Source organism: Coregonus clupeaformis, unplaced genomic scaffold (genome assembly GCF_020615455.1).
Source record: "Coregonus clupeaformis isolate EN_2021a unplaced genomic scaffold, ASM2061545v1 scaf0115, whole genome shotgun sequence".
Classification (NCBI taxonomy): domain Eukaryota; kingdom Metazoa; phylum Chordata; class Actinopteri; order Salmoniformes; family Salmonidae; genus Coregonus; species Coregonus clupeaformis.
In genome coordinates this window covers 100,871-351,903 of record NW_025533570.1, presented here as the reverse complement: position 1 = coordinate 351,903, position 251,033 = coordinate 100,871, and the positions used below count along the sequence as shown (strand labels likewise).

At 44.9% G+C, this 251,033-nt stretch overlaps 6 protein-coding genes across 17 annotated transcripts; 4 read left to right on the top strand and 2 right to left on the bottom strand.

Annotated features, from left to right (window-relative positions):
* Nucleotides 1-16,172: 16,172 nt before the first annotated feature.
* On the top strand, nucleotides 16,173-17,659 carry LOC121543313 (G-protein coupled receptor 20-like). The gene has a single exon (XM_041853105.1). The coding sequence runs from the start codon at nucleotides 16,496-16,498 to the stop codon at nucleotides 17,588-17,590; it is 1,095 nt and encodes a 364-aa protein (XP_041709039.1). The 5' UTR covers nucleotides 16,173-16,495; the 3' UTR covers nucleotides 17,591-17,659.
* A 2,511-nt stretch (nucleotides 17,660-20,170) lies between these two features.
* Nucleotides 20,171-38,727, top strand: LOC121543312 (solute carrier family 45 member 4-like). Its single transcript, XM_041853104.2, has 8 exons — nucleotides 20,171-20,551; nucleotides 26,175-26,800; nucleotides 30,306-30,494; nucleotides 30,841-31,020; nucleotides 31,606-32,771; nucleotides 34,737-34,836; nucleotides 35,147-35,358; nucleotides 36,380-38,727. The coding sequence occupies exons 2-8, from the start codon at nucleotides 26,575-26,577 to the stop codon at nucleotides 36,764-36,766; spliced, it is 2,460 nt and encodes an 819-aa protein (XP_041709038.1). The 5' UTR covers nucleotides 20,171-20,551; nucleotides 26,175-26,574; the 3' UTR covers nucleotides 36,767-38,727.
* Nucleotides 38,728-41,463: 2,736 nt separating this feature from the next.
* LOC121543904 (DENN domain-containing protein 3-like) lies at nucleotides 41,464-65,867 on the top strand. The gene is made up of 25 exons (XM_045213496.1): nucleotides 41,464-41,618; nucleotides 41,752-42,040; nucleotides 42,268-42,383; nucleotides 42,547-42,674; nucleotides 42,760-42,865; nucleotides 43,117-43,236; nucleotides 43,530-43,748; nucleotides 44,023-44,138; nucleotides 44,612-44,767; nucleotides 45,057-45,153; nucleotides 45,229-45,332; nucleotides 47,555-47,739; nucleotides 48,607-48,630; nucleotides 49,070-49,229; nucleotides 49,487-49,851; nucleotides 51,023-51,282; nucleotides 51,605-51,775; nucleotides 53,550-53,679; nucleotides 54,033-54,140; nucleotides 56,505-56,644; nucleotides 63,100-63,129; nucleotides 64,087-64,111; nucleotides 64,535-64,653; nucleotides 64,850-64,987; nucleotides 65,410-65,867. Exons 1-25 carry the CDS (start codon nucleotides 41,535-41,537, stop codon nucleotides 65,614-65,616), a joined length of 3,597 nt encoding a protein of 1,198 aa, XP_045069431.1. The 5' UTR covers nucleotides 41,464-41,534; the 3' UTR covers nucleotides 65,617-65,867.
* A 1,625-nt stretch (nucleotides 65,868-67,492) lies between these two features.
* Nucleotides 67,493-229,631, top strand: LOC121543307 (focal adhesion kinase 1). 12 transcript variants are annotated; one of them, XM_041853101.2, is made up of 35 exons: nucleotides 67,493-67,658; nucleotides 83,174-83,203; nucleotides 114,714-114,922; nucleotides 116,768-116,934; nucleotides 120,066-120,153; nucleotides 122,174-122,253; nucleotides 122,414-122,476; nucleotides 140,044-140,098; nucleotides 153,498-153,638; nucleotides 153,950-154,027; nucleotides 154,221-154,328; nucleotides 154,714-154,831; nucleotides 155,925-155,967; nucleotides 156,642-156,703; nucleotides 169,717-169,773; nucleotides 173,113-173,133; nucleotides 174,285-174,382; nucleotides 174,594-174,678; nucleotides 176,634-176,734; nucleotides 180,894-181,009; nucleotides 181,114-181,214; nucleotides 181,622-181,711; nucleotides 181,834-182,038; nucleotides 192,455-192,566; nucleotides 195,491-195,532; nucleotides 196,584-196,688; nucleotides 197,362-197,499; nucleotides 197,681-197,812; nucleotides 201,257-201,319; nucleotides 209,907-209,946; nucleotides 211,806-211,909; nucleotides 226,471-226,479; nucleotides 228,087-228,242; nucleotides 228,419-228,499; nucleotides 228,751-229,631. In XM_041853101.2, exons 3-35 carry the CDS (start codon nucleotides 114,749-114,751, stop codon nucleotides 228,967-228,969), a joined length of 3,252 nt encoding a protein of 1,083 aa, XP_041709035.2. In that variant the 5' UTR covers nucleotides 67,493-67,658; nucleotides 83,174-83,203; nucleotides 114,714-114,748; the 3' UTR covers nucleotides 228,970-229,631. The 12 variants fall into 12 exon arrangements, with proteins under 12 accessions (XP_041709035.2, XP_041709025.2, XP_041709027.2 ...); XM_041853091.2 differs by lacking the exon at nucleotides 67,493-67,658 and adding an exon at nucleotides 68,772-68,823; XM_041853093.2 differs by lacking the exons at nucleotides 67,493-67,658; nucleotides 83,174-83,203 and adding an exon at nucleotides 85,224-85,993 and having other exon boundaries at nucleotides 196,584-196,670.
* Nucleotides 144,818-146,959, bottom strand: LOC121543311 (cytochrome P450 2A10-like). Its single transcript, XM_041853103.2, has one exon. The coding sequence runs from the start codon at nucleotides 145,191-145,193 to the stop codon at nucleotides 144,843-144,845; it is 351 nt and encodes a 116-aa protein (XP_041709037.2). The 5' UTR covers nucleotides 145,194-146,959; the 3' UTR covers nucleotides 144,818-144,842.
* A 37-nt stretch (nucleotides 229,632-229,668) lies between the features above and the next one.
* On the bottom strand, nucleotides 229,669-230,984 carry LOC121543310 (prostate stem cell antigen-like). The gene is made up of 3 exons (XM_041853102.2): nucleotides 230,922-230,984; nucleotides 230,700-230,816; nucleotides 229,669-230,182 (listed from the first exon to the last, which is right to left on the bottom strand). Exons 1-3 carry the CDS (start codon nucleotides 230,968-230,970, stop codon nucleotides 229,938-229,940), a joined length of 411 nt encoding a protein of 136 aa, XP_041709036.1. The 5' UTR covers nucleotides 230,971-230,984; the 3' UTR covers nucleotides 229,669-229,937.
* Between the last annotated feature and the right edge of the window lie 20,049 nt (nucleotides 230,985-251,033).

The following is a 251,033-nucleotide window of genomic DNA, read 5'->3' as shown; positions in this document are numbered from 1 at the left end:
GACAAAAGTGCCAGTTTCTCCGAAAATTTGCACTCAAGCCTCAATATTTTGTCATCTTGTTTTACTGGGGTACGTATAGAGGGATATGTATAGATACGAAAACGGCAGCTGTTGATTCTTGACTTTTATTCCGTTAAATGTAAATTTTGCCATTATTATGTTGCCGACAGAACTACATCGACAAGTAAATATATTTCTCTATTTATTTGAATTATGTCCTATTTGACTTATTGTTGTTACCACCATGTAATCATGTATTTCTCAGTTCCCTCTGCTTTATCTGCCACTGAGACTCATGGTCTTTGCGCCACAGTCAAAACACTGGAAAGAGGGCCACCTCTTGGCAGCTACTAGGAAGCTCATATGAAATAACAAAACTTGCACACAAAAAAGCTTCCATCTTGGTGTGCTAGTCTATTACTTCTTAATGTGGCAACATTTATCAAGTATAATTATATTCCACAGCATGTGTTGATGTATTTTAATCTCTCCTCTATCGTTTCTGGGCAAGAATCATCCAATCAGAGAGAATGTATGATGAATGGCTTCTGTAGCAGGAAGACTCCTGAAATGGCTACAGGTAATTCTACTTCCTGTCCCCGACCTACAATGTGACGCTGCTCAGATCCAGAGTCTGCAAGATGTTCTGCAGCTGATAGTGGTTTAGATTAGAACAGGAGTGCCGATTTGTTCTATTGCAGACTGCATAAAGTTGCATGCAGTTACACGTACAGTATAATGTGTATGATTTGAATAATTGTCAAGCTGCCTTTAAAAGAGTACAGTGTATTTGCTCTCACAAAAAGTGAATCTGCATTCCGTCTTAAACGTGAAGACCTAAACTGTTTATCTCCTTTCCAAATGAATTGAGAAGGATACCTTGCAGTGACTGCACTTGGCTCGTTTCCCAGTGGCCACCATGTAACTATGTTTATTCATTTAGTGACTGAGGGCCCTAGAGACATGCACCTGTGAATGCAGAGGAGAGGAGACAGGCGGATAGCCTAGCGGTTAAGAGCATTGGGCCAGTAGCTGAAAGGTTGCTGGTTCGACTCCCCGAGCCGACTAGGTGACAAATCTGCCGATGTGCCCTTGAGCAAGGCACTTAACTCTGGATAAGAGCGTCTGCTAAATGTAGGGGTCGTGGGAAGGAGTGACAACAATGGCTGGCTCCCTATATAGTGCACTTTTGACCAGGGAATAGGGTGCCATTTCTGGGACGCAGACAACGTCTCTAATTATTCACATTAGTGATTACCCTGCAGCTGTCTGACTCCAAGCCTCAGCGACTGGCTGCTAAATCATATTTGGCACCGTCGTTATCAGTTGTTTAGGGAAGTGGAGCGAGACAGGAGATTGTAATCCCTGATTGCCATGGCCTGAAGTTTGGAGTCAGTTTGTGTGTCTTTTCTCTCAAGAAGAAGGGTGTAAAGATGGAGAGAGCGAAAGAAAGAAAGAAAGAAAGAAAGAAAGAAAGAAAGAAAGAAAGAGTGTGCGTACATGCACGTCTACAGTACCTGTGTGTGTGTGTGTGTGTGTGTGTGTGGGTGTGCCGCCGAATTAACATGGTATACAGTAGGCCTATATTAAGACCTTGTTCTGTAACTCAGTGCTATTCAGAGATGATGGCTGTGTGTTTAACCTTGTTCTGTAACTCAGTGCTATTCAGAGATGATGGCTGTGTGTTTAACCTTGTTCTGTAACTCAGTGCTATTCAGAGATGATGGCGGTGTGTTTAACCTTGTTCTCTAACTCAGTGCTATTCAGAGATGATGGCTGTGTTTAACCTTGTTCTGTAACGTAGTGCTATTCAAAGATGATGGCTGTGTGTTTAACCTTGTTCTGTAACTCAGTGCTATTCAGAGATGTTGGCTGTGTGTTTAACCTTGTTCTGTAACTCAGTGCTATTCAGAGATGATGGCTGTGTGTTCAACCTTGTTCTGTAACTCAGTGCTATTCAAAGATGATGGCTGTGTGTTTAACCTTGTTCTGTAACTCAGTGCTATTCAGAGATGTTGGCTGTGTGTTTAACCTTGTTCTGTAACTCAGTGCTATTCAGAGATGTTGGCTGTGTGTTTAACCTTGTTCTGTAACTCAGTGCTATTCAGAGATGATGGCTGTGTGTTCAACCTTGAATATCTGTCAACTGTAGCCTACAACCCCAACATCCCCCTTACTTAATCCCTGACAAATGAAACAGACACCCTTTAGACAAGCTGTTAGAAAGGTCCTGATAACATCCTGAAACTCCTCAGACTTTCATCCTCCTGTCCCATCCATCTTTCCTGTCCTGTATATCATGTGGTTCCCATTGGTTCAGCTGGAGGGCTTTGTCCCAAATGGCACCCTATTCCCTATGGGTAATGGTCAAACGTAGTGCACTATATAGGGAGTAGGGTGTCAAAGTACTTCGGTATATAGGGTTTGGGTGCCTTTTGGGACGCAGCTCTAATGTGTGTGAGTGATCCAGGGGAAGTGTATTTACTTACATTACTGTCATCATTGTCAGTGTTTTTATTCACACGCTCCGTCCGCACGGTGCTCACAGCTACCTGGAGGAGAACCTCCACACGTATTTCATTGCAGCCTGTAGCTTTTACAGCGTCGCTCTGAATTAGGGTTGCAAAATTCCGGGAACTTTCAATAAATTTCCTGATTTTCCAGAAATCCTGGTTGGAGGATTCCGGATGTCCTGCTTATTCCCTCCTGATTTCTGGAAAACCAGGGAATTTATTGAAAGTTCCTGGAATTTTGCAACCCTAGCTCTGATAGAAAGCAGAAACCTCAGACTGGGTCTTTACTGAACTGACGAAGGAAGAAGAAGAAGATGGAGTATTTTTCCGTTGTCATTTTTTTGTGCAATGGGTTCAATGGGATGTGACCCAGTTGTCCTTAATCTTTTCACATGGTTTTCTATAAAAGGACGTTTCCATTGAGTGAAAGTCCCTCCTGGTTTTCAAGTGGGTTAATGACTGAGATGATTAATGACATGTGGAAATCGTCTCCACCCCCTTACAGAGATAGTTCATCTAAATGCCAAAATTACATATTTGTTTTCTGACCTCGAAACCAGTCTCGCAACTGTTCAGATAACCATGACACTTGTTGCCTAATGTTAAGGTATTGCTTCTACGGCCCTTGGGGGTCATTTTGATCCAGCCCCAGAAAATATAACTGCGTCCATACTCGCCCTACAGCCCAACAGTGTGTCTCACTGGTGTGGTATGAGATGTTTAATGTACCAGTTTATTTTACCGTTCTCCAATCACTTACTTTGTTTATTGAAAGATCACAGGAGACTAAATGAATATTAAGTCATCCTGCAGCGAAGGGTCTGTCTAAACAACACTTAGAATGTCCTCAAACGTTAAATCCATGATGTCCAGTCAGAACCACTTGGACTGGAATTAAACAAACATTCAACCTGCATCTCTTGGACGTTGCAGGCAAGAGAGTTCTAATTCCTAATTCTATCTCAGAAGTAGAGGTGCCAGCTTTAGATACAGTCCAGTATGTATACTTTTTTTTTTTTTGTCATTTAGCAGATGCTCTTATCCAGAGCGACTTACAGTTAGTGAGTGCATACATTTTCATACTGGCCCCCCGTGGGAAACGAACCCACAACCCTGGCGTTGCAAGCGCCATGATCTACCAACTGAGCTGCAGGGGACTACCTTAACTCAGGTCTTTAAATACAGTCCAGTATGTATACCTTAACTCAGGTCTTTAGATACACCCCAGGATAAAAAGTGATGGCGCCGTAGAAGATGGCTGGTGTTTTACAGCCCTCTAACCAATTGTACTATTATGTGTGTTTTTCGCGTTATTTGTAATTTATTCTGTACATAATGTTTCTGCCATCGTCTCTTATTTACATTTTAGTCATTTAGCAGACGTTCTTATCCAGAGCGACTTACAGTTAGAGAGTGCATACATTTTGTAAAAAGAAAATTATACTGCCCCCCCGTGGGACACGAACCCACAACCCTGGCATTGCAAGCACCATGCTCTACCAACTGAGCTACACGGGGCCTAAAGAGCTAACCAAAAAGAGCTTCTGGATATCAGGACAGTGATTACTCACCTCGTATTGGACAAAGATTTTTCTTCAATGAGTCGGACGCGAAGGATATCCTACAGGCCCAAATCCCAGTCATTCGCAGGAGAAAAAGACGGAGATATCGTGGACGTAGGTCGGGGTGCCTCGTAAGGATCCGACGGCGAGCGAGTAAACTGCCTCTTCCATCCTATTAGCCAATGTTCAATCATTGGAAAATAAATTAGATGACCTACGATTACGCTTATCCTACCAACGGGACATTCAAAACTGTAATATCTTATGTTTCACAGAGTTGTGGCTGAACAACGACATGGACAACATACAGCTAGCGGGCTATACGCTACATCAGCAGGATAGAACGGCTGACTCCGGTAAGACAAAGGGTGGCGGTCTGTGTATATTTGTAAACAACAGCTGGTGCACAAAATCAAATACTAAGGAAGTCTCAAGGTTTTGCTCGCCTGAGGTAGAGTATCTTATGATAAGCTGTAGACCACACTATTTACCAAGAGAGTTTTCATCTATATTTTTCATAGCTGTCTATTTACCACCACAAACCAATGCTGGCATTAAGATTGCACTCAATGAGCTGTATAAGGCCATCAGTCAACAGGAAAACGCTCATCCAGAGGCAGCGCTCCTAGTGGCCGGGGACTTTAATGCAGGAAAACTTAAATCCGTTCTACCTAATTTCTAACAGCATGTTAAATGTGCAACCAGAGGAAAAAAAACTCTAGACCACCTTTACTCCACACACAGAGACGCATACAAAGCTCTCCCTCGCCCTCCATTTGGCAAATCTGACCATAACTCTATCCTCCTGATTCCTGCTTATAAGCAAAAACTAAAGCAGGAGGCACCAGTGACTCGGTTAATAAAAAAGTGGTCAGATGACGCAGATGCTAAGCTACAGGACTGTTTTGCTAGCACAGACTGGAACATGTTCCGGGATTCTTCAGATAGCATTGAGGAATACACCACATCAGTCACTGGCTTCATCAATAAGTGCATCGATGACGTCGTCCCCACAGTGACTGTACGTACATACCCCAACCAGAAGCTATGGATTACAGGCAACATCCGCACTGAGCTAAAGGGTAGAGCTGCCGCTTTCAAGGAGCAAGACTCTAACCCGGACGCTTATAAGAAATCCCGCTATGCCCTCAGACGGTCCTCTGTAGCTCAGCTGGTAGAGCACGGCGCTTGTAACGCCAAGGTAGTGGGTTCGAACCCCGGGACCACCCATACACACAAAAAAAAAATATATGTATGCACGCATGACTGTAAGTCGCTTTGGATAAAAGCGTCTGCTAAATGGCATATTATTATTATTATCAAACAGGCAAAGAGTCAATACAGGACTAAGATTGAATCGTACTACACCGGCTCTGATGCTCGTCGGATGTGGCAGGGCTTGAAAACTATTACAGACTACAAAGGGAAGCACTGCCGCGAGCTGCCCAGTGAGACAAGCCTACCAGACGAGCTAAACTACTTCTATGCTCGCTTCGAGGCAAGCAACACTGAAGCATGCATGAGAGCACCAGCTGTTCTGGATGACTATGTGATCACGCTCTCCGTAGCCGATGTGAGTAAGACTTTTAAGCAGGTCAACATTCATAAGGCCGCAGGGCCAGACGGAATACCAGGACGTGTACTCCGAGCATGTGCTGACCAACTGGCAAGTGTCTTCAACGACATTTTCAACATGTCCCTGACTGAGTCTGTAATACCAACATGTTTCAAGCAGACCACCATAGTCCCCGTGCCCAAGGGCACTAAGATAACCTGCCTAAATGACTACCGACCCGTAGCACTGACGTCTGTAGCCATGAAGTGCTTTGAAAGGCTGGTCATGGCTCACATCAACACCATTATCCCAGAAACCCTAGACCCACTCCAATTTGCATACCGCTGCAACAGATCCACAGATGATGCAATCTCTATTGCACTCCACACTGCCCTTTCCCACCTGGACAAGAGGAACACCTACGTGAGAATGCTATTCATTGACTACAGGTCAGCGTTCAACACCATAGTGCCCTCAAAGCTCATCACTAAGCTCAGGATCCTGGGACTAAACACCTCCCTCTGCAACTGGATCCAGGACTTCCTGACGGGCTGCCCCCAGGTGGTAAGGGTAGGTAACAACACATCTGCCATGCTGATCCTTAACACAGGGGCCCCTCAGGGGTGCGTGCTCAGTCCCCTCATGTACTCCCTGTTTACCCATGACTGCATGGCCAGGCATGACTCCAACACCATCATTAAGTTTTCAGACGACACAACAGTGGTAGGCCTGATCACCGACAACGATGAGACAGCCTATAGGGAGGAGGTCAGAGACCTGGCCGTGTGGTGCCAGGATAACAACCTCTCCCTCAACGTGACCAAGACAAAGGAGATGATTGTGGACTACAGGAAAAAAAAGAGGACTGAGCACGCCCCCATTCTCATCGACAGGGCTGTAGTGGAACAGGTTGAGAGCTTCAAGTTCCTTGGTGTCCACATCACCAATGAACTATCATGGTCCAAACACACCAAGACAGTCGTGAAGAGGGCACGACAAAGCCTATTCCCCCTCAGGAGACTGAAAAGATTTGGCATGGGTCCTCAGATCCTCAAAAAAACTCTACAGCTGCACCATCGAGAGCATCCTGACTGGTTGTATCACCGCCTGGTATGGCAACTGCTCGGCCTCCGACCACAAGGCACAACAGAGGGTAGTGCGTACGGCCCAGTACATCACTGGTGTCAAGCTTCCTGCCATCCAGGACCTCTATACCAGGCGGTGTCAGAGGAAGGCCCTTAACATTGTCAAAGACTCCAGCCACCCTAGTCATAGACTGTTCTCTCTGCTACCGCACGGCAAGCGGTACCGGAGCGCCAAGTCTAGCTCCAAAAGGCTTCTCAACAGCTTCTACCCCCAAGCCATAAGACTCCTGAACAGCTAATCATGGCTACCCAGACTATTTGCACCCCCACCCCATCTTTTTACGCTGCTGCTACTCTGTTAATTATTTATTTATAGTCACTTTAACTCTACCCACATGTACATATTACCTCAACTAGCCGGTGCCCCCGCATATTGACTCTGCACCGGAACCCCCTGTATATATAGCCTCCCTACTGTTATTTGATTTTACTTTTGCTCTTTTTTTCTCAACACTTTTTTGTTGTTGTTGTTATTTTACTTTTTCATTAAGAAATAAATGCATTGTTGGTTAAGGGCTGTAAGTAAGCATTTCACGGTAATGTCTACACCTGTTGTATTCGGGGCATGTGGCAAATACAATTTGATTTGATTTGATTTGAGTATGTATACCTTAACTCAGGTCTTTAGATACACCCCAGTATGTATACCTTAACTCAGGTCCAGCAGAGTAGGGGATCTCGTTTTTGGTAGTGGGGGCGATTTGCTTTGGAGCATTCCTGCTCGTTGTCAGGAGGGACCGTTCAATGAAACACAGCTCCCTGGGCTTTGTCATGGTGACACAATGTTTAGGAGGCTGGGGACGAGGAGAACTGACTGGGACTGCATTAGGCTGGTGGCCTCTGATGCCCACAGACAGTTCATAGTAAAACACCCGGGGAAGATAGGTAACACTTGTGTTGCTATTATACTCGTGCAATAACACTGTAATTACACTAGTAACAATGTTGTATTAGCATGTTGTTACGTAATACTTTAGTAAATTCTTTATATTGGCAGTTTCAATAATGCAACTGATTTGATACCTCAAGATGAGTAAACACAGCTCACAGAAATAGATTTTTCAGCTCATTCTGCATACTTTCTGTGTGATAACAGAGTACTGACAGTGCAAGAGGAATGAGGTCCCTAACAGGAAATGTGGAAAAAGTTTAGACTCATTCTGGAAGATTAATGTGTCTTGAAGAGGTTCACTCATGGGCCATTACTTAGCTAGTACCAGAGACGGACTGGCCTAGGACAGTTCTGGCAAATACCAGATGGGTTGTCCATCTTTAGCCCAGTGGGCCTGTCTGAATTGGGCTTTTTCCACCAAATGATCATTATTCTGGCTTATAATTGAGGCCTCGAGGGAAAAATGGGCCGGTGTGCCCCAGTCTGTCCCTGAGTGATACTGTACTGAAATTATGTTTTCCAGTCTAGAAGTTTCAAGAGGAAACATCAAACTAACTTCTCACTTCAAATGCTCTTCATTATGATTCACTTTAGTTTTCCTTGCTAAATTAATGTTTGTATTGATGCAAATAATGGAATGTGTGTATTAAAGAGATCCCAAATCTAGAGTTGAAATGCAGTCATATGTGCCTCATGGCTGTTATAGGAGGATGGCACTTGATTTTTCTCATTTGTATGAAACCTCTGAAATCAGCTGTTATGGAAAAGACTTAACAATTTCCAGTTACTGTTGCCCTTTTCAGTCTCACAGGAATCAATTCCGGGATATTCCACAAGACTGTATGCGCTTCCCAAATGGCACCTTATTCCCTTTATAGTGCACTATAGTGCCCCCTGGTCAAAAGTGGGGGTGTAGGGTAGGGTGCCATTTAGGAAACAGTATGTGGTACAGAGAGTCCTCGTTTAGTGATGTCACAGTTCATGTAAACTCAGGAAGACTTCCTCTCTAAGTATCCTCAGCTAAGAGACCGGGGAGCGGATTAGTTAGTGTGATTCTGAGCGGAAGAGCAGACAGGGAGGCTAAGGCACAGAGAGACAGAACTGTGGTGTTTCCTTCTAAATGTTTAGATATGGGAAGAGTAAGAGCGCAGAGCCGTATGTTGGGGAGCAGAGGACCAGAGGTAAACAGTGAAATGAGGCGTTGACACAGTAGAGGTATAAACTAGGAAGCTGTAGGGGCAGTGAGGTTCTGGACTGAGGAGGCCCTGGTCTCTACACTAGCCTCAAGGGGTCCAAGACGTCACCTCAGACTGGCCAACAGATTTATTGATCTCCTCACTTGGTGTTGAGGTAAGTAGGGAATTATTTTTTATTTTTTTATTTTTTTAAACATGTTCTTTCTGACTGAGACGTGTCAGTGCAATATTGTTGGCAGATGATGATGGATGTTTTTTGCAAAACTTACTAAGATTCACTTTAATGCAACATTATTATTCACTTTATGTAACAAACTCTGCCTGTTACTGACACTCTTGAAAATGGTTAGAGGCTATAGCCTTATATGATGTTTATGTAGATTAGGCTACATCGTGGGATCTCACCCATGTGATGCTACATCCTGCCTGAAACAAGACATGTTCAGAACTCACACAGGGATATTTATTTGTACAAGGTTTTTCTGATCTGTTGGGATCCCTGACTGAACTTAGTTTTGCTGTCTCTATATCAGGACATGACATCCTATGAACTTTTAAAGCCCCCCTGCAGTCTTTTTTATTGTATTTTTAAATCATTACTGTATGTCTAATAAGTCCTTGAGTGTGTTAATTTAATTAAAATAACTCCAAAATATAATTTTTATCATTTAGTTCCCTGAGCATCTTTTGGCCGTTGAAATGCTCAGTCTGATCGTGTGGGTGTAGGAAACAGATTTGAATATATTTACATACACAGCCCTGATTGGCTGATGGTCTAGGGCACACCCCCTTAACCAGATCATTGGTCTATTATAAAGGAGATCAGATTGTGACACCATGATCTGGGCCAAAAACTCCATCCCACCTGAACAGGCTGAAATTCCAGGCATTCTTTTCAAACAGCTCTTACACGAAAAGGGCATTATCACAATTTCATAGTGTTATTTGGCCCTCATAAGCTAGGTTTCCATCCAATTGGTGACAGCTTTTCATGTGAATATAAAAAAAACTGCATAAAACTATATGCACATTTTCCCACAAGAGATGTGTTTCCATTAAATGGACTTGTTGCGGATAGAAGGCTGTGCGTGATGACGTAGCGCACATAAAAATTACTTTTGCGGTTAAAAATGAATGTATTGTTTAGTGTTGTGTTGTGTAGTGGCTTTGCTGGCATGCATCCCACTTTATTATTTTTTGCCCCACCAAGATTTACATGCTAAAATCACCACCCTTTAAAGTTTATCACAACTTATTTCATCTGTAGCCTTATAAACTGCATGCTTTCCCGAGTCGTAGTGGGACCACATAACATATCATCGCGTGACTCCAAGTTTACTTCGATATGATGGTTATTACAGTGGGGAAAAAAAGTATTTAGTCAGCCACCAATTGTGCAAGTTCTCCCACTTAAAAAGATGAGAGAGGCCTGTAATTTTCATCATAGGTACACGTCAACTATGACAGACAAATTGAGAAAAAAAAATCCAGAAAATCCCATTGTAGGATTTTTAATGAATTTATTTGCAAATTATAGTGGAAAATAAGTATTTGGTCACCTACAAACAAGCAAGATTTCTGGCTCTCACAGACCTGTAACTTCTTCTTTAAGAGGCTCCTCTGTCCTCCACTCGCTACCTGTATTAATGGCACCTGTTTGAACTTGTTATCAGTATAAAAGACACCTGTCCACAACCTCAAACAGTCACACTCCAAACTTCACAATGGCCAAGACCAAAGAGCTGTCAAAGGACACCAAAAACAAAATTGTAGACCTGCACCAGGCTGGGAAGACTGAATCTGCAATAGGTAAGCAGCTTGGTTTGAAGAAATCAACAGTGGGAGCAATTATTAGGAAATGGAAGACATACAAGACCACTGATAATCTCCCTCGATCTGGGGCTCCACGCAAGATCTCACCCCGTGGGGTCAAAATGATCACAAGAACGGTGAGCAAAAATCCCAGAACCACACGGGGGGGACCTAGTGAATGACCTGCAGAGAGCTGGGACCAAAGTAACAAAGCCAACCATCAGTAACACACTACGCCGCCAGGGACTCAAATCCTGCAGTGCGAGACGTGTCCCCCCTGCTTAAGCCAGTACATGTCCAGGCCCGTCTGAAGTGCATTTGGATGATCCAGAAGAGGATTGGGAGAATGTCATATGGTCAGATGAAACCAAAATATAACTTTTTGGTAAAAACTCAACTCGTCATGTTTGGAGGACAAAGAATGCTGAGTTGCATCCAAAGAACACCATACCTACTGTGAAGCATGGGGTTGGAAACATCATGCTTTGGGGCTGTTTTTCTGCAAAGGGACCAGGACGACTGATCCGTGTAAAGGAAAGAATGAATGGGGCCATGTATTGTGAGATTTTGAGTGAAACCCTCCTTCCATCAGCAAGGGCATTGAAGATGAAACGTGGCTGGGTCTTTCAGCATGACAATGATCCCAAACACACCGCCCGGGCAACGAAGGAGTGGCTTCGTAAGAAGCATTTCAAGGTCCTGGAGTGGCCTAGCCAGTCTCCAGATCTCAACCCCATAGAAAATCTTTGGAGGGAGTTGAAAGTCTGTGTTGCCCAGCGACAGCCCCAAAACATCACTGCTCTAGAGGAGATCTGCATGGAGGAATGGGCCAAAATACCAGCAACCGTGTGTGAAAACCTTGTGAAGACTTACAGAAAACGTTTGACCTGTGTCATTGCCAACAAAGGGTATATAACAAAGTATTGAGAAACTTTTGTTATTGACCAAATACTTATTTTCCACCATCATATGCCAATAAATTCATTAAAAATCCTACAATGTGATTTTCTGGATTTTTTTTTCTCATTTTGTCTGTCATAGTTGACGTGTACCTATGATGAAAATTACAGGCCTCTCTCATCTTTTTAAGTGGGAGAACTTGCACAATTGGTGGCTGACTAAATACTTTTTTTCCCCACTGTATATCAATATTTGCCCATAAAAGCGTTTCCACTATCATTTCTCACATAATAAATTTTACAGACACAAAAAGATCCCACCTTGTCTAGCGTATTTTGTTTCCATCAGGTTTGTCGTGAATTTTTTTATGCGACATGTACTTTACTCGTATAAAATGGTTAGACGGAAAACTGTTTAGTGTGTGGAATTATATATATTTTTTAAACAGGAAAATCCGTTTTTTAACTGCACTGTCCCTTTAAGTTAAAAGTCAGTCCTGTGGTATCTGACAATCATCTTATAAAGTCACTTATCATAATGTAATCATTACTTATATCCTTCCCACTAGGCACACACTGGTTGAATCAATGTTGTTTCCACGTCATTTAAATAAAATTGTTGTTTGTTGTTGTTTGTAGACATATCTACAGTATCTACATGCCTACATGTCTGTTTGTGTCACTTTGAGGTGCAATATCAGACCTCAATATACAATATATACAGTTGAAGTTGGAAGTTTACATACACTTAGGTTGGAGTCATTAAAACTCGTTTTTCAACCACTCCCCAAATGTCTTGTTAACAAACTATAGTTTTGGCAAGTCGGTTAGGACATCTACTTTGTGCATGACACAAGTAATTTTTCCAACAATTGTTTACAGACAGATTATTTCATTTATAATTCACTGTATCACAATTCCAGTGGGTCAAAAGTTTACATACACTAAATTGACTGTGCCTTTAAACAGCTTGGAAAATTCCAGAAAATGATGTCATGGCTTTAGAAACTTCTGATAGGCTAATTGACATCATTTGAGTCAATTGGAGGTGTACCTGTGGATGTATTTCAAGGCCTGCCTTCAAACTCAGTGCCTCTTTGCTTGACATCATGGGAAAATCAAAACAAATCAGCCAAGACCTCAGAAAAGAAATTGTAGACCTCCACAAGTCTGGTTCATCCTTGGGAGCAATTTCCAAACGCCTGAAGGTACCACGTTCATCTGTACAAACAATAGTATGCAAGTATAAACACCGTGGGACCACGCAGCCGTCATACCGCTCAGGAAGGAGACGCGTTCTGTCTCCTGGTGAGAAAAGTGCAAATCAATCCCAGAACAACATCAAAGGACCTTGCTGGCGGAAACGGGTACAAAAGTATCTATATCCACAGTAAAACGAGTCCTATATCGACATAACCTGAAAGGCCGCTCAGCAAGGAAGAAGCCACTGCTCCAAAACCGCCATAAAAAAGCCAGACTACGGTTTTCAACTGCACATGGGGACAAATATCATACTTTTTGGAGAAATGTCCTCTGGTCTGATGAAACAAAAATAGAACTGTTTGGCCATAATGACCATCGTTATGTTTGGAGGAGAAAGGGGGTCGCTTGCAAGCCGAAGAACACCATCCCAACCGTGAAGCACGGGGGTGGCAGCATCATGCTGTGGGGGTGCTTTGCTGCAGGAGGGACTGGTACACTTCACAAAATAGATGGCATCATGAGGAAGGAAAATTATGTGGATATATTGAAGCAACATCTCAAGACATCAGTCAGGAAGTTAAAGCTTGGTCGCAAATGGGTCTTCCAAATGGATAATGACCCCAAGCATACTTCCAAAGTTGTGGCAAAATGACTTAAGGACAACAAAGTCAAGATATTGGAGTGGCCATCACAAAGCCCTGACCTCAATCCTATAGAAAATGTGTGGGCAGAACAGAAAAATCGTGTGCGAGCAAGGAGGCCTACAAACCTGACTCAGTTACACCAGCTCTGTAAGGAGGAATGGGCCAAATTTCACCCAACTTATTGTGGGAAGCTTGTGGAAGGCTACCCGAAACGTTTGACCCAAGTGAAACAATTTAAAGGCAATGCTACCAAATACTAATTGAGTGTATGTAAACTTCTGACCCACTGGGAATGTGATGAAAGAAATAAAAGCACAAATAAATCATTCTCTCTACTATTATTCTGACATTTCACATTCTTAAAATAAAGTGGTGATCCTAACTGACCTAAAACAGGGAATTTTTACTAGGATTAAATGTCAGGAATTGTGAAAAACTGAGTTTACATGTATTTGGCTAAGGTGTATGTAAACTTCCGACTTCAACTGTATGTGGTGTTCTATTTTACTATTGTTTGCTTTTAAAATAGCAACAATACATCTTTATTACGTTTGTGGTTTATCATTTTGGGAGTTGTTGCTGAGGCTGGAAGCACAGTGTAAGAGAATTGTCAGCAGAAGTGTGTGAATGAATGTGTTGTAATTGGCAGAGCAAGAAACCATTTATCTCTGTAATCTCCGCAGAGAGACGTTTAATATCACATTTCCTGCAAATTACACCCTCTGTAACACATGCTCCTACTAATGATGATTAACTTGGCCTTGTGAACTGAATAATATGCAGGGATATTGAAATGAAACTAGTAATTCCTTCCCATGTATTTTTACATGTCTCTTTACAATGTGCTGTAGGCAGCCCGTGGCCATATTGCTCTCGTTGCTTTTGATAAATTACATTATTCATTTAATTATGCCCTCAACTGAGCATGTTATACTCATTAGTTTTGATGTTCTCAATTTTTCTTCTATGAAAATGTAGCAGTCAAACTCTCTACGATGCATCATATAGAAATTGAGTGTACAAAACATTAAGAACACCTTGTCTTTCCATGACATAGATTGACTAGGTGAATCCAGCTGAAGCTATGATCCTTTATTCATGTCACCTTTAAATCCACTTCAATCAGTGTAGATGAAGGGGAGGAGACAGGTTAAATAAGTAGTTTAAAGCCTTGAGACAATTGAGACATGGATTGTGTGTGTGCCATTCAGAGGGTGAATGGGCAAGACAAAATATTTAAGTGCCTTTAAACGGGGTATGATAGTAGGTGCTGGGCGCACCGGTTTGCATCAAAAACTGCAACACTGCTGTGTTTTTCATGCTCAACAGTTTCCCGTGTGTATAAAAAATTGTCCACCACCCAAAAGACATCCAGCCAACTTGACACAACTGTGGGAAGTATTGGAGTCAACATGAGCCAGCATCACTGTGGAACGCTTTCGACACCTTGTAGAGTCCATGCCCCGAAGAATTGAGGCTGTTCTGAGGGGAAAAGGCAGAGAGCTGTTTCTGTTCCTTTCCACTCAGTTGACTTCCCCACGATCTCCCTGCTCTGCTGGTCCCTCTCCTCCTCTCTGCCCTAATATGGTTAATCGCATGCTGTGGGAAGGGGATTGAGGATATGAGACCATCTATCTGTGTGTTTGTGTGTTGTGTCCGACCATTCCAAACACACTTCGATCTACTTGGTGTTATTCAAAGTGAGACTAAGCAGCTCTTCACAACATGTATTTAAGACAGGGGATTGTCTACAACGTATTGTCTTGTATACAGTGACACTAATTTATATTTCCATTGATTTGGTTTAGTTTTGACCTTGTAGTCAGATGTAGAAATAGGTGGGTTTGTTTAAAAGTTAAAAAGTAATGTGTATTGTATGATATCCCTTTATAGGAAGTTAACAGATAACTGTGTTGGTTGCTTTCATAAGGTCCCAATCTCAAAATAAAGGAGGGCTGAAATGCATAATAAGATACTATGATGACACTGCAAATACCAAAAGCCCCACAATAATTATGTCTGACGTCTTGAAATCATAGCATCTGTTTTACTCTCTATTGCTCTCTGTGCTGATTATCTTTGAAGAAGTTAACTTTGCCGGAGAACTGAATAATATGAATAATTTGTCATTCACATACAGGCTAAAGCTGAATTTCCTATGTCAGTCCTGTTCCTATTGCTAGTGTATATTATGTAGCCTACGTTTTCTTATTTTTCAGTCTAAAAGCCCATCTTCACTGATAAATATAAAAATAAATTACACCCGTCTCTGATTCCCATGTCTGAGAAAACGAATGGATTTCTAGTTGGTAAATAAACTCTTGACATGAATGGAATAGCTCAGATGCCCTTGTAATTGGCTCGTTAATGGGGTTGATGCCAACAGAAACAAACACCGTGACCGTACCACAATGGGAGTGGATGGTGGAGAAGTAGTGACATTGGTGGCTAGAGTCCAGGACCCAGGTCAAAGGTGAATAAGTGTGGTAACAGAGGATGCCTGTTCTCATGAGACTCCAGATCCTCAGGAAAGATCTCCCTCCCTGATATTTACACACAAACATACATGGTTACTTTATCTGGGTTGTGTCTCAAATGGCACTACTGCACTATATAGGGAATAGGGTGCAATTTGGGACGTAGACCTGGACTGCATACACACTGACGTCCACATGATCCAATGGGATTGGCTGTATAATGTCCGACAGACTTTTCCCATCCAGTATCAAGTTACAATATTTATTTGGATCACGTCATAAAGAAATACAACAACAATGCTTGGAAGCTAATTGTGTCAGCAGGGGGTTGATATTTGTTCATTAATGTTTTGTAGATGTCTTCAGTCTTTAGAGAATATCACACCATTGAAACACTATTACAACATTATTATGATGTTGTATTATATTTAGATTTCCAATCATGTTTTGCAGAATATTCAGTATGGTTCAGAATTCCTCAACTAAAAATCCCATGGTAAATAGGTGTAGGCTAGTTGTGTTGATCTGCAAAATGAACCCACTAAAATCCATTTTGTTTTTGTTTGTTTTTCAGACCGCGGGGCCAACCACAGAACCATGGAGCCTACCTATACTGTGATGTCACTGGATAACTCTACATCAACTGTGATGCCCATGGCGATCTCCACCGGCAACACCACTGTGAGCATAGAGCCGTACATGCACCGCCTGGCCCATTTAGACGAGGGTCTCTACAACGACTTCTACGGCCTGTGGATCTGCCTGGTGGTGGTCAACACACTCATCTTCATGATGGGAATGGTCCTCAACACCCTGGCCCTGTACGTGTTCTGCTTCCGCACCAAGCCCAAGACCACCTCAGTCATCTACACCATCAATCTGGCTGTCACAGACCTACTGGTGAACCTCTCCCTGCCCACACGTATCATCCTCTACTACAGTGGGGGAAAGTGCCTCAACTGCTCCTACGTGCATATATTCAGCTACTTTGTCAACATGTACTGCAGCATCCTCTTCCTCACCAGTATATGCGTGGACAGATACCTGGCCATAGTACAGGCTGAGGCCTCTAGGAAGTGGAGGAACCCTAACGTGGCAAAGGGGGTGTGCACTTTCATCTGGCTCTTCGCTATCGTGGTCACCTACTCCTTCCTCACCACGGCGTTCCGACACGCGGGCTGCTGCGTCTCCAAGCTCTTCGCCCTGACCATCTTCGAGTTCTTCCTCCCCTTGGTCGTCATCGTGGTGTTCACCGTGCGCATCATGTGTGCCCTGTCCAACTCCAGTCTGATGCAGCAGAGCAGAGAGCGGCGCGTGCGAGCCGTGCAGCTCCTCACTACTGTCCTGGTCATCTTCACCATCTGCTTCACCCCGTTCCACGTCAGGCAGGTAATGGTGTACTTCTACCCCGACATGCCCCACCATGTCATTGTCTACCACGTCACCGTCACCCTCAGCAGCCTGAACAGCTGCATGGACCCCATCGTCTACTGCTTCGTCACCAACAACTTCCAGTCCACCATGAGGAGTTTCTTCCGCAAGGCGGAGGCGGAGCTGGAGCAGACCAGCGGGAACATCATCAGCATGCAGAATAGCTCCAAGGGCTCGGGGACTGTCACGGCTATCGCTCACAGTGTGATGATGAACGTCCTGTCCTCCTCCTCTCCCCAGCAAGGGAACCACATAGTGTGAGACTGAGAAAGGGATGGGAAGACTGAGAGAGGAATGGGATGTTCAGTGTTCAGAGAGAGATGGATTTACAGTGGGGGAAAAAAGTATTTAGTCAGCCACCAATTGTGCAAGTTCTCCCACTTAAAAAGATGAGAGAGGCCTGTAATTTTCATCATAGGTACATGTCAACTATGACAGACAAAATGAGAAAAAAAAATCCAGAAAATCACATTGTAGGATTTTTTATGAATTTATTAGCAAATTATGGTGGAAAATAAGTATTTGGTCAATAACAAAAGTTTCTCAATACTTTGTTATATACCCTTTGTTGGCAATGACACAGGTCAAACGTTTTCTGTAAGTCTTCACAAGGTTTTCACACACTGTTGCTGGTATTTTGGTCCATTCCTCCATGCAGATCTCCTCTAGAGCAGTGATGTTTTGGGGCTGTCGCTGGGCAACACTGACTTTCAACTCCCTCCAAAGATTTTCTATGGGGTTGAGATCTGGAGACTGGCTAGGCCACTCCAGGACCTTGAAATGCTTCTTACGAAGCCACTCCTTTGTTGCCCGGGCGGTGTGTTTGGGATCATTGTCATGCTGAAAGACCCAGCCACGTTTCATCTTCAATGCCCTTGCTGATGGAAGGAGGTTTTCACTCAAAATCTCACGATACATGGCCCCATTCATTCTTTCCTTTACACGGATCAGTCGTCCTGGTCCCTTTGCAGAAAAACAGCCCCAAAGCATGATGTTTCCACCCCCCATGCTTCACAGTAGGTATGGTGTTCTTTGGATGCAACTCAGCATTCTTTGTCCTCCAAACACGACGAGTTGAGTTTTTACCAAAAAGTTATATTTTGGTTTCATCTGACCATATGACATTCTCCCAATCCTCTTCTGGATCATCCAAATGCACTCTAGCAAACTTCAGACGGGCCTGGACATGTACTGGCTTAAGCAGGGGGACACGTCTTGCACTGCAGGATTTTAGTCCCTGGCGGCGTAGTGTGTTACTGATGGTAGGCTTTGTTACTTTGGTCCCAGCTCTCTGCAGGTCATTCACTAGGTCCCCCTGTGTGGTTCTGGGATTTTTGCTCACCGTTCTTGTGATCATTTTGACCCCACGGGGTGAGATCTTGCGTGGAGCCCCAGATCGAGGGAGATTATCAGTGGTCTTGTATGTCTTCCATTTCCTAATAATTGCTCCCACAGTTGATTTCTTCAAACCAAGCTGCTTACCTATTGCAGATTCAGTCTTCCCAGCCTGGTGCAGGTCTACAATTTTGTTTCTGGTGTCCTTTGACAGCTCTTTGGTCTTGGCCATAGTGGAGTTTGGAGTGTGACTGTTTGAGGTTGTGGACAGGTGTCTTTTATACTGATAACAAGTTCAAACAGGTGCCATTAATACAGGTAACGAGTGGAGGACAGAGGAGCCTCTTAAAGAAGAAGTTACAGGTCTGTGAGTGCCAGAAATCTTGCTTGTTTGTAGGTGACCAAATACTTATTTTCCACCATAATTTGCAAATAAATTCATTAAAAATCCTACAATGTGATTTTCTGGAGAAAAAAAATCTCAATTTGTCTGTCATAGTTGACGTGTACCTATGATGAAAATTACAGGCCTCTCTCATCTTTTTAAGTGGGAGAACCTGCACAATTGGTGGCTGACTAAATACTTTTTCCCCCCACTGTATATTGCCTAACTGTGAGACTCTGGAGTGCAATGGACATACTACAGTAGGCTATTCTCCCATTTGAGAAAATGCTTTCCTGCATACTGTATATTGTAGCCTATTGCTGGCTTGGAGATTTAAGTACTTGAAGACATTTTCAGATGTGAAACTTTATTCTTCCTGTGTTGGCCTACACCAGTCACGATGGAGGGCATTGACACTGCATACGACCTATAATCTGTTTATTGCAACTGTTATACCAGTTGCTCCTGTATTATTTATTTCTACTGTACAATTATCATTTGAGGAGTATTTGTTTACTTTTATCCTAGATATTATGGACCACTGACAAAATAGACGAGTAATATTCTACTGCATTGCATTGGAAACAAATATAAATATATAATAAACAGCTTCTGTAGATTCATGTGACATTGTTGTCACAAGACATATATCTCTTCAGCCTTCTCCGAAACTGGTTTTATGCAAAGCTTATATTACTGGCAAATATTACCAAACCAATTGTCCAAAAACATATAGAATAAAACATACAAAACATTATTGATTTTATAGCTAAAACTTTGTTTCATTTAGTTTTCATTACTGTTACAGGGCCAGTAGGGGGCGCTCTTCCCTCTGGTCTAAGGCAATCCCAATGCCCCAGGGCAGTGAAGGGGACATTGCCCTGTGTAGGGTGCCTTGTTTTGTCTGGGACTCTCTGTGGTCATAAAAAATCCCATGGCACTTATTGTAAGAGTAGGGGTGTTAACCCCGGTGTCATGGCTAAATTCCCAACCTGGTCCCATTCCATCATGGCCACCTAATCATCCCCCTCATTCCTAATTGGCATATATCACTCACCTCTCCACCTGATGTGTGGTGAGCATTCTGGCACAAAAATGGTCGCCGTGTGGATGAGGTGAGTTTCCCCTTTACTATGTAGAGCGTTTTGAGTTCCCGTAGAAAAGCGCTATATTAATCCACTCAATTATTATTATGTTTGTTACAATTATCATAGGACTGGTTGTCCATTGGACAAAAAAATGCTACTGAATGTTGTGTACATTTGTTGAATAGCATCCAAGCTTGCCTCCCATTCGATAGAATTAGAGCAGTTGGTCATCGATTTTAGTGATGTCAGTAGGTACTGCTTTTTTACGGTGGCAATTAATGAGATTGGGCAATGCATTTGGCATTGGACTGGGCAGCAGCGTGTCGAAAAAAACTAGCAAGCTGAGGCTACTCAGGCACACGGGCGACTAAGAAAGGAACTTGAATACTTATTTACATTGGAAAATGGGATCAGGTATGTTCGATGTGTATTTTTATGACAGCAGTCGGTAGCCCATCACAAGTCAGCAGGTTATCTACGGTTTAGATTCACCATAGCTAGCTAAAATACTGTAGCTAGCTTCTAAGCTAACGTTAACTAGCTAGTTAGCTACCGTCTAAGCATGTGAATACACCTGTTAGTTGTCAGGTGTATCATTAGCGTTCCAGACAGCTTATACAATATACACACCAACGTTAATAGCGGAGATGGTCTATAATATAGCGGGCTTTGACGTTAGATATGGGGCTAATGATACCCATGATATATCGGTAGCGCATGCCAGAACATAGTTAGCTAGCTAACGTTACAGACTGAGGAATTGCAAAAGAGCTCCTAAAGAGCTAGCCTGCTAACTTGGCTAGCTACTGTAACGTTAGCTGTTCGCAAATTTAGCAAGTTGTTGTTGATGATGATAAATACTTATTTCTTACTTCTGAGATAAAGAACCAGCCAGTCAGCATCCTGACCAGTCCTGTCTTAAACGTGTCCGAACCATTGAGGTATAAAATAATGGTCCCAACCAATAATGTGCAACTGCAGCCCGCAATAAGGGGGCGTTCCTGCATGTGGGCATTACTGCATCTATAGGAACGCCCCCCTCGAGCATCCCATTGGTTCCTGCATGAACGCCCCCTCCTCAAACAGGACATCTTCATGCTTGGGTGACACTTTCGAATGTGGGTCAAAATGTAAATAAAAGTATTATGAGTTTTTTGCCTACCGGTGTCGCCACCACCTATCGCTAGCTACTCCGGTAGGCGGGGGCGGGGGGCGCGACACCTTATGCTAGCAAGTGTGCTAGTTAGCTAGCTAGCACAGAGTGTCCTTTGCTCCCGCCTGCAAAGGAACTTCAGGAAAACAGTGCCCGGTGTGTACTAGCTATATTTAGCTACCGTTGTTGCCCCTGCCTCTTCTTCTTCTCTGGGGTTTATCAGTGGTTGGCATCCAACGTTATGTTGCATTATCGCCACCTACTGTATTGGAGTGCCCCTGCCCCCCACCTATGTGGCGCAGCGGTCTAAGGCACTGCATCTCAGTGCTTTAGGCGTCACTACAGACCCCCTGGTTCGATTCCAGGCTGTATCACAACCGGCCGTGATTGGGAGTCCCATAGGGAAGCGCACAATTGGCCCAGCGTCGTCCGGGTTTGGCCGGTGTAGGCCGTCATTGTAAATAAGAATTTGTTCTTAACTGACTTGCCTACTTAAATAAAGGTTAAATAAAATAAAATGTACCGGAGTCAGTATGTGAGCGGAGAGAGGAGCGGAGCATGCCCAATTTGCGGAGCGAGATTCCCAAAGGCTGGAGACATTTTTTTGATATCCTTCCCCAGATCTGTACCTCGACACAATCCTGTCTCGGAGCTCTATGGACAATTCCTTAAACCTCATGGCTTGGTTTTTGCTCTGACATGCACTGTCAACTGTGTGACCTTATATAGACAGGTGTGTGCCTTTCCAAATCATGTCCAATCAATTGAATTTACCACAGGTGGACTCCAATCAAGTTGTAGAAACATCTCAAGGATGATTAATGGAATTTTTTTATTTTTTTTATTTCACCTTTATTTAACCAGGTAAGCCAGTTGAGAACAGGTTCTCATTTACAACTGCGACCTGGCCAAGATAAAGCAAAGTAGTGCAATAAAAACAACACAGAGTTACATATGGGGTAAAAAAAAAACAAAGTCAGAAATACAACAGAAAATATATATACAGTGTGTGCAAATGTAGCAAGTTATGGAGGTAATAGGATGCACCTGAGCTCAATTTCGAGTCTCATAGCAAAGGGTCTGAATACTTATGTAAATAAGGTATTTCTGTTTTTAATACATTTGCAAACATTTCTTTAAACCTGTTTTCGCTTTGTCATTATGGGGTATTGTGTGTAGATTGATGAGGAAATTTTTTAATTTAATCAATTTTAGAATAAGGCTGTAACGTAACAAAGTGGAAAAAGGGAAGGGGTCTGAATACTTTCCGAATGCACTGTATATGCTGTTTAATATTACATGTACCCTATTTGAAATGATGAGCGCTTCTTTTCTATTTTTTTTCATGTTTATTATAATACTTTTCATTCAAATCATATGGTTTGGTTTCAATACTTCAAAACCAAACGGTAGGTCCAGGTAGTCACAAAAATGGATGGCTGTTGGTTAAATTGGGATTTTAATGAATGGAGCGAATTTGGAGCTGCAGTTTTTTTTCTGTGAGAGAGGAGCGGATTTTAGCAGAGCGGTTGGAATGGACGTGGAGTGGTACGCAAGCACCACCCCATGAGCGATGAGCAGGATTTCCGACCGCTCAACTATTCTTCTCATGAGAATATTGTAGCTAGCTAGCTAGACTGGGTGGAGCATTGGGGGGTGGGTACTTCAAGGTAACTTTCCATATGAGGATCTTCAGAAAACATAGTTTAAGAAGTTTGGGGCTACTTCTTGTGTGGTACTTTTCTCCAGAACAGGGATTACTGTAAGACCTTATTGGAAATCCCAGCCGTCTTTTTTAAATTTATAAAAAATGTAGTTCAATCTCTCTTAGAGCAGTAGGCCACCTGTTTGGGTTGTTGCTAGCTACCTCATCTACCCTCAAAGCAAGGTCAGTGACTAGAAGCACATAATGGACATCTATCTTTCTAGGCCTACACTATTCTCTCATCTCACAGCTTCTGGAACTCCTACAGGACCGCTAGTTCACCCAAGTTCACGCACTAACTGAGTTTTTGTGTTTCATGATTGCGTGGATGGAGTTTCCTTCATCCAATCTGAGGAACTTTCTCCTACAGCTGAATGGGTTGACACAGTACAGTAGCCTAATTGCAGGTGTAATTTTATAGTAATAGGGCTGATTACAGCAGCAGCTCTGCTTATCTATTTGGCAACATCCCAGCTGAACGTGCATCATTAAACTTGACCCAACTAGCTACTAATGCCATTATTGTATTTGTACTGCTGACCACTCAAAATATAAAATAGGTGTAAACTGTCAATTTGCCATAATACTAGCCTAAATCGGCCTTTCCAGAGTCCGTAACACTAAGATGTGTATTGGTTATAAAGGCGTTATTGACTATGGGTTATGTCTGGGTTAACATACTAATCAAATCAAATGTTATTTGCCACATGCGCCGAATACAACAGGTGTAGACCTTACAGTGAAATGCTTACCTACAAGCCCTTAACCAACAATGAAGTTTTAAGAAAAATAAGTGTTAAGTAAAAAATTATTAAAGAGCAGCAGTAAAATAAAATAACAGGGAGGCTATATACAGGGGGTACCGGTACAGAGTCAATGTGCGGGGGCACCGGTTAGTCGAGGTAATTGAGGTAATATGTACATGTGGGTAGAGTTAAAGTGACTATGCATAGATAATAAACAGAGTAGCAGCAGTGTAAAAGAGGGGGTGGGGTGGGGTGGGGTGGGGGGGACAATGCAAATAGTCTGGGTAGCCATGATTAGCTGTTCAGGAGTTTTATGGCTTGGGGGTAGAAGCTGTTAAGAAGCCTTTTGGACCTAGACTTGGTGCTCCGGTACCGCTTGCCGTGCGGTAGCAGAGAGAACAGTCTATGGTTAGGGTGGCTGGAGTCTTTGACAATATTTAGGGCCTTCCTCTGACACCGCCTGGTATCAAGGTCCTGGATGGCAGGAAGCTTGGCCCCAGTGATGTACTGGGCCGTACGCACTACCCTCTGTAGTGCCTTGCAGTTGGAGGCTGAGCAGTTGCCATACCAGGCGGTGATGCAACCAGTCAGGATGCTCTCAATGGTGCAGCTGTATAACTTTTTTAGGATCTGAGGACCCATGCCAAATCTTTTCAGTCTCCTGAGGTTGTATAGGCTTTGTTGTGCCCTCTTCACGACTGTCTTGGTGTATTTGGACCATTATAGTTTGTTGGTGATGTGGACACCAAAGAACTTGAAGCTCTCAACCTGTTCCACTACAGCCCCGTCAATGAGAATGGGGGCGTGCTCAGTCCTCTTTTTTTCCTGTAGTCCACAATCATCTCCTTTGTCTTGGTCACGTTGAGGGAGAGGTTGTTATCCTGGCACCACACGGCCAGGTCTCTGACCTCCTCCATATAGGCTGTCTCATCATTGTCAGTGATCAGGCCTACCACTGTTGTGTCGTCGGCAAACTTAATGATGGTGTTGGAGTCGTGCCTGGCCATGCAGTCATGGGTGAACAGGGAGTACAGGAGGGGACTGAGCACGCACCCCTGAGGAGCCCTTGTGTTGAGGATCAGCGTAGCAGACGTGCTGTTACCTAGCCTTACCACCTGGGGGTGGCCCGCCAGGAAGTCCAGGATCCAGTTGCAGAGGGAGGTGTTTAGTCCCAGGGTCCTTAGCTTAGTGATGAGCTTTGAGGGCACTATGGTGTTGAACGCTGAGCTGTAGTCAATGAATAGCATTCTCACGTAAGTGTTCCTCTTGTCCAGGTGGAAAAGGGCAGTGTGGAGTGCAATAGAGATTGCATCATCTGTGGATCTGTTGAGGCGGTATGCAAATTGGAGTGGGTCTAGGGTTTCTGGGATAATGGTGTTGTGAGTCATGACCAGCCTTTCAAAGCACTTCATGGCTACAGATGTAAGTGCTACGGGGGTCGGTAGTCATTTAGGCAGGTTATCTTAGTGTTCTTGGGCACAGGGACTATGGTGGTCTGCTTGAAACGTGTTGGTATTACAGACTCAGTCAGGGACATGTTGAAAATGTCAGTGAAGACACTTGCCAGTTGGTCAGCGCATGCTTGGAGTACACGTCCTGGTAATCCGTCTGGCCCTGCGGACTTGTGAATGTTGACTGGCTTAAAAGCCTTACTCACATCTGCTACGGAGAGCGTGATCACATAGTCATCCGGAACAGCTGATGCTCTCATGCATGCTTCAGTGTTGCTTGCCTCGAAGCGAGCATTGAAGTGATTTTAGCTCGTCTGGTAGGCTCATGTCACTGGGCAGCTCGCGGCTGTGCTTCCCTTTGTAGTCTGTAATAGTTTGCAAGCCCTGCCACATCCGACGAGCGTCGGAGCCGGTGTAGTATGATTCAATCTTAGTCCTGTATTGACTCTTTGCCTGTTTGATGGTTCGTCGGAGGGCATAGTGGGATTTCTTATACGCGTCCGGGTTGGAGTCCCGCTCCTTGAAAGCGGCAGCTCTACCCTTTAGCTCAGTGCGAATGTTGCCTATAATCCATGGCTTCTGGTTGAGGTATGTACGTACGGTCACTGTGGGGACGACGTCATCGATACACTTATTGATGAAGCCAGTGACTGATGTGGTGTACTCAATGCCATCGGAAGAATTCCGGAACATATTCCAGTCTGAATCTAGCAAAACAGTCCAGTAGGTTAGCAACTGCATTATCTGACCACTTCCTTATTAACTGAGTCACTGGTGCGTCCTGCTTTAGTTTTTGCTTATAAGCAGGAATCAGGAGGATAGAATTATGGTCACGAGGGAGAGCTTTGTACGCGTCTCTGTGTGTGGAGTAAAGGTGGTCTAGAGTTTTTTTCTCTCTGGTTTTCCTCTGGTTGCACATTTAACATGCTCTTGCTGTCTGTCTGACACTGTCTGTATCTGTCTGTCTGTGTCCCCTCTACAGATTAATGAGTCACTCCCATGGGGCTCTACAGAGGAACGTTGTCCACCACCGCCGGCCCCCATCTCCCCCACCCACTCAACCTCCTCAGCCTCCCCTCTACAGACATCATGAAATGGGCTGTATCTGAATGGCACTTAATATGGATTTGTATTCAGTACAGCAGCCAGGAGTGAAGAGAACGAATCTCTTACAAAGCCGCGTTTTGCCACGCAGCCTTATGAATTGCTGTCAAAAGTACCTCGAAAGAACTAAAGAAAAACAGGATTTTTCCTGTTGCTGTTTAGAAAGACGTCCTCTGATTGAACATAAAGGGGAAACTACAGTTGCCTCAGATCGGACAGCACCATAAACTACATTAAGGCCTTAGGGGAACAGTGATACCTTCTATCTCCATGCGACCATGGTCCCCCAGAAGGCTGACTTGGACATTTTGCCAGGTCAGGATGTGGTGGAGATGCCAGTGAAGAAGCGGGACGAGGAGAGTCCTGATGGGTCTCTGGTTGAGGGTGCAGGGGGGGGGCGTATCCCCCTGCGCAAGTGGGTCATGCATGGAGCTGTCATGTTCGGACGAGAGTTCTGCTACGCCATGGAGACAGCCCTGGTCACACCAGTCTTACTGCAAATAGGTGGGTACCAATGGAGGGTGTTTGTTGATCAATTTTTTGTGGTCGAGTTACAACTAAGGCATTTCATATATGTATTTCACACTTTTGGATAATTGTTTGCCAATTGGTTACCAAATATTGGTCCCGACCCAGTCTCTGTTAGGTTTACTCCATCATAAGGGCTGGGAGTTATGTGGGGCTATGTTAACTATCTGCACACTATGCACAGGCAGTATAACCGACAGGGGCCATTACTAGGTTTGCCACCAATGCAGAAAATAACAATGGCTTCTACAAAGTTTGGTAGGTAGGGCAAGAATGTGTGTCTGCACATTTGGCAGCCTGTTTTCCCGCCGGGAAGAATTTTGTAGTAATGGGATTTGCCAAACTCCGTCCCTATGATGTAATGTCTATGTACAGTTTAGGATACATGGATAATAGGTCTCTAGGCTATCTTTATCTACACAGCATGGAACAGCTCCACATTTCTTTCAATGTATGATGAACATTGTAGGAAGACATTTTCACACAGCAAAGGGTTAGCTACAAATGAACTAGTATTGGATAACATAGGCTTATCTAAATCAGATCATTCAGGATTATCATAATAGAAGTAAACATGTGAGTGCACATAATAATGTTTTGAAATACTGGTAAAAGTTTGTTTTTGTAACCCTTTACACTCGTACCCGTATACTGGTTGAAAATGGCAGATTTGGGCACTAATAAGCGCCTAAATTGGAACGCAGTGGCTGTACAGTAACATGCTATACATGACGTCAGAGCTCAGTGGCTGTACAGTAACATGCTATACATGACGTCAGAGCTCAGTGGCTGTACAGTAACATGCCAAACATGACGTCAGAGCTCAGTGGCTGTACAGTAACATGCTATACATGACGTCAGAGCTCAGTGGCTGTACAGTAACATGCTATACATGACGTCAGAGCTCAGTGGCTGTACAGTAACATGCTATACATGACGTCAGAGCTCAGTGGCTGTACAGTAACATGCTATACATGACGTCAGAGCTCAGTGGCTGTACAGTAACATGCTATACATGACGTCAGAGCTCAGTGGCTGTACAGTAACATGCTATACATGACGTCAGAGCTCAGTGGCTGTACAGTAACATGCTATACATGACGTCAGAGCTCAGTGGCTGTACAGTAACATGCTATACATGACGTCAGAGCTCAGTGGCTGTACAGTAACATGCTATACATGACGTCAGAGCTCTGGCTCTGCGCTTCACAGCTCTGTATGGGTTTTGACCCATGAGCTGTTCTGGACTTGAGCACCTATACCTACTGCTAATTGGTCAACTTTTGCAAATTCTTTGTTGTCTGAGTGAGGGAAATGCTGTAAATTAAGATGACTCTGTATTTTGAAAGATGAGACGTTGAGGATTATACTAAATACCACTTTGATGTCATACAAGCAAGCCAAACAGTGTTAGATGGGACAACCACATACTACAGGCATAGAAATAAATGTTTTCCTCAATAACGTAGCTGTCAGTAGAGTCAGAGCTAGAAGGGGGGGAGGATTATTTAAGATACTGTTTGAAGAGGTAGGGTTTCAGATGTTTTCGGAAGATGGGCAGGGACTCTGCTGTCCTAGCTTCAGGGGGAAGCTGGTTCCACCATTGGGGTGCCAGGACAGAGAAGAGCTTTGACTGGGCTGAGCGGGAGCTGCCCTCCTGTAGGGCTGGGAGGGCCAAGAGACCTGATGTGGCAGAACGGAGTGCTCGGGTTGGGGTGTAGGGTTTGAGCATAGCCTGAAGGTAGGGAGGGGCAGTTCTTCTTGCTGCTCCATAGGTAAGTACCATGGTCTTGTAGTGGATGCGAGCTTCAACTGGAAGCCAGTGGAGTGTGCGGAGGAGCGGGGTGACATGAGAGAACTTGGGAAGGTTGAAAACCAGGCGGGCTGCAGCGTTTTGGATAAGTTGCAGGGGTTTGATGGCACAAGCGGGTAGCCCAGCCAACAGCGAGTTGCGGTAGTCCAGACGGAAGAGGACAAGTGCCTGGATTAGGACCTGCGCTGCTTCCTGTGTGAGGTAGGGTCGTACTCTACGGATGTTGTAGAGCATGAACCTGCAGGAGCATGTTACTGAATGTATCCAGAGTATTTTCAGATTTCGTTATCAACAAATATGGCGAAAAGTGGCGTAAATGTAAAATCAACAGTGTGTAACGGTTGGATTCAGTCTTGTTGTGTACTCTCCTTTGGTCTAGTAATTGTCCCATTATCTCTAAACTCTTCCCTTTCAATTGCTACCAAGATTATGCATATGCTTTTCATATTTTGTTCTGTAGGAAACATTTCAATTTAGCCCTATCCATATAGGCAAATTCCCATGAGTGTAAAAGGTTAAGTCTTGGTGACATTTCCCACTATTCCCTTGAGTATAACCTAGTCCCAGTCATTCATTACGGGCCCCTGACGTGTAGCCTACGTTGAACTACTTTTCCTTGGTATTTATGAGAAGGACAATCTCACAGACATGTTGGTGAGAACATCTGACTTGATGCCAGCTTCTCATATGTTGTTGATGTTCTGAGAGAGTTATAAAAGTCTGTCCAGAAGCCAGTGACATTTCAATAGCCATTTTACTGCTCAGACTGAGAAACAAACTAGGTCACATTCAGTGCATTCCACTCCATAAACGCAACAAGCTACGCATTTAGCCTTTCCTGATCAAATTAAAACGTGCACTCTACCTAGCATTTGAAAGAGGATAGAAAGCTGCCATTTATTGTGTTTCCAGTTGCACGATCTCTGTTCTGTTGTTGCCATAGCTCTGCAAGGCCTATTTCACTGTAGCGTTCCTACAGGGGGAAGTCTTGCAGCGATAAAGATTGTCAGTTTGTTTCCATACTTCCAGCAAGTTCTCTTGCGTGAGGACTCTATCTAGGTTAATGAACAACCGGCTTGTAGAAACAGGTCCTCTTGTTTTTCCTTTTTAGTGACAATTCTCTAACACACATTCTCACACATTCTAGTGGGAGATGTACAATGATTGTTGTTTAATGTGTAGGCCTACTGAAGTAGAGCATCGGTAGCATAGCCTTCACTATACTGCTCAGTAAAACAGCCTAGTTCTGAGCCACGGTCTACAGTACGTCAGAGTGGAGAGTGATGGTGAACAACACATTACGTTGAGATGATTCCAGCTACCCACAAACCTCCTTTCACTTCACCTCACCTGACACGCCCCGATTTGAAATGCATTTCCTCACCAAACCTGCTAGTGACTATGGAATGGCTAGACTGTGATTCAGCATTCGTCATTGTTGATTAAAAGCTCTGATTGCTGTGGTTCTGTGTTTCTAGCCTGTAGTGTTACTATGAAGAACGCCCTTTAGGCTGCAGGCAAAATATTTTGTAATAGCTGAACTTCTGACAGACAAAAACAATTCATTGATGAATGCTAATACGATTTAATCCGTGATCAGTCTCTCTGTGGCCAAAGCCTTAAGCATATTGACTGAAGTTTTTTGTTGTTGTTTTTTTATCCTCCAAGGTCTTCCAGAGCAGTACTACAGCCTGACATGGTTCCTGAGCCCCATCCTGGGCCTGATCCTCACCCCTCTCATTGGTTCAGCCAGCGACCGCTGCACCCTGAAATGGGGCCGCAGGAGACCCTTCATCCTGGCACTCTGTGTGGGGGTGTTACTGGGAGTCTCTCTCTTCCTCAATGGGTCCCTCATAGGTGAGCGTAGTATCCATTGGTACTTAGTTTTGAGGGAGATACTGTCTGAGTCCCAAATGGCACCCTATTCCTTATCAAGTGCACTACTTTTGACCAGAGCCATAGAGCCCTGTGGTCAAAAGTAGTGCACTATAAAGGGAATAGGGTGCAATGTGGGACGTAGGCACTATTTAATCATCATATATTATAAATGTGAACCTCCCTTAGATGCTCATAAGAAAAAAATTTGTATATCGGCTACAAATGATATTTTCTTCTGTATTGTAAAGATGATGATTCGTTGTAATGAAAGCACTATGCTATATAAATAAATGCATTATTATTGGTATTGTTCTGTATGCTCTAGGATTAGCCCTCGGGGACGTTCCCAACAGTCAGCCCGTTGGGATAGTGCTGACGGTGTTGGGTGTGGTGCTACTGGACTTCAGTGCAGACGCCTCAGAGGGGCCTATCAGAGCCTACCTGTTGGATGTAGCCGACACAGAGGAGCAGGACATGGCCCTCAACATACATGCCTTCTCTGCAGGTACACTATGCTGCCGTAGTTGTATTGGCTGCTTCCCAATAGTCTGTCCGTGATTCTTTGTGTTCGGAGGGAAGTGAGAAGAGGATTTAAGGACCCTACAAGCACATTTTCTCTCCTCATATGCTGTTCTCTTTCTCCGCTTTCGTCTGATGTTTTGAGGAGGAGGCAGGGAGAGGGCGGGAGGAGAGACCACTAAGACACTTTATAGAATCACTATGTAACTGGGGGTGGTGAATGCCAAATCCACAGTTACGCTATAACGGTTCTTCTTGCACAATGTTACATTAAGAGAGCTATCAAAGTCATGTCTCGTGTGACTTTTGAGTTCTTTGCATTTTAATGTCATGTTGTTGAAGCTGGTGTGTATGATCGGTGGCGACATGTTTGGAATGTGAGGACACATGGTGCTCCCTCTAAACAAATACAATCTTTACCTTTATTGGTCACGATTGCTCCCGTGATGATTCCCTGAGGGGAAATAAACAAAAACACATAATGAAACTCATTTATCATCGGCATTTCGAGCACCGAGAAACTCATAATGTCGCTAGCTATAACATTGTTTTGACATTGTGTTTTTGGCAGGGCTGGGAGGAGCGGTCGGCTACATGCTGGGTGGCCTGGACTGGACCAGCACCATCCTGGGCACGGCCTTCAAGTCCCAGGAGCAGATCCTGTTTGTGTTTGCTGCCGTCATCTTCACCATATCTGTGATTCTACACATGTTCAGTATCAAGGAGGAGAGTTTTGAGGCTCGTGATGACACTCCGGGAGAGGGAGACTCCGACAGCCTGTCCTCTTCAGGAAAACTGAAGGGGGGCTTGGCAGGGCCTCGTAGTATACCCCAGCTGGACATTATAGGAGAGGAGGACGCCCAGTCAACGAGAGAGGTCTTCATCAACGTGGACAGGGTGAGGAGTAAGAGTGACTCGGTGCTGGCCATGCCTGACGCCACCATTGAGCTGGACTCCGACCTGGACCAGGACGGTCATTTCCTGGCCGACATCGAGCCCTCCATCTTCCAGGACTACCCCCAGGACCACCCCCAGGACTTCTACCCAGGCACCCCTCAGACACACTACAGCGGTTCGGGCATCCAGGACCAGGAAGGTCCCCAGCCCCAGGTCCAGGCAGACAGCCAGCTGCCCCTCTTCCTTCAGGACCCCTCCCCCTACTACAGCAGGGAGTACATGTTGCTTGACAACCAGGCCAACCAGGGAGCCAAGGGCCTCAACGGGGCCACGGCAGTCCCCTCCAACCACACGGCCCGCGGTGCCAACAGCCAGGGCCGTATGCCAGGCATGAGGCCGTCCAACACCAGCACCACCGCCGGCTCACGCCGCTTCCCCCACACTTTCTACCGCCAGCCCTCATTTACATTCTCTTACTATGGCCGCGTGGGTTCAGCACGCTACCGCCACCGCAGAAACACCATGGGCAATCCGGCCGGCACCAACCTCCGCATCAAGGCCTCGCAGAGCATGAACGACATCTTCGAGCACATGCAGAGGCGGCAGGAGAGGAGGGAGCTCCAGCAGAGCAGCAGCACGCTGTCCAGCGGTGACTCTGAGAGCGACGACAGGGCCGAGGGGGGTACCACGGTCAAGCTGCTGTGGCTGTCCATGCTGAAGATGCCCCCCCAGCTGCAGAGGCTCTGCGTCTGTCATCTCCTCACCTGGTTCTCTATCATCGCTGAGGCAGTCTTCTACACAGACTTCATGGGACAGGTCATCTATGCTGGAAAACCCACAGTAAGAACCGGTCCAGTCCTCCATTGTAGTTCATTGTTTATTGTAGTTCATTATACAGTGGGGAAAAAAAGTATTTAGTCAGCCACCAATTGTGCAAGTTCTCCCACTTAAAAAGATGAGAGAGGCCTGTAATTTTCATCATAGGTACACGTCAACTATGACAGACAAAATGAGAAAAAAACATCCAGAAAATTACATTGTAGGATTTTTTATGAATTTATTTGCAAATTATGGTGGAAAATAAGTATTTGGTCAATAACAAAAGTTTCTCAATACTTTGTTATATACCCTTTGTTGGCAATGACACAGGTCAAACGTTTTCTGTAAGTCTTCACAAGGTTTTCACACACTGTTGCTGGTATTTTGGCCCATTCCTCCATGCAGATCTCCTCTAGAGCAGTGATGTTTTGGGGCTGTCGCTGGGCAACACGGACTTTCAACTCCCTCCAAAGATTTTCTATGGGGTTGAGATCTGGAGACTGGCTAGGCCACTCCAGGACCTTGAAATGCTTCTTACGAAGCCACTCCTTCGTTGCCCGGGCGGTGTGTTTGGGATCATTGTCATGCTGAAAGACCCAGCCACGTTTTCATCTTCAATGCCCTTGCTGATGGAAGGAGGTTTTCACTCAAAATCTCACGATACATGGCCCCATTCATTCTTTCCTTTACACGGATCAGTCGTCCTGGTCCCTTTGCAGAAAAACAGCCCCAAAGCATGATGTTTCCACCCCCATGCTTCACAGTAGGTATGGTGTTCTTTGGATGCAACTCAGCATTCTTTGTCCTCCAAACACGACGAGTTGAGTTTTTACCAAAAAGTTCTATTTTGGTTTCATCTGACCATATGACATTCTCCCAATCCTCTTCTGGATCATCCAAATGCACTCTAGCAAACTTCAGACGGGCCTGGACATGTTCTGGCTTAAGCAGGGGGGACACGTCTGGCACTGCAGGATTTGAGTCCCTGGCGGCGTAGTGTGTTACTGATGGTAGGCTTTGTTACTTTGGTCCCAGCTCTCTGCAGGTCATTCACTAGGTCCCCCCGTGTGGTTCTGGGATTTTTGCTCACCGTTCTTGTGATCATTTTGACCCCCACGGGGTGAGATCTTGCGTGGAGCCCCAGATCGAGGGAGATTATCAGTGGTCTTGTATGTCTTCCATTTCCTAATAATTGCTCCCACAGTTGATTTCTTCAAACCAAGCTGCTTACCTATTGCAGATTCAGTCTTCCCAGCCTGGTGCAGGTCTACAATTTTGTTTCTGGTGTCCTTTGACAGCTCTTTGGTCTTGGCCATAGTGGAGTTTGGAGTGTGACTGTTTGAGGTTGTGGACAGGTGTTTTTTATACTGATAACAAGTTCAAACAGGTGCCATTAATGCAAGTAACGAGTGGAGGACAGAGGAGCCTCTTAAAGAAGAAGTTACAGGTCTGTGAGAGCCAGAAATCTTGCTTGTTTGTAGGTGACCAAATACTTATTTTCCACCATAATTTGCAAATAAATTCATAAAAAATCCTACAATGTGATTTTCTGGATTTCTTTTCCTCAATTTGTCTGTCATAGTTGACGTGTACGTATGATGAAAATTACAGGCCTCTCTCATCTTTTTAAGTGGGAGAACTTGCACAATTGGTGGCTGACTAAATACTTTTTTTCCCCACTGTAGTTTATAGTTCATTTCAGTAAGAGAATGAGCAAACTCTTCCTTTATTTGTCCATCTTTCTTCTACCCAATAATCTACTGTTCCTGTTTTCCTTCCTTTTCTATTACTACTTCTCTTCTTTTGTATTCTCTGTCTCCCCTCTGCAGGACAGGGAACCCTACTGACAAAGGCTCAAGTTCTTTTAAATGCCAATGTATTGTTTTTAACGGTACAACATTACAATTCTGAGAATATGCAGAATTTTGCGCCGCAAATGTCTTTGTCAGTTTGTGGACTTCTGTATGTCCTATTTCCTCCATCTAGGCTCCTGCTAACTCCACTGAACTGCAGAACTACCATAAAGGGGTTCAGATGGGCTGCTGGGGACTGGTTGTCTATGCTGCTACCGCTGCAGTCTGCTCAGGTAGGTCCTACTCTTTAGAGAAATACACAGGAAATACACAGTATGGACAGCCACATGTACAGTATGGACAGCCACATGTACAGTATGGACAGCCACATGTACAGTATGGACAGCCACATGTACAGTATGGACAGCCACATGTACAGTATGGACAGCCACATGTACAGTATGGACAGCATAGTATGTATACCAAAGAGTGAGGACTTGACTCACAAGCAGTAAAGTGAGTAGGAAGTACAAAGTACATGCTACTTAATGCAACTCATTTGTGCCAACTTAATAATGTTGCGTATGTTGTATTTGTTGACAGCTGTGCTCCAGAAGTACCTGGACAACTACGACCTGAGCATTAAGGTAATCTACATCCTGGGTACTCTGGGCTTCTCCCTGGGAACCGCAGTCATGGCGATCTTCCCTAACGTCTACGTTGCCATGGTGATGATCAGTACCATGGGCATCATCTCCATGAGTATCTCCTACTGCCCCTACGCTCTGCTGGGCCAGTACCACGAGAACAAGCAGGTGAGGATCACTATGGTTCACTATAGATCACTATACACTGAGTGTACAAAACATTAGGAACGCCTTCCTAATATTGAGTTGCACCCCCCCTTTTGCCCTCAGAACAGCCTCAATTTGTCAGAGCATGGACTCCGCAAGGTATCAAGTATTCCTCAGGGATGCTGGCTCCAATGTTTCCCACAGTTGTCAAATTGTCTGGATGTCCTTTGGGTGGTGGACCATTCTTGATACATTCCTTCAATGGCTAATGGCTGAAGGCAATGCCAAACGTCCGATGGCTGTAGTGTAGCAGAGTCGTTACGTGATTTCTGTCTCACGTCCTTTTTATTAAATGTTAACATAGAACTACATGTCCACATGTCTTGTAGGGTTAAATGAGACTATACACTGAGTATACCAAACATTAGGAACACCTCAGAACAGCCTCATTTTGTCGGGGCATGGAAACTGTTGAGCTTGAAAAACCCAGCAGCGTTGCAGTTCTTGACACAAACCGGTGCGCCTGGCACCTACTACCATACCCTGTTCAAAGGCACTTAAATATTTTATCTTGCCCATTCACCCTCTGAATGTCACACATACACAATCCATCTCAATTGTCTCAAGGCTTAAAAATCCTCCTTTAACCTGTCTCCTCCCCTTCATCTACACTGATTGAAGTGGATTTAACAGGTGACATCAATAAGCTCATAGCTTTCACCTGGTCAGTCTGTCATAGAAAGAGCAGCTGTTCATAATGTTTTGTACACTCAGTGTAGATGACTATGGTTCACTATAGATCTTAACAGACCTAGTTAGTACATTCTGCTAGGCCAGTACCATGAGAACAAGGATGTCGGTACACTTTCAAACTGGTCAAATTCTTAATAAAAACTACTTTATATGGATATGATGTTGCACATTATAGGCCAATCTGATGATAATTGAGTTTCCTACTAGGTAATAGTCTATCATGTACTGTATCTGACGTGAGAGATTAGTAAAAAAGGTAACAGCTTTTTGCCTCCTATCTTTCCCCCAGTACATCCACCACAGTCCGGGGAACTCGCGACGAGGCTTCGGCATCGACTGTGCCATACTGTCGTGCCAGGTGTACATTGCCCAGATCCTGGTTGCGTCTGCGCTGAGCGCGGTTGTGGACGCGGTGGACAGCGTGCGGGTCATCCCAATGATGGCCTCTGGAGGCTCCTTCCTTGGCTTCCTCACCTCCACCTTCCTGGTCATCTACCCAGCCTCCTCTACTCCCACCACCACGCAGGACCAGGAGGGTTATGGAGAGGAAGGGGCTCAGGCCCTGGTGGCCCCAGAACCAGGCCCCAGCGGTAGCAGTATGCAAGAGCCAGTAGTCCTGCTCAAAACGACGCCCAAGGGCAGCAGCAGCACAGCAAACCACGAGTCCACTATTTAACGAAGAAGAAGAGGGGCACGGACAAAATACTGGTGGCATCTCAATAGTCATAAAGTGGCTTCCTCTCTGTCTCGTTTCTTTCGTCTGCACAGATATCTAGTGGAGAAAGACTGTGAACAAACCTTAACACTCACTAGTCGCACAAGTGGCAGTGGGATGGACTGTTCCATTGAACACATTGTTGTGCAATTCTTGACATATGGCTGTTGTACAGAGGCCTTGTGTTTTTCTCCTCCTCATGGGGTTCTAGAGTTTGTGGTTTCACTGGTTGCATCCCAAATAGCACTACTTTTGACCTGGGTCCATAAGGCTCTGGTCAAATGTAGTGCACTAAACAGGGAATAGGGTGCCATTTGGGTCTCATTCACTGTTTGAAAGACCTGCAGGAGGCAATATCAGACTATCCACCTCATACACATAGGATCTAATGCTGGACTCTCTTTTTAGTCATACACATAGGATCTAATGCTGGACTCTCTTTTTTACTCATACACATAGGATCTAATGCTGGACTCTCTTTTTTACTCATACACATAGGATCTAATGCTGGACTCTCTTTTTTACTCATACACATAGGATCTAATGCTGGACTCTCTTTTTTACTCATACACATAGGATCTAATGCTGGACTCTCTTTTTTTAGTCATACACATAGAATCTAATGCTGGACTCTCTTTTTTTAGTCATACACATAGAATCTAATGCTGGACTCTCTTTTTTTTATTCATACACATAGGATCTAATGCTGGACTCTTTTTTTAGTCATACACATAGGATCTAATGCTGGACTCTTTTTTTTAGTCATACACAGGATCTAATGCTGGACTCTTTTTTTAGTCATACACAGGATCTAATGTTGGACTCTTTTTTTAGTCATACACATAGGATCTAATGCTGGACTCTCTTTTTTAGTCATACACATAGGATCTAATGCTGGACTCTTTTTTTAGTCATACACAGGATCTAATGTTGGACTCTTTTTTTAGTCATACACAGGATCTAATGCTGGACTCTCTTTTTGTCTTAAATGTGACTTGGACTATTTCTGTAGATGGTTGTTTAGACTGCACATGTGAATATTTTCACTGCATTTCTACGTTGAAAACATGTTTTGTTGATTTTATTTTGTGATTGTACAAAATGGTTGGAATGACCGAAACGTAGTTTCCCCACAGACAGAATGCTATAGGAGTCTCTCTCTTACTGTGACCTCACTAAAGATGCTGCAGCCACAGAGGATCCAGTTCAGAACAATATAGGTCTCTATCTTACTGTGACCTCACTAAAGATGCTGCAGCCACAGAGGATCCAGTTCAGAACAATATAGGTCTCTCTCTTACTGTGACCTCACTAAAGATGCTGCAGCCCACAGAGGATCCAGTTCAGGGTCATTCAGTTACATTCCCTATTATAAACACCCTCCACTAACTGTATTTCTACTGTCTATTGACATGTATATCATGAAAACACTCAGGGGTAGTATACAGCACAGAAATGCTGCATCAGACAATATGATGTCCAGGTTTCACCAAAGGTCCAAAGAACCATTCAGGACATAACTTTTTGTAGCTCATATTTGCCATTGACTGGGTTGAGTGGCCTATAGCCTACTGTTTATATTACAGAGTTGGATAAACATTTTCAGCCTTAAGATAATAAAATGCTGAAGTGATGATGCTTACATGCTAACGCATTAATGTTTTAAAAGGGATAATTTTGTAATAATCCATTATAGTATGCTGCATGGAAGGATACTAGATTTCATACTACAACTAGTACTTAAAAATGGTCTATGACCATAAGATGCCTTTGGGCCCATCCAGCATTGAAGAAACCCTATACTGTGCTGCAGTAAGTGTCCCTCTGTTGTTCTGAACCATCTGCTCCACAGGGTAACATACAATAAAAGCTGTTATGTTTAACAACTGCAAAAGCTGCACAATAAACTTTAAGAACTTTAAGACGTGACAGTGTGTGTCATTATTTATCTGGCAGAACATTAACGCAAATCTGTTGAGAAATCTATATAGAGATTAACGGTATGTGTCCCAAATGTCACCCTATTCCCTATGTAGTGCACTACTTTTGACTAGAGTCCTACAGGGCATGTACATCTAACGAGCTGTGTGAGCCTAGAAGGTATTCCTAGGCCCAGAGTATTGGGTTGAGGAGTTGTTCCATCTACGTGGGGTGGTAGGTAGCCAGGGTCGTATTCACTAGGAATCAAATGGAAGTAAAAGGGTGGAAACGGGGGACAGACCTACCTGAAATTATCCAATAAGAAAAGTGTCCCGTTGCAAAGCGTTTTGCTACGGGGTTCACTAATGAAGATGATCCATCATCACAGCCAGCAGGAACATCTGGCTCTAGAAAGTGGAAAAGAAACATTGTGTCTTTTTGGTACATTTTACTTGTCAACAGCTGTAAATTGAGAGGTTTGGTTGTAATGGGGAAAATATAAATGTCTAACTGGTTGTGAATAGTTTGGGAATCAAATTGGTCACACTCAAGTATCAATCTTTATAATATAAATTATCTCAACATTTTGGTTTCAAAGTCGAGCAATGATTTTGTCAAAGTGGAAATGTTATATTCCCTTCTGCTGTTGAACTGTACAGATGTGTTTTACCCTGTTAACAACTAACCTGCTAACCCTAACCCTGATAACTCACCTGCTAACCCTGTTAACTAACCTTCTAACCCTGTTAACAACTAACCTGCTAACCCTGTTAACTAACCTTCTAACCCTGTTAACAACTAACCTGCTGACCCTAACACTGTTAATTAACAAGGTATTTATGTACAAATGGAGGATAGGTAATGAATGCACCTTTAAATATCAAAATGCTGTCCCTCCCCAAACGTGTGCAAATTGATTTAAAATAACCAGCAGTGGTTGCCTTTGAAAAAGCAGAATCTTTATACTATTATTGCAACTTTGGTAACACTCAACTTACATTGAATGTTGTTGCATTGTTGAATTGTTACAATGTTACAAATTGCTCACTAGATGGCATTATAACAACAAAGTCGATTGAGAAACCGAATGAGTCTTCTGACATAATTTAATACAGACGTTTTGTTAAGTAGGCAACGCAGTGTCTTAACTTCTACGACAGCAAATTAGAATGCATAAGGTTTTGAATTCCTTACAAAAGTAGGAGCGACTGCCTTTTTCCAAACTGTTTCCTCAGTGCACATGATTTTGTATCCTTTCTGAAAGCAGGAAGCAGCACACTGTCAATCGTAGTAAGACAGATAACAGCATTTCCTTGGAAGAGCCATTCAACTGCAGTGTTTACAGAGGTGTTTTGACTGTCGCTTTCTGTGGCTACAAATTCAATCAGACGAATGTCAGTGACTTTGGCCCTTGATCTTTGATTACTGATGGACCAACAGGTTGGTGAAGATCATTGCTTTGCATTTGAAATAAATCAGTTAAAGACTAACTTTATGTTTAGACTTTTTTTTTTTATGTAGCTACGTTCTGATAGAAGTTAAGCCTATTCATTTTCACGAAAACACTCATATGCTTTGGCGGTGATGTATGCACAGTAGCTACCTGTGTGTGATTGACAAGCAACATGGAATTTGATCACATGCTTCTTGGCCAATAAAGTTGTCTTGGGGCGGCAGGTAGCTTAGTGGTTAAGAGCGTTGTGCCAGTAACCGAAAGGTCGATGGTTCTAATCCCCGAGCCGACTAGGTGAAAAATCTGTCGATGTGCCCTTGAGCAAGGCACTTACCCCTAATTGTTCCTGTAAATCCTATTTTTTAACTATGCAAGTCAGTTAAGAACAAATTATTATTTACAATCACGGCCGGATTGTGATACAGCCTGGAATCGAACCAGGGTCTGTAGTGAGGCCTCTAGCACTGAGATGCAGTGCCTTAGAACGCTGCACCACTCGGGAGCCATGACGTGATTCATGTGTATCATATGAACACTTGTTGTTCTCCTATGCAAAGGAATGCAGGAACTGGTGACTGGTCGCCTTTCAGACAGCCCATTAGAAAATCACAGGTCTATTGTAGATGCCAAAGAGATTTTTATTTTTAAAAAATTGAAATCTCAAAAGGCACTTATTTTCAATACAGTAGCACTAGGCCATCCACCCACCCATCACTCTGTAGAGTTTTCTCAGTGACCTATTAAAGGGTATCTCTGTCTTCAGCACACATTAATCCAATTTGCTCAGAACTGCCCCTCAAGCAGGGAAATGCAATTAAAGTTGGTGTATCTTTTATCTCCTTAGGTGGCTGCCTTTACAGAGGAGAAGAGCTTGTACTTTACATGACTACAGCTGTATGTCCACCAACTCTGCTTTGTTGTTTGGCGAGGTGATTCCATGGTTGCTTTTGACACATTTTTTAATGGTTTCTCAGAGCATTTGGTGTATTGGCCTAGTAGTGATCAGGTGAACTGTGTTTCAAGCCTGCGGGCCTCTCGGCTTGATGTTGTTGTTGTTGGGAATATCTATTAAAAGGTGATATAATAAGCAGGATGTCATGTGTTCTTTATCTTGTTATCCAGGTGCTGTGATCAAGGGTAAAACAACTTGCCCAAATGAACAAGCCAAGGAGTGTGACTCCTGTTTCTGAAGAACAATCTCTTTCTCTGTCTCTCTCTCTCACCCTTTTTCTCTTTCTTTCTCTCTCTCTCTCTCTCACCCTCTCTCTCGCTTGCTCCTCCAAAGCACAGATCCCATGCTTGGATGTGATTCCACCATTGTGAGCCTGAGGTACAGAGGAGGAAAGTCAGGTTCTGATGGCAGACCATCTTCCCTCAGGGTTACTGGAAGCATGTGTTGTCGTCGGAGCCTCTGGGGATCAACTCAAGGATGTCTACCAGGTAATGCCAATCAGCAAATGCAATTTTTTATACAAAGCTTATTAGGCTAGGTTGTTGTTGAATAAATATTGAATCAAAAAGCCCTATGTGCCCTGTCTGTAAAATGGAGGTTAACGTGGAATGTTCTGTTTAGTCTTTACAGCAGGGCAACAGGACAACAGACGTCCCTTTTTTAGACTCAGAGGTCTTGCAAGTCCACGTGCCTCCGTTTGTGACCAAAGAGAATGCCGATGAGTCTGGTGGCCCCAGAACCTTCAGTCAAGTCCAATGCAGACGGTCCTTTATCAAGAAGAAGGAGAGGCCAGTGGTGGCTCCTAGTGGCCCTGGAGGGGCAGGGAGCAGTGAGGGGGCCACTATAACGGAGGATGTCAGCGTCCCCAAGGACATCGACCTCATGGCCCTGCCCCAACTCTGCTTTCCAGGTAGAGTATATCGTGAAGCTGATAGCCAGTTAAATTTGTCATTGTTGGGATTATAAAGATTACTTGACTTGTTTTGACTTGACTTGAGGTAAACGCCATACCAAAATGAAGGCTGACAGACATCCCTATTTACAATGTCATTGCATTAAAACATTAGCTCGAAGACATTGCCCAATGCACTGTCTAACAATAGAGAGATACAAATAATCATTCTTTTCTGAAATCAGGGGGGCTTCAAGTAACAAATGAACCAAAAGAAGAGCGCTTTCACTTTCTAGTCTTCACGGATGTGTTCGGTAACCAAACCCATGGAGTGGTTGTTCAGTGTTATAGACCATTTCAGGTGTGAGGCTTCCCTTTTTATTCTCCTTCATAAACATATGATCATTTTCATTATAAAGCTGTGCAAAACAAAACACTGTGTTAAACGCTTTCGCTATTATGACGCTTCTTCCTGCGAAAGACTCAATGCTCAGACAGTTGATTTGTCACTTCTGTCCTCATAGGAAGGGTCAATGTTCTATCAGAATGGACACTGGTCATCCACCAAGACCACTAAGCTCTGCATTGCTTATGCCTTCTGTGTCATATCCAAGCATCCTTACTACAATGCTCTCAAGGACTGTCTGTCTTGGTAAGGGTCAATACATCTTCAGTACAGCCGTATCTGTGTATTGTCATTTCTTAAATCTTTAATTCTCTTCTGTACACTTCCGTAGTTTGTTGGTACAGCTTAGAACATGCAGGTTGTCTGAAGAGAGGGTGAAGGAATTTGCAGCCAAACTGGCTCTGGTGCCCATTCCACCCCCTGGACATCTACATGTGGTGAGCTGCTTTATATCTATCCAAACTGCTAGGCTAACTGAAGTACCAGTGGTTGGTTGTATTTTAACACCAGTCACTCTACATGGACAATGCATTGTTAGGGTTTGATTCCTCCTCGGTCCCTCACGTCTCCCCCTCTCTCCATCCAACGGTCTGAATAAAAATGACCCAAAAATACAAAACACTCTACTACTACTACTACCTGAATGTGTAGTGATGTTGATGATGTATTCACCCCTGACTGTGCCCAGGTGTTCAACCTGAGACCCCTGATGATCGTACTACCTTCCAGAGAGGATAAGGATCACCCCGTTGTAGACCTGGACCTCCATTTGCCCTTCCTGTGCTTTAGGTCCAAACAGATTTTACAGGTGAGGACAGGTAACAGCATTTTCTACAACGAGCCATTCAACTGAAGTGTTCGGAGTGGTGTTTTAACTTCATCCCAGTCTGGCAACACAAATGTCTGTTTCAATGGACAATACAGTTCTCCTCTCCTCTCCTCTCCTCTCCTCTCCTCTCCTCTCCTCTCCTCTCCTCTCCTCTCCTCTCCTCTCCTCTCCTCTCCTCTCCTCTCCTCTCCGCTCCGCTCCTCTCCTCTCCTCTCCTCTCCTCTCCTCTCCTCTGGTTGTATTGACCCCTGGCCCTGTGTTGGTTTGTCCAGATCATCACTGGTATCTTGATGGAGCAGAGGGTAGTGTTCTTCTCAGCTGACTGGGCCCGCCTCACCCTGGTGGCAGAGTGTTTCATGGTCTACATCCACCCCCTCCACTGGCAACACCCCTACGTGCCCATCCTCTCAGGCCAGATGCTGGACTTCGTCATGGCCCCCACCGCCTTCCTCATGGGCTGCCACCTCAACCACTTTGAGGAGGTCGCTGCGGTAGGAAGCTTTGTATTAGTAGTAGTAGTTTCTTTATTACAACCTTGGTACATCCTTTATATAACCATGGTTATGTCTTTGTTATGTTATTTGATGTTGGACAACAATATGATTTTCATGACAAGTGTCCATCTGTCCATATACAGTGTTTAGACCTACTGCTTGGTTTTAGTGTCTTGTTCCGTTTCCAAACAGTTGAAATGTCATAGCAGTTGGAGAAAGAAAGCTTTGACTTTTGAATGTTTTTGGAACTCTCTTCTATTCTCTATGACAGGAAACAGACGACCTGATCTTGATTAATATCGATGATGGAACAGTGTCGTCCTCCTGCTCAGAGACTGTCGACCTACCAGATGTCCCCTTCGCTTCAGCAGAGTGTTTTACCAAGCGGTAGGACACATTCCAAATGGCACCCTGTTCCCTATATAGTGCACTACTAGGGAATAGTGTACTACTTTTGACCAGAGTCTTATGGGCCCTGGTAAAAAGTAGTGCACTATATAGGAAATAGGGTGCGATTTGAGAATCAAATAACATTTTATTTGTGACATGCTTCGTAAAGAACAAGTGTCGACTAACAGTGAAATGCTTACTTGCGGGCCCTTCCCAACAATGCAGAGAGAAAAACATTATAACAGGAGGAATACATAGACAATGCAGACTATGTGCTCTGTTCTGTGCTGAAGCTCACTACAACTGAAATGAGACATCCATTGTCTCAATAACACAGAATGAGGATATTGAGAGGTAGAATATCACATCAGTTATCACTCACATTCTGGCACGAACAGTCATGTTTATATAACATTGTTTTTTGTGTCAGTGAGTGAACAACAGTTTTTTGTCCTCCTGCTGCTCTACAGGAGGAAAGGCCTCCAGCTACAATATGATCTAGAGGTGTGTCACCAAGGGGCCGGCGCAGACATTAACGAGATGCGCATGCTGAGAAGAAAATGGCAGCAGAACCTGAACTGGGAAATACAGAAGGTTACCTTGGAGTTAATTGTCAACATGTTCAGGTCAGTCGTACTGTTCATACTCTTTTTCTGAGGTGCTTAAAGTATGACATCATCATACACAGCGGGTGGACTTCCTGCTTACAGACATCAACAAGTAAATTCAAATCTGCCAAGACTGCTCTCCCTTGAGGAATGCCCACACTGGGAAGAGCTAATAGTGGCATATGTGAGATTTTGTTGGTGTTGTTTTCTATAAGGAGGAAGTCACCCCGGTGAGGTGTACGAAGATGTTATATTTCCTAATGTAGCCTGTGTATTAATGGTCCGTTGCATTTCCGCCTTTCATCAGGGATGTCAGTGGTCACCTGAACTATGAACACAGAGTGTTTAATAGTGAAGAGTTCCTGAAGACCAGAGAGCTAGCTGACCAACCCTTTTATAAAAAGGTACATGTTGATCACTATCGCTATAAAGAGTACGGTTGATTCCTACGGTCAATTTATACCTGTGTGTCCGTGTAGGTCTTGGAGACACATATCTTTCATTCATTCCTGAAGGACCGCCTCAATAGGAAGATGGATGCTTTCACACGCATGGAAGTCAACACTCGCTCAGAGACACAGAAGTAAGCTCTCACTTACAATATCCCATTCCTGCATATCCCTTCCCCTACCCTCCAAATCACTTTTCTCCCTGATGGGTACAGTGATGGTTAGAATGAATCCTGAGTTATGGCACCACTGGTAACCTGCCTGGACATGTTATGGAATTCAGTCCAATTATTCAGTCACATAATTATTTTATAGAACACACCGCTGCAAACATGCTTTGTTAACATCAAAGGAAGAGTTTCTCTACAAGTCTGATCCAGTTATCCAGTCTGTTGGATGTTGTATCATTGTTCAATATTTGAATGTACAGCGGAGGGTTTTTTCTCAAACCTCTCTTCGAGAACCCCCATCCATTTACAGTGTTTGAGAGCTTCGATGATTAGTTGACCAGTTAGGCTGAATGATTAGTTGACCAGTTAGGCTGGATGATTAGTTGACCAGTTAGGCTTGATGATTAGTTGACCAGTTAGGCTGGATGATTAGTTGACCAGTTAGGCTGGATGATTAGTTGACCAGTTAGGCTGGATGATTAGTTGACCAGTTAGGCTGGATGATTAGTTGACCAGTTAGGCTGGATGATTAGTTGACCAGTTAGGCTTGATGATTAGTTGAGCAGTTAGGCTTGATGATTAGTTGACCAGTTAGGCTTGATGATTAGTTGACCAGTTAGGCTGGATGATTAGTTGACCAGTTAGGCTGGATGATTAGTTGACCAGTTAGGCTGGATGATTAGTTGACCAGTTAGGCTTGATGATTAGTTGACCAGTTAGGCTGGATGATTAGTTGACCAGTTAGGCTGGATGATTAGTTGACCAGTTAGGCTGGATGATTAGTTGACCAGTTAGGCTGGATGATTAGTTGACCAGTTAGGCTGGATGATTAGTTGACCAGTTAGGCTTGATGATTAGTTGACCAGTTAGGCTTGATGATTAGTTGACCAGTTAGGCTTGATGATTAGTTGACCAGTTAGGCTTGATGATTAGTTGACCAGTTAGGCTGGATGATTAGTTGACCAGTTAGGCTGGATGATTAGTTGACCAGTTAGGCTGGATGATTAGTTGACCAGTTAGGCTGGATGATTAGTTGACCAGTTAGGCTGGATGATTAGTTGACCAGTTAGGCTGGATGATTAGTTGACCAGTTAGGCTGGATGATTAGTTGACCAGTTAGGCTTGATGATTAGTTGACCAGTTAGGCTTGATGATTAGTTGACCAGTTAGGCTTGATGATTAGTTGACCAGTTAGGCTGGATGATTAGTTGACCAGTTAGACTGGATGATTAGTTGACCAGTTAGGCTGGATGATTAGTTGACCAGTTAGGCTGGATGATTAGTTGACCAGTTAGGCTGGATGATTAGTTGACCAGTTAGACTGGATGATTAGTTGACCAGTTGAATCAGGTGTGCTAGTGCTGGAATAGATAAAGTGAAAGAAACTGGAGTGGCTAGGGGTACTGGAGGAGCGATTTGGGAAATTATTGAATTCTGTTACATAACACCCCACTGCAAACATGCTAAATCTATGACAGGTTTAGGGTCTTGTATGGTATTTAGGGTATTGTATGGTATTTAGGGTATTGCATGGTATTTAGGGTCTTGTATGGTATTTAGGGTCTTGTATGGTATTTAGGGTATTGCATGGTATTTAGGGTCTTGTATGGTATTTAGGGTCTTGTATGGTATTTAGGGTATTGCATGGTATTTAGGGTCTTGTATGGTATTTAGGGTCTTGTATGGTATTTAGGGTCTGTATGGTATACAGTCATTTTATGGTATTTAGGGTCTGTATGGTATTTAGGGTCTGTATGGTATACAGTCCTGTATGGTATTTAGGGTCTGTATGGTATACAGTCCTGTATGGTATTTAGGGTCTGTATGGTATACAGTCCTTATGGTATTTAGGGTATGTATGGTATACAGTCCTGTATGGTATTTAGGGTACTGTATGGTATTTAGGGTACTGTATGGTATTTAGGGTCTGTATGGTATTTAGGGTCTGTATGGTATTTAGGGTCTGTATCGTATACAGTCCTGTATGGTATTTAGGGTCTGTATGGTATACAGTCCTGTATGGTTTTTAGGGTACTGTATGGTATTTAGGGTCTGTATGGTATTTAGGGTCTGTATGGTATTTAGGGTACTGTATGGTATTTAGGGTACTGTATGGTATACAGTCATGTATGGTATTTAGGGTCTGTATGGTATTTAGGGTCTGTATGGTATTTGTCCCATGTCAGAATGAAGGCGATGATCGACATCCCCAGGAGGCCCACCATGCAGGAGATGGCCAGGAAGTATAGCAGCCGCCCAGAGAACCATCTGAACAAGAGGCTGGGGATGAGCCTCCCCAACCTGGGAGAGGAGCGCCCCCTCAACCTCCTCAGACATACCTCCCTCAAGAAGATCATCATCCCTGAGAGTGGTGAGTACACTCTTAGAAAAAAGGGTTCTAAAACGGTTCTTTGAGCTGTCCCCATAGGGTAACCCTTTTTGGTTCCAGGTAGAACCCTTTTTGGTTCTAGTTAGAACCCTTTTGGGTTCCATATAGAACTCTCTGTGGAAAGGGTTGTACATGGAACCCAAAAGCGTTCTACCTGGAACCAAAAAGGGTTCTTCAAAGGGTCCTCTTATCCTATGGGGACAGCCGAAGAACCCTTTTAGGTTCTAGATCGCACCTTTTTTTTTCTAAGAGGGTTACAAACTTCCAGTAACTTTCCCCAAATTCCCAGGTTTTCCAGAAATCCTGGTTGGAAGATTACTGGAATTAGGAGGGTGTAAACAGGAAATCATCCAAACGGGATTTCTGGAAAACCAGATCATTTTGGGAAAGTTACTGTAATTTTACAACCCTAGCAGTGGGAGGACTAATAATAGCTACACACTGATTAACACATATACTGTGAGGTTAGTAACATTACACGGTTACATTAACATTACTCAGTAACATTATGCGCTTACACTTTCCTTGAAACGTCCTTCTAAAAGGCTACTTTACATAACACTGTCATAACAGATGTCATAACAAGTCATGTCTGTTGTTGTCAGCTAATGAAAACTGACTTCACACTGTTATAACACAAACAATGTAGTGTTACGTATCTCTGGTTCTACCTGGAACCAAAAAGGGTTCTTCAAAGGGTCCTCCTATGGGGACAGACGAAGAACCCTTTTACGTTCTAGATAGCACTTTTTTTTCTAATAGGGTTAAAAAATTCCAGTAACTTTCCCCATATTCCCAGGTTTTCCAGAAATCCCAGTTGGAAGGTTACTGGAATTAGGAGGGAGTAAGCAGGAAGGTTAAAGTCAAGTGCAAGTCATTAGGCCTTCTGTGAACAAGAAGATTCATCTTAAAAAGGGACATTTCACAAATGTTCAACTTTATATTCATCATCTCCAGCACCACCCCAACATCAACATATGTGAAAATGGCACGTTTCTATATTTTGTAGTAAAAAAGATTGAGGGAGTTAAGCGTTCCAATGACATCATTGGTGAGCGTCATGTGATATTAACCAATTATGAGGAGGCATTACCTACTAATTGCTTACTAATTGTCTAGTTATTGGTTGATGTAATTGAAAACACTTATCCCCCTCTATCTTTTTTACTATAAAACATAGAAACGCGCCATTTTAACATATTTTGATGTTGGGGTGGTGCTGGAGATGATAAATATGAAGTAATTTGTTTTGTAATTTTCCTTTAAGGCTCCTATGTTTACAGTGTCAGTCTTTTTCTCTTTTTCTACACAGCCCTCAAGATCCCGCCCAAGCCTGTGAAGATCTTCAAGCTGCCAGAGTTTCCTCCTCCTATGGTGCACCACTATGTCCAGAACTACTACGGAGAGCTGATCATACTACTGGGGAAGGCCATCTTCTGTGTTCCTCCTGAGAACTCCACTCTCCTGGCCAGGTACTTCTGCTTTGTTTAGAACATTAGGTTTACTCATTTATATTTGTGAAGCCACACTTTAAACAAACTACATCTAAAAAAGTCCTCATAAAGTGACCAAACCGCCAAGTTTACAAAGGCAATGCTCCTGCCGGTAGCAACGAGAGGCACCTGGTGAGCGAGAAAGAGAGAGGGCGCATTAGTGTGTGTCCAACCGGTCAGAATACGCACTACATACGTCACACTACTGTCCATACAACCCTTTCCCTATTTCCAAGGTACTTCTACCTGTGCGGCTTCATGAACACGCTGTGTTCCAAGCGTCTTGACGCCCTCAGCGACTTCCAGAACCTCTACAAGACGGACATCGAGATCTTCCCCACCGTCCTGGTGAAGACGCTAGTGGACTCGCTGCAGAAGGACGAGCGCTCCCAGGCAGACCAGCGGCCAGAGCTCAAGCGGCTCATCTTCAAGGTGAAGACAGACAACGAGATGGTGCTGGTCCAAGCTGACGACCACGTGAAGAAGTTTCAGCTCCCTAAAACCCACATGCTGCAGGAGGACTTTGTGAAGCGCATCCAGGAGTCTGGGATTGTGAAAGACGTCACCACCATCCATAGGTTGTTTGAGGCTCTCACTGTGGGTAAGTTGAGATTTACCATCCATTGGCTGTCTGAGGCTCTCACTGTGGGTAAGTTGAGACTTACCATCCATAGGCTGTTTGAGGCTCTCACTGTGGGTAAGTGACTTACCCATCCGTAGGCTGTTTGAGGCTCTCACTGTGGGTAAATTGAGATTTACCATCCATAGGCTGTTTGAGGCTCTCACTGTGGGTAAGTGACTTACCCATCCGTAGGCTGTTTGAGGCTCTCACTGTGGGTAAATTGAGATTTACCATCCATAGGATGTTTGAGGCTCTCACTGTGGGTAATTAGAGATTTACCATCCATAGGCTGTTTGAGGCTCTCACTGTGGGTAAATTGAGATTTACCATCCATAGGCTCTTTGAGGGTAAGTTGAGATTTACTATCCATAGGCTGTTTGAGGCTCTCACTGTGGGAAAGTGACTTAGCGGTCAGGCCTCTCATTGACAGGACATGGAAATACATGAGCAGTACAGTATGGTTGTACTATAACAATAAGAACACCCATAATAATAAACAAGTGATTGATCTGTTAATACAGTTTGAAATACAGTACTACTCTGCCTAGGAACACGGTGTGTGTCATCTGATTATCCTTACTTTATTAATAGGATCTTGTAAGAGTGACTTGGGTTTGGATTCAGCCATGAGGAGTCCCTCCAAATCAGTATTTTACATCGACTCCTTATTGGATGGTAAGCAAAAGACTAGGCCTATGTCCAGTTTGCCTGCAGCATCCCATCGTATGACGGGTCAGCGGGACTCATGTGGCATCTCAGATTTTTCTCTCCATCTTCATCTCTGCTTGGATTTAACGCTCGTTCCATGACATCATACATGAGATGTATGGCTGTTGTTTAATGGGGCGTCTTCAGCTATGAAAGACGTATACGTGTGCTCTTTGCTTTGACAAAACACAGTGTTCCTGTTTACAATGGATGCTGTTTGAAGTAGCTTGTTTCTATTGGCTTGTATGACATGCATGAACATCAAACTAAAATGATGGAATGCATTTGCATGGTTTTAATGTGCGTTTGATGAGCATGTTCTCTTCAGGCTGCTGAGGCTTGTCATGCCTTGTTTAGATTCACACCACGACTCATACAAAGAATGGCTCCTTGAAGATTGGAGTTGATATTTCTTCTAAGAGTAGGTTACCTGTGTTTCAAGGGCAACAGAAGCAGATTGACCCAGAGGTGTTCCGTGTGTTCTACACCTTCTGGAAGGAGACGGAGGTGGAGGCCCAGGACGTTCACCTGCCAGCTGAGGTCATAGAGCACCTGGACAACAACGAGTGTGTCTACAAGCTGTCCTGCTCCGTCAAAACCAACCAGGGAGTGGGCAAGATCGCCATGACACAGAAGAGGCTCTTCCTGCTCACTGACGGGAGGCCTGGGTTTATCGAGATCACCAAGTTCAGAGACATAGAGGTGTGGTTACTTTATGTTTAGGCAGTAGTAGTAGGACTGTTCAGGGATGAGTTCTCTGAAAGCTTTGTAGTACTAAAATAATATTTGGCAAGTATAGGCAATGGACGAAAGATGATCTTAGTGCTATGAAGCTTTTGGAAACTCACTGAGTAATTAATAATACGGAAGGGTACATTGGTATGACTACAGTGTATTGCCTTCAATGTTTGGCTTTGTTCAAAGGAAAATATGTCATGATGACGATGACTCATCTGATATTCCTCTCATCACATTTCAGTTGAATGCATTCAGTTGTCCAACTGACTAGGTATCCCCCTTTCAGGAGGTGAAAATCTCCTTTGCTCCGTTCCTGCTGCTGAGGATCCCGTCTCTGAAGATCAAGTGCAGTCTGAGGAAGGAGGTGTTTGAGGCCAACCTGAAGTCTGAGTGTGACCTGTGGAACCTCATGGTCAAAGAGATGTGGGCTGGGAGGAGGATGGCAGATGTCCACAAGGTAGGATATAAACTTTGACATGATCTCAAAGACTGGTGCTGCATTCAGTAGGGTATACTGTATGTAACCAAGTCGAATTCATTCAACTAACTCAGCTTGAAATACCACAACCCGCACTGTGGAATTGCTATATTTTCGGTGGCGCAGCTGTCTGAAGGAAGCAAAAGCTGTTAAGCAGTGCAGTGACTTCTGTTAAACACTTTGTGGAACGTGTGGGTAGAAATATTAGCATAGTCCATTTTGCCCTCCTGAATGCGTCCTGTGGTTATTCATAGTCTTGAAAAACATGTCACATTCTTTTATTTTATTCTTTTATTATGAAAGATCGGTTGGCACTTTTGGCAGCAGACATTTCCTAAGGTCACAACGGCATCCTTTCTCAAACTACAGCATCCTTTCTAAAAAAGCTGTTGTTTCCTAAATCACACTTTCCTTCTTTTTTTTTTACACTGGGGAAAACACTGGCCTGGTCGTTTTCTGCAGGCTTCCTGAAGTGATATTAATCTTACGGTACAGGCTTGTCCCGCCCCTCTGGCCTGATGGTTTCCTGCAAGCTTCCTAAAGTGATATTAATCTTACGGTACAGGCTTGTCCCACCCCTCTGGCCTGATGGTTTCCTGCAGGCTTCCTAAAGTGATATTAATCTTACGGTACAGGCTTGTCCCGCCCCTCTGGCCTGATGGTTTCCTGCAAGCTTCCTAAAGTGATATTAATCTTACGGGACAGGCTTGTCCCGCCCCTCTGGCCTGATGGTTTCCTGCAGGCTTCCTAAAGTGATATTAATCTTACGGTACAGGCTTGTCCCGCCCATCTAGCCTGATGGTTTCCTGCAAGCTTCCTAAAGTGATATTAATCTTACGGTACAGGCTTGTCCCGCCCCTCTGGCCTGATGGTTTCCTGCAGGCTTCCTGAAGTGATATTAATCTTACGGTACAGGTTTGTCCCGCCCCTCTGGCCTGATGGTTTCCTGCAAGCTTCCTAAAGTGATATTAATCATACGGTACAGGCTTGTCCCACCCCTCTGCTCTTGTGGAAAACATTATATTTTGTCCTAATGATTTTTTCCTGTTAATGTGATCTCTGGTTAATTGGCCCTACTCATTGTACATTGTAGTGTGTAGTAGGTTGTATATATCTCTCTAATAGGATCCTCAGTACAGGAAGTGTGTGTAGAAGTTATCATGTTCCCTTTAAGGATCCTTAGTACAGGAAGTGTGTGTATGTTGTCATGTTCCCTTTAAGGATCCTCAGTACAGGCAGTGTGTGTAGAAGTTGTCATGTTCCCTTTAAGGATCCTCAGTACAGGCAGTGTGTGTAGAAGTTATCATGTTCCCTTTAAGGATCCTTAGTACAGGAAGTGTGTGTATGTTGTCATGTTCCCTTTAAGGATCCTCAGTACAGGCAGTGTGTGTAGAAGTTTTCATGTTCCCTTTAAGGATGATTAGTACAGGAAGTGTGTGTATAAGTTGTCATGTTCCCTTAAGGATCCTCAGTACATGCAGTGTGTATAAGTTATCATGTTCCCTTTAAGGATCCTCAATACATGCAGTGTGTGTATAAGTTGTCATGTTCCCTTTAAGGATCCTCAGTACAGGCAGTGTGTGTATAAGTTGTCATGTTCCCTTTAAGGATCCTCTGTACATGCAGTGTGTGTAAGTTCTCATGTTCCCTTTAAGGATCCTCAATACATGCAGTGTGTGTATAAGTTGTCATGTTCCCTTTAAGGATCCTCAGTAAAGGCAGTGTGTGTATAAGTTGTCATGTTCCCTTTAAGGATCCTCAGTACATGCAGCAGGCTTTGACTAACGTCCTGCTCATGGATGCTGTGGTTGGGAGCCTTCAGACCCAGAAGGCCATATTTGCTGCCTCCAAACTGGCATACTTTGACAGAGTGAAACATGAAGGTATGCATTATGGTCCAGATACACTGTTGATTTTTTTTGTGTGCATATAAATCAGCTGTAAGCTTTACCATTTGTATTTTTAAGGGTGGGGGGTTCCGGACACAGATTTAGCCTAGTCCTGGAATAAAATACAAACTCAATGGAGAATCATTGAAAAATGTATTTAGTCCAGGAGTTTCCAGGAAACCAGCCCTCGGAGTTCAAGGATCAAGTATACAACTAAATCAATGACATTGTATGACCCTCTGAAGAACAATAGTGTTTGATATTCATTGTGATTTTCTGTAATCAGGATAGTGAATAATCTTCTGATATGATGCCATGATGTCATTTTGTCTCCTGTCTGTGAGCAGTTCCTATGATGGTTCCGAAGACGACATCGGAGACGTTGAAACACAAGATCAATCCATCGCTTGACCTCCCAGCTCCCCAGACTGTACAGGTCTTACTCTACACACCAGGTGAGGGGATATAGACCGCTGAGTTTTTATGATAGTTTCAGTCTCTTATCTTCACTCTGATGTATCTGCCTGTAAGATAGAAGTTGTTTACCTGCCAGTTAAGTGCATGTCCTAACATGTCCAGTTAAGTGCATGTCCTAACATGTCCAGTTAAGTACATGAAGAGATGTGCTGATACATATTGACCATCTTGTTGCTATGCAACCAGTGAACTGGCCATCATTGCTAGCCATGGTCTCTCTCTGTGTTATCTGAGACAGTCACAAGATGACATGATGGTGGACGGTGTTAAATTGACCAATTTAGCATCAGTAATACATCTGAGTTGAAAACCAGAGGAGCTTTGAAGCCATCTTTGTTGGCTGCAAATACACACTAGTGGAAAGCACCCAGACAGGTCTAATTGTTTGTCTACTCTCAGCTGTTTACTTAGACGAGTACATGCGCATGTATTGTGAACTTTTGTCTAATTTCTTCACACTTGTCAGGTGTGGTAACTTATGAACATGTTATACTGTACAGTATGAGTCAACAAACGTAATATGATCTCAAAGGCACTGAAAAAAACATTATATGTTGTAATGGAGAGCTATATACCATATACACATAATATATATACAGTGGGGAGAACAAGTATTTGATACACTGCCGATTTTGCAGGTTTTCCTACTTACAAAGCATGTAGAGGTCTGTAATTTTTATCATAGGTACACTTCAACTGTGAGAGATGGAATCTAAAAAATCCAAGAAAATCACATTGTATGATTTTTAAGTAATTAATTTGCATTTTATTGCATGACATAAGTATTTGATACATCAGAAAAGCAGAACTTAATATTTGGTGCAGAAACCTTTGTTTGCAATTACAGAGATCATACGTTTCCTGTAGGTCTTGACCAGGTTTGCACACACTGCAGCACGGATTTTGGCCCACTCCTCCATACAGACCTTCTCCAGATCCTTCAGGTTTCGGGGCTGTCAGCTCCGCAAAACTGACTTTCAGCTCCCTCCAAAGATTTTCTATTGGGTTCAGGTCTGGAGACTTGCTAGGCCACTCCAGGACCTTGAGATGCTTCTTACGGAGCCACTCCTTAGTTGCCCTGGCTGTGTGTTTCGGGTCGTTGTCATGCTGGAAGACCCAGCCACGACCCATCTTCAATGCTCTTACTGAGGGAAGGAGGTTGTTGGCCAAGATCTCGTGATACATGGCCCCATCCATCCTCCCCTCAATACGGTGCAGTCGTCCTGTCCCCTTTGCAGAAAAGCATCCCCAAAGAATGATGTTTTCCACCTCCATGCTTCACGGTTGGGATGGTGTTCTTGGGGTTGTACTCATCCTTCTTCTTCCTCCAAACACGGCGAGTGGAGTTTAGACCAAAAAGCTCTATTTTTGTCTCATCAGACCACATGACCTTCTCCCATTCCTCCTCTGGATCATCCAGATGGTCATTGGCAAACTTCAGACGGGCCTGGACATGCGCTGGCTTGAGCAGGGGGACCTTGCGTGCGCTGCAGGATTTTAATCCATGACGGCGTAGTGTGTTACTAATAGTTTTCTTTGAGACTGTGGTCCCAGCTCTCTTCAGGTCATTGACCAGGTCCTGCCGTGTGGTTCTGGGCTGATTCCTCACCTTCCTCATGATCATTGATGCCCCACGAGGTGAGATCTTGCATGGAGCCCCAGACCGAGGGTGATTGACCGTCATCTTGAACTTCTTCCATTTTCTAATAATTGCGCCAACAGTTGTTGCCTTCTCACCAAGCTGCTTGCCTATTGTCGTGTAGCCCATCCCAGCCTTGTGCAGGTCTACAATTTTATCCCTGATGTCCTTACACAGCTCTCTGGTCTTGGCCATTGTGGAGAGGTTGGAGTCTGTTTGATTGAGTGTGTGGACAGGTGTCTTTTATACAGGTAACGAGTTCAAACAGGTGCAGTTAATACAGGTAATGAGTGGAGAACAGGAGGGCTTCTTAAAGAAAAACTAACAGGTCTGTGAGAGCCGGAATTCTTACTGGTTGGTAGGTGATCAAATACTTATGTCATGCAATAAAATGCAAATGAATTACTTAAAAATCATACAATGTGATTTTCTGGATTTTTGTTTTAGATTCCGTCTCTCACAGTTGAAGTGTACCTATGATAAAAATTACAGACCTCTACATGCTTTGTAAGTAGGAAAACCTGCAAAATCGGCAGTGTATCAAATACTTGTTCTCCCCACTGTATATGACTGTGGGTGTATCCATTGACTGACTGACCCATGGATTGTACAGGTTTAGTGTATTTGATGTTGATGTAGACATTCACAGGTAAAAGCTGAACTGCTGTGACTGACTATCCAGTCTCTCTCTCTGTCTATCCAGGCCAGTTGAGTTACTCGGAGGCAGACGGAGATGGGAACCCCAAGCTGTGGTGTGCCCTCAGTGGTGGGAGGGTGGTCTTGTTTGATGCAGCCAGCTGGTCCATGCAGCAGAACTGTATTCAAGTGGGATCCTCCCAACTGGTATGATGTCTGCAAGCATACACATACAGTGGGGAAAAAAAGTATTTAGTCAGCCACCAATTGTGCAAGTTCTCCCACTTAAAAAGATGAGAGAGGCCTGTAATTTTCATCATAGGTACACGTCAACTATGACAGACAAATTGAGAAAAGAAAATCCAGAAAATCACATTGTAGGATTTTTAATGAATTTATTTGCAAATTATGGTGGAAAATAAGTATTTGGTCACCTACAAACAAGCAAGATTTCTGGCTCTCACAGACCTATAACTTCTTCTTTAAGAGGCTCCTCTGTCCTCCACTCGTTACCTGTATTAATGGCACCTGTTTGAACTTGTTTTCAGTATAAAAGACACCTGTCCACAACCTCAAACAGTCACACTCCAAACTCCACTATGGCCAAGACCAAAGAGCTGTCAAATGACACCAGAAACAAAATTGTAGACCTGCACCAGGCTGGGAAGACTGACTCTGTAATAGGTAAGCAGCTTGGTTTGAAGAAATCAACTGTGGGAGCAATTATTAGGAAATGGAAGACATTCAAGACCACTGATAATCTCCCTCGATCTGGGGCTCCACGCAAGATCTCACCCTGTGGGGTCAAAATGATCACAAGAACGGTGAGCAAAAATCCCAGAACCACACGGGGGGACCTAGTGAATGACCTGCAGAGAGCTGGGACCAAAGTAACAAAGCCTAACATCAATAACACACTACGCCGCCAGGGACTCAAATCCTGCAGTGCTAGACGTGTCCCCCTGCTTAAGCCAGTACATGTCTAGGCCCGTCTGAAGTTTGCTAGAGTGCATCCAGAAGAGGATTGGGAGAATGTCATATGGTCAGATGAAACCAAAATATAACTTTTTGGTAAAAACTCAACTCGTCGTGTTTGGAGGACAAAGAATGCTGAGTTGCATCCAAAGAACACCATACCTACTGTGAAGCATGGGAGTGAAAACATCATACTTTGGGGCTGTTTTTCTGCAAAGGGACCAGGACGACTGATCCGTGTAAAGGAAAGAATGAATGGGGCCATGTATCGTGAGATTTTGAGTGAAAACCTCCTTCCATCAGCAAGGGCATTGAAGATGAAACGTGGCTGGGTCTTTCAGCATGACAATGATCCCAAACACACCGCCTGGCCAACGAAGGAGTGGCTTCGTAAGAAGCATTTCAAGGTCCTGGAGTCTCCAGATCTCAACCCCATAGAAAATCTTTGGAGGGAGTTGAAAGTCCGTGTTGCCCAGCGACAGCCCCAAAACATCACTGCTCTAGAGGAGATATGCATGGAGGAATGGGCCAAAATACCAGCAGCAGTGTGTGAAAACCTTGTGAAGACTTACAGAAAACGTTTGACCTGTGTCATTGCCAACAAAGGGTATATAACAAAGTATTGAGAAACTTTTGTTATTGACCAAATACTTATTTTCCACCATAATTTGCAAATAAATTCATAAAAAATCCTACAATGTGATTTTCTGGATTTTTTTTCCTCATTTTGTCTGTCATAGTTGACGTGTACCTATGATGAAAATTACAGGCCTCTCTCATCTTTTTAAGTGGGAGAACTTGCACAATTGGTGGCTGACTAAATACTTTTTTCCCCCACTGTACCATTTCCCCTGCACTCTCCCTGGCCTATCACTCAAGCCTCCCTGCTAGGCTTTGTTCCACTATTCACATTATAGTAGCATATCACTTAGAGAGAAGCATTGGATTTGGCCATGCATTCTAAGGGTTATATGCTAGTGTGGATATTGGAACATGTCCTTTGTTTCAGTGAAAATGCTTACAGATAGCCATTGAAAATAAATTGTTATATTGAATTAAGTACACAGTGATCTCTTTCTCTCTGTCTCTCTCTCTCTCTCCCTCTCTAGCTCTGTTTCACTTGTTCTCCCCCTCTCTCTCTCTCTCTCTCACTCTCACTCTCACTCTCACTCTCACTCTCACTCTCTAGCTCTGTTTCACTCTCACTCTCGCTCACTCTCTTTCCCTCTCACTCTCTAGCTCTGTTTCACTTGTTCTCTCTCTCTCTCCCTCTCTCTCTCTCCCTCTCACTCTCTAGCTCGCTCTGTTTCACTCTCTCTCTCTCTCTCTCTCTCTCTCTCTCTCTCTCTCTCTCTCTCTCTCTCTCTCTCTCTCTCCCTCTCTAGCTCTCATTTTCTCTCTTTCTCTCTCTCTTTCTCTCTCTTTCTCCCTCTCTCTAGCTCTCATTTTCTCTCTTTCTCTCTCTCTTTCTCTCTCTCCCTCTCTCTCCCTCTCGCTAGCTCTCATTTTCTCTCTTTCTCTCTCTCTCTCTCTCTCTCTCTCTCTCTCTCCTATCTCTCATTTCCTCTCTCTCCCTCTCTCTTTTTCTTCTGTTGACAGTGTTTCCTCCTGGTGGTCCTGTAATGTATTTCTGTGGTCTCAGGAACAGGAGTTCCTACCATTCACATGACAGTGGATTAAACCTGGATATGCCTTGCAAAAGTATTCATCCCCCTTGGTGTTTTTTCTATTTTGTTGCATTACAACCTGTAATTTCAATGGATTTTTATTTGGATTTCATGTAATGGACATACACAAAATACTCAAAATTGGTGAAGTAAAAAAATAAAAAAATAAAACTTGTTTCAAAAAATTCGATAAAATAAATAACGGAAAAGTGGTGCGTGCATATTTATTCACCCCCTTTGCTATGAAGCCCCTAAATAAGATCTGGTGCAACCAATTACCTTCAGAAGTCACATAATTAGTTAAATAAAGGCTGCCTATGTGCAATCTAAGTGTCACATGATCTGTCACATGATCTCAGTATATATACACCTGTTCTGAAAGGCCCCAGAGTCTGCAACACCACTAAGCAAGGGGCAACACCAAGCAAGCGGCACCATTAAGAGCTAGGAGCTCTCCAAACAGGTCAGGGACAAAGTTGTGGAGAAGTACAGATCAGGGTTGGGTTATAAAAAAATATCAGAAACTTTGAACATCCCACGGAACACCATTAAATCCATTATTAAAAAATGAAAAGAAAATGGCACCACAACAGACCTGCGAAGAGAGGGCCACCCACCACAACTCACAGACCAGGCAAGGAGGGGATTAATCAGAGAGGCAACAAAGAGACCAAAGATAACCCTGAAGGAGCTGCAAAGCTCCACAGCGGAGATTGGAGTATCTGTCCATAGGACCACTTTAAGCCGTACACTCCACAGAGCTGGGCTTTATGGAAGAGTGGCCAGAAAAAAGCCATTGCTTAAAGAAAAAATAAGCAAACATGTTTGGTGTTCGCCAAAAGGCATGTGGGAGACTCCCCAAACATATGGAAGAAGGTACTCTGGTCAGATGAGACTAAAATTGAGCTTTTTGGCCATCAAGGAAAATGCTATGTCTGGCGCAAACCCAACACCTCTCATCACCCCGAGAACACGATCCCCACAGTGAAGCATGCTGTTGGGATGTTTTTCATCAGCAGGGACTGGGAAACTGGTCAGAATTGAAGGAATGATGCTAAATACAGGGAAATTCTTACATTTACATTTTAGTCATTTAGCAGACGCTCTTATCCAGAGCGACTCACAGTTAGTGAATACATTTTTTTTTTTATATTGGCCCCCTGTGGGAAACAAACCCACAACCCTGGCGTTGCAAACGCCATGCTCTATCAACTGAGCTACATCCCTGCCGGCCATTCCCTCCCCTACCCTGGACGACGCTGGGCCAATTGTGCACCGCCCATGAGTCTCCCGGTCGCGGCCGGCTGCGACAGAGCCTGGATTCGAATCAGGATCTCTAGTGGCACAGCTAGCACTGCGATGCAGTGCCTTAGACCACTGCGCCACTCAGGAACACAAATTCTTGAGGGAAACCTGTTTCAGTCTTCCAGAGATTTGAGACTGGGACGGAGGTTCACCTTCCAGCAGGACAATGATCCTAAGCATACTGCTAAAGCAACACTCGAGTGGTTTAAGGGGAAACATTTAAATGTCTTGGAATGGCCTAGTCAAAGCCCAGACCTCAATCCAATTGAGAATCTGTGGTATGACTTAAATATTGCTGTACACCAGCGGAACCCATCCAACTTGAAGGAGCTGGAGCAGTTTTGTCTTGAAGAATGGGCAAAAATCCCAGTGGCTAGATGTGCCAAGCTTATAGAGACATACCCCAAGAGACTTGCAGCTGTAATTGCTGCAAAAGGTGGCTCTACAAAGTATTGACTTTGGGGGGGTGAATAGTTATGCATGCTCAAGTTTTCTGTTTTTTTTGTTTTATTTCTTGTTTGTTTCACAATAAAAACATATTTTGCATCTTCAAAGTGGTAGGCATGTTGTGTAAATCAAATGATACAAACCCACCAAAAATCAATTTTAATTCCAGGTTGTAAGGCAACAAAATAGGAAAAATGCCAAGGGGGTGAATACTTTCGCAACCCACTGTATGTCTGCGTCAAAAATAGCACCTATTCCTTATATAGTGCGCTTCTTTTGACGAGAACCCTATGGGCCTTGGTCAAAAGTAGTGCACTATATATGGAATTGGTGCCATTTGGGACGCTAATTACAGTGGGGGAAAAAGTATTTGATCCCCTGCTGATTTTGTACGTTTGCCCACTGAAAAAGTCATGATCAGTCTATAATTTTAATGGTAGGTTTATTTGAACAGTGAGAGACAGAATAACAACAAAAAAATCCAGAAAAACGCATGTCAAAAATGTTAGAAATTTATTTGCATTTTAATGAGGGAAATAAGTATTTGACCCCTCTACTAGTACTTGGTGGCAAAACCCTTGTTGGCAATCACAGAGGTCAGACCTTTCTTGTAGTTGGCCACCAGGTTTGCACACATCTCAGGAGGGATTTTGTTCCACTCCTCTTTGCAGATCTTCTCCAAGTCATTAAGGTTTCGAGGCTGACGTTTGGCAACTCGAACCTTCAGCTCCCTCCAAATATTTTCTATGGGATTAAGGTCTGGAGACTGGCTAGGCCACTCCAGGACCTTAATGTGCTTCTTCTTGAGCCACTCTTTTGTTGCCTTGGCCGTGTGTTTTGGGTCATTGTCATGCTGGAATACCCATCCATGACCCATTTTCAATGCCCTGGCTGAGGGAAGGAGGTTCTCACCCAAGATTTGACGGTACATGGCCCTGTCCATCGTCCCTTTGATGCGGTGAAGTTGTCCTGTCCCCTTAGCAGAAAAACACCCCCAAAGCATAATGTTTCCACCTCCATGTTTGACGGTGGGGATGGTGTTCTTGGGGTCATAGGCAGCATTCCTCCTTGAGTTGATGCCAAAGAGCTCCATTTTGGTCTCATCTGACCACAACACTTTCACCCAGTTCTCCTCTGAATCATTCAGATGTTCATTGGCAAACTTCAGACGGCCCTGTATATGTGCTTTCTTGAGCAGGTGGACCTTGCGGGCGCAGCAGGATTTCTGTCCTTCACGGCGTAGTGTGTTACCAATGGTTTTCTTGGTGACTATGCTCCCAGCTGCCTTGAGATCATTGACTCCTGAGTGGCGCAGTGGTCTAAGGCACTGCATCGCAGTGCTAACTGTGCCACTAGAGATCCTGGTTAGAATCCAGGCTCTGTCGCAGCCGGCCGCGACCGGGAGACTCATGGGCGGCGCACAATTGGCCCAGCGTCGTCCAGGGTAGGGGAGGGAATGGCCAGCAGGGATGTAGCTCAGTTGATAGAGCATGGCGTTTGCAACGCCAGGGTTGTGGGTTCGATTCCCACGGGGGGCCAGTATAAAACAAATATGTATTCATTAACTGTAAGTCGCTCTGGATAAGAGCGTCTGCTAAATGACTAAAATGTAAGATCCTCCTGTGTAGTTCTGGGCTGATTCCTTAAAGTTCTCATGATCATTGCAACTCCACGAGGTGAGATCTTGCATGGAGCCCCAGGTCGAGGGAGATTGACAGTTCTTTTGTGTTTCTTCCATTTGCGAATAATCGCACCAACTGTTGTCACCTTCTCACCAAGCTGCTTGGCGATGGTCTTGTAGCCCATTCCAGCCTTGTGTAGGTCTGCAATCTTGTCCCTGACATCCTTGGAGAGCTCTTTGGTCTTGGCCATGGTGGAGAGTTTTGAATCTGATTGATTGATTGCTTCTGTGGACAGGTGTCTTTTATACAGGTAACAAACTGAGATTAGGAGCACTCCCTTTAAGAGTGTGCTCCTAATCTCAGCTCGTTACCTATATAAAAGACACCTGGGAGCCAGAAATCTTTCTGATTGAGAGGGGGTCAAATACTTCTTTCCCTAATTAAAATGCAAATCAATTTATAACATTTTTGACATGGATTTTTTTGTTGTTATTCTGTCTCTCACTGTTCAAATAAACCTACCATTAAAATTATAGACTGATAATTTATTTGTCAGTGGGCAAACATACAAAATCAGCAGGGGATCAAATACTTTTTTCCCTCACTGTGTGTATGTGCTGAATACGTGGCTTTATTATGTGCACAGAACTGCATGCTGGGATTGGACCAGGATCAAGTATGGATTGAAGGAGCTGGAGCAGTTTTGTCTTGAAGAATGGGCAAAAATCCCAGTGGCTAGATGTGCCAAGCTTATAGAGACAAAATCCCAGGATTCCATCATTTACATAATTGACACTCGCAGCATGTCCTGCAATAAGCAGCTGACAGAGCACAGGCATGAGGTTATGGACTTTGCCCTGGAGGAGAGTGACAAGATGAGGTAAAATGTTACACATATAGTACTGTATGTCTGTGTCCCAGAGTGCAGCTTATTCCCTATATAGGTCACTCCTTTTGACCAGTGCTCATATGGTAAAAATTAGCGCAGTATGTGTATAGGGAATAGGGTGCCATTTGGGACACAGTCGGAGTCCTCTTCATGCTACTGTCACTTCACCCTCACAAACTATTAACCCAGGATTCTATTGCAAAGGAAGGATAAAGTGTTCTTACTGCCTGTTCAAATTACCAATGCACCTATTGCAGAAAGTAGTTATTGTGGTCCTCTGTAGCTCAATTGCTAGAGCATGGCGCTTGTAACGCCAGGGTAGTGGGTTCGATCCCCGGGACCACCCATACGTAAAAATTTATGCGCACATGACTATAAGTCGCTTTGGATAAAAGCGTCTGCTAAATGGCATATTATTATATTATTAATATTCTGACTGACATCACCCCAGTATAATTTTGCAAGGCTCTTAGAATGTGGAGTGTTCAGTGTTGTGATGCCTATTTCCAACCAGCAGATGACAGTAGTGTACTTAAACGACACTACTTAACACTGTGAATCTTCAGTAGTTAAACCACAATCAGGCTTCTGCGTGGTGCTTGTTTTAATCCAACTGTCCCTCTCCTCCGTCCCAGTCAGACATACTCCTGTAGTGCCGATGGAACAGTCATTCTGTGGGACCTCTCAACGCTAAAAGTGAAAAAGCAGTTTCAACTGACCTGTGATAGGCTTATGTCCATTCAGCTCTTCAATGGAACACTGTGGTGCTGTAAGTAAACTCACTCAGTCATAGTTATACTCTAACTGTATATTATTATTATTATTATTATTATTATTATATTTTTGTACATACTCCCATGTATTGTATACCCTGCCAATGATCAATTAACAAAAGTGTGTCAAGTGAAAGACAGAAAAGTTTTTTTTTTGTTCAAATCAAATTGTGTTTGTCACACCTTACCGTGAAATGCTTACTTACAAGCCTATAACCAACAATGCAGTTTAAAGAAAAATAAGAGTTTTACTAAAATATTTACTAAACAATAAAATAACAATAAAATAACAATAACGAGGCTATATACAGGGGGTAGCGGTACCGAGTCAATGTGCGGGGGTACAGGTTAGTCGAGGTAATTGAGGTAATGTACATGTAGGTAGAGGTAAAGTTCCCATTTGTTGTTATGTTGACTAGGTGCCAGAGACGGCATCATTGAACTGAGGAAGAACGGATCCCCACTTCGTAAGATGACACTTCCTGAGGATCTATGGAGCATGCCCACTGAGTTCAGCAGCCTCATCCTCTTCTTAGAGGTAGTAGGCCTGTGTTCCCTTCATCTTGGAGATTTCACTGAACCAAGATCTTTATCTCATCCTGGCCCTTCACCTTGGCCTCCAAGTGGTCTCAGTAATCAAGCCAGGCAAAATGTATTTTTGCAACGGTCAGTTTGCTTGTCATGCGAGTGTCATGAGCTGATGGCTAAACCAGTCCACTGTGTGTTTCTTTCAGAGGGGCCAGTTGTGGACGAGCTGTTCTGATTCTGATGAGCTCTGTCTCTGGCACTTTAAAGACCTGACCAAGCCTTTCCTGAGGGTGCAGCTACAGAACTGTACAGGGGTCAACCGTATGATCAAGGTTAAGAATCAGGTGAGAAAATAATGGTCTCGGTTGGATGTTCACACCTGCTGTTCTTTGCATTTTCTTGCTGGTAAGACTTTATTGGAAGGGTACCAACATAAGAACCTCTTAACACATTACTATTAACCCATACAAAACACATTCATAAGCAGCGCCTAATAATTTAGTAAATTATTCTGTCAACAATCGTCTTTCTCAGAATTTTGCAATTTCTACAAAAGCTTTCAAAGTAGCAGTTAAGATAGTACAGGACTTAGAAATGATACCATACATTCCACCCTACCATCATTCATTTCTCTTCTTTCTCATAGTGAGAATTTGCATTTCCAGAGCAAACGCTGCTTTTTATTTAGGTAGTAAATGTCACAGTACAACTGCAAAGCCTCAACAAGCTTATCTTCCTTGTTTGTCTCTACCCCTCCCTCCTCCAGATCTGGGTTGGCTGCAGAGGGCCGAGCCCGGACCAGTGCAGGGTGAGTGGGAAGATCTACGTAGTGGACACAGAGAGCCACAGTGTGGCGAAGGAGCTGATGGCCCACACAGACAGTGTCCAGGCACTGTGCTCTGCCGAGGACCGCTATGTACTCAGCGGCTCCGCCTACCAGGATGGCAAAATCGCCATTTGGAAGGTCGAGTAGAGAACGAGTAGCCTGGTCCAATATCTGTTTGTGTGGTTTCGCCAACTCTTTTAAGTGAATAAAACGTTTGGCACAACAATGACAGGAGTTTCCTAAACAGCACAAATAGATCTGGGACCAGGTTAGAGGAAGAGCCCTGCAGACCCTGAGGAGTCCTAAACGTCTGAAGAAGCTATAGACCCCTCAAACTCAACTCTGGACCTCGAAGCCAGTTTCAATGCTTTGTTTCATTGTTCCCTCTAATCAGGGACTGATTTAGACCTGGGACACCAGGTGGGCGCAATGAATTATCAGGTAGAACAGAAAAGCAGCAGGCTCCGGACCTCATAGGGTCAGAGTTCAACGCCCCTGCCATAGACTATAAACTGTTCTTGTTTTTTCAAAGCATTGCTCTGAAATGTGTTTTTCCTGGATAAAAGACTGAAGACTGGCCATTTTGTTTTTCACATTCTTCGATTCTGTGTCCCGTGGCACCCACGCTGCGCCACCTTGTGGTCTGGTCTCCCTCCTCCCTGCCGTACTCAGCAGCACCACCTTGTTAGAAAATCCTGGTGAGGACCCTGCTATTCCCTATATAGTGCACTACTTTTGACCAGAGCCCTATAGAGAATAGGGTGCCTTTAGGGACGCAGTAAATATACAGTGGACAGTGAGGCTCAGGGAATTACCTGATCATGAAGAACCATGTCGTCCTCTGTTCTCTTTATTTTAATGTTGGGGACTGCCTTTATATACTGCGTGATGATGTAATAGCATTTCTCCGACTGTTTCACTGCATTTTTACTTATTTCACTAACAATGTTCTGGATACACTAAATGTCTTCTTTCAGATTCATATCTCCACTGCAACCATGTCTTAGCTGTCACTTACAATAAAAAAGTATTGTACGGTTTGTATTCCTAAACTTATTCATGCAAGTCACCCTTTCTTTCATATACAGAGAACGCTGAAATAGGTCTTGAATACAAACCATTGTCATCTAAAATCATATTCTGAGCAGTTGACGTGTGCTTCACCCCATCGTATGGGCATTGAGGGTTAGTTTTTCAGTGAATATGTCTTAGTTAGCCCTTTAAAGCGAGGTTGCCTTGGGTGTAAACAGCGAACAGATCAGTGATTCTGTATCTTACTATGGCAGGCATCCTCATCCACAATGCATTCTTCTTCCAGTCCATGTTCTGGGCAGGGATTCAGTGGTCTGGCCGAGGGTGGTGGGAGGCTGCTCTAATGCACCCTGGGGCTACGTCCCAAATGGCACCCTATTCCCTATAAAGTGCACTACTTTTGACCAGGGCCAATAAGGCTGTGGTCAAAAGTACTGCACTATTTAGGGAATAGGGTGCATTTGGGACCTTGCCTGGGTCTCTGGTATGGGCGTGGCTTGCTGTGTGTTGTAGTATTATGCAGGGAGGTTAATGAAAGGAATGTTTTGGGATGTGTGTGTTAGACAATGGAAACAGAGTTATCTTGCTGTGTCTGTCTTTGTGGGTGTGAATGACATGTAAATGTGGGTCTGTTTAACCACAGAGAACTCTGTTGTCAAAGCATTTTTTTGCATTGCGAAATAACATTATTTCTATTGAAAGTCGCTATTTGTATAATCAATGTTGACATTTTATGAAACATCTATGAAAATTGCATTAGTCACTTTAGTATACGAAAATAAGACTTTGTGGAGAACTGCAATGCTCGTTGATGCAATTGTCAGGGAAAAAGCTATTTACAAGTAGAACAATTTATGAATTTGCCTTTTGACACCTGAGATGGTCAGTGAGTCCTCTGAACTCTCCGGCCGTTTCTACTGGGCATGGTCACTACATGGTCACTACACGTCAGCCATATTGGAACTATTAGGGTGCAATGCTGCTGTGTCAGTGGGAACCGAGAGGAGGGAGCTCGTGCACGGTGTTGTGGAGAAACAGAAATGGAGAGGGAACCCCACACAGCTATACGGTTATAACGGGATTGTAACACATATTTGCAGGATAGGAGACCGGTTAACGGAAATAGTTGAGGTGGAGCTTCGATAGTAAAGATATACGTGAGTATAACGTGGCCTTATACATTTTTTAATGATGTGGAGGATATTAAATAACTTTAACGTTAGCCAGTTAGCATAGTAAGACACCAGTCATTGACAATGGGTTGCAGTGAGTCGGAGCTTTCAGTTAGCCTACTTTAATTAGCGTTTTTGGTGGAGAAAATACGGTTTCATTAGATGGCGAAAAGGGGAATATACCCTTTATGCACATGAATATGCATGTTTCTGCAAACAGTGGTGCAGTGTCCGAATCTCACGCCTAGGTGCAAGGTTCAGGGAACACAGAATGTCTTATTCAAATAGTGTGCAGCGAGTAGCTACATTTCATATACCCCGTGGTGAATAGGGAAATTATACAATGTTGCTAGTTCAAAACAAAAAAGTTGTTACAACATTGTTACAATGTTACAAATTTTAACAACTCATGGTTGTTTTGAGAGCTCGCTACATTGTATGCCATTGCATTATGTAGTTCTGTAGCCTGCTCAGCCCCAGTCAATCCGTATGCAATTGTTAATATTACCTTTGACTAATGTATACTTGCAGGGGAGCAGGGGAAGATTAGAGGAGCCCCTAGTATCCTCTGTATTTGACAAGCTGATGTAATTACACAAGTCGAATATGGACTGTTCCTTATTCCACTTGTGTATTAACAAAAAACTGCTCAACTCCATTAAAAAAACATGTATAATAACCATCATTGTGTTAGGAGGTTCACAGATATTGAGTTTTCTTCAGTTACTGTCACAGTGCAAACCGGAGAGGCTGCTCATAAACTGTAATGATTTTGTAATGAATCTTTTTTATTTAATTTTTATTTTTTACAATGAGTTGCATTGATTTGTTGACTCTGCATATGATTGCAGGCGAGCAGCATTATTTTATCTGCATTCCTGGATCATCTATTTGTTTAGTTTTGTTTCAATGATCAGTATCATTATTGCCATGCTTGCTGGTGTAACAAGTTCAAGCTAGTGTATAAAGGGAGGAGTTTGGAAGAGAGGAGGAGAGGCCAGGTGTGTTGGTAAGAGGGTGTCAGGTTATCAGCTCCGTAGCACTGACAGAAGTGCTTTGGGAAGTGATTTGCACCAGTTGGATATACTCTGTAAATGTAAACAGCCTACAAATATGCAGTTCTGGAATTTCCTGGCCTGTGGAAATGGAGGTAGGTGTACTATATTTATATCCATAATACAACTGACAGTTTGTGAGAAGCAGTGGTAGGCTTGTTTGGCTGAGAACTGAACGTGTGTCAGTCTCAAGAAGAGTGAGTCCGTGTGCCTGAGATAAGGGGAGGAATTTGCTCATGTCGTGGCCGTGCAAGCAGTTGCATGTGAAACGTCAGACAGGTCAAAGCCGTTTGCAACATTAATCTTATGTTACTAGTGGCATCAGGCATTCTTTTGTAGAGTACTGCCATTGTATGTAATCATACAGGGTATGGAGAGCAGGGTAACAATCTAAAGTGTTCAACCGTATGTTGTACTGAGTGGTCAACCCTCAGAAGAACCCATAGCATACCTTGTTTGTCAATGTTACCTGGTAAATTCCAGGACACTGAGGTATACCTCAGAGAATGTGCTGCTTCAGGGCAAGTCTTCTGGTATGAGTCATCTCTTCACATCTAATGGCTTGTAATAACCAGAAATATCAGCAGTTATAATGTGGGTATGAGTAATAGATAAGCCTATGCTTCTGCCCGTGATGATACTGGTACACACGGTGCAATAGGTACCATACACTAACTAACCCTATAGATGTGCTCATAGTGGAGTAGGCAAAATGCTGTGGATGAAACCACACAGGCAAAAACCTGGGTTTCTTTCACCTCAGTGTCATGACAACAATAGTCAGATCAACTGTAGTCAAATCAGTAGTCAAATCAATGAAGGCAGAGATTGTCAACAAATTGTCAGATAAATGTAAGCAGAGATTTTGTTGTGTACAAAATGTACCTTCTGATGTCGACCGCCCCTGCAGAGGGCGATCCAGCTGTTATGTATTGCATCACAATATTTTGAACAAATTCCAATCTCAGGCATAGACAAGCCTTCTGTTCAATTAGATTTGAGATGATCAGATGTTCACTGCCATTGTATGTAATTACATTACACAGATACAGGTTGATAATAAGTAGATGAATGAACAGGCTAGCCTTGCAATCTCAGTTTGCCTCAGGCAATCTCAGATCTTCAAATGCTCAACCTATCTATGTTGATTCATCAATGGAATTTGCATTAAACTGACTTGTCATGTTATTGTGTAAAAATCCAAATGTACACTTTTGCCATATTTGCCATCTGGTTGTAGTTAGTTCTTTCTCTCTCACACACTGTGTTGTGATGATAAGCCCTCAGTGGGGAAAAGAGACAATATGGCCTACTGTGCTTGCTAAACATCGACATGCATACCTACTGTACTCTACCTCACCTTCCAGAAGGCTTTTCAAGCTGCACGTATCAGGCAGAACCCAGATCAATGACAGGCATAATTCATTATGGAACCCTTTTTTAATATGATCCTTGGCAAGGTACACGCTGAGCAAAGGCTAGCGCTATCAAATATCTTGTCAAATGTTGTTGTTTTAACCAAGGTTTGGAGATCTGCTGTGTAAATCAGCCAACAGCGATTATAGGACGAGTGGATGGGGAGTTGAATTGTGTCTTCTGGGGGAAAGAAATGCCTGGAAAGCCCATCAACAGTGATTTATTCAAAACAGTTATGTAAAAGTGAATCTGTGTATTGAGACAACAAGGCTGTCAAGTGTAAAACACATTGTAATACAAGAAGGCAACATCTGGAAGCAAAAACATTTTATACTCTGTCAGTTAGTCTTTACTAAGAATATAGAACCATCGGTCAATAGTGTTCTGCTCAAGAAGAATGGTGGTCTGTAGTTAAATAACTACAGGGAATGGCCTTATAGACTTAGTCCAATGGGAAAGTGCTTGTGGGAATAACTTTCACTAAACTGCACTCTTAGAAAAAAAGGGTTCCAAAAGGGTTCTTTGGCTGTCCCCATAGGAGAGCCCTTTTTGGTTCCAGGTAGAACCCTTTTGGGTTCCATGTAGAGCCCTCACAAAAGGGTTCTACCTGGAACCAAAAAGGTTTCTTCAAAGGGTTCTCCTATGGGGACAGCCAAAAAAACCTTTTATTTTATTTTTGTAAGAGTGTGTATTGCAAATAGAAGGACTCAAATATGCTCTAACCCTCAGTGATGTATGGTGCAGCTCTCACAAGTCTACAGCACACCTTAGGCTTGAATAGTGAACCTGTCTCTCTCTCTCTCTTTCGCTCTCGCTCGTGATGTGAGATGGTCTCTCTCTCTCTCATGATGTGAGATGGTCTCTTGTTTGAGATGGTGTCTCAAAACATCTTTAAAAATGTTGATGACACCAATAGGTTAACTGACATCCGGAGCTTTTACACAAATCAGGAAGCTCTGGCCTCCCAGGAATTCAGCGTTGAGACCACATTATACTGTCACACCCAGCTCTTATGAAGTCACTACTGGGATGTGAAGATCAAATTATCCAACTCAATTCCTCTGAGCCCACACCTTTATTACAATGCTTTCTTACTCCTTTTAGTATGTGTTGCGTACCACCATGCATACCACCATGCCTACCACCATGCGTACCACCATGCGTACCACCATGCGTACCACCATGCGTACCACCATGCGTACCACCATGCGTACCACCATGCATACCACAATGCCTACCACCATGCGTAACACCATGCCTACCACCATGCATACCACCATGCCTACCAACATGCGTACCACCATGCGTACCACCATGCGTACCAACATTCCTACCACCATGCGTACCACCATGCGTACCAACATTCCTACCACCATGCGTACCACCATGCGTACCAACATTCCTACCACCATGCGTACCAACATGCATACCACCATGCCTACCACCATGCGTACCAACATGCATACCACCATGCCTACCACCACCATGGCAAGTTATTTTTGTTGAACAGCAGCACACACCCACTGGGCACAGACGTCAGTTCAACGCCTTGTGGTCGGAGGCCGAGCAGTTGCCATACCAGGCGGTGATGCAACCAGTCAGGATGCTCTCGATGGTGCAGCTGTATAACTTTTTGAGGATCTGAGGACCCATGCCAAATGTTTTCAGTCTCCTGAGGGGGAATAGGCTTTGTCGTGCCCTCTTCACGACTGTCTTGGTGTGTTTGGACCATGATAGTTTGTGGGTGATGTGGACACCAAGGAACTTGAAGCTCTCAACCTGTTCCACTACAGCCCTGTTGATGAGAATGGGGGCGTGCTCAGTCCTCTTTTTTTTCCTGTAGTCCACAGATGTTTGGCCCTGCATTGACGACGGCTTTTTATAGCAAACAAATCCTAAACCGATATGTTGCCAGAGACAAATTGGATTATGTGATTAGCAGCACAAATTATGTAAATAGCAAGAACTCTGACTAAATTGCATTTTATACCTGAGGTTGAACTGATGATCAAGGTGGCTGCCGTCATCACTCTCCTTGAATTTCTTATTTTACATTTCCTGTTCATTGATAGAATGCAAACAACTGGTGTGTATTATTCAGTGAGACAACAAATATTTCTGAAACTGGTAGATAGAAATGTATTGAATAAAGCTAACATGATTTCCAATTCTACCTGACTGATAATCATGTCTGTTCTAAGCTATGCATTTCTATGTGAACATTCTGTGGCAGGATCTAGAGTTCTTACAGTAGTCATGTCTGACAGTCTGAGGCTTTTCACATCACTGTAGTTTATACAGCTAATCTTCAGGTCCCAGTAAAAAAAAATATCCATCTATCTGGATTTCACCTATTAGATAGGATGAAATTAATTAAATAGAATGAATAGAACAGACGAATCATTGTCTTGAATGGGGACTCCTGTTCTATTCATTATATTTCTATTAATTGAATCCTATCTGTTAGGTGACATCCAGATAGATAATTATTTTTTAAACTGGTCCCAGGCCAATAGGATTACTCTGCTAGAGCAGCTGTTAAATGATTACCACGCAAGAACGATTGACCTCTGAGTGGAATAGCAGCAACCCACTGGGCACAGACGTCAGTTCAACGTCTAGTTTGGATTTACGTTTGGTTGAGTTGACAACTAACGTGAATTCAATGTGAAATCAACCAAAGATGTCACCCAGTCATTGGATTTAGGTTCAAAGTTGGGTGAAAAAAAGGACAATTCCCTTACGTTGATAACTTTTTGCAAATCCATTCAGTTTTCTATGTTGATTCAACGTCATCGCATTGAATCTTTTAGTTGAAATGACTTTGGAAACAACGTTGATTCAACCAGTTTTTGCCCAGTGGGAAGGTGACAATCATTCTGTGCTGTCCTGTTAGTAATATCATTTGAGTCTTACAATTTGAATGTAGAGGCTAGGGGAATTGGGAATTCAGCATTACTGTACAGTTTTGAGTAAGATTGTGATTCATGACCATCTCCTCCCCTGTGCCTCTCCTTGGCAGGTGTTGTCTAGGTGAGTAAATGAGTGGCGTGACAGAGCCATAGCGTTGTGCTGAGTCAGACGTAGCCCATGTATAGTCTCATCCTAGACCAGGTGTACTGGTATAGGCCTATCCACACGCGCACGCACGGTCGCATACACACACACACGCACACGCACACACACACACACACAGTAATCCGTTTTGCAAGCTGCTGTCTCAGCAAGTCCAGTACACATCACCATTCAACAATCACCCAGATCAATCAAACAAGCTAGGTCTGCTGCAGTATGTCAATCCAGTCTGGTCTAGGGGAATCAGGAGGAATGTTGTAGTCAGTCAGTAATGACAGTTGACTGCCTCCTTTTAAAAGGCTGTGTTTGTCTTCCACACACACACAGACAGACAGGCATGTGCACACACACACACACACACTAGGGAGCTGTGTTTGGAGTCTGACCCGTTCGGGGAGGCAGAAGGACGAATGAACCCTGCAGCCAGAGAGTCCTCAATGTACACTTCCATGGTCTTGGTCTCCGGACCAGACAGAGAATAAAGCCGCCCCCGAGGCGGTGTAGTGCCTGGGAGGAGATCAAGGGCGCAGTCGTAGGCTCGATGCGGAGGAAGAGATGTGGCACGGGCCTTGTTGAAAACCTCCCGTAGGTCCTGGTACTCCGCGGGAACTGCTGAGAGGTCTGAGGCTTTTCGGCTTTTCCCAAGCCCGCAGGAGAACGCCCAGGGGCAGGCTGCGCCGCCTTGAGGCAATGTGCGTGACAGAACCGGCTCCAACCCAGGATAGAACTCGTAGCCCCCCAGTCAATCAGGGGGTTGTGCCTTTGGAGCCATGACAATCCCAAAACCACGGGTACATGAGGAGACTCAATGAGCAGAAACTGCATGGACTCACTGTGGTTACCTGACACTCGCAGGTTGATGGGAACCATACTGTGAGTGACCCTGCCAATAGAGCGTCCGTCCAATGCTCTGGCGTCCATGGGAATGGAGAGGGGTTGTGTAGAGATGCCCAGCTCCGACACCAGGGTAGCGTCCATAAAGCTCCCGTCGGCCCCAGAGTCAATGAGCACCCGGAGAGATTTAGACCGGTCACCCCACAGCAGGATAGCATGGAGAGGAGTATGAGTAATGGGAGATGGGAGACTCCCTGTATGGCCCACCAGCGTACTTGTACCTACTGATGAGCCTGGGCTTTTTACTGGACAGGTGGATATGTAATATCCTGAAGTACCACAATACAGACAACATTTGGAGGTCAGTCTGCGTAAACGTTCCTCAGAAGACAATCTAGCCTTGCCCAGTTGCATGGGCTCTTGAGGAGGCGAGTCGACAGTCCTCGATGATTCCCGGGGGAACTCGGTTGACATCGGATTCTCTCGGGAATGCAGGCGTCGGGGACTTCCGGGATTCTTCAGAGGCGAGGGGGAACCCATGGACGATCGCGTGTGGCCAGGAACAGACCTCCTCTCCCTGCTGCGTTCCCGTAACCGCCCATCAATCCTTATGGTCAGGGCTATGAGGGAGTCGAGGTCCATAGGCAGCTCCCGGGCTGCGAGCTCATCATTAATTCCCTCCGATAATCCGTGAAGGAAGGTGTCGAACAGGGACTCCGGGTTCCAGGCACTCTTGGTGGCCAACGTGCGAAAATCTACCACGTAGTCTGCCACACTACGGGAGTCTTGACTCAGCCAAAGTAGCTTCCGAGCCGCCTCTCTCCCGGACAATCGAACACTTTCCTTACCTCCGCCATGAAATCCTCCAGACTAAGGCAAACAATGGGTTGTTGCTCCCACACTGCCGTAGCCCAGGCGAGTGCCCTCCCGGACATCAGCGTATTAAGATCCGAAGGAAACGAAGAGGGCTGTAGCTCGAAGATGAGGGAACACTGGGAAAGAAACGCCCGGCAGGTTCCAGGATCCCCAGCATAGCGCTCCGGAGGAGGTAAGCGGGTTTCTCGGGAATCCGGGGTAGGCTGGGGAGAAGCACCGCTGGTAGCGTGGTTACTGGGAGTCTGGAAGGTTACCGTTGTGGCTTGCCGCCTAGTAGATAGACCGCGGAATTGTTCCAACTATGCATTGAAGGCATGGTCATGGTGTTCCGCCAAGGTATGGAGTCCCTCCACAAGGTTATGAAGTAACTCCTCGTGTCTTCCAATGGTGGCTCCTTGGAGGGAGACAGCATTGCGGAGCTGGTCCGAGTCTGCTGGGTCAGTCATGGCCAGTTCGTACTATCACGACTCAGGATATGACCCAGATGCAGACACAGGAGGCGGATAGTTCGATTCTCAGAATATTTATTAACACCAAGGGGCAGGCAAAGGGCAGGTCGAGGGCAGGCAGAAGTTCGTAATCCAAGGCAGAGTCAATAAGGGACAGAACGGCAGGCAGGCTCAGGGTCAGGACAGGCAGAAAGGTCGGAACCGGGAAGACTAGAAAACAAGAACTTGAGAACTTGAGAAACGGGAAACACGCTGGAAGACCTGACAAAACAAGACGAACTGGCAACAGACAAACAGAAAACGCAGGTATAAATACACAGGGGATAATGGGGAAGAATAGGAGACACCTGGTGGGGGGTGGAGACAAGCACAAGACAGGTGAAACAGATCAGGGTGTGACACAGTGGCATTTCATATGTGTTAAAAGAGGAATTGATAGAACCATTTATTTTGATCAGTGAGGAAGAATATACAATCTCTGTACCACACAACTTCTCTCAGTTTATGGCTTTTAGTATCCAATATCATTATTTTTTAAATTTTATTTCACCTTTATTTAACCAGGTAAGCCAGTTGAGAACAAGTTCTCATTTACAACTGCGACCTGGCCAAGATAAAGCAAAGCAGTGCGATAAAAACAACACAGAGTTACATATGGGGTAAAAAAACATAAAGTCAAAAATACAACAGAAAATATATATACAGTGGTGCAAATGTAGCAAGTTATGGAGGTAAAGCAATACCTCCATAACTCCATGTCATTTGAAGCCCTGGCGCTTAACATTTTAGTCTGTCGTTGCCTTTTTTTTTTACCCCGAATTGACTTATTTCCATCCCATCCAAAGTCTTACGTCATGGATCCCTTATTCAGTCATCGCTGTTCTCTCAGATCATCTATATCATCTCCTTCGCTGTGCTTTCTGCTGAGACAGGTTTAGTCAAGAATAACGAGCTTTATGATTAACTGATGTGCTTAGCTGCTCCTGGCTCCTCACTGATAGCAGGGCTTCTGTCTGTCTGTCTGTCTGTCTGTCGTTTTGTCTGTCTGTCTGTCTGTCTGTCTGTCTGTCTGTCTGTTTGTGTGATGAGGTGGTGTTGAAGAAGTCAGGCGCAGGAGGGTAAATCACAGAATAACAGGCTTTAATCCGCAAAATACAGGTTTACGCAGAAATACGTAATACAAGGCACACGGGAAAATACTCCCGTCGATACACAAGCCCCACCGAGCTTCACAAACCTCCACAATAAACAATCCCCCACACAGACAAGGAAGCAGAGGGAACACTTATACCATGACTAATGAGGGAATAAGGACCAGGTGTGTGTGATTGAAGACAAGACAAATGGAGTGATGATAAATGGATCGGCAGTAGCTAGTAAGCCGGTGACGCTGAACGCCGAAACCTGCCCGAACAAGGAGGGGAGGCAGCCTCGGCATAAGTCGTGACAGTTTGTTTTTCTCTCTGTCTGTCTATCGGTCAGTGGAGGCTGCTGAGGGGAGGACGGCTCATAATAATGCCCAGAACGGAGCAAATGGAATGATACCATTCCACTTACAGTGCATTTGGAAAGTATTCAGACCCCTTTACTTTTTCCACATTTTGTTACGTTACAGCCTTATATAAATAAATAAATCCTCATCAAACTACGCACAATACCCCATAATGACAAAGCGAAAACAGGTTTTTATAAATTTTTGCAAATTTATTCAAAATAAAAACTGAAATACCTTATTTACTTAAGTATTCAGACCCATTGCTATGAGACTCGAATTTGAGCTCAGGTGCATCCTGTTTCCATTGATCATCCTTGAGATGTTTCTACAACTTGATTGGAGTCCACCTGTGGTAAATGTAATTGATTGGACATTATTTGGAAAGGTACACACCTGTCTATATAAGGTCCCACAGTTGACAGTGCATGTCAGAGCAAAAACCAAGCCATGAGGTTGAAGGAATTGTCCGTAGAGCTCCGAGACAGGATTGTGTCGAGGCACAGATCTGGGGAAGGGTACCAAAACATTTCTGCAGCATTGAAGGTCCCCAAGAACACAGTGGCCTCCATCATTCTTAAATGGAAAAAGATTGGAACCACCAAGACTCTTCCTAGAGCTGGCCGCCTGTCCAAACTGAGAAATCAGGGGAGAAGGGCCTTGGTCAGGGAGGTGACCAAGAACCCGATGGTTACTCTGACACAGCTCCAGAGTTCCTCTGTGGAGATGGGAGAACCTTCCAGAAGGACAACCATCTCTGCAGCACTCCACCAATTAGGCCTTAATGGTAGAGTGGCCAGACAGAAGCCACTCCTCAGTAAAAGGCACATGACAGCCCGCTTGGAGTTTGCCAAAAGGCACCTAAAGGACTCTCAGACCATGAGAAACAAGATTATGTGGCTAACAGAAGGCTGTAGTGCTGCCATTCTTAACGAGACAGCACCTGAAAAATGTGGCTATATGAATACGTGTCGAAATACGTGTACTCCTGAGTGGCGCAGTGGTCTAAGGCACTGCATCGCAGTGCTAACTGTGCCACTAGAGATCCTGGTTCGAATCCAGGCTCTGTCGCAGCCGGCCGCGACCGGGAGACTCATGGGCGGCGCACAATTGCCCCAGCGTCGTCCAGGGTAGGGGAGGGAATGGCCGGCAGGGATGTAGCTCAGTTGATAGAGCATGGCGTTTGCAACGCCAGGGTTGTGGGTTCGATTCCCACGGGGGGCCAGTATAAAAAATATGTATTCACTAACTGTAAGTCGCTCTGGATAAGAGCATCTGCTAAATGACTAAAATGTAAAAATGAAATGGTAGGAAAGGAGGAGGAGTGGCTGCCCTATTCAAAGATACGTTCCAGTGCAAAGAAAATACACTAGGTAATTTTATTTCTTTTGAATACCTCTGTTTTACATTGAAGGGTACCCCCAAAATTTAGTTTTTAACCATTTACAGACCTCTACGATATTCTGCAAATTTTTATTGATGATTTTGCTGAACTACTCTCTGTTATATCAGTTGATTATAACTTGTTTATTATTACAGGGGATTTTAACATCCACATAGATAATAGTACAGACAATAATGCCAAATAACTTTTTGCACTACTTGACACTTTTGATCTCACTCAACATGTGAAAGAGCGCACACACACTCAAGGCCACATTCTAGATCTGGTAGATCTCTAAAGGTCTCGATATTTCCTCTGTCATGGTTAAAGACATGGCCTGATCATTTCTGTGTCTTTTTTTAATCACTTATCACCCCGAATGTTCCAGTAAACTCAGTTTCTGTTAAGAAAAGCTACATTAATGAGAGTACCAATGCTCAGTTTATGGAAGCCATAGCTATCTCTCCAATAATAAGTGCTGAGTCAGTTGATGTACTCCTGGATAATTTTAATGCCAAAATATTGAATGTCATGGATCGTGTTGCACCGGTAAAGGTAAAGAAAACTATGAGCAAACAGAAAACACCATGGAGAACCACCATGATGGTAAGCGCCCTGAAAAGAGAATGTAGGAAAGCGGAACGTAAGTGGAGGAAAACTAAACTTCAAATTCACTATGACATCTATAAACAAAGCCTTGGTAGCTTCAACAATGAGTTACGCAGGGCCAGACAGCAACATTTATCGAGAATGATCAACAAGAATATTAACAATACCCGCCCTGTATTTGTCATGGTCGACAAGCTTACAAACCCAATAAAGCAGATACCATCAGAACTCATGTCCACTGTGAAATGTAATGAATTTGCGTGTTTCTTTAGTGAAAAAATTATAAGTATAAGACGGACCATCAAAACTGCTCAGTCTAAAAAGGACTCTGTACCATCACCACGACCACCAAGACATAACTTGGTTATTATGTTGCATTTTAATACAATTGATCAAAAATCCCTAGAAGAAACAGTTCGACATCTTAAAGCTTCCACTTGCTGTCTCGACACACTGCCATCAGACTTTTGTTTAACTCTATAACAATGGACCTACAGCAAATAGTTAATAGCTCTCTGCAATCAGGCATTTTCCCAACGTCTCTAAAAACAGCTGCCATTAAGCCCCTATTAAAAAAGAGAACACTGGATGCATCTATAATGAACAACTATAGACCTGTATCAAATCTCCCTTTTATAGCCAAGATCATTGAGAAGGTTTTCTTCAATCAACTCAGCAATTTTGTGACCTCATGCGGTCTCTTAGACAAATTTCAGTCAGGTTTCCGACCTCACCACAGTACTGAAACGGCCCTGATTAAAGTTTTAAATGATATAACAGTTCTGGTTCTATTAGATCTCAGTGCAGCATTTGACACTGTTGATCATGGAACACTTATAGATAGGCTGGAAAAGATTGGTTCAGATCTTATCTAGATGGCCGGAGTTACTTTGTCACCATTGGTAATCATGAATCTGATAGGGTGGCTATGACATGCGGAGTTCCACAGGGATCAGTTCTCGGACTGATTCTGTTCAATCTCTATATGCTACCTCTGGGCCAAATTTTACAGAACAACAACATTAACTACCACAGCTATGCTGATGATACTCAAATATATATGGCTCTCGAACCGTATGACAACAGCTCAATAGATTCTCAGTGTCACTGTATAGAGCACATAAATACCTGGATGAGCCAAAATTGTCTACAATTAAACCAAGATAAAACTGAGATTATTGTGTTTGGCAACAAAAATAAAAGAACAAGTATTAGTAAAGAGCTGGATTCTCGGGTCCTTAAAACCAGCGATCAAGTGCGTAATCTTGGTGTTCTGATAGACTCAGACCTCACATTTAGCAGTCATATCAAAGTGGTCACTAAAACAGCATTCTATCATCTAAAAAATATAGCCAGAATCAAAGGCTTGGTGTCCCAAAAAGATCAAGAGAAGCTCATCCATGCTTTTATCTCTAGTAGGGTTGACTACTGTAATGGCCTCTTAACAGGACTCCCGAAAAAGACTGTAAAACAGCTGCAGCTCATTCAGAATGCAGCTGCTAGAATGTTAACCAGGACCAAGAGAACGGAGCACATCACTCCGGTTCTTAAATCTTTACATTGGCTTCCAGTCAGTTACAGAATTGATTTCAAAGTGGTGCTTTTAGTTTATAAATCTTTGAATGGTTTAGGACCCGAGTACATGTCTGATATGTTTGAAGAATATAAACCGAGCAGGGCTCTTAGATCCATGAACACAGGTCAGCTAGTAGAGCACAGAGCCCAAACTAAACATGGAGAAGCTGCGTTTAGCACTTATGCCTTACACAACTGGAATAAACTACCAGAAGATCTTAGATGTGCCCCAAACGTATCCATTTTTAAATCCAGGTTAAAAACACTTCTCTTTTCACATGCCTACGGCTGAGCACTTAAACTTAACCACACTGTTTAGCCTTATAGCTTCCTATGTTTTTATCCCATTTTTAATTTTTAATTTTAAATCTTTAAAAAAAATTTTTTTATTTATTTTTTATTGTATTTTTATTATTATTATGTTTTCATTACTTTTGATAAACATCTTTGTAAAGCACATTGAATTGCTTCGATGTATGAATTGTGCTATATAAATAAACTTGCTTGCTTGCTTGCTTGATGAAACCAAGATTGAACTATTTGGCCTGAATGCCAAGCGTCACGTCTGGAGGAAACCTGGCACCATCCCTACGGTGAAGCAAGGTGGTGGCAGCATCATGCAGAGGTGTGGACTCGAGTCATGTGACTTGGACTCGAGTCAGACTCGAGTCATGAATTTGATGACTTCAGACTCGACTCGACAAAATGTACAAAGACTTGCAACTCGACTTGGACTTTAACATCAATGACTCGTGACTTGACTTGGACTTGCGCCTTATGACTCGAGAAGACTTGCTACGAGGACTTGTAATGACTTGCAAAGGCTTGCTAAGAGGACTTGAAATGACTCGAAACTAAAATGTAGGACTTTGGACTCGACTTGAGACTTGATGGCTTTGACTTTTGACTCGACTTGGGACTTGCCTCATCTTTGACTCGACTTGACTCGGGACTCGAGGGCAAAGACTTGAGACTTACTTGTGACTTGCATAACAATGACTTTGTCCCACCTCTGGCATCATGCTGTGGGGATGTTTTTCAGCGGCAGGGACTGGGAGACTAGTCAGGATCGAGGGAAAGATGAAAGGAGCAAAGTACAGAGAGATCCTTGATGAAAACCTGCTCCGGTGTGCTCAGGACCTCAGACTGGGGCGAAGGTTCACCTTCCAACAAGACAACAACCCTAAGCACACAGCCAAGACAACGCAGGAGTGGCTTCGGGACAAGTCTCTGAATGTCCTTGATTGGCCCAGCCAGAGCCCGGATCTGAACCCGATCGAACATCTCTGGAGAGACCTGAAAATAGCTGTGCAGCGATGCTCCCCATCCACACCTGACAGAGCTTGAGAGGATCTGCAGAGAAGAATGGGAGAAACTCCCCAAATACAGGTGTGCCAAGCTTGTAGCGTCACACCCAATAAGACTTGAGGCTGTAATCGCTGCCAAAGGTGCTTCAACAAAGTACTGAATACTTATGTAAATGTAATGTTTCCGGGTTTAAAAATAAATAAATTTGCTAACATTTCTAAAAACCTGTTTTTGCTTTGTCATAATGGGGTATTGTGTGTAGATTGATGAGGGGAAAAAACTATTTAATCAATTTTAGAATAAGGCTGTAAATGAACAAAATGTGGAAAAAGTCAATGGGTCTGAATACTTTCCGAATGCACTGTATTCCGCTCCAGCCATTACTACGAGCCCGTCCTCCCCAATTAAGGTGCCACCAACCTCCTGTGCTGCCGGCTACCTGTCTGTCTGTCTGTTTGTCTGTCTGGCATGCTTTTGTCAGTCTGTCTTTTCATCTGGCTGCCTGCCTAATAATGTAGCCAGCCCTTCTAAATCGCCACCCTAAGAAGCCAGTGAAATACTGATGTGGTGAGTCCCTTGTGCTATCTAGAGGGGTCTTATCAAAACCCTGCCATCATCTGCTGTCTGTCTGAACGTGCCTCTGACTTTAATGACTGCAGGAGGATGTAATCTTGAGTGCCAAATGGCACCCTATTCCCTTTTTAGTGCACTCGTTTGACTAGGGCCCATAGGTCAGAAGTAGTGCACTATGTAGGGAATAGGGTACCATTTGGGACGCTACCATAATCTCCACTGGAGGACAAGGTTAGGTGGTGACTGACTGCAGGCAGGCAGACAAGGACCCCTGTGCTGAATCCAAAAACACTGTGTGTGGAGAAAATAGTCTAGACTGCTTAACGCTTATTAGATTAGGGCTAATCAATTCTAAAGTGATCAGAAACAGAAGCACATCCTCCTCCCTGTGTCAGGATTCGGTGCGTTCCATCCAGGATTAATACTATCTTCTTTCTTACTTTGTACCACTTTCCCCACGATCTCTCCAAATCAATTTATGACAGTCACCAGCCTGCTACCATCATGCAAGCCTTTGAGAAATGTCAAGTACCATAAATGTATAATGTTACTACTTGAGAATGACATGTAATGCTACTTGAGATTACATTCACCGTTACATCACCTGAAACAGCAAAGGTTCTGTGCAAGCAAGCCAAGACCCCAGTGCCTTTGGCAGCGCAGTCTACCAGCCTCAGGGCTGTGCTGAACACATGACCTCTAGGGGGCTGTATCTGCACAGGTGCTGCTGGCTACTGGCTAGCCTCCATTGGTGCGTAGCTTTCAATGGATCACAGTCAGCTCATGTAAATACCCTGAGTAATGCCATTGAATGCCTTCCTAACATTTCTTCTCTCTCTCTGTTTCCCTTGCAGATATTTCCAGGATATCATCATACTACGCTGGTATGTACCTGGGGATTTTTCCTCCTTGTAATTTGGCACAATTTTCCTTTAATCTTTGCACTGGCAGTAAAGATTCTGTAATTTAAAGTTAATAGTGCTACGTGTGAAGCGCTGGTTGAGTGTGTGTAGTTATTATAGAAAAGGACAAACTGCACCTAGACTTGCTCTAGATGATTGCAGCCAGATTGCATTTTGCATGTTATTCCCTATATAGTACATACAGCTATGTGACTCTGTGTTAGTTTCCTGGAGGGAGCCCAGGGCTGAAGCTAAAGGCAACATGGGTCTCTCTTCATCTCCTGCATCAGCATTTCTCTATCTGATTCTTCATCAATATTTAATTGTTTGAACAACATGTACTGGAGAAAATGTTCTAATGGAAAATATCAGATAAGTATTAGTTGCAGTAAACATCTCTGCAAAGGAATGAAGGAATGCAAACTTCTTCCAGTTTGATAGCTATTTCATTTCTCATCAGACTTACAGTTTTGACTTAAATCGGCTTGAAATTCTATGGCAAGACGTCAACATGGCTGGCTAGCACAACCTGTTCTCATAGTTTCACTTCGGAATTGCCGTAATTGGATGAACGTAAATTTTTGACCCATTAATTCAGTGTGTTTACAGGGTTAATTCCACATGGTTACAGGGTTAATTCCGCGTTGTTACAGGGTTAGAACAGAAACAACTCAAAGGGTTAATGCACTGTTTTCATTAAGTATCATCAAGTACTCTCCCTGCTTGCAAGATAATTGTGAACTGCCGTGGTGCAGTGGTCTAAGCAGCGTGCTCTGGCTCAGAGCCTCGTGAGTTTGTTGTTCTTTGTGCCGTTGTTTTATTTGTAATTGTTTTTATTTATTTATATAGCTCCAACGAAGGCATATATCCACGTCCTCAGGACCTTTTCAAACGTCCAAAATCGACGGCTCTTTCTTGTGACCACCCTGGTCTACCAATGATCAACAGCCAACTTGACAGTGTTTGAAGAATTTTAACGTAATAATAACGTAATGTGCAAATATTGTACAATCCAGGTGTGCAAAGCTTTGGGAAACCCTGCCTTAGAGGATAGAGAAAATAGGAGAAAGATCTGTCTCTACACTCTTACAACCCAACTCGCGTAAACATACAGAGGTACAAGTAAAGGTCTTGAAGGGCTCAGACTTGCGTGTGAATATACTAATACCATTGTGTTTTGCAACAGGTTTATAACTGCTTAATCATGTAATAGCCTACGCCTAATTCATGCATTATGACTTTATTCCATAGAACCTCTGTTCTGATGTGTGATTGGTGGAATCAAAAAACCTCAATTTGCCACTGAGACAGGGAGGTAGCTGTGACCTCATCACACCACAGAGACAGTATCTCTGATCCAAGACATTCACTAGGATGGTGATAGCATTGCAGAGTTACTTTTCATTTAACTTAAAACATCTTATGTAACGTCATCAGAATTCCTCACCTGTCTACACCTTGGAGGAAAATTGAATGCTGCAAATGGAAAGCATACAGTAGAGAGGAGAGGAGGAGGAGAGGAGAAGAGAGGAGGAGGAGAGGAGAGAGGGAGGGACATGTTTTGGCTGGGGACAGACCTGGTTATAAGGAGGAGGAGGAGAAAGAGGAGGGAGAGGAGGAGGGAGAGGAGGAGATATTGTTTGCTAATGAGCTGAGCGCTAGTCATGACCCTGGTTGGACTTGATTTGCAGCTCTCTCTCTCTCTCTCACTTTCTCTCCGCTGTCCGTTTTGTAAACAGGAGAAGAGCTGAGTGTAGTTCCCTGAATGAGGTTGAGCTCTCTACTAGTCTCTCACCCTCCCTCCCTCTCTCTCTCCTCCCTTCCTCCCTCCCACCTTGCCTCCCCCTCTCCCTCATTCTCTCTCTCTCTCCCTCTCCCTCTACCTCTCTCTCTCTTTGAGTCACACACAAACCCAGCTCACACTCCCTCCTGACACAGCCGGCTCGGCAGCAGTGTTTCACAGCAGCAGCAGCAGCAGTAGCAGCAGCAGCTTGTCCTGAATAACAAACTAGAGCTGAGGAGCTAAAAGGAGCTGTCACATCGGAATAGACTGGCGGTTGTAGTGCTGAATTAACTGAAGGATTGTTTTGTTTAGTTTTTTGTCTCCTCTGTCTTCTACTACACTGTTTTCCAAGTCAGCTGCCTCACGGGCTGGATTAATTTACAAGGCTGTGCAGAGGCACGCAGAGGGATTTATTTAGAGGCTGGAAGCCAACGCTGAGGGCATCTGAAGAGGAATCTGAAGACGAGCTGACAACACAGACCTGTCCCATATTGATCTCTCTCTCTCTCTCTCTCTCTCTCTCTCTCTCTCTCTCTCTCGGAGTGACACCAAACACCTTCTCTGACACGGAAACAGCCTGTCTGTCAGGCAAGGTGGATGTTGGGATAAAAAACCTCTTGAGGATTTCACTGAGTTGCTCCCTTGAAGTCCTCTCCTCCTCCCCACCTTCTCTCCCCCGTGGCCCTGAGGCAGGGCTGTGTGAACGGGTCAGAGGTGGGCAGCGGTAGGGGCTGTGTGAAGCGGAGAGGGGCTGTGCGGGGTCCTCAGTGGCAGAGGGGGAAGCAGCAGCCTGTCCTGGCCTGGCCTCTATGCGGTTGTGGAAGGGGACAGGGACAGGGAGCCTGGGTCTGGTTCAGGCCGCAGGGTCTGGTGGTGGGATAGACAGACAGGTGCTGCTGCTGCGGCGGCCATCATGGAGAGGAGCGGCTGCATCCCCCTATGCTGGGCTCAGGGCGCCTGTGTTTACGCTCAACACCCTCCACTCCCAAGTATGTATTGTGTACACACAGCAGATATGTTATGCACACTAGGTGCTTCTAGGTAGAGCCTTTTAACCAGTGTTCATCTCAGTCTTTCTGTTGCTGATGGCTGTGTTTGGATGTGTGAAGACTTGATTGTCGGCTGTTGAATATGAAAGCTACACTGACTGAATGCTAATTCCCAGAACTCTGATATAGTTAGAGTTCGATTTGATTTGCCATGCCCTGCTTTATGCAGGTATTATTGCTGCCTCTCCTACTATAACTGCCAAGACGATAGGTGCACTGAATGTCAATGGCCCAATATGTACAGTATAATCTTACAGTAGGTTGCCATAGAGACAAAGGTCTTCTTCTCTCATCTCATCACCACAACAAACCAAGCTATGATGGTGAATAAGTCATCCATGGCTGTGAAAGTAATCAGTGCACCATCATCATCTAACGCAGGGTTTCCCAACTCCTGTCCTCGTTTTTATTGTAGCCCCGAACAAGCACACCGATTCATCTTGTCAACTAATCATCAAGCCCTAAATGAGTTGATTGAGGTATGTTTGTCCCGGGTTACAAGAAAAATGTGTGCTGTTGGGGGTACTCGAGAACCGGAGCTGGCAAACACTGACTACTGCTCAGCACTGCCTTACAGGAGGACTGCTGTCTGTCTGTGTGTCTGTCACTTGCACATATTACGGAGCAGAGGGGTGAATTCCCATTAGTCTTGAACTGATTAAATATCAGTGTGCCTGTGAGGAGACGGGATAGCTGTTGAATAACTAGGCCAGGTAGAGAGAGAACTTCCCAGGCAACAGCAGTAGCAGCAGAAACAGAACTAGCAGCAGTAGCAGTAGAAACAGAACTAGCAGTAGAAACAGAACTAGCAGCAGTAGAAACAGAAACAGAACTAGCAGCAGTAGAAACAGAACTAGCAGCATTAGAAACAGAAACAGAACTAGCAGCAGTAGCAGTAGAAACAGAACTAGTAGCAGTAGAAACAGAACTAGCAGCAGTAGAAGTAGAAACAGAACAGAAGCGTTAGAAACAGAATTAGCAGAAGTAGCAGGAGAAACAGAACTAGCAGCATTAGAAACAGAAACAGAATTAGCAGCAGAAACATAACTAGCAGTAGAAACAGAACTAGCAGCAGTAGCAGTAGAAACAGAAATAGCAGCAGTAGAAACAGAAACAGAATTAGCAGCAGAAACAGAACTAGCAGCAGAAACAGAACTAGCAGCATTAGAAACAGAAACAGAACTAGCAGCAGAAACAGAACTAGCAGCATTAGAAACAGAAACAGAACAAGCAGCAGAAACAGAACTAGCAGCAGTAGAAACAGAAACAGAACTAGCAGCAGTAGAAACAGAACTAGCAGCATTAGAAACAGAAACAGAACTAGCAGCAGTAGCAGTAGAAACAGAACTAGTAGCAGTAGAAACAGAACTAGCAGCAGTAGAAGTAGAAACAGAACAGAAGCGTTAGAAACAGAAACAGAATTAGCAGAAGTAGCAGGAGAAACAGAACTAGCAGCATTAGAAACAGAAACAGAATTAGCAGCAGAAACATAACTAGCAGTAGAAACAGAACTAGCAGCAGTAGCAGTAGAAACAGAAATAGCAGCAGTAGAAACAGAAACAGAATTAGCAGCAGAAACAGAACTAGCAGCAGAAACAGAACTAGCAGCATTAGAAACAGAAACAGAACTAGCAGCAGAAACAGAACTAGCAGCATTAGAAACAGAAACAGAACAAGCAGCAGAAACAGAACTAGCAGCAGTAGAAACAGAAACAGAACTAGCAGCAGTAGAAACAGAACTAGCAGCAGTAGAAACAGAAACAGAAGTAGCAGCAGTAGAATCAGAAACAGACCACTGCGCCACCCGAGTGGCGCAGTGGTCTAAGGCACTGCATCGCAGTGCTAGCTGTCCCACTAGAGATCCTGGTTCGAATCCAGGCTCTGTCGTAGCCGGCCGCGACCGGGAGACCCATGGGGCGGCGCACAATTGGTCCAGCGTCGTCCAGGGTAGGGGAGGGAATGGCCGGCAGGGATGTAGCTCAGTTGGTAGAGCATGGCATTTGTAATGCCAGGGTTGTGGGTTCGATTCCAGTATAAAAAAATTAAATGTATGCACTCACTAACTGTAAGTCGCTCTGGATAAGAGCGTCTGCTAAATAACTAAAATGTAAATGTAACTAGCAGCAGTAGAAACAGAAACAGAAATAGCAGCAATCGAAACAGAAACAAAACTAGCAGCAGAAACAGAACTAGCAGTAGAAACAGAACTAGCAGCAGAAACAGAACTAGCAGCAGTAGAAACAGCAGTAGAAACAGAACTATCAGCAGTAGGAGTAGGAACAGAAACAGAACTAGCAGCAGTAGAAACAGAAACAGAAGTAGCAGCAGTAGAAACAGAACAAGCAGCAGTAGAAACAGAAATAGAACTAGCAGCAGTAGAAACAGAAACCGAACTAGCAGCAGTAGAAACAGAACTAGCAGCAATAGCAGTAGAAACGGAAACAGAACTAGCAGCAGTAGAAACAGAAATAGAACTAGCAGCAGTAGCAGTAGAAACAGAAACAGAACTAGCAGCAGTAGAAACAGAAACAGAACTAGTAGCAGTAGAAACAGAACTAGCAGCAGTAGGAGTAGGAACAGAAACAGAACTAGCAGCAGCAGTAGAAACAGAAACAGAAGTAGCAGCAGTAGAAACAGAACAAGCAGCAGTAGAAACAGAAACAGAACTAGCAGCAGTAGAAACAGAAACCGAACTAGCAGCAGTAGAAACAGAACTAGCAGCAATAGCAGTAGAAACAGAAACAGAACTAGCAGCAGTAGAAACAGAAACAGAACTAGTAGCAGTAGAAACAGAACTAGCAGCAGTAGGAGTAGGAACAGAAACAGAACTAGCAGCAGCAGTAGAAACAGAAACAGAAGTAGCAGCAGTAGAAACAGAACAAGCAGCAGTAGAAACAGAAATAGAACTAGCAGCAGTAGAAACAGAAACAGAACTAGCAGCAGTAGAAACAGAAACAGAACTAGTAGCAGTAGAAACAGAACTAGCAGCAGTAGGAACACAAACAGAACTAGCAGTAACAGAAACAGGACTAGCACCAGTAGCAGTAGAAACAGAACCAGTAGAAGTAGCAGTAGAAACAGAACTAGTACCAGTAGAAACAGAACTAGTAGCAGTAGGAACAGGAACAGAACTAGCAGCAGTAGCAGTAGCAGTATAAACAGAACTAGTAGCAGTATAAACAGAACTAGCAGCAGTAGAAACAGAAACAGAACTAGCAGCAGTAGCAGTAGAAACAGAAACAGAACTAGCAGCAGTAGAAACAGAAACAGAACTAGCAGCAGTAGCAGTAGAAACAGAACTAGTAGCAGTAGAAACAGAAACAGCAGCAGTAGAAACAGAAACAGAACTAGCAGCAGTAGCAGTAGAAACAGAACTAGCAGCAGTAGAAACAGAAACAGAACTAGCAGCAGTAGAAACAGAACTAGCAGCAGCAGCAGAAACAACAGCGGTGGCAGCTGCTCTGTTCTCTCCCTGGATACCAGTATCTTTCATGAGTCCTGGTGCTTTAGAAAGGCCAGAACAGAACATAATGTCAGGTCGTGTTGTAGGTGTGGTGTAGGAATCAAACGCAGGAAGCAGACTGAATTCCAAAAAGCTGTATTCCTGCCTAAACACAGGCAACAGGACGAAATAAGCCTGACAGCAAAATACGCACGAAGGCGAAAAGACAATGCGCACAAACAGGTGCGTCAGGATGAAATAAGTGCACAAACAAGTGCAACGAACGCTCCAGCAAACAGTGGAGAAAATAACGCTCAACCGAGCAATACACAGACTGACGGTAACAATCACACACAACACAAGACAAACACAACGAGAAACTTATAGGACACTAATTACTACAAAACAGAAACAGGTGTAGAAACAAACAGACAAAAGCAAACGAACATGAAACATCAATCGGTGGCAGCTAGAATTCGGAGACGACGAACGCCGAAGCCTGCCCGAACAAGGGAGAGAGGCAGCCTCGGCCGAAACCGTGACAGTACCCCCCTTGACGCGCGGCTCCAGACGCGCTTTCGACTCCGGCCTTGGGGACGACCCGGAGGCCGCGGCGCAGGGCGCGTCGGATACCCCCCGATGGAATTCCGTCCAGGAGCGACGGGTCCAAGATGTCTCTCCTCGGCACCCAGCACCGCTCCTCCGGACCGTACCCCTCCCACTCCACTAGATACTGAAGACCCCTCTCCGACGCCTAGAATCCAAGATGGATCTCACGGTGCACGCCGGTACCCCCTCGATGTCCAACGGGGCCGGGGGTCTCCAAGATCTCATGTTCTTGGAGTGGGCCTGCTACCACCGGCCTGAGAAGGGACACATGGAACGAGGGGTTAATACACTTATACTCAACTGGTAACTGTAATCTATAACATACCTCGTTCAACCTTCTCAGGACTTTAAATGGCCCTACAAAACCGCCGACCCAGCTTCCGACAGGGCAGGCGGAGGGGCAGGTTTCTGGCAGAGAGCCAGACTCGATCTCCAGGTGCGTACACTGGCCCCTCACTGCGGTGTAGGTCGGGCGCTCGTCTTCTGTCGACGTATGGCACGCTGCAGATGGACGTGTGCAGCGTCCCACGTCTCCTCCGAGCGCCGCACCCACTCATCCACAGCGGGGGCCTCGATCTGGCTCTCATGCCATGGTGCCAGAACCGGCTGGTACCCCAACACACACTGAAAAGGGGGTTAGTTGGGTGGAGGAGTGGCGGAGAGAGTTCTGTGCCATCTCGGCCCAGGGCACATATCTCGCCCACTCCTCCGGCCGATCCCGGCAGTACGTTCTGAGAAACCTACCCACATCCTGGTTAACGCGTTCCACCTGCCCATTACTCTCCGGGTGGTAACCCGAGGTGAGGCTCACCGAGACCCCCAACCGCTCCATAAAAGCTCTCCAGACTCTGGAGGTGAATTGGGGACCTCGGTCAGCCACAATGTCCTCGGGCACCCCGTAGTGCCGGAACACATGGGTGAATATAGCTTCGCGGTCTGCAGGGCAGTAGGAAGACCCGGCATGGGGAGCAAACGACAGGCCTTAGAGAACCGGTCCACAACGACCAGGATGGTAGTATTCCCTTGAGAGAGGGGAAGGTCAGTTATAAAATCCACCGAGAGGTGGGACCATGGTCGTTGTGGAACGGGCAGGGGCAGTAACTTACCCCTAGGCAGATGTCTAGGCGCCTTACACTGGGCGCACACCGAGCAGGAGGAAACATAAACCCTCACTCCCTGGCCAACGTGGGCCACCAATATTTGGCACTAAGACAGTGCACTGTCCGGCCGATACCGGGTGTCCAGAGGAGGGTGACGTGTGAGCCCAATAGATCAATCGATCCCGACACTCGAGCGGAACATACTTCCGACCCTCCGGGCATTGTGGTGGACTAGGGTCGGTGCGTAATGCCCGCTCGAGCTCAGAATCGAGCTCCCACACCACCGGTGCCACTAGACACGACTCCGGCAGTATGGGAGTGGGCTCCACGAACCTCTCCTCCCCGTCATACAGCCGAGACAGCGCATCTGCCTTCCCGCTTTTGTGACCCAGGGATGTAGGTGATCTTAAAAGAGAAACGGGTCAAAAACATACTCCATCTAGCCTGCCGAGGGTTCAGCCTCCTCGCTGCCCGGATGTACTCCAGGTTACGGTGGTCCGTCAAAATGAGGAAAGGGTGTTGAGCCCCCTCAAGCCAGTGCCTCCACACCTTAAGGGCCTGTACCACAGCTAACAGCTCCCTGTCCCCTATGTCATAATTTCGCTCCGCCGGGCTGAGCTTCTTGGAATAGAAGGCACAGGGGCGGAGTTTAGGTGGCGCGCCTGACCGTTGTGAAAGCACGGCGCCAATACCGGCCTCAGACGCGTCCACCTCTACCTGAAATGGTAAAGAGGGATCCGGATGCGCCAGCACCGGAGCCGAGGTAAACAGGTCCTTCAGCCTCCCAAACGCCCTGTCCGCCTCGACTGACCACTGCAGACGCACCGGAACCCCCTTCAAGAGAGACGTGATGGGAGCTGCCACTTGCCCAAAACCCCCGGATAAACCTCCGGTAGTAATTCGCAAACCCCAAAAACTGCTGCACCTCTTTCACAGTGGTTGGTGTTTGCCAATTACGCACGGCCGACGCTCGGTCTACCTCCATCTTCACCCCTGACGCGGACAACTGATACCCCAAAAGGAGATAGACTCCTGGAAAAACAGACACTTCTCTGCCTTCACATACAGGTCGTGCTCCACCAGCCTCCGCAACACTCTGCGCACCAGGGCCACATGCTCGACACGGGTAGGTGAGTACACGAGAATGTCATCTATGTACACAACGACTCCCTGTCCCTGCATGTCCCTGAAGATCTCATCCACAAATGATTGGAAAACCGACGGAGCATTCATCAACCCGTATGGCATGACTAGATACTCGTAATGGCCCGAGGTGGTACTAAAGGCTGTTTTCCATTCATCATCCTTCTTGATGCGCACCAAGTTGTACGCGCTCCTGAGATCTAATTTCGTGAAGAAACGCGCCCCATGCAACGACTCAGTCATGGTCGCAATCAGCGGGAGTGGATAACTATACTTCACCGTAATCTGATTGAGACCACGGTAATCGATGCACGGACGCAAACCACCATCCTTCTTCTTCACGAAAAAAGAAACTCGAGGACGCGGGGGAAGTGGACGGCCCGTATGTATCCTTGTCTCAGCGATTCGTCTATGTAAATCTCCATAGCTTTCTTCTCCTCCTGAGACAGAGGATACACATGACTCCGTGGGAGCGCAGCTCCTGCCTGAAGGTTTATCGCACAATCCCCCTGCCTATGGGGTGGCAACCGCGTCGCCCTCGCCTTACTAAACGCGATAGCCAAATCCCCATACTCAGGTGGAATGTGCAATGCGGGCACCTGGTTTGGACTCTCCACCGAGGTAGCCCCTACGGAAACGCCCAAACATCTACCCACACACTGAGCAGACCACTCCATCAGAGCCCTCTCCTGCCACGAAATCACTGGGTTATGGGTACTCAACCAGGGCATGCCCAGCACCACCGGATACGCAGGAGAGTCAATCAGGAACAGCTGAATCATCTCCTGATGATCCCCCTGCGCACACATCCTAAGTGGCGCCGTGACCTCCCTGATCAAGCCCGTACCCAACGGACGACTATCTAGGGCGTGAACGGGAAAAGGAACATCAACAGGAATGAGGGGAATCCCTAACGCTAAACAAAACTTTTTATCAATAAAATTCCCAGCTGCGCCTGAATCTACCAGCGCCTTATGCTGGGCATGAGGTGCTACCTGTGGAAAACATACAGGCATACAGAAATGGGCAACAGAGAGCTCTGGGTGAGTGGGGCGCCTACTCACCTGGAAGGAATCCCCAGTGCGGGACCTGTCGTCATCTCCCCTAGGAGGCCATCCCCAGCACCTAGCCGCGGTGTGTCCTCCCCCGACCACAGTTGGTGCAGTGGATGGACCCCCTAGTCTGCCGACTCCTCCTATCTCTAGCGCCAGCGCCCCGAGCTCCATAGGACACGGCTCGGATGCGCTGGAGGATGGAATGGACGGACCCCCTCAGGACGTCCGCGGGTAGCCAATAGGTTATCTAACCTGATTGACATGTCGACCAGCTGGTCGAAAGTGAGACTGGTGTCCCTACAGGCCAGCTCCCGACGGACGTCCTCTCTGAGGCTACATCGGTATAGATCGATGAGGGCCCGCTCATTCCACCCTGCATCTGCCGCTAGAGTACGGAATTCGAGTGCGAATTCCTGGGCACTCCTCCTCCCCTGCCTGAGGAAGACCAGACGCTCCCCGCCGCTTTCCCTCCGGGGATGAGTCGAACACCGCCCCTAAAGCGGCGGGAGAACTCGGTGTATGTAATAGTCGTGGCGTCGATCTTCCTCCACCCGCGTTGGCCCACTCCAACGCTTTACCGCCAGGCAGGAGATCAGGCGGACACGCTCTCATGCCCTGAAGGTGCCGGATGTACTGTGGCCAGGTACAGCTCTACCTGGAGCAGGAATCCCTGACACCCAGCTGCGGTCCCGTCGTAGGACCTCGGGAGAGATAGTCGGACTCCGCGAGGTTCCGGCACTGGACTGGGTGGGCTGGCCGATGGTGCTGGCAGGGCGGCTGGCGGTGGAGGCGGACCCCAGCCTCGGAGGGTGGTCATCACCTCCTGCAGGGCGGCCCCCCATCTGCAGGAGCTGCTCTTGCTGTTCCCGAACCTGGGTTTCCAGTCTTGAATGTGCTGCTTCGGCTCCTGCTGATTCCATACTGTAAGGTGTGTGATTCTGTCAGGTCGTGTTGTAGGTGTGGTGTAGGAATCAAACGCAGGAAGCAGACTGAATTCCAAAAAGCTGTATTCCTGCCTAAACACAGGCAACAGGACGAAATAAGCCTGACAGCAAAATACGCACGAAGGCGAAAAGACAATGCGCACAAACAGGTGCGTCAGGATGAAATAAGTGCACAAACAAGTGCAACGAACGCTCCAGCAAACAGTGGAGAAAATAACGCTCAACCGAGCAATACACAGACTGACGGTAACAATCACACACAACACAAGACAAACACAACGAGAAACTTATAGGACACTAATTACTACAAAACAGAAACAGGTGTAGAAACAAACAGACAAAAGCAAACGAACATGAAACATCAATCGGTGGCAGCTAGAATTCCGGAGACGACGAACGCCGAAGCCTGCCCGAACAAGGGAGAGAGGCAGCCTCGGCCGAAACCGTGACACATAATGACACTGGGGACGTCTTCCCTTCCATCTTCATCTATTTAAAGGTTCTGGCTCTCCTTCAAACTGCATCCTCCAGGGGTAGAGTAAACGCTGCAAATATTAAACCCAGGCAAAGCATTGATGTATTTTTTCTGGGGGGGGCTGATAGTTCTGTGGGAGCTGGTACTGTAGGCAGCGGATGAGAGGAAAGGAAGCTTTAATCCAGGGAAGAAGCAGCACAAGCAGCAGCTCCAGCAGTAGCAGGTCTTAATGAGGATGTAGGAGTGTAGAGCAGAGCAATGGGACCCACAGGCTATAGGATAGATACTGGATGCCTTCTAATTGGCACCCTATTCTCTATAGAGTGCAGTACTTTGACCAGGGCTCATAGGTGCACTATGTAGGAAATAGGGTGCTGTTTGGGATACAGGCTCCAGAGGCAGCAGGTGTTGTACCCTGAGCACTAACTCCACAGTAAAGGATGGTGATGGTGATGGTATGGCGCTACATGTACTGTACTGTACATTACATCCTCCTCCTCCTCCTGTCCTACTTGTTTAGTCTGTGAGAGAACCGTTTCCTGTATGCCTCCGTCTGTTCAGTCTCTCGCTGTGTAATGAAGGGCACAGTGTTTCTCTCAGTCAGACATAAGGCCAGATTGATCAGTCCCTTTTAAGGCGGCTAATGATGAGTGAGATTTGTTGGTGCGGTCCAATTATATAATATGCCTTTTCTTGCTGGTGTTTTTGTGACCGTTTAGCACACACAAACATTCTGAAGTGATTAGTATTAAGCTGTGGAGGGATACAGTGTAACATTCTGACGTGATTGGTATTAAGGCATGGAGGGATACAGTGTAACATTCTGACGTGATTGGTATTAAGCCGTGGAGGGATACAGTGTAACATTCTGACGTGATTGGTATTAAGCCGTGGAGGGATACAGTGTAACATTCTGACGTGATTGGTATTAAGCCGTGGAGGGATACAGTGTAACATTCTGACGTGATCAGTTCTACTGTACTGCAGAAGCTGGGGTTTTGTTTGAGCCCATGGTTCATGGTAATGCCATTGGGGCCAAATGGATCAAATCAGATGTTGTACTGTGATTTACTTGTCCCCCCCCCCACACACACACACACACACCCCACCCCCAATCAGTCAGACTCTGTGGTATTTGGTTAACAGTCCTTGGTCAAAGCAAGAGATTTCAAAGCCATTAAAAGATAAGGCTTAGTTTTCAGCTGGAGGAATGTTGTGGTCAATGAAAGATGTGGTAAGCAACAGCATTAAGGGACACAGCAAGCCAAGCCAAGACAACCAGGCATTTTGTGGGAGCAGCCAGGGAAAGGAGATGTAGGTTGAGGTTCACTCTTGGAGGGCGCCGACAGAGAGAGGCTTGCATTTCTGCCACTGTCACACTGGAGCCATAGAAACAGCTGCGTCCCAAATGGCACCCTATTCCCTATATCGTGCACTACTTTTGGCCAGGGCCCATATAGCACTATATAGGGAAAAAGGTGCCATTTGTGACTCAGTCAGAGAAGAACAGTGAATTTCTGAACCTGAGATAATTCCCTGTCCTGGTTGAGATCCTCTAGTTCAGGTTTTAGGTTTACACAAGTGAAAATGGGGAAGGGAAGGTTCTCATCTTCCCCACTGTAATTGCCACAGAGGGACTTATCAGCTTCCCTCCCACTCATTGCGCCCCCCGTCACATTAGGTGTGTTTGTGTGTGTAATGACTTGTTAGCATTAAAGGCCTTCACAATGCACAGCCTGCCTCCCTGTATGGTATGGACTTTACCCTGGTCTCCCTCTAGTACCACAGCTTACAGAGGCCTGTATGGTATGGACTTTACCCTGGTCTCCCTCTAGTACCACAGTTTACAGAGACATGTATGGTATGGACTTTACCCTGGTCTCCCTCTAGTACCTTCAGCTTACAGAGACCTGTATGGTATGGACTTTACCCTGGTCTCCCTCTAGTACCACAGCTTACAGAGGCCTGTATGTTATGGACTTTACCCTGGTCTCCCTCTAGTACAACAGCTTACAGAGACCTGTATGGTATGGACTTTACCCTGGTCTCCCTCTAGTACCTTCAGCTTACAGAGACCTGTATGGTATGGACTTTACCCTGGTCTCCCTCTAGTACCACAGCTTACAGAGACATGTATGGTATGGACTTTACCCTGGTCTCCCTCTAGTACCACAGCTTACAGAGGCCACCAGGGGAACTATGGAGGGTAGATGGAGCCTGTAGGGGAAAATATAGGCTACTGTGTCACTACAGTGCCTTGCAGTCCAAACAAGAAGCATGAGGCAAAAGTCCAGCCCTCATGTTTTTGTTCAACCTGGAATATAACTTTATTGTCCATATTATTATTATTATTATTATTATTATTATTATTATTATTATTACTATATATATTATTGTCCATGTGTTACAGCGAACAACAGAAATGTGTCTTCTGCTCCGTTCTCAACCCCCCTTCAAGCGGTGGGGTGGCCACTGGAGTTTCAGCATCTGTGGATTGCCCTTTTAAAATCAAAATAGATGTGCAAGAGATCCCTCTCAGAGGACAATGGCAGTTTAATAGAAAATGCCTCTTTAGTATTAATCTTAGATATATGATATATGCCTTTATCAGGGTGCTTACAACCTCTCCTTGTCTCAGTCTGTAATCCCCAAGTTTTAAGATGACCATCATCATTCCTGTTCCCAAGAACTCCTTAAGGCTTCATGCCACAATGACTACCGCCCTGTAGCACTAACATCTGTAATCATCAAGTTCTTTGAGAGGCTGGTCATGGCACACATCACCTCCATCATCCCAGACACCCTAGACCCACTCCAATTTGCATACCGCCCCAACAGATCCATATACAATGCAATCTCAATTGCACTCTACAATGCCCTCACCCACCTAGATAAGAGGAATACCTATGTGAGAATGTTGTTCACAGGGGCCCTCCTGTACTCCCTGTTCACCCACGACTGCATGGCCTCGCACGACTCCAACACCATCATCAAGTTTGCTGACGACATGGCAGTTGAAGGTCTGATCACCGGCGACGATTAGACAGCCTACAGGGAGGAGGTCAGTGACCTGGCAGTGTGGTGCCGGAAAATCAACCTCTCCCTCAACATCAATAAGACCAAGGAGTTGATCGTGGACTACAGGAAACGGTTAAGCGAGCACGCCCCCATCCACATCGACGGGGCTGCAGTGGAGCAGGTCGAGAGCTTCAAGTTCCTCGGTGTCCAAATCACTAAGGACTTAAAATGGTCCACACACACGTGCACAATCTTGAAGAAAGCGCGACAGCACCTCTTCCTCCTCAGGAGGTTGAAAAGGTTTGGCACTGAGAGCATCTTGTCTGGCTGCATCACTGCTTGGTATGGCAATAGCAATGGCGCTACAGAGGGTGGTGCGGATAGCCTAGTACATCACTGGGGCCGAGCTCCCTGCCATCCAGGACCTCTATATCAGGCGGTGTGAAAGGAAGGCCTGGAAAATCGTTAAAGACTCCAGCCACTCAAGCCATAGACTGTTCTCTCTGTTTCCGCATGGCAAGCGGTACTGGTGCATCAAGTCTGACACCAACAGGCTCCTGAACAACTTCTATCCCCAAGCCATAAGACTGCTAAATAGCTAACAAAATGGCTACACAGACTGAGTTGACCCTCACAGGGCCCTACACACTCACACACACTGTCACTCCAACACACACACACAAACACTCACACCACCATTTGCTCACACATAATATGCACATACATTTATACTGACTCTACATACATGCACACCCACTCACATACAATCATCATATACGCTGATGCTACTCTGTTTATCATAATATATCCTGATGTCTAGTCACCTTACCCCTATACATATCTACCTCTATCACTCCAGTATCCCAGGACATTATAAATATGGTATTGAACTGATCCTGTATATAGCTTCTTACCTTCTCCTGTTCTTCTTATTTCTTATTTGTATTTCTCGTGTTTTTGTTCTACCTTGTTATTTTCAGTGCTACATTGATATTGATTACTGCATTGTTGGGTTTGGAACTTTCAAGAAAGGCATTTCACTGCACTTGTGCATGTGACATTAAAACTGACTTGAAACCTGTCTGCTTGTTTTCCCATTGTTGTTGCGTTAGACTAGATCTAGGAGTACTTCATTGGATTTGTTGTGTAATGCAATGAGAAGCACCGGTCGTGATCTGAAACAAATTAAGCTCTGAGATAAGAGAGTATTTGTGTTGCCACTACTGTGATGCCACTGTAGTCCAGCAGCATACCACCCTGCATCCCACTGATGGCTTGCCTTTGAAGCTAAGCAGGGTTGGTCCTGGTCAGTCCCTGGATGGGAGACCAGATGCTGCAGTGTTGGAGGGCAAGTAGGAGGCAGTCTTTCCTCTGGTCTAAAATAAAATATCCCAGGGCAGCGATTGGGGACATTGCCCTGTGTAGGGTGCTTTCTTTCGGATGGGACGTTAAACGGGTGTCCTGACTCTGTGATCAATAAAAGTCCCATGGCACTTATTGTAGGGGTGTTAACCCCGGTGTCCTGGCTAAATTCCCAATCTGGACCTCATACCACCTAATCATCCCCAGCTTCCAATTGGCTCATTCATCCCTATAACTATTCCCAAGGTTGTTGCTGTAAATGAGAATGTGTTCTCAGTTAATGTAGGTAAGGAATAAATAAAATAGTCTATGTTCAAACCAGACCTGATTCCCCCCTAATGAGAGTAGGTCACTCAAATGAAATGAAGCCGTAGGCTGCACAGCAAGGAGCTCAGTTCGGTGAGGTTTGGCCCTTCAGGACTAGAATTTAACAGCCCGGTTCTACATGTCTATGTTCTCTAACTAAGAAGAGTACTCAGACTCTCTCAGGAAAATGGTGTCTTGAGACCATGCATTCATTACCTTAGAAATATTGTCTTTCGTAGGTGTGTATATACGTGTCTTTCTCTATGAATGAAGGAGATGGTTGTATGTTGAACCTTAAGATTACTGTACAGGTGTCCTGTTGCAGCTTGTCCCTCTACCTTGCACCATGCTTGTTTGAATAAAACACTTCCTCTCAGTACAAAATGCACTCACATGCCTCTAAATCTCGTCCTATTTCCTTCACTTACTTCCAGTATTTTACTTTGTTTTCAGTATTGTTCACATTCACAGTAAGGCGTGTTACATCAGTAGCCTGCATTGTCCTGTAAGAACAGAAGGCCATGATCAAACACAACATCTCTCCTTCCCTGGAGATAGCCTGGCCTAGCTGCTGAATGGGCCCTCTGTGAGTTCGGAAAAAGGCCATGTTTTTCTTCACCGCATCGAAACAGTGGAACAGAAACCTATGGTTGTTCAGTAGTGCTGATGAAGTACTACTTGACTCTCATTGCTATTGACACGTGTTGTTATAGCAGTGTTGCTCTGGCCAATGTGGGCCCAGACTACTGTCAATAACTAACCTAGAGAGAATTCTGCAGTCACACAGTCAATCCCTCTGAGCCACCGAGACACTGTTACACAATCTCTTTAGGATGAAATGTAGACTACAGTAGAACTAGAGTAATGAGTTCAATACTCTCACGAGCTAGACAGACAGACAGTGGGCTAAGCTACAGGACTGTTTTGCTAGCACAGACTGGAACATGTTCCGGGATTCTTCAGATAGCATTGAGGAGTACACCACATCAGTCACTGGCTTCATCAATAAGTGCATCGATGATGTCGTCCCCACAGTGACCGTACGTACATACCCCAACCAGAAGCCATGGATTACAGGAAACATCCGCACTGAGCTAAAGGATAGAGCTGCCGCTTTCAAGGAGCGGGACTCTAAACCGGACGCTTATAAGAAATCCCGCTATGCCCTCCGACGAACCATCAAACAGGCAAAGAGTCAATACAGGACTAAGATTGAATCGTACTACACCGGCTCTGACGCTCGTCGGATGTGGCAGGGCTTGAAAACTATTACAGACTACAAAGGGAAGCACAGCCACGAGCTTCCCAGTGACACAAGCCTACCAGACGAGCTAAACCACTTCTATGCTCGCTTCGAGGCAAGCAACACTGAAGCATGCATGAGAGCACCAGCTGTTCCAGATGACTATGTGATCACACTCTCTATGTGATCACATAGTCCAGATGACTATTTGATCACGCTCCGATGTGAGTAAGACTTTTAAGCAGGTCAACATTCACAAGGCCGCAGGGCCAGACGGATTACCAGGACGTGTACTCCGAGCATGCGCTGACCAACTGGCAAGTGTCTTCACTGACACTTTCAACATGTCCCTGACTGAGTCTGTAATACCAACATGTTTCAAGCAGACCACCATAGTCCCCGTGCCCAAGGACACTAAGATAACCTGCCTAAATGACTACTGACCCGTAGCACTGACGTCTGTAGCCATGAAGTGCTTTGAAAGGCTGGTCATGGCTCACATCAACACCATTATCCCAGAAACCCTAGACCCACTCCAATTTGCATACCGCTCCAACAGATCCACAGATGATGCAATCTCTATTGCACTCCACACTGCCCTTTCCCACCTGGACAAGAGGAACACCTACGTGAGAATGCTATTCATTGACTACAGCTCAGCATTCAACACCATAGTGCCCTCAAAGCTCATCACTAAGCTAAGGATCCTGGGACTAAACACCTCCCTCTGCAACTGGATCCTGGACTTCCTGACGGGCCGCCCCCAGGTGGTAAGGGTAGGTAACAACACATCTGCCACACTGATCCTCAACACGGGGGCCCCTCAGGGGTGCGTGCTCAGTCCCCTCCTGTACTCCCTGTTCACCCATGACTGCATGGCCAGGCACGACTCCAACACCATCATTAAGTTTGCCGACGACACAACAGTGGTAGGCCTGATCACCGACAACGATGAGACAGCCTATAGGGAGGAGGTCAGAGACCTGGCCGTGTGGTGCCAGGATAACAACCTCTCCCTCAACGTGACCAAGACAAAGGAGATGATTGTGGACTACAGGAAAAAAAAGAGGACTGAGCACACCCCCATTCTCATCGACGGGGCTGTAGTGGAACAGGTTGAGAGCTTCAAGTTCCTTGGTGTCCACATCACCAACGAACTATCATGGTCCAAACACACCAAGACAGTCGTGAAGAGGGCACGACAAAGCCTATTCCCCCTCAGGAGACTGAAAAGATTCGGCATGGGTCCTCAGATCCTCAAAAAATTATACAGCTGCACCATTGAGAGCATCCTGACTGGTTGCATCACCGCCTGGTATTGCAACTGCTTGGCCTCCGACCGCAAGGCACTACAGAGGGTAGTGCGTACGGCCCAGTACATCACTGGGGCCAAGCTTCCTGCCATCCAGGACCTCTATACCAGGCGGTGTCAGAGGAAGGCCCTCAAAATTGTCAAAGACTCCAGCCACCCTAGTCATAGACTGTTCTCTCTGCTACCGCATGGCAAGCGGTACCGGAGTGCCAAGTCTAGGTCCAAAAGACTTCTCAACAGCTTCTACCCCCAAGCCATAAGACTCCTGAACAGCTAATCATGGCTACCCGGACTATTTGCACTGCCCCCCCACCCCATCTTTTTACGCTGCTGCTACTCTGTTAATTATTTATGCATAGTCACTTTAACTCTACCCACATGTACATATTACTTCAACTACCTCTACTAGCCGGTGCCCCCGCACATTGACTCTGCACCGGTACCCCCCTGTATATATAGCCTCCCTACTGTTATTTTATTTTACTTCTGCTCTTTTTTTCTCAACACTTTTTTGTTGTTGTTTTATTTTACGTTTTTATTAAAAATAAATGCACTGTTGGTTAAGGGCTGTAAGTAAGCATTTCACTGTAATGTCTGCACCTGTTGTATTCGGCGCATGTGGCCAATAAAATTTGATTGGATTTGATTTGATCTATTGTTTATATTATCCAAGCTTATATACCATACTTTGTCCATACTACAAGTAAATAAAGAAATTGTTTGATAACTAAACATCCCACATGTCACGATCGTTGAACGGAGTAGACCAAGGCACAGCGTGATGAGCGAACATACTTTATTATCTTTAGTGATAACAAGAACAAAACAATAAACGAACAACGTGACGTCCTAGGTTAAACAACCAACACGGAACAAACCAAAAGGAACAAGATCCCACAACAACTGTGGGAAAACAATCTGTTTAAATGTGGTTCCCAATCAGAGACAACCAGCAACAGCTGACACTCGTTGCCTCTGATTGAGAACCACACTGGCCAACATAGAAATCACAACTCTGGCCCCGCTGGCTGGAGCTGGACTGGACACGTAGGAGCGGATTGCTTAAGCTCCGGTGTGGAGCAGCTGACCGGTACCTGACCAGGCACCGGCTACCCAGGCACGGGTTGTGCCGGACTGACGACGCACACCCCTGGCTTGGTGCGTGGAGCAGGAACGGGCCGGACCGGGCTGACGATGCGCACCCCTGGCTTGGTGCGTGGAGCAGCAACGGGCCGGACCGGGCTGACGATGCGCACCCCTGGCTTGGTGCGTGGAGCAGGAACGGGCCGGACCGGGCTGACGATGCACACCCCTGGCTTGGTGCGTGGAGCAGCTACGGGCCGGACCGGGCTGACGACTCGCACCCCTGGCTTGGTGCGTGGAGCAGGAACGGGCCTTACCGGGCTGACGACTCGCACCCCTGGCTTGGTGCGAGTGGCAGGAACAGGCCGGGCCGGGCTGGCGACGCGCACCGTAGGCTTGGTGCGAGTGGCAGGAACAGGCCGGGCCGGGCTGGCGACGCGCACCGTAGGCTTGGTGGTCGAGTGGCCGGAACAGGCCGGGCCGGGCTGGCGACGCGCACCGTAGGCTTGGTGCGAGTGGAAGGAACAGGCCGGGCCGGGCTGGCGACGCACACCGTAGGCTTGGTGCGAGTGGCAGGAACAGGCCGGGCCGGGCTGGCGACGCGCACCGTAGGCTTGGTGCGAAGTGGCAGGAACAGGCGGGCCGGGGCTGGCGACGCGCACCATTAGCTTGGTGCGGGAGCAGGAACAGGCCGGGCTGGCGATGCGCACCGTAGGCTTGGTGCAAAGGGCAGGAACAGGCCGGGCCGGGCTGGCGACGCGCACCGTAGGCTTGGTGCGAGTGGCAGGAACAGGCCGGGCCGGGCTGGGGACGCGCATCATTAGCTTGGTGCGGGGAGCAGGAACAGGCCGGGCCGGGCTGGCGACGCGCACCATTAGCTTGGTGCGGGGAGCAGGAACAGGCCGGGCTGGGCTGGCGATGCGCACCGTAGGCTTGGTGCGAAGGGCAGGAACAGGCCGGGCCGGGCTGGCGACGCGCACCGTAGGCTTGGTGCGAGGGGCAGGAACAGGCCGGGCTGGGCTGGCGACGCGCACCGGAGGCTTGGTGCGAGGAGCAGGAACAGGCCGGGCCGGGCTGTGGAGACGGATAGGAGGCCTGGAGTGAAGAGCTGCCACAACCCGTCCTGGCTGAATGCCTACCTTCACACACTCTGTGTGAGGCCTCAGCACAGGACGTACAGGGCTGTGTACCCGTACTGGCATAACAGCACGTGACACTGGCGCAGGATATCCGGGACCGAGGAGAGGCACTGGAGGCCACGAGCGCTGAGCCGGCACACTCCGTCCTGGCTGCATACCCACCTTCGCACGACACGTGCGGGGTGCTCGCACAGGACGTACCGGACTATGCCGGACCACTCGTGGCACAGTACGCAGCTCCGCATACCCCGGAACCTGCCCAGTCTCATGCTGCCATGCCTGAGTACGGGGAGTTGGCTCTGCTCTCCATCCAGGCTCCGCCAACCTGCCTTCTGGCCCCCCAAACCCGGTGGCCTCCTCTCCTAATCTCCCATTTCGCCCTGTGGCAGCCTCCTGCTGCCCAGTCGCCCATGCCGTGTGCCCCCCTAAAAAAATCTGGGGTTGCCTCTCGTCCGTCCGACCAAACGACACTGTTGACGCCGTTGCTCCTCTCTCGCCAGGGCCTTAACCTTAGCCCATGGCCCTTTTCCCCGAGCATGTCCTCCCAGGACCACAGTTGGCCCACCTGGGCCATCGCCAACCTCTCCAGCTCCTTACCCGGCGCTTCCTCCCATGTCCAGGCTGCCTGCTCCTGGACACGCTGCTTGGTCCTGGTATGGTGGGATCTTCTGTCACGATCGTTGAACGGAGTAGACCAAGGCGCAGCGTGATGAGCGAACATACTTTATTATCTTTAGTGATAACAAGAACAAAACAATAAACGAACAACGTGACGTCCTAGGTTAAACAACCAACACGGAACAAACCAAAAGGAACAAGATCCCACAACAACTGTGGGAAAACAACCTGTTTAAATGTGGTTCCCAATCAGAGACAACCAGCAACAGCTGACACTCGTTGCCTCTGGTTGAGAACCACACTGGCCAACATAGAAATCACAACTCTAGAATACCGACATAGAACAAGAACACATAGAATCTACACACCCTGGCTCAACATATAGAGTCCCCAGAGCCAGGGTGTGACACCACAGGCAATGACCTATTTGATTTATGTTGGATTGAGTTGAAATAATGAGGAAACAATGTTGGCATGTTTTACCCTGAGGGATAACAACTAGGTTATTATTATCCTATTATCCTATTAGCGGCCTGTTATTATTAGGCTAATATTATTAACGGGATAGCCCTGAGTGAGTTGTATCAAATTGATGTACAGTAATTGAGACATATATGTCAGTCCTACAATCAAATGAGTGTTACCTGGGGAGTCAGTGAGGACAACATTAAATCTCTGTCTTACCGTGTATCAGCTAACTAGCTATGTAGCAGTTATCCGTCTCTCTTACCTCCTAGCCTACTGGCCCTCCAGCCTCTCAGTCACTAAAAGGGATGTGTGTGTCAGTCTGTGTCTTATAATGCCGTAGCTCAGCTGGTAGAGCACGGCGCTTGTAACGCCAAGGTAGTGGGTTCGATCCCCGGGACCACCCATACACAAAAATTTATGCACGCATGACTGTAAGTCGCTTTGGATAAAAGCGTCTGCTAAATGGCATATTATTATTATTATAATGTTTAGCCTAACCTTGTTAAGGTATTTCAAAAACTATAGTAAGGGGAATTGGCTGAAGCAGTCAGCAGACAGACATGCTAGAAAGTTCCTGATAATGTTGACAGAAGGTTGATTTAATAGGGCTATTTAAGGGCTGTTTGATTAGGTTGTGTGTGTGTGTTTACTTCAATAGTTTACCTTAGACTAGCACTACGTTGACTCAATTAGTCACAATAACAACTAAGCCTTAAGGATGATTGACATGAAGTCATTTACCATTCTTCCATACTCAAGGAGCTTTGTCATTATAATGAGGCATTTTGTCAAGTCGGCTAATCTCACAAACGTATCCCGGCAGGTATTGGCTACTTTGTCTTCTATGAAAGGCTTCTTGGTTTTTATGTCAGATAATCGGCTACTTTCCTCTCTGTGCTGACCTGCCTCTGTAACCAACCCTGTGATTTGTGTTGTGTGTGTGTGTGTGTGTGTGTGTGTGTGTGTGTGTGTGTGAGTCTCTCAGTTAGAGGTGACTGTAGGTCAATCCGTAAACTAGCAGTCAGCAGATAGGCTAGGCTATACTTCCTCCCTCATATCACTGTTCTTGTGCCTGCTCTGCTGCCTGGCTGACTGCTGACTGGTTGACTGCTGCCTGGCTGAGTACTGCCTGGCTGACTACTGCCTGGCTGACTACTGACTGTATGGCTGACTGCTGACTGGCTGACTACTGACTGGCTGACTACTGCCTGGCTGACTGCTGACTGGCTGACTACTGACTGACTGGCTGACTACTGACTGACTGGCTGACTACTGACTGACTGGCTGACTACTGACTGCTGACTACAGACTGTCTGACTGGCTGACTGCTGACTGGCTGACTACTGACCAGTAATGGTGCCGGAGAAGATAATAATAATAATATGCCATTTAGCAGACGCTTTTATCCAAAGCGACTTACAGTCATGCGTGCATAATTTTTTTTTTGTGTATGGGTGGTCCCGGGGATCGAACCCACTACCTTAGCGTTACATGCGCCGTGCTCTACCAGCTGAGCTACAGAGGACCACTGCCGTTTTACAGCCCTCTAACCAATTGTACTATTATGTGTGTTTTTTCGCGTTATTTGTAATTTATTCTGTACATAATGTTTCTGCCACCGTCTCTTATGACCAAAAATAACTTCTGGATATCAGGACAGCGATTACTCACCTCGTATTGGACTAAGATTTTTTCTTCAACGAGTCGGACGCGAAGGATATCCTACAGACACCTGACAAAAGGCCCAAATCCCCGTCATTCGCATGAGAAAGAGACAGAGATATTGTGGGTGTAGGTCGGGGTGCCTTGTAAGGATCCGATGGCGAGCGAGTAAACTGCCTCTCCCATCAATCCTATTAGCCAATGTTCAATCATTTGAAAACAAATTGGACGACCTAAGATTAAGGTTATCCTACCAACGGGACATTAAAAACTGTAATATCTTATGTTTCACAAGTCGTGGCTGAACGACGACATGGATAACATACAGCTGGCGGGATATATACGCTACATCGGCAGGATAGTCGGCAGGATAGAACAGCTGACTCCAGTAAGAAAAGGGGTGGCGGTCTGTGTATATTTGTAAACAACAGCTGGTGCATAAAATCTAATACTAAGGAAGTCTTGAGGTTTTGCTCGCTGGGCTGTAGACCACACTATTTACCAAGGGAGTTTACATCTATATTTTTCGTAGCTGTCTATCTACCACCACAAACCGATGCTGGCACTAAGATTGCACTCAATGAGCTGTATAAGGCCATAAGTAAACAGGAAAACGCTCATCCAGAGGCAGCGCTCCTAGTGGCCGGGGACTTGAATGCAGGGAAACTTAAATCCGTTCTACCTAATTTCTACCAGCATGTTAAATGTGCAACCAGAGACGCATAAAAAGCTCTCCCTCGCCCTCCATTTGGCAAATCTGACCATAACTCTATCCTCCTGATTCCTGCTTATAAGCATAAACTAAAGCAGGAAGCACCAGTGACTCGGTTATTAAAAAAGTGGTCAGATGACGCAGATGCTAAGCTACAGGATGCCTGATTCAGACTGCTACAGTTTTGCTAGATTCAGACTGGAATATGTTCCGGGATTCTTCCGATAGCATTGAGGAGTACACCATATCAGTCACTGGCGTCATCAATAAGTGCATCGAAGACGTCGTCCCCACAGTGACCATACGTACATACCCCAACCAGAAGCCATGGATTACAGGCAACATCCGCACTGAGCTAAAGGGTAGAGCTGCCGCCTTCAAGGAGCGGGACTCTAACCCGGACGCTTATAAGAAATCCCGCTATGCCCTCCGACGAACCATCAAACAGGCAAAGAGTCAATACAGGACTAAGATTGAATCGACGCTCGTCGGATGTGGCAGGGCTTGAAAACTATTACAGACTACAAAGGGAAGCACAGCTGCGAGCTGCCCAGTGACACAAGCCTACCAGACGAGCTAAATCACTTCTATGCTCACGTAGAGGCAAGGAACACTGAAGCATGAATGAGAGCATCAGCTTTTCTGGATGACTATGTCATCACGCTCTCCGTAGCCGATGTGAGTAAGACTTTTAAGCAGGTCAATATTCACAAGGCCGCAGGGCCAGACGGATTACCAGGACGTGTACTCTGAGCATGCGCTGACCAACTGGCAAGTGTCTTCACTGACATTTTCAACATGTCCCTGACTGAGTCTGTAATACCAACATGTTTCAAGCAGACCACCATAGTCCCTGTGCCCAAGGACACTAAGATAACCTGCCTAAATTACTACCGACCCGTAGCACTCACGTCTGTAGCCATGAAGTGCTTTGAAAGGCTGGTCATGGCTCACATCAACACCATTATCCCAGAAACCCTAGACCCACTCCAATTTGCATACCGCTGCAACAGATCCACAGATGATGCAATCTCTATTGCACTCCACACTGCCCTTTCCCACCTGGACAAGAGGAACACCTATATGAGAATGCTATTCATTGACTACAGCTCAGCGTTCAAAACCATAGTGCCCTAAAAGCTCATCACTAAGCTAAGGATCCTGGGACTAAACACCTCCCTCTGCAACTGGATCCTGGACTTCCTGACGGGCCGCCCCCAGGTGGTAAGGGTAGGTAACAACACATCTGCCACGCTGATCCTCAACACAAGGGCTCCTCAGGGGTGCGTGCTCAGTCCCCTCCTGTACTCCCTGTTCACCCATGACTGCATGGCCAGGCACGACTCCAACACCATCATTAAGTTTGCCGACGACACAACAGTGGTAGGCCTGATCACCAACAACGATGAGACAGCCTATAGGGAGGAGGTCAGAGACCTGGCCGTGTGGTGCCAGGATAACAACCTCTCCCTCAACGTGATCAAGACAAAGGAGATGATTGTGGACTACAGGAAAAAACAAAGAAGAGGACTCATCGACGGGGCTGTAGTGGAACAGGTTGAGAGCTTCAAGTTCCTTGGTGTGCACATCACCAACACACTATCATGGTCCAAACACACCAAGACAGTCGTGAAGAGGGCACGACAAAGCCTATTCCCCCTCAGGAGACTGAAAACATTTGGCATGGGTCCTCAGATCCTCAAAAAGTTCTACAGCTGCACCATCGAGAGCATCCTGACTGGTTGCATCACCGCCTGGTATGGCAACTCTCGGCCTCCGACCGCAAGGCACTACAGAGGGTAGTGCGTACGGCCCAGTACATCACTGGGGCCAAACTTCCTGCCATCCAGGACCTCTATACCAGGCGGTGTCAGAGGAAGGCCCTAAAAATTGTCAAAGACTCCAGCCACCCTAGTCATAGACTGTTCTCTCTGCTACCGCACAGCAAGCGGTACCGGAGCGCCAAGTCTAGGTTCAAAAGGCTTCTCAACAGCTTCTACCCCGAAGCCATAAGACTCCTGAACAGCTAATCATGGCTACCCGGACTATTAGCACTGCCCCCCCCCCACCTCATCCCCCTCTTTTACGCTGCTGCTACTCTGTTTATTATTTATGCATAGTCACTTTAACTCTACCCACATGTACATATTACCTCAATTACCTCGACTAGCCGGTGCACCCGCACATTGACTCTGTACCGGTACCCCCCTGTATATAGCCTCCCTACTGTTATTTTATTTTAGTGCTGCTCTTTAGTTATTTGCTTGTATTTTTTTACTTAACACTTTTTTTATTAGACTTTTTCTTTGTTGGTTAAGGGCTTGTAAGTAAGCATTTCACTGTAATGTCTACACCTATTGTATTCGGCGCATGTGGCAAATAAAATTTGATTTGATTTGGTTGACTACTGACTGGCTGACTATTGCCTGGCTGACTACTGACTGGCTGACTACTGACTGGTTGACCGTTGACTGCTGACTACTGCCTGGCTGACTACTGACTGGCTGACTGCTTACTCTCTGACTGCTGACAGTCTGACTACTGCCTGGCTGATGGCTGACTGGCTGACTGCTTACTCTCTGACTGCTGACAGTCTGACTACTGCCTGGCTGACTACTGACTAGCTGACTACTGACTGGCTGACTACTTCCTGGCTGACTACTGCCTGGCTGACTACTGACTACTGACTGACTGACTACTGACTGGCTGACTATTGACTGGCTGACTACTGCCTGGCTGACTACTGACTACTGACTGACTGACTACTGACTGGCTGACTATTGACTGGCTGACTACTGCCTGGCTGACTACTGACTGACTGACTACTGACTGGCGGACTACTGACTGGCTGACTACTTCCTGGCTGACTACTGACTGGCTGACTACTTCCTGGCTGACTACTGCCTGGCTGACTACTGCCTGGCTGACTACTGACTGGTTGCTCTCATTATCACTATCGGTCACTTTGACACACCACAGAGCAAAGCTAGATACAGTATCAACCACTTATTATTTAGCTGCAATGACATTTTAATGCCTGCATGCCGCCCACGACCAGTTAGAACAATTCACTGTGTCAAAGCAGTATGCTCTTGGATTGGAAGTACAAATTAGTGAGTGAATAATATTGACAGGGACAATTGGACAAGGACAAGGACAAGCAAACCAAATTCCTATCATTCATTTCTTAGAAAGAAATCAGCTGACTGAAAAAATCCACTTCCTGTGTCCACTTTTTGGAAAACCTTAATGTTTTGGTCCTGTGTCCTCATTTTGTTGGCCTGTGGTGTAAAGTGTTAAAGTTTCGTAATGGTTAGGTTGATACGAATGAATGCACTCATATAAGTGGACGCACGCGGCATTTTGTCAAATTACTTTATATCGGAGTTGTGCCTGTTGTCATAGAGATAGATAGAGGACTCATCATGGATATAACCTGTTTTAGCATTTACGTTGTCATTTTAAAGTAGTCAACTGGGTGGGGATTCCTATGAGTTGGGAGCAATCAGCCAATGAAGAAGAAGAAAACTGACTACTTTAAAATGGAGATAGCCTCAATGGCGCTGCCAATACTGTCACAGACGCTATAATGGCACAGAAACAAAGATGAGTCCTCTATCTATCTCTATAACCCTATTGTTCACATGCGTATCTGCCCTCTAATTGGCTAGAATGGTCCCACCTGATCTTGTCTCCTCCCGCCTACCTTCCAGCTTTGAAGACATGTATTTCCATCGTTAGAGCGGTCACTTGACTATCTTGTTAATATAATTGACAATCTTTCCTCACAGTCACAACAGGTTTGTGTGTTGTTGACTCCTCCTCCCAGGCCAGCCCTCCTATCCTCCGATCCACCATGTTGATGACTCCTCCTCCCAGGACAGCCCTCCTATCCTCCTATCCACCATGTTGTTGACTCCTCCTCCTCCCAGGCCGGCCCTCCTATCATGCTATCCACCATGTTGTTGACTCCTCCTCCCAGGTCAGCCCTCCTATCCTCCGATCCACCATGTTGTTGGCTCCACCTCCCAGGCCAGCCCTCCTATCCTCCGATCCACCATGTTGTTGACTCCTCCTCCCAGGCCGGCCCTCCTATCCTCCTATCCACCATGTTGTTGACTCCTCCTCCTCCCAGGCCGGCCCTCCTATCCTCCGATATACCATGTTGATGACTCCTCCTCCCAGGCCGGCCCTCCTATCCTCCTATCCACCATGTTGTTGACTCCTCCTCCTCCCAGGCCGGCCCTCCTATCCTCCGATCCACCATGTTGATGACTCCTCCTCCTCCCAGGCCGGCCCTCCTATCCTCCGATCCACCATGTTGATGACTCCTCCTCCCAGGCCGGCCCTCCTATCCTCCTATTCACCATGTTGGCTGGGCTCCACTAAGCACGCACGCCTTGTTTACTCAACTCTTTGTTGCCAAGCCAATCACAGCCTGCCTCTCTCTGTAGAACTGAACTTCAGTCTGTCCTGCCTGGGTAACAGCAGCAACAGTGGAGTTAGGCTAGGCTAGCAGCCTGACTGTGTTCACAGTATTCAGAGGGCTGTGTTGTGTTGTGAAGCTGGAGGGCTCTGTTGTGAATGTAGACAGGGTTCTGGGCTGGCCTCGCCTTCCCCTCAGCTCAGGAAGAGAGAGGAGCGGAATTACTATGTTGTGTTGCAGAGAGGACTCTGGCCTCGCCGCCCTCATTTCAGTACAGGAAGAGCTCTTCCATGAAGAGACAGGAGTGACATATTGATCAAAGCTCAGGCATCTCCTCTTCTCAGCCAGGAAGAGCTCTGTGCTGTGTGAGGAGACAGGAGTGACATGTTGATGACTCACTGTGGCTCCTGAGGGAACAAGACGCATTGTGATAACCAAGATGTGACATGACTGGACAGGAAAGACGTGAATGTTTTGTTCACAGAGAGAGAGATGTGGGTAAGAAGAAGTGTGTTTGTGCGTGGATGAAAAAACACCAAAAGAAATCCCATGGATCTGCCGATACTGTACTGTGTAACCTAGTGGACATACTGTACTGTGTAACCTAGTGGACATACTGTACTGTGTAACCTAGTGGACATACTGTACTGTGTAACCTAGTGGACATACTGTACTGTGTAACCTAGTGGACATACTGTACTGTGTAACCTAGTGGGCATACTGTACTGTGTAACCTAGTGGACGTACTGTACTGTGTAACCTAGTGTGCTGTTGCTATTGCACTGATGTTGTCACTACGGGACTCTACAGTGGAGTGTACCTGCTGGCCCTTCATCAGTAAAGGTAGGAGGAGTGACTGATTGAACTGTTGTTGCTGTGCTGGTGTTAGATCAGAATAGTAGTGTTTGAATTTAGTTTCACAGGAGTTTATTAAAGAACAACTCTGAAAGGAAGATGTCCAGTCGGCTCAAATGGACCAGTTGTGTCTCTACTAATCTCCATTGCTTCAATGTTGTCTGACTGATTGTCAAGAGTTAGGATACTTACCTCCATCTTCATACATGTGTTCTGCCTGGATTATCAGAAAGTAACATTGAAGAGGTAGACATCTGAGAATGTATGTGTTTTCAGTGTTGAGTAAGGGCAGGTTTTCCTGTGACGCTCTATTCTATTGATGTTGCCAACAGCAGAAACAGTCAGGAAGGCTGAGGAATGTCACTGAGTGGCTTTGGGTCAATCTTTCCAAAACACTAGAAAAGCCATGTTTTAACAAGCAAAGTGGTACTGTCTTGGCTGTACCTATTACCATACACACACACACACACGCACACACTAAATTACATTTACATTACATTTTAGTCATTTAGCAGACGCTCTTATCCAGAGCGACTTACAGTTAGTGAGTGCATACATTTTCATACTGGCCCCCGTGGGAATCGAACCCAAAACCCTGGCGTTGCAAACGCCATGCTCTACCAACTGAGTTACACAGGACTTTACATAGATAAAAGTCTGTGTGTATGTGTATACTCCACACACACACACACACACACACACACACACACACACACACACACACACACACACACACACACTAAATTTCACCCCATGACCATTTCCACCACAATCCAAACAGTTTATGTATAATGGCCCCAGTTTGTGGTCCATGAGGAGGGTTGTTGTGGTGCTGGCAGTGCTTCTGACAGCACTGCTCCCTGCTCATTCTCCAAAGCCACCCAGCTGTCAGGCCTCACTGTTATCTGTCAGTCTGTCCAGCCGTCCGTTTGTCTGTTCTATTCTCTCCAGTCCACTTTTGTTACTGATACAGATGAAGTTATAATTGTGAGAAAGTAACACAGAAGCCCTCCCTCCCTCCCTCCCTCCCTCCCTCCCTCCCTCCCTCCCTCCCTCCCTCCCTCCCTCCCTCCCTCCCTCCCTCTCCCTCCCTCCCCTCCCTCCCTCTCTACCTCTCCCTCCCTCCCACCCTCCCCTCACTCCCTCTCTACCTCTCCCTCCCTCCCCTCCCTCCCTCCCTCCCTCCCTCCCCTCACTCCCTCTCTACCCCTCCCTCCCTCCCCTCACTCCCTCTCTACCTCTCCCTCCCTCCCCTCTCTCTCCCTCCCTCCCCTCTCTCTCTACCTCTCCCTCTCTCTACCTCTACCTCTACCTTCACCTCTACCTCTACCTCTACCTCTCTCACTCTCTCTCTCTCTCTCTCTCTCTCTCTCTCTCTCTCTCTCTCTCTACTTCTCCCTCCCCTCTCTCTCTCTACCTCTCCCTCCCCTCTCTCTCTACCTCTCCCTCTCTCTACCTCTCTCTCTCTCTCCCTCCCCTCTCTCTACCTCTACCTCCCCTCTCTCTCTACCTCTCTCTCTCTCTCTCTCTCTCTCTCTCTCTCTCTCTCTCTCTCTCTCTCTACCTCTCCCCCACCCCCCTCTCTCTCTCTCTCTCTCTCTCTCTCTCTCTCTCTCTCTCTCTCTCTCTACCTCCCCCTCGCTCTCTCTCTCTCTCTCTCTCCCTCCTTTCTGTCTATCTACCTTCAGAATATGACAGACAGCTAGCCCCCACCAAAGGAGGCATGGCGTCAGCGTACCTGGACCCCAACCTGAACCACCATGCTGGGCTGGGCGGTGGGGTGGTGAAGCCGGGGACCATGGACCGCGTACTCAAGATCCACCACTACTTGGAGAGCAACAGTGAACCGTCCACCTGGGCCAGCCACATCCGCCATGGAGATGCCACTGACGTCAGGGTGAGCTGAGCAGCTGATTGGGTTAAACGCGGTTTACCACAGTTACAACAACTATGCTTCTTTAAGTTAGTCTCCCTATCATCCGTACAGTAGGCCGGAGGCCAGCGTTCATGAAATAATTTGGGTTCCGAGATCTGGCTACGGCATCTCGAAATGGACAAACAGTACTATTGCCGCTGTTTTCTAGTTTTTCAAGCGAAGGTCTTTTAAGGGAGAATGCAGCACAACTTGTTTAGATGGAAACAGAAAAGTCTGAGCCTTTTGGGTAAAACACTGAGGTAAGCCCTGTATGGAAATGTGCCATATATAAGCAATAGGGTGTAATTTGGGACTCGGGCATCTCACTGTAGAACTCCCCCTATCACCTGGGTGATGTTCAGTAGGGCACATTGCAGCTACAATGTTTTGCAACAGAAAACTAAAACAAGTTTTTCTTATTAGACAGATTCAGTTAGTAACTCGGACTACCTCGCCATTTTAAAGTGTTTCAAAACGTTTCCTCCCTACTGGCCACAACCCGGGTATTTATGAGGTTCCCTGTTGACATTTCTACACATAGCGTCTTCCATCCCCATTAGGTTTAATAATGACCTCTATTCAGATGAAACAAGACTGTAAGAGAGTTTAGGAGGTGAAAAGAATAGCTAGTTAAGTAGGTGATTGAACAAGTGGACTGTTTCTTTGCTACCACATCTCTTCTGTTAGGCGTTTGGCTCTGTAGTCAAGTGACAAAGAGCTTCAATTCAAAGTAGACTACGTCTAATTTATGGTTCAATGGCCTCTAACTTCAATACCTGAAGTAGTGATGTCAGACGACGTTGAGGGATGTAATGGAACATGTCATCCCTGAGAGAGATGGAGGGAGGTCTTCTCGTTAATCATTTTAACCAAGAGGTGGAGTCACTTCTCAGATTGTGTCATAAACCCCACAGTGGCATTTCAATGATGGATTATTTAACCCCTCCACCCCGCGCCATTTCCCTTGCTTCTGCACATAATGACAATCTCTTCCTGGAAGCCTCAGAGAGAAAGGATCTATCATTCAGGGTGACTCTGCCAAACTGTTCTTTCTATTATATCTACTGTCATAGATAGATGGTCCCCTGGAGTCCTCATGTCACCCCTGGACTACAGGGATGGATGGATGGTTCCCCTGGAGTCCTCATGTCACCCCTGGACTACAGGGATGGATGGATAGATGGTCCCCTGGAGTCCTCATGTCACCCCTGGACTACAGGGATGGATGGATAGATGGTCCCCTGGAGTACTCATGTCACCCCTGGACTACAGGGATGGATGGATAGATGGTCCCCTGGAGTACTCATTTCACCCCTGGACTACAGGCATGGATGGATAGATGGTCCCCTGGAGTACTCATGTCACCCCTGGACTACAGGGATGGATGGATAGATGGTCCCCTGGAGTCCTCATGTCACCCCTGGACTACAGGGATGGATGGATAGATGGTCCCCTGGAGTCCTCATGTCACCCCTGGACTACAGGGATGGATGGATAGATGGTCCCCTGGAGTCCTCATGTCACCCCTGGACTACAGGGATGAATGGGCCAAGGAAGGCCCTCCCCACTGCTGTCTGTCACTCTAGCAATATGTCACTATGACTGCTATTCATTTATCTATATCTCCTGCCCTCTGAATCACAAATTACAATATGTAGGACAATTCATTACTGTCAATTACTGTCGATTGAATCTCATCTCTGAGTGATTCCTCCTCTAACCTCAGTGTGTATACTGTCTACACGTCTGTCCATGGACATTGACTGAGATTCATTTCAGAGTGACTCTATAGCCTAAGTGTGTGTCTACATGTGTGTCCCCTGACAGGGTATCATCCAGAAGATAGCAGACATCCACAAGGTGAAGTGTGTGTCCTGTCTGGGCCTGCGTCTCAGCCACCTGCGCTCAGGGGACACCCACTGGCTGCACCCCGACATGGGGGTGTCCCACGTCAGGGAGAGGTATGAGCTGCACCACCCTCAGGAAGAGTGGAGGTAAGAACTAGAACAGAGACATATTCACATACTGTATAAAGCCATATTTACACTGCTGATCCGTCCCTGGTCCCAGTTCTGTTTGTGCTGTTTGACCAACTCCTATGGTCATTGTTGCGTTGCCAAGGCAGCACAAACTGATCTGGGAGCAGGCTACATAGAGACTTTGAAACACTTTATAAAGCCATATTTATGCTGCTGTTTCACCTTAAAAGCCTTGACACTGCCACCTTTATGCATATTGGTTCCATGTAATGCTGCTTTAATATAAATATTCAAACACTTCCTATGAATACCATCGTCATAATGCATTATAAGCGCACGTATAACAACTTTACATAACTTAATTCATAACTCAATTATATGAGTAAGACATCCTTCCTACAGCCTTGCCACTTGAAACCCTTGAACGTGCTTGAATTGTCTTTAACTAGTACCTACTAGCTAAAATGGAAGATTTCCTGTGCCTGTTTTTGGGAAGAGAAAAAATGGGAACATATTTGGTTGTTTTAATGGATTCAGTCCAGTGGCAAAGCCAAGGGGCTAAAGTATGTAATGGAACGAAGAGACCTTGTTACTATGGAGATGTGTGCAATCAATGTCATTGTAAGGCGCTTGGTTATTTGATGAATGCAGTAAGGGGGTGAAATCAGATTCTGTGTGCCTTGTATTTTCAAATGTAAACCCACGGATGGAGGAATTGGGAACCGAAAACCAATTGTTGCTATCCGGTTAGTTTGGCCGAGTGGCCTTGAATATCCTTCCAATCTGCCTGCATAAATCATGCTTCCTCAGAAGCAGACTGAAAACCCTCCATATGGTGCTGCAATGTAATTAGGCCTTTATAGCCTAAGATACATGTTTCCTCCTGTCTCATCACAGTTATTGGAAGGGAAATTAGACATACAGTGAGAGATTCGCTGCCAAAGTCAACTGATAAAGTGTTGAGGAGGATAGTAAATAGAGAGGACTGAACTATCTGATGATGTGACTTCAGTGTTTGATGTTGGAGCCTAATGCTGATATATTCCCTTCTACTCCTGACTGAGTGGAAGATATGGAGATAGAAATGCCATATCAGAGATAGCAGAGCAATGTCTAGACATAGCCTTTTATTTGGGTGATATTTCAGACACTCCCCCTCACCTCTGATTCCTTCATGGCCAGACAGAGCAGTGTGTTTACATGTTTGGGAGTTAAAGGACGTACTTAGAACTTTATCCAGCCTTCCTCTAACAGATACTACTGTTCTCTGGAGCAGGGTGCTTCTCAGTCACATTATTATAACTTACTATGTGTGCTTGTGTGTGTTTGTGAGTGCTTGTGTGCCTAGGTGTGTGTGTGCTTGTGTGCGTGTCTCTTCAATTCTGAAATGTGTCCAGCTGGAAAGATACATTTTAATAATGTAGCAGGCCTAGTTAGATATCTTAATGTTCCCAAAGAATACAAAAATGACAGCAGGCGTTTCATGATTCAGTAAAAACCCTGGCCACCTGGCCTTCTCAGAATTATATATGAATCCAATCTGTGATGCTCACAAATCAAGATGGAATGTAAATGTTCTAAGTGAATGTTCTAAGAATACTCAATAATTCAAGACATTCTACCTCTCAGAACAACCTGTTCTGTTCCTAAGCAGCATTATATTTGCATAGGACGGTAGGACCTACCATTGAACACAGTGAGATGATGCATGTATTATACTGTAGATGACAACCACCACAGCAAAGCTCATTCTGTCTGTCCCCACCTCATCTCAGTCAGGCATCAGTGCAGAAGTAATGGAGCTAAATAATACAGAGGATATGAATTGATTGTGTGCTATTGTTAGTGCCTCTGTTGAGGTTAGCTCAGGGGATTCTCAGTGACTGTGCTGCTCATTCATTATTGAAATGGTCTCTTTATTCATTTATTGTCAGCCTTAATTCCTTCTGGCGATAAAATAAGCCCTGTAGCGTCAGTAGTAGCAAAAATAAAACACCATTCAGATGCTGTAGTTCTTGAACACAGGAAGTAGACCGATTGCAGTGTCCATTTGCTATATTTCTGTTGTTTAGAGCATTTCAATGTCTGCATCCAAATGGCACCATATTTCCTTTATGGTGTCCATAGTGGCTGTACAAGGCCGTTGAAAGAAAGAATGAATAATAGATGGATATCTGTGGGGGTGGGGGGGGTTGACCTCGTCTCAATGCTTTCATGCCATGGAGCGTATTTACTTGATTGTCCTCGAAGGGAAACTTGTCTTGGACATTGGATCTCACAGTCCTATCAATAGCATGTTCATCGAAGAAACATTCTAGAACACTGGTTCAATGGAAGTGTTGACAGACCAGCAGACACTAAAATACTCATTCAATACCCACGACACTGTCCTCAAACCATTCATACAGACATCAAATGAATGACTTGCCTTTTACACATATAATTACAATGTACTGGGTCATGTACATTCCACTTGCTGCTGTCCTATTATCTCTCTCTAGTGTAGATCACAGCAGAGTATAGAACACCAGAACTACATTCAAAGACCATCTGATCTGATACGACAGAGCCGGGAAATGTTTTCTCTACGTCAAAGAGTTTGTAATTAGAAGGAACAGGCTTGGCACAGAGTTTGAACCAAGCAGCTATTTCAAGCTGTTCAGTAGTTTATTTCACCTTGTAGGTTGAACAGAAAGCTGTGGCTGGATGTTATAGTTATTCCTGGAATGATCATGGAGGTCTCTCCCTTTCAAAAATGATGATGTCTCGATGATGCCTGTTCCCTGTATAGTGCTCTACTTTTGACCAGGGCCCATAAAGTTCTGGTCAAACGTAGTGCACTATGTACAGTAGATATTAGGGTGCCATTTGGGACGCATCCTCAGTCTCACTAATCTCTTTGATCAGCTCCATATGAAGGGATCCTCTGGGAAAGTACAGAATAATGACAAGGTGCTGACTTGTACCGTACAGCCTACACATTCACAGCACTGTTTAATAAGACACAGAGGTTGTTTTGATATCAAAACAGCAATTGGTCTGTCCTAACTCTTCTGTGTGAATGTATTCCCTTGGAACCTTGTTTCTGAGTTGTCCTTCATCCTCGTTAGCACCAAGCTAACCATATGGCATTTCTTTCTCCACAGGTATGAGCTACGAATACGCTACTTGCCAAAAGGATTCTTGAACCATTTTTCAGAAGACAAACCTACACTGAACTACTTCTACCATCAGGTGAGGAAAGGAACCATATTCCATTTGAGTTAGGACCATCAGGTATGGACAGAAACCATATTCAGATTGAGTTAGGACCATCAGGTACGGACAGAAACCATATTCAGATTGAGTTAGGACCATCAGGTGAGGACAGAAACCATATTCAGATTGAGTTAGGACCATCAGGTGAGGACAGAAACCATATTCAGATTGAGTTAGGACCATCAGGTACGGACAGAAACCATATTCAGATTGAGTTAGAACCATCAGGTACGGACAGAAACCATATTCAGATTGAGTTAGGACCATCAGGTGAGGACAGAAACCATATTCAGATTGAGTTAGGACCATCAGGTGAGGACAGAAACCATATTCAGATTGAGTTAGGACCATCAGGTATGGATAGAAACCATATTCAGATTGAGTTAGGACCATCAGGTGAGGACAGAAACCATATTCAGATTGAGTTAGGACCATCAGGTGAGGACAGAAACCATATTCAAATTGAGTTAGGACCACCAGGTATGGACAGAAACCATATTCAGATTGAGTTAGGACCATCAGGTATGGATAGAAACCATATTCAGATTGAGTTAGGACCATCAGGTAAGGACAGAAACCATATTCAGATTGAGTTAGGACCATCAGGTGAGGACAGAAACCATATTCAGATTGAGTTAGGACCACCAGGTATGGACAGAAACCATATTCAGATTGAGTTAGGACCATCAGGTATGGACAGAAACCATATTCAGATTGAGTTAGGACCACCAGGTATGGACAGAAACCATATTCAGATTGAGTTAGGACCATCAGGTGAGGATAGAAACCATATTCAGATTGAGTTAGGACCATCAGGTGAGGATAGAAACCATATTCAGATTGAGTTAGGACCATCAGGTGAGGACAGAAACCATATTCAGATTGAGTTAGGACCACCAGGTATGGACAGAAACCATATTCAGATTGAGTTAGGACCATCAGGTATGGACAGAAACCATATTCAGATTGAGTTAGGACCATCAGGTGAGGATAGAAACCATATTCAGATTGAGTTAGGACCATCAGGTGAGGATAGAAACCATATTCAGATTGAGTTAGGACCATCAGGTGAGGACAGAAACCATATTCAGATTGAGTTAGGACCATCAGGTGAGGACAGAAACCATATTCAGATTGAGTTAGGACCATCAGGTGAGGACAGAAACCATATTCAGATTGAGTTAGGACCATCAGGTGAGAACAGAAACCATGTAGTGTTCTTCTCTCTCTGTTGGGGTGGTTCAGTGTGACTGAGAGTGCGTTATATAGCTGCTGGTGACAGTGAAACGGCCCTGCTGGGGTGGTTCAGTGTGACTGAGAGTGCGTTATATAGCTGCTGGGCTGCTGGCCAGAGGTTCTTAGAGAAGAAACCCACCAGAAAGTCCAACAGCTGAAAGCAGCGTGTGGCTACAGTCTGCTAGCCATCACCTGCTGGGTATTTACGAACGGCGGCGATTGAACATATAGAACCACCTAGAAATGAATAGACATCGATGGCTGATATTCTGGTCAGAGGTCATAGGACAGCCACCTGCTGCTGTTAAATACACGGTCAGCTCTGGTGTTTCCTCTCTTAGAGAACTGAGGTAGTCTCATTAACGTCCATGTGAGCTGGACCCATCAGCTGCAGCTCAATCAGACTAACTCATTAATAATATAATAATATATGCTATTTAGCAGACGATTTTATCCAAAGCGACTTACAGTCATGCATGCATAACTTCTTTACGCATGGTTGGTCCAGGGAATCGAACCAGCTATCCTGGCGTTGCAAGCGCCATGCTCTACCAGCTAAGCATCTGAGGACAACCACAAGTAACTAACGACCTGCTTCTCTCTAGCTGTTGCTGTCTCACAGGAGATTCACATTGCTCACTACTTTACCTGTCACTACTTTTGTAGTTCACTTTGTCATGGAGAATGACTGTGATGTTGTTTCTCAGGTCAAGAGTGACTACATGTTGTCATGGAGAATGACTGTAATTATGTTTCTCAGGTCAAGAGTGACTACATGTTGGAGGTAGCAGATCAAGTTGACCAAGACATTGCACTTAAATTGGGCTGCCTTGAAATCAGGTGAGTTCTATTTCGAATACTTGAGTTTTTGGTGGCTATTGATATGTTATAAACAGTGAATTCATGTACACATCCAATATTCCATAATCTGATCTCAAGATGTAAGATATATATATATACTACTCACAATTTCTTTTCTATATTTTGTTTTCTGTTACAGGAGATTTTTTAGGGAAATGCGAGGGAATGCCCTGGATAAGAAATCGAATTATGAATTATTAGAGTAAGTGATTATTTTACTTAAAGGCCCAGTGCAGTCAAAAACTAGATTTTCCTGTGTTTTATATACAGTACCAGTCAAAAGGTTGGACACACCTACTCATTCAAGGGTTTTTCTTTATTTTTACTATTTTCTACATTGTAGAATAATAGTGAAAACTTCAGAACAATTAAATAACACATATGGAATCAAGTAGTAACCAAAAAAGTGTTAAAGAAATCAAAATATATTTTATATTTGAGATTCTTCAAATAGCCACCCTTTGCCTTGATGACAACTTTGCACACTCTTGACATTCTCTCAACCAGCTTCACCTGGAATGCTTTTCCAACAGTTTTGAAGGAGTTCCCACATATGCTTAGCACTTGTTGGTTGCTTTTCCTTCACTCTGCCGTCTGACTCATCCCAAACCATCTCAATTGGGTTGAGGTCGGGGGATTGTGAAGGCCAGGTCATCTGATGCAGCACTCCATCACTCTCCTTCTTGGTAAAATAGCCCTTACACAGCCTGGGGATGGCTGGTTCACCAACTACTTCTCAGATAGAGTTCAATGTGTCAAATCGGAGGGCCTGTTGTCTGGACCTTTGGCAGTCTCTATGGGGGTGCCACAGGGTTCAATTCTTGGGCCAACTCTTTTTCTCTGTGTATATCAATGATGTCGCTCTTGCTGCTGGTGATTCTCAGATCCACCTCTACGCAGACGACACCATTTTGTATACATCTGGCCCTTCATTGGACACTGTGTTAACAAACCTCCAAACGAGCTTCAATGCCATACAACACTCCTTCCGTAGCCTCCAACTGCTCTTAAACACATGTAAAACTAAATGCATGCTCTTCAATCGAACGCTGCTGGCACCCGCCCACCCGACTAGAATCACTACTCTCGACGGGTCTGACCTAGAGTATGTGGACAACTACAAATACCTAGGTGTCTGGTTAGACTATAAATTCACCTTCCAGACTCACATTAAGCATCTCCAATCCAAAGTTAAATCCAGAATCGCCTTCCTATTTCGCAACAAAGCCTCCTTCACTCATGCTGCCAAACATGCCCTCGTAAAACGGACTATCCTACCGATCCTTGACTTCGGCGATGTCATTTACAAAATAGCCTCCAACATTCTACTCAGCAAATTGGATGTAGTCTATCACAGTGCCATCCGTTTTGTCACCAAAGCCCCATATACTACCCACCACTGTGACCTGTACGCTCTTGTTGGCTGGTCCTCACTACATATTCGTCGCCAAACCCACTGGCTCCAGGCCATTAGGAGAATGGCGCCGGAGAAGATGGCTGCTGTTTTACAGCCCTCTAATCAATTGTACTATTATGTGTGTTTTTCCACGTTATTTGTAATTTATTTTGTACATAATGTTTCTGCCATCGTCTCTTATAACCAAAAAGAGCTTCTGGATATCAGGATAGCGATTACTCACCTCGTATTGGACGAAGATTTTTTCTTCAACGAGGCGGCCGCGAAGGATATCCTACAGACACCCGACAAGGCCCAAATCCCCGTCATTCGCATGAGGAAGAGACAGAGATATCGTGGACGTAGGTCGGGGTGCCTTGTAAGGATCCGACGGCGAGCGAGTAAACTGCCTCTCCCATCAATCCTATTAGCCAATCTTCAATCATTTGAGAATAAATTGGATGACCTAAGATTACAGTTATCCTACAAACGGGACATTAAAAACTTTAATATCTTATGTTTCACCGAGTCGTGGCTGAACGACGACATGGACAACATACAGCTAGCGGGCTATATGCTACATCGGCAGGATAGAACGGCTGACTCCGGTAAGACAAGGGGTGGCGGTCTGTGTATATTTGTAAACAACAGCTGGTGCACAAAATCAAATACTAAGGAAGTCTCAAGGTTTTGCTCGCCTGAGGTAGAGTATCTTATGATAAGCTGTAGACCACACTATTTACCAAGAGAGTTTTCATCTATATTTTTCATAGCTGTCTATTTACCACCACAAACCAATGCTGGCATTAAGATTGCACTGAATGAGCTGTATAAGGCCATCAGTCAACAGGAAAACGCTCATCCAGAGGCAGCGCTCCTAGTGGCCGGGGACTTTAATGCAGGGAAACTTAAATCCGTTCTACCTAATTTCTACCAGCATGTTAAATGTGCAACCAGAGTAAAAAAAAACTCTAGACCACCTTTACTCCAAACACAGAGACGCATACAAAGCTCTCCCTCGCCCTCCATTTGGCAAATCTGACCATAACTCTATCCTCCTGATTCCTGCTTATAAGCTAAAACTAGACCAGAAACCCTAGACCCACTTTAATTTGCATACCGCCCCAACAGATGATGCAATCTCTATTGCACTCCACACTGCCCTTTCCCACCTGGACAAGAGGAACACCTACTTGAGAATGCTATTCATTGACTACAGCTCAGCATTCAACTCCATAGTGCCCTCAAAGCTCATCACTAAGCTAGGGATCCTGGGACTAAACACCTCCCTCTGCAACTGGATCCTGGACTTCCTGACGGGCCGCCACCAGGTGGTAAGGGTAGGTAACAACACATCTGCCACACTGATCCTCAACACGGGGGCCCCTCAGGGGTGCGTGCTCAGTCCCCTCCTGTACTCCCTGTTCACCCATGACTGCATGGCCAGACACGACTCCAACACCATCATTAAGTTTGCCGACGACACAACAGTGGTAGGCCTGATCACCGACAACGATGAGACAGCCTATAGGGAGGAGGTCAGAGACCTGGCCGTGTGGTGCCAGGATAACAACCTCTCCCTCAACGTGACCAAGACAAAGGAGATGATTGTGGACTACAGGGAAAAAAAAGAGGACTGAGCACGCCCCCATTCTCATCGACGGGGCTGTAGTGGAACAGGTTGAGAGCTTCAAGTTCCTTGGTGTCCACATCACCAACGAACTATCATGGTCCAAACTCACCAAGACAGTCGTGAAGAGGGCACGACAAAGCCTATTCCCCCTCAGGAGACTGAAAAGATTTGGCATGGGTCCTCATATCCTCAAAAAACTCTACAGCTGCACCATCGAGAGCATCCTGACTGGTTGCATCACCGCCTGGTATGGCAACTGCTTGGCCTCCGACCGCAAGGCACTACAGAGGGTAGTGCGTACGGCCCAGTACATCACTGGGGCCAAGCTTCCTGCCATCCAGGACCTCTATACCAGGCGGTGTCAGAGGAAGGCCCTCTAAATTGTTTATTAAAAATAAATGCACTGTTGGTTAAGGGCTGTAAGTAAGCATTTCACTGTAATGTCTGCACCTGTTGTATTCGGCGCATGTGGCCAATAAAATTTGATTGGATTTGATTTGATCTATTGTTTATATTATCCAAGCTTATATACCATACTTTGTCCATACTACAAGTAAATAAAGAAATTGTTTGATAACTAAACATCCCACATGTCACGATCGTTGAACGGAGTAGACCAAGGCACAGCGTGATGAGCGAACATACTTTATTATCTTTAGTGATAACAAGAACAAAACAATAAACGAACAACGTGACGTCCTAGGTTAAACAACCAACACGGAACAAACCAAAAGGAACAAGATCCCACAACAACTGTGGGAAAACAATCTGTTTAAATGTGGTTCCCAATCAGAGACAACCAGGAACAGCTGACACTCGTTGCCTCTGATTGAGAACCACACTGGCCAACATAGAAATCACAACTCTGGCCCCGCTGGCTGGAGCTGGACTGGACACGTAGGAGCGGATTGCTTAAGCTCCGGTGTGGAGCAGCTGACCGGTACCTGACCAGGCACCGGCTACCCAGGCACGGGTTGTGCCGGACTGACGACGCACACCCCTGGCTTAGTGCGTGGAGCAGGAACGGGCCGGACCGGGCTGACGATGCGCACCCCTGGCTTGGTGCGTGGAGCAGCAACGGGCCGGACCGGGCTGACGATGCGCACCCCTGGCTTGGTGCGTGGAGCAGGAACGGGCCGGACCGGGCTGACGATGCACACCCCTGGCTTGGTGCGTGGAGCAGCTTTTCACTGTAATGTCTGCACCTGTTGTATTCGGCGCATGTGGCCAATAAAATGTGATTTGATTTGATCTATAAATCACTGCTAGGCAAATCCCCGCCTTATCTTAGCTCATTGGTCACCATAGCAACACCCACCCGTAGTATGTGCTCCAGCAGGTATATCTCACTGGTCATCCCCAAAGCCAACACCTCCTTTGGCCGCCATTCCTTCCAGTTCTCTGCTGCCAATGACTGGAACGAACTGCAAAAATCGCTGAAGCTGGAGACTCTTATCTCCCTCACTAACTTTAAGCATCAGTTGTCAGAGCACCTTACCGATAATGATCACTGCACCTGTACACAGCCCATCTGAAATTAGCCCACCCAACTACCTCATCACCATATTGTTATTTATTTTGCTCATTTGCACCCCAGTATCTCTATTTGCACATCATCTCTTGCACATCTATCATTCCGGTGTTAATACTAATTGTAATATTTTGCACTATGGCGTATTTATTGCCTTACCTCCATAACTTGCTACATTTGCACACACTGTATATATATTTTCTATTTTCTGTTGTATTTTTGACTTTATGTTTTGTTTTACCCCATATGTAACTATGTGTTGTTGTTTTTTATCGCACTGCTTTGCTTTATCTTGGCCAGGTCGCAGTTGTAAATGAGAACCTGTTCTCAACTGGCTTACCTAGTTAAATAAAGGTGAAATAAATAAAATAAAAATTGTCCTGTTGAAAAACAAATGATAGTCCCACTAAGCCCAAACCAGATGGGATGGCATATCGCTGCAGAATGCTGTGGTAGCCATGCTGGTTAAGTGTGACTTTAATTCTAAATTAATCACAGACAGTGTCACCAGCAAAGTACCCCCACACCATATCACCTCCTCCTCCATGCTTTACAGTGGGAACTACACATGCGGAGATAATCCGTTCACCCACACCACGTCTCACAAAGACACAGTGGTTGGAACCAAAAATCTCAAATTTGGACTCTAGACCAAAGGACACATTTCCACCGGTCTAATGTCCATTGCTTGTGTTTCTTGTCCCAAGCAGGTCTCTTCTTCTTATGATGTCCTTTAGTAGTGGTTTCTTTGCAGCAATTTGACCATGAAGGCCTGATTCACACAGTCCCCTCTGAACAGTTGATGTTGAGATGTGTCTGTGACTTGAACTCTGTGAAGCATTTATTTGGGCTGCAGTTTCTGAGGCTGGTAACTCTAATGAACTTATCCTCTGCAGCAGAGGTAACTCTGGGTCTTCCATTCCTGTGGTGTTCCTCATGAGAGCCAGTTTCATCATAGCGCTTGATGGTTTTTGCGACTGTATTTTTTTCCGTATTGACTGACCTTCATGTGTTAAAGTAATGATGGACTGTCGTTTCCCTTTGCTTATTTGAGCTTTTCTTGGACATGGTCTTGGTCTTTTACCAAATAGGGCTATCTTCTGTATACCCCCCCCCCCACCACACCTTGTCACAACACAACTGATTGGCTCAAATGCGTTAAAAAGGAAAGAAATTCCACAAATTAACTTTTAAGAAGGAACATCTGTTAATTGAAATGCATTCCAGGTGACTACCTCATGAAGCTGGTTGAGAGAATGCCAAGAGTGTGCAAAGCTGTCATCAAGGAAAATGGTGGCTATTTGAAGAATCTCAAATATAAAATATATTTTGATTTGTTTAACAATATTTTGGTTACTTCATGATTCCATGTGTGTTATTTAATAGTTTTGATGTCTTCACTATTATTCTACAATGTAAAAAATATTATAAATAAAGAAAAACCCTTGAATGAGTAGGTGTGTCCAAACCTTTGACATCACTAGGCGGTAAATTAGTTAATAGACCAATAAGAAAGAGAGTTCCAAACCTCTGCCAATAACAGATCGTTTTCAGTTTTCCCCTTCCCACTCAAACCACTCCCAGACAGTCAACAACATTCTTGCTTGAGAAATTGCTCTTTGCTAAGAAGCTATTTTTGTTTATTTTTGACCATTTTAGTTTAAAACAATCCCAGTACTTAATTGTTACATAGAAATTATTCTATATTGAGATTTAAAAAAATGGCTGCATTGGACCTTTATAGATGATGTATTTCTGTATTAACAACATACACATCTTAACACTGTCTGTGCACATAAATCCTATAGTTCACCTCTATGAGCCTGTGCTGTGCAGAGCCTTTGACCGTGTGTGTCCTCTCTCCTAACTAGACGTATGTAGGCCAGTGTAAATTTACTGTCTTCCTCTTGAACCTCTCACTCTGACCGCGTTGCAAATGGCCCCCTATTCCCTATATCTCTGGTCAAAAGTAGTGCACTATATAGGAAATAGGGTGCCATTTGGGACGTAGTCTCTGTTGAAATGTGTCTGATCTATTTATAGTGTTAGAGTAATTTATCCTCATTCTCAGTCATCTCTCCTACAGCGTCATTATAATGTCCCCAGACCCCAGTGATGACACTGTGATACTGTGAACAGGACACCCACTATTTTATAGCCCTTTCAATTTAATTCAAAGGGCTTTATTGGCATGGGAAACATGTGTTTACATTACCAAAGCCTTTCAAACTCTGGGAAGGTGGCTGCCTGATAACGTCTGTCAGTTTAACCGAGGATGTGTCTAAAATGGCACCCTATTCCCTATATAGGGCCCTGGTGAAAAGTAGTGCCGTATTAGGTAATAGGGTACCATTTGGGATGCATCCCGGGGTTCCTGCTGGGAGGCAGCCATGCTGAACTCAAATAAAGTCATTTAAAGTGGAACTGACAGCATTTTAGCAACATGAAATCTTATGCAAATCTCTTCATATACACCCCCAGGAAGAATATGACACTTAAAAAAAATATTCTGACCAGCGAGCACTTAGACATGGTCATTTTCAAGTTTTCATAAATTCTTAGAATGTTTGTGAATTATTAAGGCATTTGTGAAAGTTCTATAGCAATATAAAGTGGGAAAGCAGCCGTGTGTTTAGACAATTAATAGACACTGCAGCAAATAAAACCTAATAAAAACATCTCTCTCGTCCAGGACCGGAGTCTATGGAGACCGGTGCGCCATAGCCAATCTGTCAAGAATGCTGTAGGTGGGTGTAGTGGTGGAATCAAGCGCAGGACACCGAAGTATAGTCCAAAAGACTTTAGTTCAAATTCCAACAAGGAAAATACGAACAAAACTTGCCCGAAGGCGAAACTACGCACGAAGGCGACACAAACAAAAGGCGCACTAAACATGTGCGTAAACGCTCCAACAAAGTGGAGTGAAGCTCAACCGAGCGAATAAGCAAATACAAGCACAACACACGACAGAAATAAATCAATCACACACAACACTAGATAAACACAACGAGAAACTTATAGGACACTAATTACGCTAAACGAGAACAGGTGTCACAACAAACAGACCAAAGCAAACGAACATGAAACATACAACGGTGGCAGCTAGTATTCCGGAGACAACGAACGCCGAAGCCTGCCCGAACAAGGAAGAGAGGCAGCCTCGGCCGAAACCGTGACAGTACCCCCCCCTTGACGCGTGGCTCCAGACGTGCGCCGACTCCGGCCTCGGGGACGACCCGGAGGACGCGGAGCAGGGTGCGTCGGGTGCCCACGATGGAATTCCGTCAGGAGAGACGGGTCCAAAATGTCTCTCCTCGGCACCCAGCACCGTTCCTCCGGACCGTACCCCTCCCACTCCACTAGATATTGGAGACCCCCATCCGACGTCTCGAATCCAAGATGGACCTCACGGAGTACGCCGGTGCCCCCTCGATGTCCAATGGGGGCGGAGGAGTCTCCCTGATCTCACTTTCTTGGAGTGGGCCAGCTACCACCGGCCTGAGAAGGGACACATGGAACGAGGGGTTAATACTTTTATATTCAACAGGTAGTTGTAATTTGTAACACACCTCGTTCAACCTTCTCAGGACTTTAAATGGCCCTACAAACCGCCGACCCAGTTTCCGACAGGGCAGGCGGAGGGGCAGGTTTCTGGTAGAGAGCCAGACTCGATCACCAGGTGCGTACACCGGTCCCTCACTGCGGTGGAGATCGGCGCTCGCCTTATGACGTCAGAGGGCCCGCTGCAGGTGGACGTGTGCAGCGTTCCATGTCTCCTCCGAGCGCCGCGCCCACTCATCCACCGCAGGAGCCTCGATCTGGCTCTGCTGCCAAGGTGCCAGAACCGGCTGGTAACCTAACACACATTGGAAAGGGGTTAGGTTAGTGGAGGAATGGCGTAGGGGAATTCTGGGCCATCTCGGCCCAGGGAACGATCTTGCCCACTCCTCCGGCCGGTCCTGGCAGTATGTTCTAAGAAACCTACCCACATCCTGGTTCACGCTGTTCCACCTGCCCATTACTCTCCGGGTGGTAACCCGAGGTGAGGCTCACCGAGACCCCCAACCGCTCCATAAAGGCTCTCCAGACCCTGGAGGTAAATTGGGGACCTCGATCAGACACAATATCCTCGGGTACCCCGTAGTGCCGGAACACATGGGTGAATAGTGCCTTGGCAGTTTGCAGGGCGGTAGGAAGGCCCGGCATGGGGAGCAAACGACAGGCCTTAGAAAACCGGTCCACAACGACCAGTATAGTGGTATTCCCCTGTGAAGGAGGAAGGTCAGTAAGGAAATCCACCGAGAGGTGAGACCATGGTCGTTGTGGAACGGGCAGGGGTAGTAACTTACCCCTAGGCAGATGTCTAGGCGCCTTACACTGGGCGCACACCGAGCAGGAGGAAACATAAACCCTCACATCCCTTGCCAACGTGGGCCACCAGTACTTGGCACTAAGACAGTGCACTGTCCGGCCGATACCAGGGTGTCCAGAGGAGGGTGACGTGTGAGCCCAATAGATCAATCGATCCCGAACCTCGAGCGGAACGTACTTCCGACCCTCCGGGCATTGCGGTGGACTAGGGTCGGTGCGTAACGCCCGCTCGAGCTCAGCATCGACCTCCCACACTACCGTGCCACCAGACACGACTCCGGCAGTATGGGAGTGGGCTCCACGGACCTCTCCTCCGTGTCATACCGCCGAGACAGCGCATCTGCCTTACCGTTCTGTGACCCAGGGATGTACGTGATCTTAAATGTAAACCGGGTCAAAAACATATTCCATCTAGCCTGACGAGGGTTCAGCCTCCTCGCTGCCCGGATGTACTCCAGGTTACGGTGGTCCGTCAAAATGAGGAAAGGGTGTTGAGCCCCCTCAAGCCAGTGCCTCCACACCTTTAGGGCCTGTACCACGGCTAACAGCTCCCTGTCCCCTACGTCATAGTTTCGCTCCGCCGGACTGAGCTTCTTGGAATAAAAAGCACAGGGGCGGAGTTTAGGTGGCGCGCCTGACCGTTGTGAAAGCACGGCTCCTATACCGGCCTCAGACGCGTCCACCTCTACCTGAAATGGCAAAGAGGGATCCGGATGCGCCAGCACCGGGGCCGAGGTAAACAGGTCCTTCAGCCTCCCAAACGCCCTGTCCGCCTCGGCAGACCACTGCAGACGCACCGGACCCCCCTTCAAAAGAGACGTGATGGGAGCTGCCACCTGTCCAAAACCCCCGGATAAACCTCCGGTAGTAATTCGCAAACCCCAAAAACTGCTGCACCTCCTTCACAGTGGTTGGTGTTTGCCAATTACGCACGGCTGACACCCGGTCTACCTCCATCTTCACCCCTGACGCAGACAACTGATACCCCAAAAAGGAGACCGACTCCTGGAAAAACAGACACTTCTCTGCCTTAACATACAGGTCGTGCTCCACCAGCCTCCGCAACACTCTGCGCACCAGGGCCACATGCTCGACACGGGTAGGCGAGTACACGAGAATGTCATCTATGTACACAACCACCCCCTGCCCCTGCATGTCCCTGAAGATCTCATCCACGAATGATTGGAAAACTGACGGAGCGTTCATCAACCCGTATGGCATGACAAGATACTCGTAATGGCCCGAGGTGGTACTAAAGGCTGTCTTCCATTCATCGCCCCCTGATGCGCACCAAGTTGTACACGCTCCTGAGATCTAATTTAGTGAAGAAACGCGCCCCATGCAATGACTCAGTCATGGTCGCAATCAGCGGGAGTGGATAACTGTACTTCACCGTGATCTGATTGAGACCACGGTAATCGATGCACGGGCGTAACCCACCATCCTTTTTCTTCACAAAAAAGAAACTCGAGGACGCAGGGGAAGTGGAAGGCCGTATGTATCCTTGTCTCAGAGATTCGTCTATGTAAGTCTCCATAGCTTTCTTCTCCTCCTGAGACAGAGGATACACATGGCTCCGTGGGAGCGCAGCTCCTGCCTGGAGGTCTATCGCACAATCTCCCTGCCTATGGGGCGGCAACCGCGTCGCCCTCGACTTACTAAACGCAATAGCCAAATCCCCATACTCAGGGGGAACGTGCAATGCGGGCACCTGGTTTGGACTCTCCACCGAGGTAGCCCCTACGGAAACGCCCAAACATCGACCCACACACTGGGCAGACCACTCCATCAGAGCCCTCTCCTGCCACGAAATAGATGGGTTATGGGTACTCAACCAGGGCATGCCCAGCACCACCGGATACGCAGGCGAGTCAATCAGAAATAGCTGAATCATCTCCTGATGACCCCCCTGCGCACACATCCTAAGTGGCGCAGTGACCTCCCTGATCAAGCCCGCACCCAACGGACGGCTATCTAGGGCATGAACGGGGAAAGGGACATCAACAGGAAGAAGGGGAATCCCTAAGGCTAAACAAAACTTCTTATCAACAAAATTCCCAGCCGCGCCTGAATCTACCAGCGCCTTATGCTGGGAATGAGGTGCTACCTGTGGAAAACGCACAGGTATACAGAAATGTGCAACAGAGAGCTCTGGGTGAGTGGGGCGCCTACTCACCTGGAAGGAATCCCCAGTGCGGGACCTGTCGTCCTCTCCCCTAGGAGGCCATCCCCAGCACCTAGCCGCGGTGTGTCCTCCCCCGACCACAGTTGGTGCAGGAGATGGACCCCTCGTAAGCCGACCCCTCCTCTCTCTAGCGCCAGCGCCCCGAGCTCCATGGGGCACGGCTCGGAGGCGCTGGAGGGTGAAATGGACGGACCCCCCTCGGAACGTCCGCGGGTAGCTAGCAGGTTATCCAGCCTGATGGACATGTCGACCAACTGGTCGAACGAGGCTGGTGTCCCTACAGGCCAGCTCCCGACGGACGTCCTCGCGAAGACTACATCTGTAGTGATCGACGAGAGCCCGCTCATTCCACCCTGCATCTGCCGCTAGAGTACGGAATTCTAGGGCGAACTCCTGGGCACTCCTCCTCCCCTGCCGGAGGAAGACCAGACGCTCCCTCGCCGCTTTCCCCTCCGGGGGATGGTCAAACACCGCCCTGAAGCGGCGGGAGAACTCGTCGTAGGTGATGGTATCCGCGTCGATCCTCCTCCACTCCGCGTTGGCCCATTCCAACGCCTTCCCGGAAAGGCAGGAGATCAGGGCGGACACGCTCTCATGTCCCGAGGGCGCCGGGTACACGGTGGCCAGGTACAGCTCCACCTGGAGAAGGAATCCCTGACACCCGGCCGCGGTCCCATCGTAGGCCCTCGGGAGCGAGAGTCGAACTCCTCGGGGTTCCGGAACGGGAATGGGCTGACTGGCCGATGGTGCTGGCAGGGAGGATGGCGGTGGAGGAGTCCCCCAGCCTCGGATGGTGGTGATCACCTACTGCAGTGCGGACCCCATCTGCAGGATCTGGTCACTTTGTTCACGGACCTTGTCCTCCAGCGTCGCCTGGGCTGCTGCGGCTCCTGCTGATTCCATTCTTGATGGTGTGTGATTCTGTCAAGAATGCTGTAGGTGGGTGTAGTGGTGGAATCAAGCGCAGGACACCGAAGTATAGTCCAAAAGACTTTAGTTCAAATTCCAACAAGGAAAATACGAACAAAACTTGCCCGAAGGCGAAACTACGCACGAAGGCGACACAAACAAAAGGCGCACTAAACGTGCGTAAACGCTCCAACAAAGTGGAGTGAAGCTCAACCGAGCGAATAAGCAAATACAAGCACAACACACGACAGAAATAAATCAATCACACACAACACTAGACAAACACAACGAGAAACTTATAGGACACTAATTACGCTAAACGAGAACAGGTGTCACAACAAACAGACCAAAGCAAACGAACATGAAACATACAACGGTGGCAGCTAGTATTCCGGAGACAACGAACGCCGAAGCCTGCCCGAACAAGGAAGAGAGGCAGCCTCGGCCGAAACCGTGACACAATCAGAGCTACAGTAGGCCTTTATGCAAACAAGCCATTTGCCACACAGGGTTGCCATCATTGACTTTGAACTGGATTGTGTGTTTACAGGCAGTTGTAACAGCGTGACTTTAGATCATTAGAATGCATTCGCCAAAAGCCACAAAATACACCTGAATGTATTTCTGCAAATATCACGGGAGTCCTCTTACATTTGGGAACTTTACAGTCTTGTTGATCAAACAACCATGAAAGGTAGGCTATCGCTCCCTCAGTTATGCACATCAACAACAACAAGATCAACAACTAATGTTAGCCAGAGCAAGAGGTGCTAAAATCTAACGAAGGAACATTAGATAAACCCTCTCAAACTTGCTCAGCTAGTTGGCAATCAAAATTGCACTGATAAACGATGGGGAATTGTAGCATACTTGTCCTTCTGCAGCTTGCCTGCCAATCCATGCTTGTCCCAACCAAGCACCCAAGCTAACTGGCTAAAGTTGGCTAGCTTGCTAGGTAGCTACATACAGACACAAATGAGAGAACACCTCACTCTGACCATTTTACTCGCCCTAGCAGAGTTGGTTAGGCTGTTTAAAGTGTTTGTGACTAACTGTTACTTTTTTTGCCTACATTTACTGACACGGTCATATTCAGCGGGTGTTGCGCGTTCAGAAATTAATCAGTTATTCTGCGCTCTGGCACACTCAGCCAGAGTGCTCTGAAATTGGAGTAGCTAGCTAGATAGACACAGTGAATTTGCGAACACAAGAGATATGCTAGCTAACTGGATAACAGTCGTTCAAGTTCTCGCTAGCTAACCAAATGACACCTGCATCTCTAGCTGTGTATAGCCCCTGAAAAACGATATGAGGGGAAAAAGTCAGTGCATCCCTAATGGAAGCAGCAAACAATGTACCAGGCCAGCTGTGATTTACAACCTGATAGCAATATGTTTTGGACTACCAAGAAATGTATTGGTGAATTATATTAATCATGCATTGAACTGCATCCATCTATTCTGCCAACAATGCCTTAGTGTACGTCAGGGGTGTCAAACTCATTTTAGCTCAGGGGCCACATGGAGGAAAATCTATTCCCAAGTGGGCCGGACCGGTAAAATCATGGTATATATAACTTAAAAACAACAACTTCAGATTGTTTTCTTTGTTTTAATACTATCAACATAAAACATAAAGCTGGAGCCTGAGGACAGTGTGTCCAAAATAGTACAAGCACAACATCACTATTAATCATAAAACACCTCAAGTTTATTTGAAAATTCTAAAGAAAAAGAACACACAAACACACAATGCCTCAGTGATTCACAGAACTGTTTCACAGATCACAGAACTATATCAGGGTGTCATTTCTCAGGCAGAAATGTAGATGCAAATAATGAAATCCTGTTCCCCAAACAAGTGCAAGAACCACAGAGTCAAGAATAGGTTAAATATACAAATCAAATCAAATCAATTAAAAACAATAGCACATCAACATAAAAACATATAAACATAAAGCTGGAGCCTGAGGACAGTGTGTCCAAAAGCACAACATCACTATTAATCATAAAACACCTCAAGCTATTTGAAATTCTGAGGACAAACAACACACAAACACACAATGCCTCAGTGATTCACAGAAGTATATCACAGATCACAGAACTATATCAGGGTGTCTCATGCAGCACTTTAAGTGGGGTTGCATAGTTTATTTGACTCCTGATACCTGGCATCTTTTAGCTTTCACCAGCGCATCAATATCAGGCGTCACATCCTGAGTGGCAGCCAACTTCAGGATGTGATTCAAGTGCTTGTGCGTGAGCCTTGAGCGCAGCTTTGTTTTATTTATGCTCATTACAGAGAACTTGCTCACAAAGATATGTGGTTCCAAACATGCACAACAGTTTTGCAGCGAGGGCTGTCAAGTTGGGGTGTCAGAAGAACCGATGTGGATGTGGTGGAGGAGTCAGGCGCAGGACACAGAGGATTCGTCCAAAAGACTTTACTAGTCCAAAGTGCAACAAAACAATACACGACCTCGAAAACAAATGGAGGCGAGGGAATTACGCAACATGCGTAAAACAATAAACAAAACTAACAGAGCGCAAACACGCAGCTCCGCCCGACAGGCAAACAACAACACACAATCTAACTAATACAAAACAGGGAACTTATAGGACACGTAATCAGAACACAAACAGACACAGGTGTACAAGACAGACTAAAGCAATCACACCCCGAAACATACAACGGTGGCAGCTAGTACTCCGGGGACGGCGAACGCCGAAGCCTGCCCGAACCAGGAGGAGGAGCAGTCTCGGCCGAAACCGTGACATGGGATAACCTGGCAAGAGATTCTGATAAAATGTGTCCAAGCCAGCTGCGGCAAATTTGCCCTTCAAATCCGAGTCACACTGCAAGTATATTATTTCAAGTTGGATGCTGACGGGCAGATCAGAGGGATTCACGGTTAATGGCGAACAAAAAACGTTGAAGTCTTTCTCCAGTTCACCAAAAATCTGAAAGCGTTGCTCAAACTCCCTTAACAGTCCCGTTATTTTATCTTTGAACCGCTTCATGTCTGCCACATGTTGGGTCGCGCACACATTTTTCAGACAGGGGAAGTGAGCTGCATCACCACCGGCGAGTTGCGTCTCCCACAATGACAGCTTCAACTTGAAAGAACGTATGCTGTCATAATACTGCGTGGCAACTTTGTTGCACCCTTGCAGCTGTTTGTTCAAGTTATTCAGGTGCTCTGTAACATCCACCATAAATGCAAGGTCCTGCATCCATTCTGTGGAATGAAATTCTAACACTGGTTTGCCCTTTTCTTCCATGAACTGTTCAATTTCTTCTCGTAAATCAAAGAAACGCCTCAGCACAGCACCTCGGCTTAACCATCTTACCTCAGTGTGGTATGGCAGGCCATAGATGTGGTCTTTCTCTCTGAGAAGGCTGTCAAACTGACGTTGATTCAGGCTTCTGGATCGGATGAAATTAACAGTTTGGATAATATAATAATAATAATATAATAATAATATAATATAATAATATAATAATAATATAATAAAAATAATAACCACCTTCATGACGTTATCCATCTTTAATGACTTGCAACACAAAGCCTCCTGGTGCAAAATACAGTGAAAAGTCCAAAAATCACGTCCTCCATTTGCAGATTGCACTTTCTCTCTGAACTTTGTCACAACGCCTGCTTTTTTCCCGATCATTGAGGGCGCACCATCTGTAGCCAGGCTGACAGCGCGGGACCAGTCCACTCCGACCCTGTCCAGCGCGCTGACGAGTGCAGTGAAAATATCAGCTGCTGTCGTTGTATCTGTCATCGGCACCAACTCCACGAACTCCTCGTGACGGTCAATGTGTCATCAACTCTGCGGATGAAAATGGCCAGTTGTGCAACATCTGTAATGTCCGTGCTTTCATCAATTGCAACCGAAAACGCAATAAATTACTTAACTTTTTGCTTCAACTGGCTGTCCAAATCCACTGAAAGATCGGAAATCCTGTCTGCAACTGTGTTTCTTGTCAGGCTGATATTTGCAAAAGCCTGGTGCTTTTCAGGGCACACAATCTCCGCTGCCTTCATCATGCATGTTTTTACAAATTCACCCTCACTAAATGGTTTTGAAGCCACTGCGATTTCATTAGCAATGAGGTAGCTAGCTTTCACTGCAGCGTCACTGATGTCTCGGCTGTGAGTAAACACAGACTGCTGTTTCTTCAGACCCGCCAACAGTTAATTCACCTTCTCTCTTCTCCGCTGTCCTTGAAAGTTGTCATATTTGTCGGCATGAAGACTCACATAGTGGCGACGAAGGTTATATTCTTTCAGCACTGCAACATGCTGTGAACACACCAAACATACAGCTTTCCCATTCAATTCCGTGAATAAATAGAAGGATGACAATTTTTCTTGGAACACTCTGCACTCTGCGTCCACTTTTCTCTTTTTTGACAGAGACATATTGGGGCAATGAGGGTGCCAAAGTACATAATGTTAAAAGTAGAAGCCGTAATAAATATCGCGGGCAAAACAAAGTAGCTCATCCGGACTGGCTGCACTTGCTTGACCTATTTGCTCTGCCCCGGTATAAACAGTTTGCTTGCTTAACACAATTGCTATTTCGCCATCCAGTGGACACAATTGGAACAGCAGTTTCTTTTATTGAAAAATTGCAGCTCATTTTTATACTTTACAAAATCATCTCGCGGGCCGGATTAAACACGTTTGCGGGCCTGATCCGGCCCGCGGGCCGGACGTTTGACACCCCTGGTGTACATCATGGAATGTTGAGTCAAATAGAACCTATTTTTAAAACCTCTTAAAAAGTTGGTTTTGTAGCATAAACTGGGAATTTGATATTTTTTACTAATATTATGATTTTCTGTTTGTTTCGTATCTGCAAAGTAGTTAAGATGCTGTCAGTTCCACTGAGCAGCTTCACACTGTAACCACCGGTTACCACAGAATCCTGGCTCTGGCTTATTCACAACAAATAGATGCAATCTGAATATTTAACCTATCAGCAACAGCGTGTAGGCTATGGCTACATCCCAAATGGCACACTATTCCCTACATAGTGCACTACTTTTAACTCACTACTCAAAAGTAATGCAGTATAGGGAATAGTGTGCCATTTGTTCACAAAGCAAACGATTTGTTTGTTCTGGACATATTTGCGTTAGTATGTATTTTCTGACTGACTGTGTGTTGCAGAGCCAGAACAACACCACTCCACCACACTCAGAAAACAGTCAGCCAAACTGCCTGTATGAATGGTGATGCTATATATCTAGGCCAGACTGTGTACTTGGCCTATACAGAGAGAGACCGCTGGCTGGCTCTTAACCAAATGATAGGGCTATGGAGGGGTGGTGAGTGTGTGGGGTTGACTACACAGTGACTAGCTATGGAAATGGCCTCAGTCCTGTTGCCATCTACCAGCTGACAGGTGCTCTATCTGGAGCGAACTGAAAACAGAGTGGTGGTTTAAGAGGGAATTATGCTGTTTTAAAGACAATCTCTTTTTAAATAATTCTCCATTTATAAAATGAATTTTAGAAGTAGTGTTTTCAGATGCCAGGCTTGATACCGAGTCAGTGACAATAAAAATGGCTCGAAAAAAACAATTTAAATTGATATAAATTAAAAAATATCTACTCTGGTTATAGATGTTTCATTCAATTTCACCTGCTGCTGACCTCGTTTGTTGTAATGAGCACATATTCTTGTTGATCAATTCTGTAATTCAGACCCCTTTCTGCTCTGTCCTCTGCAGAAAAGATGTGGGTTTACGAAGATTCTTCCCCAAGAGTTTGCTGGACTCTGTGAAGGTAAGAAAACCTGCTTTGCTCCCTTTCCCAATCATGGGGGAAACATATGCCTCTGCAAACAGGGAGATGCCATTGTTCGGATTGAATCAGTGTCATTACCTGGCTGGCTGCTCCTCGTAGTCTTACCCCAGAGAATAGACATTTACATTTTTTTTTACATTTTAGTCATTTAGCAGACGCTCTTATCCAGAGCGACTACATTTTTTTTTTTATACTGGCCCCCCGTGGGAATTGAACCCACAACCCTGGCGTTGCAAACGCCATGCTCTATCAACTGAGCTACATCCCTGCCAGCCATTCCCTCCCCTACCCTGGACGACTTGTGCGCCGCCCATGAGTCTCCCGGTCGCGGCCGGCTGCGACAGAGCCTGGATTCGAACCAGGATCTCTAGTGGCACAGTTAGCACTGCGATGCAGTGCCTTAGACCACTGCGCCACTCAGGAGCCCAGTTCTGCCCAAACCTCACAGTCTTGTTGGAAACTGTTCCGGTGGAATGTTCAGGCTCTCTCTTCATCCTCTCTGTTTCTTGTTTCTGCGTCTGCCCTTACAGGGCTCCAGACTGCAACCATTTAGTCACATTTTGCGACCCTTTGACTTGGCTGTCTTAGTTATTAGTTGCGCTGGTGCGATTTACACATTCTACCTGGTCACCTCAATCAAAACGTCCTATTTTTGGGGTGAATAAAACCATGAATTTGTCAAACAGTAAAGTGCATTATCCTCATGACTCCTATAATAAAAGTGTTGGCCCTGCCGCTGTGCCCAGCTGCTGGCATGAGCAAGCCTCTCACACTCTCTCTCCCCCATCGTGCACCACCAAAAATGCCTGCCTCTCCCTCCCACGGCTGCTTGCTTCCAGCACACCAAACCCCAACCCCTGTCACTCAAGCAGGCAGCACAGTTCCTCCAAAGAGAATTTAAATAAAAATGCCTAGAAAATGCTTCTCCAATAGAAAACCCAGATCACGCCTGTAGGTGATGTCATAGCGACATTATCTAGCTTAGCTCATGTGCAGAAACATGTCATCGGGTCTAATGGTCGTGTCGCGCCGAACTTCGCATGTGCAGGCCGTCAAATCAAAGGCAATCCTTCGATATACAATTGTTTTTGATGAAAATGAAAACGGGTCAGTTTGTCAATTTAGGTTTTGCCTTTAGATTTCGAGAAAATTAACAACTAAGGACACATTTTTCACTTCTCCCATTGACTTGCCAAACCTGAAAACCCCGGCCTGGTTTATCGAGTCTGCATTGCAAAGCGTTCCCAGTAGTTGGGCCACTGGGTTTAGAAACTCTGTGCTTCCTCACTGTTTATATTCTCTCAGCATGCTATCAATGCACTCAACAGATTCTTCCAAAACAAGAACGTTGCTTCTTAATATGAATCGACATGTTTTCTGTTCAGTAGTATTAGTTTGTGTGTCTTGCTCTCTGCAAAACGCTAGTTAGTTGGTCTTAGGAAGATGGCATATGCCTAAATTAATGCTAATCGCTAACTAGCTGAATAGCTAAAGCCATTTTGCTAATGCACTGAGCTAGGGCAAAGCAAACATGAACTCTAATACAGATTGCTACTAGCTAGCAGTGGTGGTGCTGTAGGTCAGGATGTTGTTTGTGCAACAGTATGTTCTGAATCAGAGAGCCTATATTCTAACATCTTTGTCTAAATATAACATAATCTATCAAATGTAATTAGGGTCCCCTGGGAAACACTGACCAACACTTTGGTTCCAGTGGCGGTCGGTGCCGTTTAAGATGAGGGAGGACAATTATTTATTTTATATGCATGGCCTTATTTTATTTATTTTACCCCTTTTTCTCCCCAATTTCATGATATCCAATTGGTAGTTACAGTCTTGTCCCATCGCTGCAACTCCTGTACGGACTCGGAGAGGCGAAGGTCGAAAGCCATGCATCCTCCGAAACACGACCCTGCCAAGCCGCACTGCTTCTTGACACACTGCTCGCTTAACCCGGAAGCAAGCCGCACCAATGTGTCGGAGGAAACACCGTACAACTGGCGACCGCAGTCAGCGTGCTTGCGTTTGGGCAGAATATTAACTGTAGCGCAGCGAGAGGCTGCATGCTCCTCAAACACTAGTTGATGCGTGGAGTGAAATAAGTGTTCTTATATTTATCTCTCAGCTGCTCATATTAAGCACAGCTCCGCTATAAAACTGAAGTAGCCTATCCAGCATCATTGAAAGACTGACCGGCTCGAGCGCACGTCTTCCATTCGCTATTCCAGTGCATATGGATGACGTCTTTTTTCCCCTGTCCCTGTTCCTGCCATTTGATAATGGACCATTCTAAATCCAAACTAATTTGACATATTAGTAAAGACAACATTAAATTGAAGATTGTCTGATGAGTGAAAATATGAACACTTAATGAGAGAACAGCTGTGCAGCCTGAGGTAAGGAATGGAGCGCAAGCTTTTTTTGCCGACTTTCTCAAATCATCAATAGCCTATAATCGCATCATGCAGCCCATATATGTTTTGATTTCTAGAATGGAAGAAATATCCATTCTATTTTATTCAGCTCAGTTCAATTATATTCTTCTTACTATAAAATCATATAATATAAAATAATGGCATGGGACTTTTAAGCATATCTTAAAGCATTTTAAGCATAACTCATATTCTGTTCTTCTAAAATACTTTTTACTCAGATCATAATGTTTATTTAGACCTGACAAAAATAGATAATGAATTTATTGTGATGGTGTATTTTAAATTGATTTATTAGACTTTTTAAATGTAGATGTTCCAAAGGCACACATCAGCGGCTTGTATGTACAGCTAAATGAACAAGCCTACAGCCTATGGCATGGTGGGATGAGGTGATGTCAAAGGAGTCAGGCGCAGGAGGGTAAATCACAGAATAACAGGCGTTATTCCGCAACCACAGAGTTACGCAGTCATGCGTCAAAAACCCTCCAGTGCGCAAAACAGGCGCACTGGAAATACAAGGCACACAGGGAAATATCCCGGCGAATCAAATTACAAGGAGCTCCACCGAGCTTCACTATCCTCCACAATAAAGAATCACACACAAAGACAAAGGGGCAGAGGGAACACTTATACAGGTACTGATGAGGGGATATGAACCAGGTTAGTGTAATAAACAAGACAAAACAAATGGAATGATGAGATGAGGAGTGGCAGTGGCTAGAAGGCCGGTGATGGCGAACGCCCGAAGCCTACCCGAACAAGGAGAGGTGGCAGCTTCGGAGGAAGTCATGACATAGTCAGATAACATACAGTAGGCCAACTCATATTCTGTTGTTCTAAAATACTTTTTTCTAAGATCATAATGTTTCTTTAGACCTGACAAAAATAAATAATGGATTTATTGTGATGGTGTATACTAAATTGATTTATTTGACTTTTTAAATGTCGATGTTCCAAAGGCACACATCAGCGGCTTGTATGTGTGGAGGCCTGGAGATGCTAAACTTGTTTATGTTAATTAATTGTAAATTACTGTGAGACCGGCAGACTTTTGCATGACAATAACCTGCTGACAAAATGTCATGACCGCCACAGCCCTAGGCAAGACAAAATATTTAAGTGCCTTTGAAGGGGGTATGATAATAGGTGCCCGGCGCACCGGTTTGTGTCAAGAACTGCAAAGCTGCTGGTTTTTTCACGCTCAACAGTTTCCCGTGTGTATCAAGAATGGTCCACCACCCAAAGGACATCCAGTCAACTTGATATATATACTGTATCGTTACCTGAAAATACATGATCTAAGTGATTGATCATTGCTATTCGGCAGTCATAAAAGTAAACCTTATTTACTTTGAAGAACTACAAAATAGTGATTTTGTCAGACAGCATAGGCAGCAGTTCTATAGAGATGAGATGATGACTTGGAATGAAATAATAAAGTAATCAAATAAAACAAATATTTTATTAAAGGAAAGTAATGTGAATAAATGATGTTTAATAAGTGATCAGCAGTAATGGGCAGTCACTACCATTATGGGACTTTTATTCATTGTTTTATTCTTTGTTGTTACAGCATTCAACCCACATAATGCACAGTGCATTTAATGTAAAAAAAAAAGTAATGAAAACCGTTATATATTTTGTAATAATAGAACCGAAACCTAACTGACCTCAAAAAGCACTAATTGCTCAGCACTATTGACTAGCATCATTCATTCCCGATAAGTCTAATGTTATAACTTCTAATAGAAACTGAATCCACTGGCGAATTGGGAGAGTGTGAGGTGATTGCCATCTAAGAGCCATCATATTTTTGTGTGGCATTGCTGCCTCATACACATTGACTTAGTTGCTGAGACACAAAGAAACTGATAAAGTAAAAGATACACTGGTACCTTGACCCCCTGACTGACAGCCGGCCTGACAAATTGGCCTCTCATCAAATTACACTGGCCTGAATCCTCAGCATACATTACATTACTGTCTGGTCCAACCAGTATACTTCCTCCCCACTCCTCACTCCCAGGGCCCTGAGTTTCTCCTGATCCACCTGTACTGACCAGAAAAAACTCCAAGGATGGCCTCCCGAGTGGCACAGCGATCTAAGGCACTGCATCGCAGTGTTGCAGCGTCACACTGGGAGTGACTGGGAGTCCCATAGGGAAGCGCACAATTGGCCCAGCGTCGTCCAGGTTAGGGGAGGGTTTGGCCGGGGGGGCTTTACTTGGCTCATCGCGCTCTAGCGACTCCTTGTGGCGGGCCGGGCGCCTGTAGGCTGACTTCGGTTGTCAGTTGAACGGTGTTTCCTCCATCTGAGGGACGCGCTGTCGGCCAATCACTGTGTCAATCTCCTGCTGAACGTGCTCCTGAATGTCGGGGTATTTGAGAAGCAGCATGAAGGCGTATCTGATAGTGGTGCTGGTGGTCTCTGTTCCTGCCAGGAAGAGGTCCAACACTGTGGACACCAGGTTCTCATAATGGAACTCCTGGTTGAGTCTGGTGAGGAAGCGGTCTATGAAGTCTCTAGGGTTGCCTGGGTCCATGGTCTCCTGTTGCTCGTGGATCTTCTTCATCACAATGCCTCTCAGCTCGTCCATCTGGCCGAATACAACTTGCTGCCGACCAGGCAGGCGTTCCATCAGCCAGGGGAAGATGTTGTACAGCTGTCCCAAGGGGCTGCTTCCAAAGCGCAGTGCGGCTGAGATGATGTTGTGCAAGGGCAGGAAGTTGTCATCCTCGTATTCAATTTGTAAGCTACTTTATTCACCAGAGCTGATACAGCGTGAGGCAGAGGGGCCTTGCGAGGGAGAGCAGACGGAGGAGGGGCATTGCGGTGTGTGTATTGTGAGCGAGTGAAACGGGAGCAAGGAGGAGGGAGGGAGAGGCAGCAATCAACCGAGCCGACTTGCGCTAGTAGACTTACTTCTAGCTTGTCATAGCTAGGTTGTTTATCATCCAATATGATTACGTAGTACCTGTCTTGACTGCATCAAACCTTGAGAAGCTAGTTGACTAAGATAGCTAGCTAAGTTAGCTAGCTAGGTTAATTGAGTCTTAATGTGCTTTCTCCCTGTCCTACAGCATTTTGCTGCACACGCTATAACATCTGCTAAACTGTGTACGCGACCAATACACTTTGATTTGATTTGACGTGCTTGCCGCCGGCCTTGGCAGCCTCTCACAGTCCCAAAGAGCAAACTGAGAGAGGCAGGTGGAGCCCCCATGGGTACTGAATACATTGCTGGAGGGCTACGAACTCCAATTCCGTTGCCGGTACCGCATCAGCTCTGGTGCCTGTGTCTCAGGGTCTTCTAGTGTTGACACCCTGGTTGACTAAATATTTCTGAATGGGTTCAGATGAAAGGAGTGTCGACCTCCATCCTTTGAACCGGCCATTACAGTTGTCCACATACGCCTCTCCCGCCGTTGCTGGTGAACCAGGGGCTTGTTGTGTTGTGCTCGGCCGGGGCAATGGACACTTACTTTCACAGACACAGCCAATGCAAAGGTTTTATCAGCTTTCGTTTGCTAGGGTGAGAGAGTTCTGGGCCAGGGCCTATCCGACCAAACTCTCACGTTGTATTGTGGACACTGTTACTGCAGCATTTCGGCTGGCTGGCAGGCCTTTGCCTTTTGCTGTGGTGGCACATTCTATTGGAGGAGTTACTACCTCGCGGGCTCTGCTCAGAGGAGTTCCCCTCACTGACGTTTGCGCCTCAGACAGTTGGGCGCTGTCTAGCACATGTTGCCCCCACCTATGTGGTCGGGAGGGCTGTTCTTCGTGTTGTATCTGCTTCCCTGGGATGGGGCGGAGGGACACAGCAACTATGATTGATCTGCTCCGGAATGGACTTTGCTCTTTGTCTGGCCAAAGACTAGTTCACCGATTAATCTTGTACTGTGATACCAAATTGGAGTGATCCAATATAGTGCTACATAACAAAGGTTATGTATGTAACCATGGTTATGGGAGGTATTGGATCACTCCAATCCTTTTTGTCTGTGATCTACGACGCCTCGAAAAAGGACACGAGGTGGAAGTAGTGCCACGGTAGATATTTAAGGAGGGCAGACGCAGTACCAGGGTTGTGGTCAATTCCACAAATTAAATTATAATTCAATTCTCTCTCCCTGTAAATTACATTTAATTCATTTCAGATTTCAGGTTAGATTTTGAAATCAGAGATAATTCAATTCCTCTGAATTCCAATGTTAGTTAAATTCCAAAAATTGAATTCCCAATTCAATATTATCCCCAACAATTTCACAAATTCAAATTCAATTCCCTCAGGCTTTCAGCCTCATCATGTCACTGTTCAGACAGCATAGCTATACTGGAAATATAGGAATACACTCTTAGAAAAAAAGGTGCTATCTGGAACTAAAAGTGTTCTCCGGCTGTCCCCATAGGAGAACCCTTTGAAGAACCCTTTTTGGTTCCAGGTAGAACCCTTTTGGTTCCAGGTAGAACCCTATTGGGTTCCACGTAGAACCCTTTCCCCAGAGGGTTCTACATGGAACCCAAAATAGTTCTGCCTGTGACCAAAAAGGGTTCTCTTATGGGGACAGCCGAAGAACCCTTTTGGAACCCTTTTTTTCTAAGAGTGTAGAGGTTGAAATTATTAAATACAAATCCTAGAGTACATTTTTGATACTATGTGCATTAATTCCATTGACTGGGAAATGTAAAAATATTCAATTCCAATTAAATTACAAAGATTAAATATTTTCACAATTATAATTAAATTACAATTTAAAAAAGTCCAAACAGTCTAATTTCAATTCAATTCCAATTCCATAACTTAAAGATTAAAAAAATTCAAATTTAATTCAACGTTGATTCTCCACTTCACTTCACAATTTCTAATTAAATTGGAATTGACCCCGGGACTAACCTGAAAATCCTTACTCGGAATGTATCCTGCGGCGCGGAAGGATACCATATTGGAGTGAGCCAATAGCTCACATAAATGTGTTTACATACTTAACCTTCATCGTTGTTGTTGTTCTTCTTCTTTCTTCTTCTTTAACCCTCCTCTCTATAGTATTTCCCTTATCTCTGTGTTGCTGTCTGTCTCTGTTGCCTGCCTGTGTGTGTGAGTGTGTGTGTGATGCAGATGTTTGCAGAGATAAGGGTGTGTGTTGGAACTTACTGTATTGGAACAGATGTGAACAACGGATTACGTGATTGGCTGCTGAGTCGTGCTGACATACTTTACACAGATTGCACCTTCACCCCTTCCTGCTTTTTCACAACCTGAGGCCAATGTTAACAAAGCAGATAACAGTGCAGAAATCAACAGGAGTGGAAAGGACTAATATCTAATACTGTGTCTGTCTAGGTTTTAAAACATTTATTTGTATTTGTTATTAAACTGTTTTAAACCTAATTTCCTGCAACGATGCATATTTTGACATGGCTATAGGCCTATGACCAAGGTGGAAAACAGGTCAGGTGTATTCAGGATGCTTTGAACATTGAACGAACACTCAAAATTTGACGACTTTGTTACTTTGTGATTTGACAGTGAGGTCCAAATGTATTTGGACAGTTACACATTGTTTGTAGTTTTGGCTCTGTACTTTGGATTTGAAATGATACAATGACTATGAGGTTAAAGTGCAGACTGTCATCTTTAATTTTAGGGTAGTCATCCATATCGGGTGAACCGTTTAGAAATTACAGCACGTTTTGTACATAGTCCCCCCATTTTAGGGACCAAAATGCATTTCTAGATCACAATGACTACATCAAGCTTGTGACTCTACAAACGTGTTGGATGCATTCGCTGTTAGCTTTGGTTGTGTTTCAGATAATTTTGTGCCCAATAGAAATTAATAGTAAATAATGCGTTGTCACTTTTATTGTAAATAAGAATAGAATATGTTTCTAAACACTTCTACATGAATGTGGATACAACCATGATTACGGATAATCATGAATGAATCGTGAATAATGATGTGTGAGAAAGTTACAGAGGCACAAAGATCATACCCATTACCCGGTTCACTTCCATGCTCGCTAAAGCCCGTGATAATGCTCGATGCTGCTGGCTGCTTGAGATGCTTCAGAAGCCAAGTTGATGGTAGGGACAGAATCCACTTTGAGAAGCAAATTCTTGCTAAAGGCCTCCTTCCATTGTTGATTGCCGTGGAAGTTCTCAGGGATGAAATGTGCCCCTCAGACTGCCGATTGACGAGTAGACGCCCAATTCGCCCGCCTCATTCTCACAAACTTATCCAACTTATTAGGACATTTTTCATTGCATGGCCAAAAACTTCACTAAACTATAAACTTCACTAAACACTAAAAAGTTTATCAAAAAGGAGATGATGAATAAAAATGCAATTGTTAGCTTGTTACTGTATACAGACAAACCCACAAGGACACGAAGGGTGAGAATGGCTTTGTATTTCCACACCGTGTGGCACTGACTGCGGGGCGTTATGGGATTGTTTCCGAAGATAGAGCTGATTTGGAGAAAACTTCAAACCCAACTTTTAGAACAACATTACAATATTATAAAAATGTATTTAAGACTTTGTAATTTTGGAATGTTTTCTTGGGTGCTCTAAGTTACTATTAAATGCATTTCTGGCGTTGAGAAATAGGTGCTACGCTCACATTAATATGAATCCACATGTTTTCTGTTATGTACTATTAGTTTGTGTGTCTTGCTCTTTGCAAAACGCTAGTCAGTTGGTTTTAGGAAGCTTTTGTAGGCCCGCGGATCAATTTCCAAAAATGAAAGAAGAAAAATCGGGGTCTCAATTTACTGTTGAGAGTTAGAATAGTCGAAAAAAACAAGGTGCATTTTCAAAATGTGGTTGTGCATCAGCAGGTATTCTCTTGTTATGTCACTCAATTAGCCAATGTCAGCTAACCTTTTTTAGATTGGTACGTTAGTCTAGCCAGCTATCTAAACTTGTAGTAATCTTGGTTGAAATTACCGACCGGGGGGCCTCCATTGATTTTGTTAGTGACTCTCACTCAGATATCATACACTGCTCAAAAAAATAAAGGGAACACTTAAACAACACATCCTAGATCTGAATGAATGAAATAATCTTATTAAATACTTTTTTCTTTACATAGTTGAATGTGCTGACAACAAAATCACACAAAAATTATCAATGGAAATCAAATGTATCAACCCATGGAGGTCTGGATTTGGAGTCACCCTCAAAATTAAAGTGGAAAACCACACTACAGGCTGATCCAACTTTGATGTAATGTCCTTAAAACAAGTCAAAATGAGGCTCAGTAGTGTGTGTGGCCTCCACGTGCCTGTATGACCTCCCTACAACGCCTGGGCATGCTCCTGATGAGGTGGCGGATGGTCTCCTGAGGGATCTCCTCCCAGACCTGGACTAAAGCATCCACCAACTCCTGGACAGTCTGTGGTGCAACATGGCGTTGGTGGATGGAGCGAGACATGATGTCCCAGATGGATTCAGGTCTGGGGAACGGGCGGGCCAGTCCATAGCATCAATGCCTTCCTCTTGCAGGAACTGCTGACACACTCCAGCGACATGAGGTCTAGCATTGTCTTGCATTAGGAGGAACCCAGGGCCAACCGCACCAGCATATGGTCTCACAATGGGTCTGAGGATCTCATCTCGGTACCTAATGGCAGTCAGGCTACCTCTGGCGAGCACATGGAGGGCTGTGCGGCCCCCCAAAGAAATGCCACCCCACACTATGACTGACCCACCGCCAAACCGGTCATGCTGGAGGATGTTGCAGGCAGCAGAACGTTCTCCACGGCGTCTCCAGACACTGTCACGTCTGTCACATGTGCTCAGTGTGAACCTGCTTTCATCTGTGAAGAGCACAGGGCGCCAGTGGTGAATTTGCCAATCTTGGTGTTCTCTGGCAAATGCCAAACGTCCTGCACGGTGTTGGGCTGTAAGCACAACCCCCACCTGTGGACGTCGCGCCCTCATACCACCCTCATGGAGTCTGTTTCTGACCGTTTGAGCAGACACATGCACATTTGTTGCCTGCTGGAGGTCATTTTGCAGGGCTCTGGCAGTGCTCCTCCTGCTCCTCTTTGCACAAAGGCGGAGGTAGTGGTCCTGCTGCTGGGTTGTTGCCCTCCTACGGCCTCCTCCACGTCTCCTGATGTACTGGCCTGTCTCCTAGTAGCGCCTCCATGCTCTGGACACTACGCTGACAGACACAGCAAACCTTCTTGCCACAGCTCGCATTGATGTGCCATCCTGGATGAGCTGCACTACCTGAGCCACTTGTGTGGGTTGTAGACTCCGTCTCATGCTACCACTAGAGTGAAAGCACCGCCAGCATTCAAATGTGACCAAAACATCAGCCAGGAAGCATAGGAACTGAGAAGTGGTCTGTGGTCACCACCTGCAGAACCACTTCTTTATTGGGGGTGTCTTGCTAATTGCCTATAATTTCCACCTGTTGTCTATTCCATTTGCACAACAGCATGTGAAATGTATTGTCAATCAGTGTTGCTTCCTAAGTGGACAGTTTGATTTCACAGAAGTGTGATTGACTTGGAGTTACATTGTGTTGTTTAAGTGTTCCCTTTATTTTTTTGAGCAGTGTATTAAAAACTGCTAAACATTTTCTCCACCCTATTGCAAAATGTGTAGGATTGCAGGAAATTTGCTTTAAAACTGCACATTTTTCTCTCTGCCACATGGAACAGTCAGTACAATTGCATGAAGTTAATTATAAAATTGCAAAATCTTCTCTCCACCCCATGGCAAAATGTGTAGACTGTAGCGAATTTGCTTAAAAATTGCAACATTTTCTTTACGCTGCATGGCAAAATGTATAGAATTGCAGGAAATTAACTCTAAAGTTTAAAAATGTCACTTAAGGCCCCCAAAAGGCTAGGGCCGGCTCTGGCTGCATGGGTTTGTATGGATGAGGGTACTAAGACCCACGAGCCACTGCGGCCCTTCATGATGAGTTCAGATTTTTTTGTGGCCCCCAACCCCTAATCAAAGTTTCCTACCCCTGTAATAGAGCATTGTGACTTTAAATCAAATCAAATTGTAAAATGTGTGGTAGTCAAAGAAGTTTAAAACGTTGTTCTTAAGCGAAGCAGTGAAATATAGTCCAAGTTAAATATATTAAAAATATCAGGTCTCACTACTATATCAACCTTATTACTTTGGAGTGTGGGGCAGTTAGATCACATATTTCATCACAAATAACTACACTCAGACTACTAGTTTCACTCAATAAGAGGTTTAGGCTATTATTTGGAGAGAGAAATATGATGATGCAGCTAAGTGGAAGAAGTTTGTTGGTGTTGAAGAATGTAGGCAGGTGTAGTAGAGGGAGTGGTTGTTTTATAAGTAGTTGATAGTAGCCTTCAGTGGGAGACTAGGTAGTAGTAGTACCATGTAGCCCAGAAGTACTAGTAGCAGTACATTGCAGTAGTAAAAGTTAACGTTTTAGATAGGTAGGCCATGGGTTAGCTATAGTAAGTGGGGTCGCTAATGTAGTTTGGTTAGTGAGTTGTTATAGCGGGTTAGTTTAATGAGTTGGGGTGAGCTGTATGCCTAGGTGCTCCCCCAGTGCTATAATATATTTATATTCTGATTTCAGATTTAAATAGCAGAGAAGTGGACAACAGAAGTGGTAAACATTTCTGTTGTTTTTAAAAGTCTGAAAATAAGTAATAACACAAGTTTATATTAACAGTTTTGCACTTTTCATGTAGCCTAATTTTGGCCAGATCCTACATCTGTATGTGTAAGACACAGCAACTGAGACTAGCTGGGATCAGGCTTTGATTTATGAAACACCATGAATGATACCGAGACCCAACTGAAAATGGATGGTTCACTCAGTAGGCTTTGTACACCAATTGAGCAGACTGACAGAGATGACTTTGTTGTCTAGAGATGTGCACAGGAGAGCATTCATATAGGATCCCAAAACTCATCATGTGACTAATTACCTTGATTGTTGTTATCCAATTAGGCGGTTCATAATTTGATGCTCCTCCAAGTTAACATTTGCATAATTAGATAATGTCTTGTTTTTTACCCATTAAGATTAATGTAAATGCTCTCAAGGATCAAATGAAGTGCTATCATCCTAGAAAATCTGATTAGATTCAGCAATTTGTCTTTTACACCTTTTGAATTTCAAAGCATTTATTTGTGATTTGTTTGGCATTTTTCTTTGCAATGCTTGTAATTAGTGGGAGTGATGGGAGGAGAGGGTGACAGAGACAGATAGAGTTTCACAGGATGTGGCTGATCTTACTGTCCTGACTCTCATTATTGGGTTGTGGTGTCAGAGGCTCCTTGTGTGGATGTGTCTATGAGTCATCTGATAGGATGCTGATTAATGACTCTTCTAAGGAATAAACATTCTAAGGATTTTTTATCCTGAAGGATGGGAGCTACATTATACTGCTTTGAGTTGACTTTATGTTGAGAGTCAATCCAAACACATACTGTATAATAATTTAGTTCTGTTGATGATTTTTTAGTAATCAGTATTTGTAGGTGTAGCCTAATAATTGATAAGGATTTTAACTTTTTCCTACCCTCAGTCTTTCTTTGTTGTTAGTAACTTTCTTTTTACCAAGACATGTAGGAGTCCTTACCCTTTTTACCAAGACATGTAGGAGTCCTTACCCTTTCTACCAAGACATGTAGGAGTCCTTACCCTTCTTACGAAGACATGTAGGAGTCCTTACCCTTTCTACCAAGACATGTAGGAGTCCTTACCCTTCTTACGAAGACATGTAGGAGTCCTTACCCTTTCTACCAAGACATGTAGGAGTCCTTACCCTTTTTACCAAGACATGTAGGAGTCCTTACCCTTTATACCAAGACATGTAGGAGTCCTTACCCTTTTTACCAAGACATGTAGGAGTCCTTACCCTTTATACCAAGACATGTAGGAGTCCTTACCCTTCTTTATTTATCTCTCTCTCCTCTCCAAGGCTAAACCACTAAGGAAACTGATCCAGCAGACCTTCAAACAATTTGCCAACCTAAACGATGAACAGAGCATTCACAAGTTCTTTGAGATCCTGTCTCCCATTTACAGATTCGACAAGGAATGTTTTAAATGTGCCCTTGGGGTAAGTAGCAACTGATAGACACTTCACTGTCCCACTGAGATAACCGTTGGCTGTCATCAGGGAAACCCTGGCTGGCAGTGTTCGAGATAGGAAGAGCTCAGCTCAGTAGCCTTCATGGCATTTCACAGTGACACCTGCTGGGCATGACAAACACTGTTGCTTCTTTCATATGTCTGTCTGTCTGTCTGTCCCGCCTATCTCTGTGTCTGTCTGTCTGTGTGTATGTCCTGCCTGTCTCTGTGTCCATATCTCCGTCTGTCTGTGTGTATGTCCTGCCTGTCTCTGTGTCCATATCTCTGTCTGTCTTCTAGTCTAGTTGGATTATCTCTGTGGAGCTTGCTATTGGACCTGAGGAGGGCATCAGCTACCTGACAGACAAAGGATCAACTGTGAGTACTGCTGATTTATCAAGTCTTTCCTTTATTCACCTTTTATTCACATTCTTCCGTACATTCTGTATAATTGCATTTCCTACCCAATTCAGGTCTTATTCAGTCATTCAGTGATGTTCAGGCTAGCCAGGAAGATGATTACCAGCATGGATGTTTCATTCTGTGCTTTCTGTTCTGTCCGTGTGTTCAGCCGACCCATCTGGCCAACTTCACCCAGGTACAGACCATCCAGTACTCCAGCACAGAGGACAAGGTGCGCCAGGGGATGCTGCTGCTCAATGTGGCTGGAGCCCCTGAGGTACAGTATGGCCTTGTGTGTGTGTGTGTGTGTCTGACTCTGTCTGTCTGTCTGACTCTGTCTGTCTGTCTGACTGTCTGTCTGTCTGACTGTCTGTCTGTCTGACTCTGACTGTCTGACTGTCTGTCTGTCTGTCTGTCTGACTCTGTCTGACTCTGTCTGTCTGTCTGACTGTCTGACTCTGACTGTCTGACTGTCTGTCTGTCTGTCTGTCTGACTCTGTCTGACTGTCTGATTGTCTGACTGTCTGTCTATCTGTCTGTCTGTCTGTCTGTCTGACTGTCTGACTCTGTCTGTCTGTCTGACTGTCTGACTGTCTGTCTGTCTATCTGACTGTCTGACTGTCTGACTGTCTGTCCATCTGTGTATCTGTGTGTGTCTGCAGCCTCTGACGGTGACCACAGCGTCTCTGAACACGGCAGAGAACATGGCTGACCTGATAGACGGATACTGTCGCCTGGTCAACGGAGCCTCCCAGTCTTTCATCGTCCGCGTTCAAAAGGGTACGCTAACACTGCTGCTGACACCTTTACACTGAATGTAGGGGGTTTTAGGCACATCCAAAATAATAACAGGATCTGGACAAAAAGAAGGTCCGACACATAGAGAAAAGGGGAATGTCTGAAAAACAGTGAGCAGACATTCCCTTTTTCCTCTGTGTACTGACAGTTCACACTGACTCCCATGCAATTACACATCTATATACACAACAATTACACAATACACATCTATATACACATTAATTACACTATACACATCTATATACACATCAATTACACAATACAAGTCTATACACATCAATTACACAATAACGTCTATATACACATCAATTACACAATAACGTCTATATACACATCAATTACACAATAACGTCTATATACACATCAATTACACAATAACGTCTATATACACATCAATTACACAATAACGTCTATATACACATCAATTACACAATAACGTCTATATACACATCAATTACACAATAACGTCTATATACACATCAATTACACTATACATGAAAAGCAAACACAAAACACGAAAAGCAAAACACAATCATATGAAACAAACACATTCTTCAGTAAGTGAGCCCACATTCATCCACGACCTCATATGTTTTGTGACCGATTTTCATTTGAGATTATAGATTTGGTATTAATGTTGTAATTAGCATCATGTTTTTCCAGTAAATCAGCCCAGTAATAAACACATGGCTTCATGAGATTAGATTAGATCAGATCAGTTATAGAGCTGTTGAGGGACTGCCATTTCATTTCTCCACTCCACATTTCTCCAAATCAAATTGCCCGGAAACAACTTTCACTAACATTAATTTCACTCAATGAATTCCGTCTTTTTAAAACATGAATGAATTCACTAGGGAGAAAGAAGCATCCATTTAAGGCATAGGCTTTTAGGGGCTCTTCTCTGCTTAAGGCTCATATATGAAATAATGTTACATATTTGATGTCTCATAGTGTTAAATTATATTAATAATGATGAATATGTGAATGTGGGCATTAGAATGGATCCTGTTGATGGACTGTAACTCTACTGCTAAACCTACATCTCCTAACTGCCTCTAACAATCACCAACAGAGGGAGAGAGAGCGCTACCTTCAATCCCAAAGTCCACCCCAAAGTAAGTACACATCTCTCTCTCTCTCTCTCTCTCTCTCTCTCTCTCTCTCTCTCTCTCTCTCTCTCTCTCTCTCTCTCTCTCTCTCTCTCTCTCCTCTCCACTCTATCTCTCCTCTCTATCTCTCTTCTTTCTCTCCTCTCTCTCTCTCTCTCTTTCATCTGGAAAGTTTCTTCCAGACAGCAGATCAGGTTTCAGTCAGGTGCTCTGAAAACCAACACAAGCCTTGCTCTGCTCCTACCGCTTCTTATGGCTGAATCATGAGGAATTTGTCTGACCCTGTTTAGAGTTCCCGTCCCCGCCCCTCTGACCCCCCAACCCACCAACCCCCCCTTTAACCATATCCTCTTGGAAGTGGTGAAGGGCCTACTTATCTGGATCCCCCCCTGCAGTACCCCTGCCAAACATGCCCTGCCAGTGAATGGAATGGTCCTGGGACTGTCTATAATAGAGTCCAGTCATAGTGTCACAGTGTGGACAGGCCAGTCAGTCTGTCTGTCTGTCTGTCTGTCTGTCTGTCTGTCTGTCTGTCTGTCTGTCTGTCTGTCTGTCTGTCTGTCTGTCTGTCTGTCTGTCTGTCTGTTCTGTCTGTTCTGTTCTGTTGTCTGGTGACTGGAGGAACTATCCTTTCACTGGAAAATGTACAGCAATCATCTGTTCAAACCTTTATTCCACAGGGTCTCCAACCATGAGAAACGTCTGGATGGGGGGGTCCGGACAAGGGTTGCGTGTGTCTCAGGTAGGACCTTCTCGCTTTCTCTTTCTCCTTTCACATCTCCTGGGTTTGGTGTCAGATGAGGTTTGGTGTCAGATGAGGTTTGGTGTCAGATTAGGTTTGGTGTCAGATAGGGGTTGGTATTGTACTGGGACTGTGAAGCTGTTGATACATTGTCTTGTTGGGCTTTGCCATGATAACAAAACATCTTTCCACACAGAAGCCTTTGCTGAAATCAGTATTTGCCATGTTAACTATCCCATAATTCACTCGTTTGTTACTGCATGCAGGGGTGACAGACAGGATGCAGAGATGTCAGTAGAATACTCATGATAATTGACAGCACTTTGATGCGCCGATGAAGTTGAACACTTTTAGTATGAGTAGAATAGTAAAAGGAGATATATATTTCTACACAATGTTCATGACAGCCTAGTAGACTGTTGAAGCCCCTTACAGCACCGCTGTGCCTCTGCGCACAAGCTAGCTACATTACATGTTACTGTCGTCTTCCTTCTGCCCACTGTTCCTATCTGGCAATGCCTAGGTTGCATCCCAAATGGCACCCTTTCCCCCTTGATAGGGCACTACTTTCGACCAGGGCCCATAGGGATCTGGTCAAAAGTAGTGCACTATATGCAGTAGGGGATAGGGTGCCATTTAGACACATCCCTAGTAATTATCCCATTAGGGTACCCTGCCGCTGACACAGTCCCATGACTGCTGCACCATGACAGAACAACGTGAGGAGATTTTTCTATCTTTGTTGAAGGTTTACTGTCACACGTGTGAAGGAAAGCACGTAAACCGCAAACAACATGGTGTGTCCCAAGCATATCAGAACAGCAGAGCCTGAACGTTGGTTAAGAAACAAGACGTTTTTAGACGTGACCCCATCCAACAAACACGGTTGAGGCAGACCAGAGAACATTGCTGAATTGTCTGTTTTTCTTGTGTAAGGGCATAAAATAGAAGAGTGATGTGGTTTGGTGGTTATCTAGCTGATATACTAGTGCAGTCTGCCCTAGATGCTCACTGATACCAGTCTGTTATCAGACAGCTCTGTAAAACATCACTATGAATCAACCATTAGTCTGTTATCAGACAGCTCTGTAAAACATCACTATGAATCACCCCTCAGTCTGTTATCAGACAGCTCTGTAAAACATCACTATGAATCAACCATCAGTCTGTTATCAGACAGCTCTGTAAAACATCACTATGAATCACCCCTCAGTCTGTTATCAGACAGCTCTGTAAAACATCACTATGAATCAACCATCAGTCTGTGTAACGATCCCGGCAGTCTGAGTCGGGTCCGGTCTGTGTACTAGTTTTTCTGCTCGTGATCTCCAGTTTCCCGAGGGTTCTGGAACGCTCCCTGCCTGGTTGCCGGGCAACGTTGCTAGGCGGGAGCTCTCTTGATTTCCGCACCTGCATCCCATCAGCAATCTGCACACCTGGTCCTGATCATCACCCTTCTTAGGCTCTGGCCTAACATCCATTCCCTGCCGGATCGTTAGCCATGAACAGTATGTTTATCAGCGGATCAGTCTTAGAGCTTAGAGCATTAGTTTTGTTGTTTTGCACCTTGTTTGCTTGTTGTATGCTTACCTCCGTTTTGTTCTCCCTGCAGTCACTCGTCCGGAACCTTCACCCAACCTCTGCCTGATGGTCGGCGGCTGCCGAGCCATCATTGGACCAACTACTGCACCCTCAACAACTCATCCACGCCGCCCGCTCTGTTCCCTGGATTATTCAGCAGCACTCGTGGATCAGTTAAATAAACACTCACCTTTGACACCACTTACCTTGTCCTGGTCTGCTTCTGGGTTCTGGCTTAGTAAACCGTGACAGAACGATCCGGCCAGTAATGAACCCAGCGGACCTGGACTCTGTTCGCCATGCCATTACCCATCAGGAGAAGATGTTGGGCCATCATAGCACGGAGCTACAGGAGATCGCGTTGGCAGTTCGGAACCTTTCTACCGGTCTGACGGAGGTCCAGAACCAGCGCAAGTTTCCGGTGGACGATCCACTACCGGTTTCACCCATCTCGCCTGCCGCGTCTGGAGCTGTGTCCTTCCGTGAGCCCAAGGTTCCGACGCCGGATAAATATGAGGGGGAGCTGGGAAGATGCCGTTCTTTCCTTATGCAGTGTGGGTTAGTGTTCGATCTACAGCCCTACTCTTATGCCACAGACAAGGCTAGGATAGCCTTTGTGATTGAGTTGCTGCGTGGTCGAGCGCTGGAGTGGGCTTCAGCCGTTTGGGAACGACAAGACCCCTGCATGGCTTCATACCAGGGGTTCACGGCCGAGATGAGGAAGCTCTTCGACCATTCCGTCCGAGGGAGGGACGCAGCTAGGCGCCTGTTTTCGCTTCACCAAGGAACTCGCAGCGTGGCCGACTTCGTGATCGAGTTCAAGACGTTGGCTGTGGAGAGTGGGTGGAATGAGGAGTCTCTGCAAGCGGCCTTTTACCAGGGTCTGTCGGAGCAGCTCAAGGATGAGTTGATCTCCTATCCGGAGCCTAGTGACCTGGACAGCTTGGTAGCCTTGTCTATTCGGGTGGATAATCGAGTCCGAGAGCGAAGGAGGGAGAAGCAATGGGGTCCGTCCAATCGATCAGCTTCTCAGGTTCCAGTCGGGTCGGGGATTGGACCAGAATACGTCGATCATCGTCCACCACACAGGATTAGTGGAGAGGTCCTGTCTCCCGATTCTGAACCAATGCAAGTAGGGCGGCACGGGTTAACCAAGGAGGAACGCCAACTCAGACGTGGACTAACTGTTGCCTCTACTGTGGTGGTTCGGGACATTACCTCGCCACCTGTTCCCGGCGGTCGTCAAACTGCGCGGCTCGCTAAAGTTGGGAGGACTTTTAGCGAGCCAGTTTCGACCTCTCAATACCTCTGTCAGACCCCGTTTCCCGGCTACCCTTGTGAACAGGAATCAGAGCTTAGCGATTAACGCTTTTATCGATTCAGGTGCCGATGGAAGCTTTCTTGATGCCGAGTTGGTGGAACAGCTGGGGCTTTCCAAGGAGCAATTGCCGGAAGCCATTGAAGCGACCACTCTGAACGGCAGTAGTCTGGCACGTATCACGATGAGGACTGAACCGGTTAAGATGCTGTTGTCGGGGAATCATTCGGAGATGATTTCATTCTTCATTCTGCCGTCTTCCCATGTTCCTCTGGTCCTTGGATACCCCTGGCTGAAGGAACACAATCCCACGTTCGATTGGGTGACGGGCAAGGTAACGAGTTGGAGCCTTGATTGTCATGCTAACTGTCTCAAGACTGCCTGTCCCCATTCGGTTCCCAGTCAGGTGATTGAGGCTAAACCCCCAGATTTGTCCCTGGTTCCCGAGACATATCACGATTTGGGGGAAGTGTTCAGTAAGCAGAAGGCTCTGTCACTCCCTCCCCACCGACCATATGATTGTGCCATCAACCTGTTCCCTGGAGCTGTCTACCCCAAGGGAAGGTTATACAGTATCTCCCGCCCTGAACGTGAGGCTTTGGAGACCTACATCAAGGAGTCCCTAGCTGCTGGTCTCGTTCGTCCCTCGTCATCACCCCTGGGGGCAGGATTCTTCTTTGTGGGTAAGAAGGATGGCTCTCTTCGACCGTGTATTGATTATCGGGGGTTGAATGACATCACGGTCAAGAACAAGTATCCCCTGCCCTTGATGAGTTCTGCCTTCGACTCCTTACAGGGTGCTACGGTGTTCACCAAGCTAGACCTACGCAATGCGTATCACATGGTCCCGGATCAGAGAGGGAGACGAGTGGTTGACGGGTTTCAATACACCGATGGGTCACTTCGAGTATCAGGTGATGCCGTTTGGACTGACCAATGCTCCAGCGGTATTCCAGAGTATGGTGAACGACGTCCTGAGAGATATGATCGGTCTCTTTGTGTTTGTTTACCTGGATGACATTCTGATCTTCTCGAAGGAACCTTCCGACCACGTCCAGCATGTCCGGCAGGTTCTGCAGCGATTGTTGGAGAATCGCCTGTTCGTGAAGGCCGAGAAGTGCGAGTTTCACGCCCACACGACATCCTTTCTCGGGTACATCATCTCCAGGGGAGAGATTAGGATGGACCAGGAGAAGGTTAGAGCGGTTCTGGAATGGGCCCAGCCCGGTACGAGATTGCAGCTCCAGAGATTTTTGGGGTTTGCGAATTTCTACCGCAGATTCATCCGGGATTACAGCCGTGTGGCCGCTCCGTTAACTGCCTTGACTTCCAGTATCAGGAGCTTCAAGTGGAATCCGGAGGCGGATCGAGCGTTTCTGGATTTGAAGAGGCGATTCACCAACGCACCGATTCTCTCTCAACCGGACACGGCCCGTCAGTTCGTCGTTGAAGTGGACGCGTCTGATGTGGGAGTTGGCGCCATCCTGTCGCAGCGATGCTCCACGGACAGTAAACTCCATCCCTGCGCCTACTACTCTCGTCGCCTTTCGCCTGCGGAGAGGAATTACGATGTGGGTAACCGGGAGCTTCTCGCGGTGAAACTTGCCTTGGAGGAGTGGCGCCACTGGTTGGAGGGGGCGGAGCAACCGTTTATTGTCTGGACTGACCACAAGAATCTTGCTTACGTGCAATCGGCTAGACGTCTCAACTCCCGTCAGGCCAGGTGGGCGTTGTTTTTCGGACGATTCAATTTTTTCCCTGACGTTCCGACCTGGATCTAAGAACGGCAAGGCGGACGCCTTGTCTCGGATGTTCTCCAAGACGGAGGAGAGTGGGTCCAAGACCGAGACAATTCTCCCCCGGAACTGCGTCGTGGGAGCTGTTAGGTGGAAGATTGAGGAGGAGGTGATGGCGGCCCTTCGGACGCAGCCCGGTCCCGGTAACGGTCCATCCGGTCGGTTGTTTGTGCCTGAGTCGGTTCGTCCTGCGGTCCTCAAATGGTCCCACGCCAGCAAGATGGCTTGTCACCCTGGCGTGGCTCGGACGATGGCGTTTCTTCGCAGACGCTTTTTGGTGGCCTGCCATGGCCGAGGATACTCGGGGTTATGTTGCTGCCTGTCCAGTGTGTGCGCAGAATAAGAGTACCAATCGGCCCAGCTCTGGACTACTTCACCCCCCTTCCTATTCCCCGGCGACCATGGTCGCATCTGGCCCTGGACTTTGTCACTGGGTTGCCCGCTTCTGAGGGGAACACGGTCGTTCTGACTATCGTGGACAGATTCAGCAAGTTCGCCCACTTTGTGCCAATTGCCAAGCTTCCCTCTGCCTCGGAGACGTCCGAGATCCTGGTTAGGGAGGTTTTCAGGGTCCACGGTTTGCCCAGTGATATCGTTTCCGACCGTGGCCCTCAGTTTACCTCTGCTGTCTGGAAGTCCTTCTGTTTGGCCATTGGAGCTACAGTCAGTCTCACATCTGGTTTTCACCCCCAATCTAATGGTCAGGCGGAGAGAGCCAACCAGAAGATGGAATCCACGCTACGCTGCCTGGTCTCTTCCAACCCCACCTCCTGGGTCTCTCAGTTGCCTTGGGTTGAGTATGCCCACAATACTCTCCCTACATCTGCCACTGGGATGTCTCCCTTCCAGTGCCTGTATGGCTACCAACCTCCCTTGTTCCCTTCTCAGGAGAAGGAGCTCTCAGTGCCTTCTGTTCAGGCCCATATTCGTCGTTGCCACCGGACCTGGCATCGGGCCAGAAAGGCACTCCCTTAGAGTTTCGGACCGGTATCAGCTCCAGGCGAATCGTCGCCGGATCCCCGCTCCCACCTATACCATCGGAGATAGGGTCTGGTTGGCCACACGGGATCTTCCTTTACGGACTGAGTCTAGGAAGTTGTTGCCAAGTTCATTGGTCCGTTTGTGGTGGAGAAGGTGATCAATCCGGTGGCAGTTCGACTCAAACTCCCGAGGACGCTCAGAGTCCATCCCACCTTTCATGTCTCCTGCCTCAAGCCTGTTTTCCTCAGTCCTCTGTTGCCTCCTCCGCCTCCTCCTCCTCCTCCTCGGATGATCGGAGGTGGTCCTGCCTACACGGTGCGACGCATCATGGATTCCAGACGGCGGGGCCGGGGTTTCCAGTATCTCGTGGACTGGGAGGGGTATGGTCCTGAAGAGAGGAGTTGGATTCCGCGGCGACAGATCCTAGATGCTGACCTCATTCGTGACTTCTACCGCCTCCATCCTGGCGCTCCGGGAGTCCGCCCGGTGGCGTTCGTCGGAGGGGGGGTACTGTAACGATCCCGGCAGTCTGAGTCGGGTCCGGTCTGTGTACTAGTTTTTCTGCTCGTGATCTCCAGTTTCCCGAGGGTTCTGGAACGCTCCCTGCCTGGTTGCCGGGCAACGTTGCTAGGCGGGAGCTCTCTTGATTTCCGCACCTGCATCCCATCAGCAATCTGCACACCTGGTCCTGATCATCACCCTTCTTAGGCTCTGGCCTAACATCCATTCCCTGCCGGATCGTTAGCCATGAACAGTATGTTTATCAGCGGATCAGTCTTAGAGCTTAGAGCATTAGTTTTGTTGTTTTGCACCTTGTTTGCTTGTTGTATGCTTACCTCCGTTTTGTTCTCCCTGCAGTCACTCGTCCGGAACCTTCACCCAACCTCTGCCTGATGGTCGGCGGCTGCCGAGCCATCATTGGACCAACTACTGCACCCTCAACAATTTATCCACGCCGCCCGCTCTGTTCCCTGGATTATTCAGCAGCACTCGTGGATCAGTTAAATAAACACTCACCTTTGACACCACTTACCTTGTCCTGGTCTGCTTCTGGGTTCTGGCTTAGTAAACCGTGACAGTCTGTTATCAGACAGCTCTGTAAAACATCACTATGAATCAACCATCAGTCTGTTATCAGACAGCTCTGTAAAACATCACTATGAATCACCCATCAGGACCAGATCAGGCCGATGGCACAAATTACACCCAACGTTACGTTTCACCTGCCAGCCAAGGACTGTCTGACTCTGGCAATACATCCTCACCCCACAGCACCTCATCTATCACCTTAACACTGTGTGTGTGTGTGTGTGTGTGTGTGTGTGTGTGTGTGTGTGTGTGTGTGTGTGTGTGTGTGTGTGTGTGTCCGTCCTCTCCTCCCCATCTCTCCAGTTTAAATGTCACAGAGCACTTCCCTCAGTCTCTGGACCGCATCACAGTAGAATGTTAATGACTCTACTGGGTGAGTGTCAAATAGAGAGCTGATTGAGAGGGTGGATGGAGCAGGGTGGAGCAGGGGACAGACAGGCCTGTGTGCATATGGCCCCATTGACACAGCACACTGGCAGAACACTCAGAAATAATAGAGAGATGCTTGTGTGAAACTCAAGTCCCCCAATATGATCAAATCAAATCAAATGTTATTGGCCACATGCGCCGAATACAACAGGTGCAGACATTACAGTGAAATGCTTACTTACAGCCCTTAACCAACAGTGCATTTATTTTTAATAAAAAAGTAAAATAAAACAACAACAAAAAAGTGTTGAGAAAAAAAGAGCAGAAGTAAAATAAAATAACAGTAGGGAGACTATATATACAGGGGGGTACCGGTGCAGAGTCAATGTGCGGGGGCACCGGCTAGTTGAGGTAGTTGAAGTAATATGTACATGTGGGTAGAGTTAAAGTGACTATGCATAAATAATTAACAGAGTAGCAGCAGCGTAAAAAGGATGGGGTGGGGGGCAGTGCAAATAGTCCGGGTAGCCATGATTAGCTGTTCAGGAGTCTTATGGCTTGGGGGTAGAAGCTGTTGAGAAGTCTTTTGGACCTAGACTTGGCACTCCGGTACCGCTTGCCGTGCGGTAGCAGAGAGAACAGTCTATGACTAGGGTGGCTGGAGTCTTTGACAATTTTGAGGGCCTTCCTCTGACACCGCCTGGTATAGAGGTCCTGGATGGCAGGAAGCTTGGCCCCAGTGATGTACAGTGGGGAAAAAAAGTATTTAGTCAGCCACCAATTGTGCAAGTTCTCCCACTTAAAAAGATGAGAGAGGCCTGTAATTTTCATCATAGGTACACGTCAACTATGACAGACAAAATGAGATTTTTTTTCCAGAAAATCACATTGTAGGATTTTTAATGAATTTATTTGCAAATTATGGTGGAAAATAAGTATTTGGTCAATAACAAAAGTTTCTCAATACTTTGTTATAAACCCTTTGTTGGCAATGGCACAGGTCAAACATTTTCTGTAAGTCTTCACAAGGTTTTCACACACTGTTGCTGGTATTTTTGCCCATTCCTCCATGCAGATCTCCTCTAGAGCAGTGATGTTTTGGGGCTGTCGCTGGGCAACACAGACTTTCAACTCCCTCCAAAGATTTTCTATGGGGTTGAGATCTGGAGACTGGCTAGGCCACTCCAGGACCTTGAAATGCTTCTTACGAAGCCACTCCTTCATTGCCCGGGCGGTGTGTTTGGGATCATTGTCATGCTGAAAGACCCAGCCACGTTTCATCTTCAATGCCCTTGCTGATGGAAGGAGGTTTTCACTCAAAATCTCACGATACATGGCCCCATTCATTCTTTCCTTTACACGGATCAGTCGTCCTGGTCCCTTTGCAGAAAAACAGCCCCAAAGCATGATGTTTCCACCCCCCATGCTTCACAGTAGGTATGGTGTTCTTTGGATGCAACTCAGCATGCTTTGTCCTCCAAACACGACCGAGTTGAGTTTTTACCAACAAGTTCTATTTTGGTTTCATCTGACCATATGACATTCTCCCAATCCTCTTCTGGATCATCCAAATGCACTCTAGCAAACTTCAGACGGGCCTGGACATGTACTGGCTTAAGCAGGGGGACACGTCTCGCACTGCAGGATTTGAGTCCCTGGCGGCGTAGTGTGTTACTGATGGTAGGCTTTTTACTTTGGTCCCAGCTCTCTGCAGGTCATTCACTAGGTCCCCCGTGTGGTTCTGGGATTTTTGCTCACCGTTCTTGTGATCATTTTGACCCCACGGGGTGAGATCTTGCGTGGAGCCCCAGATCGAGGGAGATTATCAGTGGTCTTGTATGTCTTCCATTTCCTAATAATTGCTCCCACAGTTGATTTCTTCAAACCAAGCTGCTTACCTATTGCAGATTCAGTCTTCCCAGCCTGGTGCAGGTCTACAATTTTGTTTCTGGTGTCCTTTGACAGCTCTTTGGTCTTGGCCATAGTGAAGTTTGGAGTGTGACTGTTTGTGGTTGTGGACAGGTGTCTTTTATACTGATAACAAGTTCAAACAGGTGCCATTAATACAGGTAACGAGTGGAGGACAGAGGAGCCTCTTAAAGAAGAAGTTACAGGTCTGTGAGAGCCAGAAATCTTGCTTATTTGTAGGTGACCAAATACTTATTTTCCACCATAATTTGCAAATAAATTCATTAAAAATCCTACAATGTGATTTTCTGGATTTTTTTTTCTCAATTTGTCTGTCATAGTTGACGTGTACCTATGATGAAAATTACAGGCCTCTCTCATCTTTTTAAGTGGGAGAACTTGCACAATTGGTGGCTGACTAAATACTTTTTTTCCCCACTGTACTGGGCCGTACGCACTACACTCTGTAGTGCCTTGCGGTCGGAGGCCAAGCAGTTGCCATACCAGGCGGTGATGCAACCAGTCAGGATGCTCTCGATGGTGCAGCTGTAGAATTTTTTGAGGATCTGAGGACCCATGCCGAATCTTTTCAGTCTCCTGAGGGGGAATAGGCTTTGTCGTGCCCTCTTCACGACTGTCTTGGTGTGTTTGGACCATGATAGTTCGTTGGTGATCAGGCCTACCACTGTTGTGTCGTCGGCAAACTTAATGATGGCGTTGGAGTCGTGCCTGGCCATGCAGTCATGGGTGAACAGGGAGTACAGGAGGGGACTGAGCACGCACCCCTGAGGAGCACGCACCCCTGAGGGGCCCCCGTGTTGAGGATCAGTGTGGCAGATGTGTTGTTACCTACCCTTACCACCTGGGGGCGGCCCGTCAGGAAGTCCAGGATCCAGTTGCAGAGGGAGGTGTTTAGTCCCAGGATCCTTAGCTTAGTGATGAGCTTTGAGGGCACTATGGTGTTGAATGCTGAGCTGTAGTCAATGAATAGCATTCTCACGTAGGTGTTCCCCTTGTCCAGGTGGGAAAGGGCAGTGTGGAGTGCAATAGAGATTGCATCATCTGTGGATCTGTTGGGGCGGTATGCAAATTGGAGTGGGTCTAGGGTTTCTGGGATAATGGTGTTGATGTGAGCCATGACCAGCCTTTCAAAGCGCTTCATGGCTACAGACGTCAGTGCTACGGGTCGGTAGTCATTTAGGCAGGTTACCTTAGTGTCCTTGGGCACGGGGACTATGGTGGTCTGCTTGAAACATGTTGGTATTACAGACTCAGTCAGGGACATGTTGAAAATGTCAGTGAAGACACTTGCCAGTTGGTCAGCACATGCTCGGAGTACACGTCCTGGTAATCCGTCTGGCCCTGCGGCCTTGTGAATGTTGACCTGCTTAAAAGTCTTACTCACATTGGCTACGGAGAGCGTGATCACATAGTCATCCGGAACGGCTGGTGCTCTCATGCATGCTTCAGTGTTGCTTGCCTCGAAGCGAGCATAGAAGTGGTTTAGCTCGTCTGGTAGGCTTGTGTCACTGGGAAGCTCGCGGCTGTGCTTCCCTTCGTAGTCTGTAATAGTTTTCAAGCCCTGCCACATCCGACGAGCGTCAGAGCCGGTGTAGTATGATTCAATCTTAGTCCTGTATTGACTCTTTGCCTGTTTGATGGTTCGTCATGATGGCACATGATGGTACTGGGGAGAAGTCTTGTTGTGGCACCCTATTCCCTATATAATGGCACCCTATTCCCTATATAGTGCACTACTTTGGACCCTGGTCTAAAGTAGTGCACTACATAGGAAATAGGGTGCTGACGACCCATGCTAGATGTGCTCAGGCATCACTGTAGTTTGATGTACTCTCATGTTGTATATCTCTCTTATTCTCTGACATTACGTTGTTATTATGACACTATAAGGTCGTGCAGGGTTCAGTTGATATAGTTCTGATGCAGAATGTTTAGATGAAAGTTGGCAGGGTCTTAGAAGTGTTTGTTTTCCTCTCTTCTCTGAGTGGTCATGGACTTTGTATGACCCTGATCAAATGAAATGTCTCTGCAGACTTTGTATGACCCTGATAAAATGAAATCTCTCTGCAGACTTTGATGAACCTGATAAAATGAAATCTCTCTGCAGACTTTGTATGACCCTGATTAAATGAAATATCTCTGCAGACTTCGTATGACCCTGATAAAATGAAATATCTCTGCAGAGGATGTAACAAAATAATTCAGCTCAACACAAAAACTGCACCGGGACTTCCATTCCAATGTTGCTCAACTGACTGAGACGCTCTCTGAAGTTACGTTTAGTCCTTCTTCTCCTAAACCTTTAGTTTCTCTGTTATTTGCTCGTGTGTGTGTGTGTGTGTGTGTGTGTGTGTGTGTGTGTGTGTGTGTGAGACCCTACTTACAGTGAGGTGTCTCTTTGACCTGAGTATGTTACTCACTTGGCAGCCTCTTACTATCAACACCCCTATCAATGTCTGGGGGAATCCCCTGAGAGCCAATAAGAAGTGGCTGCAACTTGGTTTTGACCTTTAAACGCATGTTATGTTGCTGTCAACTTTCTCTCAGAGGGCCAGTAAATGCCCTAACCTGTGTTTTTCTCCTCTCTCTCTCTCTCTCTCTCTCTCTCTCTCTCTCTCTCTCTCTCTCTCTCTCTCTCTCTCTCTCTCTCTCTCTCTCTCTCTCTCTCTCTCTCTCTCTCTCTCTCTCTCTCTCTCTCTCTCTCTCTCTCTCTCTCTCGCTCTCTCTCTCTCTCGCTCTCTCTCTCTCTCTCTCTCTCTCTCTCTCTCTCTCTCTCTCTGTCTCTCTCTCTCTTTCTCTCTCTCACTCTTTCTCTCTCTCTCTCTCTCTCTATCTCACTCTCTCTCTCTCTCTCTAACCTGTGCATGCTACCTACGTGGATTTGCAGGGGATTTAAATGGGGATGGTAAAATTAAACCTTTTGTCCCTTTCTTTTTCCCAGTTCCTAATCTGTGTGCTTGTGTATCTGTGTTATTAAACATAGGGCTTCTACAATGATATGCGGGGTCCTCCTTTTGTTTAGAAAGGGTCATATTATTCTGTCACTCTGTTTATATATTTGGGTACATTCTGACACTTTTCAGAGTGCTCTGATATTTTTGAGTAACCCTTATCTTGAGTATTTTCTTCATTCAGTAATAATGACACACTATCATAGCATTTCACAGCTTTTTAACACTAGTCATTAGTCAAATCAAATCATTTGACTGTTATCAGCAGCTTTTTTTCTTTATCTCAGCCTGCCGAAAGCAGGGCTGTCTCAACATTCCTCTTTTCCTGGAAACTGTTGCTTCTTCCTTAAAAGCAGAGCAGTCAGGATAGACAGGCTCACACAGTGACTCTGGAGTTACCCATGACTCAATCTGTTTTTCCTGTAGACCGTTCTCTGGGGGAAAAAAACTGTTGTCCCTCACTCCTCCTCCCCTCCTCCCCTCACTCAAATACCACTGCTGCTATTGGAGCACAGCTCAGACCTGAGGAACACATGGTGGGAGAACGCACAGAGAGGCATATCACAGAGCTGGGCTGTTTGTCGTATGTGTGGAGGGGGGGGGGTCGGGTTGTTGTTAAGGGTTAACAACTTTGAAATGGTGGGTTTTTGGAAAAGGTACTTTATTGTACTAAAGGTAAGTTAAGTACAAGTCTAGAGGTGGTTAAACAACTTAATGCCTAGCCTAACTCTTGTGTGTCATGTGGGACTATCCTGCTTAGATTCAGAATGCTGCTGTTAATTATCCTCACCCCTCTCTCTCTATTTCTCTCTATCTCTCTATTTCTCTCTCTCTCTATTTCTCTCTCTCTCTATTTCTCTTTCTCTCTCTCTATTTCACTCTCTCTGTCTCTCTCTGTCTCTCTCTCTGTCCCTCTCTCTGTCTCTCCCTCTCTCTCTCTATTTCTCTCTCTCTCTCAAACTGTTGGGCTCACCGTGTGTCACTCTCTTATTTCCACAGAGACTGACGACTATGCAGAGATCGTAGATGAGGAGGATACGTACACCATGCCCTCCAGTGAGTACCGTAGCATCTGTCAGACACGGAGTAAGCAAGGGATCATGTGCTGAGGAGGAGGGAGGCAGCGACAGGCAGCTGTGCTCGGTTTTAGAGTGGCTCTCAGTGGTGAGCTGCAGACCAAACTCCCCTGGAAGACCAGATGTTCTCTCCAGACCCTGAGTGCCTTTGAATCGTGGCCTCTAGTACACAGCCTTAACCCAGTTTGGAGAAGTGTGCCCCACTTTCTGATTGGTTGTTGTTACCACATTCCTTCCTGGAGTCATTGAGACTGGAGTTCTCTCAAAGCACCATAGCTACAGGGGTCAAGTTGTTGTTAGGTGTCTTTCAGTTCTTCATCTTTTATTTTCATGGTTAAGTTTTGTGTCTACTACTTTTGTAGCAGTTTTATTTGGATTGTTCTTCACTTAACTGGAATATACAGTGGGGAGAACAAGTATTTGATACACTGCCGATTTTGCAGGTTTTCCTACTTACAAAGCATGTAGAGGTCTGTAATTTTTATCATAGGTACACTTCAACTGTGAGAGACGGAATCTAAAACAAAAATCCAGAAAATCACATTGTATGATTTTTAAGTAATTAATTTGCATTTTATTGCATGACATAAGTATTTGATCACCTACCAACCAGTAAGAATTCCGGCTCTCACAGACCTGTTAGTTTTTCTTTAAGAAGCCCTCCTGTTCTCCACTCATTACCTGTATTAACTGCACCTGTTTGAACTCGTTACCTGTATAAAATACACCTGTCCACACACTCAATCAAACAGACTCCAACCTCTCCACAATGGCCAAGACCAGAGAGCTGTGTAAGGACATCAGGGATAAAATTGTAGACCTGCACAAGGCTGGGATGGGCTACAGGACAATAGGCAAGCAGCATGGTGAGAAGGCAACAACTGTTGGCGCAATTATTAGAAAATGGAAGAAGTTCAAGATGACGGTCAATCACCCTCGGTCTGGGGCTCCATGCAAGATCTCACCTCGTGGGGCATCAATGATCATGAGGAAGGTGAGGAATCAGCCCAGAACCACACGGCAGGACCTGGTCAATGACCTGAAGAGAGCTGGGACCACAGTCTCAAAGAAAACTATTAGTAACACACTACGCCGTCATGGATTAAAATCCTGCAGCGCACGCAAGGTCCCACTGCTCAAGCCAGCGCATGTCCAGGCCCGTCTGAAGTTTGCCAATGACCATCTGGATGATCCAGAGGAGGAATGGGAGAAGGTCATGTGGTCTGATGAGACAAAAATAGAGCTTTTTGGTCTAAACTCCACTCGCCGTGTTTGGAGGAAGAAGAAGGATGAGTACAACCCCAAGAACACCATCCCAACCGTGAAGCATGGAGGTGGAAACATCATTCTTTGGGGATGCTTTTCTGCAAAGGGGACAGGACGACTGCACCGTATTGAGGGGAGGATGGATGGGGCCATGTATCGCGAGATCTTGGCCAACAACCTCCTTCCCTCAGTAAGAGCATTGAAGATGGGTCGTGGCTGGGTCTTCCAGCATGACAACGACCCGAAACACACAGCCAGGGCAACTAAGGAGTGTCTCCGTAAGAAGCATCTCAAGGTCCTGGAGTGGCCTAGCCAGTCTCCAGACCTGAACCCAATAGAACATCTTTGGAGGGAGCTGAAAGTCCGTATTGCCCAGCGACAGCCCCGAAACCTGAAGGATCTGGAGAAGGTCTGTATGGAGGAGTGGGCCAAAATCCCTGCTGCAGTGTGTGCAAACCTGTTCAAGACCTACAGGGAACGTATGATCTCTGTAATTGCAAACAAAGGTTTCTGTACCAAATATTAAGTTCTGCTTTTCTGATGTATCAAATACTTATGTCATGCAATAAAATGCAAATTAATTACTTAAAAATCATACAATGTGATTTTCTGGATTTTTGTTTTAGATTCCGTCTCTCACAGTTGAAGTGTACCTATGATAAAAATTACAGACCTCTACATGCTTTGTAAGTAGGAAAACCTGCAAAATCGGCAGTGTATCAAATACTTGTTCTCCCCACTGTATGTTTGTCAGTTATTTTATGTTCATCTATAACTATTACTGTTCATAGAGAGTAGTTCACAAATAGCTAGAATCATATGTACACAGGGAATACCCAACACAGAGTGCATGAGGTGGATCTGTGGATCACTGTTAGTAGAATGAACTGGCTATGACTGTGACTGTGACTATGACTATGATTGTGACTGTGACTGTGACTGACTGTGATTGTGACTGCGACTGTGTGTTCTGCTGTCACTGCTGCTTTGACTGCTTATTCAAACAGTTTCCTCTCAACATTTCATTTTTCATGACATATCTGTCCTTTGTCCTACACTCTTAGAAAAAAAAGGTGCTATCTAGAACCTAAAATGGTTCTTCGGCTGTCCCCATAGGAGAATAGGAGAACCATAGGAGAACCCTTTGAATAACCCTTTTTGGTTTCAGGTAGAAAGGGTCTACATGGAACCCAAAAGGGTTCTACCTGAAACCAAAAACTGTTCTATCTGGAACCAAAAAGGGTTATCCTATGGGGACAGCGGAATAACCCTTTTGGTGTCACGCCCTGGCTCTGGGGACTCTTGTATGTTGAGCCAGGGTGTTAGTTTCTTTGTGTAGTGTCTATGTTTCGTTTCCTATGTTCTGTTCTAGGTTATGTGTTTCTATGTTGGCCGGGGTGGTTCTCAATCAGAGGCAACGAGAATCAGCTGTTGCTTGTTGTCTCTGATTGGGAACCATACTTAGGCAGCCTTTTGTGCACTTGTGATTCGTGGGATCTTGTTCCGTGTAGGTTTGTGTATGACCGAGGACTTCACGTTTCGTTTTGTTGTTTTGTTATTTGTATCGTGTTGCTAAGTACACTATTAAAGAGATGTACGCATATCACGCTGCGCCTTGCTCCACTCATTATGATGATCGTGACATTTGGAACCCTTTTTTCTAAGAGTGTTGTCCACACGACTCCATAGTCTACTTTCTATCATAACAGTGGAGAAGTATTTAACATAGCCTGAAACACTAGCCGTTTATATTTTGTGCACGCACGCACACACACACACACATAGCCAGCCAGCCAGCAACAGAGGCTGCTGACAAATGTCAGTGCAGTCCAAGGGTATTAATCTCCCTGCAGTTCGTTTGCACTGACTGTCTTCTACATGCAACAAATGTCACTCCCCTTTGCCAGAAAAGCACTCTGAGTTAGTAATGTGTTTCTCCAAACCAGGGACAAAGGAAGGGGGACCTTTTATACAGTTTAAACAATTTAAAATTATGTTCCTCCAATGTTGATGTACTTCTAAAAGATTTCTCCTCACATGAACTGCCCTGCAGAATACTATGGACTAGAGGAAGGTAATGGTGTCCGTCTCGACCCTGTACTTGAGGATTGCTTTTTGGTTGTATTGTGGTTGTCAGACCAGGGTCAACCATACATGTCAAATACTTTCAAATACTTTAGCTACACTTGATTTAGTGTGCCAAGTACAATTGAATCAATGGAGTGGTCGCACAAGGCCAATATCCAACCTAAATGAAGTATTTGAAAATATTTACCATGTGACCCAGGTCTACCTATGGTTTGACTTGTGTGATGGTGTTTTTTGTGATTTTGTTTCGATTTTGCCAATATAGCAGTACATGTAGTGTTTTGATTGATTTCTATCCACCCTGGATATCTAGTGTTGTTCATTAATATACACTGTCCAGCCCAGAGATAGATAGATAGATAGATAGATAGATAGATAGATAGATAGATAGATAGATAGATAGATAGATAGATAGATAGATAGATAGATAGATAGATAGATAGATAGATAGATAGATAGATAGATAGATAGATAGATAGATAGATAGATAGATAGATAGATTATGTGGGAAGTTGAGAAGAAAACTAAATATAATTTAAAGCCATCATACTGTTTCATAATGTTGTACATTTCAAGGGTAAAATAGGATTATGTCTTGGCATGTCTGCTGAAACTTTTTGCATGGTGATTTCAAATTGACAATATGATTGTATTTATTCAACAAATCAGCCATTGCATGCAACTCCATGGTCAGCCTTGGTAATCCTGATTTGAATGGAATTGCATTATTGCATGTTGTACTGTGATCTTCAGTGATCAGCTAAGACCAGATAGATTTCACATCAATCAATCGGACGGCCATACCACCCATTGCCGGTAATCCAGTTGATATAAAGACAATGTGTCTAACGTTGTGTTGTACCCAGCCAGGGACTATGAGATTATAGAGTCAGTGTGTCTAATGCTGTGTGTTGTACCCAGCCAGGGACTATGAGATTATAGAGTCAGTGTGTCTAACGCTGTGTTGTACCCAGCCAGGGACTATGAGATTATAGAGTCAGTGTGTCTAATGCTGTGTGTTGTACCCAGCCAGGGACTATGAGATTATAGAGTCAGTGTGTCTAACGCTGTGTTGTACCCAGCCAGGGACTATGAGATTATAGAGTCAGTGTGTCTAATGCTGTGTGTTGTACCCAGCCAGGGACTATGAGATTCAGAGGCAGAGGATTGAGCTTGGCCGCTGTATCGGAGAGGGACAGTTCGGGGACGTCCACCAGGGAGTCTACATGAGCCCGGTAGGCCTAGGTTGTGTCCCAAATGGCACCCTATTCCCTATGTAGCGCACTACCTTTGACCAGAGCTCTATGGGCCCTGTTCAAAATGAATGCACTACATATGGAATAGGGTGCATATAGACCTGTGGAAAAACAAGACACAATCCTCTTAGATTTATTTAAACAACCATTTTCTGATTTTTTATTCGTTTTTTTTTATTTCTCTCTGTAGGAAAACCCTGCTCTGTCTGTGGCGATCAAGACGTGTAAGAACTGCACCTCTGATAGTGTCAGGGAGAAGTTTTTACAAGAAGCTCGTAAGTAACACACCTCCTGTAGTCCTTCTTGATCACAGCACATACAATATCTTGCACTTCATACGTATTCCACCAGTTATGTGTATACTACTGAGGGTTGAACACGTACCCTTTTAGTTCAAATCTAGGGTGCATTCTCAGCATAGCAATCTCAGACAGAGAGTTCTACCTTTTTAGGGCTAGAACATGCAGAGATTTGGTTTGCATCCCAAATGGCACCCTATTTCCAATATAATGCACTAAAAGTAGTGCACTTGATAGGGAAAAGGGTGCCATTTGTGACATAGCCTTAGTGTAGCAGTGGGTTTTTGAAAAGCAGAAGACCTAACTGCTCTTCAGCTCCAGTGGTCCTGACAGAGAGAAAGGCTCCTTTATCCAGATGAAATGCCCAGACAAGGTGGGACTGAGCTAACCCCCATGTATGAAAACACAGCAGGAATTTGTGGAGGCTGCAGGGGGACTGGGGAGCACAGAGCACCGCTTTAGAGAGGGATGGGTTTAGAGAAAGTGGGTTTACACTAGTACAGTCCTGCTGAGTTCCCCAGTGCAATGCACACACCTTTCCTTCCCCTTGCTGAAGTCTGAGACACACACACATGCATGCCCACGCACTCTCTCTCTAACACTACACATATATACATACACACACAACACACACACACACACACACACACACACACACACACACACACACACACACACACACACACACACACACACACACACACACACACTGCTCTAAAACATCAAATAGCACATCACCTCCATAAAGGCTATGTGTTTCCCCTCCAACCCCAGCCTCACCTCTCCTCTCCTGTCCCCTCCTTTCCTCTCCTCCCCTACTTTCCTCTCCTCTCCTCTCCCCTGCCCTCCTCTTCTCCCCTCCTCCTCTCCTCTCCTCTCCACCCCTCCTCCCTTCCCTTCCTCTCCTCTCCTCTCCTCTCCTCTCCTCTCCTCTCCTCTCCTCTCCTTTCCTCTCCTCTCCCCTCCTCTCCTCTCCTCTCCTCCCCCCCTCTCCTCTCCTCTCATCTCCTCTCCTCTCCTCTCCCTCTCCTCTCCTCTCCTCTCCTCTCCTCTCCCTCTCCTCTCCTCTCCTCTCCTCTCCTCTCCTCTCCTCTCCTCTCCTCTCCTGACCCCTCCCCTCTCCTTCCCTTCCAACACCGCTCTCCTCTCCTCTCCTCTCCTCTCCTCTCCTCTCCTCTCCTCTCCTCTCCTCTCCCTCTCCTCTCCTCTCCTCTCCTCTCCTCTCCTCTCCTCTCCTCTCCTCTCCTCTCCTCTCCTCTCCTCTCCTCTCCTCTCCTCTCCTCGCCTCGCCTCGCCTCGCCTCGCCTCTCCTCTCCTCGCCTCTCCCCTCCCCCTCTCCTCTCCTCTCCTCTCCTCTCCTCTCCTCTCCTGACCCCTCCCCTCTCCTTCCCTTCCAACACCACTCTCCTCTCCTCTCCTCTCCTCTCCTCTCCTCTCCTCTCCTCTCCTCTCCTCTCCTCCCATCCTCTCCACACGAGGTACTCAGTAGCAGCAGGATTGATGAGATGTTGTCTGAGAGAAAACAAAGATGGTGGTTTGAGACTGAGCCATCCTAAAATACCCCACTGTAAACATGGACCTGCTTCCTTCATAACAGCCTTGACATTTATCATAGACATTCATAAAAATCCACTATATAATCAGTCTTCATTTCACTCTCTAACTTTTCGCCCCACATACAGTGACCTGATTCTATAAGCTGTAGCCTAGCTAACCCCTGGACTATTAAGTTACACTCAGCATTTGATTGTTTGCTCCCGCTGACTGTGTGTGTGTGTCTGTGTCTGTGTGTGTGTCTGTGTGTGTGTGTGTGTGTCTGTGTGTGTGTCTGTGTCTGTGTCTGTGTGTGTGTGTGTGTGTGTGTGTGTGTGTGTGTGTGTGTGTGTGTGTGTGTGTGTGTGTGTGTGTGTGTGTGTGTTGTCCACATACAGTGACCATGCGTCAGTTTGACCACCCCCACATAGTGAAGCTGATTGGAGTGATCACAGAAAACCCAGTGTGGATCATCATGGAGCTGTGTACACTGGGAGAGGTACAGAACACACACACACACACACACACACACACACACACACACACACACACACACACAGTACAGCGCTTTAATACAGGAAGTACCTTTAGTACAGGAATCAGTTTAACAGTGATGACCTCAGGCTCAGTAACAGTAACCTATAGCTCATGCTGAAGAGTAGTGTTGTATGACTTACTGGAATTTGAGTTTAGATTTTTTTTCACCCATTTTGTCTTGGATGGTACTTCTTCTACCTTTCACATGGTTTCAGCTGTTAGTGATTGCCATCTAGTGGTGGATAGAGGCATCACAATCAAGGTTCAATTTCAAGGTTCATGCAGTACATTGTAGAAGGCAATTTACTGCAAATTTTACAGCCCCTCTTTCCCGGCACACCATAATTTTCTGTAAACAAATCCGTGCACCAAGATGCAATTCAATGCGTGGTAAATTTACTGTTGAATAAAAAGCCCTTTATAATAAAGCCATATAATAAAGCCATGGTCTCCTGAGTGGCGCAGTGGTCTAAGGCACTGCATCGCAGTGCTGACTGTGCCACTAGAGATCCTGGTTCGAATCCAGGCTCTGTCGCAGCCGGCCGCGACCGGGAGACTCATGGGCGGCGCACAATTGGCCCAGCGTCGTCCAGGGTAGGGGAGGGAATGGCCGGCAGGGATGTAGCTCAGTTGATAGAGCATGGCGTTTGCAACGCCAGGGTTGTGGGTTCGATTCCCACGGGGGGCCAGTATAAAAAAAGATATATATGTATTCACTAACTGTAAGTCGCTCTGGATAAGAGCGTCTGCTAAATGACTAAAATGTAATGTAAATGTCACGACTTCCTCCGAAGCTGCCTCCCCTCTTTGTTCGGGCAGGCTTCGGCGTTCGTCGTCACCGGCCTTCTAGCCACTGCCGCTCCATATATCATCATTCCATTTGTTTTGTCTTGTCAATTACACACACCTGGTTCTTATCCCCTCATTAGTCCGTGTATAAGTGTTCCCTCTGCCCCCTTGTCCTTGTGGGTGATTGTTTCATGTGAGAAGAGTGTAGCTCGGTGTAGCTACCTGTTCTTTGTATTGCCAGGGTATATTTTCCCTGTGTGCCTGTATTTGTTCCAGTGCGCCTGTTTTGCGCACTGGACTGTTGACGCTATCCAGCGTAACTGTGTACTACAGAATAAACTCAGTATTCTGTGATTTACCTTCCTGCACCTGACTCCTTCAAATCACACTCTCACAGCCATAATGACGTTTGCCATGTGGCATAGGCTACAGTTGAGCAGAGGCGGTTTTAGGATTTCCACACATGAGGATTTCTTTTTTGCAGGGTCTAAAAAAAAACGGCCTTTCAAAAAACACACATTTCATGCAATTCTATATCATTTACATGACAGAAGACATTAGCGGAATCTTTTTTTAATACCACACAAATGACTGAAATGAGTGGCTGATCTGACTGGAATTAAAACAAACAATAGCCCAGGCCAATGAAGCGACACGCAGATTGTACAATATCAGGAGGCAATATATATACAGTCTATATATCATAGGCTACAGTAGGCTACTAAATATCATTTCCAGTGGCACACTGACTCACCTAATGATGAAGATAAAGCCATATGCTACTCACGGTGATGGCTGATGCACTCGTCATGGAAATAGCCTGTCGCAAGATGAGCTACTTTTAAAAACAGTGCTGCTGTTAGCAAAACATTGGGAGTTGTTGAGAAAAAAAATTTGTATTGGTTCTACAGACAGATTAGTCTTCTCTTTTCAGCAGTAGGCATTTGCCTTCCAAAATGTAGGTTTTTCCAGCGATTGTATTTTGAAATCTGCAATAAGGCAAACTGACAGCCGCAACCAACCATAGAAATGTAATCCATAGATGGCAGTTCCCTGACATCCATTGCAAGTGTACCCATGAGTGTAACAGTCAAGTTGCCAGGGTAAGAGGTTCCAAAACCCTTCTATGGATTATAAATCTATGGCCACAACGCAACAAGCTGTAACATATATTTGGCACCCATGCTGCCCAAACTGTGGCCTTTCCGACTGTAGGCATACCGGTAACTGCCTAAATAAAGGAAACACTTGAGTAAAGGAGGTATACAAAGTATATGTTATGGTGTGGGGTGCAGTTTCCTGGCATGGTTTAGGTCCACTTGTAGAATATATGCCAAGGCGCATTAACGCTGTTCTGGCAGCTAGTGGTGGCCCAACACCCTTTTAAGACCTTTATGTTGGTGTTTCCTTTATTTTGGCAGATAGGCTACCTGTATAAACTTAATCCACAGTTATTTTTTATAAACATTTGATCCTCTGTGGCTAAATTCTGCTCTCTGGTGTATTTTGAACATTGAGAGTGGGCTCCTGTGTTTGGATAAAAAAGTATTATAATAATAAATAAAACATGCTAAAAAAAAAATGCTTGGGCCCAGCCCCTGACTCACACAATTGACCAGTCACATGTTTTTATTTATTTATGTATTTATTATTAATCAGTTCCCCAATCAAGGCAGGGCCCCCAGTTGCCCACATGGGCCCCCTACCTCCTCTCCTCCCCCCATCTGATGATTAGTTATTTACATAAGTATTCAGACCCTTTGCTATGAGACTCGAAATTGAGCTCAGATCATCCTTGAGATGTTTCTACAACTTGATTGGAGTCCACCTGTGGTAAATTCCATTAATTTGACATGATTTGGAAAAGCACACATCTCTCTAAATAAAGTCCCACAGTTGACAGTGCATGTCAGAGCAAATACCAAGAAATGAGGTCGAAGGAATTGTCCATAGAGCTCCGAGACAGGATTGTGTCGAGGCACAGATCTGGGGAAGGGTACCAAAAAAGTTCTGCTATATTGAAGGTCCCCAAGAACACAGTGGCCTCCATCATTCTTAAATGGAAGAAGTTTGGAACCAAGACTCTTCCTAGAGCTGGCTGCCCAGCCAAACTGAGCAATCTTGGGAGAAGGGCCTTGGTCGGGGAGGTGACCAAGAACCCGATGGTCACTCTGACAGAGCTCCAGAGTTCCTCTGTGGAGATGGGAGAACCTTCCAGAAGGACAACCATCTCTGCAGCACTCCACCAATCAGGCCTTTATGGTAGAGTGGCCAGACAGAAGCCACTCCTCAGTAAAAGGCACATGACAGCCCGCTTGGAGTTTGCAAAAGGCACCTAAAGGACTCTCAGACCATGAGAAACAAGATTCTCTGGTCTGATGAAACCAAGATTGAACTATTTGGCCTGAATGCCAAGGGTTACGTCTGGAGGAAACCTGGCACCATCCTTACGGTGAAGCATGGTGGTGGCAGCATCATGCTTTGGGGATGTTTTTCAGCAGCAGGAACTGGGAGACTATTCAGGATCGAGGCAAAGATGAACGGAGCAAAGTACAGAGAGATCCTTGATGAAAACCTGCTCCAGAGCGCTCAGGACGTCAGACTGGGGTGAAGGTTCACCTTCCAACAGGACAACAACCCTAAGCACAGAGCCAAGACAACGCAGGAGTGGCTTTGGGCAAGTCTCTGAATGTCCTTGAGTGGCCCAGCCAGAGCCCGGACTTGAACCCGATCGAATGTCTCTGGAGAGACGTGAAAATAGCTGCGCATCAACGCTCCCCATCCAACCTGACAGAGCTTGAGAGGATCTGCAGAGAAGGATGGGAGAAACTCCCCAAATACAGGTGTGCCAATCTTGTAGCGTCATACCCAAGAAGACTCGAGGCTGTAATCGCTGCCAAAGGTACTTCAACAAAGTACTGAGTAAAGGGTCTGAATATTATGTAAATGTTATATTTCCGTTTTTATTTGTAATACATTTGCAAAGATTTCTAAAAACCTGTTTTTACTTTGTCATTATGGGGTATTGTGTGTAGATTGATGAGAGGGAAAAAACAATTTAATCAATTTTAGAATAAGGCTGTAATGTAACAAAATGTGGAAAAAGTCAAGGGTTCTGAATACTTTCCGAATGCACTGTATATATTTCCTTTATTATTATTGATTTTTTAATGTGTTTTTTTTTAAATGTTTTTTTTCTCTCTTGGGCCCCCCACGGGCCTGGGCCCAGGGGTTTCAGCCCCGGTAAGCCCCTGCATTAATCCGGTCCTGTACGTAGTAATGTGCATGCTAAAGTGAGTATTATCTTTTGTTTTCACTTCCCATCTTTATAGCTACGCTCCTTCCTGCAAGTCAGAAAATACAATCTCGACTTGGCATCACTGATTCTCTACGCTTTCCAGCTAAGCACAGCACTCGCCTACCTGGAGAGCAAGCGGTTTGTACATAGGTAAGCCCTCACCCCAATCTAGCCTTATTAATATGTCTTGTGTGTGTTTCCTGTAAACTCACTACTCTTCTCTTTTCCATTGTAACCACGTCTGCTTCTTGCAGGGATATAGCTGCCAGGAACGTGCTGGTATCCTCAGTGGACTGTGTTAAACTGGGAGACTTTGGCTTGTCTCGATACATGGAGGACAGCTCCTATTACAAAGGTAGGAGTTTCACCTGTTCTGGGGACTAACTGTCCACAGCATACCAGAGGAGATCAATTTCTGCTGTTTTTGTTATCAGTAAGTCATGCATTAGGTTCCTCATTCTTTAAGCAGACAGCAGTGGCTGCTGTCATTCATGGCCATTATAAACATGGAAATATCTATAGCACGTATGCATGGGGCGAGTGAAAGAAACATAACTGCTCTTTCATCAGCATATGACTCTGTAAGAATGCTGTTGTGAACAACTAATCTAACTATGGGTTAGGGAAGTCCTGTGGGAGGGGATGTGTTTGTCTCGTTCGGTCTTGTCACTTGTTCCTTTGTCTATGTGTACCTGTCTAAACCAATCACAATAAAATCATTTGAGCACCCAAAAAAAGTCATGCTTTCACCTCTCCCCCCAGCCTCCAAAGGGAAACTGCCTATCAAATGGATGGCACCAGAGTCTATTAACTTCAGACGCTTTACCTCAGCCAGTGACGTGTGGATGTTTGGTGAGTTTGGGAATTTGAAACAGTACTTATCAAACAGTACTCAAAAACTTTTAAGACAAAGGCTGTATGTTATTAGCTGATAAATTATGGTTTAAATAAATATATGTTTCTCTGTACTCCAGGTGTGTGTATGTGGGAGATCCTCATCTACGGAGTCAAACCCTTCCAGGGGGTGAAGAACAACGATGTCATCGGCCGGATAGAGAACGGAGAGCGTCTGGCCATGCCCCACAACTGCCCCCCCACCCTGTACAGCCTGATGACCAAGTGCTGGGCCTACGACCCTAGCAAGAGACCCCGCTTCACAGAGCTCAAAGCCCACCTCAGGTACGTACGTCAGTCGGTCTATCTGCATGTACATTGCTGTAGTGCATGGTGTGTTATCATATCTTGAAGCCTATCTCCTACAACTACAACGTCATAAGAGCCATACTTTAGCTAAATGTATTTTGCAGTTGTAGCTTTCACTGAGTCTGGACTGAAGTACATTGACTGAGGAGGAAAAATAATGCATACCTATCAGGGTTGGAGTACATTCCATTTCAATTCAGTCAATTCAGGAAGTAAACTGAAATTCCAATTCCAAATGTTTCTCATAGAGGGGGAGATTTTTGTCGGAGCGAATGGTCGGGAAGCCTTAAAATAATTATAATAATTTGTACAATGCAAATTGACCACAACTAAGCCCAAAAATAGTAAAATAATTTCATACCTTGATTATATTGAAACACAATCACGTCTCTTTTTTTATTTGTGGGAATACTTGGGAACAGATTTTCTCAATTAAATTCATTTTTAGCTGAATTCCTGCTGATTTACAGTTTTTTGTGAACAAAAACTAAAAGAATTTTATTTTTTTATTGGGGGGCCAAAGTAAATCAGTCGCAGGCCGGTTTTGGCCTGCGGGCCGTCTGTTGCCGACCCCATCTAGATAGATTTTCATTCTTGGTCACTAGATGGCACTCTGTCACAAAAGCATCCACACAGTTCATTCATTGAAGGTGGAATTGACTGTCTTGTTTGTACAGGTAGATATACTGTACTACATGCCCAGTTCTCTGGCTGACACTTGGCTTCATGGTGTTTTGGGTTCTGTAATTTAGTTGAGGTCAGTCATACCTCTGGGTGACACTTGGCTTCATGGTGTTTTGGGTTCTGTGATTTAGTTGAGGTCAGTCATACCTCTGGGTGACACTTGGCTTCATGGTGTTTTGGGTTCTGTGATTTAGTTGAGGTCAGTCATACCTCTGGGTGATACTTGGCTTCATGGTGTTTTGGGTTCTGTGATTTAGTTGAGGTCAGTCATACCTCTGGGTGACACTTGGCTTCATGGTGTTTTGGGTTCTGTGATTTAGTTGAGGTCAGTCATACCTCTGGGTGACACTTGGCTTCATGGTGTTTTGGGTTCTGTGATTTAGTTGAGGTCAGTCATACCTCTGGGTGACACTTGGCTTCATGGTGTTTTGGGTTCTGTGATTTAGTTGAGGTCAGTCATACCTCTGGGTGACACTTGGCTTCATGGGGTTTTGGGTTCTGTGATTTAGTTGAGGTCAGTCATACCTCTGGGTGACACTTGGCTTCATGGTGTTTTGGGTTCTGTGATTTAGTTGAGGTCAGTCATACCTCTGGGTGACACTTGGCATCATGGTGTTTTGGGTTCTGTGATTTAGTTGAGGTCAGTCATACCTCTGGGTGACACTTGGCTTCATGGTGTTTTGGGTTCTGTGATTCAGTTGAGGTCAGTCATACCTCTGGGTGACACTTGGCTTCATGGTGTTTTGGGTTCTGTGATTTAGTTGAGGTTAGTCATACCTCTGGGTGACACTTGGCTTCATGGGGTTTTGGGTTCTGTTCTGTTATTTAGTTGAGGTCAGTCATACCTCTGGGTGACACTTGGCTTCATGGTGTTTTGGGTTCTGTGATTTAGTTGAGGTCAGTCATACCTCTGGGTGACACTTGGCTTCATGGTGTTTTGGGTTCTGTGATTTAGTTGAGGTCAGTCATACCTCTGGGTGACACTTGGCTTCATGGTGTTTTGGGTTCTGTGATTTAGTTGAGGTCAGTCATACCTCTGGGTGACACTTGGCTTCATGGTGTTTTGGGTCCTGTGATTCAGTTGAGGTCAGTCATACCTCTGGGTGACACTTGGCTTCATGGGGGTTTGGGTTCTGTGATTCAGTTGAGGTCAGTCATACCTCTGGGTGACACTTGGCTTCATGGTATTTTGGGTTCTGTGATTCAGTTGAGGTCAGCTATACCTCTGGGTGACACTTGGCTTCATGGTGTTTTGGGTTCTGTGATTCAGTTGAGGTCAGTCATACCTCTGTGTGACACTTGGCTTCATGGTGTTTTGGGTTCGGTGATTCAGTTGAGGTCAGTCATACCTCTGGGTGACACTTGGCTTCATGGTATTTTGGGTTCTGTGATTCAGTTGAGGTCAGTCATACCTCTGTGTGACACTTGGCTTCATGGTGTTTTGGGTTCTGTGATTTAGTTGAGGTCAGTCATACCTCTGGGTGACACTTGGCTTCATGGTGTTTTGGGTTCTGTGATTTAGTTGAGGTCAGTCATACCTCTGGGTGATACTTGGCTTCATGGTGTTTTGGGCTCTGTGATTTAGTTGAGGTCAGTCATACCTCTGGGTGACACTTGGCTTCATGGTGTTTTGGGTTCTGTGATTTAGTTGAGGTCAGTCATACCTCTGGGTGACACTTGGCTTCATGGTGTTTTGGGTTCTGTGATTTAGTTGAGGTCAGTCATACCTCTGGGTGACACTTGGCTTCATGGTGTTTTGGGTTCTGTGATTTAGTTGAGGTCAGTCATACCTCTGGGTGACACTTGGCTTCATGGGGTTTTGGGTTCTGTGATTTAGTTGAGGTCAGTCATACCTCTGGGTGACACTTGGCTTCATGGTGTTTTGGGTTCTGTGATTTAGTTGAGGTCAGTCATACCTCTGGGTGACACTTGGCTTCATGGTGTTTTGGGTTCTGTGATTTAGTTGAGGTCAGTCATACCTCTGGGTGACACTTGGCTTCATGGTGTTTTGGGTTCTGTGATTTAGTTGAGGTCAGTCATACCTCTGGGTGACACTTGGCTTCATGGGGTTTTGGGTTCTGTGATTTAGTTGAGGTCAGTCATACCTCTGGGTGACACTTGGCTTCATGGTGTTTTGGGTTCTGTGATTTAGTTGAGGTCAGTCATACCTCTGGGTGACACTTGGCTTCATGGTGTTTTGGGTTCTGTGATTTAGTTGAGGTCAGTCATACCTCTGGGTGACACTTGGCTTCATGGTGTTTTGGGTTCTGTGATTTAGTTGAGGTCAGTCATACCTCTGGGTGACACTTGGCTTCATGGTGTTTTGGGTCCTGTGATTCAGTTGAGGTCAGTCATACCTCTGGGTGACACTTGGCTTCATGGGGTTTTGGGTTCTGTGATTCAGTTGAGGTCAGTCATACCTCTGGGTGACACTCGGCTTCATGGTATTTTGGGTTCTGTGATTCAGTTGAGGTCAGCTATACCTCTGGGTGACACTTGGCTTCATGGTGTTTTGGGTTCTGTGATTCAGTTGAGGTCAGTCATACCTCTGTGTGACACTTGGCTTCATGGTGTTTTGGGTTCGGTGATTCAGTTGAGGTCAGTCATACCTCTGGGTGACACTTGGCTTCATGGTATTTTGGGTTCTGTGATTCAGTTGAGGTCAGTCATACCTCTGGGTGACACTTGGCTTCATGGTATTTTGGGTTCTGTGATTCAGTTGAGGTCAGCTATACCTCTGGGTGACACTTGGCTTCATGGTGTTTTGGGTTCTGTGATTCAGTTGAGGTCAGTCATACCTCTGGGTGGCATGGGACATAGGGAAGTCCCTCTCAGTTGTTTTCCACTAGATAGCACAGCCACAAAGTCAAAATTGGCTATAAAATTCATGAAAACAGGGTTAAGGTCAGGGTAAGGTTTAAAATCACATTTTAAGAAGAGAAATTGTCGAGATAGGCGGGGTTTATGGCTTTGTGGCTGTGGTGACCAGTGACGACCCTCAGTAGCTCTGACTCGCCAGACCGTGCCCGTCTGTCCCACTTCCTGTCTGGGATGACCTCATCGTTGGGATGGTAACTGAGAGGGACAGTGCCAGGGCCCTACCCTCATCTTTTTTTTATTTATTTTTTTACTTTTTTTTTGGGGGGGGGATGGATAAGCTTAATATTGCAGATAGATTGTATCTTCTATCAATGTAATTGTCTGCATCACTTCCAATCCCCCATGTTTATTTAGATTTTTTATATATATATTCCCCTTTATTACTTTTCAACCCCACCATCCTTTCCCTACTTGGAGTAAATTAGTGAACAACAACGCCCAGGCCTCTACTTCCGGTCTATACTTACTATCTACACCTTATGGACAGAGTTAATTTTACAATAATTCTATATCTATATATATATATATATATATTTATTTATTTATTTTTTTGCTCCTGAACTTCTTCTACTCTCAACCTCTCCGATCATTTTCATGATGTCCATCCGGTTTGCTTCTAAATGCCATATCTTTCTAACTGTGCTCTTTCCCAAAAGCTCCCAACATACAACCTATATACTTATTATGGACACAGTATGCTTACATTATTAGCTATCTTTGTTATTATTTGTTGTTATTTGTTATTAGTCCCATCCTTCAACTCTATTCAATACCTCCCATCTATCTCTTAACACCATCCATATAGGATTTCTATTTGCCATATATATTTCAACCGTACTGTGATGTTTTACAAAAGTTCTGAACCTTTCTATTCTCATTGCTTCTACAGATTGTGAATTAAAAATAAACATTTTTGCTAAAAGTATTATTATATTATTGATTGATTGACTATGACTTTTCAGATCACCCAGTAATGCTATGCAAGGTTAGTTCCAGGTAAATATTGCAATCCTTTAGCCATTCCTGGACCTGTGTCCAAAAACAAGCTACAAATGGACAGAACCAAAACAAATGATCTAATGATTCTATCTCTTCACAGCAAAATCTGCAGAGCTGGGAAGATTGTATCCCCCATATAAATAACATTCTATTGGTAGCAAGAATTTTATATAATAATTTAAATTGAAAGATTCTAATTTTTGAATCCGGTGTCGTTTTGCGTGTCAGTTCATAAACACTATGCCATGGGATCGGTACGTCAAAGATCTCTTCCCAACTATTTTGCAATCTATATGGGACGGCTGTCAATCCTTTGGTCCTTAAGTGAAACTGATATACTTTTTTATTTATCACAGTTTTCCTTAACCAATTATGTTCTTTAATGCAAGGCCGACAAGGCCCTACCCTCATCTTGCCTTCTATCCTTAGGTTTCCATTGGTGAGGGAGTCAGACCTGTGCGTTTTATTTAGCTTGGAGTTCGCACTTTTGGGGACTATTCTATTGGTTTCATTTTATGGGGCAAACTATATTGAGTGCAGCTCAAGTGTTTGATATGTGTTTAACCCAGGTTTATTATGGACGGCATGAAAGCGACAATCTGCAGTTTACAAAAATAACAAAGGGACACCCCGCCACTATTTCGGTAAACAGCTGAGGAACGGGGCTGGAGAAATGTAACCTCACTCAAATTCATAGACAGAGCTATGGATGCAGGGACTAACCATCCATGATATCCGAATGATAGTTTGAACCTTTTTATGAAGCTATACAGTGTTAACAATTACATTGTTTACAAGCAATGGAGTGAAACAAGCTTATATTTTTGGTTCTGACGGGTGAACTAAGCTCTTGAGGCATTCATAAGGTATATTCTTCAAGAATAATTTATTTAAATGTCCAAAAATGAATGTAGCATTTGCAGAAAGGTCTGTATGGAGTTGAGGAAAGAACCTTTAGGTAACACTGAAGACATTCCTTCCCAGAAAAGGTCTAGACAGACACCCTGGTAACTGGCTTCGACTTCCCCTCTGATGTAGTGCTGGACATTTTCCCTTCTTTGACAGGGTAGGGTTTTTGTGAGAATGAAGTGTGAGCATCATTTCTATGCATGCTCACACTTGTGTTGCTAGGCATTTGGATGTCCAGGTAAGATACCCTGGGTCCATGATGAGGTAGTTTTAACTTCACTCCATGACGTAGGGATCTGGCTCCTTTCCATCAATGACTGCTATAGAACAGAGCTATAGCTGCTGCATCTGTATGAGCCGTCCTGTTGCCTGCCATGCTGTCTCCCATCATAGTGCCCCTGGTTTACACAGAGAAGACATGTCGGAAAATAAGAGTGCATATTAAGGGCTGTGCTTTTATTATACTGTTTAAAACTCAGCATGAGTCACACCTCCAATTTATACTTGTCTTTCTAACTCCCACCACATCGGTCATGTTATGGTGCTCCAGCAACATGGCAGAGAGGGCTGTGTCCTGGAAACCATGTCAATATTTAGACTCTTAATACTATTTACATGAAAAGCCAGGCCCTTAAAAGGCATTTGATGTGGGGTTCGTTGGTCGAGACTTGTTTTATATCATAATAATATAAATTAGGGAGCGCAGCTGCCAAAAAGGGTTGTGTGTCTGTGTGTGTGTATGTATATGTGTGTGTGTGTGTGTGTGTGTGTGTGTGTGTGTGTGTACGTGCGTGCGTGCGTGCATGCAGATGACCTGAGTCATTTTCCCATTGAAAAAGCAACTACCAATGAGAAATGAGTAACAGAGGGTTGAGATCAGACTGGTCTCACAGACTGGTCTCACAGACTGATTACAGAGACTGATTGACTGGCTTCTGCAGTACTAAGGCAGGATCTGTCTCCACATGTCAGTTGAATGAAAACGATGAACCTCAGATACAAAACCAGTCATAACAAACATGATTCTCCCTTATTGTTGCTGAAGTGTGTATTTGTATTTAATAATGTATGGTACCACTGTAATATACCCTTACATGGTACCACTGTAATATACCCTTACATGGTACCACTGTAATATACCCTTACATGGTACCACTGTAATATACCCTTACATGGTACCACTGTAATATACCCTTACATGGTACCACTGTAATATACCCTTACATGGTACCACTGTAATATACCCTTACATGGTACCACTGTAATATACTCTTACATGGTACCACTGTAATATACCCTTACATGGTACCACTGTAATATACCCTTACATGGTACCACTGTAATATACCCTTACATGGTACCGCTGTAATATACCCTTACGCGTGATAAGTGAACATACTTATTTATTGAACGAACAAAACAACAAACGATACGAAACGTGAAGTCCTTGGTTACAATACACACCATACGGAACAAGATCCCACAAATGACAATGCCCAAACGGCTGCCTAAGTATGGTTCCCAATCAGAGACAACAAGCAACAGCTGATTCACGTTGCCTCTGATTGAGAACCACCCCGGCCAACATAGAAACACAAGCACTAGAACTTAACCACAGAACACAAACACATAGAAACTACACACCCTGGCTCAACATATAAGAGTCCCAGAGCCAGGGCGTGACAGTACCGCTGTAATATACCCTTACATGGTACCACTGTAATATACCTTTACATGGTACCACTGTAATATACCCTTTCATGGTACCACTGTAATATAGCCTTACATGGTACCACTGTAATATACCCTTACATGGTACCACTGTAATATACCCTTACATGGTACCACTGTAATATACCTTTACATGGTACCACTCTAATATACCCTTACATGGTACCACTGTAATATACCCTTACATGGTACCACTGTAATATACCCTTACATGGTACCACTGTAATATACCCTTACATGGTACCACTGTAATATACCCTTACATGGTACCACTGTAATATACCCTTACATGGTACCACTGTAATATACCCTTACATGGTACTACTGTACTGTACATAGCTGCTGCTTGGAAGTCAGTTGTAAAGCTGTAGAGTAAGTTGTGAAGTCAGTTTTAAAGTCAGCTCTGTGGTATTGTCATGCAGATATGACTCCAGCTAGTCTCACTATGAGAGGAGAACTCTGTACTCTGAGCAGGGAGGGGACAGTATTATTAAGTTCCATGGAAAAGAGGGCTGTCCTAACCAAACCCTATGTGCCATGTCTCTGAGGCTGAGGCTTTCTATCTGCTCTGCAGTGCACTGAGCTGACCTGAGAGACTGGCTGTCTGTCTGGCTGCTTGACCACGTCTTGCCAGATCGGCATTCTTGGCACTAGTGGTTCTTTAACCTCACCGTCACCTAGCCATCTTCTCCAGCCTCTATCTCGGCTCCACAGCGGAGGGCTTCAGTTCAGAGACCACCCTTTAACAAGCCAACCGCCTGCCTGCCTGCCTGCCCGCCTGCCTGCCTGCCCACGCGTTATTACACCCTGTGGACAGATGCCAAGTGCAACACGCTGCCTGAATAGCCCAATGGAGTAAGAAGGAGGCAGCTGTGCTGGACAGAACAGACAGAGGGCTAGTCCCCCATTCTGTTCTCTTGTGAAGACTATTTTATTGACTGAGCTCCGTTCCGGTTCTAATAGGCCGTTGTTGCTGGGACTCTCTGCCTGGTTGTCTGTCTGGTCTCTGAGGCTCTCTGCCTGGTTGTCTCTCTGGTCTCTGGGACTCTCTGCCTGGTTGTCTCTCTGGTCTCTGGGACTCTCTGCCTGGTTGTCTCTCTGGTCTCTGTGACGCTGTGCTGGTAGTGATGGCCTTGTGTCATGTATACTGGACGTCTCTCCCCTAATGGATTATCTAAATGGCTATGGTCTCCTGTTCCTCTAGCAGCTCAAGAGGTAGTTCAACTCCCACTATTGTAAGGTAACAGTCAGGGCTTTTCCTTCCTTATCTCTCTGACTCTGTTGTCTGACTATGTCCTAATGATGTGTGCCTTCAGCAAATGTGGAGCGATGTAGTTGACTGTGAAGGAATGGTTTTGATTCAGGTCCCTCACAATAGAATCTTGGGGACTTATTCTGAGCATTGATGTTCTGGAACTCTAGCAAAGTGATGATGGTGAGTAGTGAATGTGTTTGGAGCATAATTTAGCATGGCACTCAGTGTGCTCCCATTGTAGTACTGTTGAGGTTATGTCAGACCATTAGATTTTGTTTTAAAAGGTAGTTGCTGTTAGCTAGGCAACATAAAGTAATACTTTATACAACCCTTTGTCAGGTCCACTGCATAATAATTTCTTATAGACAACCTTTTGTTTTTAGTGGCAACAGGGCTTTGTTAATGGCCAGTAACTTGTTAACAGACTGGTCAGGTTTGTGTTGGTTCTGGAGAATGACCAGGACAGGTGTTCCCCATGGTGTTGTTCTTGTCTCATTTACTGCTGCATGGCATCCAGGACTAATGCTGTTTCCACAAATAGCCCTCCCTCCCAAAGAGAAAGACAGAGAAAGAGATAGACAGAAAGAGGGAGAGCATGAGAGGGAGAGAGCGAGAGAGAGAGAGAGAGAGAGAGAGAGAGAGAGAGAGAGAGAGAGAGAGAGAGAGAGAGAGAGAGAGAGAGAGAGAGAGAGAGAGAGAGAGAGAGAGAGAGAGAGAGAGAGAGAGAGAGAGAGAGAGAGAGGTTCAGGGGACACAGTTTATTCCCTGTATTTAGGCTGGAGGACCCTCCTCTTCATGTAGCTGTTCTTTGTTTAGTTGGGAAGAGATACTCCAGAGTTCTCAGCATCCAGACATATGTTTAGCTCAGTGAATTGCCTGTGTTATGTTCAGACTAGACATTGGATGACAGAAGGGGGGATAAAACACATAACATTGGGGTCTGCGTTATGCTGGCTGAAAGGTATAGTCAGAACAGTAGAATAGAGTAGACCCACCTCTCCTCTCATTGTGTGCTTCTCTTATTCCTCTAATGGCTATTGCAGGCTCTGAGGGGAGGGAAGCCGTTTCATGTGTTTGAGTAGTTTCCCCTCTTTTTGTGCATGTCCAATTGGTTTCCATTTGCTGTGGACCAAAGGCAGAAAATCACTGTCGCAGATCCAGGCTGTGTGGAGTGAGACCGCTGTCTGCTTTCCTTACTCTGTATTCCTTCAAGGTCCTGTGTGTGTACCGTATGTCTGCTTCTCAAATGGCACCCTATTCCCTTTATAGTGCACTACTTTAAACAAGGCCCATACAGCTCTGGTCAAAAGCAATGCACTATATAGGGAATAGGGTGCCATTTGGTATGCATCCTATGTACTGTAGCTCAGGGCAAGGGATTGTAGCTGATTACAGGAGAAGGTTATTCTAGTACTCAGCTGTGTTTATGTGAAACGCACCCTGTCACCTAACAGGACAGCTCTGTAAACAGAACCATCTGAGAACCTAGCAGGGGTTAACAGTGAAGGACATGGGCCTTGTGGCTGTAGCTAACCTGCAACAATATCCATCCCTGAATTATAGTGGGTAAACCTGCCAATATGTACAGTACAGTAACAGTACAGTACAGTACAGTAACCGCTACAGTGTTTATCCAGCGTGTCTCCCATGCTCCTGTCTCCTCTCTCAAACCCCACAGCACCACAGGTTTAGGTCTTTAGGAGAGCGATGGACCAGACGCTAAACTGAACTAAACTAGAGTTACGTTCTGGGCTGGACACTCCTGATAGTATCACGGACACACACACACACACACACACACAGACACACACACACACACACACACACAGACACACACACACACACACACACACAGACACACACACACACACACAGACACACTCAGACACACACACACACAGACACACTCAGTGGTTTGTTCTGTCTCTCTGCAGTCAGATATTGGAGGAGGAGAAGCTCCAGCAGAAGGAGAGGACACGTATGGAGATGAGACGTCAGGTCTCTGTGTCCTGGGACTCAGGGGGGTCCAACGAGGCACCGCCTAAAGTAAGAGCTTACACTCACTCACACACACACACTCACACACTCACATACACACACACACACACACACACACACACAGAGAGTCACACACACACTCACAGATCCACACTAATAGACACACACACACACACACACACAGCGACTTTGCGGACAGGCCACGAGGAGGCCACAGACGTCATCATCAACACCTATCTTGTCAGTCAGTCAGTCACTCTATTGGCTGCTCCCATTACAAGAGGAGATGTCATGGTATGACATCTGTGAACACTGTCTACAAATACAACAGTACAGTCAAGCTTGAGGCTTTAGTCAGTGACTCCCTCAGGAACTACACACAGAGTCAGGTGGAGCCACAATTTCAGTTCTGTTGCTCAGACTGTCTGTCCGTTAGACATTATTATGAGGGAAACGTTCTTCATAGCTTCACTTTTTCCATCATCCAATGTTATTTAGGGACCTTTCATTTTCTGTCTGATATACTAATGTCATTTCTGTTCCCAGTTGTCTCTCTGCTGCAGCTGTACGCCTTATCTACGCCTTATCTATTGTTAACCCATGATCCTATTCTCAGGAACTAGTCTCCACCATGGACAAATACAACACTGCTGGCTGGCTGCTGTGACTGAACTGCTCTGTGTACAGCCACCATATACAACCAACGTTTCTCTTCTAATACTGTGTGATGACTATGGATGATGACTATTTTATCAAAGGTTTTATTCTATGGAAATATGTCTCCCTTCCTGCTCCCCCCCCACTGACTACCCTGCTCTCTTCCCCTCACTGACTAACCTGCTTCTCCCCCACTGACTACCCTGTTCTCATCCTCCACTGACTACCCTGCTCTCCTCCCTCACTGACTACCCTGTTCTCATCCTCCACTGACTACCCTGCTCTCCTCCCTCACTGACTACCATGTTCTCCTCCCCCACTGACTACCCTGCCCCCCTACTGACTACCGGCTCTCTCCTCCACTGGCTACCCTGGTCTCCTCCCCCACTGACTACACTGCTCTGCCCCCTACTGACTACACTGCTCTCCTCCCCCCCTGACTACCCTGTTCTCATCCACCACTGACTACCCTGCTCTCCTCCCCCACTGACTACCCTGCTCTCCCCCCCACTGACTACCCTGCTCTCCACCCCACTGACTACCCTGCTCTCCTTCCCCATTAGTTCCTCTACCAGCTCTCTGCTTACTGCTTATCACCCAGCTGGCTTTGTCTTCAGCAATGTTCCATCATGTCTCAATGTGCTTGTTGTGGTTCTGTCTGTGTGTCTGACCACATCTCCCTGTGTCTCAGTGTCTCTGTTCCCTTGTCCCTCCCTCTCTGTCTGTCCGTCTGTCTGGTCCCTCCGTCTTCCCTGTCTGTCTGTCTGTCTGGTCCCTCCGTCTGTCTGTCCGTCTGTCTGTCTGATCCCTCTGTCTGCCCTGTCTGTCTGTCTGGTCCCTCCGTCTGTCTGTCTGTCTGTCTGTCTGTCTGTCTGTCTGTCTGTCTGTCTGCCTGTGTCATCATCACCATGCTATACACATTGTGTGTGTCCTGTCCTGTCTGCAGCCCCCCCGCAGGCCATCCTTGCAGCAAAGCTTTAGTCTGGAATGTCTGTCGGCGCCTATACCTCAACGCTTTGGCTCTCAGCCCTCCCTGTGCTTTGGCGAGCGCCCCCCTCCCCACCACCGCTACTACTACCCCCCGTCTCCTCCCCCCATGCTCCGGGTCCCGGCCCCCCACCGTGCAGCCCTGGAGGAGACCCTCCATGCCCCCTGCGGTGGTCAGGTCCTCTACCCCCCCCACCTCCACACTGACAGGCTGACCCGCCCCCTGCAGCAGCAGCAGCTGACCCATGCAGTCCACAGATCCATACAGGCAGGTGGGACAGGACAGAGGGCCACAGCATTAAAGAGATCACTTATTCTAGATTCTAGAGCTGTAAAGGTTTATGACATACGCCACTCTAGTGGTATCTCTATGAAAGACACACAGCAGAGCTGGACACTGTCCAGTTCCAATCCTGGGATTTCAGTGTAAACTGTGGGTCAGAGAAAACACTGTAACTGTTTCTCATAGTGCTCCTGTTAGGATCCAACAGTGATCCATTATAGTGCTATTTCACTTTGAGAAGAGGCACAAAATGGCTTGAAATCTAGTTAGATTATTATTGTGGATTTGTTAAAAGTTGTCCACTAAATACTGACACTGAATAGAATGGTAAATACACTAGAATAACATGAAATTACATTTACAATTAAATAATTTTTAGGTCCATCGTAGATTTTGTGATTTTCTTTCTTGAATATTGTGCCACTAAGCTGCTTGGAAAGCCGCATGTTGCCTTAACACATGCTAACACAATGTGCCTTTGCCTTGAGGGGGAAATGCTGTTGAACTGTCCTCAGGTTGTCACTCACCTTCAGACCCTGTGTAGGATGCTTGTATAATCCTTGTCCCAAATGGCACCCTTTTCCCTATGTAGTGCACGACTTTCGACCAGGGCCCATAGGAATCTGGTGGAAAGTAGTGCATGCTATGTAGGGAATAGGGTTCCATTTGGGATGCGACCATGCAGTACTGTACAGCAGGGTGACATTCAACAGATGGTGGTCTCATCCCACCAGATCTCTGGGTGATGCACTCTACTGTTATTCTACCATGAAAACATGCTGCTCTCATTGGTCGTTTGTTTTTGCTTCTGTAGTCGTCATCTTAGCCATCCTAACTTCATGTACAACCACGTAGTTGTCTTCTGTTGACAACTAGAATCTTGGATTTCCTGTATTCTGATGTTTCTATTATACGTGTTCGCAATGTATATCTGAACTCTGTATCTTGCACATCATTTCATGTTTAGTTTCCACAGTGTTGTCACTCGTTGTAAGTCTTTAACTTACAGCCTGTTCTGTTTTATTCACTGTCTTTTGCTAATCAGGAGGTTTGGCCTCGAGAAGCTTACTGTGAAAGGGTCTGTAAGGTAGATGTCTCCCTATGATCAAATATAAGGAGAGTCTGAGTGCAATGCTCAGTCGAGGAGGAGATTGTTGCCTGCCTGCCTATCAACAAGTCACCCTGAATTGGAGATTATTATTCACCCCTCATTATCTCACCCCCCTGCACCAAAGATACCCAGCAACTCTACTAAGTCCAACACCGGAACTGTCATGTAACTTTGTTGTGGATGTGGAACTAACCGCCTGCTTGTTTTATAGCTTTTCTTTGTTGTGGATGTGGAACTAACCCCCTGCTTGTTTCATAGCTTTTCTTTGTTGTGGATGTGGAACTAACCCCCTGCTTGTTTCATAGCTTTTCTTTGTTGTGGATGTGGAACTAACCCCTTGCTTGTTTCATAGCTTTTCTTTGTTGTGGATGTGGAACTAACCCCCTGCTTGTTTCATAGCTTTTCTTTGTTGTGGATGTGGAACTAACCCCCTGGTTGTTTCATAGCTTTTCTTTGTTGTGGATGTGGAACTAACCTCCTGCTTGTTTTATAGCTTTTCTTTGTTGTGGATGTGGAACTAACCCCCTGCTTGTTTCATAGCTTTTCTTTGTTGTGGATGTGGAACTAACCCCCTGCTTGTTTCATAGCTTTTCTTTGTTGTGGATGTGGAACTAACCCCCTGCTTGTTTCATAGCTTTTCTTTGTTGTGGATGTGGAACTAAACCCCTGCTTATTTCATAGCTTTTCTTTGTTGTGGATGTGGAACTAACCCCCTGCTTGTTTCATAGCTTTTCTTTGTTGTGGATGTGGAACTAACCCCCTGGTTGTTTCATAGCTTTTCTTTGTTGTGTGGATGTGGAACTAACCCCCTGCTTGTTTCATAGTTTTTCTTTGTTGTGGATGTGGAATTAACCGCCTGCTTGTTTCATAGCTTTTCTTTGTTTCCCATTCACACAAATTGCACCTGGAGTTTGTGTGCCAGTCGGTGTGTGTGAATGCCTAGCTCCCTCTCTAACCCAGACCTAGCTATGGAGATGCAGCAGCATGTATTTAACAGAGCTCTCTGTCTCTCTCTCTCTCTATATAGCCCAGCAGACCAGGGTACCCCAGCCCACGCTCCAGTGAGGGGTTCTACCCCAGCCCACAGCACCTTGGGCAGCCCACACACTACCAGGTAGAGCAAGGAGAGCAGGTACATGGGCCGGCAGGTAGCCTAGTGGTTAAGAGCGTTGGGCCAGTAACCGAAATGTCGCTGGTTCGAATCCCCAAGCCGACTAGGTGAAAAATCTTCAATGTGCCCTTGAGCAAGGCACTTAACCCTAATTGCTCCAGTAAGTCGTCTGCTAAATGACTAAAATGTAAATGTGTTATAAAGTATTTATAACAAAATAACCACTACCAAGGAGCACTGGTACATTGTGTTATAAAGTAGTTATAACAGCATAACCACTACCACTCCCGAGTGGCGCAGTGGTCTAAGGCACTGCATCGCAGTGCTAGCTGTGCCACTAGAGATCCTGGTTCGAGTCCAGGCTCTGTCGCAGCCGGCCGCGACCGGGAGACCCATGGGCGGCGCACAATTGGTCCAGCGTCGTCCAAGGTAGGGGAGGGTTTGGCCGGCAGGGATGTGGGTTCGTTTCCCACGGGGGGCCTGTATGAATAAAAAAACAAAACATGTATTCATTCACTAACTGTAAGTCGCTCTGGATAAGAGCGTCTGCTAAATGACTAAAATGTAAATGTAAATGTAAGGAGATGTACATTGTGTTATAACAGGTCTTCCCTAGATGTCATGGGATTCTATTTTGGTAGTTTGGTGATCTAAGTAGATACATTACTAATTCAAAGGCTCCTGTCCTTCCCAGATGGCAGGATACCCAGGCCCCCACGGCATGCCCTCCATGAGGAGTGGGATGTACCCTGCCCAGGCCTCCCACGACCCCAATGACACCTGGAACCACCACCGGCAGCAGGACCTCCCCCTGTGGTCCCCCAACATGGAGGTAAGGATTGGGGATGGACCAATGTTGTACACCTGGTGCTCCCAATAACAAGATGGTACTGTAGTAGTGATGGTGGTTGGTGAGGGAGAATGCACTGATTCTCTCTTGCTCTCTCTTTCTGTCTATCTCTCTCTCCCCCACTTCCTCTCCCTCTCCCTCTCTGTCTGTCTCTCTGTCTCAGGACAGGGGGTCTCTGGACATGCAGGTGATGGGTCAGGTTCTGCCCCCCCTCCTGATGGAGGAACAGCTGATGATGCAACAGCAGCAGATGGAGGAGGACCAGCGGTGGCTGGAGCAGGAGGAACGCTTCCTGGTAATAACACACACAAATACAGTGCCTTCAGAAAATATTCAGACCCCTTGATTTTTTCCACATTTTGTTACGTTACAGCCTTGTTCTAAAATTGATTACATTGTTTTATCTACACACAATACCCCATAATGACAAAACAAAAACTGTTTTTTAGACATTTTTGCAAATTTCTTAAAAATAAAAAACAGAAATATTACATTTACATAAGTATTCAGACCCTTTACTCAGTACTTTGTTGAAGCACCTTTGGCAGCGATTACAGCATCGAGTCTTCTTGGGTATGATGCTACAAGCTTGGCACACCTGTATTTGGGGAGTTTCTCCCATTCTTCTCTGCAGATCCTCTCAAGATCTGTCAGGTTGGATGGGGAGTGTTGCTGCACAGCTATTTTCAGGTCTCTCCAGAGATGTTCAATCGGGTTCAAGTCCGGGCTCTGTCTGGGCCACTCAAGGACATTAAGAGACTTGTCACGAAGCCACTCCTGCGTTGTCTTGGCTGTGTGCTTAGGGTCGTTGTCCTGTTGGAAGGTGAACCTTCGCCCCAGTCTGAGGTCCTGAGCGCTCTGGAACAGGTTTTCATCAATGATCTCTCTGTACTTTGCTCCGTTCATCTTTGCCTCGATCTTGACTAGTCTCCCAGTCCCTGCCGCTGAAAAACATCCCCACAGCATGATGCTGCCACCACCATGCTTCACCGTAGGGATGGTGCCAGGTTTCCTCCAGACGTGACGCTTGGCATTCAGGCCAAAGAGTTCAATCTTGGTTTCATCAGACCAGAGAATCTTGTTTCTCATGGTCTAAGAGTCTTCATGTGCCTTTTACTGAGGAGTGGCTTCCGTCTGGCCACTTCCATAAAGGCCTGATTGGTGGAGTGCTGCAGAGATGGTTGTCCTTCTGGAAGGTTCTCCCATCTCCAAAGAGGAACTCTAGAGCTTCTTGTTCACCTCCCTGACCAAGCCCCTTCTCCCCCGATTGCTCAGATTGGCAGGGGGGCAGCTCTAGGAAGAGTCTTGGTGGTTCCAAACTTCTTCCATTTAAGAATGATGGAGGCCACTATGTTCTTGGGGACCTTCAATGCTGCACAAATGTTTTGGTATCCTTCCTCAGATCTGTGCCTCGACACAATCCTGTCTCTGAGCGCTATGGACAATTCCTTCGACCTCATGGCTTGGTTTCTGCTCTGACATGCCCTGTCAACTGTGGGGCCTTATATAGACAGGTGTGTGCCTTTCCAAATCATGTCCAATCAATCGAATTTACCACAGGTGGACTCCAATCAAGTTGTAGAAACATCTCAAGGATGGCACTGTATATATACAAGCACACACACCACACACACACATACACACACACACCACACACACACACATAATCATTGTACATACCTGCCTCCTGTAACCCCTCTGATGGTGATGCAGGAGATAAGACTTGCCACTTCATGTTCTGTTTTCAGGTCGTTTACTTACAACTGTAATGTCTGACACAAAGATAGATCAGCATTCCTTGGAAAGCCCTGTGATGTCGTACGTTACGTTTTACACTGGTTTCATACCCCTCAGTTATTTTAGTAGTACCGTATCATTATCTCTGAGATGTGTCCCAGAGTGCATTTCATGGTTCATTTTTCACTTTCAACGGACAAAATACGTTTTCAGAGAAGAAAGGGGGGAAACAAACTGTCGTCTGATGTTTTTCAGACCTTTGGCAAAGCTGTGAAGTTCTGTGTGTTCTCAAAGTTTTATATTGTGTGTGTGTGTGTGTGTGTGTGTGTGTGTGTGTGTGTGTGTGTGTGTGTGTGTGTGTGTGTGTGTGTGTGTGTGTGTGTGTGTGTGCATGTGCATGCTGCAGGTGTGGCTACAGCAAATTCCTAGATAATGATAGGTTTGTCCCTCCATGCGCCGTCAAGTATGGTCAACTTATTTTGACCCACAGTTGGTGAAAGCCAAATTATCTTTGCTGGAAAGCTGAGTAGGTTGTATGTAGTTTAGACCCGTAGGCACTTCTTTCATACAAGGGGAGGGACTACTAGAAGAAAGGGAGGAGAGGACCAGGGGAGAGAGAGAGGGTGGGAGAAAGAGAGAGGGTGAGAGAGCGAGAGGTGGAGAGAGAGAGGGGGGGGAGGTTGAGAGAGCGAGAGGGGTGGGGGGAGAGAGGTTGAGAGAGCGAGAGGTGGAGAGAGAGAGGGAGAAACAGAGCGGGAGGAAGAGAGAGACAGACAAACAGAGAAAGACAGCTATCTGGCTGCATGTTCACTTCGTGTGAGTCAGTCAGTGAGCCAGTGAGTCAGTCAGTCAGTCAGTCAGTCAGTCAGTCAGTCAGTCAGTCAGTGACCCAAGCTGTATAAACAGGAGTAAAAGTGGTAAACCTCTCTCATCCTGTTGATGGAATTCCTAGCAGCTCGCTCCATGCTCTGCTCCCAGGCACTGAAACACCCGGCAGAGAACAGCAGTCCAAAGGATGCAGGTTTTCAAGTCCTGCCTCGGAAAACTGGTACAGCATTAGGGAAGGAGGGAGAGATGGGGGGTGGTATCTCGTGACTCTGTGTTTTTAATGCAAATTGTTTGGCAAGCAGCTGGTGTGAGACTGAAGTGTTAATAAATTAACGGGCAGAGCAGCAGCAGGAATACATTTTCTGCTCTGCGGGATTCTAAGCTGTGTACAACATGTTGAACTGTTCCTTCTGTGTTGAAGCGCTGGAAAGAGAAATAATTGAATGTGCCTACTACTGTAGATGTTAATAACCATAAAACATATTAGCGTGCTAGAATTGATGCACATCAAGAAATAACAGTGACAATCGCACTGGAAAACCATTTAAATCGACTTTAGGTGCATTAGATAAAGTCGCTCAGAAGAGGTGGTTTTAGCTGCAATCTAGTGTCGACTTTGCTTGTGGAAAACCGTATCAAGCAATGTAAGGGTTTTACACGTGTGCAGTTGTTGGGTCTCGAGCTTTTCGCAAGTTGGAGGAGCAGCGCGTGTAAAGTTATTTGGAGCCATTACACATTTACCTCAGCAACAGAAAGTCACGTCAAGAAAGTCTAACTAGCTTACATTTGCTGAAAACCTATATGTAATACAATACACACACACACACACACACACACACACACACACACACATCAATTCTAATGAATGGAGAATGTCTCTTGTTACCATTTGTCCTGTGTTTACTTAGCAGTGATTTGTATTTGTCATGATATTGGGTTGTATATTAATTTAGATTTGATCTGACTGATTTTAATATCAGTGCATCAGATGTCAGTGCACGTTAACAGATATCATACCACTATTGAAGCAAATTAATGTCCACTGTCACTGTGAAATATAGAAATAATGATTGTTTTCCACGTTGAAATCAGTCTGTTCATTCATTCGTTCGTTTGTTTGATCATTCATTTAACCCGCTGTGTGTCTCTCTCTCTCTCTCTCTGTCTCAACCAGAAGCCAGATTCAAGGAAATCCAGAGGCAGCATTGACCGGGATGACTGCAGCCTCCAAGGCCCAGTAAGTCTCCTCTTTTTACTTGGTTTCCCTAGATGGAATAACAGTCATCTCTATCGCTTTATCTCTTTACCTCTCTCACAAACATGCAAAATACCTTGGTCTCTCTCTCAAAAGAAATTGAAGAGCTTTTGTCTGGGGGGGTTTTCCCCGTCAACGTCTCTCTGTCTGTCTGTGCTTGTTGTACCACTCCTAGCCTGGGGCTGTGTATGACTTCTATAGTGAGTCAGTGAGTACTTGTCAGTCGTACAGTGGGATAGAACACTCCCAGACAGCCTGTGTAGTAACTCTAGAGGCTCAAGTCAATCAAACCAGTATTTCTGTATTTACGCTGTAGTACTGTATATTAGCAAGCATAAATGTTTTCCTTACAGAATGGTTTTGTGGTAAAATAGCAAAAGACCCCCTGACAGATAGATGCTATCAGTTTTTAGAACAAGACTTGGGCTCAGAGAGTTTCTACATATAAATACATAATAGATAGATGCTTACTACATAGGCATTCCATAAGCACGTTTTAGGTATTTGTGTTAGCACTCTGGCGATTTGCCTTCAACTGGAAAAGGGCTCTTTGAATTAACTTTAGGATACCAACATGTTTACTGGGCTTAAAAGGAGAAGAATAGAACACTGACTGAAATGAAGGAATATACATCTGTTCTCATAGAATATAGAATGTAGAACTATTAGAATGTAGAACTATTACAATATACATCTGTTCTCATGTATAGAATATAGAATGTATAACTATTAGAACGTATAACTATTAGAACATAGAATGTAGAACTATTAGAATATAGAATGTAGAACTATTAGAATATATAATGTAGAACTATTAGAATGTAAAACCATTAGAACATAAAATGTAGAACTATTAGAACATAGAATGTAGAACTATTAGAATATAGAATGTAGAACTATTAGAACATAGAATGTAGAATTATTAGAACATAAAACGTAGAACTGGTAGAACATAGAACGTAAAACTATTAGAACATAGAACCAGTGGCGGCTGGTGAAAAATATTCTCGGTGGGGCTGTGCCATACTTTTTTTTTTCCTGTAACCATCGCGATATATTTTAACACAAACTGCAGGACAGCAGTGCTCAGTGAAACATTCAGTAATTATTTAATGCCAATATTAAAAAGTTGAGGCATTCTTACACAAAAACATATTACACAAACCCAAGCCTTTCATTTGCATTTAAAGTGAACTTTTACCATTGGTAGTAAACAGGCAACGCAACAGGCATGCTGTCAGAACAGAGTGGAAAGTGGACAATAACATGAAATTATTATAAAGTTTATAGGAAATCTTACACTGTATAAAAGGATGTATAATATAGAAATGGATATCAAGTGGATGAACTCAAACCTTTGACTGGAAGAATAGCATACAGTATTTTATGATCATACTAAATGTGACTAATTGTTAATGTGCTCCAGAACTGCAACAATTAATTGATACAAAACAACATATATACAGTAATATTAGCAAAGACACTATTAAGACTTTCTAGAGTACCATATATAACTGGATTTTTTATGCTAAGGTCAACTATATACAAAGAAACATGCGGCCAGAGCTGCTCTGTGTGTGTGTGTCTGTCATCTTATTTGTACAGGAATTTTGCCCGTCTGTCCTTCTGAGTGGCAAACCTCTCAATGACCCCTTTGATTAAAGTCAGGAATGTCCCTGACAAGTTTCTTCTCCATGGAGAGCATGGCCAGAGCGTTCAGGCGATCCTGTGTCATGCTGTTTCTCAGGAAGGTCTTGATCCTTTTCAGTGTAGAGAAGCACCTTTCTGACTCAGCAGTTGTCATGGGGTGTGGTGATGAGGATCTTGAGGAGGCTGGCAGTCTCTGTGAAAGTGCTCTGAAGGTTGTTCTCCATGAAGAACTGGTACAGGGGCACTGCACCACTACAAGCCTTGAACTCACTGTTCTCATAGATGAGGGACAGTTCGGTTTTGAGCTTGGCCTTGTTCAACATGGGGTACGCCTCACGGTTGTTTCCAAGCGCTGTATCGGGAACTTCACACTGTGTTGTGGGAACAACTCTCCGTGCAATAGTGTTGCGCTGATGAGGTGCTGGGTGAAGGAGAACCTCTCTTTGGCATGACTCAGGATGGTATCACATACCTGTAAAAGATACATCATCAGCTTTAATTTGCAATTAAGCTATTTTGATGCAAGTGATCCTGACTGAACATGCCTATGTCCAACTCAAGTATATGATTACCAAGGTGCTGATTGTTCAGGGTTTTGGCTACATACTACCAGGCCTGAAAAAAGTTCTATGGGGAAACACTGACAATTACATCACAACTTACCTCTATAGCCAACCTCTGTTGTTCTCCTGGTCCCAGCATCCTCCGTCAGCTTGATGGGCTGTTGCTGCTCGTCAGATGCGCTGTCCCCACACAAAGAGGGAATTGAGGCCCTGGGTCCAAAAAATAAAGTTTAATTTGATAACTTGCAATCAGACTTCTTAGCTCACTGTAATTTCCCTCAACACACAACCAGTGACTTTTATATATATATATATATATATATATATATATATATATATATATATATATATATATATATATATATATATATATATAGACAGACAGACAGACAGACAGATAGTGTGTATATACACACAAACTATGTCTAGTAACTGCTTTTAACCTGTGATGTACATAATTAACTGATGTTATTACGTTTTAAAGCCTTTTTCTATTACATTTGTGAGAGGGATGCAACATAATTTTGTTCTGCTGTGCACTTAGCAATAAAGTTAATCTTCAATAACAACTAGGCCTCTTCTAGAAATTGACCTGGTGGACACCTGAATAATTATTACAAACTGTGTAGTACTTTCCTGCATTATTATCAACGTCTGATTGTGTCTTTTTGGACAAACACTTGTTCTCGTGGTCGAAGTAACAACAACTGCGCTCCTTGAGTGACGGGGTGGTACTTGGTGAGAGAGGGAGAGAGACGACCCAAATTGCGGAGTAAACTAGAAAAACGGACGTTACACATGGCGGAGTGGCATTACCACATTTAACAAACCAAACATTGAAATACCGTTATAGAAGGTAAAGTAAAAACCCAAACTGGTCTGTGCATCAATACCGGTATATAGTAATATATAGGCAACATACCGTAAATCTGTATCAATTATGTATCAGTTTTACATGTGACCCATATCAAATTTGCGCATTCACACTGAAGGAGCACACAAATGCAATGCTCATTTGGCGTGATTGTCGTGGGTAACACAGGTGAAAAAAAATCTGAATGGTATCCTAATGGCAGCCATTTTGGTTAGGGGAGAAATACAAACAACTCTACTGCCATACATTCCAATTAGACTGAAGGCATACAGTTGTGTCCAAATATATTGGCACCCTTGGGCTTTTCTTAAATAATTCCCTATTTCTTCTAAAATCAGTTGAAATTTGAGAGGAAAAAATGGGTCTCCACACCTTTAATTATATTTCTGTAAACTTAAGTTTACAATTGTAATTTAGAAAATATAGACAAATGTCATGGACTAAATTATTGGCACCCTGGAGCTAGTACTTGGTTGCACAGCTTTTTGGCCAAGATAGCTGCCAACATATGCTTATTGTAGACATCAATGAGCTTGCTGCACCCTTTTCTGCTGGCAATTTGGCCCATTCTTCAGCAGCAAACTGCTGTAATTCTTCAATGTTTGAGGGTTGCACTCCACCAACTTCTTTTTCAGATCTTGCCAAAACTAATGTGGTCCCGTGTAGCTCAGTTGGTAGAGCATGGCGCTTGCAACGCCAGGGTTGTGGGTTCGTTTCCACGGGGGCCAGTATGAAAAAAATGTATGCACTCTTAACTGTAAGTCGCTCTGGATAAGAGCGTCTGCTAAATGACTAAAATGTAATGTAAATGTCTTCTCTTTCCTTTTAAAATACTAAAACAAATATAATTGTGACGGCTCTATGATAATCACTCACTTTGATGACCAGACACATTTAGGCTTTTTAAACTGTTGTAAGTGAACTATTCATCTTTCTAACAGCATCTTTATCAGCCAATAGTATATATAGTTATTTACCTGATTGTTAGCATGCTTTCTGTGAACCTCTGGACAAGTGCTTTAATGAAGACAGGGTCGATGTTCCTCTTCTGCAGCTGGCTGAAAAGACATGTCCACATTTGGCATGATCTTGTGGAACAGTGCCAGGAAAAAACAGAAAGCCTCGTCTTCGAGCATCCTCACAAAGCCCCCGCCTCTCTGACAGTCGGGGCATCAAAGTTCCCAGAGTCTCTGATGGTCTGGAAACACGTTAGGAGGTCATCCCTGTACTGTGACACAGTGTTGTGTAACGGTAGCTGTCTTCAGGTGCTCCTCCAGCACACTGTCGAGGGAGGCAACAAAATCCACTAAGCCCCGGAAAATGCCGGGGTTGTCCGAGAGTCAGTCTCCTCGTGCCCACGCAAGGCCAACTCAAAAGCCCCCACAGAACTTCACACAATCGATAATTTTGGATAGAATGTGCCTGTTTTTATCCACCTCCTCATTGTGTTTCCTCACCGCAATCCTGTGGCCGTCATCCAGCTGCGTAGCAATGTTTCACCCCTTCCTAATACAGCTAGCTTTACAGAGTTGTCCATGTGTGCCCTGGTGTTCTCATGTTTCTTTACCTTCTCTGACAGGTGCTTCATATCCCTCACTCCGGTACCTGTCCATGCTGAATCTGACCCCGTCGTTTTAAAAAAGCAAGCACGGAAAGCAAAATAAAGCATTAGCATCAGTGCACCCAGCTAGCCAAGCCTTCCTGGTGTACCAGCTACGGAGAAGCCGCGCATATACTGCTTCCCTTTCCCGCTAGCCTGCTGTCTGATTGAGAGGTCAGGTTGATCTGGGCCCAGCTCTTTCACCCCGAACTTTCTCTGACAAAGTTCTCCTCTCAAACGGATCTTGGAGGAGAGATTTCACCGAGTTAGGTTGGGTCTTGGAGGAGTAACGCTTTGCGTTCGCCATTGTCGTCTAGTAAAAATGGCGCCACTGGAGCCCGGTCCTTATTTTATCAGGGGCGAGCTTGGGGCGATAAAATAATCGCCCTCCTTGGATTCGAATTAAAATCGCTGATTAGCTACATTTTATGTCATACATTCATATCTTAAATTAGCAATTGGCTTAACTGCTACGTAGACCCGCCTCCTCGGGGCACTTTCTGTATCGCCCAGAGCTGACGAGGCGTTTGACAGGCAGAGGAAAGGTTGCGAATATTATTTTCTATCATATCTTACACATATTACTGTGTGCATTCCATATTTCAAACACACAAATATTGACATACTGATGTTTTTATTATTATTATTATTATTTTTATTTTTTTATTAAAAAAAAATAATTTTATTTAAGGGGCGGCGCCCTAGCGCCCTCTATCGGCCAGCCGCCACTGCATAGAACGTAGAACTATTAGAACATAGAATGTAGAACTATTAGAACATAGAATGTAGAACTATTAGAACATAGAATGTATAATTATTAGAACATAAAACGTAGAACTGGTAGAACATAGAACGTAGAACTATTAGAACATAGAACGTAGAACTATTAGAACATAGAATGTAGAACTATTAGAACATAGAATGTAGAACTATTAGAATGTATAACTATTAGAACATAGAATGTAGAACTATTAGAATATAGAATGTAGAACTATTAGAATATAGAATGTAGAACTATTAGAATGTAAAACCATTAGAACATAAAATGTAGAACTATTAGAACATAGAATGTAGAACTATTAGAATATAGAATGTAGAACTATTACAATATACATCTGTTCTCATGTATAGAATATAGAATGTATAACTATTAGAACGTAGAACTATTAGAACATAGAATGTAGAACTATTACAATATACATCTGTTCTCACGTATAGAATATAGAATGTATAACTATTAGAACGTATAACTATTAGAACATGGAATGTAGAACTATTAGAATATAGAATGTAGAACTATTAGAATGTAAAACCATTAGAACATAAAATGTAGAACTATTAGAATATAGAATGTATAACTATTAGAATGTAAAACCATTAGAACATAAAATGTAGAACTATTAGAACATAGAATGTAGAACTATTAGAATATAGAATGTAGAACTATTAGAACATAGAATGTAGAATTATTAGAACATAAATCGTAGAACATAGAATGTAGAACTATTAGAACATAGAATGTAGAACTATTACAATATACATCTGTTCTCATGTATAGAATATAGAATGTAGAACTATTAGAATGTATAACTATTAGAACATAGAATGTAGAACTATTAGAATATAGAATGTATAACTATTAGAATATAGAATGTAGAACTATTAGAATGTAAAACCATTAGAACATAAAATGTAGAACTATTAGAACATAGAATGTAGAACTATTAGAATATAGAATGTAGAACTATTAGAACGTAGAACTATTAGAACATAGAATGTAGAACTATTACAATATACATCTGTTCTCATGTATAGAATATAGAATGTAGAACTATTAGAACGTATAACTATTAGAACATAGAATGTAGAACTATTAGAATATAGAATGTAGAACTATTAGAATGTAAAACCATTAGAACATAAAATGTAGAACTATTAGAATATAGAATGTATAACTATTAGAATGTAAAACCATTAGAACATAAAATGTAGAACTATTAGAATATAGAATGTAGAACTATTACAATATACATCTGTTCTCATGTATAGAATATAGAATGTATAACTATTAGAACGTAGAACTATTAGAACATAGAATGTAGAACTATTACAATATACATCTGTTCTCATGTATAGAATATAGAATGTATAACTATTAGAACGTATAACTATTAGAACATAGAATGTAGAACTATTAGAATATAGAATGTAGAACTATTAGAATGTAAAACCATTAGAACATAAAATGTAGAACTATTAGAATATAGAATGTATAACTATTAGAATGTAAAACCATTAGAACATAAAATGTAGAACTATTAGAATATAGAATGTAGAACTATTACAATATACATCTGTTCTCATGTATAGAATATAGAATGTATAACTATTAGAACGTAGAACTATTAGAACATAGAATGTAGAACTATTACAATATACATCTGTTCTCACGTATAGAATATAGAATGTAGAACTATTAGAACGTATAACTATTAGAACATAGAATGTAGAACTATTAGAATATAGAATGTAGAACTATTAGAATGTAAAACCATTAGAACATAAAATGTATAACTATTAGAATATAGAATGTATAACTATTAGAATGTAAAACCATTAGAACATAAAATGTAGAACTATTAGAACATAGAATGTAGAACTATTAGAATATAGAATGTAGAACTATTCGAACATAGAATGTAGAATTATTAGAACATAAAACGTAGAACATAGAACGTAGAACTATTAGAACATAGAACGTAGAACTATTAGAACATAGAATGTAGAACTATTAGAACATAGAATGTAGAACTATTACAATATACATCTGTTCTCATGTATAGAACATAGAATGTAGAACTATTAGAACATAAAACGTTGAACTGTTAGAACATAGAATGTAGAACTATTAGAATATAGAATGTAGAACTATTAGAATATAGAATGTAGAACTATTAGAATGTAAAACCATTAGAACATAAAATGTAAAACTATTAGAACATAGAATGTAGAACTATTAGAATGTAGAATGTAGAACTATTAGAACATAGAACTATTAGAACATAAAACGTTGAACTATTAGAACATAGAATGTAGAACTATTAGAACATAGAATGTAGAACTATTAGAACATAAAACGTAGAACTATTAGAACATAAAACGTTGAACTATTAGAACATAGAATGTAGAACTATTAGAACATAGAATGTAGAACTGTTTAATTTGTTCCCTGTCATTGCTCAGTATCATTACATTGAGCTGTATGGACAGCTGTGTTCTGAGCTGCATGGAACATTAGAAGGGTATAGCCCCAAACCAAACTCACTCTTAGCTAAAAACACAGCCACATTAAAGCAGCAGTTCTCATGCAATCCACACTACTTTACTGGGCCATTTGCAAAAAAACAAAATCAAGCTTCAGCACAAGATAACTGTCAGGATAATTATAGCCAGGCAGAGGATGAAGCCAAGGAGTGATGGATAGCCGTTTAGCATGTTGAGTTGATGCACAAAAATATTGAATAAAACTCTCAATAACCTCTAGGCTATTCTGTAAACTTCAATCAGCAAGTGTTTTATTGACTTACAATTAAACAGGGAATGCTGCATATTGTCTGTTCTACAGTTTGTTTTAGGGCTATCACAATAAAGCAGAGATGTGTTTTTACTGTGGCACGTCATGTAAACTGATGGTTTGCTGTGGTCCGGTTAGATCTGTGTCGCCAAGCAGCAGGAGTATTTTGAGTGTTGTTGGAGAGACCACAACATCACAGATGGCACCAGAGAGACTGCTAACTGGGATGCTGTGGAAAAACAGTGTTGGAAATGTGGAATGAATCCTGCTTGTTTACTTCAACTGCTTGTTTGTGTTTGTTTGTGCAGACAGGAAACCAGCACATATACCAACCCATAGGCAAACCAGGTAATGTCTCAGCCAATGTAGTTACGGGTTTACCACCACGTATTGTTTTCACAGTTCCCCTGTGGTTCTCTAACTCTGACTCTAACTGCACTGTTATTCCGTCAAATGTTCTACCACATTCCTCAACCATTTTAACTGCTGAACTATGTTGACAGGCTGACAATTTGGCTATTTCTGCTAGGCCTGTGTTGTGAGGGAAAAAAGTATTTGATCCCCTGCTGATTTTGTACGTTTGCCCACTGACAAAGACATGATCAGTCTATAATTTTAATGGTAGGTTTATTTGAACAGTGAGAGACAGAATAACAACAAAAAAATCCAGAAAAACGCATGTCAAAAATGTTATCAATTGATTTGCATTTTAATGAGGGAAATAAATATTTGACCCCTCTGCAAAACATGACTTAGTACTTGGTGGCAAAACCCTTGTTGGCAATCACAGAGGTCAGACGTTTCTTGCAGTTGGCCACCAGGTTTGCACATATCTCAGGAGGGATTTTGTCCCACTCCTCTTTGCAGATCTTCTCCAAGTCATTAAGGTTTTGAGGCTGACGTTTGGCAACTCGAACCTTCAGCTCCCTCCACAGATTTTCTATGGGATTAAGGTCTGGAGACTGGCTAGGCCACTCCAGGACCTTAATGTGCTTCTTCTTGAGCCACTCCTTTGTTGCCTTGGCCGTGTGTTTTGGGTCAGGGAAGGAGGTTCTCACCCAAGATTTGACGGTACATTGCCCCGTCCATCGTCCCTTTGATGCGGTGAAGTTGTCCTGTCCCCTTAGCAGAAAACACCCCCAAAGCATAATGTTTATACCGCCATGTTTGACAGTGGGGATGGTGTTCTTGGGGTCATAGGCAGCATTCCTCCTCCTCCAAACACGGCAAGTTGAGTTGCTGCCAAAGAGCTCGATTTTGGTCTCATCTGACCACAACACTTTCACTCAGTTCTCCTCTGAATCATTCAGATTGGCAAACTTCAGACGGCCCTGTATATGTGCTTTCTTGAGCAGGGGGACCTTGCGGGCGCTGCAGGATTTCAGTCCTTCACGACGTAGTGTGTTACCAATTGTTTTCTTGGTGACTATGGTCCCAGCTGCCTTGTGATCATTGACAAGATCCTCCCGTGTAGTTCTGGGCTGATTCCTCACCGTTCTCATGATCATTGCAACTCCACGAGGTGAGATCTTGCATGGATCCCCAGGCCGAGGGAGATTGACAGTTATTTTGAGTTTCTTCCATTTGCGAATAATCGCACCAACTGTTGTCACCTTCTCACCAAGCTGCTTGGCGATGGTTTTGTAGCCCATTCCAGCCTTGTGTAGGTCTACAATCTTGTCCCTGACATCCTTGGAGAGCTCTTTGGTGTTGGCCATGGTGGAGAGTTTTGAATCTGATTGATTGATTGCTTCTGTGGACAGGTGTCTTTTATACAGGTAACAAGGTGAGATTAGGAGCACTCCCTTTAAGATTGTGCTCCTAATCTCAGCTCATAACCTGTATAAAAGACACCTGGGAGCCAGAAATCTTTCTGATTGAGAGGGGGTCAAATACTAATTTCCCTCATTATAATGCAAATCAATTTATAACATTTTTGACATTAGTTTTTCTGGATTTTTTGTTGTTATTCTGTCTCTCACTGTTCAAATAAACCTACCATTACAATTATAGACTGATAATTTCTTTGTCAGTGGGCAAACATACAACATCAGCATGGGATCAAATACTTTTTTCCCTCACTGTATGTAACTGATGATCGGTCCTTTGCCTCCACATAACATGCATATATTGTACTATATGTTGTAGTTTAAGTGTCTGTTGATTCTGTTGTACTCAAGTATCTGATGGGTCCTTTGCCTCCACAGAACATGCAGCTCCACCAAAGAAGCCCCCCCGTCCTGGAGCCCCCAGTCACCTGGGTAGTCAGGCCAGCCTGAACCCCGTAGACAGCTACAATGAGGGAGTTAAGGTAAGCTGATGCTCACATGTTTATTTTACCATACCTAGCAATCAAACTTTACACAGATTCTACAACAATCCAATGATTTGGCTTTATCGCTCAATTTAAGCCCACAGATGTGCAACATGTCTCAAAGTAGTTTCAATTTCTTTTTAGTTATTGTGTTGCTATTTTACTCCAAAACAAAGTGTTTATCCATCATTTTAAAGCTAGAATCCTTAATTGAAATGATAACAAACTGGGTCACCCCACCTCTGTTTTGGGTTTTTTTTTAAGCTGAGGGATGGACCTGGAGAAATGTAACCACTCAAAAATTAATAGACAGAGCTATGGATGCAAGGACTGGCCATTCATGATATCAACATTATAGTTTTAACCATGTTTTGAGGCTATATGGTGTTTGTTTACATTTACTTTGTTTACAAACATTGGAGTAAAACAATCTTATATTTTGGGTGCTGATGGGGTTCGACAGTTGAACTAAGCTCATGAGGCATTTATAAGTTATATTCTTCAAGAATCAATGGGTACATACACTGAGTGGACAAAACATTAAGGTCACCTTCCTAATATTGAGTTGCACCCCCTTCCTTTTGCCCTCAGAACAGCCTCAATTCGTCGGGGCATGGACTCTACAAGGTGTCAAAAGCGTTTCACAGGGATGCTGGCCCATGTTGACTCCAATGCTTCCCACAGTTGTGTCAAGTTGGCTGGATGTCCATTGGGTGGTGGACCATTCTTGATACACATGGGAAATTGTTTAGCGTGAAAAACCCAGCAGCATTGCAGTTCTTGACACAAACCGGTGCGCCTGGTACATACTACCATATCCATGTCTCAATTGTCTCAAGGCTTAAAAATACTTATTTAACCTGTCTCCTCCCCTTCATCTACAGTCGTGGTAGTATTGGTCTTCACAAAGTTTGCTGCTTCAGTGTTTTTAGATATTTTTGTCAGATGTTACTATGGTATACTGAAGTATAATTACAAGCATTCCATAAGTGTCAAAGGCTTTTATTGCAGTGTTGACCCTTCTTCAATCCGCCCTGGCATGCTGTCAATTAACTTCTGGGCCACATCCTGACTGATGGCAGCCCATTCTTGCATAATCAATGCTTGGAGTTTGTCAGAATTTGTGGGTTTTTGTTTTGTTTGTCCACCCGCCTCTTGAGGATTGACCACAAGTTCTTAATGGGATTAAGGTCTGGGGAGTTTCCTGGCCATGGACCCAAAATGTCGATGTTTTGTTCCCCGAGCCACTTAGTTATCACTTTTGCCTTATGGCAAGGTGCTCCATCATGCTGGAAAAGGCATTGTTCGTCACCAAACTGTCCTTGGATGGTTGGGAGAAGTTGCTCTCGGAGGATGTGTTGGTACCATTCTTTATTCATGGCTGTGTTTTTAGGCAAAATTGTGAGTGAACCCACTCCCTTGGCTGAGAAGCAACCCCACACATGAATGGTCTCAGGATGCTTTACTGTTGGCATGACACAGGACTGATGGTAGCGCTCACCTTGTCTTCTCCGGACAAGGTGTTTTCCGGATGCCCCAAACAATCAGAAAGGGGATTCATCAGAGATGACTTTACCCCAGTCCTCAGCAGTCCAATCCCTGTACCTTTTGCAGAATAACAGTCTGTCCCTGAGGTTTTTCCTGGAAAGAAGTGGCTTCCTCGCTGCCCTTCTTGACACCAGGCCATCCTCCAAAAGTCTTTGCCTCACTGTGCGTGCAGATGTACTCACACCTGCCTGCTGCCATTCCTGAGCAAGCTCTGCACTGGTGGTGCCCTGATCCCGCAGCTGAATCTGTCATGAGCCCTCTCACTCCACCGGGTTACCACCTTAATGTGTTTCCACTATCTTCCACTCTGCTCATCTCTCTCTCTCTACTCAGCCTAACGAGCTCCACCTGTCCCTGCTCTGCTCGGCTCTAATTACTCTGCCAGCTGCGCTGCATTACCCACTAACCTCTCCCAGTATTTAAAGTCCCGTCTTTCAGCTCTCCTTTGTCAGATCGTCTGCAAAGCTCACACCCGGAACCTGTGTGCTCGCGCTTCTGGCTCACCCTTGTTTTGTGACCCCGGACCTGCCTGATTCGTGGATACTCTTCTGCCCCAGGAAAACCAGACCTGCTCTCTGCCATTACGACTCCTGACTACTCTTCGACCCCGGTAACTCTGACCAGCCTTCTGCCTTGCTACAACGTATTTGGATTTCCCTTGAACTGTACTTCTGCCTTGTTTCATCCGCCCGTTGTGTCTGTGTTTCCTCCCCCCAGGACTTCTGGACCACCAACCACCGGCGTCATCGGACGCATCGCTGCCACTGGGGGGGCACAGACCCAGCACATTGGACGGGATAACCCCTGGAGCCTTCACTCACTCCCTACTTCCCTTTTCCCTTAAGTTTTAATAAACTTTCTGGTGTGACGCAATTGTGGTCCTCTTGTCGTCTGTCTGAACCGTGACAGTACGATCTGACCATCATGGACTCAGCGCACACTTCCCCCGACATGGAAACCGAAGAACCTGAGCAACCCACCGCCATGCTACGCCTGGAACACACTGAGAGAGAGCTAGGTCGCATGAGCGGCGACATCACCTCTCTGCTTCAGGTCGGCCACCAACAGCATCAGCAGTTCCAGCAGCACCAGCAGCAGTCCCAGCAGCAGCGACAACAACTCGCCAGGATCATCCAACTCCTCACCAACCTTACCCCAGCCAGTCTGCCCACCAGCCCTGCCTCCGAGTTACCTGCCCCGGTCATTTCAGCCGCTGCCCCGAACCCAAGATTGGAAACCCCGAGCGGTTCAACGGCGATTCTACCCAGGTCCGGCCATTCCTGACTAGCTGCCGACTTCAGTTCTCCTTGCAGCCAAGGACCTTCGCCACGGAGGGGCTAGGGTCGGGTATGCCATCACTCACCTGACGGGCCGAGCTCGACTCTGGGGAACAGCAGAGTTCGAACGTCAAACCCCCGCATGTGCAACCTTCGACCTGTTTGCTGAGGAGATGCTGAAGGTGTTTGACCTGGATTCACCAACCGCAGAGGCGTCTCGTGAACTGTTCAGTATTCGACAAGGCAGACGTACAGTCGCAGACCATTCCATCGACTTCCGAACCCTGGCAAGACGAAGTTCTTGGAACACACCATCGTTGGTGGACGCGTTCTTCCATAGCTTGGCTGACTATATCAAGGACGAGTTGGTCTCCCATGAACTGCCTTCCACTCTTGATGAAGCCATCGCACTGACTGTCCGGATCGACAGAAGGATACAGACCCGTCGTCGTGAGAGGGGGCGCCAAGGTCCACCAACTACCGGCATTCGGAGAGATCCGACTGGGCTCCTGTCAGCTACTGCCACTCACCCAAGTCAGCTTGATCCGTCTGAGCCTATGGAGATTGGGCGAGCCTCTCTCACTCCTGCAGAGCGCCAGCGCCGCTTCACCTCAAACCTCTGCCTCTATTGTGGAGGTGATGGACATCGTGTGGTAACCTGCCCTTTAAAAGCCGAAGCTCACCGGGCATAGGGGGAGTCCGGTTGAGCTCAATGACCATCCAGTCCTCCGACCGCAAACCCTTGCTGCAAGTTCACCTCCGCCTCTCTGACTCTACTCACACCCTGGCTGCTCTGGTGGATTCTGGCGCCGAAGCCAACATAATGGACATCAAGCTGGCACGCCAACTGGGACTGGAGAACCTCCGTTTGACACCTCCTATTCCTGCCCGGGCACTGGACGGACACTTACTCGGATCGGTCACTCATGTCACGGCCCCGGTCTTGATGGGTCTGTCCGGAAACCATCAAGAGACTATCCAGTTTCACCTGCTCCCCTCTCCAGGCCAACCCCTCATCCTGGGTTACCCATGGCTCCGCCCGGCACAACCCTCAGCTCGACTGGGTGACCGGGGTGATCAGGGGAGTGGGGAGAGGACTGCCACCGAACCTGCCTGCTTGCTGCCGCACTACCCCCTCGGCCAGTACCTACTAACTCCGCCCCTGACCTCTCCCATGTCCCAGAATGCTACCATGGTCTCAGAGAAGTGTTTAACAAAGCAAGAGCCACATCTCTGCCCCCTCACCGACCGTCACGACTGTGCCATCGACCTCCTCCCTGGAACAGCCCCTCCAAGGGGCCGTCTTTATTCGTTGTCTGCTCCTGAAAGAAGGTCCATGGAGGACTACATCAATGACTCTCTGTCCACAGGATTGATCCGTTCATCTTCATCTCCGGCTGGTGCTGGCTTCTTCTTTGTGGGGAAGAGGGACGGATCTCTTCGCCCCTGCATCGACTACAGGGGACTCAACGACATCACAGTGAAAAACCGTTACCCTCTCCCTCTGCTCACCTCTGCTTTTGAGTTGCTCCAGGGAGCCACTGTTTTTACCAAGTTGGATCTCAGAAACGCTTACCACCTAGTGCGGATCCGGGAGGGAGATGAATGGAAGACCGCATTCAATACACCAACAGGCCACTACGAGTATCTGGTTATGCCTTTTGGCCTCACCAATGCTCCTGCTGTGTTCCAGGCTCTAGTGAATGATGTACTGCGGGACATGTTAAACAAGTTTGTCTTCGTTTACCTGGATGACATCTTAATCTACTCCAGAAACCTGTCTGAACACACCCGCCATGTCCAGCAAGTCCTTCATCGTCTTCTGGAGAATTCCCTCTACGCCAAGGCAGAGAAATGTGAGTTTCACGTCAAGACAGTGGCCTTCCTGGGGTACATAGTGGCAGAGGGAAGTATCCAAATGGATCCTGCCAAAGTATCAGCAGTCACGTCATGGCCAGTTCCGGAGAACAGAAAGAAGCTGCAACAGTTTCTGGGGTTTGCTAACTTCTATAGAAAGTTTATCCGGAACTACAGTACCGTTGCTGCCCCTCTCACTGCTCTAACCAGCACCAAGCAACCCTTCACCTGGACCCCAGCAGCCGACAAGGCCTTCAGTACCCTCAAAGTAAGGTTCACCTCCGCTCCCATCCTCCAGATGCCTGACGTGGACCGGCAATTCATTGTGGAGGTGGACGCCTCGGATGTGGGAGTTGGTGCTGTGATTTCTCAGTGGGCTGCGGAGGATAGGAAGCTCCATCCCTGTGCCTTTTTCTCACGTCGGTTGTCCCCCTCTGAGTGCAATTACGACATAGGGAACCGAGAGCTGCTGGCTGTGAAGCTTGCCTTGGAGGAGTGGCGTCACTGGCTGGAGGGTCCACCATTCCATTTCTCGTTTGGACCGATCATAAGAACTTGGAGTACATCCGCACGGCCAAACGGTTGAACTCCAGGCAGTCCCGCTGGGCCCTGTTCTTCACCAGGTTTAATTTCACTCTGTCATACCGGCCTGGATCACGCAACACCAAGCCAGACGCCCTCTCCCGTCAATTCCAGAAGGATGACAACCCCTCCAAGGATCCTGTGTCAATTCTGCCAAGTCCCTGCATCGTAGCAGCTCTGACCTGGGCTGTTGAGGAACAGGTGCTGGAAGCTCTCCGTAACCAGCCCGGTCCCAGCACTTGCCCAGCTGACCGCCTTTTTGTCCCCGAAAACCTAAGGTCCCAGGTCGTTCAGTGGGGACATGACTCCCGCCTAGCTTGTCACCCTGGCTCCACCCGCACTTACAACCTGCTCGCCCAGAGGTTCTGGTGGCCCGCTCTGAGAAAGGATGTACGGGAATTCGTCCAAGCCTGCCCCATCTGCAACCAACACAAGTCGTCCTGCCAGCCCCCAGCCGGATTGCTGCAGCCCCTGCCTGTGCCCAGACGTCCCTGGTCTCACATCGCCCTTGACTTTGTCACGGGGCTGCCCCCTTCAAGGGGCAAGACCGTCATTCTCACCATAGTTGACCGATTCAGCAAGATGGCACACTTCATTCCCCTCCCCAAGCTCCCAACCGCCAAGGAGACCGCCCAGGTGGTCCTGGAACACGTCTTCCGGATCCACGGACTGCCAAAGGATGTAGTTTCTGACCGTGGTCCACAATTCTCCTCCGCTTTTTGGAAGGAGTTCTGTCACCTGCTGGGAGCCACAGTCAGTCTGACTTCCGGATTCCATCCCCAATCCAATGGGCAGTCAGAGCGGGCAAATCAGGAGCTCGAGAAGGCACTGCGATGCATGACTTCACGCAACCCCCACTCCTGGTCGCAGCAATTGACATGGGTGGAGTACGCACACAATTCTCTGACCTGCTCTGCCATCGGTATGTCCCCTTTCCAATGTGTTTATGGATACCAGCCTCCTCTATTTGCCAGTCAGGAAGGGGAGGTTACTTGCCCATCTGCACTTGCGTTTGCCCGTCGATGTCGCCGCACCTGGTCACAGGCCCGAGCCACACTTCTCAGATCCGTTGCCAGCTACACTACCGGGGCCAACCGTCGGAGAATCCCTGCTCCCACCTACCATGTTGGTCAAAGGGTGTGGTTGTCGTCAAGGAACCTGCCACTCAGGGTGGAGTCGCAGAAGTTGGCACCTCGGTTCATTGGCCCATTCCCTATCATAAGAGTGATTAGCCCAACTGCTGTCCGGCTCCAACTGCCTAATTCCATGAGGGTGCACCCCACTTTCCATGTGTCTAAGATTAAGCCCATTCATGAGAGTCCGCTGGTCCCTGCTGCGCCTTGTCCTCCTCCTCCACGGCTCGTCGATGGTGGTCTGGTTTACACCGTCCGCCGCCTGCTTCGGTCCAGACGGAGGGGTAGGGGTCTCCAGTACCTCATTGACTGGGAGGGCTATGGACCTGAGGAAAGGACCTGGGTGCCAGCTAGTCGGATTGTGGATAGGACTCTCATCACCGCCTTCCACCAACGGCATCCTGATCAACCTGCAATCCGTAGGGGCCGCCCCAGAGGGATCCCTAACCGTCCTGCCCGCTCGGCTTCCTGTCCTGTGCCTGATCCTGTCTCGGGACCTGTCCCATCTCCCGACCACGGCCCTCCGGCTTCCTCCGAGGATGAGGGCGTTCGCTCGGACCGTTCGGAGGAGTTCTAGCCCCCTCCGGCTCCCCTCCTCCCGCCCGGCGTGGTGTTGCTCTTGGGACTTCTGGGGCCGTCCCTTGGGGGGTTCTGTCATGAGCCCTCTCACTCCACCGGGTTACCACCTTAATGTGTTTCCACTATCTTCCACTCTGCTCATCTCTCTCTCTCTACTCAGCCTAACGAGCTCCACCTGTCCCTGCTCTGCTCGGCTCTAATTACTCTGCCAGCTGCGCTGCATTACCCACTAACCTCTCCCAGTATTTAAAGTCCCGTCTTTCAGCTCTCCTTTGTCAGATCGTCTGCAAAGCTCACACCCGAACCTGTGTGCTCGCGCTTCTGGCTCACCCTTGTTTTGTGACCCCGGACCTGCCTGATTCGTGGATACTCTTCTGCCCCAGGAAAACCAGACCTGCTCTCTGCCATTACGACTCCTGACTACTCTTCGACCCCGGTAACTCTGACCAGCCTTCTGCCTTGCTACAACGTATTTGGATTTCCCTTGAACTGTACTTCTGCCTTGTTTCATCCGCCCCGTTGTGTCTGTGTTTCCTCCCCCCCCAGGACTTCTGGACCACCAACCACCGGCGTCATCGGACGCATCGCTGCCACTGGGGGGGGGCACAGACCCAGCACATTGGACGGGATAACCCCTGGAGCCTTCACTCACTCCCTACTTCCCTTTTCCCTTAAGTTTTAATAAACTTTCTGGTGTGACGCAATTGTGGTCCTCTTGTCGTCTGTCTGAACCGTGACAGAATCAACTTTAGGAGACGGTCCTGGCGCTTGCTGAACTTTCTTGGGCGCCCTGACGCCTTCTTCACAACAATTGAACCTCTCTCCTTGAAGTTCTTGATGATCCGAATAATGGTTGATTTAGGTGCAATCTTACTAGCAGCAATATCCTTGCCTGTGAAGCCCTTTTTGTGCAAAGCAATGATGACGGCACGTGTTTCCTTGCAGGTAACCATGGTTAACAGAGGAAGAACAATGATTTCAAGCACCAGCCTCCTTTTAAAGCTTCCAGTCTGTTGTTCTAATTCAATCAGCATGACAGAGTGATCTCCAGCCTTGTCCTCGTCAACACTCTCACCTGTGTTAACGAGAGAATCACTGACATGATGTCAGCTGGTCCTTTTGTGGCAGGGCTGAAATGAGGTGGAAATGTTTTTTTTTGATTAAGTTCATTTTCATGGCAAAGAGGGACTTTGCAATTAATTGCAATTCATCTGATCACTCTTCATAACATTCTGGAGTATATGCAAATTGCCATCATAAAAACTGAGGCAACAGACTTTGTGAAAATTTATATTTGTGTCCAAGATTATTCCAAGATGGCGTAGCAGTGCGGTCGTGTTCTCTTGTGTGTCCATGTAAATAGCCTGTTTTTTCTATTTATTTTTTATTTTACGTATATATTTCCCAATCACACTTTTCATCCTTCTACTAAATATACTTTTCTGCAACCCGCCTCACTCAATGTAGAACAGATTCTATTATTTACTCACCTTTATCTAGGATCTCCAGTTGAAACGAGCCAGCCAGCTAACTAGATAACTAGCTACTTGCTATTAGCCACCGTTAGCGGTTTTCACCCAGAACATCGGATTTTCTGCCAGAATAACTGAATCACTGGACCTTAACACCGGATCGCAACTAGCTAGCCACAACCGAATGGATGTCGAATGGATGTTGCTGTAGGCTAATCACCACTGCCCCCGAAGCAAGCATCAGTTAGCCTTGAGCTAGCCTCGAGCAGGCCCATATCCCAGCTATCTACCTCTCTGTCTACCGGACGGGAGTAGCCAGCTAACCAGCTAACTAGCTACTTGCTATTAGCCACCGTTAGCGGTTTTTCACCATTGTCCGTGGCCTGCACTACCTACCAGCCAGCTCTAGCCTGGACTATTATCGGTCAGTCTGCACTGTCTGCACAGCGCGTTATCGACCCAGAACCTATCGGATTTTCTGCCGGAATCACTGAATCACTGGACCTTTAACACTGGATAATTGCAACTAGCTAGCTGCAACCAAATGAACATTGTTGTTGGCTAATCAGCCTTGAGCTAGCCTTGAGTCAGGCACATCTCCCGGCTATCTACCTCTCTGTCAACCGGACGGGACCTCCTAGAGTCGACACGGAGCCCCGCCGATCCATCTCGACTGGTCTGCCGACGTAATCGTCTGTGGTTTCAACAGGCTTCCCGTTGCGACGACCACGAAGATTCATCTGCTAGCCCCGGCCCGCTAGCACACGCAAACAACAGCCGTGCTTCCTGATCGCTGTGCTGTAGTACCAATTCGAACTGCTCTCGGACTCACATATTGCTGTTCACTGGACCTTATGATCACGTAGCTGCACAGCTGATGCCTGCTGGACTGTTCCTTTACACGGTACCCTGTCCTGTTTATCTGTTTAGCCTCAGCCTCAGCCTCTTTATCGCCATTACCAGTTGTTGTCTTAGCTCTATCTAATAACACCTGTGATTGCTTTATGCCTCTCTACCATGTCAATATGCCTTGCCTATTGCTGTTCCAGTTAGTTATTATTATACAATTTCACTGTAGAACCCCAAGTCCCTCTCAAACTGCCTCAAATAGTTCCTTTGTTCCACCCCCCATACACGCCGAGACCGGCTCAATCGGTGCCTCCAGTGATGCTATCTCTTTCATTGTTACCCAACGCTTAGGTTTACCTCCACTGTACTCATATCCTTCCATACCCTTGTCTGTACATAATGCCCTGAATCTATTCTACAACGCCCGGAAATCTGCCTCCTTTATTCTCTGTAACCAACACACTAAAAGACCAGTTCTTAAAGCCTTTAGCCGTATCCTTATTCTAGTCCTCCTCTGTTCCTCTGGTGATGTAGAGGCTAACCCAGGCCCTGCAGCCCCCAGTAACACTCCTACTCCCCAGGAGCTATCATTTGTTGACTTCTGTAACCGTAAAAGCCTTGGTTTTCTGCACGTTAACATCAGAAGCCTCCTTCCTAAGTTTGAGTTATTCAATGCATTAGCACACTCCGCCAACTCTGATGTTCTAGCAGTGTCTGAATCCTGGCTTAGGAAGGCCACCAAAAATTCTGAAATGTCCATCCCCAACTACAGCATTTTACGTCTAGATAGAACTGCCAAAGGGGGTGGAGTTGCAATCTACTGTAGAGATAGCCTGCAGAGCTCTATCATACTATCCAGGTCTGTGCCTAAACAGTTTGAGCTTCTACTTCTAAAAATCCACCTTTCCAGAAATAAGTCTCTCACTGTTGCCGCTTGCTACAGACCCCCCTCAGCCCCCAGCTGTGCCCTGGACACCATATGTGAATTGATTGCCCCCCATTTATCCTCAGAGTTCGTACTGCTTGGTGACCTAAATTGGGATATGCTTAACACCCCGGCCATCCTACAATCCAAACTAGATGCCCTCAATCTCATGCAAATTATCAACGAACCTACCAGGTACAACACTAAATCCGTAAACATGGGCACCCTCATAGATATCATCCTGACTAACTTACCCTCTAAATACACCTCCGCTGTCTTCAACCAGGATCTCAGCGATCACTGCCTTATTGCCTGCGTCCGTAACGGGTCCGCGGTCAAACGACCACCCCTCATCACTGTTAAACGCTTCTATAAAACACTTTAGCGAGCAGGCCTTCCTAATTGACCTGGCCCAGGTATCCTGGATGGATATCGATCTCATTCCGTCAGTAGAGGATGCCTGGTTGTTCTTTAAAAGTAATTTCCTCTCAATCTTAAATAAACATGCCCCATTCAAAAAATACAGAACTAAGAACAGATATAGCCCCTGGTTCTCCTCAGACTTGACTGCCCTTGACCAGCACAAAAACATCCTGTGGCGTACTGCATTAGCATCTAATAGCCCCCGCGATATGCAACTTTTCAGGGAAGTTAGGATCCAATATACACAAGCAGTTAGGAAAGCAAAGGCTAGCTTTTTGAAACAGAAATGTGCAACTCCAAAAAGTTTTGGGACACTGTAAAGTCCATGGAGAATAAGAGCACCTCCTCCCAGCTGCCCACTACACTGAGGCTAGGAAACACTATCACCACCGATAAATCTACAATAATCGAGAATTTCAACAAGCATTTTGCTACGGCTGGCCATGCTATCCACCTGGCTACCACTACCTTGGCCACCAGCTCTGCACCCTCCGCTGCAACTTGCCCATGCCCCCCCGCTTCTCCTTCACACAAATTCAGACAGCTGATCTGGACCCCTACAAATCATCTGGGCTAGACAATCTGGACCCTTTCTTTCTAAAACTAGCCGCCGAAATTGTCGCAACCCCTATTACTAGCCTGAGATCCCCAGAGATTGGAAACCTGCCGCGGTCATCCCCCTCTTCAAAGAGGGTGACACTCTAGATCCAAACTGTTACAGACCTATATCCATCCTGCCCTGCCTTTCGAAAGTTTTTGAAAGCCAAGTTAACAAACAGATCACCGACCATTTTGAATCCCACCGTACCTTCTCCGCTATGCAATCCGGTTTCCGAGCTGGTCATGGGTGCACCTCAGCCACGCTCAAGGTCCTAAACGATATTATAACCGCGATCGATAATAGACAGTACTGTGCAGCCGTCTTCATCGACGTGGCCAAGGCTTTCGACTCTGTCAACCACCGCATTCTTATTGGCAGACTAAATAGCCTTGGTTTCTCAAATGACTGCCTCGCCTGGTTCACCAACTACTTCTCAGATAGAGTTCAATGTGTCAAATCGGAGGGCCTGTTGTCTGGACCTATGGCAGTCTCTATGGGGGGTGCCACAGGGTTCAATTCTTGGGCCGACTCTTTTCTCCGTGTATATCAATGATGTCGCTCTTGCTGCTGGTGACTCTCAGATCCACCTCTACGCAGACGACACCATTTTGTATACATCTGGCCCTTCATTGGACACTGTTAACAAACCTCCAAACGAGCTTCAATGCCATACAACACTCCTTCAGTAGCCTCCAACTGCTCTTAAACACTAGTAAAACTAAATGCATGCTCTTCAATCGAACGCTGCTGGCACCTGCCCACCCGACTAGAATCACTACTCTCGATGGGTCTGACCTAGAGTATGTGGACAACTACAAATACCTAGGTGTCTGGTTAGACTGTAAACTCTCCTTCCAGACTCACATTAAGCATCTCCAATCCAAAGTTAAATCTAGAATCGGCTTCCTATTTCGCAACAAAGCCTCATTCACTCATGCTGCCAAACATTTCCTCGTAAAACTGACTATCCTACCGATCCTTGACTTCGGCAATGTAATTTACAAAATAGCCTCCAACATTCTACTCAGCAAATTGGATGTAGTCTATCACAGTGCCATCCGTTTTGTCACCAAAGCCCCATATACTACCCACCACTGTGACCTGTACGCTCTTGTTGGCTGGTCCTCGCTACATATTTGTCGCCAAACCCACTGGCTCCAGGCTATCTATAAATCACTGCTAGGCAAATCCCTGCCTTATCTTAGCTCATTGGTCACCATAGCAACACCCACCCGTATGCGCTCCAGCAGTTATATCTCACTGGTCATCCCCAAAGCCAACTCCTCCTTTGGCCGCCATTCCTTCCAGTTCTCTGCTGTCAATAACTGGAACGGATTGCAAAAATCTCTGAAGCTGGAGACTCTTATCTCCCTCACTAACTTTAAGCATCAGTTGTCAGAGCACCTTACCGATCACTGCACTGAAAATTAGCCCACCCAACTACCTCATCCCCATATTGTTATTTATTTTTGCTCATTTGCACCCCAGTATCTCTATTTGCACATCATCTCTTGCACATCTATCATTCCAGTGTTAATACTAATTGTAATTATTTTGCACTATGGCCTATTTATTGCCTTACCTCCATAACTTGCTACATTTGAACACACTGTATATATATTTTCTGTTGTATTTTTGACTTTATGTTTTGTTTTACCCCATATGTAACTCTGTGTTGTTGTTTTTATCGCACTGCTTTGCTTTATCTTGGCCAGGTCGCAGTTGTAAATGAGAACTTGTTCTCAACTGGCTTACCTGGTTAAATATATATATATTTTTAAATCTCAAAACTTTTGACCACGACTGTACACTGATTGAAGTGGATTTAACAAGTGACGTCAATAAGGGATCATAGCTTTCACCTGGATTCACCTGGTTAGTATATGTCATGAAAAGAGCAGGTGTCCTTAATGTTTTGTACATTGAGTGTATAATTAATTTATACATCCAAAAATGGATGTCGCAATTTAGGATTCTATCTTTAAGCTAAGGAGTTCACGACTACTTGCATCTAAAACATGACTAACTGGCCCCATTTCTGTTAGAACATTCCTACATTCCTTAACCACGTTGGCCAGATCACAACGACTACCACTGTACTTCAACTACACAGACTTCCCCTTTTTTATGACACCCAAAAGACTGGAGAGACATGTCACTATTTCCCTAGTGATGGTTACTATGGTAACAGTCAGCTTGAGTTTCTCTGTGTCAGCATAGAGCATCCAGGAGCATTTCCTTCCCTAAGTTATCCAAACTGATAGCTCTGCTCTGCTACCGCTGGCCTTCAAATGGCACACTATTCCCATTTGAAGGCCAGCGGGAATAGTGCACTACACCACTTTTGACCAGAGTCCTATGGGCCCTGGTCAAAAGCAGTGCACTAAATAGGGAATAAGGGGCCATTAGGGACTCACCCTAAACCTCAGCTAAAGCAGTCCCAGCTGTAATTCACCCCCTCTCCCCTCCTTCCCTTCCTTCCCCAAACACGCTCTTAAATACCACATGATCAACCAGGCAGTCAGGCCTGCAATGCATCCTGGGAAGGAACACACTCTTTCCATTACCCTGCCTTATTAACATCACCATGGAAAATTATTTTAAAAGAGGAATAATCTATCTAATGTGGTTCCTTCTTTCTGGAAGAAAAAAATGAAATCAGGGATGGAAGCCAAGCCAACATGTAAACACTGACATGGACATTATCAGCTCATCATGACTGGAACTGAGATGGTCAGACTGGGCTATGATATGATGCGTCACAAATTACATCCTATTCCCTATATAGTGCACTGCTTTTGATCAGAGCCTCATAGGCCCTAGTGGTCAAAAGTAGTGCACTATATAGGAAATAGGATGCCTTTTGTGACGATGTACTACCATGTACTCAGTACTGTACTACCATGTACTCAGTACTGTACTACCATGTACTCAGTACTGTACTACCATGGCAACCTCTTCCTGTTCTGATGAGGGAATTAGTGAAATGTCAAATAAAACACAAAGGCTACGTTTACACAGGCAGCCCAATTCTGATATTATGCCAGTAATTGGTCTTTTGACCAATCAGATCAGATCATTTGCCAATAATTGGGTACATTTTCAGAATTGGGCTGCCTGTATAACCACAACATTTGAGTCACCACCTCTGTAGATATTTAGGTATTTACTCAACCAACCTCTCCAAAACCATCATTATTTTGATAACACTTTGCTCTCTTGTGTTGTTGCGTGTATTGTTAATGCTTGTTGCATTAATATTTTCTCCCTCTTCTGTCCCTCTTGCCTCTGCCTTACTGTTGTTGAGCTTAGCCCTGGAGGGTAAGAGAACGCTGTGAATGTGTGTGTGTACGTTCATACGCTCCTGTGTGTCTCTTTAGACCTCATTTCTCACAGAATTGTCAATCAGTTGTTATTTGATGTTGAAAAAGCAGGCAATGGGTTAGATTATAAAGTGGGGTGGGACTATGGAGTCTGTCTGTATCTCTGGTAACAGTTGTGAATTTGTAATGCATCATCTGATTTGGGGTGCTTTACAAATGGCACCCCATACCCTATGTAGTGCACTACTTTTGACCAGAGGGCCCTGGTCAGAAGAAGTGCAGTATATAAGGAACAGGGTGCCATTTGGGACTCAACCAGGGTTCATTCACCTGTTGTCTGTTCATTGAACCACTTTAGCCTTCTCTTCCTAATGCATTTCTTCCATTCACCGTACTGACACAACACCTCTTTACGTCCATAAAGTGGGCCATGTAGTGGGTCTTATATTGGGCCATGTAGTGGGTCTTATAGTGGGCCATTTAGTGGGGCATGTAGTGGGCCATGTAATGGGTCTTGTAGTGGGCCATGTAGTGGGTATTGTAGTGGGTATTGTAATGGGCCATGTAGTGGGTCTTACAGCGGGCCATGTAGTGGGTCTTGTAGTTGGCCATGTAGTGGGTCTTATAGTGGGCCATGTAGTGGGTCTTGTAGTGGGCCATGTAGTGGGTCTTATAGTGGGTCTTGTAGTGGGCCATGTAGTGGATCTTATAGTGGGCCATGTAGGGGGTATTGTAGTGGCCATGTAGTGGGTCTTGTAGTGGGCCATGTAGTGGGCCATGTAGTTGGTATTATAGTGGGCCATGTAGTGGGCCATGTAATGGGTCTTACAGTGGGCCATGTAGTGGGTCTTGTAGTGGGCCATGTAGTGGGTCTTATAGTTGGTCTTGTAGTGGGCCATGTAGTGGGTCTTGTAGTGGGCCATGTAGTGGGTCTTATAGTTGGTCTTGTAGTGGGCCATGTAGTGGGTCTTATAGTGGGCCATGTAGTTGGCCTTGTAGTGGGCCATGTAGTGGGTATTGTAGTGGGCCATGTAGTGGGTCTTGTAGTGGGTCTTGTAGTGGGTCTTGTAGTGGGCCGTGTAGTGGGTATTGTAGTGGGCCATGTAGTGCTTGTGTATGGTCAGATCTGTGTTTGTGTGGCTGTAATAATGTGTGTTTGTCTACGACATTGTTTCAAACAACCCTCTGAATCCTAAACGTAACACACTGACTTCTTCCTAAATGGAATCTGTGCACTTTTGACCCTTTTGACATGAATTATAAATAATGCTGAATTCCATATAACTCCACTATAGAATGCATTGCTTATTCCAGATGCTGATATCTTCCTAACATAACCTCTAACCCTCTCTAGATCCAACTTACAATTTCAAGGATATATTTGACTTAATTTAGCTCCTGGTCTCTACAAACATTTCAAATTCCTTGGGTTTTTGTCATTGTGATTCACTAACATGAATGACTGTGGTGTTGACTGACTCGTGATATATACTGCCATCTATTGGTGAGAGTTAAGAAATGCAAGGTTGAACATAATATAAAACATCTGACCCTCTGTGTTATTTCTCCATCTCTGCTCACAGTGTATTCTTGTCCTTCATTTAGCTCCAGCCTCAGGAGATCAGCCCGCCCCCCACTGCCAACCTGGACCGCTCTAATGACAAGGTCTATGAGAATGTCACAGGACTGGTGAAGGCTGTCATAGAGATGTCCAGTAAAATTCAGCCTGCGCCTCCCGAGGAATACGTGCCAATGGTCAAGGTAGGAGAGACACAGTTTTCGTTAACTCCACATTTAATCATCAGGGTTCATTAGGGCACACTGTAGCAAAACGTCTACGTTTCGCTCTTTTTGGAAATGTTTTAACCCTACTGAACATGGCTACACGTGACAGAGCAGAGTTCTAGGATTGGTTCATATGAGTGTTTGTGTTTCAGGATGTGGGTCTGGCACTGAGGACACTCCTGGCCACAGTGGATGAAACAATCACGTTACTTCCAGCTAGCACACACAGAGAGGTACGTTAACCAGGCATGGGCCATTTCTGATCCAGTACTATGTTAGTACCCTCTGCCTTCCCTTATACAGGAACTTACAGGAAATTATGTTTTAATGAGTAATATAATACTGTGCACCCTGTTCATTCTCTCAAACTATTTTTATTTAATCTCTCAATATATAATAATAATAATAATAATAATAATAATATATGGAACATTATGTTTTAATAAAGTACTATCTTATCTTACTATCCTATCTTATCTTAAAGGTGGAGATGGCCCAGAAGCTGTTGAACTCTGACCTGGCCGAGTTGATCAACAAGATGAAGCTGGCCCAGCAGTATGTCATGACCAGCCTGCAGCAGGACTATAAGAAACAGATGCTGACAGCCGCACACGCCCTGGCTGTAGACGCCAAGAACCTTCTGGACGTCATCGACCAGAGCCGGCTCAGGATGTTGGGCCAGGCCCGGCCGCCACCTCACTAGTGCTGGGGGAGGAGGGTTTGGAGTGTGGGATGAACTGACTGAACTCAAAGCTTCTGGCTGAATGACTGTCGGGACAGATGGAAGCCATGTAGTGGGTTTGTTCACTTGTACTATCATGTCTAATCAGTGATTACTTAAAGGAAGGGAGGAAGGAGGAAGAATGCACTGTTAAGTCATTTGAACTGGTCACTGCTTCTACAGTACCGTCAGGATGGACTGGACACCATGCGCATCACCAGGCAGACTAGCGACCACCTCTGACCCTCTCTCCCCAACACAGAACTCCTTTTTATAGACTTGGAATCTTTGAAGAGTTCTTTTATTTTATGCTGCACCGATTGTGTCGGCTGACTAACTGTGAATTCCTACAGTCCCAGATTTCGGCTGAAGAAGGATCAGGAGGCACACTTCAGAAATTGCTCCCCCTAAAGGACATAGGGGAGATGACGTGGACAACACAACTGAACTGGAACCTCTATGCTTTAGTAGACAGAACTCCTCACACTACGTCTAACGTCTGTTTCATTGTTAACAAGCTCAATAGTGATTAATGGTGGATCACAAACACTGGTATATATTTTGTCTTGGCTCAATCGGCCATCTTGTCAAATAGGAGAAAATAAAGTATGAAATAAAATGATGACCGAGAGACAAAGCTGTGACAGTGCTTCCCTGTGTTTATGAATGACAGGCAAAGGATGGTGTTTGCGTGTCATTTATTTTCCTAAATGATGTTTAGCAGAATTTTTCATTTTTCCAATAGTTAAATAGATTTACATTCATATTTTAAACTTCTCGACACGTCATCAACACATGTTCCCATTTAACACCAACAGCAGACATAAGGTCTCGTTTACAGGAATGAATACCTTAAAGGGAGCATCTCAGCAGTACTTCTCAAACTAATCAGCTATTACATAAGTCTTATTAATAGCCTACTGACAAGTGACCATACTTATAATTTAGGTCTATCTGTAATATTTGCTGAGGAGAGAGAGGACACCTATTGGCAGAAGCAGGAGAGCTGTGTGGATGTGAATGGTAGTAGCCCCACTGCTGGGTTTGGCAGTAGCCACAGCGACATTGTTACACAGATCAGTACTGCAGCAGGTCACCACGTTGCCGTCTCCGAAGGGATCCAAACCAGCACCATCCTCCGCTCCCTGACAGGTGGCAAAACTGGCACACTGTTTCACCATGATTTTCTTATCACCTATCAACAGAAAACATGTTTTGTGAACAATTGTTTTTTTATTATTAATACAATCAATGAGAATCATAATTTGAACAACCACCCTCTCTCACCAGAAAACAATATATTTCTATCTCCCTCACGTAAGTCAGTTGATCAAGTCCTGTCCAATAGATAGACTATTACTTTAGCTTGCACCAACTAACATTACATGTATCTTAGTAAATGTAGGTTTAATTTAAAACTAGTTTTGTGCAACATGATGAATAGATCAAACTCAATTTTTAATCCAGTTTAAAAGTTAATGTATGTTGGTGTAACCCACCCCATTATTTACTACGCCAGAGCTTTCTATTTAAAGTGGAAAGTCAGTGGTAACTTGTATTTTCTATGATTGCAGTGTATTAACTGACTTTTACATATTCTACAATCAGTTCAAAATGTAAAGTAATGATATTGATCTGGATATTGAGCTTGGTTAATACCAGTTCCCTACCAGCTATTTAACAAGGTGTATTATTCCTCCTGCTTTCCTTACCAGCAATATCCTCTGTTGTCATGCAGGTGTCAAGAGGCTCCAGGCATTGTTTTATGTTCTGATTACAGTCAGCGTTGGAGGTGACTGAACTGCATGAGTAGCATCTCAGTGCATCGACTGAAACGACATACAAATGAAATGATAAACAATTGAAATGACAAACAAATTAAATTACTAACAAATTAAATGACAAATTGCAAAATGTGTAGCATAATGAATTACCTTTGTAAAGGGATAAACTGAGTAGAAGAATAAAGGAGAGAGTCCTCATGTTTATATCATGAGTTGGATGATCAACTGAAAAACAAAACAAAAAAAAACATACAACACAGGGTGGAGCTGTGTTGACTAATCAAACATGACCTTTTGACACTAAGATTCTGATGAAATGTGGGATGATTCCATTCTCAGTGGGGGTTCAGTTCTAGTTTTTGGTTTAAAAAAAGTTTGTTGAAAGAAACCAAGGAGAACATTTGACAGTTTAGGAGATTTCAAATAGATTAGAACATGAGGGAACAGCTTCCATTCCTACTGAAAGGTGACTTCAGAGCTGTGTGGCTCAGCACTAGCTTGGGTACCAGTCTGTTTACAGTAGCTACCATTCCACTCCTAGTAGGGCCTACTTCGTGTCATCGCCAAACAATGGAGCTAATACTTATTTTATGATAAGTGGGAATTGAGCATACACACAAATTGCTAATAAAAAAACTGTGTATGACAAAGAAGACATTATTCTCATTGACAGGTATTCTGAAACATACAGTGGGGGAAAAAAGTATTTAGTCAGCCACCAATTGTGCAAGTTCTCCCACTTAAAAAGATGAGAGAGGCCTGTAATTTTCATCATAGGTACACGTCAACTATGACAGACAAAATGAGGAAAAGAAATCCAGAAAATCACATTGTAGGATTTTTTATGAATTTATTTGCAAATTATGATGGAAAATAAGTATTTGGTCAATAACAAAAGTTTCTCAATACTTTGTTATATACCCTTTGTTGGCAATGACACAGGTCAAACGTTTTCTGTAAGTCTTCACAAGGTTTTCACACACTGTTGCTGGTATTTTGGCCCATTCCTCCATGCAGATCTCTTCTAGAGCAGTGATGTTTTGGGGCTGTCGCTGGGCAACACGGACTTTCAACTCCCTCCAAAGATTTTCTATGGGGTTGAGATCTGGAGACTGGCTAGGCCACTCCAGGACCTTGAAATGCTTCTTACAAAGCCACTCCTTCGTTGCCCGGGCGGTGTGTTTGGGATCATTGTCATGCTGAAAGACCCAGCCACGTTTCATCTTCAATGCCCTTGCTGATGGAAGGTGGTTTTCACTCAAAATCTCACGATACATGGCCCCATTCATTCTTTCCTTTACACAGATCAGTCGTCCTGGTCCCTTTGCAGAAAAACAGCCCCAAAGCATGATGTTTCCACCCCCATGCTTCACAGTAGGTATGGTGTTCTTTGGATGCAACTCAGCATTCTTTGTCCTCCAAACACGACCGAGTTTAGTTTTTACCAAAAAAGTTCTATTTTGGTTTCATCTGACCATATGACATTCTCCCAATCCTCTTCTGGATCATCCAAATGCACTCTAGCAAACTTCAGACGGGCCTGGACATGTACTGGCTTAAGCAGGGGGACACGTCTGGCACTGCAGGATTTGAGTCCCTGGCGGCGTAGTGTGTTACTGATGGTAGGCTTTGTTACTTTGGTCCCAGCTCTCTGCAGGTCATTCACTAGGTCCCCCCATGTGGTTCTGGGATTTTTGCTTGTGATCATTTTGACCCCACGGGGTGAGATCTTGCGTGGAGCCCCAGATCGATGGAGATTATCAGTGTTCTTGTATGTCTTACATTTCCTAAGAATTGCTCCCACAGTTGATTTCTTCAAACCAAGCTGCTTACCTATTGCAGATTCAGTCTTCCCAGCCTGGTGCAGGACTACAATTTTGTTTCTGGTGTCCTTTGACAGCTCTTTGGTCTTGGCCATAGTGGAGTTTGGAGTGTGACTGTTTGAGGTTGTGGACAGGTGTCTTTTATACTGATAACAAGTTCAAACAGGTGCCATTAATACAGGTAACGAGTGGAGGACAGAGGAGCCTCTTAAAGAAGAAGTTACAGGTATGTGAGAGCCAGAAATCTTGCTTGTTTGTAGGTGACCAAATACTTATTTTCCACCATAATTTGCAAATAAATTCATTAAAAATCCTACAATGTGACTTTCTGAAGAAAAAAAATCTCAATTTGTCTGTCATAGTTGACATGTACCTATGATGAAAATTACAGGCCTCTCATCTTTTTAAGTGGGAGAACTTGCACAATTGGTGGCTGACTAAATACTTTTTTTCCCCACTGTATATCATTTTGTATAGCCTTAACATCATGAAGTGTGAAAATCTTGTTGCAAAATTGTTTTTCATTAGCTACATGATCTAAAAGGCTGAACATGTGCATGGTGTTTGCAGTGCCAGTGCACTCAGTCGCATTGATTCCTATGGCACCAGTTTAGTGTGGTTCCTCCAGTGATGTCACAGAGTAATTGACAGAAATCAACAGTTTTTCAGAATGTCTCTGCAAAAGCACATAAAAATATGTTTTACTTTTAAAATGAGGTCAAATGTGAGTACAAGGCATGTGCACAGATAGAAACCTAGCGGTGCTGGAGCACCTGCCCTTTTATCCTGCTATGAAAAAAGTAAACTCATGAATCTCATCTCATTAACTCACGAATCATGAAAAAAGTAACCTTCACCGCCCTGCTGCGTCGGGCAGGCAGGCCCCGGGCCGTGATTTTGAAATGAATAACGCCAGTAGGTTAATTTTGAGTTTCTAGCATGTGTTGTCTCTTCATGGTCTGGGACAGGGAAGGGTCAACTGCAGTTCGGCTGTTTGTTACTAGCAGAACACATTCAAACCATAATTAAAGACTACAATCTTAGAATTAGTGGTGACTCGAGGAACCCTGGAAATCCTCAAGGAATCATTGTTGCTAGTCAACCATGTCTGTATTACTCTGTAGAGACTTTCTTCTCAATTCATTATTTTTTTTTAAACAACCATGGGCTGCTTCTAACTCAACTACAATAGGACTATTTCAGGCTCTACAAGATGACTGGACTGGATCACTTTCACAGTTGCTCTCTCTTGTGAAATCAGTTCTGCAAAATAACGCACCAGCAGTGATGTTGTCACTGAGATTGAGAAAGATGTTATTGGTCATATTTTAGCCAGAAAAGGAGAAGACACTGGTTCCGTTTTAGTGAACCCAAGATATAATTTGTTTGTCTCTGTAACGAGGACAGTTGCATAGTAATTTAACTTGTTGATAGAATAAAATGAAAATATAATCACCTTTGGGTTTCAGAAAAGTGCTATAGAAGACCTATTTATTATTGTTATTATTATTATAATAATCATTATTATCATTTTGTTGGAAACAGAAGACCATATTAAGTTACTTCAGATTCCAGCCACAAGCTGGCTTTTAATGTTTAGTCATGACAATGCAACAGAGATACAGGTAAATCATTTAATTGTAATAATTGAATCAAAGAGGAAACACATTCCCTAAACCCTAGTAGAGGGATGTGATTCAAAAACATCACGCTAGCCTTCCTACTTATTTTTAAAAGACCTTACAGTATCTTCATTATTTAATGCCCCCCGTGTAGCTCAGTTGGTAGAGCATGGCGTTTGCAACGCCAGGGTTGTGGGTTCGATTCCCACGGGGGGCCAGTATGAAAATGTATGCACTAACTGTAAGTCGATCTGGATAAGAGTGTCTGCTAAATATTTAAAGTACAGTTGATTCCTGATAAGTGCACATTGTATACAGTGGGGGAAAAAAGTATTTAGTCAGCCACCAATTGTGCAAGTTCTCCCACTTAAAAAGATGAGAGAGGCCTGTAATTTTCATCATAGGTACACGTCAACTATGATAGACAAAATGAGAGAAAAAATCCAGAAAATCACATTGTAGGATTTGTAATGAATTTATTTGCAAATTATGATGGAAAATAAGTATTTGGTCAATAACAAAAGTTTCTCAATACTTTGTTATATACCCTTTGTTGACAATGACACAGGTCAAACGTTTTCTGTAAGTCTTCACAAGGTTTTCACACACTGTTGCTGGTATTTTGGCCCATTCCTCCATGCAGATCTCCTCTAGAGCAGTGAGGTTTTGGGGCTGTCGCTGAGCAACACAGACTTTCAACTCCCCTCCAAAGATTTTCTATGGGGTTGAGATCTGGAGACTGGCTAAAGCCACTCCAGGACCTTGAAATGCTTCTTACGAAGCCACTCCTTCGTTGCCCGGGCGGTGTGTTTGGGATCATTGTCATGCTGAAAGACCCAGCCACGTTTCATCTTCAATGCCCTTGCTGATGGAAGGAGGTTTTCACTCAAAATCTCACGATACATGGCCCCATTCATTCTTTCCTTTACACAGATCAGTCGTCCTGGTCCCTTTGCAGAAAAACAGCGCCAAAGCATGATGTTTCCACCCCCATGCTTCACAGTAGGTATGGTGTTCTTTGGATGCAACTCAGCATTCTTTGTCCTCCAAACACGACAAGTTTAGTTTTTACCAAAAAGTTCTATTTTGGTTTCATCTGACCATATGACATTCTCCCAATCCTCTTCTGGATCATCCAAATGCACTCTAGCAAACGTCAGACGGGCCTGGACATGTACTGGCTTAAGCAGGGGGACACGTCTGGCACTGCAGGATTTGAGTCCCTGGCGGCGTAGTGTGTTACTGATGGTAGGCTTTGTTACTTTGGTCCCAGCTCTCTGCAGGTCATTCACTAGGTCCCCCCGTGTGGTTCTGGGATTTTTGCTCACCGTTCTTGTGATCATTTTGACCCCACGGGGTGAGATCTTGCGTGGAGCCCCAGATCGAGGGAGATTATCAGTGGTCTTGTATGTCTTCCATTTCCTAATAATTGCTCCCACAGTTGATTTCTTCAAACCAAGCTGCTTACCTATTGCAGATTCAGTCTTCCCAGCCTGGTGCAGGTCTACAATTTTGTTTCTGGTGTCCTTTGACAGCTCTTTGGTCTTGGCCATAGTGGAGTTTGGAGTGTGACTGTTTGAGGTTGTGGACAGGTGTCTTTTATACTGATAACAAGTTCAAACAGGTGCCATTAATACAGGTAACGAGTGGAGGACAGAGGAGCCTCTTAAAGAAGAAGTTACAGGTCTGTGAGAGCCAGAAATCTTGCTTGTAGGTGACCAAATACTTATTTTCCATCATAATTTGCAAATAAATTCATAAAAAATCCTACAATGTGATTTTCTGGATTTTCTTTTCTCAATTTGTCTGTCATAGTTGACGTGTACCTATGATGACAATTACAGGCCTCTCTCATCTTTTTAAGTGGGAGAACTTGCACAATTGGTGGCTGACTAAATACTTTTTTTCCCCACTGTAAGTGCAAAATCTCCATTAATGCATTGTAGCTCAATAGTCCCATTTCAAATACATCCTGGATACATACAGTATGTGCATGTTCTGGTTAGCTCTCACATAATATTACATTATAACATGTTACCATACTTATAATTTAGGTCTATCTGTAATATTTGCTGAGGAGAGGGCGGCAGGTAGCTTAGTGGGTAAGAGCGTTGTGCCAGTAACCGAAAGGTCGCTGGTTCTAATCCCCGAGCCGACTAGGTGAAAAATCTGTCGATGTGCCCTTAAGCAAGGCACTTAACCCTAATTGCTCCTGTAAGTCGCTCTGGATAAGAGCGTCTGCTAAAATGACAAAAAAAAAAATTAAAAATGAGAGAAAGGACACCAAGTGGTAGAAGCAGGAGAGCTGTGTGGATGGTAGCCCCACTGCTGGGTTTGGCAGTAGCCACAGCGGCATTGATACACCGATCAGTAATGCAGCAGGTCACTCGGATGCCTTTTCCGGATTCACTCAAACCAGCACCAGCCTTCTCTTGCGTACAGTGTTCAGAACTGACACACTGTTGCATGACTTTCTTCTCACCTATCAACAGAAAACAACATACAGTGAGCTCCAAGTAATCGTGAATAATGATGTGTGAGAAAGTTAGACCCACAAATATAATACCCCCAAGACATGGTAATCTCTCACCATTACAATAACAGGGGAAGTTAGCATTTTTTTTGTGCGTCTAACTTTCTCACTCATCATTGCTCACGATTCATTCAGGACTATTCGTAATCATGGTAGCATCCACATTAATGTAGAAGTGTTTAGAAACATATTATATTCTTATTTACAATAAAAGTGACTCCAAAATGACACAATACATTATTTACCATTCATTTCTATTGGGCATAAATAATCAGAAACACAACCAAAACAAACAGCAAATGCATCCAACTAATTTGTAGTCACAAGCTTGATGTTGTCATTGCGTGCTATGAATATGGGACCAAATACTTAACTTTTGACTACTTTAATACACGTACAGTACCAGTCAAAAGTTTGGACACACCTATTTATTCAAGGGTTTTTCTTTATTTTTACTATTTTCTACTTTGTAGAATAATAGTGAAGACATCAAAACGATGAAATAACACATATGGAATCAAAGCTGTCATCAACGCAAAGGGTTGCTATTTGAAGAATCTCAAATATAAAATATATTTTTGATTTGTTTAACACTTTTTTGGTTACTACATGATTCCATATGTGTTCTTTCATAGTATTGATAGGGTTGGGCGGAATGTTCTGGTAGCCTAAATCATACATTTTCTCAAGAGGAATCTGTTTATTTCATGAGTTGGATGATTAATTGTAAAACAAAAAAATTAAATAACGTACTACACAGGGTGGAGGCATTTTGACACTAAGATTCTGATGAAATGTGGGAGGATTCAGTTCTGAGTGCGGGTTCAGTTCTGGAAAAAATAGTTTTCTGTGGAAAGAAACCAAGGAGAACATTTGGCAGTTTAGGGGATTTCAAATAGATTAGAATAGGAGCGAACAGCTTCCATTCCCAGTGAAAGGTGACTTCAGAGCTGTGTAGGTCAGCTCTGCCCTGGGTACCAGTCTGTTTAGCTAACATTCCACACCTTGTAGGGCTATTTTCAAGTTTCAAGTTTCATTTGTCACAAGCACAAGTACAATGAAATGGTTAACATGCAAGCACTTCCCAACAGTGCAGTATTCAATATCAAAATAGTACAACAACAAAAAAACTGGAGAAATAAGAGAGAGAGAGAGAAAAAACAGGAGAATGTAAGCTCTATACAGGGGTCAGTGCACTAGCTTGGACCCCCTTGTGGCCCCCCTAAATGCGGAGTCTGAAATAATTATCACAGATTATTTTTTATTTTTTTTACATCCGTTATTAGACAGTGGCAAAGCAGAACACTAAAGTAACCCAACACATTTTCTAGTGTGACTCCTTCAAGCAGAACACAACAGTATCGTACCACGTGGATCTGCAAGTTTTTTTCTATTCAGAAGTTGAAAGAAATTTGGCGCGAATAATATCGTTCAAGCAAGAAGAAGGAAATAAAGAGGTGAGCAAAATGTTTAATATGTTGTATTTGTAACATAGTTAACTATTAAATGCATTACAGAAGTGTAACGGTAGATCAGCTAATGTTAACCTGGCCTTTTGTTACTTTCTTTGTGAATTAATTAATGAATTGGATTGAATCCTGGCCTATGTATTCGTTTGCATTGTTTTTGGTTTAGTTTTGTAGCTAATTCTAACAGTCAGGCGTCGAAAATGTATGGCAATATGAAAAATGATATAATATTTGATCATAAACGCATGGTGCTGAGTGCTTTTACTTAAACCACTCTCAGTAAACGGATTGTAACGTTAAAATGTTAGACATGAAAGATAGCTACCTAGCATGTCAGTTATTTTCAGTAAATGAATGAATAAGCTTGGTCCCCATTGCTTTTGCTCTATAGTTCTCACCAACATGAAGAGAAAAAAGGACATAATGTTTCTTCCAAAGAAAAGACAAGGCAGGAAGTCAGACAGAGCCAGAGGGTTCAGGTGTGGAGAGAGCAGAGAGCCTGCAGAGAGAGAGCAGGAAGACTTGTCCATTGAAGAGACAGAGTGAAGGCATAGTAGAGCAGGAAAGTGAGAGATGGAGAGGCTGAGGGGGACATAGAGGCTGAGAGTGAGACACCAACAGAGGAGCCATGTGCGTCAACAAGCAGTGGACCATCAGGTTTGTGATGTTGAATACATCTGTGGTTACTTGTAAAGCAGTGCAATTAGTCCGTTTATATATGTATAGAAATGTGTCGGTTTATGATTGAAATGAATGATCTCATTTAACATGCTATTGGGCTTGTGATATAGATATCAGATGGATTTCAGAAGTTGTCTGGCTAAGGTATGTGTCTAAAGTTACCCAAATAGATAGTTTTAATTATAGTTACATTTCTCAAAGAGAAGTCCCTGTTTCCATTTGCTAGAATGTATGAATCAAATATTGAGGACTTGGGGCATGAACTACATCAGTTCAGAAGAATTTTACAAAGGAAAATACAGAGTGGCATGCAGAGACCCTCCAGTGTAGTAGAGCTAGCATTATTCATTGAGCCTTATAAATACGTTTTCTTTGATCTCTTTAAACTGCAAAATAGCTGTTTCAATCCCTGTTAGTACCGCTTCTTGTGAACAGAGTTTTTCTGCACTAAAGCTGGTGAAAACGTATCTTAGGTCCACAATGTCAGATGAGAGATTAAGCAATTTAGGTGTATTAAGTATTGAGGAGGGCAAAGGCCTTGAATCTAGATGAATTTGCTGATCTTTTTGCAAGAAACCACAAAAACCGTAGAATACAGTTGATGTAACTGATAATGAATATGTAATGCAAATGTAAAAATGTAATGTAAATGCAAATAATAAATAGTTGAATGATTATAAACATGGTCATTTGTCTATTAATGCCTGCAATGCAGTGAAGAAAACGACATGACAACAATAATGTGTAATGTAACTGGCCCCTCTAACAGTACAACTGGCCCCAGCCTGGCCCCTCCCAATTGGAATGGTCTAGACCCGCCACTGGGTCAGTGCCAGTACCAGATTTACAATGAGCAGGGATACTGTAGTGATAGAGGTAGATATGTACATGTAGGCATGGATTAGCATTGCAGCATAAGTGATGGGTTGGTGGGTGTGTGGTGGTGACTGTATGTGTGTGGGTGTTAGTGTGAGTTGGTGGGTGTGTGGTGGTGAGTGTATGTGTGTGGGTGTTAGTGTGAGTTGGTGGGTGTGTGGTGGTGAGTGTGGGTGTTAGTGTGAGTTGGTGGGTGTGTGGTGGTGAGTGTGTGTGTGGGTGTTAGTGTGAGTTGGTGGGTTAGTGTGAGTTGGTGGGTGTGTGGTGGTGAGTGTATGTGTGTGGGTGTTAGTGTGAGTTGGTGAGTGTGTGGTGGTGAGTGTGGGTGTTAGTGTGAGTTGGTGGGTGTGTGGTGGTGAGTGTGTGTGTGGGTGTTAGTGTGAGTTGGTGGGTGTGTGGTGGTGAGTGTATGTGTGTGGGTGTTAGTGTGAGTTGGTGGGTGTGTGGTGGTGAGTGTATGTGTGTGGGTGTTAGTGTGAGTCGGTGGGTGTGTGTTGGTGAGTGTTTGTGTGTGGGTGTTAGTGTGAGTTGGTGGGTGTGTGGTGGTGAGTGTATGTGTGTGGGTGTTAGTGTGAGTTGGTGGGTGTGTGGTGGTGAGTGTATGTGTGTGGGTGCTAGTGTGAATTGGTGGGTGTGTGGTGGTGAGTGTATGTGTGTGGGTGTTAGTGTGAGTTGGTGGGTGCGTGGTGGTGAGTGTATGTGTGTGGGTGTTAGTGTGAGTTGGTGGGTGTGTGAAAGATTGTTAGTGTAGGCGTGATATCCATGTAAACAGGGCTAAATACTTCTGGTAATATATCCATGGAAACAGGGCTAAATACTTCTGGTAATATATCCATGGAAACAGGGCTAAATACTTCTGGTAATATATCCATGGAAACAGGGCTAAATACTTCTGGTAATATATCCATGGAAACAGGGCTAAATACTTCTGGTAATATATCCATGGAAACAGGGCTAAATACAGTGAGGGAAAAAAGTATTTGATCCCCTGCTGATTTTGTATGTTTTCCCACTGACAAAGAAATGATCAGTCTATAATTTGAATGGTAGGTTTATTTGAACAGTGAGAGATAGAATAACAACAAAAAAATCCAGAAAAACGCATGTCAAAAATGTTATAAATTGATTTGCATTTTAATGAGGGAAATAAGTATTTGACCCCTCTGCAAAACATCACTTAGTACTTGGTGGCAAAACCCTTGTTGGCAATCACAGAGGTCAGACGTTTCTTGTAGTTGGCCACCAGGTTTGCACACATCTCAGGAGGGATTTTGTCCCACTCCTCTTTGCAGATCTTCTCCAAGTCATTAAGGTTTCGAGGCTGACGTTTGGCAACTCGAACCTTCAGCTCCCTCCACAGATTTTCTATGGGATTAAGGTCTGGAGACTGGCTAGGCCACTCCAGGACCTTAATGTGCTTCTTCTTGAGCCACTCCTTTGTTGCCTTGGCCGTGTGTTTTGGGTCATTGTCATGCTGGAATACCCATCCACGACCCATTTTCAATGCCCTGGCTGAGGGAAGGAGTTTCTCACCCAAGTTTGACGGTACATGGTCCCGTCCATCGTCCCTTTGATGCTGTGAAGTTGTCCTGTCCTCTTAGCAGAAAAACACCCCCAAAGCATAATGTTTCCACCACCATGTTTGACGGTGGGGATGGTGTTCTTGGGGTCATAGGCATTATTCCTCCTCCTCCAAACACGGCGAGTTGAGTTGATGCCAAAGAGCTCCATTTTGGTCTCATCTGACCACAACACTTTCACCCAGTTCTCTGAATCATTCAGATGTTCATTGGCAAACTTCAGACGGGCATGTATATGTGCTTTCTTGAGCAGGGGGACCTTGCGGGCGCTGCAAGATTTCAGTCCTTCACGGCGTAGTGTGTTATCAATTGTTTTCTTGGTGACTATGGTCCCAGCTGCCTTGAGATCATTGACAAGATCCTCCCGTGTAGTTCTGGGCTGATTCCTCACCGTTCTCATGATCATTGCAACTCCACGAGGTGAGATCTTGCATGGAGCCCCAGGCCGAGGGAGATTGACAGTTATTTTGTGTTTCTTCTATTTGCGAATAATCGCACCAACTGTTGTCACCTTCTCACCAAGCTGATTGGCGATGGTCTTGTAGCCCATTCCAGCCTTGTGTAGGTCTACAATCTTGTCCCTGACATCCTTGGAGAGCTCTTTGGTCTTGGCCATGGTGGAGAGTTTGGAATCTGATTGATTGATTGCTTCTGTGGACAGGTGTCTTTTATATAGGTAACAAACTGAGATTAGGAGCACTCCCTTTAAGAGTGTGCTCCTAATCTCAGCTCGTTACCTGTATAAAAGACACCTGGGAGCCAGAAATCTTTCTGATTGAGAGGGGTCAAACTCACACTGTTCAAATAAACCTACCATTAAAATTATAGACTGATCATTTCTTTGTCAGTGGGCAAACGTACAAAATCAGCAGGGGATCAAATACTTTTTTCCCTCACTGTACTTCTGGTAATATATCCATGGAAACAGGGCTAAATACTTCTCGTAATATATCCATGGAAACAGGGCTAAATACTTCTGGTAATATACTTCTGGTAATATATCCATGTAAACAGGGCTAAATACTTCTGGTTATATATCCATGTAAACAGGGCTAAATACTTCTGGTAATATACTTCTGGTAATATATCCATGTAAACAGGGCTAAATACTTCTGGTAATATATCCATGTAAACAGGGCTAAATACTTCTGGTAATATATCCATGGAAACAGGGCTAAATACTTCTGGTAATATATCCATGGAAACAGGGCTAAATACTTCTGGTAATATATCCATGGAAACAGGGCTAAATACTTCTGGTAATATATCCATGGAAACAGGGCTAAATACTTCTGGTAATATACTTCTGGTAATATATCCATGTAAACAGGGCTAAATACTTCTGGTAATATATCCATGGAAACAGGGCTAAATACTTCTGGTAATATATCCATGGAAACAGGGCTAAATACTTCTGGTAATATATCCATGGAAACAGGGCTAAATACTTCTGGTAATATATCCATGTAAACAGGGCTAAATACTTCTGGTAATATACTTCTGGTAATATATCCATGTAAACAGGGCTAAATACTTCTGGTAATATACTTCTGGTAATATATCCATGTAAACAGGGCTAAATACTTCTGGTAATATATCCATGTAAACAGGGCAAAATACTTCTGGTAATATATCCATGTAAACAGGGCTAAATACTTCTGGTAATATACTTCTGGTAATATATCCATGTAAACAGGGCTAAATACTTCTGGTAATATACTTCTGGTAATATATCCATGTAAACAGGGCGAAATACTTCTGGTAATATACTTCTGGTAATGTATCCATGTAAACAGGGCTAAATACTCAGTTCATCACAAGAAGTGTTTCATTTCCCCCAACGCGTTCAAATGTCACAGCCGTTTGAGACTGAAAAGCCCTATACGGATTGACCAACTATGGTTTGCATGCCCTGCCGAAGCACCCTATCATGCGGAATAGGTGGTTGGAGTTCGTTGGTCACAGGGTGTTGTTGAGTATATCAGTAGCTAGACCATAGACTGACTGCTGGTTATGTATATTTTGATATTCATTATGACTATCATTGCTAGCATAGCTGGCGTTAGTTAGCCTACCTCAATACAACTCGGATTTGGCTTGGAAACACAATAACATTTCAAAAGAAGGCAAATAATTTGTAGGAAAACCTTTTGTCATGATTGTGATGTCTCTAGATTGACTTTAGATGCAGTACAACTTCAGCCAGCTAACTAAGATTGAGGGGACCACCATATTTTACCTAGCTAACATTAGCATTGCGACCTATTTTTGACAAACTTCGCTAGTAACAGTAATGGCAACATTGCCATCTCTCTAAGGTAAATTTGACTACATAATATGGCAAAGTTGTTTCCTACTAATTATTTGCCTACTTTAGCAATGTCATCGTATTTCCATGCCACTCTAAATTAGTGTAATTTAGACGAAACAGTCACATTAGCCTCCAAGGTGTAACCCATGTCTAAGGCACAAATAAATATTGGATGCAGCTATGGTGGTACTAGCTAACTCATGTCTGACTACAACAGTGTACTAACTAGCAGCAACAAACTCAAACATTTACATTTACGTCATTTAGCAGACGCTCTTATCCAGAGCGACTTGCAAATAGGTGTATTCACCTTATAGCCAGTGGGATAACCACTTTACAATGTTTTTTTTGTTGTTGTTTTTTTTTGGGGGGGGTAGACGGATTACTTTATCCTACTTTATCCTAATCCTTATCCAAACCAACTCAGGGCCATAGCAAAACTTCACAGTTGGTTGCATAGTGTAATGGCATCACTGGACTGAATCTAATCCAATCTGGAGCCAGTCAGTCTACATCTGTAAAGCATAGAATTAGCTTCCAAACGGGATTAGATTATTTCTCGAGCTATGTTTATAATTGAGAGATGATGACAATTGTTGACCCTGTTTTTCTGTTAGACAAAGTGCCCAGTTGGGTGCCAGATTTATGCCCTGGTCATGAACGGACGCCAGGATTTACCAGAAGGCGCAAAGGTGGGTATCATAACATGTCCTGCAATGTGATTGCAATGGTTTAGCGACCTCCAAAAAAAGTTGTATTCACTGTTCACTTTCTATTTACCACAGCTTGTCAGGCCAGACCTCAGAATAAAAGTGTGTCATGCAACACAAGTACCCTTGTGACACCTCCTCCGTTGTTGCCAGTGTCCCTTGACTCATGAAAAGGAACACGCCATCATGAGGCCTCTGATAGTGAACCGAGTTACTGCACTTCTTCTTCTTCTTCTTCAATTAGGTTTAACGGCGGTTGGCATCCAATTTGTTGCATTACCGCCACCTACTAGACTGGAGTTCAACTCCCTTATCTTTCCTTGAAAAATTAAATAAACCAAAGCAAAAAAATATCCTACCATCTAACACTACACTCACACCTTCAACACTACAACTAATAATTAACCCCACCTCACTCCTACCTCATGCCCTCAACCTGAATTGATGAGACATCACCACTTAACACTCCCTGTAACTCTTCTGCTGTCAAGTCTCGCACACCCAAATATCTCTCTGCAGCTGCCACCACCACCTCAATTTTCTTCGATTTGCGTTTCATCCCTGCAGTACAATTAATAACCATTGCTATAAACGCTAAAAATCCAATCTTGCTGAACCATATATCACCATTTATCCCTCTGTACTGGTACATCTCTACTACTCACACAATTTCTCTCAGGATCCCTCCCCCTTGACCCATCTTCCTCTACTTTCTTCACTGCCTCCGCATATGACAACTTTTTCTCTACTCTTACCCTGGATACCTCAACCTGCTTCTCTCGCACTGGACATGTCTGATCCCCAGCCCCATGGCCACCCCTACAATTAGCACACACCACCACTTTCCCCACTGCTTCACACTCCTTTGTCTCATGCCCTTCTGCACACTTCTCACACCTTGGAATCTCCCTCCTACACACTGCTGCCACATGCCCATAAGTTTGACACCTGTAACATCTTAAGGTATTCGGCACATATGCTCGCACTGGATAACTTATATATCCTAACCTCACTTTCTCAGGCAAAGACTCAGCTTTAAAACTCAAAAGAACAGACAATGACTCTTCTGTTTCCCCACTCTCGCCACCCTGTTTACGTCGCACCAAACGACGAGCATCACACACACCGGGAATCATCTCCTTCAGTTGGTCAACTTTTACATTCACTGCTACTCCAGTAATCACTCCTCTCAATGGCGCCCTTTTCTTAAGAGCGAAACAATTCACAATTCTTTCCCCGATTTGTTTAACTCTGAGCGCCTTCTCCTTCTACCCAACAATTATCACTAGACCACTTCTGGTTAACCTCACCAATTCCACTTTACCCAACGCTCTTTTCACCCATCTTGAAACCACAATTGGATCAGCCAAAAGGCAAGGATCCATTTTTTCCACAAACTTCACTCCTACTGTCACAGACTCATCTTTATCCTGACCCGCTGTGCAATCTTCGGCCTCCGAGTACTTCACCACACCTACCACCTCCGATACATCACCCTCATTCACTTCCATTTCTCCTCCTGTCTTCAGCTCACTTTGCTTACATTTCCTACCACTCTTCTTTAACAAACCTTCTCCCTTTTTCCCGCCATTTTTAACTGACTCAAACTCACAATCTTCCTCCATCTCTCTCTTAGACCTCCTCTGCCTCTCTTTTTCCCTCCATTCCTCCTCATTCATCCAAGTATACGTCTCCTTATGATAATACTGCATTTCTCCAAACCTATATCTGTTTCTTGCCTTCTCTAAGGACTCCATTTTCCCCCTCCTTTCCCTTCCGGCATCTATTCTATCCTCGGCCTTGACCTCTTCATTGCTCTCCTCTTCTGATCCGCTGTCCTCCTCTCCTGAATCACCATCGTCTTCTGATCCCTCATCCGAGCTGTTATCCTCACTATCATCGGGACTTACTCCCTTTCCAACTGCTCATCTTTTCGCTGAAGACGCCATGCTCCACCCCTTAGTCGGTCAAGCCGTCTTTTGACCAACGTTCTCAATTTTAGTTATACGCACGAGCGCCCTTTACTCATGAGGGCACTGCTGGTTCCAAAACGAACCCCTCTTTTGAAAAGGGTTCTTCAAAGCACCCCTTAAGTCTACAACCTACGTCCATCTCATTCGAGTTACTGCCCTGATGACACAGACGGCTTCATCAACAACGACAGGTAATGTGTGTTATGTGAAAAGTTGTATTAAAAAATACCCAGCTTGATAAACTAGTAGCCTAATTCAACAGCCAAGCAAATACTACTAGTAGAATAATTCTGGTTGTGAAGTGCATTAGTAAAAAGCTTTGTCCTTTCTTTAGAACAAAATGCAATTTACCACTTGGCTGTCTATTATATCTCCCTGTCACAGGCCCTCCCAGTCAACAGCACCTCATAACATTAGCCTGCCAAAGTTATTTGAGAGATGTCCAGTTTGCAGCTGAACATGCAGCATATACAGTGGTGGAAAAAGTATCCAATTGTCATACTTGAGTCAAAGTAAAGATATGTTAATAGAAAATGACTCAAGTAAAAGTGAAAGTCACCCAGGAAAATTCTACTTGAGTAAAAGCTAAAAGTATTTGGTTTTAAATATACACTACCGGTCAAAGGTTTGGACACACCTACTCATTCAAGGGTTTTTCTTTATTTTTTACTATTTTCTACATTGTAAAATAATAATGAAGACATCAAAACTATGAAATAACACATATGGAATCATGTAGTAACCACAAAAGTGTTAAACATATCAAAATATATTTTATATTTGAGATTCTTCAAATAGCCACCCTTTGCCTTGATGACAGATTTGCACACTCTTGGCAGTAATAAACGGAAATATATTTTTTTAAAGGATATGTATATGTATTTATATGTATGTATGTGTATATGTCGTGTATATACAGTTGAAGTCGGAAGTTTACATACACTTAGGTTGGAGTCATTAAAACTCGTTTTTCAACCACTCCACAAATTTCTTGTTAACAAACTATAGTTTTGGCAAGTCGGTTAGGACATCTACTTTGTGCATGACACAAGTAATTCTTCCAACAATTGTTTACAGACAGATTATTTCACTTATAATTCACTGTATCACAATTCCAGTGGATCAGAAGTTTACATACACTAAGTTAACTGTGCCTTTAAGTTAACTGTAGCTCAGCTGGTAGAGCACGGCGCTTGTAACGCCAAGGTAGTGGGTTCGATCCCCGGGACCACCCATACACAAAAAATGTATGCACGCATGACTGTAAGTCGCTTTGGATAAAAGCGTCTGCTAAATGGCATATTATTTAAACAGCTTGGAAAATTCCAGAAAATTATGTCATGGCTTTAGAAACTTCTGATAGGCTAATTGACATCATTTGAGTCAATTGGAGGTGTACCTGTGGATGTATTTCAAGGCCTACCTTCAAACTCAGTGCCTCTTTGCTTGACATCATGGGAAAATCAAAAGAAATCAGCCAAGACCTCAGAAAGAAAATTGTAGACCTCCACCAGTTCATCCTTGGGAGCAATTTCCAAACGCCTGAAGGTACCATGTTCATCTGTACAAACAATAGTACGCAAGTATAAACACCATGGGACCACGCAGCCATCATACCGCTCAGGAAGGAGACGCATTCTGTCTCCTAGAGATGAACGTACTTTGGTGCGAAAAGTGCAAATCAATCCCAGAACAACAGCAAAGGACCTTGTGAAGATGCTGGAGGAAACAGGTACAAAAGTATCTATATCCATAGTAAAACGAGTCCTATATCGACATAACCTGAAAGGACGCTCAGCAAGGAAGAAGCCACTGCTCCAAAACCACCATAAAAAAGCCACTGCTCCAAAACCGCCATAAAAAAGCCAGACTATGGTTTGCAACTGCACATGGGAACAAATATTGTACTTTTTGGAGAAATGTCCTCTGGTCTGATTAAACAAAATAGAACTGTTTGGCCATAATGACCATCGTTATGTTTGGAGGAAAAAGGGGGTCTTGCAAGCCAAAGAACACCATCCCAACCGTGAAGCACAGGGGTGGCAGCATCATGCTGTGGGGGTGCTTTGCTGCAGGAGGGACTGGTGCACTTCACAAAATAGATGGCATCATGAGGAAGGAAAATTATGTGGATATATTGAAGCAACATCTCAAGACATCAGTCAGGAAGTTAAGCTTGGTCGCAAATGGGTCTTCCAAATGGACAATGACCCCAAGCATACTTCCAAAGTTGTGGCAAAATGGCTTAAGGACAACAAAGTCAAGGTATTGGAGTGGCCATCATAAAGCCCTGACCTCATTCCTATAGAAAATGTGTGGGCAGAACTGAAAAAGCGTGTGCGAGCAAGGAGGCCTACAAACCTGACTCAGTTACACCAGCTCTGTCAGGAGGAATGGGCCAAAATTCACCCAATTTATTGTGGGAAGCTTGTGGAAGGCTACCCGAAACGTTTGACCCAAGTTAAACAATTTAAAGGCAATGCTACCAAATACTAATTAAGTGTATGTAAACTTCTGACCCACTGGGAATGTGATGAAAGAAGCTGAAATAAATCATTCTCTCTACTATTATTCTGACATTTCACATTCTTAAAATAAAGTGGTGATCCTAACTGACCTAAAACAGGGAATATTTACTAGGATTAAATGTCAGGAATTGTGAAAATTGAGTTTAAATGTATTTGGCTAAGGTGTATGTAAACTTCCGACTTCAACTGTGTATATATATATATTTATTTATTTGCAAGGGAAAAAAACATGGGGGATTGGAAGTGATGCAGACAATTACATTGATGGAAGTTACAATCTATCTACAATATTAAAGCTGATCTACCCCCAAATGTATTTATTTTTTAAACCACAAAAAATAAAAAAAAGATAAGTGGTCTAAAATAGAAATAGAGAACTACAGATACCAAAAAAAACTACTAACCTCTATGGGATCGGTATCCCGTATACGGGACGGTTGAGCTAACGTGCACTAATGTGATTAGCATGACTGTTGTAAGTAACAGCAAACTTTCCAGGACATAGACATGTCTTATATGGGCAGAAAGCTTACATTCTTGTTAATCTAACTGCACTGTCCAATTTACAGTAGCTATTACAGTGGAAAAGACTATACTATTGTTTGAGTAGAGTGCACAACAACAAAAAACGTATCACGGCAACTGGTTTGATACATTCACCTCTGAAGGTAAATAATGTACTTACATTCAGTAATCTTGCTCTGATTTGTCATCCTAAGGGTCCCAGAGATAAAATGTAGCATAGTTTGTAGGAACTGGGTTCTACAGTTTGAACACCTGCTGTCTCTGGCTCCAAAGTACATAACTATAGAGAACATACAAAAATGATATGGTAATACAAAATGTAAGTTTACACACTCCCAGGAATGTCATACATTCATGTGTAACTTTCACGCCATCTAGATGTGTGAAAGTTAGTGTAAAGCTAATGATCCATCATGTATGACATTCCTGGGAGTGTGTAAACTTACATTTTGTATTACCATATCATTTTTGTATGTTCTCTATAGTTATGTACTTAAAAAATGTATCAATTGACCAATTCGGCACATTTGTGCAGACTTGATACAAAATTGTCCAGTATTGCAATGCTTCACTGGATTGATATGAAACTTTGCAAACACACTGCTGCCATCTAGTGGCCGAAATCTAAATTGTGCCTAAACTGCAATATTATATTGTGGCCTTTCCTTTGCATTTCAAAGATAATGGAACAAAAAAATCATTGAAAATGCATGTTTTCTTGTTTGTATTATCTTTTACCAGATCTAGTGTGTTATATTCTCCTACATTAATTTCGCATTTCCACAAACTTCAAAGTGTTTCCTTTCAAATGGCATCAAGAATATGCATATCCTTGCTTCAGGTCCTGAGCTACAGGCAGTTAGATTTGTCATTTTCTGCGAAAATTGAAAAAAAGGGTCCGATCCTTAAGAGGTTAAGTAGTATTTTTACTTAAGTACTTTACACCACTGAGCGTATAGAAGACCAGCAGAGGGGCCCTCATCAGCATCATGCAGACATGCCCTCACTGTGAGCATTCCTATGAATGGAACAGTCAGCAACAGCTTTCACAGGCTCATCATTTGTACAAATACAGACGGTAACCCACTTCATTATTTTGATATATTTGATAACCCATTTGTGAAACATAATTTATGGAAACTGACATTATTTGTTGCTTATTTTCTACTTCTTAGATGCATATAATGTCCAGGGCATAACCTAGCCTGGTGGAGCCAGCCTGATCACTGTGTTACCATATAATGTCCAGGGCATAACCTAGCCTGGTGGAGCCAGCCTGATCACTGTGTTACCATATAATGTCCAGGGCATAACCTAGCCTGGTGGAGCCAGCCTGATCACTGTGTTCACCATTCTATTTCACTTCACATTGTATGATATCTGAAGTGAAATAGGAAGGTGAATGCAGCGATCATGTTGGTTCCACCAGGCTAATCACAACCACCATTTATAATGTAATCTGTGTGTGTGTGTGTGTGTGTGGGGGGGGGGCTCTGGTAAAGACCTCACCTCCAGCCTCACCTCTTGCCTGCTCATCAACAGTCATCGGTGGGGAGAACAGAATTAGGTAGGTTTAGTCTGACCTGTTCAAACTTCAACATAGTATATGTTTGTGTGTCAGATATCACCTA

Bases quoted from the DNA above. Each gene is read 5' to 3' on its own strand.
- LOC121543313 (XM_041853105.1), top strand. From the start codon at position 16,496: ATGGAGCCTACCTATACTGTGATGTCACTGGATAACTCTACATCAACT.
- LOC121543312 (XM_041853104.2), top strand. From the start codon at position 26,575: ATGGTCCCCCAGAAGGCTGACTTGGACATTTTGCCAGGTCAGGATGTG. The intron at 30,495-30,840 runs GTGAGCGTAGTA...TGTATGCTCTAG, and splicing joins CCTCAATGGGTCCCTCATAG to GATTAGCCCTCGGGGACGTT. The intron at 31,021-31,605 runs GTACACTATGCT...TGTTTTTGGCAG, and splicing joins CATACATGCCTTCTCTGCAG to GGCTGGGAGGAGCGGTCGGC.
- LOC121543904 (XM_045213496.1), top strand. From the start codon at position 41,535: ATGGCAGACCATCTTCCCTCAGGGTTACTGGAAGCATGTGTTGTCGTC. The intron at 42,866-43,116 runs GTGAGCTGCTTT...GACTGTGCCCAG, and splicing joins CCCCTGGACATCTACATGTG to GTGTTCAACCTGAGACCCCT. The intron at 53,680-54,032 runs GTATGCATTATG...GTCTGTGAGCAG, and splicing joins TGACAGAGTGAAACATGAAG to TTCCTATGATGGTTCCGAAG.
- LOC121543307 (XM_041853089.2), top strand. From the start codon at position 85,918: ATGGAGAGGAGCGGCTGCATCCCCCTATGCTGGGCTCAGGGCGCCTGT. The intron at 196,689-197,361 runs GTACATGGGCCG...TGTCCTTCCCAG, and splicing joins AGGTAGAGCAAGGAGAGCAG to ATGGCAGGATACCCAGGCCC. The intron at 197,813-201,256 runs GTAATAACACAC...TGTCTCAACCAG, and splicing joins AGCAGGAGGAACGCTTCCTG to AAGCCAGATTCAAGGAAATC.
- LOC121543311 (XM_041853103.2), bottom strand. From the start codon at position 145,193: ATGGAACGCCTGCCTGGTCGGCAGCAAGTTGTATTCGGCCAGATGGAC.
- LOC121543310 (XM_041853102.2), bottom strand. From the start codon at position 230,970: ATGAGGACTCTCTCCTTTATTCTTCTACTCAGTTTATCCCTTTACAAA. The intron at 230,817-230,921 runs GTAATTCATTAT...ATGTCGTTTCAG, and splicing joins CAGTTTATCCCTTTACAAAG to TCGATGCACTGAGATGCTAC. The intron at 230,183-230,699 runs GTAAGGAAAGCA...TTCTGTTGATAG, and splicing joins GACAACAGAGGATATTGCTG to GTGATAAGAAAATCATGGTG.